Raw genomic sequence first — 288358 nt, 5'->3', positions numbered from 1 at the left:
GCTTTTGAATTATGGTGCTGGAGGAGACTCTTGAGAGTCCCATGGACTGCGAGAAGATCAAACCTATCCATTCTGAAGGAAACCAGCCCTGAGTGCTCACTGGAAGGACAGATCATGAAGCTGAGGCTCCAATACTTTGGCCACCTCATGAGAAGAGAAGACTCCCTGGAAAAGACCCTGATGTTGGGAAAGATTGAGGGCACTAGGAGAAGGGGACGACAGAGGATGAGATGGTTGGACAGTGTTCTCGAAGCCACAAACATGAGTCTGAGCAAACTGGGGGAGGCAGTGGAAGACAGGAGTGCCTGGCGTGCTCTGGTCCATGGGGTCACAAAGAGTCAGACACGACTAAACGACTAAACAACAACATAGGGTGTTAGGGGAGGGGTAGGACCTCTGGTGGGGGACACACCACACTCCTTTTGGGCTGGTTTGTCCACCTTTGGTCCCCACCCTGCACTCAGTTCTCACCTGTGGCTTCTAGAAGCTGTCGGCATGTGACAGCACTCACACCTCTCCCCTAACACCCCATATTGGAAAATGGAAAAGTGACATGCTTTCCCACTCCCTATTTCACGGCTCCGGTTGCTTATATGGGTTTCTGACTTTTACTCCGGTCACTTGGAAAAATGATGTCTGTGCTTGCACATTTTCTTAAGGGAAGAGAAGGGACCGGAGGCAGGGGACAACCACAACACTTGCTCAAAAATCCAAATAAGCCCATGGGTCTAGAAAGCTTGCCAAATAGTTTTAAAGTTTTGCAATATATTTTGATGTCCCTCTTTCTCTGTTCTTCTCCTTCCTCTCCCCCTATCTTGCTCCTTTCCTTAAAACACATTGTATACTACAACTCCCAGAAAGAAAATGAGCCACTGATGTGAGAGTTTCTCTGGGACTTAGTGCTGTGCGGTCCTCTTGTTGGTCCTGATTCACCAGCTTAAGATCAATAACCTAGCTTTCCTGTGTTTGCTCTCCAGATGTTGCTCAAGTATAACTGCTATCCTCTCTGACCATTGGCCATGTTGTTTTGAGACTGATGAGAGGCGCTGTAGTTCAAAGATTAACCAAGGTTTTTAATTGTCTTCCAGGCACAGCCAGAACAACTTGGTGAAAGTGACCATAAACTGACTAGGAACTAGAACCAATTTGCTAGTGTGTGGAAGAGGTGCCAAACCTATTCTCCACTTGCTTGAATTGCAATCCCTGTTCTGGCCTGCACTGAGGAGGACTGAAATGTAACCCCATGGAAAAAAAAGAGGATTTCTGCTGGAAGCAGGACAGGCAGTCCCTCAATTCTGGTACAGCTGTAATAAGGAAGTATATTTGGGAGAAAGGTAATTTATAAGGGGGGATTTATAACAAAGCCATAATTCAATAGAAAGGATAGAGATGATATCACAAACCAAAGAAGCAAAACCTTGATTGATTGATGAGCTCATTAGAACCCCCAACATTGAATTACCTCTGCCAGCAATTTATCAGCCTTCTCCCATCTCGTTCAATTTATGATGTTTGAAGGAGATTTACAAGTTTCACTGCATTATTCCCCCCCTCCCCCTGGCTCTGATCGGTAGGATATAAATAGCTGGGCTCAAATGAAGGCGCTTTGATTTCTCTCTGCCTCCTACTCTGGTTAGAAGTCGGAAGCTTACAGGAATCTCGCTTCTGAATCGCTAAATATGTTGTAGAGCAGGAACGGAGAACTTGTGGATCTGCAGGTGCTGTTGGACTACAACTCCCATCATCCCTAACCATTGGCCATGCTGGCCGGGGCTGATGGGATCTGGAGTCCAACCACATCTGGGGGGTGGGGACAAGTCCCCCAGCCCTGTGTTAGAGGATTGAAGCATTAGGAAGTTATGTTGTTTCATTTCCCATTTCTTTTCTTCTAACAACAACAACGTTCTTATTTATATGCCTTTCTTCAACAAAGGAGGTGGGGGACTGGCAAAACATGCACCAATTAAGAAAACAGATAATTATTTGGTACACATTATTTCATGGATTGTCACATTGCACACCTGCCAAAATGTGACAGTATGAAACTGGTTTTCCAAAAAAGGTGACACAGGATTTCAAGGAGTTCTGAGTTCACAAAAAAGCTTTGCTGGATCAGACCATTGATTCCAGCAACCTGTTCTCACAGTGGTCTGCCAGATCCCCATGGGAAGTCTGCAAGCAGACCCAGAGTTCAACAGCCCTCTCCTCATTTGGGATTCCCAGCAAGTGATATTCAGAGCTTTGCTGCTTCTAGTAGTGGAGGTATAAGAGAGCCATCTTGGTTAGCAGCTCTTGATAGCTTCATCCTCCCTGAATTTGCCTAATCCTCTTTTTGAAGCCAGCCAAATTGTATTCAAATGACATCCAAGCTGCATTTAAAAGTGTTAAAACATCTGAGCAAATACAAAGAATGGTTTAACCTGGTGTTTGAAAAGCAGCAAATTTGATGCCAGGCATGATTCCCTGGGAAAGGGATTCTCTAGTTGGGGCATCACTACTGAAAAAAGGCATTTTCTTTTGTTGAAACAAGCCTAACCTCTGAAGAAGGTGGTATTTGGAAAAGGATGTTGGCCAATGGCCTTAGCCTGTTTGTAGCAGTGGCCATGGATATCCTTTCTCCAAAACAATTTTTATTTCCTTTTTTACACAATATTTCCAACGTTCCAATAACAAACAAATATACTCTGTGCTCTGCTGAGCTTGTGACAGTCACAGGCTATGGACATCCTTTCAGCGACTCATGGGGGGCATTTTATTTCCCCAGAATGTCACAGCCATTGCATAGTTTAGAGGGCATTCTGGGAGTAATATGATAGTCCCCATTTGAAGCCACCCACCCACCCCGGTGGCAGTCACCATTTTCCACTAGCACCCATTGCTCCTGTATGACATGCTGTTGAAAATGAAATTGTATCCACTATGAAACATCCCCCAAGAGGGCTTCTCCTAATGAAGACAAGGTATCCCCTGAATGATGGGTAGGTATGAACTGGATAGCCAAGATGAACCATTCTGGGACCTATTTGTTCTTCTTGCCCAGCCTTTCCCAATCTGGTGCCTGCTGGATATCTAGACATTTCATCTTGGAATTTTCTTTGTAACAAATGAAATTCAAATCTCATGGACCCCATTTGGTTCAGTTTTTTTGAGTTGCTGTCAATGGCAAAAAGGGTAAAAGGTAAAGGACCCCTGGATGGTTACGTCCAGTCAAAGGTGACTGTGGGGTTGCAGCACTCATATCGTTTTCAGGCCGAGGGAGCTGGCGTTTCTCCACCGACAGCTTTCCGGGTCATGTGGCCCGCATGACAACCGCTTCTGGTGCAACGGTGACAAGTGCCAGAGTGCACAGAAACACCGTTTACCTTCCTGCCATAGTGGGACCCATTTATCTACTTGCACTGGTGTGCTTTCAAACTGCTAGGTTGGTGGGGATTTGAACCGCTGACCATCTGATCGGCAAGCCCAAGAGGCTGAGTGGTTTAGACCACAGCACCACCTGCGTCGATCACAAGCCCATTGCTATCAAGCCAGAGAACTACAAAACTAGCTCTTGAGGGGGGCTTGGGATTGTGATGAGGGCTCCCCCTTTCAAATTTCATATGTGTGGTACATCTTGCATGGGTTGAATGTTTGAGGGTCCTCCTTGGTGAGAGGAAGGGGTATCAGGGAGGTGGTGTGTGCAGTTCCTCTCCTTCTTGGTTGAGAATCCTGGGTGGCAGATATCCACCTAAGTGGGAGCCAGTTGCCATCAGGAACAGTACGCTGGTGTGATTGACAGGTGGGGATTTGTTTTGATCATTTCTATAGTTCTGTCGGTGAACAGTTCCATTGTCTCCTGGTGCTGTTGCAGTACATTTCTGGTAACGTGGAAGGAGTGAGTGGTGACAGCAGACTGGTGACTGAGAGGTAGATTGTGAGTAACAGGGTGGATGAGTGTGTTTGTGTGTACTGGGAGGGATGAGTGATATTGGATGAGTAGGAGGTATGGCATGATTTGTGGAGCTGTAAGAAGAAATCTGGGTGCGATGTGCATGTGTTAGTGGAGGGAGTGTTGGTTTTTGTGTCAGGGTGTGCCTTGGCTAGAGGGAGGCTGAAGGAGGAAAGGATCTCTGACTCAAAATGCACTGCTATGTTTTTGCTAGGGGGTGGGGGGATCTTATTATATCATATTGGATTGTGCTGTAGTTTTGCATTATATTCCGCATCATTTGTACTTCTTGAGATATAGTGTTGTGAGTTGTGGTGGGGGGAGTCTCAGACTGTATGTTACCCTGAGTCCCTTCCAATTCTTGGGATCCTGGGTCTGTGGAGGTGGAATGTCTGAAAGAAAATCGGAAAAATGGCTTGGGCTGACTAGTTAAGCATCAAAATTAGCATAACCAAAAAAATTGCTCTGTTCCATGGAACAAACGGGTGGGCCTTTCCCTCTAACTTCTAGGTAAGAGGACAATAGGAAGGGAAGTGGGTGAGAAAGGGCAGAAGGATGAAAGCTGGAGACAAAAGCCGTCAGGGATGCAAATGGAGGGGGCAGGGGCAAGAACCCCCAAAAAAATTCAAGGAAGGGGCCGGGTCCCCTCAAAAGTCCATGGCGACCTTGCACACCCCATGTGTGAAAGCCCTGCGATGTGCTCATGTCATTCACACACATGTCAGCATGTTGCACAGAGTGCACAAGTGATGTTAGCACATTGCACGCAAAGCGCTTGCACAGCACTCGGCACCGCCCCCCTCAATTGTGAGGGCAAGCTGGCACCCTTGCAAACCATTTTTGCTCTGTGCTGGACCCAAAGCTGTGACTAATGGAGAAGCAAGAACTTTTGAGGTGCTAATGCTGCGAGCCTTTCCTGCTCAGATTGTGTATATGTATAAATAAAACCATGTACCCTAAACACACTGCAATCTCTGATGAGCTTCATTCCAAGTAATCTGGACTCTGGACAAGTGGGGGAGGGAAGAGCAAGAGAAAAACTGGTTTCTGTGTGCTTATTTTATTCACCATGGGAATCAGAAATTCCTACTTTCTTTATATCTTGATACACAAGTGCGTCAAGGCAAAGGATTTGTATTTAAGCTGGTTCCTCCTCCAACCCCCCCCCCCACTGATATCACTGGGGTCAATTCACTCAGATTCAATTACTTGAACTAAAACAGCTTGAGTTGTAGCTCTTGCTTTAATTCGTATGGATTTATTTCACTCGGCTTCTATACAAAGGGTAACAATGTCAATACGAAGCGGGTGTATTTATTGTGGCTGAAATTACAGCTGTAAAATTCTATCACCTGCTTATAAAAACAGCATCGATACTTATTAATTTTAGACACACAAGCTGGCTGTTGCCAGTTTCAGTTGCATCATGACTCACTTTTCTGAAATACCTTAATATCATTTCTGGCTTGGTCTCTGTATCCTGAAACTCACTGATCGGCTCACTTCCCCCTCGAGTTAACGCAGTCCTCCAAGATCCCACCATGAGCACAGGTACCGCATGCTTCTACCTGAGCAAAGGACCACACAGGTACTCATAAATGGAGAATGCAGAAAAATGGTTCACACATTCAGAGTACCAAGCAGACTCTTCATTTTATCATAGCTGCATTGGAAGCTGGTTGCTGACAAGAGCTAGCAAAACTCAGGAAATGTACACATTTACCGTATTTTTCGTTCCATAAGACACACTCCCCCCCCCCTAAAAAGTAAGAGGAAATGTCTGTGCATCTTATGGAGCAAATGCATGGTCCCTGGAGCCGAATTGCCCAGGGGCTAAAAGCAGATCATGCTTCTTTAAAAGAAGAAGAAGAAGAAGAAGAAGAAGAAGAAGAAGAAGAAGAAGAAGAAGAAGAAGAAGAAGAAAGAGCTAAAGGCTAACAAGAAGGAATGAGCACCTTGAAAGGAACCCACTCAGCAGCTGATTGCAAGAGATCAGGGAGGGAGATAGGAGAGCTAGCTCCCTTCCCGGCCCTTCCTGGCCCCTTGCCTAGGCCTCAATTGTTGTCTGCAGAGGGAGACATGTGACTGGCTGATTAGATTATCTGTCTGGAAACTGTAGAAATGGGTCCCTTTCCTAGAGAAGCTGCAGAACTGTGAGTTGAACCCCATAAAAACAGGATTTTTCCCTTTGCAAGGAAACTCAGCAACTTTGAGCTGATCCTAAAAAATGGAGCTTTCCCCCTTTGCAAAAAGATGCACAACTCTGAGCTGACACCCCCCCCAAAAAACCCAGGGGTTTTCCATTTGCAAGAAAAACTGCACAACTTTGAGCTGAGCTGATCCTAAAAAATAATAATGGCGCTTTCCCCCTTTGCAGAGGAAGCTTCCTCAAATATTAATTGGGGGGGGGGCAAAGTTGGCTGCTATGCCTAGGACAATTCAAGAAAGGAAAATATTTTTTTTCTTGTTTTCCTCCTCTAAAATTAGGTGTGTCCTATGGTCAGGTGCGTCCTATGGAGCGAAAAATGCAGTGACAGTGTGCTTGAGTACGAGAGGAGTTTGGGGGTGTACTCTCAGAGCCTCTGTTTATGATATTTGAGAATTCTTGGAGGACAGGTGAGGTCCCTGCAAACTGGAGGTGAGCAAATGTTGTCCCCATCTTAAAAGGGGGGGGGAGAAGACTTGGGTAACTACTGACAGGACCAGGAAAGGTTCTAGAACAGAAAATTAAATGGTCAGCCTGTGAGCATTTAGGTTACTAAGATGCAGCAGGGGTTTCTTAAACAAATCATCCCACACAAATCTCATTTCTTTTTCTTTCTTTTTTTGATGGAGTTACAAGCCTGGTGAATCAGGGGAATGCTTAGGACATAATGTATCTTGATTTCAGTATGGCTTTTGATGAAGTCCCCCATGTTAATCTTGTAGAGAAACAGGTAAAATGTGGACAGGGTAAGGTAAGTAGCTGGTTGACTGACTGAACCTAAAGAGTACGGTACTCATAAATGGTTCTTCATCATCCTGGAAAAAAGTGACAAGTGGGGTGCCACAGGGTACTGTCCTGGGCTTGATTTTGTTTATAAACAACCTGGATGAAGGAATTGAGTTGGATGTTCATCAAATTTGCAGAGGACCCCTGCAGGTAGCAGGGTAGCTGATGCTACAAAAGACAGAACTAGGATTCAAGATGACCTTAACAGATTGGAGAAATGGGCCCAAACTAGATGATCCTCAGGAGTACCTTTTAAATCTACAATTCTATTATTCTATTAGAACCCAATTAAAGGAAAGAAGAAGAAGCTGGTATCCATTTGACCATTCTCTGCTAATCTAGCTAGACTGGTGACTGGGAGTGGCCGCCGAGACCACATAACAATGGTATTGAAAGACCTACATTGACTCCCAATATATTTCCAAGCACAATTTAAAGTGTTGGTGTTGACCTTTAAAGCCCTAAATGGCCTCAGCCCAGTATACCTGAAGGAGCATCTCCACCCTCATCGTCCAACCCAGACACTGAGGTCCAGCTCCGAGGGCCTTGTTGTGGATCCCTCACTGCAAGAAGTGAGGTAACAGGGAACCAGGCAGAGGGCCTTCTCGGTAGTGGCGCCTGCCCTGTGGAACGCCCTCCCATCAGATGTCAAGAAATAAACAACTATCTGACTTTTAGAAGACATCTGAAGGCAGCCCTGTTTAGGGAAGGTTTTTTTTATTGTTGTTGTTGTTGTTTTATTATTTTCCATGCTTATTTCCATGCTTATTACATACATAAAAAAAAAAAATACTTAAGAGGTGAGGGAAAAGGAAAGAAAGAAAAATTTACACAACGAGTTAATAAGATAAAAATTATGACAAAAATTTGTGGTTGCAACTTCATGTTACAATAAAAATAAAAATCTCATTATCTTTTATACCCGACCTCCCATTTATTCCTTAATTCTTTTTACATAAATTTACTGCCATATCAAAATGCTATTTTTATATTAATATTTTCACAATTTATAAATGTTTATATTTATATAAGCAATTATTAAAAACTGCTGGGATCACTACAGATTTTAACATGGTATAATTTTGTTTAAGATATGTTCTGAAGGCTCCCATTTTGATACAAATTCAATTCTTGGTTTATTTTTTCAGATAGACTATCTAATTCAGCATATTCAGTCAATTTTTGTATTCATTCTTGTCTAGAAGGAATTATGTCATTCTTCCTCCTTGTAGCTATAAGAACTCTCGTTGCCACTGTTGCATACAAAAAAAGATTTTAATTTTTTTAGGAATATCTGAATCAGTAATGCCCAACAGATCCGATTCTTAACATTTTTTCTAATTCAAAGTGGATTTCCTCCCAAAATTTCTTTATTTTGCTACGTTGCCACCATATATGGTACGGTGAGCCTGTTCGGTCTCCACATCCCCAGCAATTACTTTGTACATTTGCTCCTTTGTACATTTTGTCTAATTTCCAAGGAGTTAAATACCACCGATGTTGCATTTTTAACAAGTTATCCTTTATGGCATAGCACATAGTAAATTTCCAACTATTCTTCCACAGGTGTTCCCATTGGGACATTGTTATAGCATACCCAAAATCTTGAGACCACTTTATCATGGCTGAAGGCAGCCCTGTTTAGGGAAGTTTTTAATGTTGGATGTTTTTATCGCATTTTTAATATTCTGTTGGGAGAATATTAAATGAATGATTGAATGATAATGAATGAATGAATGAATGAATGATAATAATAATTATTATCTGTTGCAAACAATTGCAAATCTTGAAAGCCTTGTTATCACCTCATTCACTTGCCAGATCAAGGCAGATGACACCATTGCTCCTGCTCTGAAAAACAATCATCCTGGAGCCAGGCTCCTCTCTTGGTCCTGCTCAGTGACACCATTGTTGCAATCCCTCAGACCGTCCATCTAAGGCCGTATTCAAGCTTTTGATTATGAGAATTATTTGCATAAGGGGCAAACACCTTCTAATTATTTGACATCAAACTTGTCTGGTTGCCTTGCCTCTAACCATCCTAATTAGCTGAGTGTCCCCAAAGAGCCTTTGTCAGTTCTGGGCAGAAACAAATGCATGACTAACGGTCGCATTCATTGACAACAATTGAGAGTGACCATCTGAAGCAGGATCTTAACAAATGTGTCACCTTTGGAAATCACCGGCTTCCTGTCTGGACTCAAGGAAACCAACTGTGCTGTTGGCAGCAGCACTTGTAAACTCGCCGACAACCCCCTTGAAATAAATAAGTTACAGTACGTGCATAAAAAAATAGGTCACTCATTCTGCTGCAGTGAAATGAAAGGAGACATTCCTCAACTTGTTAGCATGCCTGCGGAATTACCAGTGGGTTTTAGGAGGGAGTCTTAGGAGGATTCGACATTTAGCACAACAAATGAAGCCTGATGGATAGGACATGTTGCAAAGCTGAAGAGACATGAGTGGCAAGGACGAGGGATGGAAATGACAAGGCAAGGAAGGAAAAACCCAGACGTCACAGAGGGACAGAGCTGTGCTCTCACCATCCAGTTGAAGTACAGTGTTCTTTCTTTAAAAAGAAGCAATCTGTGTATTTGGATGGGACATGACAGTTCTCCACTGGGAAGTGCACCAGAGGCCAGATCCATCCGAGAACATCAGGAACTGGACCTCTTTTCTGGGCACTCATCCATCTCATTCCAGCAGTTGGAATCTCGGAATGGCTGCTCAAAATCCCCACCTTTCTATTCCAGGTGGTGGCAGGTTCTCAGTTGCAAACAGGGCGGCATGATCCTTCCTGATATAAGCGCTAAATTGTAGTCAGAGCAGATCCATTGGAATTAATGGGCCTACAATAGTCATGGGCATTAATTTCAATGAGTTTGCTCTGAGCAGGACTAGCATTGGAGACCACTACAGTTGTCTCGGGAGTGCTCCTCAGCTCTGCACTGTCTAGGAATGGAAAAATACCTGAGGCTACTTGAGCTTCCTTGACCTCAGTGCCACTGGAGAAGGGCCGTAGCAGAAAGAGTGTGAGCGTCCCAGGTTTAATTTGGGGCACCTCTTGGTAGGGTTGGGGAAAAACCCTGCCTGAAACCCCAGAGAGTTACCCAACTTGGTGTCCTCCAGATGTTGTGGACTACAGCTTCTACCAGCCCCAGCCAGCACAGGCAATGTTCAAGAATTATGAGAATTGTAGTACAAAACATTTGGAGGCTACCATTTTGACTGGTGAAACCATACTGAGCTAAGATGGGTCAATGGTCGGGCCTGGTACAAGGCACATCCTTCTGTTCCAAGAATCTCCAGTCTCTCAGAAGCTGTAGCCCAGATTACATTGCTCATTGGTGGAGATCCTTTCACTGGAAAGCATGGCAAATTGCACAGAAATGGTAGCTTGTCCTTTCCCTGCAGTATACTTCTATTAGAAAGGCACTAACTGATGGCAATTGGTGCTTGGGTGACATAGAAGACATTGTTTGTGTTCCTAGAAAAAATCTGCTCCTTTCCCCTTATGGGGTACCTAAGAGCCCATATAGAATCCATTTGTAGGTTCTCTATCGGTAGGAGAAAATAACAGAGGCCAACCAGAGAATATTGAGAACCAAAGCAGCTAGTAAGCCTGATCTTTATTAACTGTTGCAATAGGGTGCTCACAACCACACGCTGGAGGCAGGAGGGACCCCGAACAATGGCGCACAAGCCCTTATATCTTACCTTCCAAGTCCCGGACTGCAGAATCCGGGACCGGCAGTGTGTCACCCCGCCCATCTATGGGCACCAAAATGGCCACCGCCAACACCGGAAGTCGCATCTACGCACTTCCGGTCATGCGTAGATGCAACTTTTGAAGCCGGCGACGACCATTTTTGTGCCCATAGAAGGGCAAATCAGAAAGGGAAAAAATGGCCGCCGGCAGGAAAAAATAACGGAGAAAAACGGGAGACGAAGTGATATGGGGGACCACCGGGAAAAGGTAAGTAAAAACGGGGGTTTCCCGGGGGAAACGGGAGACTTGGCAGCTATGCCTTATATAGACATTTTGAAATTGCCCAAGACCACCCCCTAATACATCATACATACATCATAGAAGGGGCAGTCGACAGCAGACATCTGAGTGTGTTGTTTCTCTCCTGTCTGCCAGGATACCTGATGATGGATCACTGATTGCATTACCTGGACCATTTGGCCACTCTTTTGTGATAATAACTACTCAGTTCCTGAATCCAGGTCGCAGGCTCGCCCTATTCATATCTTAAATGTGCCCTTAAGGCAGGATTTGTGAGTAAAGAGACAATGGGGAGGCTTTTCCCACTTCCTCCCTCCATGCAGACATACATTTGTTGTCAATTAGGGAAAGACAAAATGGTCTCAGGACCTCCTTCCTTCGCTGCTTTAGGCATGTGGTTCATTTATTTATGTATGTGTTTGCTTGGTACATTTATTTTATATCTTAGACCTTATAATTCTCATAACATTTGGAATGGGGGGAAATTGGGTAGATCTCACATGAAGGTGGGCGAAAGTGTGCAAAAAGCCATTTTCCAAAACGGCCACTGGCCATCTTCCTGCAGAACCAGTCTCATGAATTATGGCACCAATATCCACAAAATGTATGCCAAAGTATGAGTGTTTCACAAATAACTAATATAATATATAGGAATATGTTTAAAATTATATAGGGCTGTATGCAACACCCTTTGTCCATTCTCTATTTGTGCTGGCAAATGGATGTGCTTGATGTTGTGCAACAGAGGAATCCAATGCAACAGCTGTGCTACTGGGAATTTATTGCGCAGGATTTCCCCACAAATCTGTTGTGCAACAAAGTTACCAGCGACCAGATCCTATTCATTCTCTTGCACAAAAATGTTGGTGGAAGAAGCATACCACTAAGTGACTTTATCCTAGTGTCCCATTGGATAAAATGTCTACTGGTGCCAATAACAGTCAAATTATGAAGAAGGGACTAAGGAACAGGGGCCACCCACCCCAAAATAATCCCTGGGCCCCCACAAATGATTTTGTCATCCCTCCAGGAGAATCTCTTCCAGCAGATGGCATTGAATTGCATGCTTCATTTGGGGTGCACTGTGTCATCTTAGTGGAAATTGTCACCGGTAATGACTTCCCTTCAGAAGTATTTTACAGGGACTAGATTAAGGACTCTCTCCCTCTCTGCTTTTAGATTATTTTTGTTTGGTTTTCCCATTCAGCTCCTGTCCAGTAATGATTTTTAAGGCTCCGGGGTACTGTGCAGTCTCCATGCTAGCCCAAAGGACACAGCTGAGTTTGCACTCTGCAAGCAAGGGAGCTTGGCCGCCCCTGAGCTCCTCTGACCAGCAGCTGCATACAATTGGGCAAACCCTGACCAAGATCGTAGCTATATATACATATATGCAAGAGCTGGAGGGCAAACCAGGGAGTATATGATTAACTAGCATGGATGCCATCTGGTCTCTCCTGCCTGCTCCCTCACTCCTCCCTGAATTCAGAGTACCTAGCAAATTCTCCATTCTAACATAGCTGCATTGGAAGATCGTTGCTAACAAGAGCTAGCAAAGCTTCGAGGCTCAGGAAATGTACACAGCTAATGATGTGGAAAATGTCAGAGATAAATGAGGCTGGCAATGTGGGCAACACAGTTTTAAAAAAAGCAAAGCAGCACCGCAAAGGGGAGGAACATGGCACAAAATGAGCTTAGACATGTATGGTGCTCTTCTAATATTGTCCCTATCGTTAGGCAGAATCAGATGGCTGCCATGGGTAGCAGGTAACTGGCTGGCTGGGGGCAGAAAGCAAACATTGGAGGAGAGCTCCATAGCACTGCTCTGGTTCACCAGAAGTAGCTTCGTCATGCTGGCCACATGACCTGGAAGCTGTCTGCGGACAAACTCCGGCTCCCTTGGCCTATAGAGCAAGATGAGCGCCACAACCCCAGAGTCGTCCATGACTGGACCTAATGGTCAGGGGTACCTTTACCTTTAAATGCCACATAAGGCTCAATCAGACAATATACCAGAATTAGGAAAACCACAGAAAAAAAGCAACTAATATGATCCTGGAAGTGGATTGATCAACAGGGACCAACATCTGCTGTTGCTGTAGAATAAAATATTAGCCAATAGCTGGATTTCCTCCAAGATACCTGTTTTAAGAGCCATTATATAGAGAGGCTCTGTACTCCAGGTCCAAACTGCTATTTGCTCCTTGGGAGAACATTACCTCTAATTCACAACAGCTTTAAATGGACTTGACTTGATTTGACATCATTTTGCTGGCATTCGTGTCATTTGCTTTCGTTCAGTTTGCCTTCATTTAATCTGCAAAAGCGAAAGTGGAGAAATGACACTAAATGGAAGCTGGCAAAAGCCAGGCCATTTACATGCATTAAACATGGGCAAGATGTACTTAACAAAAATATTTGTTTGGCACAGCAAGGACTTTGCCCTAATAACCATGTCTTGCACCTGAGGAAGCCTGTGAAAGATTCTGCTGCAATGCTGGAATAACATTTTAAAGGTCCTTGAGACCTCATGGGAATTAGCAATGGGAACCATTACAGAACCTCAATACCATCCAGATGTAGTTGTATCCTCCCGGTACATATTGCAAGGTCAGTCATGAATATCTCAGTAGCTCACTACTAGAATATTTGTTTTGTACACAGAAGGTCCCAGATTCATCTCTCTGAATACCAGTTGCTGGAAGTCACAGGAGGAGAGAATGATCTTGTGCTTGCATATTTCCAACAGGCATCTGCTTGTCCATTGTGAAAACAGGATGCTGGACTAGATGCGCCGTTGGCCTGATCCAGCAGGATCTTCATGTAAGGCTAGGAATGTCCCCCAGTCTTAAATCCTAAGCTATCAGTGGTCTGACTAAGCATGGAACAGTTTCCCAAGCCTAGACTTCCTATATTCCTTTAAGGTAACGAATAACTTGTTCTCATCTTTTCAAGCAAATATAAACAAATTCCTTCAGTAGCACCTTAAAGACCAACTAAGTTTTTATTTTGGTATGAGCTTTCGTGTGCATGCACACTTCCTCAGATACTCTTGAAACAGAAGTGTCAGACCCTTATGTATATACAGAGGGTGGGGTGGGTGGGGGAGAATGGGTGATTGGCTGATGGGAGTGGTAAACCTGTAGATGGCTGTTAACGACTGCTGATGGCTGCAATTGGTCCTGCGGGGAAAAAGCAAGGGCTGGGGCGCTAAAGAAAGCTTGATCATGCATAATGAGATAAGAATCCTATGTCTTTATTCATCCCAGGTGGCTCCATGGTTTTAAGCTTGGTAATGAGTTCCAATTCAGCAACTTCTCAAGAGTATCTGAGGAAGTGTGCATGCACACGAAAGCTCATACCAAAATAAAAACTTAGTTGGTCTTTAAGGTGCTACTGAAGGAATTTGTTTATATTTGCTTGAAAAGATGAGAACAAGTTATTCGTTACCTTAAAGGAATATAGGAAGTCTAGGCTTGGGAAACTGTTCCATGCTTAGTCAGACCACTGATAGCTTAGGATTTAAGACTGGGGGACATTATTTTTGCTTTGACTCAGACCAACACGGCTACCCACCTCATCTTTTCAAGTCCTCAATCCATTTCCCACATAAAGGATCCATTTAGTCCAACATCCTGTTTCTTAAGGGATGTCCTATGGGAAGCCCACAAGCAGGACATCAGGGCAAACATGCTTTTGCAGAAATAGCCAGAGTTGTTCACAGAGGGTTGTATCCAATCAAGTCACTCCATTAGTGCAAGGACTTTCACTTGTGTAATGGGGTTTCCTCTCTCCATGCGCCTCCATGCTCCAAACCTCCAGAGCAATTTTTGGGGAGGGAAATGGAGGGCATGCGAGGGGAGGCCCCATTGCACTGGTTGAATCTTTGTGCTAATAGAAAGACATTGTTGGTTACAACCCAGTACTCCAGCTATGGCCACTCCATAGCTTTGAAAGTGTTTTCTTTCTTTCTTTCTTTCTTTCTTTCTTTCTTTCTTTCTTTCTTTCTTTCTTTCTTTCTTTCTTTCTTTCTTTACCATCAAGCAGTATATACACAGTGGCGAAGCTGCATGCTCCACTACCAGGGGTGGAGAGCAGGCAGGGGGCCTGGCTGGTGCCCCTGGGGGGGGCACTCTGCCCGCAGGGGTGTGGCACACATCCTGGGGGCGTGGCACACCACCCATGAGGGTGTGACGCGCGTTCTGGGGGCATGGTGTCCGGTGTGTGCGGGGGTGCACGGCGTGTGTCCAGGGGGTCACTGCGATGGCACCCTACTGGAACAGTGGTGCCGAAGGCAGTCTGCTCCCTCCGCAGCCCCGTTCCTCTGCCAGTGTGTATACATTTTATGAACTAAATAAGTAAAACAAATAGATTTGTATAGCAAGCCTAAAACAGAGAGATAGAGATGGAAGGAAAAATATTAAAAGGAACTATAAATTTTAAATGATGGTTACAATTTTTGTTGTTGTTTAGTCATTTTGTCATATCCGACTCTTCGTGACCCCATGGACCAGAGCACGCCAGGCACTCCTGTCTTCCACTGCCTCCCGCAGTTTGGTCAGACTCAAGAACACTGTCCAACCATCTCGTCCTCTGTTGTCCCCTTCTCCTTGTGCCCTCCATCTTTCCCAACATCCAGGTCTTTTCCAGGGAGTCTTCTCTTCTCATGAGGTGGCCAAAGTACTCAGCTTCAGGATCTGTCCTTCCAGTGAGCACTCAGGGCTGATTTCCTTCAGAATGGATAGGTTTGATCTTCTTACAGTCCATGAGACTCTCAAAAGTCTCCTCCAGCACCATAATTCAAAAGCATCAATTCTTCGGCGATCAGCCTTCTTTATGGTCCAGCTCTCACTTCCATACATCAACAATGGTAACATTACTGACCTTTATAAGTAGCCCAGAATTGGAGAATTTAAACAGACAGGAGCAGTTTGCAGTATGTGTTCATATGAGGAGACACAATATTGCAAAGTGTGATATCACCCGAGTCAGAAGTTGTCACCTAGGCTCAGCTGTCTTTGGATGAAGAAGCTACAATTAACACTGAGCTATTGTCCCTCATCTGGGTTTATAGCTGAAGGGAAAAGGGGGGATTTTCAAATGTCCAAGGAAACCCACTTTTCCTAAGTTTTGAGCCCCACTGTTCTCCAGGAATTGCCGGAAATGACAGCTCCCATCATGCTCTGCCCTTTTCTTCTTGCTTCTTGTTAAAACCACATCACAACCGGGTGGGGGGGAAGCTTTTAAGTCCAAGAGTTACAGTTCATCATAATCAATCTTCTGGGAGTTGTGGGAGGGACCTCAGGCAAAAGTGGGAGGAGTAGTGGACATAACTCTTACCTTTGCACAGTAGGCTCCATTGCATTGTATGTTATGATACTGTACTGCCGTATGGCACCTTGTGTCTCTCTGTAAATAACTAAATAACTAACCAGTGTCTCTCTGTAAATAACTAAATAAAATAAATTCTACAAAATTCCCATACATAGAATCATAGAATCATAGAGTTGGAAGAGACCACAAGGGCCATCCAGTCCAACCCCCTGCCAAGCAGGAAACACCATCAAAGCATTCTTGACATATGCCTGTCAAGCCTCTGCTTAAAGACCTCCAAAGAAGGAGACTCCACCACACTCCTTGGTAGCAAATTCCACTACCGAACAGCTCTTACTGTCAGGAAGTTCTTCCTAATGTTTAGGTGGAATCTTCTTTCTTGAAGTTTGAATCCATTGCTCCGTGTCCGCTTCTCTGGAGCAGCAGAAAACAATCTTTCTCCCTCCTCCATATGACATCCTTTTATATATTTGAACATGGCTATCATATCACCCCTTAACCTTCTCTTCTCCAGGCTAAACATACCCAGCTCCCTAAGCCGTTCCTCATAAGGCATCGTTTCAAGGCCTTTGACCATTTTGGTTGCCCTCTTCTGGACACGTCCCAGCCATAGCTGCCAAGTTTTCCCTTTTCTCGCGAGGAAGCCTATTCAGCATAAGGGAAAATCCCTGTAAAAAAGGGATAACTTGGCAGCTATGGTCCCAGCTTGTCTGTATCCTTCTTGAACTGTGGTGCCCAGAACTGGACACAGTACTCCAGGTGCTAGAGATTTTGGAACCCTGGCTAAACACACACACAGAGAGAGAGAGAGAGAGAGAGAGAGAGAGAGAGAGAGAGAGAGAGAGAGAGAGAGAGTGCAAGGCAAGCAAGAGGCATTATCTCAGGTCAAAGTCATGTTCTAGCCAGGCAAAATCATACAAGGAGCATGCAGAGCAGGGCTGGTGAGGGGGTGTGGTCTTATGAGAGTCTGGAGGGCCAGATGGAGGTATTGGGAGGCCACATTTTGCCCCCAGTCCTAAGACCCCCCACTTCTAGTGAGGGGAGGGGGAAAGCTAATGAACTCATTTTTTGGTGAACAGAGCCCTTTGCTGCCTATCTTATCCTGTGTACAAAATCTGACTGGGCAGGCAGCTGGAGGTTCTTCAGTACTGTAAACAGGGTAGCAGGCTAGCTTAGGGCACCCAGCTCTAGTTTCCATCACCTTCCCATTGCTACCTGCTCCTCAGCAGGTGCCACCTAAGATAGCTGTCTCACCCTGCCTAATGGTAGGGCCAGACCCCATTTCTGAATTCAGGCACAAGCTGACATGATCTGGACAACCCAGGGTGGCGACTTCCCAGCCTTACTTTCCCACTTCACGAAGAGGTACAAAAATGTGTCGAAACATGTTTAATAGTTTTGAGAAGGAAGGAAATGCATGGGTATTTTTTATTTTTATTTAAAAAGGATTTAAATGTAAATTTTAGTGCAGTTTATTTTTAAGCAAAATAATGTGGAAACTGGGTGAAACAGATTCGTCATGAGTGAGCACATGCAAAACATATGACAGAGACTGGAAAGAGATTGATTCACCCAAGTCCTCCTTATGAGTAACATGATCACAGACACCATCATGCCCAATCCTTTCACACAAGGTGGCTCTGTGAAATGGCTCTGTTTGTTTCTTAATCACATAATCAATTCATTTTTTAAAAAAAGTTGTATGGCTTTTTTGGGGGGGGGAGGGTGGCTGACGCTCTCCCTCAAAATTAAATTTGAGCCGGGGCGTAGGAAAGGGGGGGGAGGCGGGTCACCCCATGTACCATCATAGAGGTGACAAATTATCAAGGAACAATTACTGCCCTACTAAAATAAAAAAATTCCTTCAGTAGCACCTTAAAGACCAACTAAGTTTTTATTTTGGTATGAGCTTTCGTGTGCATGCACACTTCGTCAGATACACTGAAACAGAATCCACCAGACCCTTATGTATATTCAGAGGGTGGGGGGTTGGGGTGATGGGAATGGGTGATGGGCTGATAGGAGTGGTAAACCTGTTGATGACTGTTAACGACTGTTAATGACTGCAAGTTTATTTTATTTTTATTTTTTATTTTGTTTCGACTCAGACCAACACGGCTACCTACCTGTAACTGCCCTACTAAAACTTTTTCAAAAAATGCCTGCTCCAAAGGTCCTATCTTACTACACTAGGGATTATATAGCTATATATGAAATTTCATGCATATCAGTTAATATCTTGACCCTCCTCCATGAAAATAGCCGTTTACTTGGCCGTTTTCCTGTCGTGAAGGCTGAAATATCAATTCAGTGGAGCAGGGTCAAGATATTAACTGATATGCATGAAATTTCAGGTATAGCTATATAATCCCTAGTTTAGTAAGATAAGACCTTTGGAGCAGGCATTTTTTTAAAAAAAAAAAGAAAAGTTTTTTTATGAACCGCCCTACTATCCTACCCTCTGCTGGGCTTCCCGGGTCCTGGAAAGTTGGCCTATGTGAAGAAAATGAGACTAGGCCAAGTAGATTAGATAATACAAAGCATTGTGAAATCACAATAAATAAAACCTCCCCTTCAGTAGTTTCAAGCATTACTGCAGGTTCCACATAATATCTGTACTGCATTGTTTACTGCGACAGCACCTGCACTTTGGAACTCCCCACCTATTGCAACAAAGCATGTGCCTTTGCTAGACTCTTTTCAGGGCACCTGCTAAAAGCATTCTTCTTTAGGCAAGCATACCTAGATGCTCAGGAAGTTTTTTTTTAATTTTCATATTTTCATCTTAATATTTTAGCTTTTGTATGTTTTAAAGTAGGATTGTTAATTTTTCTTGATTTTTCTGCTGTGGTGTTTGTTTGTTTTTTGTTTTGGTAAACCACTTTGCAGGTTTTTAAAAATAAATTTTATTAAATAAACAAACAATAAATATAAATAAAATAACACAAGCCAAAACACAATCTATCCTGTAGATTTAAGTTATCTGTCCATAGTCACCTACTTGTTATCAGAGGCCCAGAATCCACATTCCTTTGTAAGAAAATATGAAATAACGTAAATCCATTTTTGCAGGTAAAAAATAATAATTATGGGGGGGGGTGACAATAAATTTATGCATCGGGTACCACCTGACCTTCCTACGCCTCTGATTTGAGCATTTCATTGGTACCTTAAATCATAATGGTATAACTAGCTAAACCTGATTGTGACTATATCTTGTGCAATGCATACCGTGTTTCCCCTTTTTTAAGACACCGTCTTACAACTTTTTTTCTCAAAAAAACACACGGTGGCTTATTTTCAGGGGGTGTGTTTTTTTTTTTTTGTGCCGGTACAACTGGGTCCCACTGGCTCAGGAAGCTCGGAGCTCTCTTCCGTGCACATTTTCTGCCTCTTCTATTCTCTCCCTTTCCCCTCCTCCCCATCCTGAGTCAAGGGCTCTCTTTCCTTGGAGGCTTCTAAGCAGAGGCTGGATGGCCACCTGCCTAGGAGACAGACGTGCACAGGGGGGGGGGGACTTCACTCTGTGAGGTGGATTTAAACCTCATAGGATGCCGGAGCAGGAGGTATACACAATCGTCATGTCGGTGTAGGTGGGACTGCTTCTCCTCCTGCTTCGGCTTGGCGCTCGCCGCCATGGCTTCGGAGGCGGCGGCCGGGTGTATGCGTACACGGAGGTATAGAGGCTGCTCCCTGGGCTCTCTCACGCCGGCCGGGGAATGAGGAGGGAGGCCAGGACCCGTCCCACTCCAAGACACTCGTGAGGGAAGCGCGAGGGGGACAAGGCTTGGGTCTGCGCCTCTGGCGCGCGCAACCCCAACTGACAGACCAACGGAAGGAAGGGAAGGGAGGGGGGAAAGGGAAGGAGGGTGAGGGGAGCGGCATCAGCTCTCGGCAAGGAGGCCGGGGTGGCTGAATGATGAGCTGAAGAGGAACCTGTGCGGCACCTTTTTTCTGTCCTGGGGGGGGGGAGAGAGAGAGACGCGATCACAAACATACAGAGAGAGACAGACGCGCACACAGGGGGGAGAGAGGAGAGAGAGAGTAAAATGGGGAAACACTGTGTAATGTGTTTGAATTTAAGATTCAGAGTCCTTTCTCTCTGTGGAGAACATGGAGGAGAGGAGAAGGAAAAATGGCTAGCTGTTTTTCCTCAAGTACCCTCTCAAAGCACTTGACAAGCACTTGGTAGCTCTACAAAGCTGAAATAGCCACAATGCAAACATTCTCAATTGGAGTTTGCAGTGTGCAATTTCCTTTGAATGATTATGGGCTGGGCCAGATGTTGCCAATCGTTTGGGAGTCCATGGAAACACAACAACTCACAATCAAGCACACATGCATGCACTCATCACAACCACACATTCACTCACATGTGCGCTCAGATATGCATGCACAGACATGCTACATGGCTGTAGAATGCGGGGGCGGGGGGGTGATGGGACTCCCACCACCCCTGCTCATTGGTCAGACTGCACTGGCTACCAATTAGTTTCCGGACCCAATTCGAAGTGCTGGTTTTGACCTATAAAGCCTTAAATGGCTCAGGACTGCAATACCTCAAGGACTGCCTCTTTCCATATGGACCTATCCCGACCCTGAGATCATCCTCTGAGGACCTTCTTTGTGTGCCTCCTCCTCGAGAATTCCAGAGTGTGGCAACACGAGAACACCACCTTCTCTGCAGTGGCTCCCTGTCTTTGGAATGCTCTCCCCAGGGAAGTTCGCCTGGTGCCTTCATTATACACCTTTAGGCTCCAGGCAAAAATGTTCCTTTTTAACCGGGCCTGTGGTTGATTTGATTGACACCCTATGTGCCCTTTTAAAATGTGGGTTTTTTGGGGGGAGGGGGTGTTATCGGGTTGTTGTTTTTATTTTCATTATTTATTTTGTGGTTTTATATTTTGATTTTGTTCTGTGAACTGCCCTGAGACCTCCAGGTAAAGGTAAAGGGACCCTTGACCATTAGGTCCAGTCGTGACCGACTCTGGGGTTGCGCGCTCATCTCACGTTATTGGCCGAGGGAGCCGGCGTATAGCTTCCGGGTCATGTGGCCAGCATGACAAAGCCGCTTCTGGCAAACCAGAGCAGCACATGGAAACGCCGTTTACCTTCCCGCTGTAGCGGTTCCTATTTATCTACTTGCATTTTGACATGCTTTCGAACTGCTAGGTTGGCAGGAGCTGGGACCAAGCAACGGGAGCTCACCCCGTCACAGGGATTCGAACTGCTGACCTTCTGACCAGCAAGCCCTAGGCTCAGTGGTTTAACCCACAGCGCCACCTGGGTCCCCTGATGCTGAGTGCTGTTTGAGTGCAACCAGTGCTCTTTTTCTAGAGCTCACCATGAGCTTCTCTCTTGTTCTCTTAGAATGGCAATGGGCCCTACCTAAGATTTTCCAGAGCTGAGAATAAAATTCAAATCCCTGAGCGCAACAGCAGGCAAAGGGTGCCAGGTTCCCCATCCCCATTGCAGGCAAAGCAAAGCAACCCAGGACCGATTGCAAAGCAACTACCAAAAAAAGGGCACATCATTAAAATGTCCCTATTTAGGTTGGTGCAGGTAAGAGATGTCAGCATATGATGGCAGAACATCTCTTCCCTGATTATGAACGTCCAACTTTAATGAATGAAAAAGATACAGCTGCTTCTCCCTCCCTCAAAAAAAGAAGGGGGGAAAAAGCTTCACTTTGGGAGAGGGTGAGAAATGAAGCTCTTCCTGCTGCAGGAGAAGAACTGTGAAGTTAAAAGCAGAGCACCAATTAAGATCAGGAAGTGTTTTGATAACTGTTCTTTTCCGGCTTAAAAATAGAAAGTTATTCCATCTTGTAACGGGGCCTCAGAACATTACGGAGCCGCAGGCAAAGAAGCTTCTATTAAAATTAAAACACTGCATTCTGTGTGGCTGGTCCAGGACACTTTTGCCAAGTCAAGGTGAAGAGTGCCTGTGAACATGCAGAGAACGGTCTTTAAAAGGAGGCTACTCCCAGCTAACCCCTTGTCGTGGCGAAGGGGCTTGAATAACTCCAAGAAGCTATGAGCTATGCCACGCAGGGCTACCCAAGATGGGCAGGTCATAGCTGAGTTTAGACTAAATGTGATCCACCTGGAGAAGGAACTGGCAAACCACTCCGGTATTTTGCCAAGCAAACTCCATGGACATAAAAAAGGAGAAGCTTTGAGAAGTGAGAGTTTCAAGGCATGCTCTGGTTCAAGGGGGCACGGAGAGTCAAACACGACTAAGACGACTAAACAACACCACTCCCAGCTAAATGGGGTTAGGATTGCACTATTAAGGAGCAATCCTATGGGGCAAGATCTGCTGGGACCAGCAGCTTAAGGTACAGTGGATCTCTGGCTTTCTACTAGCTCAGCCAGGCTCAGCCAACCCTGCCCAAGTCAAGGATATGCTGGTGCAACTTGCTCACCCCAAGTAAGCCAAAGCTGGCTGAGCAGAACCCAGTGTAAGTCCACCAAAGGAAATGTTCCATGGGTATGGTAGGGTCAGAGAGTGTGGACCTAGGGAGAGGTGGACCTTGTTAATGTGCTGCCCTGTGCAAGGCCATTTGACACCCTCCCACCAGCCTTCATGGTGCTGGTGGGCTTTAGGAAGGAAGCACAAGGCTCTGGTAGGGTCCTAGAGCCCTCCCACCTCCTTCCCAAAGCCCAGTAAGGGCTTGCCTGCCTTTGGGAAGGAGGCAGGCATCTAAGGCCCTGCCAGAGTCCTCATGCCTTGCAGACGACCACAGTCAGGTTGGGCATCCATAGCAGTGACCAGAGGAGGAATTACAGCTGGGAGGAATGCAGTGAAAAGAAATGCCTTGGTGCATCTGCCGAAGCACAATCGGACACCTTCCTCTGCCCCAGCTGCAACAAAACATGTCTCTCCTGTATCAGCCACTACAGCCACAGCAGGCCTTGCTGCAACCATCCAACGGTTTGACTTCACCTCCAAAGGCACACTCCTCCATTGTCTCCTGAGATAGACAGATGCCAAAGAAAAATCCAGACATCTGCTGTCAATTAGTGTAAGAACCCTGGAAAGTTAAGTCCAGTCAAAGGTGACTATGGGGTTGTGGCGTTCATCTCACTTTCAGGCCGAGGGAGCCGGCGTCTGTCCACAGACAGCTTTCCGGGTCATGTGGCCAGCATGACTAAACTGCTTCTGGCGCAACAGAACATCGTGATGGAAACCAGAGTGCATGGAACTGCTATTTACCTTGTTGCAGCGGTACCTATTTGTCACCCCCCTCAGTGATGACACCTGGGGCAGACCGCACCCCCACACCCCCTTCCTCCGCCACTGCCTCCAATTTCTTGAAGGCTTTCTTCTCTCCTGGAAGAATTTCTGTTTTGCTGCCTTATTTGCAGGGTTCTTTGCCTTTCTTTGGAATGAAAGTCGGTGTAGGTTTTGGAGTTGCCGGGGGTGGGGCGGGGAACATTTGGCAGAGGACTAAGCCAAATTGCTTACAGCTCCCCCCAGGAAGCCTCCTACTTTGTGTTTCAGTAATAAGGAACCAACACTCAAACACATAGCTTCCCACATGCAAATTGACTTAATTCCATGCACAGCAGTAACTTAATCTAGGTTAATTAATGCCAGCCAAGCAAATGATCATTGATATTAAAAGCATGCTCTACCTTACAAAGACGTTCAGGGCAGGTCATATAAATACACTTTTAACCTTTAAATGTCATCTCTGAGGAATATCACCCTACTTTTTTTAATGAAGTGAGATAACCTTTTTTTAAAAGGAAAAAGGAAAAATAGAAATGCAATCTGATCTATTTTGGGGTAAGTAAAAAGTCAGAGCAATTAAATAAAATTTTGCATTGGCAACACAGATTTTCTCAATGAAAGTGTCTGAATATACCTCACACGTAATCTAACATTACAGCTGCATAAACCACTGAGCCTCTTGGGCTTGCCGATTGGAAGGTTGGCAGTTCGAATCCCTGTGACGGGGTGAGCTCCCATTGCTCTGTCCCAGCTCCTGCCAACCTAGCAGTTCGAAAGCATGCCAGTGCAAGTAGATAAATAGGTACTGCTGTGACGGGAAGGTAAACGGCATTTACATGTGCTCTGGTTTCCGTCACGGTGTTCCATTGCGCCAGAAGTGGTTTAGTCATATTGGCCACATGACCATGAAAGCTGTCTGTGGAAAAACACCAGCTCCCTCGGCTGAAGCGAGAGGAATGCCTCACCCCATAGTGGCCTTTGACTGGACTTGTCAGAAAGTGGCAGAAAGTGAGGAGGAATTAAAGAACCTTTTAATGAGGGTGAAAGAGGAGAGCGCAAAATATGGTCTGAAGCTCAACATCAAAAAAACCAAGATCATGGCCACTGGTCCCATCACCTCCTGGCAAATAGAAGGGGAAGAAATGGAGGCAGTGAGAGATTTCACCTTCTTGGGCTCCTTGATCACTGCAGATGGTGACAGCAGTCACGAAATTAAAAGACGCCTGCTTCTTGGGAGAAAAGCAATGACAAACCTAGACAGCATCTTAAAAAGCAGAGACATCACCTTGCCGACAAAGGTCCGTATAGTTAAAGCTATGGTTTCCCCAGTAGTGATGTATGGAAGTGAGAGCTGGACCATAAAGAAGGCTGATCGCCGAAGAATTGATGCTTTTGAATTGTGGTGCTGGAGGAGACTCTTGAGAGTCCCATGGACTGCAAGAAGATCAAACCTATCCATTCTGAAGGAAATCAGCCCTGAGTGCTCACTGGAAGGACAGATCGTGAAGCTGAGGCTTCAATACTTTGGCCACCTCATGAGAAGAGAAGACTCCCTGGAAAAGACCCTGATGCTGGGAAAGATTGAGGGCACTAGGAGAAGGGGACGTCAGAGGACAAGATGGTTGGACAGTGTTCTCGAGGCTACGAACATGAGTTTGACCAAACTGCGGGAGGAGTGCAAGACAGGAGTGCCTGGCGTGCTCTGGTCCATGGGGTCATGAAGAGTCGGACACGACTAAACGACTAAACAACAACAACAAAGTTTTGGAAACTGCAGAATAATACCCACCCCCACCCCCACCCCGAAGCTATGCTCTCTACAATCAGGAATATCAGCAGCTCTTCTTCATACAGAACAACAATTAAGGCAAGAGAGGACTGTGCTCAATTAGAGTGTATTTAAAAATGTTTCTGTGCCTATTGGGCATTTTGCAGTGCTATGCTGTATGGAATTGGGTGATAACCAATTCTAGAAAACAGCTTGTCAGGATGTTTTAAACTATTATTTTCAAGAATTTTGCTTTGACCTTGAGTAAGTGTCAACAAAGGGATCGTCTCTTCTGGATAGAATCCAAAAGGGACCTACAGCTAATTAGAACAGCCCATTTTTCTCCTTGGTACACTTTTGAGATCAGAGTATTTTACAGCTAATTATCTGACCATACTCTTACTATTTTCCCTAAGAAATGCCTCTATTGAGCTGTGTTTCCAAATGATGCCTACTGCAGTTTTGGATGGCTGCTACAACACAGACAAACTTTCTATTGATGGTCAACATCAGGTGGAATGCATCACTCCTCATCTGTTAGTCAGCTTCTTATATAGAGAGCCAAGAGATTGCTTTCTGAAACCTTGTTCACACAAGCAAACAGGCACACCCCAGGAGAAATGGTTTGGGTTCTTTTGAGCATCACTAATAGCTTTGTAACACAGAGAGTGGTCCTCTATGCTGGGTGGAAAAAAAAGGAAACAGGATTGGATAAAATTGCTATAAATTGTTGTGATATGGAGGTATAATCCAAAATCTAGCTTGTTGGTGTTTCTGGTAACTTCTTTCTTACATCATGGCTGTCGGCAAATTTAAAAAGGCAAATACCGCCCTGAGTCCTCTGGGTATAGGGTGGTATAATAATAATAATAATAATAATAATAATAATAATAATAATAATAATAATAAGCTGTGAGAGATGCACATTTGAAACTGTGTTTTAATGCTCAGGAACTTGGCAAAGTCTTTTTTATATTATGGATGTACAGTATGTCCTGTATTACTTTATTAATAAAGGTAAAGGTAAAGGTAAAGGGACCCCTGACCATTACGTCCAGTCGTGACAGACTCTGGGGTTGCAGCACTCATCTCGCGTTGTTGGCTGAGGGAGCCGGCGTACAGCTTTCATATCATGTGGCCAGCATGACAAAGCCACTTCTGGTGAACCAGAGCAGCGCACGGAAACGCCGTTTACCTTCCCACCACAGCGGTACCTATTTATCTAAAACTATTTATTCTAAAACTATCTTGGACCAACTTTCAGAGCCGCATTTTTCTCCTGGGTTCCATTAGATCCATCTCACATTGTCGCCAGCGCCATCCACTCTGCTTCCTAATTATGCTCCTCAAATGTTTTCCCGGTAATTGGATGTGCTTGTCATCCTCCTTAGATTTCCTAGAAACCTCACGTGTGAAATAAACACGTCTTTCTGAAAATGAAAATGCCACGAGAGATGTCTCAAACTCACTTTGGATTAATCTGGAAACAGCCCGATTTCTCTCTCTCTCTCTCTCTCTCTCTCTCTCTCTCTCTCTCTCTCTCTCTCTCTCTCTCTCTCTCTCTGGACTACAACTCCCATCAGCCCTAGCAAGCATGCCCAAAGGTCAGGGATGTTGGGAGTTATAATTTGAAGAACCACAGGTTCCCTACCCTTGTTCTAAACCAGGCATCCCCAAACTGCGGCCCTCCAGATGTTTTGGCCTACAACTTCCATGATCCCTAGCTAACAGGACCAGTGGTCGGGGAAGATGGGAATTGTAGTCCGAAACATCTGGAGGGCTGAAGTTTGGGGATGCCTGTTCTAAACTGTCGCTCCAACCATATAAAACAGTCTGACAATAACCCTGAAAAGAAAAGGAGAAGAACAGCCCCTGCCATGGTGACAAACTCTGCTGTATGAGAAACATTTGGCTTCCTCTATAACGGAACTGCAATTTCACCGTAATCCAAAAGCTAATCTATTTTCAAAGTCTGTATGCTGTGTTCGTGATGTGCTATTATGTTTTATTATGTTATGCTTATTTATTGGTTGTAAGCTGCTGTTGGACTACTAGGGAGACCCAAGTTTGGGAGACCCTGATCTAGAGCAATTGTGAGGACCCCTTGGCTCTCTAGATGTCGCTTGAACTACAACTCCCATCAGAATAAGGTAGCTTCCTCTTAGCTATGTGCTATGAGTCGCGGGTGGTGCTGTGGTCTAAACCACTGAGCCTCTTGGGCTTGCTGATCGGAAGGTTGGCGGTTCGAATCCCCACGACGGAGTGAGCTCCTGTTGCTGTGTCCCAGCTCCTGCCAACCTAGCAGTTCAAAAGCACGCCAGTGCAAGTAGATAAATAGGTACTGCTGTGGCAGGAAGGTAAACAGTGTTTCTGCGCACTCTGGTTTCCATCACGGTGTTCCGTTGTGCCAGAAGTGGCTTAGTCATGCTGGCCACATGACCCAGAAAGCTGTCTGTGGATAGCCGGCTCCCTTGGCCTGAAAGCGAGATGAGTGCCGCACCCCCATAGTCACTTTTTATTGGACTTAACTGTCCAGGGGTCCTTTACCTTTTTACCTTTACTTTACGTATGAGCTGCGGCATCCGATTTGGTGTTCCTGAACTAAATTAGAAGGTTCATCTTCCAGATCTCATGGCCCGAAGCAAGGAAACAAATCCAGGCAGGACGTTTTACTTGGCCTGGCTTTTGCACCTGATGCTCTTGTGCTGTTCTTGAGATACATGGAGGACTAATGCAGCAGTAGCCAGCAGAGTACAGATGTTCAATGGAAGCCTATATATTTCAGGTCATCTTTTATTGGCTCCTGATGAGCATCCATCACCTTGCCTGTTTTTATACGGCTATAAATGATGGCCACACAGGAAATCAATGGCAGTTTAAAAAAAACAGAGAAAAAGACCGTAAAGCCACCACTTATAACAGGGCAAAACAATCCGTACCGACATTTATGTCTTTTCACGAGGGATGAATTTCAGCCAATATTATTAACACTTTATCATCCTGAAGATGCAGTTCTTTAGGCAGCCATTCCCCTGAGCTGAACTTGTGGTTTTATTGTTTTTTAAAACTGTTTTAATTGATATGCTTTTCAATTGTTTGTTTTACTGTATATTTCAGTTAGGGATGTTGCAAAGTCCCCATGGATTTGCCAATGTGCGTTTTAATAATGTATTGATTTTATAGAATGGCTGCACAAGTTTGAATGCACTTTTCGCACACCAAGACTGCACTGCAGAATCTGGAGAAGTACATCATCTGGATTTGCACCTTGATCCACAAGCAAATCCGGGACCATTGAATCGGGTCAGTCTGCTTTGCAAGGTGGATGTCAGGGACCATGGTGAGGGGGGCTGCACTGAGGAGGAATGGTGGGAACCACCCCCTCCCTCTGATCCTGAATCTTCCCAGGAGCAGGAGAACAGTATAGATTTCGAACAGTGGTTTGCAGAGGGGCATAGTTCAGAAGGCAGAAGCTGGGAAATACTGGATGGAGAACAACTTGCAGAGAGAGAGGGTTAACAGATTCACAGTCTCTGGACAGCATTCCTCCACCGTCCTCCCCAAAGTTGAGAAGAGCTCAGAAAGTCTCAGAACAGAAAGTGCAGAGGGTACAAGCTTAGATTACAAGATGCAGGAGTGACATAGATTAATAGGGACAGAGGGGGTATAAGCCTTAATTGGGAGCACCGCCATTTCTAGGAGATGTGTTCTTTGTTCTCTTGCTGTGATTATTAAACGGGTAAGACATTCCTTTCATTTGATCTTCTTATCCAGGCATAGGCAAACTTGGCCCTCCAGATGTTGTGGTACTGCAACTCCCATCATCCGTGACCACTGGTCCTGTTAGCTAGGGATAGTGGGAGTTTTAGTCCCAAAACATCTGGAGGGCCAAGTTTGCCTATGCCTGTTCTTATCTATGGCCACAGGGGGAGGAAGCCGATTCCCCGAAGCCTGGCAGTGGAGCAAATGACTCTCTCCATTCCTATATACAGAAAAATATGGCAGTGCTTGGGGACTGCTTCCACCCATGGCGGCCTGCCCACTCCGCAAGAGCTGGTGGAGAGGCTTTCTTTGTCCTACCACCTATGATCAGCTGGGATGAGAATGAGTAGTCACAGCAAGGTGATGGGACAATTTGCCCCTTGAAGTTCAGCTGATCTTGCCATTCTCCTTCCAGCAGTTGGCATGTTGTATAAAAGTGTGCTAGCTTTTTCTGTGGTGCCATCCTGATTCTGGCAGTGCCCAAGTTTATACAGGGAAGGAGAGGGAGACTGGTCGGAATCGTTGTGTCTGCTAATTTTTCACAGCCTGAGTTTTCTACCTGTCCCAGATTAATTTAGGACTGCTATGGCAATGCAGTTGTGCTCAGTGAACAGCTTTGATGGGTAATAATTGGTGGCCCCAGCCCCATTTCTCTCGCATTTGGCATGTCCTTTCTAGTTTGATGGGTTGAGCCTGTTATTGTGAAGTTATCCAACAGGGATAACTTTCTCCGTAAGTGGTGCATCCGGAAAATGAATGCTTCATGGCTTTGGAGCTTCTTCCATAGCTGCCAGCCTGAGAATAGGCTGGGCTTATTAATTTAAAATGTCCACCACCAGGCATGTCTCCTCGGTTCATGAATCTTCAAAAGTTAGATCTGGCAGAAGATGAAGTTTGCTGACAATTGTGTTCCATAAAGTCATACCGTAGACCTAAATCTATCTTCCTTCCTCCTCCACCCCCTGCATCCCATTAATATGTTATTTTGAGATTATAATTTGTATGGAAAAGGTTTTCAGAGCAATATCGAAGGCTGAGAAAAGTGCATTGCATGCCCTGACCGTGAGGTGAATGAGCTAGTCAAAGGTAAGAACTTTTTGGTCCAAATGGGAGAGTTACACTGCGATCCAGGAAAATAATCACAGAATTGTAGAGTTGGAAGGGACCCCGAGGGTAATCTAGTCCAACCCCCAGAATACAGGAACCTTTTGCCAAATGTGGGGCTCAAACCTATGACCCTGAGATTAAGAGTCTCATGCTTTACCAACTGAGCTATCCCAGTATCCATACATGTCTACTTAGAGGCAAGTCTCATTTGGTTCAGTTTAACTCGCTCCCAGGTAAACTGATGTAGGATATTGTAACCTTAAATGTATACTTAGCTCCCACTGAAATCACAGAATTGCAAGCGATCTCAAATGCCATCTAGTCCGCACCGCTGCCAATTCAGGAAATCCACCACAGCAGCATCCCATATACATAGCTGTCAAGTTCTCCCTTTTTTAAGGGAAATTCCCTTATGCTGAATAGGCTTCTTCGTGAGAAAAGGGAAAACTTGACAGCTATGCCCATACAGTCATACCTCGGTTTAAGTACGCCTCGGTTTGAGTATTTTCAGTTTAAGTACTCCGCGGACCTGTCTGGAACGGATTAATCCACTTTCCATTACTTTCAATGGGAAAGTTCGCTTCAGGTTAAGTACGGACTTCCGGAACCAATTACACTCATACTTCGGGTTAAGTACGCTTCAGTTTAAGTACTCCACAGACTGTCTGGAACGGATTGATCCACTTTCCATTACTTTCAATGGGAAAGTTCTCTTCAGGTTAAGTACGCTTCAGGTTAAGTACAGACTTCTGGAACCAATTGTGTTTGTAAACTGAGGTACCACTGTATAGGCAGCCATCTAACCCAGGCTTCCTCAACCTCGGCCCTCCAGATGTTTTGAGGCTACAATTCCCATTATCCCTGACCAAAAACATCTGGAGGGCCGAGGTTGAGGAAGCCTGATCTAGCCTATCCTCTAACGAAGGAGAGACATCAAACAGCAAAAATCACCAGAATTGGCATAAAGCAAGCCGGTATAATTGAAGATGGCATGAAGTTACACCGGGTCCAAACACCATTCAGGAGCGGGACTACTGATGCTGCAATTCTGCCTAAATCTGGCAGTGGAGAAAGAAGCCTTTAGATGTTGAACTGCTTCCCTAGATGCTTCTTTTGATTTCAATTGGTTGTTTCACTGAATGCATTCATGGAAGAGAAATCTACCAGTGACTATCAACCGCGATAACCAGGAAGGTTTAGAACCAAAACTCCACATGATGTCTGCCTGTTGAATCTTGATTAATAGATTAAGGTTCCTTAAAAATCCTGCAAACTTAATTGGTTTATGGACAGCTCCTTGGTAGGTCTCCTAATGCAGACCTGCAGCAGGCTGGCCATATTAATATCGACAAATCTATATTCAATCTGTTGCTTGAATATAGAGCCAGTGTGGTGTCGTGGTTAAGAGTGGTGGACCCGTAATCTGGTGAACCAGGTTCAATTCCCCGCTCCTCCACATGCAGCTGCTGGGTGACCTTGGGCTAGTCACACTTCTCTGAAGTCTCTCAGCCCCACCCACCTCACAGGGTGTCTGTTGTGGGGGAGGAGGGGAAAGGAGATTGTTAGCCACTTTGAGACTCCTTCGGGTAGTGATAAACAGGGCCGTCTTAAGCCCATCCAGTGCCCTGGCGCTAAGGTCCCTCCAGAGCCCCCCTCCAGAGCCCCTCCAAGGACCCGGGAGTGCCAAGCGGACCGCGGCAGCAGCAGGAGGCCACCTCCGAGGACTCCGCACTGTGCCTCCTCGTTTCCCCAGTGCTGGGTTCTGCTCAGTCAAGCTTCGCCACCAGCGCACGCACCGCGGGACCAGCAAGAGCTGCTTGGGCGCTGTGCACATGCTGGTGGCGAAGCTTGACTGAGCGGAACCCAGTGCTGGGGAAACGAGAAGGAGGCGCAGCGCGGAGTCCTCGGAGAAGGAGCACAGTCCTGGCCAGATCGCCAGAACCCTGCGCTCACTTGGCGCCCTTCCAGTGCCCTCCAGCGCCCGGCGCCGTGGTTCTCCGCACCACTAGCCTCTATGGTTAGGACGGGCCTGGTGATAAAGCAGGATATCAAATCCAAACTCCTCCTCTTCTTCTTCTTTCTACCCAAATAGCTTAAGGTGGTCTTTTAACTTGAAATAGTGAGTGGTGGACATAGATGATCAAGGATCTGGCAGGAAGAGGATGCACCACTTGGAAAAAGAGAGGAAATGCAGACCTTTCAAGTGCTGCGTTCATATTTTGGGCTGCACAAGGTCATCTTTTCAATTGCAGGCAAAAGGATCTTCCTGCAGTCTAATTGGAGACACAAGCCTTAGCAACACAGGGATGCAGAGTGCAATGCAGCAAGTGGTCTGGCACAGAGTTCGCTTGGCAGTGATGCATAATGAGTTCAATTGATCCAGCTTGTCTGGTTATTGTTAATTTTATATTGGCGACATGCTTCTTTGCCTTGAGACTGCAAGGCGGGTTTTGGGTTTTTTTTTTTAAAAAAAATGCAGCCTACAACATGTGAAATAACTTACAATATCTGCTCAAGCTGTGATAAACAGGCAAGCCTGATGCTGGCTGAAGTGTTAGCAGGTATTTTGGTGCAAGCTAATTGTATGAGATGCAAGCCCTCCCCATTCTCCAGGGTTGTACTGCAATGAATTAAATGGCTCACATGCAAATGAACATCTATATATCTATATCTATATCTATATCATCTCTATCTCTATCTCTCTCTCTCTCTCTCTCTCTCTCTCTATCTCTATCTCTATCTCTATCTCTATCTCTATCTCTATCTCTATCTCTATCTCTATCTCTATCTCTATCTCTATCTCTATCTCTATCTCTATCTCTCTATGTGATGACTTTTTAAAACCTCATTTCCCTGCATCATAATTTGATGAGCTTTCATTAAAGATTAGATAAAATCTTACTTTCAATGAGATTTGATTAAAAAAACTCATGCACAGAATGATTTTAAAAAATTTATTTATCAGTTTTTTGACCATTTTTGAAGTCACTGTAAGCAGATATAAAATTGAACCCAAGCTTTAGAGTCACATATGTACAACATTATATAGGGTCATCAAACACACAAGGAAGCTTTTTTTAGCTGCAGTAACAGTATAGACGCCGCTAGAGGACGATGTTTTGCTACCTCTCCTGTAGGTTCTTTTCCCAGCATGCCCGGCAGGGTCTGCTGGCTGAGTTTTGAGGTCCCCAAAAGGGGCTTTTACCTTGCGCAGGTGTGACATTTGTATACCCTATGTTGCTAAGAACACTCCCCATTGTGGAATGTGGTGTTCTGTCCAGATTTGATACGAAATATATATAGAATTGTTAATACAATTTTATGAAATGGTAAAACGGCATACGAAAAAATTAAAAACGGTTTGTGCGTAACCTTTTTAAATATTTCAATGGAATATACCTCATTTTAGTCATTAATAGGCAAAAGTTCATCCATTTGTGCTACAGGAAATAATTTTTGAGAAAATATATATATGAAAAAGTCATCACCCTAATATATATATATATATATATATATATATATATATATATATATTCCCATTCCCTGCATGGATATGCTTAGATTTGAGAGTTTTGAAATGCTTTCATTCATGTGCACCAGGCCTAGGCAGGCTATGGCTATCGAAGTGCGCACAGCCCATTGTGAGCTGCTGGGTGTTTGAGTGACAATCTCTTGCCCCGTCTAGCACTCCCAGGCAAATAGGAAAGAAAAGGAGGTTTATTGAAACTTTGGTGGGTGACCATCCGTGGCTGCCAGCTGTCATTCAGCAGCTTAGTAGCTCATGTTATCCAGGCCTGGTATAAACAGACATTGACTGACTTGCCACATCTCCCTCCATCCTTACTAGCACAATGGCAGTGACAAATGTCTGTGCCACCTTTCAGTCACAAGTGAATAATAATAATAATAATAATAATAATAATAATAATAATAATTTATTTATACCCTGTCCATCTGGCTGGGTTTCCCCAGCCACTGTGGGTGGCTTCCAGAAAAATATTAAAATACAATAATTCATCAAATATTAAAAGCTTTCCTAAACAGGGCTGCCTTCAGATGTCTTCTAAAAGTCAGATAGTTGTTTATTTCTTTGACATCTGATGGGAGGGAATTCCACAGGTTAGGCGCCACTACTGAGAAGGCCCTCTGCCTGGTTCCCTGTAACTTTGCTTCTCGCAGTGAGGGAACCGCCAGAAGGCCCTCAGAACTGGACCTCAGTGTCCGGGCTGAACAATGGGAGTGGAGATACTCCTTCAGGTATACTGAAAAGGCACGTGGCATTTGGAATTAACAGTGGACAAGATTTCAAGATTTAGGATTTATAGTACAAAGAAAGTGGGCAGAAAGACTTTTTTTTGACCCTCTCTCTTTCCCAGGACCAAGGAAATTGGAAGATTCGGGACAGATAAGGTGAAGGACGTCTCCATGCAGCACATCGTTAAACTACGGAATTTGCTGCCATAAGATGTGGCAATGGTCACCAACTTAGGTAGACAAATTCATGGAGGATAGGGCTGTCAATGTCTACTAGCCATGATGGCTGTGTGCAGAGGTGCCAACTATAGGGGACTCTTGTGGGTGCCCGGGTGTTCAGCACCCACACCTCAGGAACCCCAAGACAACTTCCGGTGCCTCAAGGGGTGTGTGGGGTATGTGTGAGGTCATGATGTCATGTGCACTGGGCACCCGTAACCCGGGGCCCAAGTCAGCTCCCCTGGCTGTGTGCCCCCTTCGCACTGCAACCTGGTCATTTCCCACTGTGTGGGAATCCCATGCACAGTGCCTGGAGACAGACAGTCAGGTTGTGTATCCATAGGCTTACCTTCCAAGTCCCGGACTGCAGAATCCGGGACCGGCAGCCGTGTGACACCGGAAGTTGCGTCGACGTAACTTCCGGTGTCGTTTTGCCCTTCTATGGGCACAAAAAATGGCTGCCACCGGCTTCAAAAGTCACTTCTACGCATGTCAGGAAGTGTGTCTACGCAACTTCCGGTGTCGCTCTGCCCATCTATGGGCACCAAAAATGGCCGCCGCCGATACCAGAAGTCGCGTCTATGCACTTCCGGACATGCGTAGATGCGACTTTTGAAGCCAGCAGCGGCCATTTTTTGTGCCCATAGAAGGGCAAATCAGACAGAAAAAAAATGGCCGCCGTCAGGAGAAAATAACGGAGAAAAACGGGAGACGAAGTGATAAGGGGGACCACCGGGAAAAGGTAAGTAAAAACGGGGTTTTCCCGGGGAAAATGGGGTACTTGGCAGCTATGTCCATAGGAGGAATGACTGCTGGGAGGAGAGTGAAGAAATGTCATGGTGCAACTGCACCAACACAACCGGGAGCCTTCATCAGCCCCAGCTGCAACAAAACATGACTCTCCCGTATTGGTCTCTGGAGCCACAACCTTCCAACAATTTGGCTTCATCCCCAAAGGTGCAGTCCTCCATGGTCTCCCGAGACAGATGGATGTCGACAACAACTACCTCCGGAGGTGATATGCCTTGAACTACCAGCTGTTGAGAGCACAAATGCAGGGAGTGATGTTGTACTCATAATTTGCTTATAAGTTCACCATAGACATTGGGATGGAGACTCTGAGAGCAGCGTGCTAGACTAGGTGGGCCTTTTGGTTCTATGAAGCAGAGCTCGCCTTAGTTCCAAAAGGGCTGAACTGTGTGACACATCTCCCTTGATCCAGCCCATCATGTGGGGACAATGAGTGAGTTCCTGCCCTCCCCACCTATCAAGCACACCTGCTACACTTCCTTCCACCATCCCCACAGGGAAGGAACTTTGTGAAATCTGTGCCAGCCATGCGTCCAATTTGGACAGTCCTCTATTTGAAGGCTGGGACCCAGGTGGCGCTGTGGTTAAACCACTGAGCCTAGGGCTTGCTGATCAGAAGGTCGGCGGTTCGAATCCCTGTGGCGGGGTGAGCTCCCGTTGCTTGGTCCCAGCTCCTGCCAACCTAGCAGTTCGAAAGCACGTCAAAATGCAAGTAGATAAATAGGAACCGCTACAGCGGGAAGGTAAACGGTGTTTCCATGTGCTGCTGTGGTTTGCCAGAAGCGGCTTTGTCATGCTGGCCACATGACCTGGAAGCTATACGCCGGCTCCCTCGGCCAATAATGCGAGATGAGCGTGCAACCCCACGACTGGACCTAATGGTCAGGGGTCCCTTTACCTTTACCTATTTGAAGGCACCATTTATGAGAAGGGCTGCCCCTTCTCATTTATAGATTTGTAAATAAAGAACCTAAGAAGGAAGACCATGAGCTCTGAAGTTGCCACCTGGGCAGTAGGCTTGGGAGGCATATAGACTGAGCACATGCAAAATTGACATGGAATGAAAACCCTTACTTAAACCTACTTCTTGTTGTCAGTTTCTGCCTAAAACTGCCCTGCCAGGCATTTCTTTTACTGATCCCCTACCGCACCCCCAAAATTGGGGTCTCAGGCTAAAAGAAGGCAAACCGCCAGGCTGGAGAAGCCAGTCTTTGCAGCTGAGAATCTTTGAGAGAGGCACAGGAAGGGTTAAGCAGCCTTTCCCCCCACTTGGCACTTCTTTTCATGTCCCCACCCATAGGGATCAGGGAGAAACTTGACCAAGTTTGCATTTAATGGCAAACCTACCAAATTTGTACTTCCTGAAACAATACCTGGTCTGACATGCAACCGTTGCTTGAAATTCCCCTGCTGAGAATTTTGAAATGCAGTTCTCCAACGAGGTAAAGTGTACAAGAATAAATACAGCTGAGTAAATTGGTATATTAATGAAAAGGACATGTAAATATTCATTACACAAGGAGAAACAGCTCTGGGAAAATGTGGGCATCAGGGCAGACACGGAGCAATGGATTCAAACTACAAGAAAGAAGAAAGATTCCACCTGAACATTAGGAAGAACTTCCTGACAGTAAGAGCTGTTCAGCAGTGGAATTTGCTCCCAAGGAGTGTGGTGGAGTCTCCTTCTTTGGAGGTCTTTAAGCAGAGGCTTGACAGGCATATGTCAAGAATGCTTTGATGGTGTTTCCTGCTTGGCAGGGGGTTGGACTGGATGGCCCTTGTGGTCTCTTCCAGCTCTATGATTCTAGGGCAAAATTGCATAGGAGTAATTCGCTTCGAAGTTCAAATGAATTTTCATGATGACTTTAAAAAAATAAAGTCACAAACCAATGTGGAAAAGTGGAGAACTGAACTTGAGAATGGAACAATTAAAAAATGAGAAAAACCAAAATTTGCCCATCTCTGCCCATCCTCCTCCTCTTCCATCACCCAACAACTTTCTCATCATTATTTCATTCCGAAACCTTATTTTCATGGTTTCTTAGTTTTGTTTATAAAGGCCAGAGCTGTAAAATGTGTTCCAGAGAGTCTGGGGCCAGGCCAAAACTTCTGAAAGCCGCCAAACTCGGAGAGCTCCTCATTAGCAACACTTTGGTGACAGAACGAAGTTTCATAAAGGAAGCCAAACGGCTTGGAGGTGGGGAGGGAGAGAGAGAGAGAGAGAGAGAGAGAGAGAGAGAGAGAGAGAGAGAGAGAGAGAGAGAGAGAGAGAGACATGTTGAAAGTGACTCAGCTGCTGACAAATTGCATTGATGAGCTCTTGTATACAGCAGGGGATAAAAGAATTAACAAGCTTTGCTCTTCACAGTTTCTGGCTCTGCAGTGCCCTTGAATTAGTCTTGAGATACACCCCCATTCAGGGGGTTGATGCTGGCATTACACCAGGGATGTGCTGGTAGGCACACTATGGCTTTGCCTCCCACTGCTGGTGCTGCTCTGATGGCCAGGAGTCCAAAATAGGATTGTTGTGGGTGTGACTAGGAAGCAGCAGACAGATGCCAAATCCTATGCAGACTGGCAATACTCCTGTGGTCTAAACCACTGAGCCTCTTGGGCTTGCTGATTGGAAGGTTGGTGGTTCGAATCCCCATGATGGAGTGAGCTCCCATTGCTCTGTCCCAGCTCCTGCCAATCTAGCAGTTCGAAAGCACGCCAGTGCAAGCAGATAAATAGGTACTGCTGCAGCAGGAAGGTAAACAGCATTTCCGTGCGTTCTGGTTTCCATCACAGTGTTTCGTTGTGTCAGAAGCGGTTTAGTCATGCTGGCCACATGACCCAGAAAGCTGGCTGCGGACAAACGCCGGCTCCCTCGGCCTGAAAGTGAGATGAGCACCGCAACCTCATAGTCAGCTTTGCAGCTTTGACTGGATTTAACCATCCAGGGGTCCTTTACCTTTACCTTACTTTTACTCTTGTTTGTTTGTTTGTTTGTTTGTTTGTTGTGTCAGTCCCTGCCTCTCAGCCTAACCTACCTTACAGGGTTGCTGTGAGGATTAAATGAGGGAGAGGAGAACCATTTATGCCACCTCAAGCTCCTTGGAGAAGTAGTAGAACACAAATGTAGTGAAATAAATAATTGACAAATTGAAGAGATAACGTAATAAAACGAAGGAAGGTAAGTTAGCGTCCAGAAATTTCGTAAATCTTGCAAGTTTAGGGATCTGCATACATCCATGTTTGACCATTTAGAAGGTAATGGTCAACTGGCCTTTGGAGTAGTAGATGTCCCAGCTAGGTACACAGAAAGTGACTGCGTGAAGGAACCCTTAATTTTCTTCTCTTTTTTGGTGTTTCGTTTTCACTGTCCCCTCTAGGTGGCAGTGTATTTTCAGTATATACATCAGATGTGCAGAAGAAGTGTGGTTACCATATTGATGCTAGGCCAGCACCAAATAAATTCCAAAGCAATTTCAATGGGGTAGAATCTTCCCTCACCAAAATGTTCCAGGGAGGTAGTAGTCTGTACATCACTGCTGCCGCCCGCCAGGCCCCCCATCTAGCTAGTGATCCAACGAGTTCCAGCTGCCACCGTGCGCTCTGGTACCACTTGATACAGGTTTCCTGCCCCATGGGAAGAAGAAACCAGTTGCTGGGAGCCACAGGAGGGGAGGGTGCTCTTGTGCTTACGTCCTGCTTTCAGCTTTCCCACAGGCAACTAGATAGCCAATGTGAGATCAGGAAGCTGGACCAAGTGGGCCGTTGGCCTGATCCAGCAGACTCTTACTATGTTCTCATCAAAATCAAAGCCTGGGTCTTTCCTCACTCATTTTCCCCAACAAACTGTAGTTCTCATCTGTTCTCTCCCTCTCTTTCCAATTGGCTGATAAGGGAGGAAAGTAAAGGTAAAACGCGGGTGGCGCTGTGGTCTAAACCACCGAGCCTCTTGGGCTTGCCGATCGGTAGGTCGGCGGTATGAATCCCTGCGATGGAGTGAGCTCCCATTGCTCTGTCCCAGCTCCTGTCAACCTAGCAGTTTGAAAGCAGTCCAGCACAAGTAGATAAATAGGTACTGCTGTGGCGGGAAGGTAAGTGGCATTTCCGTGCACTCTGGTACCCGTCCTGGTATACCTTTGCAACAGAAGTGATTTAGTCATGCTGGCCACATGACCCAGAAAGCTGTCTGTGGACAAACTCCGGTTCCCTCGACCTGAAAGCGAGATGAGCACCGCAACCCCATAGTTGCTTTTGACTGGACTTAACCGTCCAGGGGTCCTTTACCTTTTTTTTTTTTTAAGGGAGGAAGAAGTGAGCAAAGTCCTTGACTGCTACTTGCTCAGCACCGTTTCCCTTCTCCAACCCTTTGCTGCTGCTACTTGTCCTCCTTCTCCTCCTCCTCCTTCCATTCTAACCTGGCTGGTAATGCTTAAAGGACTCAATGGGATAACGTTTAGTCACTAGCCTGCCAATGAGGATTGGCTGTGTGATGGTGTCACTGAGAGCAAATGAGCCTGATCTTTGAGCAAGAGGGAATGCTGCCAGGGTGAGTCACACAGCAAGGATGCCTGCTGAATCTCTGCTGGAAAAGGATTCCACAGCATGGCATTGCCACACTGAATACCCAACTTCTGCTGGAGACCAGTTGAGCCTCTTTAACACGGGGGACAGCCACGCTCCTCTGGATGATCTCAGTGGTAGAACTGGGAGAGAAGGACTCAGGCAGTCCTCAAGATATCCTGGACCCATGTTCAGGACTTTGTATATCAACACAAAAGCCTTGAATCTGGCCCAGTAGCAAAAGGGGAAGCCAGTATAGACGTCTTAGCAGAGGAGTTACCTACTATTGACCACCTCCCCACATCAGCACTAGCAGATTGCTCTTCCACCCACCTTTCCTACCTCTGCAGCACCCTTTTTGAGACGAGGCAGCCAGAATTGTGCAGAATATCCCTGGTGCAGCTGTGCTGGAGATTTCTATGAAGACATCATGATACCGGCAGTTTCATTTCCAATCCCTTTCCTAATAATCTGTGGCATGGAATTAGCTTTTCTCACCAACTCTGCACATTGAGCTGACATTTCCTTCCAGGTAACTACCATGACCCCAACATACACATCTTTCCTGGTTAGTCACTGCCAGTTCAGATCTCACTGAACGATATTAGAAGATGTTTTACTCAAATGTGCATTGGATTTACACATAGAGAGTGAGTCACATTTGTCATTTTGTTGACCCCCTCGCAGTTTGGTAACATTCTTTTGGAGCTTTTTTCAACCCGCTTGGGTTTTTACTGCCCTGAATAATTTAGTGTCCACTGTAAATTCTACCACAAGCATCAAGCATTAAAAGCTTCCCGGTATATTATAACAGTTAACTCTATATCCCACATGGCATTTCTTTCTGCTGCTTTCCAGAAATGCTCCTTTTTTATCCAGAATGAAAGCAGAAAGGAGAAAGCTATTCTCTCCTGTCTACTCTGAATCGGCAGTGAGGGCCGAAGAAGAAAGCAATGGTTCTTGTATGAGTAGGAATTTTGAATAGGCAAAATGGCACCCAACAGCAACAAGGAGGATGGAGACCACTACTAGTAAGTGGGAGAGACATTTCACCCCTGTTCATAGCTGCCAAGTTCCGGCCTGAGAAATAAGGGACTGGACCGGAAGTAGCAGACCGGAAGTAGCGCTGTCGCCATTTTGGAACTGGGCGGAGCATGCTCAGAAGCTACTTTTGATGCTGCTCTGCCCTGTTCCAAAATGGCTGCCACACCAGAAGTCGTGCTGCAGCCATTTTGGAACTGGGCAAAGCAGCATCAAAAGTCGCTTCTGAGCATGCTCCGCCCAGTTCCAAAATGGCCACCGTGCCAGAATAAACCGGGGAAAAATCTGTTTTTTCGGCTGGGGACAGCTGGAAAAATGGGGGTTTCCCGGGGAATACGGGAGACTTGGCAGCAATGCCCCTGTTCACGTCCTCTCCCCCTAGCCACCCCCCCCTGCAAAAGGTTCAAGCAGGCATTTTTGGCTCAGTTCTGCTGGTGGCACCTCTATTCTCACACAAAGAACCATTCCTTGATCTCCTCCCCCTGATGACTGTTTAATAATAATAATAATAATAATAATAATAATAATAATAATTTATTTATTTATACCCCGCCCATCTGGCTGGGTTTCCCCAGCCACTCTGGGCGGCTTCCAGCCGAATATTAAAAACAGTACAGCATCAGACATTAAAAACTTCCCTAAACAGGGCCGCCTTCAGTTGTCTTCTAAAAGTAAAATAGTTGCTTATTGCCTTGACATCTGCTGGGAGGGCGTTCCACAGGGCGGGTGCCACTACCAAGAAGGCCCTCTGTCTGGTTCCCTGTCACCTCACTTCTCGCAATGAGGGAACCGCCAGAAGGCCCTCGGTGCTGGATCTCAGTGTCCGGGCTGAATGATGGGGGTGGAGACGCTCCTTCAGGTATACAGGACCAAGGCCATTTAGGGCTTTAAAGGTCAGTACCAACAATTTGAATTGTGCTTGGAAACATATTGGGAGCCAGTGTTATGTGGTCCTGGCGGCCACTCCCAGTCACTAGTCTAGCTGCCGCATTCTGGATTGTTTTCTCTCTCTTCTGCTACTATATGCTATATCCCTTTATTTTGCAACAGCCTGTCCTGCATTAGATTCTGAAGCAGGTGTGTTAGTAAACTGATAATAACAGTTTTCTTTATTTATAAATTGAAAGCAACAAAACAAAGCCAAACAAAACAAAAAGCCTAAAATAAAGGATGCTCAAACTTAGGATGGATCAGCTCATAAACACAGCAGAGACGTCGAAGCTCAGAACGCATTCCGCGGTGCTTAGCATTCTGAGAAGCAATTACGCGGGGCATGGGAGAGAGGCAATTGGCTGGCATTTTGAGTTCAGAAGAGAAGCAAGAAGGAATTAAACCAGATGCAGCCTGGGTTTGGCCAGCTACTTAGAAGCCAAAAGGGCTCTGAGCAAGAAAAAATGTAATTGTTTTATGTGATCACTTATCACAGTGCATAGGGTTGCCCGACATGGGAAATGTCAGAGGCTGTGCTCTACATGGTGCACCTTCATGCTCATGCAGGAATGTTTGCAAGCATGCGCTAGAGAGACAAACTATACCTGCTCTGCAGTCAAGAGATTTAGCTGCTGTTGAGTACGTGGAGAGCAGGGTGATTTCCTGTAGTCTAATCGAGAAGCAAAATAATAAGGAGGGACAGTGGACAGGGGCAGAGGACAGGGGTGTGTGGTGGGTGTGGGCCGCCCTGGGTGTCACCACTGAGGGGGTGGGTGACAAAATGCTGGGCAGCACTCACAGTGGGGCCTACAGCGCACCCAAGCCACTCATCTCTCCTGGGAGAGACGCATTGGCTTGGGCGCACGCAGGCTCTGCACTGCCCAAAGGGTCTGCCTGCTGCCTCCCTCCCAGCTGTAGGGCGGCTGAGTGGGAGGAGGCAGGCAGATTCTGGAGGCCTCGCGGTGTGCCCCAGCCTCCCCCCGCCCCTATGGGCAGCTCGTCATGTCCCTGGGCGAGCCGCCCCATGCGCCCGAGCGGCTTCCTCCGCTGCTGGCAGTGGATTATGGAGAGGTTCCTGAAATGTATTGAAGCTCTAGCTCAGGAGTAGGGAAGTAGATTTGGCTGGTGATCTGGATCCTTGTCTTTCCCACCTGCCATGGGCCAACTCTGACAACACTGACAGGTGCCCATCATTGGCAGGTGACGTGCTTTCCTGTGCCCGTGTGATCTGAAACCAAACCACTGCAGGCAAGGGGGAGAGTGGTTTGCAAATACTGAGGATCAAGCAGATCGGTGACACTTCCAAAGCCCTGCACCTCCTCAGGTGCAGTGGAGAGTTTGTTATGGGATTGGCTGCTCTAGAGAGCAGTACATGTGAAAAGGATCTAGGAGTCTTGGTAGACCACAAACTTGACATGAGTCAACAGTGTGATGCAGCAGCTAAAAAAGCCAATGCAATTCTGGGCTGCATCAATAGGAGTATAGCATCATTCTAGATCAAGGGAAGTAATAGTACCACTGTATTCTGCTCTGGTCAGACCTCACCTGGAGTACTGTGTCCAGTTCTGGGCACCACAGTTCAAGAAGGATACTGACAAGCTAGAACATGTCCAGAAGAGGGCAACCAAAATGGTCAAAGGCCTGGAAACGATGCCCTATGAGGAACGGCTTAGGGAGCTGGGTATGTTTAGCCTGGAGAAGAGAAGGTTAAGGGGTGATATGATAGCCATGTTCAAATATATAGAAGGATGTCATATAGAGGAGGGAGAAAGGTTGTTTACTGCTGCTCCAGAAGCAGAAGCGGACACAGAGCAATGGATTCAAACTACAAGAAAGAAGATTCTACCTAAACATTAGGAAGAACTTCCTGACAGTAAGAGCTGTTCGACAGTGGAATTTGCTGCCAAGAAGTGTGGTGGAGTCTCCTTCTTTGGAGGTCTTTAAGCAGAGGCTTGACAGGCATATGTCAAGAATGCTTTGATGGTGTTTCCTGCTTGGCAGGGGGTTGGACTGGATGGCCCTTGTGGTCTCTTCCAACTCTATGATTCTATGAGAGTTCCCCCTTGGGAACTCACTAGTGGAGCTGAGGGGACTGTCAGTGCCGATCAGCTGGTGAATGGAACAGTGCCCCCCCCCGTCCCTCAGCTGCACTAGAGATTTCCCAGAGGGGCTTGCTGTCAGAGCCAATCAGATGATGGATGCTGACAGGGAGCCCCCTCAGCTGCACTGGAGAGTTCGCAATGGGCCCACCATCATTCAAGAGAACTGTTTTTTTTCTTTCTAGAAATATGTGGTTAAAAAGAAGAAGCCATCACTGTTTGCTCCTCCGCTGGGATATTTTTTTGCTCTTGTTTCTTCCTATGGCAAGACCTTTTGTCCGCAATATTAAAGATGAAAGCTGTGGATGTCAAGATTTGATTAAAGACTCTTCTGTCCAGCACGAAAGGCCTCTACAGTCTTCTCAAAATAAATACTACTCGATCCAGTGCCAAGTGGAAAACTTTGTCACCCTTTCATGTTTGGGGTCAATGCGAAGACATGACTGATGGAACTGAGAAATGTAAGGAAGAATCATAAAATTTCTGCAGTCAACAAAAGGTTTATTGGGTTGCATAACAATAACTTTTACTCAGAGTAGATCAAATGAAATGAATGAGCATGACTAACATAGGTGCATTAGTTTCGATAGGTTTACTTTGTGTAAACAGGTGTTGAATATAGCCCATCGTATTTCTCTTGATTGATGGATAATGCCTAGGATGTTGTGAATATTTAGCAGGTTCAGGTGCAATTGTCATCCTTCGTTGTCTTTAGCCTGCAGCCTCTCTGAGCTATCATCCACATCTTAGGAAACATAGGAAGCTGCCTTATATGGAGTCAGACCATCCAGCTTAATAATGTCTACACCAGGCATGTCAAACCTGCGGCCCTCCAGATGTTTTGGACTACAATTCCCATCTTCCCCAACCACTGGTCCTGCTAGCTAGGGATCATGGGAGTTGTAGGCCAAAACATCTGGAGGGCTCTCCAGGCATTTTCTCCAGCCTTATGTGGAGCTAGAGTCTGAACATGTTGGATTTACTGTAATCAGCCTTGCACACCTCCAGCCAGCAGAGGGCAGGCTTGAGACTAACAGATAGTCAAGAAACAAATACACCTTGTGGTTTCCCGCCAATATCCACCTCTTCCTCTATCTCATCTGCATGAAGCAGCCATGATAAACTAACTCCAACCATGCAGGCTTAGAAACAGGTGTCATTACTTTTAAATATGAAAGTAAAGAACTTTTTCTTTCTTTGCCAAGGCATTTCTCTGTGCTAGGGAGTTTGGCAGGAAACCACAGAGGGTATTTCTGCCTGTTAGTCTCAAGCCTGCCCTCTACTGACTGGAGGCATCATTGCATGCAAAGCAGATGCTCTGCTTCTGAGAAGTTGTGTGGATTGGTCCATGAGGGAGGGAAGAGAGTGATGAAAAGGCTGCCCCACTCAAGAAGTAGAGCCTACAGAGACCATCTTATTCACAGGTCCACCATAAACCCAAAACAAATCAGAGAGATCATGTTTTCTAACAACTCAAGCTCAGCTTTTGACTGTTCTGTATCTCTATATAAAGATTCCATAGATTTCCAAGCAAAGCTAATAATATACCGTATTATATCCTTGCACATTTTTTTTTGCCATCAAAACATCTGCTCCCCCCCTGCTGCCGCCACCACTTTCAAAGAGTAGATTTTGCATTTCTTTTTTTATCTCTGATTGGAAAATGAGATTGTCTCATGCCTCTGCCGACAAAGTTCATTTGTCTGCAATCAACAAAAGTGTGTCGGTGACTCATTCTAAAAACAGCACGCCACATTGCCATTCACTTGACATGTCCTAATCACAGGACCCACGGCCAACAAAATCATCACCGCCAGCACCCTGATGCCTTTGAAGGAAAGACTGATGATACGGTCTCTGCATTTATAGCCCTCTGCCTCTCTTATAGTTCCCGAGCAGCTGCATGGCGGAGAGAAGAACCAATATTTTTTTTCCTTGTGACCTTGCCTGGCTTGATCCTGGGAAGCAAGTGATCAGGGCCTTTGACACAGATGTTTCCCGAATGACCAGTTGATCTCCGGGGAAGGGGTACAGAGATCTGTACTTATGACATGCCCCTGTGTTAAGAAAAGCAACTGTGATGAGAGAAAAAGAGTGAGCTTTTATTAGCTAAAGATGGGGCGAGGAGGGACAACTCCAAGGTTGGTGGGGCTCTGGGCCACCAGTTTCTCTCTTTCTCTCTCCTTGCTCCATTCAAACCTCTCCTGTTCTTCAAAACTGCCAATTTTTTTCTATGTCAGGGTGGTCCAACTCTTTTTACCAAATGAGCAGCAAGAGTACTTTGACACGGAATTAGCAGATCACATACCCATTCTTAAGGAAATCAGCCCTGAGTGCTCCCTGGAGGGACAGATCCTGAAACTGAGGCTCCAATACTTTGGCCACCTCATGAGAAGAGAAGAATCCCTGGAAAAGACCCTGATGTTGGGAAAGATTGAGGGCACAAGGAGAAGGGGACGACAGAGGACGAGATGGTTGGACAGTGTTCTCGAAGCCACCAACATGAGTCTGACCAAACTGCGGGAGGCCGTGGAAGACAGGAGTGCTTGGCCTGCTCTGGTCCATGGGGTCACGAAAAATTGGACATGACTAAACAACAACAACAACAAATACTGCCTTGTCAGAGGGAATAGTGAGAGCAAAATTTGACCCTCATCTGCCTACATGCTGCCTTCCCAAACTCCTTTCCAAAGCTGGGAAGTACTAACTAGGCTTTGAGAAGGAGGTGGGAGGACTCTAGGACCCTGTCAGAGCCTCATGTCTCCTCCCAAAGCCCAGCCCTTGCTTACCCAGCTTTGGAAAGGCAGTAAAAGGGCGGTGGGGGGCATCAAATGTTGCCGAGGGCCACTGAAAAAGGCCTTGAGGGCCACATACAGCCCTCAGGCCATGCGTTGGACCACACTGTAACCTAAGTGTTCCTCCATCCCTGCTTTACAGTGAAGTGTGGACGTTTTCAGCCTAGCATAAGTTGAACCTTGCAAATGCTTTCTTATTCAGGACTGCATAATCCACCCATAGAATTCATGTTGTCGATGCACCGCAATAAGCCTTTTTCTCCTCTGTGGAAAACAACTTATCCTCTGCATATTCCCTGAACAAAATCCACCTTTCTTCCCCGGCTTGCGGCTGCGAGAATTCTGGAAGATTCTTCGTGCAAGTCCAGAGCTAAACTGTGATGGCCCCCAAACTAAGATTGTTTAAAAAGAGAATTAGACAAATTCATGGAAGATGATGCTAACCGTGGCTATGCTCTGTCTCCACAGTTCGAGGCAGAAATGCTTCTGAAGATCAGTTGCTGGAAGTCCCAGCAGCGGAAAGGGCTCTTCTGTTTGGGTTCGAGTTGTGGGCTTCCCACATGCATCTGATTGACAACTGTGAGAACAGGATGCTGGACTAGATGGGCCATTGGCCTGATCCAGGAGGCTCTTCTTGTGTTCTTATGTTCTAAGGTAGGCCCGTCCAACTCTCTAGAGACTGTGATCTACTCCCAGCATAATAAAACAGGCAGTGATCCACTCATTGTCTTTGCCCATAGCTGAGCTTTTTTTAGGGGAAGATACCTGAGTTGTTGAGCTTTTTTTTTAGGGGGAGAGACCAGAGTTTTTGAGCTCTTTGTGGGAAGGATTGATCTCTTGTCAGAAATGATTGTATGAAACCGCTCAACACTCCTTCCTTCCCCCACTCAGCAGCCAAAAGGGGGGAATAAAAGAGGCAAAGGGACATAGCACAGGGGGGGGGGCGAGTCACGATTGCTCAGGAGAAACATTTTCGCAATCACTTTATAGTCTCCTGCGATCGACCTGGAACACACCGGCAATCAACCTGCAGATCACGGTTGATCGGTTGGACATTGCTGTTCTACAGCAGCCCTTATGATCTTTTGCTTTTTCTATTACTGCATGGCCAGATAACCTTTATGTTTGATCCCTGATCGATAATAACTGGCCTTTCAGAATGAATAGCTAATAAATTTTATTTTCAATCAAAGGCTTTTGTCACCAATTTATACGTTTGTCTGCACATTTGGCTCACTGTGATGGGGAATTAGGAGCCTTGTTTTAATTAAAAGGAGCCTAATGAGACAGTAATCAATTTATGCTGCAAGTGAGCCCTCTTGATCAATCAGAGCATTTGCTGTATATCCAATTATTCCCTGATAATCTGATGGTTTAGTCAATAACCAACTCAGAGATTATTCAGCAATGGCATAAATGCAGAACTTCCAGGCTCAGCCTCAGACACTGGTTCACATCCAAGCAAATGTGTGGCTAACATTTTCACTTCTATGGGAATAAGATGGGGCTGCTCCGCTCTGGGGCTTGTGGATTTTTGGCGCGAGAAGCAGGTGTAAGCTAAAAGTGACCTTGTCACAAACAGGATTGCGAGAGTCAAGCTGTGCGTACACCTCCTGTGTTGAGCATCATCACGCAGCCCAGCAAATGGTGCAACACCATCTTGACACCTTGAGTTGCCTGGAAGCTGAGTGCAAGGAACATATGCTTTCAAATCAGAAAATTCATCCCCACGGTATGGACCCGTCAAGAAGATTTCCTACTGCAAAGCCTATAGCACTATCTCAGAGTGAAAGGTTGCATAACTACACCAAATGACCAGGTTCCAAAAAGTTAAGTTAGCTAAGAGTTAAGATAAGTGTTAAATTAGACACACACGAGCCCCTCTGAAATCAATGGCCATAAGGCCAGCCTACATGTTAGGTTAGATTCTGTGATATTTCTCCCCCTCAACACACATACACACACACACACACACACACACTACCAAGGAAAAGCACCCGAGGATCCTTGAATCTTCAGGTTCAGGCACACCCCAGCCATCCCCATCATTTCAGCTATTGAGGAAAGTCCTGAACACAGGAATGTTGGAATCTGCCTTACACTGGGACTAAATGGACCTTTTATCCATTCAGCTTAGTGCTGTCTGCACTGACTGGCAGGGGCTCTATGGGGTTTCAGGCAGGGGACATTCCCAGCCCAACCTGGAGATTCCAGGAACTGAACCTGGGACAGGCTGGGAACCTGTGCAAGATTTGGGGGGTCACCCACACTTCTGCATGCCCCATGCTTAGATAGCATGGGTCCAAGAGATTTTCCACTTGTCCCATGCTTTCTAGGCATGGGTCCAAGCGGTTCTGCCTTTGCCCTACTGTTTTCCGTTTGAAAACCTGCTCTTTAGCGCCAAATTGGAACAAATGTTAACCTGGTTGGCATTTTCTCTGATTCAGCACTAAAGATTGGGTTTTCACAGGGGAAAGTCAAGGGGCAAACGGAAGTGTGCATTAGCCCTTAGTGTGACCTCCCTGGAGCAGAGGCGGAGCTAGCTGTGCACCCGGGGCTGGGACCATAGGGATGGGGTGAGCCTCCCAGGGGGGTGCCTCAGCAAGCGAATGGTGTTGTACAGATCAGAGAGGGGTCAGGAGTCACCCACTGTGTACGGACCACCCCATTTCCTACCCTTACCCGCCCCCTGCACAAACATATATACACACACTCGTCCATTTCAATGTCAACTTGGTCTCCATTCTGCATAGAATAATTTTAGATTAGGGATAGTTGGAGGGCAAATGTGATGTGTTTATTCTCATGGCCAAAGGAACCCCAATTTTTATTGTTGCCATCAAGGTCTTCTGTTCAAACAAAGCAAAGTATGTGTAAGAGGTGTGTCCCCAAATTATGAGGCAAATAGGGGTGACTTGGGATGAGCTTTCCACATGCCGTAGGCCTAGTTAGATTGTGTCGTTGACAAGGCTTCTCAGCTTCAGTCAGGGACTCCTTAGAGTCATTTTCATGCATATTTAAAGCGGTTGTCACTGCATTTTTGAAAAGTGAAACCTGACTAGGGAAACACCCATTCAAGGAGGCGGAGGAGGAGCCGGCCGCCAAGGCAGTGAGCTCAGGAGACCCGGAAGGCATGACCCTCCCCAGGGCGGCTGCTCCAGCGCCTCGCCTCTCATCCCCCGCTTGCTCTCCCGCTGTGGCCCCGCGAGCGCCTGTTGCAGCCCAGAGTTTCCGGGCGCCGCGGCAGGCGCTCTTCTGCCTGCCTGCAGCCCCGGCGGTGAGTTGTCGCGCTCTTGCTCGCCGTGCTGGCGGAGAGGGAAGGCGCTGCCGGAGCCCTCACTCTCCCTTCTGGGCACGGCAGGCATGCGTGCGGCGTGCGGTGGGGGGGGCAGGCTGGCCAGCGCCCCTTTCATGTTGGCGCTCTAGGCGACAGCCTAGCTCGCCTTAATGGTAGCGCTGGCCCTGCTTCCCGCTATGAAATTCACTCCTGCAATATTTAGCAATGGCCACCAACTTGGAGTGCTTCCAAAGAGGATGTTAGAAATTCATGGAGGATAAGTCTAGCAATGGCCACTGACCATGATGGATGTTTTAGTGCCAGAGGCTATATGTGAGAACACGATGCTGGGCTAGTCTTTAGCCTCATCCACCAGGGTCCTCTTACATCATTATGTGTGTGAAAAGAGCAAGAGAGTGAAACGGAGAACGACACAGAGGGCTCTATAAGATCTGAGGGTGTTGTATGTCTCCCAAGAGCAGGGCCGGCTCGAGTCATTTTGGCACCTGAAGTGAACCACAAAGCAAGCAAGGCAAGCAGGAGCAAGTGAAGAGCTACATCAGGAACAAGGAAGGAATAAAGATCCACCTCAGGATTTGCTAACCATGTGGATCCTGCTGCCTGAGGTGGCTGCCTACCTTACCTTGTGCGTGTGCTAGCCCTGAACTAGAGATCTGAGGTAGGAGCAGTAAACTTTGGCTTTCTCTGGAGTCTTTAAACCATGCCTCTACCAATGCTCAATCCAGTGAATTGTGTGTGTGTGTGTGTGTGTGTGTGTGTGTGTGTGTGTGAGAGAGAGAGAGAGAGAGAGAGAGAGAGAGAGAGAGAGAGAGAGAGTTCTCACCAGTGCAGAGTACTACCATCTCTCTTTTTTGCAGCTATTTTATGCTGGCACCCACAGTGTTTTCATCAAGATATGAGTACTGGCACCTCATTTTGTTCCCCCACCCAGAAAAGCACCGGTTCAATCGATATCCTTCTAAATAAATACACGTGCTACAAGTTGCCAATTAGCTTTCAATGGGCTTCTTCCAAAGGAAACGAAAGCTGAGTATACACTGCTCTCCCAGAACTGCTCCCTGCGAGTCTGACAAAAGGAAGAGTTTCTGCAAAGGCACAAAAGGGCAAGTTTGCCCATGGAAAGTTTTAGCACTCCCCCCACCCCACAGCCTGAACTGGCACATTTCTTCACACATGAGAACGTGGGGAGGGGGGGGGGCCTGAAACCCAGGACAGGGAAGCTGCTTGGCTCTTTTTTTAAAAAAAATTGCCACAGTTTTATTTTGGCAGCTGCTATAAATGCCTCACCCTTGTACACAGAGCCTGAAAATTGCCTTCCTTTGTGTGATTCATAGCTTGTTGATTCAAATAGCTTTTTCGGATGGAACCATCCCCATGGTGCCACAGATCATTAGGTAGGGAGCCAGCCAGAGGAGCAGAACATGCCAGCTCAGTTCATTAAAAAAAGACTCATAATTCAGAGGACCAATAAAGGAGAAAGGAGAAATAAAAACCCTGTCTGGCCATCAAATTAGCTGAAACTTAGTGAGGGGTGGGGGAGGGGAGCTAGGTTGGAGGAGGACTTGCGTTACCATCATGCTTTGTGTTAAGAAATTCAAGGATTTCGTGTGAAATAAGTGGCTGGCTGGTTTCTTCAAACGCTGAAGGTCTCCTCTCTGCCAGATGATGTCACAGGAGCAGAGCTGAGGCCGAGTTCAACGTGTCCGGCAACAGCACACGGGCGTATCCCTTGTTGTTCAAACCAGAAGGGAACCCCGAAACAGAAACATCTATAGAGGTCAGGACAGATCAAAGTACATGTTTTGGACAGTGTTCTCGAAGCTACGAACATGAGTTTGACCAAACTGCGGGAGGCAGTGGAAGACAGGAGTGCCTGGCGTGCTCTGGTCTATGGGGTCATGAAGAGTCGGACACGACTAAACGACTAAACAACAACAATCCCTAAGTCCACATTACACAGACCATTACTGCAACGTAACACTTTGCATTAATCTGCAGCTTTCAAAAAATGCAAGAAATTTTGCATCAAAATGCATTTTTCTTTCAAACTATGGATTTTAAACTTGCTTTGAAACGTCTTTTTAAAAAGTCAATAACTGTATCAGAAAATTCAGGAGGCGGAAAAGTTGTTGGATAACTAAGTTCTGAGGAACCCATGAGATTTGCAGGTCTGGTTGGTTTTGTAATGCAGTTCTGCAACCCCAAAGTGTGCATGACGATTACATTAGCGGAAGCAATATACAGAAGGATAATTGCTTTCAGACAGGCTTATGTTAGGAAAAAAATGCATATTTCAAGGCATATATTGGAAGAATTGTGCATAAAAGTGCATAGGAAAAGGCATATAATATTTCATGCAGTTTTTTAAAAAAAGAAAACATCACAAATGGATTTGGAAATGAAACACACTGAAGCTTGCAAAGATGAGAAATGGAGAGTAACCAACATTGACCACCTGCAAGCATGGTTGTAAGTTGCTTTGGGCTGCCTTGGGGAAAGTTAAAGTGACTAACAAACTTAATAAGTAAATATATAAACATGAGAGAGCTAGGAAACATTGCAGCTCTTTTAAGATCTCTGAGCAAAATTTTGGACCCCAAAACACTGTGTGTCAGACATTTGGACAGCTTTTCACTGCCAACTAATTCCTGGAGCCATAAAGATAAAGACTGCTATCTCAACAGTGAAATTATTACAAGAAAGGCCAATTCTATTTTTCTGGTTTGCCTAATTAAGTTAATCGCTGCATTCATTCTCATCCTGGTTCATAACAGCCATGTTTCCCTCCTAGTAACTGTCACATGGCTAATCTAATACCCCTGTGGTCTACAAGGTGGGACCTGGCTTTGGAAGCCCATCGTCTCATTGCTCAGCTCTACTGTCAGCTTTTTGATGATTGATGATATGGCCTGGTCTTCAGCAGATGCTCTGCAATGGATGTGGTATTCCACTGTGCCTGCTATGCTTTCTAAATCCTGAAGCCAAATGGCTAATGTTCTTGGCAGATCTTAGTAGTGATGAACGCTACTTCTGACGCTCCTGTACCTCCAAGGCTAGCACACCCAGGAGATAAATATCGCACTTATTCTAGCAGTCGGTTTAGATATTTTGTTTTTTTGTTTGTTTTATGATATTCAATTTTATACATTTCAATAATTTTACAACCATTTCAACATTTCAAAACTTGACTTCCTTTCCTTCCCGTTCTTTATGAGGTTCCTTAAATTTATTTTTAATATTTTCTGCCAATTAATTTGCTCATTTATTCACCTACTTTAAATATATACTCTTATAAAACTGCAGGTTAATTACAATAATCCTGCCAATGTCCTTATTTGTTTACAGTTTGTTTGTAAATATTCAATAAACCATTTCCATTCTTTTAGAAAAGGGTTGTTATCTTGATTTCTTATTTTTCCGGTAAGTTTCGCCATTTCTGCATATTCCATAAGTTTTTGTATCCATTCTTCTTTTGCTGGGTCTTCTTCTTCTTTCCCTTTTTGGGCAAGTAACATTCTTGCTGAGCAGTTGGTTTTGATATGGTTAGGCAGCAGCAGCAGCAACAACGGGGCCCTGGGCAACTAGTAACCCCCTTAGTGGGGTATGGTTTTCAGCCCCAGTATGATGCCAATTCCTGGCACTGGAAGACAAAGGCCCCAATCAGGTCACATAGGACAAGTTTTGTATCTCAGTCAAATTTATGCAGGAAAAAGCAATGGCTATGCTCTGCGTCTGTGATTGGAAACAGCGATGCTTCTGAATACCAGTTGCTGGAAATCACAGGAGCAATCTTGTGCTTGGGTCTTGCTTGAGGGTTTAGGGATGCGGGTGGCGCTGTGGTCTAAACCACTGAGCCTCTTGGGCTTGCCCATCAGAAGGTTGGCAGTTCAAATCCCCATGATGGAGTGAGCTCCCATTGCTCTGTCCCAGCTCCTGTCAACCTAGCAGTTCAAAAGCACACCACTGCAAGTAGATAAATAGGTACCGCAGTGGCGGGCAGGTAAACGGTGTTTCTGTGCACTCTGGTTTCCATCACAGTGTCCCGTTGCACAAAAAGTGGTTTAGTCATGCTGGCCGCATGACCCGGAAAGCTGTCTGTGGACAAACGCTGGCTCCCTCGGCCTGAAAGTGAGATGAGTGCCACAACCGCATAGTCGCCTTTGACTGGACTTAACCGTCCAGAAGTCCTTTAGCTTTTTACCTTTTACTTTGAGGGTACATCTACAGCACTGCCTGCAGATGTCTAAGGAAGGTGGTATAATTTATCTCTTTGATATCTGCCTGGAGGGCATTCCACAGAGCAGGTGCCACTACCGAGAAGGCCCTCTGCCTGGTTCCCTATAACTTTGCTTATCACCATGAGGGCACCTCCAGAAGGCCATTGGAGCTAGACCTCAGCGTCCAGGCTGAACAATGGGGTGGAAGTGCTCCTTCAAGTATACAAGGCTGAAGGTGCTAAGGGTGATGAGGGGGAAGGGAGGTGAGAAGATCAAAGCAGTTTAGGTGCACCAGTGACTCTACTGATGTTCCTGGACCACCTTGACTTTGCCAGTGCCCATCCCAGTATGCAACAGTAATGCTATGCCAGGAGCCCAGGTCCATGGTGCTGATCTTCCCATAAAGTCTCTCCTAGTGTTGTCCCAATATGCATGAAGAGGGCTCATGATTTGCATCCATGCCAGGAAAAGAAAGCTGCTGTGTGTCTCAGCTGCACACACAGCTTGAAGATTCGAGGTGGATGTCCATAAAAACTGGCAAAGCTGACTGTCCTCTGCTTGGTCAACCACTTTGATAGCTTCCAAGACTGACCACCACATGTGACTTGTGCATTCCTGTCCAGTGTAGCTTCCTGTTTTCAGCCTGCTGTTATTTATCGGCTTGTGGTAGAGCTTTTGCCGGAGAAGGCAGCCTTGATGAATTGCCTCCTGCGATGTTTGGTGCTGCAAGAAATCATAAACCCATTGTTCCATTGAGAAGGCTGAGACATTATCCGGGAGGGAAATGGCCTGGTTAATCTTGCAAAAAGTAAAGAGATTTCAGCTCAGGGAGGGGCAGGGAAAGTGTTGTGTAGGGTGAACATAATGGAAATAGTGTTCCCCAGAGTCTAGGTACAGCTTGGAGGAAGGGCGAGCGGGGAGGGCAATAGTTCTTCTTCTTCTTCTTCTTCTTCTTCTTCTTCTTCTTCTTCTTCTTCTTCTTCTTCTTCTTCTTCTTCTTCTTCTTCTTCTTCTTCTTCTTCTATTAATTGACATCCACACACATCTTAAGTACATGTACAAAGAAAAGGTAAAACTGATGATGATAGTAATAACAACCTTAAATAACTATCATTTAAATATTGATTTAAACTTGTACTTGTACATGCTGTTTTCTTATACCACTTTCTAGCTAAACAAAAATAAACCAAAGTCAAAATCCAATAAACTAAATTATATCAAAACAGACTTCCCGTCATTTCCCGATGTAAGTTACATTTACGACATTGAATGTACTATACTTCTTACCTTACTCTTACTGTTGGTACTTTTCTCCCTTTCCAGTTTGATGCAATTAATAACCGGGCAGTGGCTGTTGCATATAAAAAGATTTCTCTTATATTTTTTGGGATTTCACTGCCTAGAATTCCAAGTAGAAATGCTTCTGGCTTCTTTGAAAATGTTGATTTAAAGATATTTTTCATCTCATCATAAATGAGGTTCCAGAACTCTTTAATTTTTCGGCATGTCCACCACATATCTTCTTTTGTTTCTCCACACCACCAACATTTGTCTGAAATGTTTTACACATCTTGGAGAGTTTTGATGGTGTAAGGTACCACCTGAACTGCATTTTTATCACATTTTCTTTAATTGTGTAACATGCCGTAAAATTCATGTTAGTTTTCCAAAGGGTTTCCCATTCACTCATTATAATGGTGCGTCCGATGTCTGGCACCCATTTAATCATTACCGCCTTCACCTCCTCCTCCTTGACTTCCCAGTCAAGGAGGAGTCGGTACATTCTGGAAATGAATTTGGTATTGTTATTTAACAATTCTTTTTTGAATTTTGAGGGCTTGTTGTTGAATCCATTTTTTTTTGTCTTGTTTAAATGTCTCAGAGAGCTGGTGGTATTCTAGCCACCTTGATAATTGATCTTTTATTTCTTCATATCTCTTTAATTTTATTTGGCTACCATCTTGTATTAATAACAAATTATATGTCAGCCAATTTCCTTTCATATTTTTCTTTTTAACTGCCTTGGCCTCTAAGGGAGAACTCCAACGTGGGGTTTTTGGTTCCAACAAGGCTTTATATTTTGCCCATACTTTAAACAACAAATTTCTTATTATGTGGTTGGTGAAGCTCTTATGTACTTTTGACTTGTCGTAATTTAAATAGGCATGCCAACTGAAGCGGAGAACAAGCCCCTCAAGATCCAGTACATCTGTATTCTTAAGGTGACACCAATCTTTTATCCAAGAGAGGCATGTGGCTTCATAATATAATTTTAAATCAGTAAAGGCCGAATCCACCTATGCCAAATAAACTTAAAGATTTCCTTATGCCATTTTATTATACAGTCTCTGCCCCTGATAATTGGAATGGTTTGAGACAGATATAGTAGCTTTGGCAAGATATTCCTTTTTATAGCCGATACACCCCCCAAAATACAAATTTAGTCTACTCCAAATCTCCATATTCCTTTTTTACTTTGGACCATGTATTAATATAATTGTCTTGATAAAGATTAATGTTTTTTGATGTTAGCCATATTCCGAGATATTTTATTTTTTGGCACAATCTCAATTGTGTTGTCCTCTCAATTTCTTCTTTCTCTTGAACCGTGAGGTTATTAGCCATAAGTTTAGTCTTTTTACTATTCAGTTTAAACCCCGCCACCCTCCCATAGTTATTAATTATTTCTAAAATTTTGTTGATGCTTTCCTTAGAATTTTCCGTTGTTATAATGAGATCGTCCGCAAATGGCCATAATTTGTATGTTTTATTTACGAGTGTTATTCCCTTGATGTTTTTTTCCTCTCTAATTTTCTTCCATCACTAAGATTAATATTAAAGACGAGAGAGGACATCCCTGTCTGGTCCCTTTATTTATCTCACACTCTTCAGTTATGTTAATTATTCTTGCCCTTTGTTTATTATAGATTGCCTGAATTCCATTACAAAATAGGGCAATAGTTCAGTGGAAGAACATCTCCTTTGTATGCTGATGGTTCCAGGTTAAATTCCCAGCATTCCCAGACAGAGCTTGGAATGCCTCCTTTCTGAAGTACCGGATAACCACTGCCAATTTGTGTAGACCTGCAGGTATAGGGCAGTATACAAATTTAAATCAATCAATCAGTGGTCCTCAAGCATTTTCAGGCCACTGCTCCCTTGGGTCCATAACCTCATCTTCAGTGCCCCCTGGCACTGTGGTCTAAACCACTGAGCCTCTTGGGCTTGCCGATCAGAAGGTTGGCGGTTCGAATCCCCACGACGGGGTGAGCTCCCGTTGCTCTGTCCCAGCTCCTGCCAACCTAGCAGTTAGAAAGCACACCAGTGCAAATAAATAAATTAATTAATAGGTACCGTTGCGGTGGGAAGGCAAATGGTGTTTCCATTTGCTCTGGTTTACGTCACAGTGTCCTGTTGTGCCAGAAGCGGTTTAGTCATGCTTGCCACATGACCTGGAAAGCTATCTGTGGACAAACACTAGCTCCCTTGGCCTGAAAAGCGAGATGAGCACCACAACTGCACAGTCACCTTTGACTGGACTTAACTGTCCAGGGGTCCTTTAGTTCTTTTTTCCTACTCTATTAAAACATTGTTCAGAATATTGCTGTTGTTGCTGCTGCTGCTAATTAGATTTATATACCTGCCCTTCATCCAAGGATCACAGGGTGGCTTACAGTATAAAAACACAACCATACAAACAATAGCATAATAACAAACAGTCGTTTTTCTGGGGGTACTCGAGGGTACGCAGTACTGACACTTTCTTTTTCCTAGAAGAAAAGCACTGATAATGAACAAAACAATACCCTTCCTGATTAAAAGGCTGTAGATTGTTTAATGTGCCAGAGGCCTGAGAGAAGAGGGATGTTTTTGCCACTAAAGATATGTAGTGAAGGCGCCAGGCGAGCCTCCCTGGGGAGAGCAGTCCACAAATGGGGAGCCACCGCAGAAAAGGCCCACTCTCCTATTGCCACCCTCCAGACCTCTCGCAGAGAAAGAGAAGAAGAAGAGTTTGGATTTGATATACCGCTTTATCACTACCCGAAGGAGTCTCAAAGCTTTCCCCTTCTTCCCCCACAACAAACACTCTGTAAGGTGAGTGGGGCTGAGAGACTTCAGAGAAGTGTGACTAGCCTAAGGTCACCCAGCAGTTGCATGTGGAGGAGTGGAGAAGCAAACCCGGTTCCCCAGATTACGAGTCTACTGCTCTTAACCACTACACCACACTGGCTGGAACACAAAGAGCATCAGGTGATTGTAAGGTACGAGTTGGTTCATATGGGGAGAACAGCAGTTTGCAGGACGCATGAAGGAGGAGATCAGCACAATTAAATTCAAAACAGTAACAATTAATGCCACATTAATTTATTCAACACCCAATCAAAACTATTTTGTTTAATTAATCCAATGAAACTGGTGAACTACATCCACTGATACCAGCTTTTCAAAGTCTGGTTGTCATTTACACTTTCAGTGCTGCCCTGCCACCCCCCTTGCCTCTTAGCATCCCTCTCTTAGGTAATCCTACCCCCAGAGTGTGACAGTGCCCACTGTGGGAACCAATGGTATGCTAGACAGAACAATGGTTTCCAGCTTCTTATGTAGTGGACCCACAAAAAGGAGAGTAGCAGAGAGCCCCACCTGAGCTTTTTCTCAGTCCTTGGGCTGAGTGGAAGGGGCCCATTTAATTCACAGTGGGAAGAGGTAACAGACATATGAAGGTGGTTCTCATTTCTCTGGTCTCCTGGTCTCTGGTCTCCTGCTGCTCTCAAAAGAAGGTTAAAAGACCCTATTCAGATAGGCATCCAATGTCTGGAGGGCCACAGTTTCCCTGTCCTTGCCCTTCGTAGCTCACCTGTGGAGAATGCCACAGCTACAATCTGAGTATTTTCAGGCAACCATCCAACATTCTTTCACAGGGTGTCTTTCCCCCATGGTTTAGTTGGACCTTTGGTCACCTGGGATAACAAGCACTTTACAAGGAGGGGGAGAAAACCAAAGAGATGATAATTAACATGGCAGTTAATCAATAGTCTTCTGGGCATGATCTCAGTATGTAGCAGAAAGTTGACCTTCTCGTAGGCATTGCTTAGCAACAATGACCTGCCCTCAGCCAACAAAAGAATTTGTGCTGCAGTGCTCAGAGCAGAATATTCCGATGCGTAAATTTGTACTCTGAACCTATTATCTGTCTCACAGGTTACTAGTTCTTTGCACAACCCTCCATGCATCCTGAAATATGATAGTGATTTCAATGGTTTCATGAGTCCCCATATTTCAACTTGCAAGCTATTGTATAATACTCACTAGGTAGCATTGAGGGGGCAGTAAAATCTGAGATTGGGTTTAGGGCACACTACTCTTTCTTACAAACTTAGGAAAATAGCATGGCTTATGCTGGGGCCAATCCCAGCGAGCCAAACCGGAACATGCCCTTGGACATGTCATGAGAGTATTGCAAGCTCCAGTTCTCCTTCCAAGAAGAAGAAGAAGAGTTTGGATTTGATATCCCGCTTTATCACTACCCGAAGGAGTCTCAAAGCGGCTAACAATCTCCTTTCCCTTCCTACCACACAACAAACACTCTGTGAGGTGAGTGGGGCTGAGAGACTTCAAAGAAGTGTGACTAGCCCAAGGTCACCCAGCAGCTGCATGTGGAGGAGCGGGGAAGCGAACCCGGTTCACCAGATTACGAGTCTACCGCTCTTAACCACTACACTAAACTGTACATCTCATTGACCACCCACTCACTCACCAGGAAAGGACTGTAGCTCCCCTGGTAGATCATATGCCTTCCAAGCAGACGGTCCCAAACTCAACCCCAGCATCTTCAGGTAGGCTTGGGAATTTCTCCTGGCTGAAACCCTGGAAAGTCACTCCCAGTCAATGTATACACTACTAAGCATGGTCTGACTCACTGTAAGGCAACTTCCTGTGTTTCTGTGCTCATGCAATGGCACTGAAATGGAGGAAGAGTGCAGTCTCTCTAATGTCTTTCCTCTTTGGTGCATGACATGTCGCTACAGATCTGAGCCATGTGCCAGGAAGGAGAGAGGCCAACCTTCCTTGCTCCATTTGGAGCAGGAGACTGGTTATATGGGCAGAGCGCATTTGTTCTACATTTTTCATACACCTGTTTAACATATTGGTAGCCTCAACATTACTGAGACCTTTGGCTGCAATTGCTAATTTAACATAACTTAATTAGGAAGGAACAAAATAAAAAATTTCCTTCCAGTAGCACCTTAGAGACCATTGTTATTGGTATGAGCTTTCATGTGCATGCACACTTTTTCAGATACTGACTACTGACTACAACAGACCAACATGGCTACCTACCAGTAACTTAATTAGGAAGGAAATGTGATTATAATTAGATTACAATTCCTAATTAATTTTAGTTAATTACCCTGATTAACATTGTGGGTGGGTGGGTGGGTGGTTAGCTAGCTACTCTTTACTGACTGCAAGAATGACCAAGAAGTACATATAGGAAGGTGATGGAGTCTCCTTCATTGGAGGTGCTTAAGTAGAGGTTGGGTGACCATCTGTCAGGGATGCTATAGTTCTGATTCCTGAATTGCAGGAAGTTGGACTAGATGGCCCTTGGGATCCCTTCCAACTCTACCCTCCTATGATTCTAAGTCAGGAACTCCTGGATTCTCTGTGTGGCTGCCCCATGTGGTGAACCGCTGAACTGCAAGCGACAGTTTTCTCAGTGAAGAGCCTTCTGGACTGACTCCACCAACCAAGGCTGACCACTGGATCTTCCAGGAAGGAGCAGAAGTTTGAAGGACAGCATGACTGATGAGAGTTGTCATCCAGGTTGGTAAAGACTGAAGCCCTAAGGTCTCTTAAGCTGTATGTTTTAGGACTTTGCATGGTTCTTGGAGAGTGGAAAGGTAGCCCCTCGCTGCCTCCACTTGGCAATCCATCCAACAGTATTTCGCTCTCCCTGTCAGCAACAATGTTTGCGTTTTGGACTCGATACATCACTCAATGGCTTTGTTGGAGAAATTTAAAAGGGGTTCCTAGACTGGAGGTCTCCCTCCCAGAAATCTGAAAGAAGAGGACACAGGCTCCAAGTGAAAATACAGGCCTTTATTGAATTAGAAATTTGCATAGAAACACAAAGTCATTCATTTAGCTCTTCAGCCCTAATCATAAGATCATGTGACTACATATAATCATTTTTCAGTGTCTTTGTTTATTAAGACTTTGACAAATCTTCCTAATTTATTAAATGTCTCTCAATTTCACCTACCGGTACCTGCAAACCAGTTTAAGATTAATCACAATGGCCATGCCTAGCCGATTCTCTGTTCATGCGTGCAATGCCCACCATAGATTCTAACAGTTTATTCTTTCCAGTGTTCTGGAACGAACATTTGCTACGTACAGTACCTAAAAGCAACTAGTTCTGCACTGTTAAATTTTAGGCAGGCACAGGCCGTTTTAGTTTAGCTAGGCCATAGGCTCAAAAGAACACAGAATAATCAGAAGAATACAGTTGTAGGAAATCCTTATCTCCTCCGTCAGCTTCACATCTTGGGTTGCTTTGTAGCAGCTAGAGAATACCAATACCCATGAATAAATCACCATTGCAACTGGGGGAGGCTGGTGGGTAAAGGTCACAAAATGTTTCCCTGCTGGAGTGTGAAATCCGTGAAAAGTTTAAACTCTGTCTGACTTGGCATCCTCTCGGCCAGAGAGGTGCCAAAGCTGAGCAAGGATTGTGGAACAAAAAAAAAGTCACAGAACCCATTGCACTGTTTTTAGGGGGTGAGGAGCACCTATCACCTTCCTTTGGGGCTTTCCTTGGTGCCAGGCAATGACCTTCTGGTTTTGCTTTTTTAAACTGTTCTTGCCATTCTTTTAGCATCTTTTGAAACCTTAAATGATTGTATTCTTCCTCTTAAAACTGGTTTAAAATATTGTTGGTGTCGCTTCAGAGTTTGGTTACTATTTGATGCCAGTGGTTTATTATTTTATGAGCTTTGACCATGCTGGCTGGGGCTCTAGGAGGGCACCATGTTGAATGTTTCTATTCTATGTTATCTACTTGCCGTGCATCTAAAAGGGCTAAAAGCTTCTCCACCTTTAAGGGTGGAGAAGCTCAAGCCCAGGAGCCAAACGCAGCTCTCCAGGACTCTCTATCTCGTCCTTTGAACTCTCCTAAGGTCATATCCATCACTGGTCCTGCTTCAACTTCTGAGTGTTTTTTGCCTGACTGAAATGTGTGCTTGAACTCCCATAATTCTCTTGCTTGCCTGGGAGGAGGATAGAAATTTGTGTCTGTGACGACCAGCTTACTGTACAAAGGCAAAATTCACATTCATTATTCCACCCACTTTTGCTTCTAGCCTCACCCACCACTGTCATGTGGCCCCTGGAACATGACCCAGAAGGGAATGCGGTCCCCGGTCCCCCACCCTCGCCATCGATTGATGCAGATAGATCTTTCCTCTTGCCTGTTTCATTCCTTTCTGCCTTTTCTGTCTTTTATCTTTCCTTTACCATTTCTTGCAAATGAACACAGCAGGCTCCTGGTAAGAGGTTGGACTTGATGACCCACACAAAGTACTTCTATCCATTTTCATTACTCAGTGATTCTCCGATGATCCTTTGATAATGTAAAGTTCACTGAAACAATCCCCATTCTCCAAGCCACAAACTTAACCACAGGCAGAAGGAAACATGGATAGTCTGAAATCCACCCAACCTTTCAAACCCAGTATTACCACCCAAAGAGAGCAAGCCGGGCCAGGAACCTACAAATCTGAGACATGTGCGGATTATTCAGCTGTGAACTCTGAATCCACCACCTCACTGCTTAAGACAGGCATAGGCAAACTCGGCCCTCCAGATGTTTTGGGAATACAACTCCCATCATCCCTGACCACTGGTCCTGTTAACTAGGGATGATGGGAGTTGTAGTCCCAAAACATCTGGAGGGCTGAGTTTGCCTATGCCTGGTTTAAGAGGTCAGCAGGCATGCCGGCGTGTGTCCAGGTAGATGACTACAATCCTAGAGACAGTGGACTCCTCCTGTCCAGGGTTCTCTGCAGGACTTTGGGAAGTACATTTCTGACATTGCATTGGGGGCTTTCAAATGCCAGAGGAAGCATTTTACTTCTCTTTTTTCTTGCATATTCCGGAATCCTGTTATCACTTTTCCCCTGGGAAAACTGAGATATAAAGAGAGTCATTCCATCCCTAACATGAGCCGATGTGATCGTTCTTCCCTCAACTTCCTGCATATTGTGACTTAAATCATAAGACAGTTGGGTGCTTAAATTATGCATGCATATTACTTCACTTCTTTTTTTTCTTTCTTTTTAAAAAGAAAATTCAATGAATCTTCCCCCACCCCAATTCCAGCTTTCATTGCTTCTCACAATTATTTAATACAAAAAGAAAAAAAAAGAATTGAAATGGCCTGCAGTAAATACAGTAGCAAGAGTTTTGTGGTTGTTTTCTTTAAGAAAGTTGCACACGGTGTTCAGCTGAAAGAATAACCCCTTTGTTTTATTGCATTTGATGCCTGGCAGAATGACTGTGAATGACTCTCTCTCTCTCTCTCTCTCTCTCTGTGTGTGTGTGTGTGTGTGTGTGTGTGTGTGTGGCTGATGCTGGAAGCTGGAGTCACAGAGGGATGCCTTGCTCTGTGCTGAACCCCAAGATGAGGCTTGGTGCTTCCATAGAAATCCACTAGGGAAGCAAGATCTGTTGGTGTGTTCATGGTGTGAGCTCCTCCATTCTACGCTCAGCTTGTATATATGTGAAAACCATATATCCTAAAGACACCACAGTCTCCCTTGATCTTCATTCCAGGAAGCCAAACCCTGAGCAAGCGCTGCCACTTTCTGGGATGCACATAACATTATCAAAGTTTCTCTTGTACCTGTATATTGATCATTTGTTTACTGCTCTTGCAAGCTGCTTTAAGCATCATTTCTACTGATTTCCCAATATTAACTGTACACATATGAAGTGCCGTTTGGGCAAATAGAATCCTGTCACATTTAATACGAAATGTGTTTTCTTTCTTCTTCTTCCTCTTCCTCCTCCTCCTCCTCCTCCTCCTCCTCCTCTTCTTCTTCTTCTTCTTCTTCTTCTTCTTCTTCTTCTCCTTCTCCTTCTCCTTCTCCTTCTCCTTCTCCTTCTCCTTCCTCCTCCTCCTCCTCCTCCTCCTCCTCCTCCTCTTCTTCTTCTTCTTCTTCTTCTTCTTCTTCTTCTTCTTCTTCTTCTCCTTCTCCTTCTCCTTCTCCTTCTCCTTCTCCTTCTCCTTCTCCTTCTCCTTCTTCTTCCACTTTAGAGCCTTGAACTACGGTTGATATTTGTGTGCATTGAAGGACGTGCAGTTTCCTGTGAATGGAATTCAAAATCTTTAGACTTTTTGGCATCCGGTTGATTCTGGCAGTCTTCACAAAGGAAATCTCATAAGCTGTCAACGGCCAGAAACTAATTACCTCTGCATGTTATCTATCACAGATTTTTTCCCCCAAGTCATTATATGTCAGCTATCAAATACTACTTAATGTTTAATACACAGCGTGCTGAACACCAAAACCTGTCAAACGTGATATACCAGTGGTTCTCAATCTGTCTTCCAGGGAGCTTCAGATTCACTGGAGTCTTATCTTTGGACACTTCAATGAGAAATGTAGATGAATGAAAGCTCACCGCGGCAGATCTTCAGGGGAAGAAACACAGAAGAATGTTGTGTGTATTCACAATGGTCGATGCTAAGAATCTACACCAGCCTGTGTGAGCTGAAGTCATGGCATGGAGAAAGTGGATAGATAAAAAGTTTTCCTCTCTCATAATAACAGTACTCGTGGACATTGTGTATGCCATCAAATGCCAACAGTGCCCTTCAGCTCTCTATATTGGACAAACAGGCCAAACCTTACGCCAAAGGATAAATGGACATAAATCTGACATCAGGAATCACAAGACAAAGAAACCAATAGGAGAACACTTCAATCTCCCAGGACATTCTATACAAGATCGCAAAGTAGCTGTCTTATTACAAAAGAATTTCAGAAATAGACTGGAAAGAGAAGTTGCTGAATTGCAACTTATTACCAAACTTAAAACCATGGAGAGACCTGGTCTGAATAGAGACATTGGATTCTTATCTCATTATACATGATGAAGCTATTTTTAGCCATCTCACCCCTTGCTTTTTCCTGTAAGACCAATTGCAGTCATTAAGAGTTGTCAACAGGTTCACCACACCTATCAGCCTATCACCCACTCCCACCACCCCTCTGAGTAATACCCCTCCCCACCCCCTCACTATATATAAGGGTCTGGTGACTTCTGTTTCAGTGTATCTGAAGAAGTGTGCATGCACATGAAAGCTCATACCAATGATAAACTTAGTTGGTCTCTAAGGTGCTACTGGAAGGAATTTTCTTATTTTGTTTCATGGACATATGTTCTTGAGGAGAGCTTTTTTTACCAACTCCTGCTTGTAGGCCAGCTGCAGCTGTTCTGGACTGTAGCAGTTTAACCACAGTGGTCCATGCATTGATAAACTCAAGACTAGGTTACTACAACATGCTTCTGTTACATGGCGCATCTAGAATTTCATCCAGGAGAGTACCAAACAGAATTCAGTTTATTTATATACATTTTCAATCCCGACCGCCGTTTCCCCCAATCAAAGTCCCCCAGGCACCTATTGCCGTCAGGCTTCATAGCTCTCAATAAATTGGCAGGATGTATCTGCCTTCCTTCAGAACTTACAAAGGCTGCCTTCCCTTTGATACAGTTTGCTATCAATTCTCCTCAACTCGGCATAATCAGCAGTTCCAGATAGAAGCGGGCATTGAAATTGGCTTTTGAAAAATCATAACTTCTACAGTTACTCCTTCTGGATTTCTTATTTTTATTCATTCATTACACATACACACACACACACAGACACACACACACACAGAGAGAGAGAGAGAGAGAGAGAGAGCTCACCAAGTCCCTCTCCAAAACAGTATCTTCCAACTCGACCCCATTGTTTTCACTCCCTCAATCCCAAATAGTTTGGCCCATGGAAGCATGCACTGACCCATGGAAGTTTCCATAGGGTGTTCTCTTAACCTCTTTTTCTTTCTTCTTTTTTTGTACTGAGATTTTGTGCATGAATGGTTTCATTTTGAACACAGAAGGACACATACAGGGCTTATCCACACTTCCTCTTTGTCCTTTCTCCCCAGGGAAAACCGCTCTTTAGTGCTCAGTCGGACCAAACAGCAATCTGGGTTTTCCCTGGATTGACATTTGTTGCGATTTATCACTAAAAAGCAGGTTTTCCCTTGTAAAGGAGGGGAGCAAGGGGGAAACTGCTGGGACACATGCCTAGAAATTGAGGGCCAAGCAGAAAACCACTCAGACCTGTGCTTTCTAGGCAGGGAACAAGCAGAAATGTGGACAAGCCCACACATATGTATATTTCCCTGAAAAAATATTATTATATGGCTTGGAATGGAGGTTATTCATTGAATGCTGGCTCTGTGGAATTTAAATCATGCTGCAACAGGAGCAAAGCAAAAAAAGCAAACTGGAAGTTTCCTACAGAGAATTCCCTCGGGTAGCCATAATTAGAGTCTCTCCTGAACACTAAAGAAGGTCTGGAAAACATGCCTTGAGCACTACTCCTTTGTGCATTAAATATCTCTCCCCCCAGTTTGATGCTCAAAGACAGAGCTATGCACAGCCAGGGCACAGCCAGTGGTACTGAATGCAATGTATTTCTTTTGGGTGGGGGATTCCTATGTCAAGATCTTCCAGGATGAGCAGCTTAGGAAGCAGTGGATCTCTGGCTCAGACTAAGCCAGAATTAAGTCCCCAGCCCTGGCTCAGCTGAAAATACTCAGGCATAACTTTGCAGCCCAACTCAGCCAGGGCTCAGCTGGTTGAGTTGAAGCTGGCTCAGCTGAGGCCGGTAAAAATCCCCCCCAAAGGGGCATTCTGGGGTTATAGCAGGGAGCAGAAAGAGGGAGGATTTAAGCAGAGATTGAATTGACATTGTTTTTGTGTATATTTTTCTTTGGTTGTGGTTTTTTTGCATTAGTTATTGTGTGTGTTTTTTAGATTCAGGTAGGTAGCCGTGTTGGTCTGATGCAGTCAAAATAAAAAATTAGCCCAGTAGTACCTTTGAGACCAACTAAGTTTGTTCTAGGTCAGGCATCCCCAAATTTCAGCCCTCCAGATGTTTTGGACTACAATTCCCATCTTCCCTGACCACTGGTCCTGTTAGCTAGGGATCATGGGAGTTGTAGGCCAAAACATCTGGAGGGCCGCAGTTTGGGGGTGCCTGTTCTAGGTATACGCTTTCGTGTGCATGCACACTTCTTCAGATACCAGTGTTTTTTGTTTTGTTTTTGTTAGTTGAAAATTTAATACAGTGAAACCTCGGTTTATGAACACCTCGGTTTACGAATTTTCGGTTTATGAACACTGCGGACCCATCTGGAACAAATTAATTCACTTTCCATTACTTTCAATGGGAAAGTTCGCTTCAGTTTATGAACACTTCAGTTTATGAACAGACTTCCGGAACCAATTACACCCATGCTTTGGGTTAAGTACACTTCAGGTTGAGTACTCCGCGGACCCATCTGGAACGGATTAATCCACTTTCCATTACTTTCAATGGGAAAGTTCGCTTCAGTTTATGAACGCTTCAGTTTAAGTACTCCGCGGACCATCTGGAACAGATTAATCCACTTTCTATTACTTTCAATGGGAAAGTTCGCTTCAGTTTATGAACGCTTCAGTTTATGAACAGACTTCCGGAACCAATTGTGTTCATAAACCGAGGTACCACTGTAATAATATTATAAGCAGGGATTGAATGAGCATCTGTCATGGATGCTTTAGCTGAGATTTCTTCATTGCAGATTGTTGGACTAGATGACTTTTGGGGTCCCTTCCAACTCTACAATTCTATGATTCTGTAACTCAGCAGAGGGGATGAGAACAAAACTAGAATGAGCTGGTCCTGCCTGTCATTTTGCTCTGGCTCCACCTGCTGTTGGGCTCCCAGAAGGCAGTTGCCTCCAGTGGTTGTAGGAACCCATCAGCCAGTGACCAGGGATGATCAGAGATGTACTTTAGCAACATCTGGAGGGGAGCACATTGACTCTCCTGGCATGGTGTAAAGAAGACCAACTTTGAGCTGACACTCCAGTCCAACAGAATGAAGAAAGTCTTCCTGACAGCGATTTCTTCAGGGTGTGAGACCTGCTAAGTGTGAGACTACTAAATTGCCTTTATTTCTGCCATCCAAAGCCTTGTTGGCATTTCAAATCTAGAGAGAAATGTGATTAAGGGAGAGAAGTCAACAACTTGTACCTGATGTTTTATTTAGTGTAGTCCTTTGCCTGACTGACAGCACCACCCTGTGCACGTCTACTCAGAAGTAAATCCTTTTAAGTTCAATGTGCCTTGCTCCCAGGAAAGGCGTTGGATTGCAGCCAAAGTCACTCTAATTATTCTAAGAACTAAGAGCTTACTGAGCATATTCTTTTGAGAAGGTTTTGGGTAGTTTCCATAGTCTAATGAACTGAAAGCAATGTGAAGCTCTCCCCCGCCCCCAGCCCTCCCTCTCCTGCATCGATTCTAGTTATTTGTATGCAAAGCATTGTCGGTGAGGAAAGACCACATGTTGCTTTGTTTTTTAAATAAGTTTTGGCACTCGGCTACATCCTAGCACAGTTTGCATGTCATAAATCGGGGATCTATATTCCTATTAGGCACATTATTCGTTGGGGGGGGGGGAAGGAGCCCGAGGCATAAAACTCCTTTGTACCATGATTGGACCCACTGCTCAATGATATAATATTACCAGCACCTCCGAGTCCTAGGCGCTTCATATTTATGGAATGCAATTTTTCTGGCAGGATCAATGTTGTGGGAGGGAGTGCCGAGAAATGTATTTTTCTCTAAAGACTGAGATGCAAAAGGACTGTGGCTTAGTGGATTAGCAACTGTTTTGCACACAGAAGGTCCCAGGTTCAAATCCTGGCATTTCCAGGTAGGGCTGGGAAGGACTCCTGCCTGAAACTCTATAGTGAACCACTGCCGGTCAGAGTGGAGAATACTGAGTTAGATGGACCAGCTTGGATTTCGCTTGGTGTAAGACAGGCTCCTATGTTTTCTCTGTTTGAAGAAACTCTCAAGAAGTGATGACAGCTAATGCTATTGTAGGCTGCATCAACAGAAGTATAGTGTCCTGATCAAAGGAAGTCATAGCCTCGCTCTATTCTGTCTTGGTAAAACCACATCTGGAATGTTGTGTCCAGTTTTGGGTGCCACAATTTAAGAAGGATGTTGACAAGCTGGAACATGTCCAGATGAAGGCAACCAAGATGATCAAGGATCTGGAAACCAAGCCTTATGAGGAGCGGTTGAAGGAGCTGGGTATGTTTAGCCTGGAAAAGAGGAAACTGAGAGGAAATATGATAGCCATCTTCAAATATCCCAAGGACATAGAAGATAAGCAAGCTTGTTTTCTCCCGCTCTGGAGGGTAGGACTCAAACCAATGGCTTCGAGTTACAAGAAGGCAGATTGCGCCTAAACATCAGGAAGAACTTGTTGACAGTAAGTGTGGTCCACAGTGGAACAGACTCCTTCAGGAGGTTGTGGGCTTTCCTTCCTTGGAGGTTTTTAAGCAGAGGTTGGTTGGTCATCTGTCATGGATGCTTTAGCTGAGATTCCTGCATTGCAGGGGGCTGGACTAGATGACCCTTGGGGGTAACTACCAACTCTATGATTCTATGAACCCCTGCAATGCAGGAATCTCAACTAGATAATACATGACAGGTGTGATATTTTCCTTATGAAGAAGGTTCTCCATTGTAGAAAATAAAACCAAAACAGATGGCTACTTCTAGCAGTTTGATGGGACACAATCCACTTAAGCATAAGTACAAACTCATGCATTGCCAGGAGCCCCAAAGGACTATCAATGCAATCTTATATCTGTTTACTCAGAAGTTCAGTGAGGCTCAGGACTGCCTCCTCCTAAGTCTGTTTAAACCTGAGGACTTCATTGGGACTGGTTTGTGGAGACTGCTGTTTAACTGAATTTAAACTGCACTGCAAAATTGCTGGAAAATAAGGAACAGCAAGGGGGTTGACTATAATTCCGGCAAAATTCCCAGAATTTTATTCTATAGACTCTAATTGCTGCCACATCTGATGAAGTTTCCCGTTTACTTTCCAATCTGCAGCATGAACGTTTCTTTGCACGAGTGACATTGGTCAATGCTGCAGGCTTTGTTAAATGCTTTAACAGCACACACAACATTGACTGAGATGAGATGAGATGAGATGGGAGCTCGTGGGCCAGGCTACTATGATACTGTTTGATAAGCTATTGTGTTGCTTGTTGTCAGCAATCAAACACCAGTGCTTTATCTAACCCAGAAGAAAGAGCACACCAAGGCTACAGCCCTATACAGACCAGCTTGGAAACAAGTGCCATTTGGGAGTAACTTCCAAGGAGCCTGGATCTCACACTGCAAAGCTCTTTGTTGCTTAGCTGCTGCTGCTGGCAAAAAGCAGAATAAAATTGCTTACTTAATGCTTTCAATCTGCACAGAGAGAATGTGCACATGTCACAGGAGCATGTCAGTCAGGAATCACACAGTTCAAAGATAGAGTTAACTCTTTATTGGCAAAAACACAATCTCCACAGACTTGATGGAGTGTCAGGCCTAATGAGCAGAGCAACTCACTCCCGGTAGTCTTCCTCCACGGAAATCAGTTACCAGGACTGAAAGTCCACAGCAGGAGGGGGAGGCATAGCTGCCAAGTTTTCCCTTTTCTTGTGAGGAAGCCTATTCAGCATAAGTGAATTTCCCTTAAAAAAAGGGAGAACTTGGCAGCTATGGGGGGAGGCACCCATGACTCTTCATGAGCCTGACTCATCTCTGTCTCTTGGCCTCCCTTATCCAACTCTCCTGCTTCAACTTCTGCCTCTGATTCTGATTCTGAACTACTCTCTGCCACAGACTCTCCCCACTCACTAAGCCCTGTTATCCCTTCAGCTCCCAGCACCTCCTTTCCCCAGTCTTCCCCCTCTTCTCCCCGTGACCACTCATCACTGTCCCACCACCACTCCCCGGGCTCTGAGCATTCTTCCTTCGATGGTTCTTCAGCTGGTTCCTCCCACCATTCTTCTGTGCCCAGCCAGTCTACGACAGCACAGCATTCTGTGTACGTCAGAGAAAGCAGGAGGGAGAAGACAAGGTGTTGGATATCATGCTTTGAATCCTTATGGAACACCCAAGCGTGCCTTCTCTGTCTGTGGGCCTTCCCAGCAGATCCATTTGGGTCTGCTGGAGAAATTTGGCAGTCCTGCATTGAGTGCTTAGGCAAGAGGTTGGGAACCTTTGGCCCTCCAGTTGTTCCTAGACTACAGCTCTCATCATCACAGTCAGAGGCAGTAATGCCACATTTAAAAGCACACCTACCCAATTCACACTTTCTGAAACAATATGTGAACTGAAGCTCAGCCATCCTTCAAAATTCACACTTCTTTGAATTTTGCAGTGTAGTTCTCCAGCCCAGCATTGTGTGCTAAAGTGGATACACTAGGGTAAAATGAGCACAAAAATGCATACAATAGTAAAAATAACATATGACGTGGAATTACATATGGGGAAATTGCAAATATGTGCACTTTAGGCAAAATTGCATACAAAATTCTTCATGTTAGCAAATGTTCACACTAAAAGGCTGGGATTTTTTTCCCTACAAACCAGAGACCAATATGTAAATGTGGCTAAAGGAAGATTTGAATAATGAGAAACTGAGATAAATTGGAATAGATGTGATCCACTCATCCCTAGCTGGGGCTGATGGAAATTGGTGTCCAACAACCTTTGGAGAGTCACAGGTTTGCCATCCTCAATTTAGGCAGACTTTATCTATGTGCCAATATCATTGTGTTGCATGATGCTGTGGTCATAAAAATGATGTGCAGCAAAGTGGGAAGTAACGAGCAACATAACATACACAGTCAAATGAAATATGTACCCTTAAAACAGGCTTTGAAATAACTGCTGATTTGGTCAGCTGTCAAGAATTAGAATCACCTACAAGTGTTGAGGCAGGAAACCATTTTGTAAGCAGAAAGAGAATCAATCTCCTTCCCCCCCCCCTCTTTCAGGCTGACCCAGTCTTCATGTTTCGGGTTCACTGTGTTTAGAGAAGGACGCAGGTGGTGCTGTGGTCTAAACCACTGAGCCTAGGGCTTGCCAATCGGAAGGTCGGCGGTTCGAATCTCCGTGACAGGATGAGCTCTCGTTGCTTGGTCCCAGCTCCTGCCCACCTAGTAGTTCGAAAGCACGCCCCAAAGTGCAAGCAGATAAATAGGTACCGCTCTGGCAGGAAGGTAAACGGCATTTTCGTGCGCGGCTCTGGTTTCGCTAGAAGAGGCTTAGTCATGCTGGCCACAAGACCCAGAAAAACTGTCTGCGGACAAACACCGGCTCCCTCAGCCACTAAAGCGAGATGAGTGTCACAACCCCAGAGTCGTTCGTGACTGGACTTAACTATCAGGGGTCCTTTATCCTTTTTATGTTTAGAGAAAGAAGATTCATCTGTGCCCTCATAGAATCATAGGGTTGTAGAGTTGGAAGGGACCACAACCAACACCCTGCCATGAATATTTTGCCCAGCGTAAGGCTGGAACACACAACCCTAGGATTAAGAGTCTCGTGCTCTAATGACTGAGCTATCCCATCTCTTGCCTTATGCCCACTGGCTTTTTCCGTCTCTTTCTGAAGTGTACTCCAGAATTGCTTGTGTTGTTGCAACTGCTAATGTGATGCAGCTCTTTGTCGGCTGAAGAAAGCGATTTGAAAACTGCTCCCCACATCATCCCCACTGCAGCATCCTATCCCCTCTAAATTTCAATCTCCTTTAAGACCATGGATGCAGTATGAAAGCAGATTATCTCAAGGATAGATTTTTTAAAAAAAATAAATAAAAATATTCATATAGTACCTCTCCCTCCCAATGCTCATGGTGACTTGCAACATGATCAAATAACAGAATCGAAAACAGCACATCAGTTTGAACGCAAAGAAACAAGAGACCCAGGAGGAAGCCTATTATAAAGCCAAATAATGCCAAGGCATCAAACGAAGGGAATCAATCATTCCGTGGGCAAAAACCGTGATGGAATAATAATGATAAAAATAAAAAATATTCATGTTTGTACAAAATGTCAATGAGGAGGGAGCCAACTGGGTCTCCTGGGATAAGGCACTCCAAAGCGGAGACACATCAACAGACTCGGCGCTGTTCCCATCGATCGAGATTCAGATGTCAGCAGAGGCACAATTATGAGGATCCAGAAAAACTGGGCCTTGGCTCCATTTTAGTTTTGTACCACAGCCTCCTGGAAAAGAATGGGTTCTTACTTTTATGGTACAGAAAACAGGGGGATGCAGAAAAGAACAGTGCCAATTGCCTTATTAATAGCAGCTATTCACCAAAACATTAGCTGACAACACTGACAGTCTGCATTGGTAAGCCAGTTCACACAGGTAGTGTGATTAAAAAACATTGTCTGATTCAACCCACAAGAGATACATCAAAAGATTCAATGCTACTGTATGTGTTAGAATGTTCCATCTCCATTGTTGGAGGCAGTATGTGTCATGGACTGGTTGGATGCAAATGAATGGTAGGAGGAACCAGCTGGGGAACCACCAAGGGAAGAAGGCTCAGAGCCCAGAGACTGATGGTGGGACGACTAAGAGGGAGAAGACTGAGAGGAGGAGGAGGAGGAGGCGTTGGAAGCTGGGGGGGGGGTCTGTGGCAGAGAGAAGTTCAGAAGCAGAAGAGTGGGATGAGGGAGGCCAAGAGGCAGAGATAACTTAGGCTGGTGAAGAGTCGTGGATGTCTCCCTCTCCTGCTGTGACAAGTTCCCATCCCCGCTGGTCTAACAGAACCAGGAGAGGCATGAAAAGTGCAGAGGAGAAGTTAGCTTCATGTAGGCACAGTCTCTGATTGCTTGGGGGAAACCCTCAGGAGAAGGAGACATATGTAGCTTTTGGGAGGTGGGGAATTTCCGCCTCTGCAACTACTTCATGGGGAGAGATCTACTGAAGAAGAGTTGCTGTGCTCATTGGGCCTGACACACCAGGGAAATCCTGGGTTGTTGTTTTTTTCTAATAAAGTTAACTCCAGTTACTTCATGTGGTTGATTGCTAGCTTGTTCCTGTCAGTATACTTCTGGATGCAAGTAGCTGCGATTCACAGGTGGGGAGAGTTCTGTTTCACTTGGGTTCTGTTTGTGGGCATCCCAGAGGTCCCTGATTGATCCAGCAGGTGTCAGGCAGCAGAGGATCCCCCCCCCCATGGCAGGTTGCCAGGAACGAACAAGACAAGGTAAAACCCTTACCATCTGCTTTTATTCAATATTCACAGAGAGAGGCTCTGAATGCAACCTCCTGGAATAATGGTGTTGCCCTGAGTAAATCCTTTCTCTCCCACTTCCTCATTCGCCATCCCTTCTACAGGTGGCACTGAGAGCCCTTTGTTTCTGAGCCATTTGCTCTCCAACTTCTAAAGAGCTCACTGGGTTCTGGGAGATGGTGGGTCTGGAATGCTTTCTAGTGATAACGTGTCAGCCAGCTGCTCCGGCTCTGCCTCCTCCTCCTCTCCCATTATTTCCCAACTTTCCCCCTCATCTTCCTCTGAGCTGTGACCTCCCTCAAACATCTGCTGCAATTCTGAACTGTCTTCTTCTTCTCTGGAAGGGTCAGGCTGGGGAGGCACCATTGCTCCACCATTGCTCCTCTTCCCAGTGCCGGACGACAGCAGGGCTCGTCTGTCCCCATCAGGGGCAGTCCATTCTATTTTGCCGCCCAAGGCAAAGCTGGAAGGTGTAGCCCTGCACACACGCCACATGCCACCCGACACCCCTTACCACCCATGCAGAAGTCTTGCTTACTGGGGTCACATGGCTGCAGCCACCAGAGACCTCGTTGTGATTTCATGGGGGTCTCGTGAGATCTGTGTCCTGTGTGAGTGTCTGGAGGCGGTTGGAAGTTGGATGGCGGCTAACAGATTGAGATTGAATCCTGACAAGACAGAAGTACTGTTTGTGGGGGACAGGAGGCGGGCAGGTGTGGGGGACTTCCTGGTCCTGAATGGGGTAACTGTGCCCTTGAAGGACCAGGTGCGCAGCCTGGGAGTCATTTTGGACTCACAGCTGTCCATGGAGGCGCAGGTCAATTCTGTATCCAGGGCAGCTGTCTATCAGCTCCATCTGGTACGCAGGCTGAGACCCTACCGGCCCGCGGACTGTCTCGCCAGAGTGGTGCATGCTCTAGTTCTCTCTCGCTTGGACTACTGCAATGCACTCTATGTGGGGCTACCTTTGAAGGTGACCTGGAAACTACAATTAATCCAGAATGCGGCAGCTAGACTGGTGACTGGGAGCAGCCACCGAGACCATATAACACTGGTCTTGAAAGACCTGCATTGGCTCCCAGTACGTTTCCGAGCACAATTCAAAGTGTTGGTGCTGACCTTTAAAGCCCTAAACGGTCTTGGTCCAGTATACCTGAAGGAGTGTCTCCACCTCCATCACTCTTCCCAGACACTGAAGTCCAGTGCCAAGGGCCTTCTGGCAGTCCCCTCGCTGCGAGAAGCCAAGTTACAGGGAACCAGGCAGAGGGCCTTCTCGGTAATGGCACCCGCCCTGTGGAACGCCCTCCCACCAGATGTCAAAAAGAAAAATAACTACCAGACTTTTAGAGGACATCTGAAGGCAGTCCTGTTTAGGGAAGCTTTTAATCTTTAAGAAATTAGTGTATTCTAATATTTCTGTTGGAAGCCGCCCAGAGAGGTTGGGGAAACCCAGCCAGATGGGCGGGGTATAAATAATAAATTATTATTGTTATTATTATCTTACGGAGCTCTCACGAGATTTCACCAGAACCTGGAAGATCTTGCGAGATCTCACCAGAACCTAAGCTGCTTCTCCTCACTTCTCTGGCAGTGTTGGCAAGGAGGCGGGCATGCTGGCGGAAGCAGCCATTGGATTCTTCCACCTGAGACTGCTGCCTGAGTCTGCCTCATGGACGAGCCAGCCCTAGTCCCCATGTTCCTACAGAGTCATGAATTTGGTATGAGATAACAGAACCATGGATGCCAATACTTCAAACTGCTTGTGGGAGATCGGTTTGAGAATTCCTTGCGTGTGCTGCCACAGTTCTGCTAGAAAAACAACCTGTCAATCGCAAGGGGGCACAGCTTCATAGCCATGTGCAAGAGGAATAACAAAACTCGGCAGATAGTAAGCCATAAGAATTCTGGTTGTGTGTGTTTGAAATAAACACAGAATCAAAACCAATAGAGGGAAATTGCGCTGTGTGAGGAAATGGCTTCTAATAAGCACTATTCGTGGTAATGGGAGACCAAGGGCGGCCACATTTTATTCAGGACACTAACATTTTGCCCTTGTCCACTTTGTCATTTGAAATAGCAGTAGGAGAGATGGAGAACCAAGCAGTTTTACATTATATGGATGGAGGACAAATCAAGGGGGCGGGGTTCAAATTGCTGAGAACTGACACATTGACAACATAATAACCTCGCTCCGATCTTGTTAGTTTCTGCTTGGGAAAAGTGCCAAATGTTAAATGCGCTAGGTACTTAATTAGGAAGGCTGGAAGTCATTGTTGAGGCAAATGGCAGCAAATGGCCACACAATGTAAATTCCAATTAGTCCACAAGTCACATTCGTGTACCTGAAGACGACAGTCCCCACTGCGGAGCCAACCTGGGCAAATCACCTGTAATCAGACATGATCTCTGTATATATACTTAGGATATGAAGCCCAGATGCTGTGATGATGGAGTGACTCACTGTGTGCGTAAACTAGGAGGGGAAGGGGGGTTCACACACCAGCAGCTGTGCCAAAGAAATGTTTAAACCTGATCTTTGAGGTTGCACAGTAGTAAGGTAGGCTTGTAAAAACTCAAGATCTGCTAAGCCAAATGCAGTTCATCACACCTTGTGTGAAGGACCAGCAAGACCTTGGAAGCTCTCCTGCTTTTGCCGCCTGCCCCAACTAAAAGTGCCAGCCAGAGGTAGGGGGCATGAGTTCTCTAAGAATTGAATAGTTAGGGCAGGCATAGGCAAACTCAGCCCTCCAGATGTTTTGGGACTACAACTCCCATGATCCCTAGCTAAAAGGACTAGTGGTCAGGGATGATGGGAATTGTCAGAGCCGTCTTTCCTATTGGGGCTACTGGCGTGTTGCGCCAGGGTGCGGGCGCCTCAGGGGTGCCCCAGAGAGTTGGGGAGCTGCACGGCTTTGCCAGCAGCCTCCCCTTCCCTGCATGCCGGCTTGAGACGCAGCACCCCACTGCCAGCGCTGCCCTCGGCCGCCCTCGGCTGCGGGCACCGTTGCAGGGAAGCCGGCCGCGAGCCTCCCATTGGTGTGGCAGCCAGGGCTCCCTGGATGGCAGTGCTGCGTAGCCGCTTTGGCCGAGGCGGAGCACAGTTGCTAGTGTCCCCGCCCATCAGGCTGCCTTTTCCAACAGCCAGCCGTGCCTGGCACTGCGCGGCACTGCAGTCCAGGGAGCCTGGGCTGCCGCGCCAATGGGAGGCTCACGGCCGGCTTCCCCGCAACGGCACCCATAGCCAAAGAAGAGGCAAGTGAAGGCGGTGGTGCCAGCGGGGCGCTGCGACTCGCACCAGCGATGGCGATGCCGGACTCATGCTCGCCTTTTCTCGGGCTGTGGGCGCCGTTGCGGGGAAGCCAGCCGTGAGCCTCCCATTGGCGCGGCAGCCCAGGCTCCCTGGACGGCAGTGCCGCACAGCCGCTTTGGCCAAGCAGACAGAGGCAGAGGTGGAGCACAGCTGGCAGCGTCCCTGCCCGCCAGGCCACCCCCTCCGATGGCCTGTCGCGCCTGGCACTGCTGGCGGAGCGCGAGTCCGGTGTCACTGTCACCGGTGTGAGTTGCGGCGCCCCGCTGGCAGCACCACCCTTGTCCGCCTTTTCTTGGCCTGCAGGCACCGTTTTGGGGAAGCCATCCATGAGCCTCCCATCGACGTGGCAGCCAGGGCTCCCTGGACAGTGGGAGGCGCCCGAGGGATCCCTGCACCATGGTTAAGGTTAAGACAGCCCTGGGAATTGTAGTCCCAAAACATCTGGAGGGCCAAGTTTGCCTATGTCTGAGTTAGGGGGATGGGTTTAGAGAGTCCTCAACAGACACCTACATTTCCTCAAGGAACAGCACATGGGGATACAAAGAGCAAAACAAACCTTTCATCGGTCGATAAAGGCTTTGAAGTTTAAGAAAATAGCAAACTATATTAAGAAAAATGTTAAAGAGTAAGAAATTGGATAAGATGGAACCTTAAAGTGTAAGTGTATGTAATTTGGGTTATAAACATTGATGTTTGGTGAGCAGGAAGTCACTAGTTTTGTTGAACTGAACTGTTGAGTAACAAATGTAACTTCCAATATGGAAAAATAATAAAATATTCATGTGTGTGTGTGTGTGTGTGTGTGTGTGTGTGTGTGTGTGTGATCGATCCATCCAACCTTACAGATATTTACACAATTTACAGCAAGATGCTTATGTTTCTGCGCTTAAGTTGCTGGTATTTTATTTACATCCAACCTTTATTCTATGATGGAAGCTGAGGTCGAACACAGAAGGTTCCTTGCTGGTCTCTCATCTAGTTGCTGACCAGATTCAGACCTGCTTAGCCTCAGAATCAACTTTCCTAATACAGACCTTGGTCCTCAAGAAATGAGCTCCAGTTCTACATAGTCTGAGAACTTCCAGACTAGCCACCTACAAGGACCAAGGACCAAACTGATTCATGTCAAACAACACTAGCTGGCTGTTCTGGACCTCTGTGCCAGTTAGGTTGTGTTCTTGTCTGTGCTCACATGTACTTGATTGTAAGTTGTTGGTGAGAACCTGGAGGTTGTGCTGCATTAATCTCCATGAAGAAGTCTTGTAACTGTGAGCTTGAATGAAGCAAAGAGGTGCAAGGGGAAAAGCTGTGAAAATCAAAACTGTTATGCAAATTGTTAAACTGGAGAAGGTTATCTGGGGATAATCATTTTTGAAAGAAGGGGAAAACAATTTAGCTGGGAATTTTGATCGTATTTGACAGATAGCGCCTAATCATCTATTCTTGATGAGAAGCTCTCTGCTCCTAGGGGTTACTTTATCAGCATATCCGTTCCATTCAGTTTGACAACCCTGATCTTAATCTGCTAATACTATCTGTATTGTCAAATAACGTATGTTGGGCGTTAAAAATGACGCTAATGAGAGGGTGTTAGATGTGAACAACATCACAATCCTCTTGAATTTTGAGTGGAATGTGGCAGTACAACCATCACTGCAGCCACTGTTGTGTAGACTGCATTGCATGCAAATCCCTTTTTCAGTTAACATTTTGCAAAAGTTGTTGGGGAACACTGGCACCAACTCCAGGAGGCCCTGGGGGCTCAGGCACCCAGAACATTTTTGCTGTGGGTGCCCAGGCTCCGCCTCCCACCACTGCTGCCATGCGCCGTGTACCACTACTGCCGGACACTGCCTTACCGGTGCCACAGCAATAACTGGGCTGGGGCCTGCATCTCCACCACGGGGTCTCTGTTGGGGCCCACTGTGGCTGCAGACATGCTTCTGGGATGCGGCTGTGACGGCATGGGCCCCAACAGAGGCCCCACGGTGGAGGCACAGGCCCCAGCCAGTTGCCAGAGTGCGTGAAGACGCTCCACCGTGCCATCATAATGTCACAACATGATGTGACGTCATTATGTAAATGGCACACTGCACTTGCTCTGGGGAACCCACAGTCTGAGGCTGAAGTCGGTGGCATAGCGCTATTGTTCTTGTGTCCTTTTTGCTGACATTTCGTAGGCATCTGATGGCCCATGGCGAGAACAGAATGTTTCAGGGACAGGGCAAAAGAGGAGGACACTGGAGAGGGGGGTAAAGTCAGGGGCTGGGCAGAGGAGGAGAAATGTGGAGACCGCCTCCCCATCTTGACCCTTCCAGAGAAGAGGAGGACAGTATAGATTTACAACAATGGTTTGTGTGAGGTCACAGCTCAGAGGCAGATGAGGGGGAAATTTGGGAAACAACGGAAGAGGAGGAGCAGGCAAAGCCAGAGCAGCAGCTGGCTGACACATTGTCACTAGAAAACATTCCAGACCCTCCACTTCCCAGAATCCGGCGAGCCTTAAAAGTAGGAGAGCAAAGAGCTCAAAGATAGAGGGCACTTAGCAGCACCTGTAGAGGGGACGATGAGAATGACGAGTGAGGAAGTGGGAGAGAATGGGGGTGGAGATTCACTCAGGACCATGCCATTATCCAAGAGGCTGGGTTCTATAGCCTCTCTCTGAAAAGTTTGAAATAAAAAAGGAGTGTGAGAAACTTTCCCTTGTCTTTATACTTTCCTGGGCAACCAGCTGACAGCATCCTGCCAGAATGCTGGACTAAAACTGGCCTTTGACCTGTTCCATGAGCGTTATACTCATGATAGGAGGACCCCAGGCAAGGGAGTTTTTGCTTTCATTGCTCCAGAAGAAACCACCATAAGGCACCATCAAATACGGAGTTAGACCACTGGTCCATTTAGACCCCAGATGTAAATAATGGAATCCAGCTTTTCAAACTGGGAGACTTCATATTTTGGCTCTCTCCAATTATAATTTCACCTTCTCATTAGTATCCAGCTCCTGTTGCCACTGCAACTGTAGGGTTGGACTAGGGTGGCAGTTTCTATGGGCTCAAAGTGCAGCTCTTGCTAGACAGAACTTGGGATTACTAAGCAAAAAATTTAGAGGCTAGGATTCTGATTGAGGGGGAGATGCGGCGTCTTGAAATTGCACCCTTGTCAGGTGGCCATCTTCCCTGTACATTTCAAAAGGGAAACTTTTGAAGTACCAGCTGGGCTGACGTCTGATCCAATTAATGCATCAACCTACAGACCTTCTCTGGAGTTTAAATTTGGATTTGTTTGTCCTGAGAGCTCTCAACCATAATTATAACATGTTGATTTCAAAGAGGGTGGAAGGCAACAGCAAATAATTAAAGAAGAAAGAAAGGAGTTAGAGTGTGTGTATACAGCTTGTACTCTGAAAGCAGAGATCTGCTCTTTCCTTGTTGTGGCTGCAAATTCCCCACCTCCTCACATTTAAAGGAATGTTAAATCCCGGTGGAAGCAGAAATCCTATTTATGGAAGAAGCTACCTTGGGCTCCTTGATCACTGCAGATGGTGACAGCAGTCACGAAATTAAAAGACGCCTGCTTCTTGGGAGAAAAGCAATGACAAACCTAGACAGCATCATAAAAAGCAGAGACATCACCTTGCCGACAAAGGTCCGTATAGTTAAAGCAATGGTTTTCCCAGTAGTGATGTATGGCAGTGAGAGCTGGACCATAAAGAAGGCTGATCGCCGAAGAATTGATGCTTTTGAATTATGGTGCTGGAGGAGACTCTTGAGAGTCCCATGGACTGCAAGAAGATCAAACCTATCCATTCTGAAGGAAATCAGCCCTGAGTGCTCACTGGAAGGACAGATCATGAAGCTGAGGCTCCAATACGCCACGAGAAGACAAGACTCCCTGGAAAATACCCTGATGTTGGGAAAGATGGAGGGCACTAGGAGAAGGGGACGACAGAGGATGAGATGGTTGGACAGTGTTCTCGAAGCTACCAACATGAGTCTGGCAAAACTGCAGGAGGCAGTGGAAGACAGGAGTGCCTGGCGTGCTATGGTCCATGGGGTCACGAAGAGTTGGACACGACTGAACGACTAAACAACAGCAACAACCTTTAAATACCCTTTCCATCCCCTAATCAATTTGAAATCTGTTTGGAAGTTTTGTGTCCTGCGGGTATAGGACGGTCTATAAATTAAATAAATAACAATAAAACAATAATAACATTCACTCCTGTTTCATTTGTGCCTTGATGGACCTTGGGAATGGATGGGGGAGAAATTCTATTGCATTTAAAGGCGAATGGACCAAATTTATGGAGGAATTCCCGAGATAGCCTAGGCAAAACGACCTGGCCAAGCTAGCTAGGCCAATTACGAAACAATATAGGGCCATTGAGGGCCATTGACAATACAAGGTAACTGTTGTCCCTCCCCTTTCCCCCTTGCCTTGAGATGTAAGCAAAGACTGGGTATTTGGAAGGTTGCCAGGGTAACTGGGTGTGAGGTGACAGGAAAATAGAGTCTTTTAGCAAGGTGTGCTGGGAAGAAGATGGGGAAATAAAACCGTCTGGGATCCATCTTGGGCAGGCTGGCTGAAGCCTGGCTGGGAGAGATGCCTTGGACTCCAGGGCAGGACTCCCTTTGTACAAACTGAAGGTGTAAATAGGTGAATAAACCATAGTTCTTAAAGCTACGACAGTCTCCGCCGTGTCTCAATTCTCCAAAGGAATGCAGACCCTGGGGGAGTGCCTGGAACCCTATGTGCTACTACACTGTGTGTGTGTGTGTGTGTGTGTGTGTGTGTGTGTGTGTGTGTGTGCACTTTCTTATTTGAATCAGTATTGTGAGCAGGGTCGTGAGGCAATAACAAGCCACCGCACACCTATATAGCTGACATCTTCTGTGCAAGGATTTCCTTCCTGGAACTGCATGGATGCAGATTGGATATGTGTGTGGTTGTGTGCATCCGGCATGTTCAAAAGCACAGCAGAGGAAACCTTTAGCCATTCTTCAGAATGAACAGCACACTCACTTAGGCTAGCAGCCATCTGCCTCAGGAACCATGCATTTGGAGGCACTATTTACGCTGTGGTAGCCTATTTGACTGCTGAAACACCTGCCGTTCTGCCTCTTGGCTAATCTTCACTTTTGTATATTTACAAAAGAAGCGGATGGGCCATGTGGTTTTCAAATTGTACTCAGGGCCTTGGCTGAAAACTAGCACTGAATAATATTCCCCCAGCCGCTCTTAAATCACTCTTTATTTCTCTGATTCGATTTAAGAAAGGGCTCACTTTTCTTCCTAGTGGGGCAGAGGTTAAACAACCTGACAAGTATTTTTAAGAACACTGGACTGGCAAAAAAAAGATTACTCTATGCCGTTTGTACTTAATACCAATGACAAACTTAGTTGGTCTCTAAGGTGCTACTAGAAGGAATTTTTTATTTTCTTTCGACTACGGCAGACCAACATGGCTACCTATTCATATCTTAAATGTGAACAAAGAGACAATGGGCAGGCTTCCGATTTCCTTCGATCTTGCAGAGAAATATATGAGGTCAATTTTGGGAGAGACAAAATGGACTTTTTCTGTGGGTTTCAGACATGTGGTTCATATATTTATGTATGTGTTTGCTTGGTACATTTATGGACATGTGTATGTGTGTGTGTGACCTTAAAATTCTTATAACACCAAACTCACAGAACACATACACAGAGTTACCAAGTAAGTCTGCAGCTGGGGAGGGGGAGAGATTTTGAACCCGAGATGGTTGGACAGTGTTCTCGAAGCTACCAACATAAGTCTGACCAAACTGCGGGAGGCAGTGGAAGACAGGAGTGCCTGGCGTGCTGTGGTCCATGGGGTCACAAAGAGTCGGACACGACTAAACGACTGAACAACAACAACAACAACAAGGGTAAGAGGGACACTTAGCTCAGTAAACCTGATTAGAAGATGCCTGTGGTGGGCTTCTAATGAGTTCAGATTCAAACGTTGTGTTTATGTTATCCTGCTTCTTGGCAACAGGTTTCCTCCTGTCCTTCAAAACAAAACAGAACAGTTTGTTATTGTGAGCAGCATTCAAACCTGTATACTATCACCCTTTTTTCAGGACGAACAGCAGTACCTCTGGGACGTCTGATAATAGAGTTTCCAACCAGGCTGTCTGTTATCCGACTTGATCAGACGCTGCTTCTTGACACCCGCCTATTCCCTGAAGCAAGCCTCCCCCAATTACTGGGACTTGTACAGAGCCACTTTGGGCTTTCATGAAAGAAGAAGAAAAAAGGCTACCATCTTCAGCAAGTCAGCAAATGACTGTATATAGAGAAAGATACGGATATACCATATTCCTACATATGCCATTTTAGGGTACTGAGATCAGGTGTTTTTTTTCCATAAATGCCACATGTTCTCCAGTCCTTCCACTGTCCAGCTATGGTAGGGACAAAAATAAAAGCAGTCATCTTGGTGTCATCCAAGTTAAAACAGAAAGTCTGGCTAGAGTCCTGAATTGTATAAGAATGGTTATGTTCCTTTCTGTCTAGATCGCTGTCTCTTTCTCCTATTAGGGAGTTCAAGGCCTCATCTTCCTATATTCTCTATAGCAGGGGTGGAAACCCTTTTGACCCAGGGGGGGTCAGATCTTTCTCTTCCCCTACCAGAGGCAGATATAGGGGAGCACAACCCGTTCGCCCTCCCTGGGCACGGAGCCTCAGGGGCATGGCAGAAGGTGCCTAAATAATGACTTAGAATGGAAGGTGAGGGGGGGTATTGAATTTTGGTGCCACTGAAATTTGAAAGCCCAAAGCCCACCACTGCTCCTACCCCATGAAGCAGTTTTGACAGCTGAGTGCTGAGTGGCAGCATCCATCTGACAGTATTTGAAAATGTGTATTTTGAATAATGTACCTATGGGTATAGGGTGGTCTATACATTCTATCTATCTATCTATCTATCTATCTATCTATCTATCTATCTATCTATCATCATATCTATCTATCTATCTATCTATCTATCTATCTATCTATCTATCTATCTATCTATCATCAACAGAGAGCACAAGAAACAAGCCAGTGTAAGTTAAGAAGATGCAAAGTTACACTAGATCCAAACCCCATTCATCAACGGGGCTGTTGTTGCTGCTCTGCCTAAGCCTGAATGAGATAAACATCCCATAACCATAGGCCTAGCAGGGGCCCAGATCAACATGAGGCGAAATCTCTTTGTAGAAATCTGAAATTTGCACTACCCCCAGATTTGCAGGTCCCCAGCAGTGATATCAGTGTAACCAAACCTTGTGTTGTTGTGAAGCTAGCACAGGGCCGCCTTACCCAAAGGCGCTAGGGGTGCGGGGCACCTGGGTGCCAGGCTCTCAGGGGCACCAGACTGAGAGTCCAGGGCCCGAGAGTTGAGTCCGGGGAAGAGCCCACCCATGGGTTGGAGCGCCGTGGTTGGCTCTTCTGCTCTGGGCAGCCGGCTCCACCCTCCTGCATGCCTGGGACTGACCAAACAGGGGAGGGGGCGCTGGGTGGATCTTTGCACCCGAGTGCCGCATATGCTTAAGACAGCCCTGAGCTAGCATCATGGGCGTAGGCAGGGGGGCAGGAGGGGGCAATTGCCCCCCCTAGAAGCAAAGGCTGAGGGGCGCAGCAGTGTGGCAGCCCCAGGCTCCCGCTCCCGGCGCGAAGCTCCAGAGTCACGCCGGGAACGCGAGCCTGTGGCTGCGTCCTCCGCGCCTCCCAGGTCTTCGGAGGAGGCGGCCCCAGGCTCCCGCTCCCAACGTGAGCCTGGGGCCACCTCCTCCGAAGACCTGGGAGGCGCGGAGGACGCAGCCACAGGCTCGCGTTCCCGGCGTGACTCTGGAGCTTCGCGCCGGGAGCGGGAGCCTGGGGCCGCCTCCTCGGAAGACCTGGGAGGCGCAGGCCACGTGGCCCCGCCCACATTTCTGCTGTGGCCCCTCCCCTCCCGCCCCTTGCCCTGTCCCCTGCCCCCCCTAATTTTGCTCCTGCCTACGCCCCTGGCTAGCATGCTGCTCTGAACTCCTTGGAGGAAGGATGGGATAGAAATAAAGCAAAATGATAGGATAAACCTGCCAGTTCCTACCACAGAGGGGGGGGGGGAATGGATACACTTTCAACAAAAAGACAGGACTAGATAAATCATCTTCTGCCTCTGTTGGCAGGCAACATGATTTATTGCTGCAATAATAATTTTTAAAATCCAGTTTGCTGAATTAGTTTTCAATTTCATTTGAGGACTGCCCTTTGCTTGGGTTCGCTGTCCTGTATTCCTCCAATAATTATTAATTTAATTGTTCGGGTTTTTGTCCTTACATAATGCAGTCCATTTGGCTGGCCACAATTATCTTACAGTGTTCTCTTTTCTTTAGATTATAATAGAAAGTTTCCCTCTCTCACCCCTCAAGAAATGTTTCTTTGGCTTTCTGCTGCTTCCATTACTATTCCTACTGCTATTTTTTAAGAGCAATTAGATCCATCATCACCACAATGAATTAAATATACTTTAGTAAATCTGTTTTCATATGTGCAGATAATATTCTAATACACCTCACAATTGAGGCCATCTGGAAATAATTCTTTTCTTAATGTTTTTACTAGCAGGAGGGAGAGGCCTTCAGAAAGAATATAATAGTATGCTGATCTTTTCAAAAGCTTGAGGATCAATGCTTGAAAGAGGGTGTGTTTGATTAGAAGAGGACTAATTCAAAACAACGGAGTTTTAATTAGAGCTGTGCACAGCAGCACCCATAACCCAATCCAGGGCCCTGATCCAGGGCCCCAGATTAACCCCACCCACCACTGAATCAGTTCAGGGTTAATGTTTAACTGGGGGAGTCCAAAGCAGGTGGATTGGGGTCTAAAGCATAGCTGCCAAGTCTCCTGTATTCCCTGGGAAACCCCAATTTTTCCAGCCATTTCCCGCTGGCAGCCCGGATTTAAAAAAAACCCGTAAATCCCCTGGATTCTGACCGGCCCGGGGAAGCTCATTCTGCGCATGTCTGTAGTCTCTGGACATGCACAGAAGCTATTTCTGGCACTGCAGCCATTTTGGAAATGGGCAGAGCATGCGTAGAAGCGACTTCCGGTGCTGCGGCCATTTTGGAAATGGGCAGAGCATGCGTAGAAGCAACTTCCGGTACCGCTCTGCCCATTTCTAAAATGGCCGCAGAGCGGCTTCCGATGCCGCGCCACTGCCGATCCCGAAATTTTCAATCTGGGAGTTGGCACTTATGGTCTAAAGGGGTGGGCTAGCGAAGGAGATGCTGTATCAGCTGGTGAACAGGTGATGCAATCCTGCTGGGAACTGCTTCCCCAGTGCATGCTGGAAGAGTTGGTGGGTGGGTTGACTCAATCTGAACAGTCCCAGAAATAATACATGCTATTGCCCAGACTTTTTCAAGGGGGAGAGTCTTGGGAAGACAGGCGAACTAATGCCAGCATACTGGAAGAAGCAAAGATCACCAGTGTTGAAGCAATGATTGTTTAATATCAACTTTGTTGGACTGGTCGTGTTGTGGGGATGCCTGATCATCGTCTTCCAAAGCAACTACTCTATTCCAAACTTGAAAATGGAAAGCGTAATGTTGGTGGTCAACAAAAGAGGTCCAAAGACTCTCTCAAGGCAAATCTTTAAAAAATGTAATATAAACACCGACAACTAGGAAACACTGGCCGCAAGCGTTCCAACTGGAGAACAGCCTTTACCAAAGGTGTCATGGACTTTGAAGACGCTTGAACTCAGGACGAAAGGGGGAAATGCGCTAAGAGGAAGGCACGCTTGGCAATCCCTCACCATGATCAACTCCCACCTAGAAACCTATGTTCCCACTGTGGAAGGACGTGTGGATCCAGGATTGGCCTCCACAGTCATTTATGGGCTCAAAGTTAAGACCGTGTTCATGGAAGACAATCTTACTCAGCTCCCCAGACCTTCCCCCCTTTTTGGGACAGAGGAGTGGGAAGCTATGTCATGGCCGGCTGCTGCTCAAGCAATTTTTATTACTGAAGCTCTGGAAAAGAGTCATGTGGTGAAATCTGTACCATTTCCCATGTGGCTGGTATTTAACATCCCAGCAGAAGGCCAGGAGAACACGACAGTAAAAGAAGAAGTCAACAAGGCATATTTTATGAGAAGAGGTTGAAAGAACTAGACCTATTTAGCTCAATGACAGGGAGGATGTTAAGGGATATGATAGATGAGATCTGTTGCATGAGCTTCCACAATTCCCTCGCATCTTCTCTCTGGGGAAAAGCTTGCAGGCAGCAGAGACTTTCATCTGGCAAGGCTTAAAGTTCTGGTGCTTTTTTGTTTTACAGTCTGCTGCTAAAGGCTTTGTATTAGTGATGACAAGGTCAGAGAAGTGTGTCTATCACTGGAACTGCATGATAATGGGGCATGTGCTGGTTAGGAACACAGGAAACTGCATCTACAGGTGAAACTCAGAAAATTAGACTATCGTCGAAAAGTGCATTTATTTCAGTAATGCAACTTAAAAGGTGAAACCAATATATGAGATAGATGCATGACATGCAAAGCAAGATACGTCAAGCCTTTATTTGTTGTAATTGTAATTATTTGTCGTTAGGCGGGTCAATTATAAATGGAACGTAATTAATGAAATGTAATAGCGATGTTTATTTTTGTATTATTGTAACTATTTGTTTTATTACTGTGGAATTTCCAAAAGAAAGCATTTGTAAAAATTAAAAGAAAAAGAAAAAAACAATAAGTTGCATTACTGAAATAAATGCAAAATAAAAAAATTCCTTCAGTAGCACCTTAAAGACCAACTAAGTATTTATTTTGGTATGAGCTTTCGTGTGCATGCACACTGAAGAAGTGTAGGACCACAACTCCCATCAGCCCCACCCAACATGGCCAGTGATCAGGACTGATGGGAATTGAAGTCCAACAAAATCTACAATCAACACTGGTTCACCATCCATAGTCTAGCATATACATGCAATGTTATCTCAGTGTAGGAAACTCGTATTAAGAGAAGTGGACATCAGGGATCAAATTCAACAAAAGACAATATCTATTCCCTTACAGGAAACTGCTGGTGAGGCAACAGAGTGGGCGTCATAGCGCTTTCTTCCCCTCAAAATGTTCCCGTCAGAGTCACACACTCTGTGGTGTTTGTTAAGTAACATATTAATAGTGCTTAGAGACTGGTGCAAGAATTTCTAACACAGCAGATGCTTTAGCAGAGGCAAATGTGATTGCCAATGAGGTAATGTAGCAGGATGCGATCATATGGCAAGCCTGTCAAAGCTTCCCTACCCCCAGTTTATGTTTCAAACATTGGGAAGAATTTAATGTGGCTGACATGGTTTGGGATGAAGTTCTCCATCCCAGAGATGTGCCAATGTCTTGATTAGCATGGGGGGCACCAGATGGGGTGGGCAGGAGGCAAAAACCCCACCCACAGTAGAAAACAAGGAGCTAGCGCCCATTGCTGACTCCTGTTATGAACATATACTGTTATTTTTTAATTTCAGATATCTCAACATGTGGGGCGCAGCTCACCTAACTAGAAAGATGCATTGCCCCTTCTGTGCTCCCCACAAATCAACCTGAATCTTCCAACATTCGCCTTCTTTGATACCCATGACTTCTAGTGTTATGAAAGAGGAAGAAAAAGATTTTCTCTACCCACTTTCTCCTTGCCTAATTATATATGCTTCTATGATGCTGCCTCTTACTGATGACACAAAGCCAGGTGTCGAAGAGACACTGGCCCATTTCTTTATCATCAGAAACATAAGCACACATGTGTATTAGCATTCACTCCAAGAGAATAGAAAACAAGAGTTTCTGATCCTGAAATCAAAGGGGAAATGAGAACTGGATGATGGTGGTGGTGGTGGTGGTAGTGGTGATAGAATCATAGAATTGTAGAGTTGGAAGGGGCTCAGAGGGTCATCTAGTCCAACCCCCTGCAATGGAGGAATCTCTGCTAAAGCATCCATGACAGATGGCCATCCAGTCTCTGCTTAAAAAACCTCCAATGAAGGAGAATTCACAACCTCCCATGGGGGGGGGCATTCCACTGACAAACAGCTTTTACTGTCAGAAAGTTCTTCCTGATGTTTAGTCGGAATCTCCTTTCTTGTAACTTGAATCCATTGGCTTGGGATGGTGATGCTGACGACAATAGTGGCTGGAGGGCAGGAGAATGTGATACAACTAAATTAATGAGTGAGTGATACAGAGAGAATTTCCGCCCTCCCTTCCCAACAGGTGGGCGGGGTTTGTGACACTTACCTGGTCGGGTGCCTCCCACCTGCGTAAGGGTGGCCATCGTCCCGCCCCCGGCCTGGGAGGACAATGGACAGCTGGCTGGGGGTGGGGTGAGGGCCAAGGGAAAAGAGGCCGACCCCTTCGGCCAAACCTCACTTTGTTTCCTCCTCTTCCCTTCCCACTGCACCTCATTGCCCTGCACATCCTCAGTCCCAGTTGGGCTGAGAGGGTTACATGCCAAGGCCTATGCCAAGTTCCCCACAAGTTGAATAAAGTTGTGGTCAATTTGAACCCATACTTTGGTCTCTTGTCTCATTCTTTGGGGGGGGTGAGGTAGGCTCAATGGACAGGGTTCAGTGTGTGTGCATGCAAATAGCTTAGATACACACTGTTCCATGATTACACGTGGGCAGCCAGTTGTACATTATATCCTTCCGGTTACAGCTGGAGGCGAAAGGCGCTTTCTGTCGCTAGCAGGCCAGCTCTCTCTTCTAACCTTTATGACTCTGTAATAATATTTGAGATTATATGCCTGCTGTTCTGAGGCTTTGAGAATTAGCAGCGCATCTTAGGCCAGCTTCTCGCGGCAAACTCTGAGCACAGCGGTTCTTTTCAAGCCACTTGCTCCATCCATCAGTCATGCTGTTGGTTTGGATGGCGAATGCTCTAGGAGTCTCCTGGCTGCCTGACATGGATCCATCTGGAAACAAACACGTCACTCAACTTTGCTGAAAATCTGGCACGCCGACCGACACAGCCATCATTTCAATGGGCCTTTTTCCAGAGGCTTCCAAAACTGCAAAACACCCCTCTTCCTAGGAAGCAATTTAACAATCCTTCCCATGGTGATTTCAGGTATATTCATACCTGCCAAGTTCCTGCCGGAAAAATAAGGGATCGGCAGACCGGAAGTAGCGCTGCCACCATTTTGGAACTGGGTAGAGCAGCACCGGAAGTCACTTCTGAGCATGCTCTGCCCAGTTCCAAAATGGCCACCGCACCAGAAATCGTGCTGCCGCCATTTTGGAACTGGGTAGAGCAGCACCGGAAGTCGCTTCTGAGCATGCTCTGCACAGTTCCAAAATGGCCGACGCGCCAGAAATCGCTTCTGTGCATGTCCAGAGACTCCAGACATGCGCAGAAGGAGCCTCCCCCGGCTGGTAAGTAAACTGGGAACGGCTGGAAAAACGGGGGTTTCCTGGGGAATACGGGAGACTTGGCAGCTATGGGTATATTCGAAATAATTACAAAAAGTATATATCCATTTTGAAAATGATATTTGGGTGTGGTTTCTTTAAATGACACATAACCAGATGGGAAATGACCTTTGTGAGATCCTGCACAGTCTATGAACTGCTACATATTTCATAGAACCACAGATAAAGGGCAGCGAAGGAAAGGAAGCACTGGCAACAAAAGAAATCATCCTACGTCTCTTGAGAGACCCAGACCACATTCACAACATACATCTAAAGGACCATGATAGGCAGTCATGGCTTCCCCAAAGAATCCAGGGAGCTAAGTTTGTCAAGGGTGGGGAAACCCAGCCAGATGGGCAGGGTATAAATTATAAATTATTATTATACAAGAATGCTGAGAGCTGTTAGGAGACCCCATTCCCCTCATGGAGCTACAGTTCCCAGAGTTCCCTGTGAAGAGGGACTGGTTGTTACACTAGTGGCCAAAATTGTGGAAACCTTTTGGAAAAAGTGTATTTCTGAGGTTTGATGGCTCATAACACCTGATTGGCTCTCTAAACACTCATGCTCATTGGCTACATTCAAATGAAGGAAAGCTACTGCATATCAACCTAAGAAAGTCGTGCTTCCTTTTTCTGGTTATGCTTTGACAGAATACAGATAATTGAACAAACTTTGTTGCATTACATTCTTCATTAAATTATCCTTCCATTGAGATACAATTTTATGGCATTGCTCCCAAAAAGTGGTGTTATGAGCCATCAGACCTCAGAAATACACTTTCCCCAAAAGGTTTCCACAATTTGGGCCACTAGTGTACACCCCTCCGAGAACTGTAGCTCTGTGGGGGAAATGGGGTCTCCAAACAGCTCTCAGCATCCATAACAGACTACAATTCCCAGAATGCTTTGGGGGAAGCCATGAGTGTTTCATGTGGTATGATACTGCTGTAACTGTATGGTGTGGACATACCCTAGAGGAATGCACCCTTTTCTCCCTCACTTGGGCATTCTGGACGTCCTGTGTTGCGCCCGGTTCCTTTTCCAGAATGTTGTTCAGCTCTCCTCACCCCCAGGGTGAGTGCTGAAAAGCCAAACCTTGGAACAAACAGAAAGCAGAGGCTATCCTAGGCCACAATCACCCCATACAGTTTCCTTTGTGGAAACTGGAACAGGGAAACTGAATTTATATATGATGAGGTTTGTCTTGTAGGTGGGTTCCTCGGAACAGTCCCGCTGGTATTCAGGGCTCTGCGGTGTTATGACTTGTAGAAGTCAGTTGGCCCATAACCTGCAAGACTTTGCCTTGCCACCTGCTGTTGATACAATGCCACACTTTGACCAATGTGATGAGCAGAGTCTTCTGCCAGAATATCAGAGTTTTCATCAGTGCCCCCCCCCGAAAATTGTGTAGGGGTACTCTCATTTTGATTCAAGAAAAATCACCATTTTACAGTTCAAATCAGGAAAAATAAATACAGTAAATGGAAAAAAGTACAAAGATTCACAAAATGTTTAGGGGTATACGTACCCCTGTGTCTCCCCAGAAAAAAAAGCCACTGGTTTTCCTGCTTCCCAGTAGCCAGCTTTTTCCATAGTTCCCAGTAAAGAAAACTCCTTTCCCACTCAGTTCAGTTTAGAGTATAAAGTGTTTATTGTCTTGTGGCACAAGACAAGCATGAACACACTAGCTATGTAAACTTTTAGAGATGTTGGCGTGTCATGAACTAACCTACTATAGTACCGTTCTTATGGTCTTAGAAGTAAACCTTGTAAAGATAAAAGTATACAGAAAGATCCACTAGCACTTCAACATGCTAGCTCACCATGCTATACTGGACCATACAGCATGCAACCTTTAGCTTCTCCAGTAATCTGCACTTAGCAAAAACTATTTCCATGAATTCCTCACACTCCTGCCATTGCTGCTGAATCCTTGGCTTTATACCTGTCTGGGCATGTACACACATTCAGGAGCATAGCGAGGTGCCGCGACACCCGTGACAGTAAAATTGCCATGCACCCAGGGGGGGGCGCGGTGTCGCTACATAATGTCGCATGCGTCGCTACGTAATGACACATGCGTCGCTACGTAATGACTCATGCGTCGCTACGTAATGACGCATGCATCGCTACGTAATAACGCATGTGTGTTACGTAGCGGGGTATCGCTGCCCCCCACGCCTCCAAAGCCGCGCGCCTCCAGCTACAAACTCCAGGTAGAAAGCCCGCCACGTGGAGCGGGCTTTCTACCTGGAGTTTTGTAGCTGGAGGCACATGGCTACAAACTCCAGGAGTTTGTAGCTGGAGGCGCGCGGCTTTGGAGGCGCGGGGGGGCGGCAATACCCCGCTATGTAACGACGCATGTGCAGCATCCCACTGTGCATGCGTGTTATGTAGCAGGGTATCGCCGCCCCCGGTGACTCCAATCCGCGTGGTGCGGCAGGGGATGCCACTTGTCGGCCCCACCTCTCCGACTCCCATGCCGAGCCTCCAGCCTCCCAGTAAAAAGTCCGCTTGGAGTGGACTTTTTATCGGGAGGCTGGAGGCTCGGCTTGGGAGTCGCGGGGGTGGGGGCACCAAGTGTCACCCCCCCCAGAGTGGAACCCGAGGCGTACCACCCCCATTGCCCCCCATTGCAACACCCCCCGCGCTTGTTCCTTAGAGAAAGGGAGGGTGTATGAGTCATGCTCCAGGCATTTAGCCTTCCATTGTTTCTAAACCACCCAGGGCAGCTGGCATGGTAACCCTAAAGAGAATCCAGGCATGGACGAAGCATTTAGGACTTAGCTACATTGGTAGAGAAAAGGCGCTTTATGTGGTTATAACACCGTGACACCAGATGGTGCTGTGGAGTCCTGTCTTTGGCCAATGTGATTTCCCTTAATGAAGTTTACAATGCGTTTTCCTGAAACCCTTTTTGGATGTGTCTAGATCCAGCCTTGGTGCAATTTCACATTTTTTTCCAGTTTACAACAACATGGAGCATATAGAATTTGAGGCAGTATTTCTGGATACTGTGAAGTCTTTGGTTTAATTATCAAATAATGTGAGCTCTTGCTTTAGGCCTTCATTATATTTTGTAGGAAATGAAGTTTTTAATCTTGCATTAATTATGTGTCTGCTGCAAACATAGTACAGTTTCTCCCTCTCATATATATATACATATATATATATATATACACACAGCACTTAACCATAAACATTTATTAGTTGTCTTATCTTTAATCTCGCTAGACTTCCCACGCTTCTGTGTGAGCAAAAGGATTAAAGAAGTAGGACAGTGCCAAACCGTCACTATACTTTGCGATATTTTTTTTTGTAAGTTATTGGAAGATCAAATTACCTCAGCTTACATTAAAAACTGCAATTAAATATAACCCCAAATGAGGACACATTTCTTTGCTATCTGTCCCAGCGGCTGAAATAACACTCACTTTGACGAAGAATAACATCTTCACAGGGAATAGGGCATGTTGACGGACACAGCGGCAGAGGAAGCCGCTCGGGTGCCCATAGGGGTGGGGCACACCGTGGGGGTCTCTGTAGTCTGCCTGCCTCCTCCCACTCAGCCACCCCATGGCTGGGGGGGGGCACCGGGCAGGCCGTTTGGGCAACGTGGAGCCAGCGTGCACCCAAGCCTCCACGTCTCTCCCACGTAGCTCGGGCATGCTGCAGGCCCCGCGGTGAGTGCTGCCCATTTTGTCACCCCCCCTCAGTGGTGACACCCGGGGCAGCCGCACCCACCACACCCCTTCCTCCACCCCTGACAGGGGGCAATACGATGGCAAGATCTTCTGGGATCAGCACCTTAAGATGAAGTGGATCTCCAGCTCAGCTAGTTGATTCCTAGCTCAGTCAGGCTCAGCCAACATTAAGCCCACAAGCCCAGCTCAGCCAAAGACACACCAATGTAACTTGCTCAACCTGGCTCAGCTAAGACTTGGCCAATTAAGCTGAAGCTGGCTGTTGCAATGCTGGTGTAAAGTCCCTCCCACCCACCCCCAAAAAAGGTGTATTCTGGGGATGGGACCAGAAAGGGAGCACTTAGACTGAATCATAAACCCATCCGACTCAGTCATATGATCTGGCAATCTAGCATAGAAGACTACAGTGGTACCTCTACTTACGAATAACTCTACTTACGAATGTTTCTACTTACAAACAGAGCTCCGTCCGCCATCTTGGATGCGGTTTAGATAGGATTTTTTCTACTTACAAATTTTTAGATAGGGTTGCTTCGACTTACGAATTTTTTCTCCCAATGCATTCCTATGGGATTCGACTTACAATTTTTTTCGACTTACGAATGTGCGTTCGGAACGCATTAAATTCGTAAGTAGAGATACCACTGTATTTGAAAAGCTTGTTTTCCCTCTGCAAAGTTTAAGCAGAGAATAGAATAGAATAGAATAGAATAGAATAGAATAGAATAGAATAATGTATTGGCCAAGTATCAACCATACTTGGAATTTTGCTTCGACTACATTGCAATGTAAAGAAAACACGTACCTCCTCATACAAACACTATTCCCCTCACAATACACAGTGAAAAGACCCCATACCACCAACTGGCCTCCCTTCCGCCCACAACTACAGATTCAACAATTTGATGGCACAAGGAAAAAAGCTATTCCTCTGCCTAGACGTTTTTGTATATAGAGTCCTGTACCAACGCCCGGATGGGAGTAAATCAAACAGGTGATGACGGGGATGCGAAGGGTCTACAGCAATTCTCTCTGCTCTCTTCCTGACTCGAGCGGCATAAAGTGTCTCTATTTGAGGCAAACTAACACCAGTTACCCTCTCTGCAGTTCTTACATTCAGCCTGGACACTGAGATCCAGCACCGAGGGCCTTCTGGCGGTTCCCTCATTGCGAGAAGTGAGGTTACAGGGAACCAGACAGAGGGCTTTCTCGGTAGTGGCACCCGTCCTGTGGAACGCCCTCCCAGCAGATGTCAAGGCAATAAGTAACCAATTTTCTTTTAGAAGACAACTGAAGGCGGCCCTGTTTAGGGAAGTTTTTAATGTTTAATGCTGTACTGTTATAATATTCAGTTGGAAGCCGCCCAGAGTGGCTGGGGAAACCCAGCCAGATGGGCAGGGTATAAATAATATATTATTATTATTATTATTATTATTATTATTATTATTATTATTACTATTATTATTATTACTGAAGCAGAATGGGGTTTGGATCTGGTGTCAAGCCTCTCCTCTTCCGCTAGGGGAGAGGTTGCGAGCAGCACTCGCTTCCTGCGCTTCACGGGGGGGGGGCGTGTTTTGTCCCCCTGCGTCACTGGGAGATCCGGGCCTGCGTCACGCCCTCAGCTGGAGAATCTGGATAGCTGGGGAGCGTGGTTTTGCTGCCTTTAAAGTGGCCGTGGGCCCCAGGCTCAGCCTGTTTGTTTCTGCACACAAGGCTCTCCCACCCACCCTCCCTCTAAGGTCATGACCTTGCTATGGACCTCGGCCGGTCACCTGTTGAAGGGACCTGGTAGGAATTTTTTCCACTTGGCAGATTGGCACCAGCCACATGGTTTTGCCTGCCTCGTAGCAAATTGTCACAACTTTGTAAGGTTAGGTGGTTAGGCATTGGAAAATGTGTTGTGTGTCGGAGGGGAGGTTGTGGCCATCACCTACCCTTTCCCTTGAAAGGTATTCTATTAAAGGAATCCGGCGGTCGTGGTTCCTGTCCGATGCCCAGGTGGTGGCTAGGGCCATGGCACGACCCTCTGGTGACTCTAGGGGAGAGCTTCCAGTTGATTTGCATCAAGAAGCTCCCCCTACAGGTTGTTAACTCTTGTGTGACTTCCTGAAGGGCGGGCAGGAGTCAAGTATAGTCAGTTCGGATCCAATGCCTAAGCCAATATCACTCACATTCTGTAACCAATAAAGTTGTGGCCTTTTTTTTAGCCCATTAACCTAAAATACTTGTGTCCATGTGTCTTATTTCATCATAAAGCGGGGGATGGGGCCTCGACTCATAACTGTATGCCAGCTCCCTAAAGGAACTCTAATAGATTAGTGAGATGGGATGAGTTTAATTTCTCCTTTGTTTAATTTAACCTCTGTAACCCATCCCCACGAGGATTAACAGTTGACCTATATTTGCTGCTCTGGCACTGGATAGCTCAGTTGGCTAAGGCATGGTGCTGATGAGAACAAGGTCACAGGTTCAATCCCTGGAATATGCAACTGTCCTATCTGCATATCCATCCTATATAATAATGTCCATGTTGTCCCTGCGTCCAGATGTCCCGTGTGTCCCTGGGGTACTGCGCATGTCCCCCAGAGACACAGGGATTGGACGGAGGGACAACCAGGGACACAGGGATTGGACCCGTGCTCTCGGGACACAGGGAACAGCCAACTGCCGCTCCGCCAACCGCCGCTCCGAAGCCCAGTCTCATGCTGGAGGTGCGCGGTGAGGCGGCGGGGGAGAGAAGCGCTCCCCCCCCCGCAGCCTTGCCGCACACCTCCGGCATGGGACGGCGCTTCCTCGGGGAACCCGAGGAAGCCGAAGCGGCAGCGGGCGCGGAGGGAGGCCCGCTTTGGCTTGGCAGCGGCGGGAAGAAGGGGAGGAATTCCTCCCCTTTTTCCCGCCGCCGCCAAGCCAGTCCCGGAGCCGAATTGCGGCGCGGCGGGGTTTTTCGCCGTTTGCCTCCCCCTCGAGGGAAGGCAAACGGCGAAAAGCCCCCGCTGCGGACTGGCTTGGCGGTGGCGGGAAGACCACCGCCAGGGGAAGGCAAACGGCGTTTTGGGAAGGCAAACGGCGAAAACCCCCCGCTGCGGACTGGCTTGGCGGTGGCGGGAAGACCCGCCACCGCCAAGCCAGTCCCGGAGCCGATTTGCGGCGCGGCGGGGTTTTTCGCCGTTTGCCTCCCCCAGGGGAAGGCAAACGGCGAAAAACCCCCGCTGCGGACTGGCTTGGCGGTGGCGGGAAGACCCGCCACCGCCAAGCCAGTCCCGGAGCCGATTTGCGGCGCGGCGGGGTTTTTCGCCGTTTGCCTCCCCCAGGGGAAGGCAAACGGCGAAAAACCCCCGCTGCGGACTGGCTTGGTGGTGGCGGGAAGACCCGCCACCGCCAAGCCAGTCCCGGCAGGCCGCTTCCTCTAGCGCCCGTTTTTAAACGGGCTAAAATCCACTAGTAGAATAATAGAATTGTAGAATTGAGAGGGATCCTGGGGGTCATCTTGTCCAACCCCCTGCAATGCAGTTGTCCTTTCCAACTCTACAATTCTAGGATTATTCCTCAAAAACTGTAAGATCTGCAACATCACCTCACCTCTATCTGTCTTAAGGAGTGCAGAAGATTTGCTGCTTTCACCTGAAGAAATGTTGCTAATAACTATTTTTTAACACTCCTGCTGTTGCATTGATGCAGCAGATAAATTGCGTCTTGTACGGAGCTGTGTTCATAGCATTAACCTCGCTAAAATTAATGATGCTTCCCCTGTAGCTCCTCTCACTTTGTCTCCATTTGGTGGAATTATTGATAGGATTTCTTCTCCTCGTATTGATTCTTTGAACTTGGACAGATACCGTTCTGAATGTTGATTAACAACCAAGAGGCTAACACCCTTGAAACGCATAAGTCCAGACAATGAATTTAAACTCTCGTTCGTTTTTCATGATAAGCCCTGGGAACTGTAGTTCTGCGGTCGGAGCTGTGGATCTTCGATAGAACGTCCCTAAAATCTTGCTATTCTTCAGCAGAGAATGGCAGTGGCGTCCAATTTTTGTAACCATATTCATTTTGAAATGACAAGCACCATCTTAGTGAGTGATCCTGTGCCAGGAAGCTGGCATAAGACAAGCTGCCATAAGCCCCGGCAAAGCTAGTTCTGCTGGCTGAGCCAACCCAATCCCACCAGCAGGGGAATTAGCCTTTAAAATAGTACAGTGGTACCTCGGTTTATGAACACAATTGGTTCCGGAAGTCTGTTCATAAACTGAAGTGTTCATAAACTGAAGCAAACTTTCCCATTGAAAGTAATGGAAAGTGGATTAATCTGTTCGCGGAGTACTTAAACTGAAGCGTTCATAAACTGAAGCAAACTTTTCCATTGAAAGTAATGAAAAGTGGATTAATCCGTTCCAGACGGGTCCGCAGAGTACTTAAACTGAAGCGTTCATAAACTGAAGCATGGGTGTAATTGGTTCCGAAAGTCTGTTCATAAACTGAAGCGTTCATAAACTGAAGCGAACTTTCCCATTGAAAGTAATGGAATATGAATTAATCCGTTCCAGATGGTTCCGCGCCGTTCATAAACTGAAAATTCATAAACCGAGGTGTTCATAAACCGAGGTTCCACTGTACAGTGGTACCTCAGAAGTCGAAAGGAATCCAGTCCAGAAATCCTTTTGACTTCCAAAACATTCAGAGACCAAGGCACGGCTTCCAATTGGCTGCGGGAAGCTCCTGCAGCCAATCAGAAGCCCCGTCGGACGCTTGGGTTCCAAAGAATGTTTGCAAACTGGCAGGGCCGGCGTGTCCATTAAGGCGAACTAGGCAGCTGCCTAGGGTGCCAAAATGGAGGGGCGCTGGACACCCTGCCCACCGCCCGCCGCTCCCCAGTGCTGCCTGGGGCCGCCTCCACTGCACCTGTCAGCTGTTGAGTGGCTTCAGGCCGCTATCCGGGGGGGGGGACGCGCCTCTGGAGAGCGGCCTGAAGCCTTTCAACAACTGACAGGCGCAGTGGAGGCGGCCCCAGGTTCACGCTCTCCGCGGGAAGCTCCGGAGGTGCGCAGGGAGCGCGAGCCGGGGGCCACCTCGCGCGCCTCTCTGCTGTTCAGCGGAGGCGGCCCCAGGCTCCCGCTCCCCATGCGAAGCCTGGGGCTGCCTCCTTCGTGCCTGTCACTGTTGAGCAGCTTCAGGCCGCTATCCCAAGGCACATGCGCACCTCTGGAGAGCGGCCTGAAGACTCTCAACAGCTCACTGGTGCAGTGGAGGCGGCCCTAGGCCTGCGCTCCCTCCGTCAAGCTCCGGAGGCGTGCGGGGAGCGCGAGCCCAGGGCCACCTTCCTGCGCCTCTCAGCTGTTTTATATTTTATATTTATTTTTTCTACTTTTTTCTAGTTATTTTATTTATTTATTTTATTAAGGGGTGGGGCGCCAGAAGGTGATCTCACCTAGGGCGCAAAAAACCCTAGCACCGGCCCTGCAAACTGGAACACTCACTTCCGGGTTTGCGGTGTTCGGGAGCCAAAACGTTCGACTCGCAAGGCGTCCGGGATCCAAGATACGACTGTATTTGATTTACAGTGACCTTTTTGCAAGGCCACGTGGCTGATCCGAAAGAGTTAGGATACAAATTAAGTCCCAACCCAATCCCCGCCTGCCCTCACTGTGCCCCCAGAACCACTACCACCCCAATTTGGATTTACACTAGCCTTGGTTCAGCCAGGTTGAGCAACTTATGTCAGCCTATCTTTGGCTAAGCAGGGGTTGGAGATAATGCCAGCTAAGATGCGTTCCAACCTAAACAGTGGATCTTGCCATAGGATGGCCTCCTTAAAGAGGGATTTCCTTGCTTCATCTCTGTCACAGGCTTCTCCCTTATGTTTCCTGCTCTGTGCCTCATTTATGCCTCGTTGAAAAAATAAAGGAAGCACGCTTCTTGCTTCAGAAATATTTTTCCATATGCAAATTTACTCATCAGATCAATCAATTAAGAGACATGTGTTTAATCAAATGACGTTTCTTGTTGCCATCGTAATTAGTTGCATGAGGGAGTGGTTTTCTGTAAGTGTAAATTCAAAACTGTGAGTGCATCTTGGGTTAAGATCAAGCAAGCCCAAAGCATTTATGACCATCCCACAAAAAAAAAATGGAATCTGCAGGCTGAAATCTGCTTTTGGGGGGGGGAGGCGTATGCCTTCCCCTGAATATTTTGTGAATCTAAGTTTGGCCTCATTGAGGGGCAGTATTTCAATATGAGTAGGAAAAGAGAGTGCCCCTAAACATTTTTTTAAAGAAAAAAAGCATTGGTTAGGTGCATTGATGCCAGTAAAATGAGACCAATATAAAAGGGGTCACTCCATCTCTAATTTAGATTACCTTCTAATATTTCAAAGAATGTTTTGGGAGAAAATGCAGTGCTTTTGCAATTCATGATTTCTGCTATCTTTAGAGCTGTAGCTTTTATCGAGCTCAAAAACATGTTTTAAAATTTAATTGATTTTTAGAACGGTTTCATGCTTCACACATAGAATTTTTCTTTTGGGTTCAGATTGAACTGTAATATTCACATTTCCCCACCCTGGAAACTGTCTCGACTCCTGGGTCTGCAGTCTCTGGATCAGGTCAATGGTCCACCTAGTCCAGCGTCCTGCTCTTACACTGGTCAACCAGATACTGGTGCGAAACTCGCAAGCAGGGCTTGGGTTCAAGAGCCCTCTTCCCTCCTGCAGTTTCCAGCAACTGGTATTGAGAAGCATTTCTGCTTCTGCTTGTGGAGGCAGGGCAGAGCCATTGTGACTAGCAGCTGTCAACAGCCCTCACCTCCACGAGCCTGTCCAATCCTCTTTAAAGCCATCCGTGTTGATGGCCATCACTGCCTCCGGTGGGAGTGAGTTCCAAAGTTTAACTCTGTGCTATGTGAAGAAGTAGATTTCTCTTGGGCGCAGGCTAATGTCTTTCTAAACTACCAGTCCTGGATCTTCATGGCTATTCCTCCCCATTTTCCTGCTCCCATTTTATTCTGCCTCACTCACCCATCCTTCCCAAAATATTTTAACCAGGGCATTTTTCAGCTGGATCTCTCCAGAACTCAGTTCCAGCACCTTTCCGGTGGGCACCATTACAAGAGAACAAGGGGGGATTCATGGTGAGTTCCGGCACATCTTTATCTAGAAAAGCAGCACTGGTTTTAACTAAATTAGTCCTTACGCTTGTATATCTATTTTCACACATATTACTTGGCTGGAGAACAGCATTGCAAGATTCAGAGGCATGCGAATTTCCTTTTAGTTTGTGTACTTTCTTGGGTTCCATGATCATTGCAGATGGTGAAAGCAGTCACGAAATTAAAAGACGCCTGCTTCTTGGGAGAAAAGCAATGACAAACCTAGACAGCATCTTAAAAAGCAGAGACATCACCTTGCCGACAAAGGTCCGTATAGTTAAAGCTATGGTTTTCCCAGTAGTGATGTATGGAAGTGAGAGCTGGACCATAAAGAAGGCTGATCGCCGAAGAATTGATGCTTTTGAATTATGGTGCTGGAGGAGACTCTTGAGAGTCCCATGGACTGCGAGAAGATCAAACCTATCCATTCTGAAGGAAATCAGCCCTGAATGCTCACTGAAAGGACAGATCCTGAAGCTGAGGCTCCAATACTTAGGCCACCTCATGAGAAGAGAAGACCTCCTGGAAAAGACCCTGATGTTAGGAAAGATGGAGGGCACTAGGAGAAGGGGATGACAGAGGACGAGATGGTTGGACAATGTTCTCGAAGGTACTAACATGAATCTGACTAAACTGTAGGAGGCAGTGGAAGACAGGAGTGCCTGGCGTGCTATGGTCCATGGGGTCACAAAGTGTCGGACATGACAAAACAACAAAACAACAACATTGTTCAGGGAACTGCCCTGCACAGAGTGTTTCCTGGCCTATGAGTTGGACGAAATAAAAGAATGTGAAAGCTCAGGTACTTTTAAAAGATGTTTTAATCGTCAGACATTTTTCTGCCCTTGGGATTTCACCCTAGAGAGAGAAAAGCTGCCATTTCACCTCACAATTTGCCTGGAGGTGAAATTAGGTGGCAAATCTACCTGAGAGGGTTTTCTTACAACTTCGCCTTAGTAGAGTTTGTGTGTCCCTCACACCTTTGTCTACGAGTCCCTTGTTCTTCTGTAGGTTGCCACTTAATGCTACCTGAGCCCATTTTGTGCCAAGACTGGTTTTAATATTCCTTTTGTTGGCTGATGGCAACATGTTGTTATGGAAACCCGAACCATAGCTCTCATTAACAACTTCTCGCACAGGGATTCTGAATGAAATATTCTTCTGACGCTGAGAATTGAATTACCAATTGATTCAACTGACAATAACAAAGAGACCTGAGCCCGTCACATAACATAAATGATTTGCTAATCTCTCATAAATCTTCCATAAAGACACAAATAATACCACATGAAAGCAATAGATAGAGCAATGGTGACATTTTCAGGGGCACAAATTAAGGAGGTCATTATCTCTTCCTCCCCACCCCTTTTCATGTGCCTGGAAGATGTATCTGATTAGCACGGGTGCTAATGTTGTACTAAAGTTTCATTTAGAAATACTTGCTTTGGATTTATTAAGTGTGAATGCCAATCATGCAAATCACTGGGTTTAGGGGGGGGGGGTCAGGGGCTCTGGAACGTGAGCAAAGAACTGAGCTCCATCCGTTATCTGAAGATGTGTGTAGCCAAGCAGCACAACCCTTGTTGGCCGTCAATAGAATCAGAGTCATGCAACATTAGCCTCTGTGATTAGCAGGCAAGACAAAGTCTTTGGATTGGGCAGGACTGGTGTAAATAGGAGCATCCTGGCTTTCTACTAGAGATGCACAGGGAATTTAGAGCTTTTGCTAATTCCTGTATGAAACACCTCTGAGGTTTATGCGTGAGTCGTACCTTAACCATTCATTGTGGTAGACCACAGACTTGACATGAGTCAGCAGTGTGATGCAGCAGCTTAAAAAGCCAATGCAATTCTGGGCTGCATCCATAGGAGTATAGCATCTAGATCAAGGGAAGTAATAGTACCACTGTATTCTGCTCTGGTCAGACCTCACCTGAAGTACTGTGTCCAGTTCTAGGCACCACAGTTCAAGAAGGATACTAACAAACTGGAACGTGTCCAGAGGAGGGCAACCAAAATGGTCAAAGGCCTGGAAACGATGCCTTATGAGGAATGACTTAGGGAGCTGGGTATGTTTAGCCTGGAGAAGAGAAAGTTAAGGGGTGATATGATAGCCATGTTCAAATATATAAAAGGATGTCATATAGAGGAGGGAGAAAGGTTGTTTTCTCCTGCTCCAGAGAAGCGTACACGGAGCAATGGATTCAAACTACAAGAAAGAAGATTCCACCTAAACACTAGGAAGAACTTCCTGACAGTAAGAGCTGTTTGGCAGTGGAATTTGCTGCCAAGGAGTGTGGTGGAGTCTCCTTCTTTGGAGGTCTTTAAGCAGAGGCTTGGCAGCCATCTGTCAGGAATGCTTTGATGGTGTTTCCTGCTTGGCAGGGGGTTGGACTGGATGGCCCTTGTGGTCTCTTCCAACTCTATGATTCTATGATTCTATGATTCTAAAATCACCAAGGATCTTCTGGCAGCAGGCCAATTGGCAGAACACCTCTGTGTTACAAAAATGTCTGCAAACGTGACGTGAAGACTGGCAACATCAACCCCACTGTGGGGGAATCCCTTGCAGATGACAGACGTGCCAGGAGACAGACAGGTCATGCATCAATTGCAGTGACCGAAAGCGGAATGACGGCTGGGAAGAGTGCAGAGAGAAGAAAAGCCATTGTGCATCTGCAGCAGCACAATCAGACACCTTCATCTGCCCCAGCTGCAACAAAACATGTCTCTCCCACACATAGCTGTCAACTTTCGGATTTGAAAATAAGGGATCAGCAGCCTCACCTGTCCCGGGGACAGCCTACGGTCTATCTAACAATCCAGGATAGCAGCGGGAAACGGTGCTGGAATAAGGGAATTTCCAGCAAAAAAAAGGGAACGTTGGCAGCTGTGGCTTGGAATAAGGGAGTTTCCCACACAAAAAAGGGAGGGTTGACAGCTATGCCCACATCAGTCTTCATAGCAACAGCAGGCGCTGCAACCAGCCAACAGTTTGACCTAACACACAAAGGCAAACGCCTCCATTGCCTCCTAAGACAGATGTATTTTCAGCAGTTTGTATGCATCCGACTATGTATTTAAATACCCATCTAAAGTGCAAATAAACCGCACATTTGCTGTACTGCAAGAGAAAATGCACCGTGAAAGAAAATACAAATTTAAACACCCATTTTGAAAAGAAAATCTACGTTTTCAATGTGCACTTTGTGAGTTAAGATGGATTCAATTATGTGTTTTGATGAGACATAGGAAAGGCAGATTAATGCAGAAATGGAGCAGAACATGGGAATTATGGGTGAAAACATGTGAAAGGGAGTAGAAATGTTTGCCTGTTCCTACTCTCCAACTAATTAATTCCACCTCCCAGCAGCACATCAAACACCAGATCAGTTCACTGCCTGGAAAGCACATTCTCTAAGTCTAGATTTGGGTTCAGCCATCCACAGCCCCAGCTAAAGCCTGAAAAATGTAGCAGTGCTGGGCTATATAAAGTCACGTGGCATCCAGACCTGAGGCTCACCATTTACAAGAGAAAGTGGGATGGGAGTTCAAGAAAGAACCAAAATACTTGATTCATTCTTACGTGCTTAAGACGAGTTCACAAATTCACTTGCTAATTTCTTTCTCCCCCTTACCCTGCCCCGTCCTCTCTCCAGAGTAGTCTTCTCTAGTGACCCATTTATTCGCTAAGCATTCTATTGTGTGGGAAATTGTATATTTCCAGACATGATTAAAGTCTTCCAGCGATACGCATAACATTGGGGAGGAAAAGATTTTGAAAGGTCAGAATGGGAAACAAGTCTGATTTGATGAATATAGGAAGGAGAGGCGAGATTCCAAGCCATGGGTGGGCAAACTAAGGCCTGGGGGCCGGATCCGGCCCCATCGCCTTCTAAATCCAGCCCGTGGACAATCCAGGGAATCAGCATGTTTTTACATGAGTAGAATATGTCCTTTTATTTAAAATGCATCTCTGGGTTATTTGTGGGGCAGAGGAATTCGTTTATCCCCCCCAAAATAGTCTGGCCCACCACAAGGTCTGAGGGACAGTGGACTGGCCCCCTGCTGAAAAAGTTTCCTGACCCTTATCCAAGCCATATGGTTGGAGGAGGCTGGAGACTAGGTTATTGCTGTTGCAGACTTGGCTATTGTGTCCCCCTTGTTTCAGCAAACTGTATCAATATTTTCCCCTATTAGGAGGAAAGAAAAAGACATACTGATAGAAATAAAGACATCCCTTTGCAAGTACACCCTAAGACAGGAATTCATGCTGTTTTTTCATAGCTCTAGGAATTTAATACATAGCAGACTAAAATATATCTCCAAGTCTCCGAAGAGGAATCGCCATGGAGTATTTGAAGTAATGGGAATGCTATTGTGTTATGTCAAGTGACAGACCAGGGAAAACAGAATAATTTCTAGACATCTGAACGAAAGAAGCTGTCTTAACTTCCCGTTGTTCTCTTGCAAATGTTGTTTGTGTTTGGGGCTGCTTAAATTTGGCATCAGATGCAAGCCATGCTCCCATTTGGGTGCTCCCTTGGTGGACCAGAACATTGCTGAATGTGAGCTGTGCTTGCAAAGGAATTCCCGACTTGTATAAATCTGACCCAGCCATGTGCCAAATTTAAGGTTCATGACCTTACAGAATGCGGCCTCAGTTTTCTGGGGCCCAACTCGAAGTGTAGGTAGGTTTCCACGAGGCAAGACACAGCAATGCAGCAAGAACCTTTATTGAACTACATAAATGGGAAACAGGGGCAAAGCAACTGCTTATATACATTCCTGAAAGCCTGGGCCACTCCTAACGTGATTGGCTGTCTAAACTTCCAAGCTGCGAATCACGACTCAGAGTTCAGGGGCCAATGACACAGGCTCAAATCCTGAAATGTTCTGTGATTGGACGTCATGTATCGAATCAGAACACAGGAGCTCATTATCCTTAGTCCAGATGCAAGCTCAGGCAAACACAGACCACTGAATACATAACACACCTGGAATGTGCTGGCTCACTGTCACTCTTGCCAGGGCAGGTACCCACAGGTGATACCAGGGCCTGATGAACTTCACCCAGGTTCATGGAGAAAAGGTGAGGTTCCTGTGGACTGGATGTGAGCAAATGTTGTCCTCGTCTTCAAAAAAGGGGGGGGGGCAAAAAGAAGACCCAGGTTATTAAACACTCAGTTGAGTGAAGTTGCATCTCAAGGACTGTGGCTGGATGACAGATGCTAGCACAATGGGATGGTAGACAGTGGTTGGAGATAGGATGAAACTGTCACGATGATGTATGTTTTCTTAAATAGTGTTAGGGACTGGCAGGATGGCGAGAAGTGTGCACCAGGGGAAGGCGGGGTCTGGAGTCTGACTCAGGAGAGGAGCTGAGTGATTTGTGGGGAACTGTATTACCCAGGAGGAAAAAGTCAGAGATAAGGGAAGCGCCAGAGCACCCAAAAGGGGTGAACAGAGGAAGTGTGTGTGTGTGTCTGTGTGTGTGTGTGTGTCTGTGTCTGTAAATTTTTATAAGATTTTCTGTTTTACAATTTAGAATACTCATTTTCGCATCCTTAAAATATCAGTGACTTCCCTTCTTCTCTTTCCATGGTTCATTTTGCATACCATAAATCTATGCATATTTTACATATACTGAAGCATTCAGTATTCCATTATTACATCCATCAAAACTTATTTACACTCTTGAATTTATCTTAATGCTGCCAACGTTTTCAAGTGTGCACAATTTCCCCCCATATATTCAATAAGCATTTTTCCAATCTTCTCTAAACATATGTTATTGTTCTCTTATTCTATATGTTAGGTCCACAAGCTGCGCATATTCTATCAGTTCAAGTTGCCATTCTTCTTTAGTTGGGACCTCGCTCGTTTTCCATTTGGGGGCTAACAAAACACAGGCTGCAGTAGTGGTGTACATAAATAACCTTTTGTGGGAATTGCCGTCTGAATTATCCTCAACAAAAAGGACTCTGGTTTTGGGGGGGGGGAGGGGAGGTACTTTAAAACATTTTTTTCCAATTCATTGTGGATTATTTCCCAATACTCTTTTACCCTTTTACAGGTCCACCACATATGAAAGAGCATTCCTTCAACTTCATTGCATCTCCAGCACTTATCTGATTCAGTCCTACCCATCTTAGCAAGTCTACTCAGAGTTAAATGCCATCTGTAAATCATTTTGAACAGAGGAAGTCTCCACGGAGGTGGGGACTCCAGCTGCATGTGTACAGCCTGTTGTGAGGAAGGTATGGTACTTAAACTGGTGTAGGGGGTGGTGGTCTCCTGTTACTGCAACCGATTCATAGAGTGTAGACCTGGAAACAGCTGTCTAGGTGCTTGATTGGCATGCATAGGTATTCGGAGCTATAGCAGTGACGGTAAGTGTTATCTTTGGCAATAAAGAGTTAACTATCTGCGGTGCTCATTCCTTTGTCTGTGAAGCGCTAGTGACGAATAGCTCGGGTTCTAATGGAGACTGTTACAGATTCCCCGGATTCTGTCCTGTAATGCGTCACTGAGTAAAATCTGAACAGTTGGAAACTGGGCGTGAGCTTCCATATCAAACGCTTAAATGGGATTTTTCTCCCACATTGGCCAACAGGACTGTGCCTCCATGTTCCCAGCTCCCATGCTTTCCTAGCTCCCAAGCACTTAACCAGCCTCTGGTATGGATCCACACTCCCCCCCCCGCCCTTCTGTGTTTAAGTCATGGTACCTAAATTGCCATGCTGTCATGGCACAATAATAAACACCGTGGGGCTCAGTAAATAATAATAATTACCAATCCCCCTGAGCTTCCCGGCCCACTTAAATTAGCATATCTTTTAATTAGCTTTTGGCACCGAGCATACTTTAGCATCCTGTAACGGCTTGCATCCTGGGAGGAAGCGCTTAATTAGAAGCGCTACAGGATCCCTTTCAAGCTATTTCCATTTGCATGGCGGAAAAAATGAAATCTACAAACTTTTAAAATATCTTTTCAAGAGCTTGATGGCTGCACATTTTCCTTGCGATGGGCAACCATAGGGAAATTAAGAAGAAGAAGAAGAAGAAGAGTGCTTACGTTTCCCACGATGGCTTGGAAACAAAAAGAACAAAATCTCATCCTCAACAACCCCACCTAATGGTGCCAAAATTCAGGAAGATTGAAGAAAGAATGGAGAAAAGCAACTCTAGATAATATCTAGAGGTCCACCTTTTACAGGTCCACCACATATGAAAGTGCATTCCTTCAACTTCATTGCATCTCCAGCACTTATCTGATTCAGTCCTATACATCTAGGGATTCAATATCTAGTGAAGGTTTCCTTAAAAAAATTTTTTTAAAGTAATATCATGTCCCATCATCATTATTATTATTTTGCGATTCCCCAGAAATAATAATAATATTTATAGTTTGGTAAATTGGTTCTTAGTCTCTAGCACATTCCATCTCCATAGTGCCGAGAGAGAGAGAGAGAGAGAGAGAGAGAGAGAGAGAGAGAGAGAGAGAGAGAGAGAGAGAGAGAGAGAGAGAGAGAAGCAACAGTGAAGCTGATGAGAAGGGATAGTTTCATCTTTTTATCTCCAGGAATTCTCCAATGTACACAACATCCCATGCTGTCACAGGCGCAGTAGCGGCTACTCTAGAGTAACGACTCCTCACGACGTTGCCTTTTCATGCTTTTATTTAGTGAAAGCTATTTACAGTGCAGAGTCAGTACTATGTACATGTTGTCAGTCTGGGTCAGAACCTCCGAATGGGGGTTCCCGCATTTTCCTCCAACAAAGTAGCCTGGGAACATTGAATCTCCGCCCCCGCCGCTTTTTGCGCAATTCCGGCGTTGGCGGGAGCGGTCTTCTGGTCGCGCTTTCCCTGCTTCCCATTTCCTCTCCTGAGCGGAGCAGTGGCTCTGATACCCTACCTGAGCCATGCCCTCTACTTCCTGATTCCCTGCTGGAAACATCCCCCTCCCCGCTCCCACTGGCGCTGGGAGATGAGCTTGAGCTTAAGAGGGGAGGAGGCTGTCTGTAGCTGCTCTCCCTCACACATACAAATGGGAGAAACTCTTGAAATGGGAAGCAGGAGAAGAATACCCACTCAACCACATCCAGGATTTGGGGTAATCCTATGACAAGAGCTGCTGGGATCACCTTAGGATGCAGTGGATCTCCAGCTCAGCGGGCTGATTCCCAGCTCAGCCAAGCTCAGCTTTCATTGAGTCCTCAACGCTGGCTCAGCCAGGGTTGCATAAGTTGCTTATCCAGTTCATTAGGGGCTCAGCCAGCTGAACAAAGTTTGGATCTGGTGTAGCTTTATGCTTGCTTAATTTAAACCAGCATCTTGTGCACAGAATTGCTCCCTTAGTGCAGCAGCACCTAAACTTTGGAACTCCCTGCCTATTGACATCAGTCAGGCACCTTCACTGTGTTCTTCCTAGTGCCCACTTAAAATATTTTTTGCTCAGACAAGCCTTTCCGGATATGTAGAAATTGATGACTGGCCCAATGTCACCCAGTGAGCTTCATGGCTGAGTGGGGATTCAAACCCTGGTCACCCAGGTCTCAGTCCAACACTCTAGCCATTATGCCACCCTGGCCAGGGGCAGGACGTTGCCACAAAGCATGCATGTGCAGCACCATATGCACACGCCGCATGCTCTGTACGTGCATGACGCATGTGCTGTACGCAGCGGCTGTGCAGCGGAGCCGCCGGCAAACCGGCCATATGGGGATGCAGCCACTGCAGAGATGAAGCCGCTGCAGCTGCAAGTGGGGGATCCTGGGTGGCACACATCAGTGCCGCGCTGGGCCGGTTTGCCAGCTGCTCTGCTGCAGAGCTGCTGTGTACGGTGCATGCGTCATGCGCATACAGTGCATGTGTCATGCGCATACGGCGCTGTACGGCACTGGTGTGTGGTGCCCAGGATCCTCCGCTCGTGGAGGATCCCAGCGCTAGCGCGATGCCGCCGGCAAGCCACAGAGCGATGTTTTTTAAAAAGCCTCGCTCTGCAGCTTGCTTGTTCACCGGCTCGGCGTGCGCTTTGCTTGTTCCTGGACGAGGGGCGGGCCAGGAGCAAGCAAAGTGCGCACTAAGCGCGCACCAGCCGCCGAGTGAGGCCTTTACCGGGCGGCAGCTGCTGCTCGCTTGTGGGGGGGCACTGAGTGGCACCTTCCCCAGAGTGGAACCCGGGGCGCCCCACCCCCATCGCCCCCCCTTGCTATGCCCCTGACCCTGGCTCTGTTGTATGAGCAGAGAACATTTCTCGAGCACTGTAATGTTATTGTATTCAACCCCACACATTTGTTGGTTATCCTACTTTTAAAATACATCTGAAGGCAGCCCTGTTTAGGGAGGTTTTTAATGTTTAATGCTGTATTGTGTTTTTCATATTCGATTGGGAGCCGCCCAGAGTGGCTGGGGAAACCCAGCCAGATGGGCGGAGTATAAATAATATATTATTATTATTATTGTTATTATTATTATTATTATTATTATTATTAGGCCAGGACCCTTGCTAGCCAAAGTAAGAAGTCTGTAAGTAGCACCATAAATGCCCTTCTCACTCTTGGAGCCAAGTCACCCTGTTAGCAAAAGAGAGAATTGGGCCTGGTGTTCTGGAAAAGGTGCTCTCCTTCTACCTAAAGCATATCAAATATTCACTAAGAAGTAGTATCAATTGATGCATATATTTCCCCCACCATGAAGAAAGAATTGGGCCTGGTGTTCTGGAAAAGGTGCTCTCCTTCTACCTAAAGCATATCAAATATTCACTAAGAAGTAGTATCAATTGATGCATATATTTCCCCCACCATGAAGAAAACCTTGTTTACTCTCGTTTCAGCCTCTCTCTCTCTCTCTCTCTCTCTCTCTCTCTCTCTCTCTCTCTCTCTCTCTCTCTCTCTCTCTGCCTCCCTCTTTTCAATCTCAATTCCCACTCCCAAATATCCCCATCTTACTTGTGATTGATTTCAGACTCTTCAGCATCAATCAATTGGCTGTGGCTGCAGTGCAGCCTCTCCCCATAAATATGCAATCGCTTAGAAAACGCCACGGCCCATTGGCTCTGCTAGCGCATGGCTGTCTTTCCAAGTTCGCTCTTTGAGGAAGGGAATGCCAGGCTCCATAGACCTCTCTCTCTCTTGGAAGCATGACTCATTATTAAGAAATAGATGAAAACAATTCAATCAAAATATTGTAGCTGTAACTTTCAAACCAGATTTTTGCACTCGCTCTTTTTCCTTCCTCACGGCAGCCTACATTTCCCCCTTGCCCAATGTCAATGGGTGTTCTGTTTGATTTTCCTCTGAACACAAGTCTCTTAACCTAACTCAATTTCAAAGCTGATTTGATTACTAGGTGCTGGACAGAGACAGGATCTTTGGGTTTTACAAGCATGCTAGAGAATATGTTAGAATCTAGTTAGATAGCTACTAGCTGGTCCTGAGAGTCCCATGGACTGCAAGAAGATCAAACCTATCCATTCTGAAGGAAATCAGCCCTGAGTGCTCACTGGAAGGACAGATCGTGAAGCTGAGGCTCCAATACTTTGGCCACCTCATGAGAAGAGAAGACTCCCTGGAAAAGACCCTGATGTTGGGAAAGATGGAGGGCACAAGGAGAAGGGGACAACAGAGGATGAGATGGCTGGACAGTGTTCTCGAAGCTACGAACATGAGTTTGACCAAACTGCGGGAGGCAGTGCAAGACAGGAGTGCCTGGAGTGCTCTGGTCCATGGGGTCATGAAGAGTTGGACACGACTAAACAACAACAAAGCTGGTCCTGCTAAGATTCCTGCTCTCAAGCAGAGGCTTTGCCCACCCAGCGGAGTTCCCCATTGCAGACCATAGTGCATATAGCCAGTTTGGCTGGGGGTGGAGATAATTTCAGTCCTCCATGCGCCAGTAGTGATTTAGTCCTGCTGGCCACATGACCCGGAAAGCTGTGGACAAAAGTGAGTTGAGCACTGAACCCCATAGTTGTATTTGACTGGACTTAACCGTCCAGGGGTCCTTTGCCTTTGTCTAATGGCAGGTCTAGCATCAGTGCAGGATTTACATATAAGCAAAACAAGCTTGACCAAACTGCGGGAGGCAGTGCAAGACAGGAGTGCCTGGCGTGCTATGGTCCATGGGGTCACGAAGAGTCGGACACGACTAAACGACTAAACAACAACAACAAAACAAGCTATAGCTTAGGGCCCCACTCTCTTGGGGCCCCCGAAAAAATGTAAATGAAAAAAAATGTGGATGTACATTTCCAAATTATAAGATTAAAAACAAAATAAAACCTACATACAGCAACAGTGCTTTGTGTTGTGGAGGCTCCTATGATGTAAGTAATGTGCCCGACCTACTAGCCTGCTCCCTAAAATAACACTGGTTTGCTCATTCCTATATATAGCAGGCATAGGCAAACTTGGCCCTCCAGATGTTTCAGGACTGCAACTCCCATCATCCCTACCTAACAGGAGCAGTGGTCAGGGATGATGGGAGTTGCAGTCCCAAAACATCTAGAGGGCCAGGTTTGGGAATGCCTGATATTTAGGGTGCCTACATTCTGTGTGGACTGGTTGCATGGTAACATGTGCAAATGGCTTTAAATACTTATTAGGTACATATATTACCATATAGTATATATTCAACACAAAACAACAGTGACAATTTGTTGTTGTCTTTGTCCATGGAGTTTGTCCATGTTGCTGGAGGAGACTCTTGAGGGTCCCATGGACTGCAAGAAGATCAAACCTATCAATTCTGAAGGAAATCAGCCCTGAGTGCTCACTGGAAGGACAGATCCTGAAGCTGAGGCTCCAATACTTTGGCCACCTCACAAGAAGAGAAGATTCCCTGGAAAAGATCCTGATGTTGGAAAAGATGGAGGGCACAAGGAGAAGGGGACGACAGAGGACGAGATGGTTGGACAGTGTTCTCGAAGCGACCAACATGAGTTTGACCAAACTGCGGGAGGCAGTGGAAGACAGGGGTGCCTGGCGTGCTCTGGTCCATGGGGTCACGAAGAGTCGGGCACGACTAAATGACTAAACAACAACAATTTTGTTGTTGACAAATGACAGCTGGACCCCATTACCTTCAGTAGCTTAGGGCCTCATCAAACGTAAATCTGGACCTGTCCAGCAGGCACAAAGCCTCTCTGTTACCCTCAAGCAATGTTGATTGATTGAATGAATAAAGAATGCTCAAAGAGGGCCAACATCTATTCATCTACTGATTGGCTGACCAATCCCATCCAGGGAAGCATTGGAAGGGGACAGATGACCTTGAGGTCCCTTCAGGCTTTGCGATGTTACCTTGTTACCTCCTGCTCTCTGCACATATGCAAAACTGCTGTTTTGATAGTAAAAGTGAATGCTTTAAATGCTTTCATGCATTCAGCATCCCATCTGTTTTGACTCTGGGTGAGATTGAGAGGAAACTGTGCAGGGGTGAGGTCGAAGATCTATCTGATTTAAGCATAGTGATTTAAGCTAGTCATCCAAATCTTCAGCTGCTGTTCCCCAGTACCTCATATTTTCCTTACGCATGCAAACAAACCACACTGCAAACAACCAAATGCAAATAACTGAGCTCAGGACACACCCCTTCCTCAATCTCTCACAATGCCCATAAAAACAAATATATAAATAAAGGAGCTACCCACGTGAGGCTGACACAAAAAACCTGCACAAACATTATGCAATAGTGTGAAAGATCATTATATTACCCCATCTTCCTCCCTCCCTCCCTCCCTCTTCCCTCTCTTTCCCCCCAATGTCTGTGACAATAGCATCTCACACTGAATGTAAGCAAACTGTGAAAAAGGCTATGAATTGAAAGTGGAGAGCCGTATGTACTTTTCCTTGTTTATTTGTTTGTTTTGTAACACAGAATCATCTTAATAGGAAAGAAAGAAAGAAAGAAAGAAAGAAAGAAAGAAAGAAAGAAAGAAAGAAAGAAAGAAAGAAAGAAAGAAAGAAAGAAAGAAAGAAGCACTCTTTCTTGAGGTGCCTTTCCTTTTTCTATTTCTTAAAAAAGGAAACCAGGAAGAAAGAAACCACAGGTAGAAAAAGTGCAAGGTATAACTCTTTCCATCTTCAATGATCAAAAGCTTTCATGTTCTTTCCTGTCTTCCTTTTGCGAATCTTAACTTCTGTTAACCTCCTGTAAAACAGTAAGTGCCTACAATAATGTTTTCTAAAACATTTCTCCTTCTTGAGCCAGCGTGCTGTAGTGGTTAAGAGCGGTAGTCTCGTAATCTGGTGAACCGGGTTCGCTTCCCCGCTCCTCCACATGCAGCTGCTGGGTGACCTTGGGCTAGTCACACTTCTCGGAAGTCTCTCAGCCTCACTCACCTCACAGAGTGTTTGTTGTGGAGGAGGAAGGGAAAGGAGATTGTTAGCCGCTTTGAAACTCCTTAGGGTAGTGATAAAGCGGGATATCAAATCCAAACTCCTCCTCCTCCTCTTCTTCCTCCTCCTCCTCCTCCTCCTCCTTGCTTTCAAAAGTGGCTTGCTTATTTTTTATATATTTACCAAAAAAGGAAGAAAATTTATATACTGCTAGTCATAAAAAGAAATGAGAGCAGTTTACAACAATTGTACAATGTAAAGCATATAAAAAGTTGAAATCAGAAATCAGCTAAATATTGTGGAAAGGTGTGTTCTGTATTGCCCGTCCAAGCCTGATGGAATGGGAAAGGTTTTAGCAGGCATTTAAAAATTGAAACAGGGTATTCTACAGTACTGAGCCAATGACATTAAAGACTTGGTTTCTTGTTGTCACATGAGCCTTGCCAACTCAAGAAATGGCCAGTGATGATTTCTGCAGATGACCTCAGCAATTGAGCTGGGATTTTTTTGTCTTCTTTGGAGAACAGCTGCTGAGCATTTGGATGGAGACCATACCAAGAACTTGTGGTCCTCTAGATCAGTGTTTCCCAACCTTGTGCCTCCAGATATTTTTGGACTACAACTCCCATCATCCCTAGCTAGCAAGACCAGTGGTCAGGAATGATGGGAATTGTAGTCCGAAAACATCTGGAGGCACAAGGTTGGGAAACACTGCTCTAGATATTGCTGAACTCCTCCGTGATTCCACACTTGGCCACTTTGCAGTCATAAGGTAAGCTCAAATCCCAGCACCCACCAACATCCTGAAGAACTTCTGAAGTCCCAGGAGAACAAGGTACAAAAATGGAAGCCTTTCTTGCAAGGGAATAAAACTGGAAGACAGGTTTCAGAAAGACAATACTATTTTGTACAGTATTGTCTAAACACACACACACACACACACACACACACACGTGTGAACTGCATGCTACATGTTTAATGTAACATATAGCTAGACTCATTGAATATTATGTTGGTGTTTTAGCCCAGATTGTGCTACCTACACAAGTACGAACAAAGCCGACAGCATTAAAAGTTAGCAGATGCTTTTTTGCTTGTTTCTTTTGACACTGAAATGCTTCAAGGAACAAATTGGGTTTTGAATATTCATGAGAAAGTCGGCAATCTTTGCAGGCCAGTCTGGACTACGGCAAAAAACAAAACAAAACAAAAGCCTCTCGAGAGGATTGGTGTCAGGCCAAGCTTTCAAAATTAAGGAGCCCCATTGGTTTCATTATTCTGCTATAAGGGAAACAAAATCATAATAAAAACCAGCTATTTGCTTTATGAAAGTGGAAAACAGCACAGTCCCATGGCGTGACTTACAGCTTAGACCCCATCTGTTGTTGTTGTTGTTGTTGTTGTTTAGTCGTTAAGTCGTGTCCGACTCTTCGTGACCCCATGGACCATAGCACGCCAGGCACTCCTGTCTCGCACTGCCTCCCGCAGTTTGGTCAAACTCATGTTCGTAGCTTCGAGAACACTGTCCAACCATCTTGTCCTCTGTCGTCCCCTTCTCCTAGTGCCCTCAATCTTTCCCAACATCAGGGTCTTTTCCAAGGATTCTTCTCTTCTCATGAGGTGGCCAAAGTATTGGAGCCTCAGCTTCACGATCTGTCCTTCCAGGGAGCACTCAGGGCTGATTTCCTTAAGAATGGATAGGTTTGATCTTCTTGCAGTCCATGGGACTCTCAAGAGTCTCCTCCAGCACCATAATTCAAAAGCATCAATTCTTCGGCGATTAGCCTTCTTTATGGTCCAACTCTCACTTCCATACATCACTACTGGGAAAACCATAGCTTTAACTATACGGACCTTTGTCGGCAAGGTGATGTCTCTGCTTTTTAAGATGCTGTCTAGGTTTGTCATTGCTTTTCTCCCAAGAAGCAGGCGTCTTTTAATTTCGTGACTGCTGTCACCATCTGCAGTGATCAAGGAGCCCAAGAAAGTAAAATCTCTCACTGCCTCCATTTCTTCCCCTTCTATTTGCCAGGAGGTGATGGGACCAGTGGCCATGATCTTGGTTTTTTTGATGTTGAGACCCCATCTGTACCAGACATTTAAAGCACTATCATGCCACTGTGGCTTCCCCCTAAGGAATCCTGGGAGCTGTAGTTTTTAAAGGGTGCTGAGTGTTGTTAGAAGCCCCTGCCCACCTGCCCTTGAGCTATAGTTCCCAGAGTTCCCTGGGAAGAGGAATTTATGGTTCAGCCACTTTGTAAAATGAGGCACTGTGAGGGGATAAGGGTTTCCTACCAACTCTCAGCACCATCAACAAACTGCAGTTCCCAGGATACTTTTGAGGGAAGACATGATTGTTGTATAATACTGATCTAAATGAATGGTGCAGGTGAGGTCTGAAACATAAAGATATGGCATAAAGGGAAGTGGGAGAAGAAGTGAAATTAAATGGAAAGATGCTCAATTGCGGAGAAACCGGGATAGCTGGCAGAAACAGCCAGTAGGAAGACCTTTTGGCCCCTCCATCCCAAAGCAGCTCACTGCTGTTGGCATCTAAGAGACCAGGAATATGTTCCTGAAAGGGTTTTTTTTAAAAAGTGATACATTCCTTAAAAATGGGTGGCTAACCTTTATTGACTGGAGGGCCACATTCTCCCTTGGCCAATGCTCTGCGGGCCACATACCAACTGTAACTTTGGTCCAAAGGGGGGGGAGGGTTCCCTCTTTGTAAAAAGGTAAAGATAAAGGACCCCTGAAAGTTAAGTCCAGTTGCGAACGATTCTGGGGTTGCAGCGCTCATCTCGCTTTACTAGCCGAGGGAGCTGATGTTTGTCCGCAGACAGTTTTCCAGGTTATGTGGCCAGCATGACTAAGCCGCTTCTGGTTTAGTCAAGTGCACAGAAACACCATTTGCCTTTCCACCAGAGTGGTACCGATTTATCTACTTGCACTTTGACTTGCTTTCAAACTGCTAGGTTGGCAGGAGCTGGGACTGAGCAACGGGAGCTTACCCCGTCGTGGGGATTTGAACCGCCGACCTTCCAGTTGGCAAGCCCTAGGCTCAGTGGTTTAGACCACAGTGCCACCCGCATCCCTCTTTGTGCTGCTTAGCAAAAGAAGAGGATTGTTGCTCCCTCCCAGAACATCAAATGACCAGTCTCATGACCAAGGGAAGGACCATTTGCATCCCAACCAGGTGACCTGGGCAGAAAGGTTCAAACCCCATATTTCTGTGCCTGTTTTATTTGATTTTCCTTTGGTTGTGCCACAGCTAAAAGTAGCAAGGTCTTGGATGGTGGGAGGGCAGAAAAAAAATTGCTTGAGGAATCAGATCAGTGTTAGCCCTGGTAAACCGACATGCATCATTACATACCAGCCAGCCAGTTTTCTAATCTAATCCAATATTATCAGTGGTAGCAGTTCTCATTTTCATCACCTGATCTTTTTAAAAGGAGAATGAACCTGAGACCTTCTGCATCCCAAGCACATGATATACTACTAAGCTACGCTGCATCCTCTGGAATGAAGACCCCATGGGCTTCTATTTGTCCTGCAGAGCCAGGGTGGTCTCTGAACCAACAGCTTTGGCGTTATCATCATTCATTTAAGCCAAGAACGAAAACACCCCCTTTTAGAGTTGCTAACTTCTCTTGGCAGAGCTACTGTGCCTTTAACAGCCATGGAACAACCAGAATTTCAAGGTTAAACATTTACCTTCGCCGCATCTGCATGCTGGGGAATATTTCACCAGGTGACTTTTGGTCTGGCATGTGGAGAAGGTTTCAGTGACCTAAACTGAGTCCAGATCAGCCAGAGGCAACTGAACAATACCACTGTTCTCCCTTGCAGAGACATAATTTGAGCCAATTTTTTTAGAATAGATTTTGATTTTCATCAAGGAACGTGCCCTACCAAGAAGCATAGCTGCCAAGTCTCCCGTTTTCCCTGGGAAATCCCCATTTTTCCAGCTGTTCCTAGCTGGAAAAAACGGATTTTTTTGTTTTCCCCCAGTTTATTCTGGTGCGGCGGCCATTTTGGAACTGGGCAGAGCATGCTCAGAAGCGACTTTTGATGCTGCTCTGCCCAGTTCCAAAATGGCTGCAGTGCGACTTCCAGTCTGCTATTTCTGGCCCGGTCAATTATTTCTCTGACAGCAACTTGGCAGGTATGCCAAGAAGAGATCTGGGGAGGCTTCATTGGTTGGATGTTTTAAATAGCTGTTAAAAACCCACCCGTTTGTTCCAACCGAATTCTACAATTAAGAGGGTATCTTCAACTCCTATAGCTAATCTCATCCCGACTGTCTCTTCCCTGGCTTACAATATAGTCGCCGTCTGCGCTATATATTTACGGATCCTCGGATGGGCCAGACTTCTTCAGCTATCCCAGCCTGGAGTGAGCAGGGCAAAAAAGTAAAAATAAAATGCCACCATCTTCCACCATGGTTGGTGTAGACCTGCAGATGGGATGCAGTGGGAGAGCCATCATTCCACTCATCCCCAGCCCCGCAGAGGATTGCTCTACAAAACAATAGCATGTTGCTTTCCCTCTCGTTCTTCCATCAGTCCATTCCCAACATGATTGATTGGTTTATCTGTCTGTCTATTTATCTAACACCATTAAAGTACAAAAAAGAGGTGTGCACTTCCAAAGAGAATTGCAGTGGGGCGACATCCATTGCCTGCCTCTGGCTCTGGGTGGCTCCCATGAAAGGACTGCCATGGGGGCAGGTGGAGTATCTCCCTCCCAGGTTCAACCCCTACCTATGGGAATGTTAGGGATGTGGATTAGGATATATTATTAGATAGATCCTATCCAAGCTTGTGTTAGCAAGCTTCCAATATTAGCAGAGTGACATTCCCCTTTTGTGCGCAGCAAAGCATGTGCGTTAGATTCGCTAGAATCTCTATAACAATATTACACTTTATAGTTCAATATTACACTTCCTGGCAAAGGTCCCCTTTGTCCCTCTTAAAAGAAATACACAACACAGTGTTTATAAAATAAGATAGAGTTTACTTACAGTTTCATCCTGAGTTACAGCATAATCTCAGAAAGGCAGGCTTGCTTAGAAAAGTTACAAGTATATATACATCTAGAGACTACTTAGTAAAGTAAGACTCCATTTGGTCTCACTCTTGGCTGCAGGCCTAGAGTGAGAACCATGCTAACTGGAGATTCTCTGGAGATGTGTTCCCATCGAAGGAGGAAGTATCTAAGAGAGAGAGTGATTGCAGGCTAGGGCTTTTGTCTAATCCAACTCATTTGCATGTCTGAGGGAACAGGAACTGACCTGTAGTCAGGTGTCCCTCCAGGTGAGTTCCTGTTAGTGGACACTCTAGGAACTGTTGTGACTTGTCTGCCCCAGTGTTCCATCCCACAAACCCCTTCTCAGGCAATTCACAACATTCATTACATACAAAACAAAACATGAGCAACTTTATTCAACCACCCAAGAGTCCCAGCTTGACACGCAGGTTCTGGAAACTCTGTCTTGGCAGGGGTTTCGTCAGGATGTCTGCTGTCATCTCCGATGTGCAGCAGTACGACAGTTCGATAAGTCCATCTTGTATCATCTGGCGAACGTAGTGGTACCTGACCCCAATGTGTTTTGAGCGTGCTAGGAACTTCTCATTCTGCGCCAGCTTTAGACAGCTTTGGTTGTCCTCCAGCAGGCTTATAGGTTCCTTTCTCTCCACGCCAAAGTCTGTTAGGAGTTGGTCCAGCCAGGAAATCTCTCTGCACGCTTCTGTAGCCGCAACATATTCCGATTCTGTAGACGATAAAGCTATACATTTCTGTTTATAACTGCCCCATGTGATAGCTCCGCCCCCATACATAAAGACATGCCCGCTTGTGGATTTATAATCAGAATTATCACCCACCCAGTCAGCATCAGTGTACCCAATGAGCTTAGGGTCACTGACAGCTGGTAACTTTAATTTACAATCCATTGTACCCTTAAGATATCGAACCACCCTCTTCACACCAACCCAATCATGCTCAGTGGGACTACTCACTTTCCTGCTGAGAATCCCTACTGCATTGGCTAAATCAGGTCTGCATGTGGTAACTAAATACAAAAGTTTACCAATTGCTGAACGATACTCTGTGTTGTTTGGCAGCAGCTTCGAATCCTCTTGGTTCTTTAAGAAGTCTGTAGCCATCGGGGTGTCGACGGGTTTTGCATCCTGCAATTGCATACTCTCCAACAGTTCAATTATCTTTTGCTTCTGATTAAGTAGAAATGAACCATCCTGTTCTCTTTCCACTTGAATCCCAAGGTAATACTCAACTGGTCCTAATTCCTTCACTTGCACTTCCTTGTTGAGGTGCTGGACTACATTTTTATAATCCCTGTCATTTGACGTTGCGATTAAAAGGTCGTCAACGAAGGCAAGAATATAAGAAAATTGTCCATTACTCTGCTTAGTGTACAAACACTTGTCAGCTTCACCTTGCTTGTACCCAAGTTTCACCAGCATTCCATGCAATTTCAAGTTCCAGGCTCTGGCTGCTTGTTTTAAACCATACAGTCCCTTTTGAAGCTTGCAAACCAAATGTGCCTCATTTGGCTTTATAAAACCTTTAGGCTGCTTCATGTAAATTTCTTCAGAAATTTCCCCATGCAAAAACGCAGTAGCTATATCGATGTGTTTCACCTCCATCCCTTTAGATGCTGCGATGCTTAAAAGTAATCTTACGCTACTGTATCTTACTGTCGGTGCAAAGACTTGGTCATAGTCGTGGCCATATTGCTGTGAAAAACCTTGTGCCACTAGTCTTGCTTTGTAACGTTGCACCTCCCCTTCTGAACCCCTTTTAACCTTGAACACCCATTTGCTCCCAATTGCTTTCTTACCAGCAGGCAATTCTGTGAGTGTCCAGGTCTTGTTCTTGTGCAGTGCGTCAATCTCCTCCTGCGCGGCTTTCCTCCAGAGACTGGCTTCGGTGGCTGGCATCTGCTCTACCTCTTCCCAAGTGGAAGGTTCTGGTGGAGACGCCGACCCTGCAAAGTAGGACAGTCGTAGTGGCGGAACGCCCTTGTTGGTTCTGGATGAGCATCTGACCTCTGGTTGTGCAACCGCATCAGCATCCTCATCCTCCTCCAACGCTGGCATGTCCACGTACAGCTCCTCCTCTTTGTCTCTGGTGCCGCCAGGGGTCTGGACCTCTGCGTCTTCTGGGGTGTCGCCTGTAGGGGGTGTTGTGACACTAGAAGGTATATTAGTTCCTTGTGCTAAAGGAAAACTTATAAACTCTTCATCTGGTGACTCTCTAGAACAGTCAATAACAGTGTTCTTTGTATCAAACTTTCCCTGTTCATCAAAATGAACCACATGGTATGGGTCTACTCTGCCACTCTTTGGATCTAGAACTCTATATCCCTTTCCTCCAGGAGCATATCCAACCAGGATACCTGCTTTTGCTCTGGAGTCAAGCTTGTGTCTGCGCTCTTTGGGCACGTGGTAATAACAGACACTTCCAAACACACGTATGTGCTGCAGACTTGGGACTCTCCCGTGCCAAAGTTCAAATGGTGTGCGTTCTGCACCCTTTGTAGGCAATCTGTTTTGCAAATAAATCGCCGTATTCGCCGCTTCACCCCATAGCTTCTGTGACAAGTTGGCCTCTTTTAACATGCACCTTGTCATCTCCATAATAGACCTAAACTTTCTCTCAGCAATGGAGTTCTGTTGAGGCGTGTAAGCAACTGTAGTTACATGTGCTATGCCTTCTTGTGCCATGATGGCCTTCATCTGCCGTGAGCAAAACTCTCCACCATTATCCGAAATTAAGGTGGAAGGAGCTCTCTGGAATTTGTTCTTCACCATGTTTAAGTACAGTTTGAACAATTCCGGTGTCTGACTCTTTTCCTCTAGAAAATATCCAACACAATATCTTGAGAAGTCATCTATAAATATCAGAATGTACTTATTGTTTCCTAGGGAAGGTACATTCAGCGGACCACATAGGTCAGTATGAACAGTGTCCATGACTTTTGTGCTTCTCTTCTCTGTACAACGTGGGAAGGAAGGCTTGACTGCCTTTTCAGTTATGCAAGTTGTAAAGTTTGGCATTGGTGTACTGCAATTCTTTACCTGTAGACCTTTTACCAGATTTTCCTTCTGCATTTTCAGGATAAGGTTGGTATCCCTGTGTCCAAGCCTTTTGTGCCAGAGTTCCAGATCTGGTTGATCCTTTCTGCTGGGTTGTGCAACCCTTGCAGACTCATTCTCTGAAATATCAATCTCATACACATCATTGATTAGTTTGGCTTGAATAAACACTTCACCATCTTTTATCACATTGCATTGTCCATTTTTAAATATAATTTCAAAACCTTTCTTGTCCAAGCTAGACACACTTATTAGATTACAGTTCAGCTTTGGTGCATACTTAACATTACTCACTGTAGTATCAAAAGACTCATTATTCACTTTGAAATTCAAGTTCAAAGATCCTGCACCTATTGACTTTATAACATTTCCATCAGCTATTTCAATCTCAGACTGTTTATTATTGTCTATTTCATTGAAATATTCCCTTTTATAACAGAAGTGGCTGCTTGCTGCACTGTCCAGAAGCCACTTATTGCGCTTTCCTTCACAGCTCTGGAAAGCTACATTTCTTTCTTGCAATATCATTGCACGCCCACGCCCCCCCTTCTTTTCGCCTTTTGGTGGAAAGGGGCGGGATTTATTCCTAGGTGCCCGGCATTCCTTCGCCATGTGCCCTTTTAAATTGCAGTTAAAGCAAATTATTTCCTTTGGCGTTTGTCTGGACCTTTGAAAATGCTTGGAAGCATAATTAGTGTCCTTTCTCCCTGTATTCCTTTCTGAAGAATCAAGGTAATCTCTGCATTCCTCTCTCAAATGATCAATCAGTTCTTCAAAAGTCAGGTCCTTTTTGTGATCCATGCAACTCTTGAATGAAATGAAGCTTGGTCCTAGAGATGCTATCAAAAATGAAACCTTTGTTTCTTCATCAAGGGCTTTAGGAGTAAGATCAATCCTCTGAACAATTTCACTAAATTTGCTGATATGGTCAGTGAATTCTTCTCTTGAATTCATCCTCAGCGCAGTTAATTTGCTCATCAAATTCCTGTAGGAGTTCTTAGTAGATGCTCCATACCTGCGCTCAATATCTTTTAAGATTTTAGCTGCATCATCTTTGCTATTAACTGATGTTAGATGCCTGTTGCGAAGTCCACTCAAAATTATGTGTCTGGCCTCGCTGTTCATGCGTTTCCAAGTTGCTATCTTTGCTAAATCCTCTTCTGTTTCGCCAGTAGGCATAGGATTTTCAATGGCATCCAAAACATTCCTTGCATCTAAAAATGCTATCAGGCGTTGTTTCCAAAATACGTAATTGTGGTCATCTAAAGCCATTAATCCTAGGTTAACTCCACTATCAAAATCTGCAAAAGCCATCTTGGAATCTCAAACTTCTAAAAAATTTCTCAAAATTCAAAAATTTGCCAAAAATTCCAAAATCAAAATCTCTAAAAAATATCTCAAAATGCAAAATAATCTTCACTGCCTCTGAGTTCTCAGTGCTGTAAACTCTGAGGGAGGGGAGGGGTAGCTAATCCCCTAGGCACACTGGATAACAATAGACCATGTGCTTACCAGGAAGTTCTAACTGAAAAAATCCTACTCAGTTCAAAATCACAATCCAAAGCAATCCTTCAAAAATACACAAAAATACGCAGTCCTGGGCCGTAATAACCCTTTATGGGAATGTTAGGGATGTGGATTAGGATATATTATTAGATAGATCCTATCCAAGCTTGTGTTAGCAAGCTTCCAATATTAGCAGAGTGACATTCCCCTTTTGTGCGCAGCAAAGCATGTGCGTTAGATTCGCTAGAATCTCTATAACAATATTACACTTTATAGTTCAATATTACACTTCCTGGCAAAGGTCCCCTTTGTCCCTCTTAAAAGAAATACACAACACAGTGTTTATAAAATAAGATAGAGTTTACTTACAGTTTCATCCTGAGTTACAGCATAATCTCAGAAAGGCAGGCTTGCTTAGAAAAGTTACAAGTATATATACATCTAGAGACTACTTAGTAAAGTAAGACTCCATTTGGTCTCACTCTTGGCTGCAGGCCTAGAGTGAGAACCATGCTAACTGGAGATTCTCTGGAGATGTGTTCCCATCGAAGGAGGAAGTATCTAAGAGAGAGAGTGATTGCAGGCTAGGGCTTTTGTCTAATCCAACTCATTTGCATGTCTGAGGGAACAGGAACTGACCTGTAGTCAGGTGTCCCTCCAGGTGAGTTCCTGTTAGTGGACACTCTAGGAACTGTTGTGACTTGTCTGCCCCAGTGTTCCATCCCACACTACCAGCTCCAGGTAGGGTTAGGGATGAACTCTGGGGAGCCAATGCCAGTCAATGTAATAATAATAATAATAATAATAATAATAATAATAATAATAATAATAATAATAATAATAATATATTATTTATACCCCGCCCATCTGGCTGGGTTTCCTCAGCCACTCTGGGCGGCTTCCAACAGAAAAATAAAACACAATAATCTATTAAACACTAAAAGCCTCCCTGAACAGGGCTGCCTTCAGATGTCTTCTAAAAGTCTGGTAGTTGTTTTCCTCTTTGACATATGTTGGGAGGGCATTCCACAGGGCAGGCGCCACCACCGAGAAGGCCCTTTGCCTAGTTCCCTGCAACTTGGCTTCTCACAACGAGGGAACCGCCAGAAGGCCCTCGGTGCTGGACCTCAGTGTCCGGGCAGAATGATGGAGGTGGAGACGCTCCTTCAGGTATACTGGACCGAGGCCATTTAGGGTTTAAAGGTCGGCACTAACACTTTGAATTGTGCTCGGAAACGTACTGGGAGCCAATGTAGATCTTTCAAGACCGGTGTTATGTGGTCTCGGCGGCCGCTCCCAGGCACCACTCTAGCTGCCGCATTCTGGATTAGTTGTAGTTTCCGAGTCACCTTCAAAGGTAGCCTCACGTAGAGCGCATTGCAGTAGTCCAAGCGGGAAATAACTAGAGCATGCACCAATCTGGCTAGACAGTCTGCAGGCAGGTAAGGTCTCAGCCTGCGTACCAGATGAAGCTGATAGACAGCTGCCCTGGACACAAAATTGGCCTGCACCTGCTGTACCAGCAGTTCTGAGCTAGACGGATTAACGGTCTTCTTGTGTCCATAATATGCACACACTTTAACCTTCACTTGCCCCAGGGAGTCATTCCAATGCGGTAAAGGTAGCGGTAAAGGACCCCTGGACAGTTAAGTCCAGTCAAAGGTGACTATGGGGTTGTGGCGCTCATCTCACTTCAGGCCGAGGGAGCTGGCATTTGTCCACAGACAGCTTTCCAGATAATGTGGCCAGCATGACTAAACTGCTTCTGGTGCAACGGGACACCGTGACGGAAACCAGAGTGCATGGAAATGCCACTTACCTTCCTGCTGCAACGGTACCTATTTATCTACTTGCACTGGCACGCTTTCGAACTGCTAGCTTGGCAGGAGCTGGGACAGAGCAACGGGAGCTCACTCCGTCACGGGGATTGGAACCCCCGACCTTCTGATCGGGAAGGAGACACGGAGCAATGGATTCAAACTACAAGAAAGAAGATTCCACCTAAACATTAGGAAGAACTTCCTGACAGTAAGAGCTGTTCGGCGTGGAATTTGCTATCAAGGAGTGTGGTAGAGTCTCCTTCTTTGGAGGTCTTTAAGCAGAGGCTTAGGGACCCAGGTGGTGCTGTGGTTAAACCACTGAGCCTAGGGCTTGCTGATCAGAAGGTCAGTGGTTCGAATCCCTGTGGCGGGGTGAGCTCCAGTTGCTTGGTCCCAGCTCCTGCCAACCTAGCAGTTCGAAAGCACGTCAAAATGCAAGTAGATAAATAGGAACCGCTACAGCGGGAAGGTAAACGGCGTTTCCATGTGCTGCTCTGGTTTGCCAGAAACGGTTTTGTCATGCTGGCCACATGACCTGGAAGCTATACACCAGCTCCCTCGGCCAATAATGCGAGATGAGCACGCAACCCCAGAGTCGGTCACGACTGGACCTAATGGTCAGGGGCCCCTTTACCTTTTAAGCAGAGGCTTAACAGGCATATGTCAAGAATGCTTTGATGGTGTTTCCTGCTTGGCGGGGGGTTGGACTGGATGGCCCTTGTGGTCTCTTCCAACTCTATGATTCTATAATTTTATGATTCTAGGCCCAAGAGGCTCAGTGGTTTAGACCGCAGTGCCACCTGCATAAGGAAAATTGTGCCATTAGCTCATGCAAATTATGCTCCCCTAAAACAGCCATGTGTTAAGAAATCAGGTGTGCTGCTGTTTGTGCACTGGATTTTCTGCATCTGAAGAAAATGGCACAGTTTTCCTTTATGAACACCACCACCCCCGTCTTACACTCCCCCCAAAAACATTTTTAAGCATCTGAGTCGATTTTGTTTGAGAAAGTCACCCAATAGGCTTTCCTTAAAAACAGAGAGCAGGAGGAGGCAAGGCACCAGAGCATCTGATTCCCCCAGCAACATGAGAAGATTGGATTTGGTCACATGCACCGAGGGGTCGTTTCTTCTGAATGAAATTCTGCAGCAATGCAGGCCGACGTCAGTGGTGGTGCTGGACAAAGGGTCCCTCCCCCCCCCACCCTTTCTCCTCCAATCCTCTTTTTCTTCCCCCTTGGTCTTTTTTTTTTTTTGTACTGAACAGACGTTAGAGCTACAGGCAGAAGGAGAAATGCGGCTGCACTGCAGTAAACCGAGGAAATCATTAGAATGCATTTATGACAGTTTGGGAGCACAGCTCTGAATGGTAAGGGGGGGGGTCATTTTATGCAGAACAAGGGACCTGGAAACAAATATCGGCTCATGTACAACATTCAGTCCTGGGATGTAGTTAGCCGCCTTCTTCTTCTTCTTCTTCTTCTTCTTCTTCTTCTTCTTCTTCTTCTTCTTCTTCTTCTTCTTCTTCTTCTTCTTCTTCTTCTTCTTCTTCTTCTTCTTCTTCTTCTTCCTCTTCTTCTTCTTCTTCTTCCTCACAGAGCTTCAAAGAGCCCAGCATTACAGATCACCCAGTACGTGCTAATAACATTTTTAAAAGGCTTCTATGTTGTTGTGCTTTTATCATTACGAGTTCCTTCTGCTCGTACGGTGCTCTAGATTTGCCAAATTCTTTTTCCCTGCTGAACATTCAGGCTTCTCAACTTCCCTCGCTGTTTTCTGTGAATGGGAGGTGGCGGGCGGAGCATCTCATTGATCACTGTGACTGGTGATTTGGGGCTCAGAGAGACAAAGTGTTTGAACTGGAGTCGACTGGTTTCTCTTCGGAGAGGAGAGGAGCAAATCAACTCATCCCCCTCCCCTTCTCCCCTTCTGCTTTCTTCTCCAGTCTCTGCATTAGATTGTAAGTGCCTTAGGGCAAAAACTTGTTTCTGTTCCTTTCCAACACACCATGCACACTGTAGATTTTTTTTCCCCATGGCGTGCTTGCAAGGTTATGACAATAAACCTATAGATGGTGATCTGCATTCCTGAAAGGTATTTGTGTTAAAATAGAGAAGTGGGAGGCATACACAAAGTCATACATCCCTCCTATATGCATGATGATTTTTGGGAACCCTACCAACTCCACAATTCTATGATTCTGTTTTGGCATTTTTTTCTCTTGATTTGTTCAACTGCTTGGGGGCTCTGAGCTTCCCCTCTCTTCTGTTGAACTTAATTGGGGTTTTTCTTTTCCCTTTTCTCTCCCCTCCCCGAATCTGCTTCAGAGGGCCCAAACCTCTGGAGAAGATTTTGAGGGTGCACCAGAGACTTCAGGAGAGAGGAGAAGTCGAAGAAGGTCCACTCTGCAATCAGAATACTGCTGAGCGAGAGGAACAACAACGTTGTTTATTTTAGTGCTGGATTGGAGGCAACAGGAGCCCAAATGTTTGCCAAGGGCTGCCCTCCAGATCTTGGAAAACTACGGCTCCCAACTGTGCTGACTAAGAGTGGATCTACACATGGGGGGGGGGAATACTAGAAATGTCAGAAATTAAAATCACATAGAAATTAAAATTAAAATTTAAAAAATCTTATACAATTTTTTTTGCTCTCTCTCGCCATCTGGTGTTGCATGTTTATAACGCATTCAAAAAGTTGTTTTTTTGACTAATGTAGCTGAGTCCTGCATCTGGTAAAAACTGTAGTTCCATTTTGGGGGTGGGGGAAGCAGGTTGGCAAAGGTGCCTTAAATTATTTCTGGAAAAGACATTTTTAAAAAATGTGGTTAGCAGATTACAAATTACAGTGGTGTGTAACATAGCGGTGCCAGTAAATAAATATATGAATTTCGGGTTGAAGCTTTATTATTTTAGAGTTAATGCCAGCAAATGCCCAGAAATCTTCCCCTCCTCCAATCTTTCACAGCTATCTATTGTTTCCATTGGGTTTAACTCTCACTTTCTCCCGTGCGCCAAATCTATTTCACATGCAGAGTGCACCCTCTCTTCTGCTATGATCTAATTATCACATCTCCTGCTAATGCAGTGCCGCTGGCTGGAGCCTGATGCTTAAAAGGAAAGACGTTAATTCTCTTTTGGAAAAGTTTTAAGCCCAGGCAGTTCACCAAATATCTGATCAGCAGCACATCAAGTAGGTGGAGAGACGTGTCAGAAACGGCAGCCGACCTCATTTCGGAGCCAAACTATAATATTCACAATGGAGCTTATATTAACCCATACTCAATTACATCCACTTTGAAGAGCCAATTCAGATGGAAATAGCCCTGATAAACTCCTCTGAATGGTCAGCAATTCTAAACACAGGTATGAATGTATGCATGCATGCATTTAATAGGTTCGGCGTGGTTGTAGTGGTTAGAGTGTACGACAAGGACCTTGGAGACCCAGGTTCAAGTCCCCACTCGACCATGGAGCTCGCTGAGTGACCTTGGGCAATAAATAAATCGCTAGCTAGCAAGGGCAACAGATTTTGAGCTTTTGCAACTCACCATTTCTACAAAGCCTTCTGCACAAACCCCTGTTTCCCATGCCCATATCCAACCTCCCCTGGCCTAGTGCCCTCTATAGATGTTCTGGGACTTCAGTGCCCAAAATCCCTGACCAGTGACTGTGTTGCCTAGGGCTGATGGGAGTTGGAGATCAAAAACAATTGGAGGGCAACCATGCTGCAGCACACTGCGCTACTGCAACTAAGCTCAAGGGCCCAAGGAGATGATACCTTAAACGAATGCACTTAACAGCCTACAGAGTTTTGGAGGGTGGCAACAAGAGAATGGGCCTTTTCTATGGTGGCTTCCCATCTGTGGAATGCTCTCCCCAGAGAGACTTGCCTGGCGCCATCGTTACATGTCTTTAGGAGCCAGGCCTATGGCTATTAAATAATCTATGGCCTGTGAAAGTGTGCGGGAGAAGCAATGATTCTTCAACATCAACTTCCTTGGACTGGTCATGTTGTGCGGGTGCCTGCTTATCGTCTTCCAAAGCAACTACTCTATTCCAAACTTAAAAATGGAAAGCGTAATGCTGGTGGTCAACAAAAGAGGTTAAAGAGTCTCTCAAGGCAAATAAAAAAAAATGTAGTATAAACACTGATGACTGGAAAACACTGGCCTGCGAGCGCTCCAGTTGGAGAACAGCCTTTACCCAAGGTGTCATGAAATTTGAAGACACTCAAACTCAGAACGCAAGGGAGAATCATGCTAAGAGTGATCAACTCCCGCCTGGGAACCAATGTCCCCACTGTGGAAGAATGTGTGTATCCAGAATTGACCTACACAGTCACGGACCCATTGCTAAAACTGTGTTTATGGAAGACAATCTTACTTGGCTACGAGTGATTGCCAAAGAGAAGAAGAGAGAGGGAGAGGAACTCTTATTAACTATTTATTATTATTATTATTATTATTATTATTATTATTATTATTATTATTATTATGTGTCTGTCTGTCTGTCTGTCTGTCTGTCTGTCTGTCTGTCTGTCTGTCTGTCTGTCTGTCTGCCAGTATGCCTTTTATTATGTATTTATTATTGATGCTCTGCAATGTGTTTTTAATGTTGTTTAATGCTGGGATCTTTTGATAAAGGGCAGTGTATAAAGTGTAATAATAGAAAAGGAAGAAGAAGAAGAAGAAGAAGAAGAAGAAGAAGAAGAAGAAGAAGAAGAAGAAGAAGAAGAAGAAGAAGAAGAAGAAGAAGAAGTCCACGCTTTGATATTTTTTTTAAAAAAATAACTATCACAGTGAGGTTGGCCAGTACTGAGAACGGAGTCCATGGAGACGCGAGGTTTAAGCCTCCCACCCACCTGATGAAAATCCCTACTTGAGTTTGTGGTTTGTCCTGGAGTGAATCTTCCATATTTTCTGGTTTCCTCTCCAAACTAACTTTATCCTGCTTCCTCTTACTTTTTCTTTAAAAAATAATATAAAATTGCTGCTTCCCTCTGCACGTCCTTCCAAAGGCCCATTGTTCAGATCTTTAATTTGACCCACTTCTCTTTCCCAAGGCATATTTATAGGCTGCTGTGGAGATCATCGGCTGGTTCTTATTTCTCTGTTTGAAAGCCCTCTGTACTCCACCATTCTTCGCACCAAGGTTAGGGATCGTTCGTTCTGAGTGGCAGGAGCGGGCACCAGCTGATGGGCAGGACCTCATTAGAGAGATGCTCTTGCACATCGTCCAGGATTGAAACTCTTCCTGCCTGCACACAAAAGGTTCGGGGGGGGGAGCAAATGAAAGGTGCTCCTTGCAAGAGGAGTCTGCCCATGTAGACTCAGACTAATAATGAGCAGAAAATCCGTATCAAATGGAAAGAAACTTGGTCTCAAATGGCATGGGTTGGGCATCGCATAACTCCAGCATTTCACAGCTTGAAATAGGGAGGTACTTGTAATAGTGACACCTCTGGTCTTACACTAAGGGTCCTTGGCCTCTCGCAACCTCTGCCACAGGGGCATAGGGAGATGCCGTGACACCCGGGGCGGCAAATTGCCATACACCCGGGGGCGTGGTGTCACTACCTCACGACGCATGCTTGTTACGCAACAACGCATGAATCATTACGTAGCGCTGGATCCAGCGCATGCGCAGTCAGCACCGTCACCGTGCCCCCGTGCTGACTGCTCACACCCTGGATCCAGCGCTTGCGCAGTACGATGGGGTGCCGCTGGCCTGTGGCGGCTCCACAAAGTGCTGCTCACACACGGTGGCCTGTTAAGGGGTGTCGTGCGAGAGCGGCACCCCATAAAGGCCGCCGAGCGCATGCGGAACACCGTGGAGCCGCCGCAGGCCAGCGGCACCCTGAACAGACTGCACATTTGCGGGCGGAGGTGAGGGGCGGGCCAGGGAGGCTGAGTGTCTGTCACCCCCCCCCCCAGGGTGTCACTTGGGGCAGACCGCCCCCACCCCCCGCTTGCTCCGCCCCTGCTCTGCCATCACACACTAAGGAAGGTGCTGCCCCCAATTGCTGTATGCTGCATTTGTTTATGCAGTGTATACACGTATAAGAAGTAGTCACACTCTGAAAGAGGCAGGTGGGGCTAGGGAGTCACTCTGCAGAGAGGCCCACTGCTTTTAAGAGGAAGTCTCCCCTTTTCCAGGCTAAACATACCCAGCTCCTTCAGCTGTTCCTCATAAGCCTTGGTTTCCAGACCCTTGGTCTGATGGCTGATATTGTAGCAGGGGCCCAAAGGGCCCCAATTAAGGTAATAATGTAATTCCCTATAAATCCTGGAATATGCTTATATTAGTGAATTATGGTAACCTGTTGCTTTAAAGAAACTGATGATTCAGCAAGAAGCCATCCCTACTGGGATAGAAGGTCAGCTAATACGTAAATCACAAAGAAGCAATTCATAAACTAGAACATAAATTGTTACATCCACACGTAACACAGGTTCCCATACATGCAAACTAACAATTTGTAACAGATCATGGTAAGAATCAAAGTTTAGTTAGCAACGCTTATTGCGCATGCGTATTAGATTAGGTAATGACATACATATTAAATATGAAATGAGATGATGAATATTAAATATTAGAATGATGTAATGATTTATGTGATTGGTTAAATCGAAATCCTTTGTCTGAAATGTTATAAATTCCTGCCCGACCTTTGGGCGGGGTTGAAGTTTTGCGAAAAGATTCGACTGTAACCTTATTGCTTTGCAATAAACAAAATGGACTCCTAACTCCTCTTGTCTCTGAGTTTTATTGGCTAACTCAGAAGATAAGCCATTTTTTGGCTTACAACATTATTTCTATGATACTTATGCAAGACCTATAACAACACTGGTGCCAACAACTGGTGCCCAGGCACCCACACCACAAGACTCCAACATGATGTCTTAGGCGACGTCCGAGGCCCTGCGACGAAACTAGAAGTCACGTCGTGAGGCCTTGGACGTGACCTCTGAGGGCCCGTGAGGCCTCGGAAGTGATGTCTGAGGCCTTGCTGGGCCTTCAACATGACTTCTGGTAGAAACCAGAAGTTGCTTTGGAGGTCTCTCAAGGCCTTGGATGTGATCTCCAAGGCCCCATGAGGCCTCAAAAGTGTCACGCCAATGTCATGATGTCATGATGTCATGCTATGTCGTGGATGCCATTGGGCACCCATAAATTGGGGCCCAAGTCAGTGCCCCTGTATAACAATATACCTGATATAACCTTTGGCTAAGCCAGGCTCCTCAACATAAGGAAATAGGCTCAGAAACATTCACACCAGTTGAAATGCAGCATGTTTGTGCCAGCAACCTCAGTATTAATAGCTTGGTTTATTTTAATGGTCTTACTCTTTGTAATATTAATGTGCATGTCCATTATTCGGGAAGCTAGTAAGTGGGGATTAGGAGAGAACCTCAACAAGCCTATCACATTTTTTATTTGTTTCAGAACACAGTGAGAAAGCAAAATGGAACAGGTCAATATTTTGCATGCAGTGATAAAATTGAACTGTCCCATAGTAAATAAAATATTATCCTCATGAGGAGAGGGGGTTGCTAATGACTCCATTAACATACGTTTGGCAAAATGACTACAGTTTTAATAAGACGCCCATGATGTATGGCAAGGGGCAGAGTCTTGATTTGCCTTTTTTGTTTGCCTTCTAAACATTATTCAAAAGCGCACTTTTTAAATTAAATCAGGAATTGACCGTAGGCTACATAAACAACTCACACAAAAAACAGCATTTTTTTCCTCTCAAAGCAAGCAGTCTTTTCTCCAGAAGACTAAAATAATGATAATTGCACATTCTGTCATTGTGGTTGATGGTTTCCCACACCCCTTGAGAATTCATTCAGAAAGATTTGTCTGAGCTGTAGCAAACTTCTATTCTGCAAAGCTGTAAGTGCAAAAAGTAATGGTGGTAAAACATGACCTTTTGCAAAAAGCATTCTTTGGGCATTTGTTGCTTCCACAAAACCATATTGATGTGGGTTTTTCTCCCTCCCCAGAGTGGCTTAGATGGTTTGAATTTCATGTGACAGCCCTTCAGATAAATATCAAATGAAGATGGCTATCATCTCTCCTGTTATCTTTGTCCATGGAGTTTTCTTGGCAGGGATACTGGAGTGGCTTGCCAGTTCCTTCTCCAGGTGGATCACGTTTAGTCAAAACTGTCCACTATGACCTGTCCATCTTGGATGGCCCTGCATGGCATAGCTCATAGCTTCTCTGAGTTATTCAAGCCCCTTCGCCACGACAAGGCATTGATCCATGAAGGGGCAAGGCATTGATCCATGAAGGGGGCTGGAGGAGACTCTTGAGAGTCCCACGGACTGCAAGAAGATCAAACCTATCCATTCTGAAGGAAATCAGCCCTGAGTGCTCACTGGAAGGACAGATCCTGAAGCTGAGGCTCCAATACTTTGGTCACCTCATGAGAAGAGAAGACTCCCTGGAAAAGACCCTGATGTTGGGAAAGATTGAGGGCACTAGGAGAAGGGGACGACAGAGGACGAGATGGTTGGACAGTGTTCTTGAAGCTACGAACATGAGTTTCACCAAACTGCAGGAGGCAGTGGAAGACAGGAGTGCCTGGCGCGCGATGGTCCATGGGGTCACGAAGAGTCGGACACGACTAAACGACTAAACAACAACAACATCATCATCTCTCCTGTCGGTCTCCTCTTTTCCAGGCTAAACATACCCAATTCCCTCAACCGTTCCTCATAAGGCTTAGTTTCCAGATCCTAGGTTGAAAACAATGAAGAAGCCGCAATAACTTGTAGTCTCTGAGCCCGCATTGGCTGCAGGATCTTGGGATGCTGAGGACCAGCATATTTCCGACAATTAATTGCACCAAACTGCAGTACCTAAAGCTCTCCCAAAATGATTAAGCCACCCTGAGGCTGGAAGCAGTGGTGGACTTTGGGCTCTAAAATTTCACAACACAATGTGTGATGCTAAAATTCTGCATGCGCGCGCACACCGCGTCTCATGCTCTGTTCTACAGCATTGTTGGGGGCAGGTTGAAACACTGAGCAGGGCATAATGAAGAGAAACACAGAGAGGCAGTGGTTGAGAGCACAGTTACATCATGCTCAGTAGGGTTGCCAGACTCAATAGAGGACAGGACTTCTGTGCCTTTAATTGCCCTGCTCTCTTTTGAGTCTGGAAACCTTAAAGAGAAACCAGCAGACCCTTTGCTTGGAAATTAAACAAAGGGTCTGCTGGTTGCTCTTTAAGGTTTCCAGACTCAAAAGAGAGGAGGGCGATTAAAGGCACAGAAGTCCTGTCCTCTATTGAGTCTGGCAACCCTAATGCTCAGAGAGGGGCCAAGTGTCAAATCTGGAAGCCACCAAATGTTAAAGATTCAGTGCCTGGTCCCCAGCAGTGCTTATAGGTTTCTGCTGCTAAATTTGGCAGGTGCAACAGCTCATTGTGGTCCAAATTAATGTGCAAGCAAGCCACGTCTCTGAGTCTGAGACCAGCAGCTCTTGATGAAGCCACAGGAAACTCTCTCTCCCTCTCTCCGGAGAATTCAGCAAATGGAGTCTGCTTCATGAACTAAAGGTCCACAACATTTCCTCCCAGGCACTTTTAGTGTTAAAAACATGAAAAATGCTTTGCAGAAAGAGGCCAAGGTCAATCAAATATGGCTTCAGTCGGTAGGGATGGACAAATCCATCATTTTCAGTTTTCTTCAGTCTCTCTCTCTCTCTCTTCAATCTGAAGTTCAGTTCACCCCACTTCTTCATCATTTTGCAAATCGTTTCTGCAAACAGTTAAACACACAAACAAATGTGTTCTCGTTTTGAGATGCATTTCTTCCAACATCCACATCTGTGCACTCAGTACTGCCTAATATTGCACATGGTTTTTTTTCCAAGCCTTCCCCCCACCCCTCATATTATGCTTATGGTGCATTTTCTGATTGGTTGGTTGGGGAGGGGTCGTTTACTGAGAAGAATACCAGGGGCAAAAATGTGGGGAGGATGGAAAACAGCCACAAACAGATTACCATGGTGAAGAGTAGGGAGGATTGTTCAGGAAACATACTACAGTGGTACCTTGGTTCTCAAACTTAATCTGTTCTGGAAGTCTGTTCGACTCCCAAAACTTCAAAAACCAAGGTGCAGCTTCCAATTGGCTGCAGGAGCTTCCTTCACTCAAGCAGAAGCTGCGTCGGATATTCAGCTTCCCAAAAATGTTCAAAAACCGGAACACTTATTTCCGGGTTTTCGGCGTTCGGGAGCCGATTTGTTCGTCAACTAAGCCATTCAAGAACCAAGGTACCACTGTATTTTTCCAACAGAGCCTCCTTTTCCTCTTGAAAATATTCACATGCAGGCATGCATTGTACCCCTCCTCTCACTGAGCTACAACAGCTCTCCCCAAGATAGCTTAGTTTAAACACCACATCTGCAAAGACCTCTATAATCCTCTTCTCTTGAACTGCAGTGAAGGCTGGAGAGCCATCCATTCTTCCTCCTCATCCTTTGACGTTTTCTCTCCCCCCCCCTCCAGGGTCACAACATTGCAAATGATGACATGCTCTGGCTGTGAAGAATGGACATCCTAGCCATAAATTGTCTGCTCAGGAACTCAAGAACTCATTACCTGCTCTTGCAGGACAGGGCAACAATGACTTACTAGCCTGAAAGCACTCTGGGGGGCACTTGGAGAGAACTAGATGTTCCTGGGCTACTTTTAAGTGATTTCAGCTCATATTTGGGTTTGTGTTATAGAACTAACTTTCCATTCCTCCCCCCCCCCAAACCCTGTTCTTTATTAGAATGACATGAATGGTCATTTTTCCAAACCTCTGAACCAGAACCTGGGCAGATGGGATACTTCAAGGACAAAAAAAACCCAATAAATGTCAGTGGTACCCAAATATAATGAACAAGAAATCATAAGAGCATAGCAATTGCCTTGCTGGAGTGGGAGCAAGCCACGATGCCTAGAAGTTAGCATTCTGTTTCCAAAAACAGCCAGGCAGATGCTTCCAGAAAGTCACTCTTGTTCCCCCCCCCCTGCCAAGCATCTGGTACTCTATCTTAGTTTGAGCACGGTAGGATTCCATTGAGCTATTATTCCCTCTAGCAGTGACCCTGGGGGGTGAGTGCCAACAGAAATACAGAGTTTGAGAAATCAGTGGGGAGGTAAAAAAAAAAAACACTTTTTAGGAAATTGGCAGCAACTTCTCCCCAAATAAACAAAACCTGCCCAATGGGGATTGAGGATTCTCATTAGCCATCAGATGTTCAATGTCAGCTAGAAAAGAAAGTGGGGGAAATTAGGCAATTGGGGTGGGTGGGAGGGAGGAGCGTGGATTTGCCAAGCGTGCCTTCCTCTTAGCACGTTTCTCCCTTGCGTCCTGAGATCGAGTTTCTTCAAAGCCCATGACACCTTTGGTAAAGGCTGTTCTCCAACTGGAGCGCTCGCAGGCCAGTGTTTCCCAGTTGTCAGTGTTTATACTACATTTTTAAAGATTTGCCTTGAGACAGTCTTTAAACCTCTTTTGTTGACCACCAGCATTACGCTTTCCATTTTTAAGTTCGGAATAGAGTAGTTGCTTTGGAAGACGATCATCAGGCATCCGCACAGCATAACCAGTCCAACAAAGTTGATGTTGAAGAATCATTGCTTCAACACTGGTGATCTTTGCTTCTTCCAGTACACTGATATTAGTTTGCCTGTCTTCCCCAGTGACGTGTAAAATATCTTCGCAGAAGCTAACAAAAAGCTTTGTCTATCACACCTACACCCATCCTGGGTCATAGGAAGGTTTTGTTGGCATTTCTTCCAGATTAATCAGATTAGAATCCTGAAGGCTTGAGAGAAGCCAACTGGGTGTCACTCATTAAGTGGCTTAGAAATCGCAATGCCATTAGAGGCAGCTTGATTTGATAGTTGAAACAGAGCCCCAGCCAACCTTTGTACTGTGAGCTAGTGAAAACCTGGTCTAATCACCCTCTACTAAATCTGATGACAAATCTCTTAAAAAGAGAATACTTGGGTGTGGTTCCTCCCACAAAGCAGTCAAATTGGCGTGCTTGGCTTCCCCACTCCTCATGTAATCCTTACAACAACCCTGTGAGGTAGACTAGGCTGAGAGGAAGTGACTTGCCCAAGGTCACCCAGTGAGCTTTATGGCTAAATGAACCCTAATGTTGTCCCAAAATGAACCATAGGCCAGGACATGTGCCATGACTCCCAAGGACATTGCTTCTAGCTTAGCAGGGCTGAAGTTTCACTCCAGCCAACCTTTGAAATAAATCCTTTGATGGTAGCAAAAGAGTTGTGTCATAATTGTATGGCATTATGGTTCTCGACAGGAAGTGACTTAACTAGATCACTGGCCATTGACAAAGGGCCTAGGAAGCTACAACTGTCAAGTACGAAAAACTTTCCTGAGTTTGATGCCTGATGTTTGATGACATCTTGGATCTGAACCATAGCCTGAGAAACCAAGGAGATTCAGATCTTGCCTACCTGCAGCCAATGGCCCCACCCGCTGTTGTTGTTTTCTTTCAAGCTGGGCTCTCCAGAGAGGGGGGGAAGAAATGCATTATGGTAATTTCTGATGTTTTCTGTCTCCACTTTTCTCTGTATAAATGACTTAACTAGGTCATGAAAAGTATAGCTGAAGGCAATTTGGGACCTGTGTCGAGGAGACTGTTACAGTCAACTACAACAATTTATTTTTCCGTAGCAGTGTGGGAAGGAAAAGAAGAAGATGGACTGGAAATGACTTTGCAGGAAGCTGTGTTAACTGCAAATCCAGCGGCTCTCACAAGTTTTCAATATTGGAGCAATGGAGTTGATTCACAGCTCCAAAGTTGTTTACAGGTCTAAGGCTGCATGGTTATGTTGCACAGATGACAACTACGCAACTTTTGTTTAAGGGTCTTAGCCTCATACAAGAGGGGAAGCCCCTCTCTGCCTCAAGGCTAGAATACATTCTTAAACAGAAGAAAACGGAAGAAAGTTGCCTTGAACTGAGTCAGACCATTGGGTCCATCTAAGCTCAGTATTTTCAACACTGGCAGGCAGTGGCTTTCCATGGTATCAGGCCAAGTTCTGTCCCATAGCTACCTGGAAATGCCAACCCCCTTCTGCATGAAGGCAATATGCCTTACCACTGAGATGTAGACCTTCCCTTGCTGGGCTAACTCCTGAACAATGCTCAAATTATATTGGGAAGTGGGGCAACTCCCTAACATTTTGTGATGACCCTGCCAAGCTCCTTTCTACTCGAGATTTTGCAGGAAATGAGGGGAGTAAGGGCTGCAGCATAGGCACTGAGTGCTGCACATTGTAAGGCCAAACTAGATTTAGATTTATGAGCATGTAGAGCACGCAAGCAGGTAAACCAAGGGTTAGGGTGTTGCCCCCAGTCTCTCCTTGCCAGGGACTGGAGGGTGGTCATCAGCTATGGAGGCAGAGCTAACTATCTCACCGCTTCTCTTCCCATCCCTGAGTTCTACATCAGGGGTGAGGAACTTGCAATCCACCTGATGTTTTTTTGGACTCCAACTCCGATGATAGGAAGCCATCCCGGTTTCTGATTTGATCCCAGAATGTCCCACTTTTCCTTAGGATGTCCCTGTTTTCATTGGAGAAATGTTGGCAGGTGTGGAGTTATTCAACCCCCGAGCCCTCTGAAGGCAATAGGCAATCCTGTATAGGGATTGTTTTTTAATGTTTAATGTTTTATTATTATTTTTATATGTTAGAAGCTGCCCAGAGTGCTGGGGCAACCCAATAAGATGTGTGGGGTAAAGGTAAAGGTAAAGGGACCCCTGACCATTAGGTCCAGTCGTGACCGACTCTGGGGTTGCGCGCTCATCTCCCATTATTGGCCGAGGGAGCCGACGTATAGCTTCCAGGTCATATGGCCAGCATGACAAAGCCGCTTCTGGCAAACCAGAGCAGCACATGGAAACGCCGTTTACCTTCCCGCTGTAGCGGTTCCTATTTATCTACTTGCATTTTGACGTGCTTTCGAACTGCTAGGTTGGCAGGAGCTGGGACCAAGCAACGGGAGCTCACCCCGTCACAGGGATTCGAACCGCCGACCTTCTGATCAGCAAGCCCTAGGCTCAGTGGTTTAACCACAGCGCCACCAGGGTCCCTCTAAGATGTGTGGGGTATAAATAGTTAAATTATCATTAGGGAATGAGACATCCCTCTTTTCATTGGAGAAATGTTGGAGGGTATGCTAACCTGGCTACTTAACAATGACTTGCCATTCTTAAGACCTGGCCTATCAACTCATTTCATAATGTGTTCATGACCAATGGCAGATGGCCGTGAAAAGCCTCCATGGTTTTCCTTGGTAGCAGAAACTGAGTTCCCTTTGCTGACGCAGGAAAGTGCCCTGGCGTTTTTATGGCTCCTTGTTAAGTGTTGCTAGTGGAGTGCTTTGACATCAGAGGAGCTCAGAATGCGTCAGCAGGAGAATTATGGAGCGAGGAAATTGAGGCAAAGCTAAGACAAACTCAGCATAAAGAAATCCCCAGGACGAGAACTCGCTGTCAGCAAATAATTCCTCTTTTGGAACATCATATCGATATCCTTCCCCAAAATGAAACACATCAAATTTTACCAAACTTCTGATGGGGACTATACTTAATTCGGCGCTTCTCCGTGGATATTGAAGAGGTATTTTGTCAGTAAATTGCAGTGATTGTAAACGGCTCCCAAACTGTGGAGAATTGTATAGAAAATCACCTATTCTGTCAGCACAGAAGCAAGATGAGGGAGAAGAAAGCTTGGAAATGTATTAAATAACTTTAGATCACTTAGTTAACCTCTTTTCTTTAGCTGCCTTTCCTCTCCATCAGAATGACTCATGGCCACCTTGACTGCACACCAGGCGTGACTCGCATGTGCCACTGAAAATGGCATCCCTGTAGTGGTTTTAGGAAGGGGCTTGGGCAAGATTCTGGCCTCTTTCTCTTGGTGCCAGCTGATCAGCAGGACTTGCAAAGCCCCACGCATCAGAATTTGCAATCTCTGAAGATCACCTGATTGTGGGTTCTTGCTCTTTATAGGAAGCCACCCTATACTGAGTTGGACCATTGGTCCACGTAGCTCAGTACAGTCTACACTGACCAGAAGCAGCTTTGCAGGGTTTCAGGCAGGATTCTCCCCCAGCCCTACCTGGAGATGCTGGGGGTTCAACTTGGGACCTCCTGCAAGCAAAGGTAAAAAAAAGGTAAAAAGGTAAGGTAAAGGACTGGTTAAGTCCAGTCAAAGGCAACTGTGGGGTTGCGGCACTCATCTCACTTTCAGGCCAAGGGAGCCAGCATTTCCAGGGTCATGAGGCCAGCATGACTAAACCGTTTCTGGTGCAGCAGGACACTGTGACAGAAACCAGAGTGCACAGAAACTCTGTTTACCTTCCCACTGCAGTGGTACCTATTTATCTGCTTGCACTGACATGCTTTTGAACTGCTAGGTTGGCAGGAGCTGGGACAGAGCAATGGGAGCTCTGTCACGGGGATTCGAACTGCCCACCTTCCAATCGGCAAGCCCAAGAGGCTCAGTGGTTTAGACCACAGTGCCACCCATTCAGATGCTGTACCACTAAGCCATGGTCTTTCCCCAGTTAGTCGAGAAAGTCTTACGAAGTAGCTTATAAAGATCAGTAATGAGACTGACTGTCCTCAGGCTTATAGTTAACAAAACACTGCACAAAATGAGAAGGGATTGAGAAGGAAAATGCTTAGAAAATGAGACCCAGACAGTAGTTATTTGTCGCAAAGATGTGATTGCAAACAGCTGGAATGGGAAGAATTCAATGAGAGGAAATGTGGAAAGGAGAAAGTGTGGGACCATCAGCATCATGCTCTAACCCAGGGGTCCCCAGACTTACCGGGCTTCGGGCCGGTGCCCACCGCGCCGCCCGCGCGGCGGGCCGGAGGGCGGGGGAGTGCGCGCCCGTGCGCATGCGCACACGCACACGGTCGGGAAAAAAATCGCTGAAAATCGCTTGTGCGCATGTGTATGGGCCTCCCCCGACCCGGAAGTGCATCGGAAATGACCTCTTCTGGGTCGGGAAAGGCCCATACGCATGCGCACAAAGGATTTTCAGCGATTTTTTGCCGATTTTTAAGATCGTCGCCGCGCGCCGTAAGAGCGGGCGGCAGCAGCGGGCGGCGGGGGTCGTCGCGGGCCAGATTGGGAGGTCGATTGGGCCGCATCCGGCCAGGGGGGCGTAGTTTGGGGACCCCTGCTCTAACCAGCTGAGCTAGCCACCAGGTGACAGCTGGTGAAGGGAGGAGCCTGATGAAGCTGAACTCTCATTGGAGCACATGGAGTGACTCTGCTTACTTTCTCTACCTTTGCCGTAGTTTGAAGGAATGACTGAAGCCAAGTTGCAGCTGGTGATGGAAGGGGGAACCTGGTAAAGCTGGTCTCTCTGTTGTGCCAATGGAGTTGCCCTCCTTGCTCTCTCCCTCTCTGCCACAGCATGACGAAATGACTGTCGCCAGCTGACAGTTCCTGGAGGGAGGAGCTTGATGGTGTTGGACTCTCAGCAGAACTGGTGGTGGTCCTTCTCTCCTTCTGCTTGAGCCTAATGGAATGAAGCCAGTGCTGTCCCCTCTGATCGGCTGCAGCTCTGCAAGATCTCAGGCAGATGGGCTACCTCTGGGTGACCCAGAGGTAGCCCATCCTTTTTCACTGCCAGAAGCAAACCAGGAAGGTGCCTTCTGCCATCCCCACCACCTCCAACAGCCTTCTGATGAAGCCTCATTTACCCCTGCAGGTTCTCCTTGTCTCTCTGGTGGTGGCAGGGCTGGTGGGGCACCAATGAGAGGGGCCACCCCATGGGATTCTGCCACCCAAGGCAGCTTCCTCAGTTCACCTCATAGACAGCCCAGCCCCGGAGAGACCTATATTCAAATCCACATTCAGCCGTGAATCTCACTAGGTGTCCTCGGGCCAGGCATTATCTGTTACCCTTATGTATCATAGGTAGGAATGAAAGAGAAATTTGATTCAGTTCACACTGAAAGGTGAACTTGCCAAATTTGCAATTTCCGGAACCGTCTGAAAACCAAAGCAGAACCACCCTTACAAATTTGCACTTCTCCGAATTTTGCAATGAAGTTCTCCAGCCAAGAAATGTGTTCAGAAATGCATATACTGCGGAAAAGTGTGCATGAAAATGCATTTTTATATTAATACAAAAATGCTTTCTGTTAGGGGAAATTGGTTTGCAAAAAAAATCATAGCTGCCAAGTTTTCCCTTTTCTCGCGAGGAAGCCTATTCAGCAAAAGGGAAAATCCCTTTAAAAAAGGGATAACTTGGCAGCTATGAAAAAAATGTATCACACAAAAATTGCATAGACTGATGTATTTATCTGGAGAAATTTGCATGAAAATGCTAGTGAATTTTCTCAACGACTATTTTTTGATTAACACAAACAAACATGGGAATGTGGAGAACTGAACTTAAAATTGGATAAATGAGGAACTGGGAGAACCTAAAACTGAAATAGCAACCCACCCCTAAGCATAGGGTGGTTGTGATACTAGAATGCGGGCTATAACCACATAATTTGGCTTGTCTGGATGTGCTTGTTTAGATGTGTGGGGCAAGGTGTAACATACAAATATCAGTATTTTGCCACTGAATATCCATTGCTGGAAGGCAAGAGTGCAAGAGGGAAGGTGCCCACATTTCATATTTCTGCACTTCCCCAAGGCATCTATCAGGCCACTGTGGGAAACAGGATACTTGCCTAGGGTGGATTATTTTTTCCAATTCAGCTGGGATCTTTTTTTTTTATTTATGCAAAGTTCATAATGATGGCTCCAATGCAAGCAATTACAATACGACAAACAGACAATTATTCCATCAGGTGCGTAAGTAAACACTTGAGACACAAAGAGACTTGTGTTTATGCAAATCCTCTTAGTAATCAAGAACGCTGGGAATGAAAGACATGGAACATTCCTAAACAAAATTATCTTTCGGGTAATTTTGCATAGGTAGATTTGGTGGCAGAAAGCTTGAGCAACTGCACTATTAAGGGAAACACAGCTCAATAATTTGGAAGGGAGTTTTCAAACAGTCGTAAAACTGGAGATGGGGCACACCCTTCCTAAATTCTGTTGACAATGTGAGAGAAGAAAAAGCCATCAGATGGGAGGGAATTGTTGCAGGAGGCACAACAGATTTGCTTGTTTGCTTCATTCTTATTCTCATTCATACATATAGGTCCAGTGCTCTGTATGTGGATTGGGTCCTCCCACCCACTTGCAAAAAAAAAGGTAAAGATCTGCATAAAATTTGCATATGCAAATTTGCACATGCAAATTCATGTCCTCTTTTGCTGGTGGAGTGGAGAGCCCAAAAAGAAATCAGTGACCCCCCACACAGAGTAAATGTTTGACGGACAGAATGGGAGCAGGTTAAGCTTTCCCTAGAGCTAGAAGGGGTTGGACCCATTGAATTTCTGCCTGCCACACAGCTTTTAAAGGCATGATAACCCTGCTCCCCCCCAAAAAAAGTCAACCCTAAACCAAAGCCTAGGTCACAATTGTGTGCCCACTTACCTGGGAGTGACCCACATTAAACGCAAAGAGACTTACTTCTAAATAGAAGTGTTGAGCAGCTAAGATAAAGTGAAAAGCAGGTATATATTTTGTATCCAAAGATGAGCCATGTTCTATGGGGCTGGGGGAGAGGAAATGGGAGTTGCCATGAGCCGGTGTGACCAAAGCAAAGCCCTAAGGGCTCCCCACAAACATTTGGCCACCATTTTGAGAAGGGTTCCTCAATAGACAACACCTTTACCACCTCAACCTGAGAGTTGGCCATGAAGAGTCAATTGAATTACTGTATTTTTCCTTCTATAAGACGCCCCCCATGTATAAGACGCCCCCTAATTTTTGACATTATTTTAAAGGAAAAAACAGTCTTATACACGGAAAAATACAGTGGGACCTCGACTTACGAGCTATTCGACATCCGACGTTTTCAAGTTACTAGCGAAAAAAATGGCCACGCGCTTACGATTTTTCCAAAGGGAAAGCCCGTTCATGGCTAGATGCGGTTTCCTCGACTTACGAGTTTTTAGATGCGGTTTGCTCAACCTACGAATTTTTCCGTTTCCATTGCATTCCTATGGGAAACCGCTTTTCCTATGGGAAACTCAACTTATGAAGTTGGCGACCTACAAGTGTGCATTCAGAACGGATTAAATTCGTAAGTCGAGGTCCCACTGTACGGTAAATGTGAGTGTTGGTAAATGAAGGCAAGGGCAGTGAGGGCAATGATAGAAAATGCTGCTGATCAGAAATAGCCAGGGGGACAAAACAGCACTGAAAGAGCACAAAGGCTTGGTGAGATTAGTAGTTTTGTGTCGCCTCCTTCCAGTCGTTTGCATGGCTGTGCCTAAAATGCTGCATTGAATGGAAGCAAATATTGAAACGAGTGACTACTCGACACACACTTCATTTACAAGCTTCCCTCGCATACAAGTGTTTGCTGGGCAGAAAAAGAGCTCTATTTGAGGGAAAGTGCTAGGGAACTGAACAAAGGACATTGCTGCACAGTATGCGGCTGTAATAAAAACTATGTTTAAAAATCAAAACTGTCACACTTCTAAAACTTGCTAAAAGCAAGTTTCTTTGTAGTTCTCAGCTCCTCCTGGTGCATATTTTTCTCACACAGTGTGGAAAAAAAGATTAAAGGTTTTTTGCCCCCTAAGGGGGAGATTTACCCTATTTCTCGAGTGTAACCAACTGTTCTGAACATCCTGGCCATCGTCTACCACACAATGGGAGCAGCTTGTGGTCAGATTCTTTCATCTTTCTTGATTATTTGCACCTGCTGGAACTGGACAAATGCACCTGGCCCATTTGTGATAGCAAGAAGAACTCTGCTGGATCAGGCTAACCAAATGCCTCTGGGAAGCCCAGAAGCGGGGCATAAATGCCACAGCACTCTGCCCACCTGCGATTGATTCCCAGCAGCTGGCATTCAGAGGCCTACCACCTTTGAGAATGGAGGTAGAACTTAGGCTTCATGGCTGGTAGCCACTGATGGCCTTGTCCTCTGTGCATTTGCCTAATCCTTGTTTACAGTCATTCAGGGTGGTGGCCTACATCTTATGGGAATAAATGGTGCACATCTTATGAGAGTAAATGGTGAGTAGGGCCGTCTTACCCATAGGTGCTAGGGGTGCAGGACACCCAGGCGCCAGGCTCTCAGGGGTGCCAAGCCGAAAGTCCGGGGCCTGAGAGTTGAGTCCGGGGAAGAGCCCATCCGTCCGTCAGGCTGGAGCACCACGACAGGCTCTTCTGCTCTGGGCGGCTCTCCACCCCAACCCCTACCCTCTTGCCCAGCATCTGATGGCGGAGTCGTCATCAAAGCGAGCGGGCGTTCCAGGTCCCTGGACAGGCTTTCGTGAGCTGCCCACAGAGGCTTGCCACTTGGGTGCCCAGCAGCTGCCGGCCTTAACTTTCCTCCTTCCCTTTCTCTGCCTCCCAATTTTTAGGTGCCTTGCTGGAGACGGAGGGCAACATGTGAGCAGGGAGGGCAACACAGGTGACAGAGAAATTGGCTCGGCGGAATCCCTGGCCATTTGATTTGATTTGTAACTCCCTCCCTGTCACCAACACCCAGCATCCGACCGAGCTCCGGCCACAGCAGCTCTGTCCAGAAGCCCGGGGGGGGGGGGGCTGCCGGGCAGATTCTTGCACCCTAGCACTGCATATGCTTAAGGCAGCCCTGTGTGAGAGTGAATGCTTTCTTTAGAAAATTCATAGCACATCACACTCACTGGTTCCTGGAGGGCTTTATGTTGCACAGTAAGAAGCAACATGAAATATCTAGTAGTACAAAAAAGCTCATAGGGTCGCTGAATTCTGAATCCATGCAGAGGCCAAAATGGGATAACTGCCATTTTGAGAGCAGGCTTTTGATTTTAATACAGGTCTACAAGAGTTGAAATTGTGGTCCAGAAGTTGGGACTGGAGGGACTAAAGGTAGCTTATTCAAAACCAACTACTAACGTTGTGATTGAGTCAGAACTGGAACCCACTGCCTCCAAAAATTCAAATTATAATACACAGGAATATCAGAATTTGGGCGCTTGTTTTGACCCTTACCCCAGTTTCTATAGGTGGCAGAATCCCTGGCAGGTCAGTGTGCCTATTGAGTTCATAAGTGTTTCACAGCTTATTTCTTTAGTCCAGCATGTAAATTACCTGAATGCAGAACAAACTGGCTTTGAGGAGAGTGAGTAGATTTAAATCAGTTTTTCTCAAAGTGGGCGATATTGCCCCCTGGGTGTGTGTGTGCTGGAACACTAGGTGCAACTAGGGGGGTAACTGAATAAAAATAAGGGGGCTGGGGAAGCATAAAGAAGAAGAGAAGAGAAGAGTTTGAAAAAAAGTTCGTACATGTTTCATCAGTTGTGGTGATACTTACAGATGTAAAACAGAGTTCAATGTTAGTATAGTAGATTTTAATAACTAATTATATAATTTCAAGCTTCAAGGTGTTTTATTTATAACAACATCTTTACTATGTTGTAGAATAAAAGAACACAAATTTGTCACTGCATCTTTCTGTTTGTTTGCTTAAAGAAGGTAGATTTCCAGGGGGGTGCTGAGTTTTGTTTTGTTTTTTTCTGAAAAGGGGGTCGGTAGGCCAAATAAGTTTGGAAACCTCTGATTTAAATCAAGGTGAAGGACTAGTTCAAATCACAACAAATCAAAACTAAAGGAGAATGCCATTGATGTAAATCAAGCCCCCCACGTATGGAGATCACATATTTCCTGATCAAACATGCATATTAATTGGTTAGTGTGACAATTAAAACATGTTGGTTTGCAACTAAAGAGAGCCTTGATACTCCCTGGGAGCATATTTCAAAACCCTTTTATCATGCTTCCCTCATCTCTTCTGCGGCAAAGAACTATATTTGTTTAGCAGCAAGCGGGTGAAATGGATTTCTGTTTGAGTCTCACTGTATACCATGTAGTGTCACGACTGGGCTGAGAGTGGATTTGCAGGTGCCACCAATCGGTTGGTGACATTGTGATGTGAGGTGATTGAAAGGTTAGTGGCCCTGCCTGGATGTCAAACTTAGCCCCACGGTATGTTAAGAAAAGTCACTTAAATAGCACAGGTGGAGTCTACAGAGAAAAGTCCTGATAAGTCTTTACTGAACAAACTGAACCAAAGCAGTGTATAATCTGAGGAGAAAGAAGCAGGGAGGTTCTGTCTCTCAATTCAGGGCTTGTACATAGCAGAGAGATATACAACCAAAAATACAGAGAAAAACTCTCTCGGAACTGCAATCAGAGGACATGCCACGTCATTGAATATCACGCCACTCAGTCTGTTTGCTAAGCAACACCCCTGCTCATCCCACCTACAGGAATCCAAGAATCCTGATTTGAAGAGGGTGTGTGTGTGTGTGTGTGCGCGCGCGCACAACAGGATATCTCCGACATTCGTGTTTGCATATGAATGAATAGTTTCCCAAGTAGCCAGGTCTCTAAGTGCAGATTAATCCTGTGTTTATTTGTCTTGGTGTTGCATAAGTCCCCCTTTTCCTTTCTGATGCAGGAGTCAGAAGGCAGGTTTAAATCAGCAAACATAAGCATCACAAATAAATCTATTATTCGCTAGTAGGTGCTCAGAGGAATAAAAAACTGAATTAGTTCATTCAGTGTGCATTGGAATTATTCATGTCATTTCAAATGCAAAGTGCAGGAAATGACACTTCCCCCCCCCCTCCGCCCCGCCTTGTTGACACTTGCCAATCAACATGCACCGGTCATGTTAATAATCTGAGGGTGACAGATTGAGGTCAGACTCTGTTCATTATTCAAGGGCAACAATTAGATCTTTGGAGGATTAGTGCTCAACAGATGAAAGGCCACTGGGGCAAAACTATCACCAGTAGTATCCAGATTCCAGACTAAGGGAAGTCTCGTGATAATCCTTGCACTGGAGCTGGAGCCAAAGACTAAGATCCACAGCATGTCAGGAGTATGGGCAGGAGTCAGGCTCTGGGGCCTGTAGTGCTTTGCCGGACTGGGGCCTGCCTCAGCTTGTGCTGGAGAAGCAAGGAGTGGCCACTCAGGTGAGGCCTCAGCTTGTGCTGGAGAAGCAAGGAGTGGCCACTCAGGTGAGGCCACTTGATACCTCACTGCAACTGGTGGCAGGAGCTGGGAGGGATAAAAGCTCAGCATTTCCCTTCAGCTCTTTGCCACAGCAACGCTATCCCTGCCTGGTTGCCTCTGGCCTCTTGCTCCTTGGACCCTCGCCTTGCTGACTCCTTGGACCCTCGCCTTGCTGACGCCTTGCTCCTCGACACTTGGACCTTTGCCTTGGCGACGCCTTGCTCCTTGACTCCCAGACCTTCGCCTCTGCCTTGCTCCTTGACCCTGCGACTGCTTGCTGCTGGACCCTCAGCCCTGCACCTGTTCCTGCTTCTACACCACCATCTTGCCTCTGGTCCTGACGTCCTCAGCCAGGGCTTCAACCGCCCGCCAACCGGACCGTGACACAGCAGGTTTGCACAACTTGCTACAACTCAGCAAGGCAGTGTAGTGTCAAGTGGGTCATGGGCAGGAGAACTGGACTCAAATCCCCAATCAGTATGAATATTATTGGGTGGCATCTAAGGGTGAGTGAATCTCTCCATTTCAGTTCCTCCTAGTTTCTTTCCACTCCAAAGTTCAGTTCTCCACATTTCCACATCAATTTGTGATCATCACCATCATCACCATCAGTCCTCATGAAAATGCATCAGCATCGTAGCACGGATTCCTCCCAATGTGCACATTTTTGTATGACGTCCTGCAAAGCAATTTCCCCTGATATAATGCCTTTTTGCTTGCATCAGTAATATCTGCATTCTTATGCACACTTTACCCTAATATATGCATTTTGTGCACATTACTCGGTTGGGGAACTGATGACGGAGTGATGGTGTGAACCCTTAAAGTACGAACTCCACTCAAGATAGATGGTGTTGAATTATTTTAACAGATTTTCTTCATAGGGAATGGAAGCAAGCAAGAAACAATGCAAGCCATATTACGGTATTTCTGGTATAAAGTGTGTGTGTGTGTGTGTGTGCGCGCACACACACACACACACCACTTAGTTTTGGCACAGAAAATTCCAAGGCAGGATATCTCAAATTCTAGATCTGTTCCTAAGTACCCTCTATCTTTCTTGATCCCAGACTGACTAACTGCTTTAACTGACAAATCCCAACTTTTCCTTCCCCAGCATTCTACCCTCAAGGAGATTTGCCCTGGGACATCCTCCAAGTTTTTGCCTCCTCGAATCCAGTCACGTTCTAGAACACAGTGCATCACGAGGGTTTTAAAGGTTGCAAGCACCAGCACTTTCCAACTGAGCCTGGAAAAGAACAGGTAACCAGTGCAGCTGGTATATGATCACTGCGATGGGCTCTGATTGCCACCCACCCACCAACATTCTGGCTGCTGCATGTTATACAAGCTGTGGGTTTTTTAAAAACAGTCTGACATAGCGAGCTCTGAAAATTACGTGACTTTTGAGCAGCTGAGCACCAGATTCTCTTTCTCCCAGTGAGATGACACTTGGCAAAGCAGCCCAAGCTGATAAAAGCTCTTAATTCCTACAACATCTTTTAGACCTCTCTCTCTCTCTCTCTCTCTCTCTCTCTCTCTCTCTCTCTCTCTCTGTGTGTGTGTGTGTGTGTTTGTGTGTGGCAATGCTGAGACCAGTGGAAGATCCAAAATGCATACTTGAACATTCAAGGGGGAGAGCATCCCTACCTCGGACAAGTTATGCACCCTCTACTAGGATCAACAAAATGTAAGAACATCAGAACCCGCTGGATCAGGCCAATGGCCCACCTCATCCAGCACCCACTTCTCACAGTATCCAACCAGATGCCTATGGGATGCTCGCAAGCAGGATCCAAGCAAAACAGCACTACCATCCGGCAGTTTTCAGAAGCTGTTACTATAAACCACGCAGTATCCACTCATGGAGACAGAACAACATCATCATCATTTAGTAGCCACTGATAGCCAAGGTGACATCCAGCTACACACCTAAATCTGTTATGGATTTCCCTCAACCCTCCAGAGCAGATCTAAGGAATCCCAGAGGGAGAAGGGAGGAGGGAGGATGGGGAAATTCAACTGTGCAGGTAAAACTCTTTGCACTAGGGGAGCAGTTTAGTTGGACGTCAACCGTATTTTTTTTTATTTTTTTTTTGCAGCAGAGTGGAGAACCTGGAGAGTCCTAAGTGCAAAGTTTGCAGTCCTGTTCTAAAAATATATGTTTGATCTGTGCTCCCTATGTGTCCCCCCCCTCCACTGCACTACTGGTTTTATTACGTTGTCTTGAGCCCTTTGAAAGAAGGTCAGAGTTAACATGGGGCTAGCCATAAGGAAATCAGCCTTCTGCAGCTCATGTGAATGGGTCTTTTCTTGATAGACCCATATTCTGTTCTAGGCGAAGCAGCAAACCCAGTATATTGGTGGATGCTCCAGTGTTCCACCGTACAGAAACAGTGAGCTGTATCAAGCTCCAAAGTTCGCAAATGGTGCAGCCCTCCTGGAATTCTCTTGATCTGGGTTCTCCCATCCTCAGATTTTAGAGTTTTGAAAGAATTGCCTGCTCTTGCTTTCTGAAGAGAAACCATGTGTTAGGGAATCTCCATTGTTCCATTGTTAATTTTGCACAGAGTTCTGTATTTTGCCGCTGGTCCTCTAGACTTGTTGCCATCTTTCCTAAAGCATGGTCAGGGGACCTGTGTTCCCATTTAAGTTGTCGGACTCCAATTCCCATCAGCCCTAGCCAGCATGGGAAATGATCAAGGGTGATGGGAGTTGTAGTAAAAAAAACAACAACCATGCCTGTCCTAAAACATCCTAATAAAATGAGGAGTTGACTGAGCTCTTATCAATGGGAGAAAACATCTAGGAGTGATTGTGTCAACCATCGGAGAAATTGCCCTCTTTCAGAAGTCAGCCAAAGCCCTGCAAGGTCTAACAGTCAGGGGTAGTTTGGTGACTTCTAAGGTAGTTCATAGCTACTCAATATCACTTCCCTGTTTGTCAAAACTGTTATGTTCTTTGGGGATGTCTGTGTGAATTTTGCAATCAGAGTTGTGTAAAGTTCTTACAGCTGGCTTTTGCTTTCTACAAACGGGTCATGCTATTCTTGGCTTTCTGAAAAGGAAGGTGAAGAACACACAAATAGTCCCCAAGCCAAAACATTGTGTACAAAACGAAGAATGGAAAATCTCACAGAACAAACGGCATGAGAAAGAATCAAATACATTTTTTCCTGTTGGAGTGGATAAGGGTACTGCAAAGTTCATCAGAAGGTTAGAGCTGTTGAGAGAGGATTAGACAAATTCATGTAGGTTAAGTCTATCAATAGCTGCCTACTAGTCATGATCAGAGATGAGCACATCTGTCAATTTTGGTTTTTCTTAGTTTCTCATTTATCCAAATTTAGGATCAGTTCTCTACATTTCCACAACAGACCACCGGATGTAACATACTTCCAGCACAGTTCCACTTCTGAAGTTCGAATTCTTTTTATAAAGGGAGGAAGCAATGCTTCAATGCCTCCCAAGGAAGATTTTGGACAGTCTCAAACAAAGGATGTGCTCTCCCAAGTCCGCATTCCCAGCATGTTCACACTTACACTTCACACTGGCTTAGTCATGACCACAAAATGGAAGATGGCCGGATCCCCATGCTCTACAGGCTTCAGGCACCAGGTCCATCAGCAGACCAACTCTACATTACAAAGATGTCTGTAAAGGTGACACGAAGGTTGGCAACATCAACCCCGCCAAATGGGAATTCCTTGCAAATGACCACAGTGCTTTGAGACAGACTGTCAGGTCATATGCATCCATAGCAGTGGCCAGAGGGGAAATGACTGCTTGGGAAAGAGCAGAGAGAAGAAACGCCATGGGGCACCTGAAGCATCGCAACCAGACTCCTTCATCTGCTCCAGCTGCAACAAAACATGCTTCTCCCATGTCGGTCTCTAGAGCCACAGCAGGAATTGCAGCCTTCCAACAGTAAGACTTCACCCAAAAACATGCACTCCACCATTGTCTCCTGGGACAGTCAACCATCTTTAGAGCTTTCACGATTACAAAAACAGACTGAAAGTGTCCAGGCCTGGTGAAATCTCAGAAGTCAGAGATTTCTCCTATGTTATCTTTTTGAGTCCTGTACACGAATTTTTTTCCTTCTCTGTGCCTTTCAGAGCCAGAATGCATTCTGCAAAAGAGCATCAACTGCAGAAATAATTATGAACTAATTTTTAAATAATTATAGCTGCCAGCAATCAGCTACGGTACAGCAGAGAACCTGTGTCCCTCCAAAACTTGCTGGATTGCAAATCCCATCATCCCTGACTATTGACCATGCTGGCTGGGGCAGATGTTGCTAGACTACAAATCCCATCACCCCTGACTATTGCCCATGCTGGCTGGGAGCTAGATTCCATCAACATCAAGAGGGCTGCAGATTCCCCAGCCTTGGAGTACAGATGGTGTACATGTATCTGTCAAATGATACCAGAGCACAGAACAAATATTTCTGGACTGCATAGAGAAGTCAGGGGTATGACCATAGCGCCAAACCAATAAAGGTAAATAATCAGATTCTGCTAGCTTCATCATTTGCTGATTTCATGCTATTATTTGAATGCTCCACTCTCAGCTACATGGATCTTGTTTCTCAGCGCAGGCCGTCAAACTGCAGCATTCCCACACATTCCCACCCACCCACCAACACGCCGCACCAACACACACAGAGACTCTTCCATTTTTAGCCAAGCCAGCTGCAGCTAGACAAGTATATAATAACAATGATTAGCCACCCATGGAAATTATAAGACCGTTTGGGGAACAAACTTTGCGGTGTTGGCGTTACGGACATTGTGTTCCCCCATAAAGAGTGGTCAGGCATTCAAGATGCCCAGGGCACAGCCCCAGACATGGCGAGCTGCTTCCAAACTCCTTCACCAAGCATTCCTGGGCAAAGATAGCAGCAGCCTTTGAACAGCTGCCCAGATCGCGCACACAAACACTCCGGCTTATTCCTCCCTTATTGCTGATAAAGATTTCATTTGATGTTTGAGCTGTAATCTTTTTAGAGAGGCGGCAGATTACAGCTGCGGTTGCTGGCAGGAAAATCTCTTCCCCTCTTCAATAAGGAGAGTAAGTTCAAGCCTGGTGTGCAAATTTCATTTACTTGATTGGCAAAGCCCAGGGGGCCAGGAAGGCACACGGCCCTGATCACACTGCACAGTGTGATGGTCACATAGCTCCCGGAAAAGCTGGCAGTATATGATACAGGCCAGTCCCTAAACTCATGCTTTTAGCGAGTCTGAAAGATGGAGCCAGGCACATAGAAAAAGGCATGGTTCTCACAAATCTGGGGCTGCCGGGCTCAAGGAATGGCATTAGCCTTCATCCTAGTGGATGTGTCCTCAGGGCATCCTTTAAAACAGTGATGGCGAACCTATGACACGCGTGTCAGACATGACACGCAGAGCCCTCACTGCTGGCATGTGCCCCATCGGCCCATCCGTGCTTCTGTTGTTGTTGTTTCCCCCCCCATTTGTTCTCCCCTCCTCCTTCAGCTTGTCTCCGCTAGAGCTTGTCTCCGCTGTTAAAACCCGGATCCGTTGTTGTTGTTGTTGGTAGCCAGAGAGATTGGTTTTTAACCCTTTCTGTGTTGTTGTTTTTCTGGTGCTTTGGCAGACTATGTTGGTGCTGCGTGTTAGTTCCATCGAAGGTATTATTCGTCATTTATTTCTGTTCTCTTTCCTCCCCAAAAAGCGCAGCGGCTTTGGGGCACCCCCCCCAAAAGCAAAGCAACTTTTGCACACACACACACCCCAAAAAAAACCTCAAAAACTTTGGTCAGCAGCTCCCCCCCTAAAAGCTCAACAACTCTGGGCACTTTGTGATAAATAAGGGGTTTTGGGTTTCGTTTGGTTAAATAATTAGTTTTTGGTTTATTAAATACAGTTATATATTACAATTATACATTTTTGTTATTTAAACTATAAATATTGCAAAATTATGGTTTTTTTCTCGAAGTGACACACCACCCGAGTTATGCTCGGTTTTTTGACGAATTTTGACACACCAAGCTCAAAAGGTTGCCCATCACTGCTTTAAAAGGAGCCAGTTGCTTGCTAAAACCCCACTGATTTCAATGGGACACACACTGTGATGAGGGATTGGTTGCTACCATGAGGGAAACAGGGGGTCTCCTAATAACTCTCAGCACGCTTAACAAACTACAGCTCCCAGAATTCTGTCTGGGAAACCATGGCTGTTTAAAGTGGTACCATGGCACTTTAAATGTAGGGTGTGAATGTGGCCTGAATCCTGAGGGGGGGGGTGTTCTATGGACTGTACCACTCCATACTGCAGGGCGGGGAGAAGTCTTCAATGCTCCCAACTGTTAAATAATAACTAGCTCATGTGGTAGGGGAGCAGTTCTAGCATAGTGTGTTGTTTCCTTTGTTATTTTTGCCCTTTCCTTTCCCGGGACTTTCTTTTTTATGTATGCAAAAATGTGATTCTTCCCACCTGCATTCCGAGGTGGTACAATCCAGTTCAGTAGCAGCATGTATGGTGGGTTAGAGCGGAAAATCTGACAACACTGTTACCTACCTGTACGAGGCTGTATCCAGGTTGGGGTTGTGCAGTTGCACCCATGGGTCCGCCAATCTGGTGCTCCTGCTGCACCTGAAAGACCCCCACCTCACCCAAGACCAAGCCCTCCCCAAGCCTGATGCCCCCCATGTCTGCTTTACATGGAAGTCTTGACAATGAAATGCATTTGAATAAATGCAGACCACGGGGCTTTCTATGTTTCCATTTTGCTGGTGTTTTTTCACCGCATTAGCATGAACTGATTTGATTCTGTAGAGGCAAATTAACAGCAGAAGTAAACCAGCATCAATTCATTTCTTCCTATTAAAAAAAAGACAAAGCAGGCAAGATGTGCTGCCACATTTAAATATTTTCTCCCCTGCTCAAGAAATCTATTGATTTGAAAAACACTAGGTGTTTTAGAAATCGCCGGTTGCAAGGCTGGGATTAAATGGCATTCTTCTAGTAATACAGACATAACACAACCAAGTGCTAAAAAATATGCTCTTATTCATTTTCTTCCTCGTATGTCCTTATAAGTATCTTTTGTGAAACAATGTATGGCTTACTGGACCTTAAAGATTCTTCTTGCTTCTCCTCAATGTACGTGTTCCAGTGATTTCTTGGTAGCTCTATATACTCTGTGTGCTTAAAAAGAACCAAAGAATCAAAATCCATATCAAAAGCCTATCAGTTGTCAAGAAATTCACGGACTGTTATACTTTAAAAGAAATATATATATATGATGTACAGGTGGTGGTGGTGGTTGTTGTTTAGTCGTTTAGTCGTGTCTGACTCTTCGTGACCCCATGGACCATAGCACTCCAGGCACTCCTGTCTTCCACTGCCTCCCGCAGTTTGGTCAGACTCATGTTGGTGGCTTCAAGAACACTGTCCAACCATCTTGTCCTCTGTCGTCCCCTTCTCCTTGTGCCCTCAATCTTTCCCAACATCAGGGTCTTTTCCAGGGAGTCTTCTCTTCTCATGAGGTGAGAATCTAACGCCAGGTGGCATCTAATGCCAAATAAATTAGCTAAAATGTATAAGAAATGTAAAAAAAAAAAATCCTTCAGTAGCACCTTAAAGACCAACTAAGTTTTTATTTTGGTATGAGCTTTCGTATGCATGCACACTTCTTCAGATATACCAAAATAAAAACTTAGTTGGTCTTTAAGGTGCTACTGAAGGAAGTTTTTTTATTTTGTTTCGACTACGTCAGACCAACACGGCTACCTACCTGTATAAGAAATGTGTCAAGTTGGAAATGTAAACAAACAGAAGGGTCATTTTTTCATATGTGGTGGACAAGTGAAAAATGTCCGTTCTACAGTGTTATTTTGGCGCCCCCTGCAGCATGGCGTCCATTGGGACCATGCCAGTCAGGTCACCCTCAAGCCACCTCTGGTATGGGTGACGTGAAGCTCTAGGATGATTGTAGGAAAATGGAAGAAATTGAACCTTGGGAAGGAATAAGATGAAAAGAGACACAGAAGGAGGTTTCTGATGCTTCACATTATTGATTTATTTCCCGTACCTTCCATTACTTGCATCAAGGAGCTCAGAGTGTGTTAAAATAAACCCCTTGTTTATTTCTGTTCTGTGGTTTCCCATACACTTGACAGCTCCAGTCAGGAAGACACACAACAGAGATTTATTAAGTCCTTGATGGGCTGCCTTGGGATTGGGTGCATTGTATCTTGTGTAAGTCTAGGTTCAGCCAAGAAACAATGGTTTGCCCGGGGCTATCTAGTGAGCCCTATGGTTCAGCGTGGGCTTGAACTGTTCTCCACTTTCAAACCTCCTCTCGTTGCCCTATATTCCATGGGGCACCACCCACCCAGAACCAGATTCTGAGCATAGATGTAGTTACAGGCAGGTAGCCGTGTTGGTCTGGTGTAGTCGAAACAAAATTTTTTAAAAAATTCTTCCAGTAGCACCTCAGAGACCAACTAAGTTTGTCATTGGTATGAGCTTTCGTGTGCATGCACACTTTTTCAGATACACTGAAACTGTTGTTGGGAAGGAGAGAGGTATGGGGGAACCACCTGAGTGTGCCCTACCAGAAGCGGAAGAAGGTAGCAAAGAAAACACAGAGTGGCTGGGAAAAGTTTTGTGGAAAATACAGCAGCTGCAATAATAGGGAAGTAGCCTGAAGGGAAGGCATCACGCCAGGAGCTTCTAATGGGAGACAAACAGAAGTTGGGTCTGCAGATCCAGCCTGGGGAAGGGAAAAGACTTAGAAACTAAGGTGCTCGCTTAGTTTTTAATGTCCTTAACAATTTAAGGATCATCTACGCTTCCTTTTGTGCCATGCTTTCCAGGAACAGCTCTGCACTTTTCAGGTCTGCTGTGTCTGAGCAGTTTTTTTTTATTATTATTCCATGCCGCTTTCCCTGGGAAAACCCACTGTTTGCCACTGAATCAGAACAAGCAGCAATTGGGTTTTTCATGGATTGACGTTTGTTCCGATTCAGCCTGCGAACGGCGGGTTTTCCCAGGGAAGGTGATGGTGTTCGGAGGGGAACACTCAGACCTAGACCTAGAAAGCACAGACTCGTGCCTGGACAGTGTAGCAGGAAAGGAAGTCTAGATGAGCCCTTAGGGAGCAATTTTATGCACAACTACCGTAGCCGTTGAAGGATTCAGGACCTAGAAAAGAAAGTAGTAAAACTGTAGAACTCCCTCCCACAGGAAGCACTGAGGGCCACAGTCTAGAAAGCTTAAAAAGAGGATTAGACAAATTCATGGAGGAGAGGGCTATTGGTGGCTTCTAGCTCACACCCTCCAACATTTCTCTGATGTCCTATTGAATGATGATGATGATGATGATGTTACTATTTATACCCCAACCATCTCACTGGTTTGCCACAGCCACTCTGGGTGGCTTTCAATGCACCTAAAAACATAATAAAACATTTAAAAAAATTTAAAAAACAACAACAACAGCTTCCCTATCCAGGGCTGCCTTCAGATGACTCAGGGATCAGATAGCTCAATAGCCTCCAACATTTCTCATTTGAAAATAGAGACTTCCTAAGGAAAACGGAGCATTCTGGAATCAGATCAGAAACCGGGACTGCTTCTGTAAATCTGGGCGCAAAATTGTGCAATATCATAGCATCCAAAAGAGCAGGTGCGCTACCCCGTGACGTGGCGTGCGTTCTGGGGGTGGGGTGCACGTTTTGGGGGCGGGGCGCACCTTGCGCAGTGACATGGCGCACGTTTTGGGGCGGGGCAAGCTGTGCACAGTGGCGGAGCGAGCGTTTTGGGGCAGGATGCACTGCGCACAGGGGCGGGGTGCACATTTTGGGGGCAGGGCGGGCAGCGGCAATGGCACCCCTGGGGTCGCTCGAGGCGCACCGCTCCCACCGCCCCTATCTTCCTACACCACTGGCCGTTCTCTCACAAGAAAAAAATGTCATGTCCCAGTTTTTCTGGGACATTTGCATAGGGTTGACACAAAAGTTGTTGAACTTTTTTTTAAGGACGCAGCCTATCAACTGTGACCTCACGGTGAATGGAGAGTAAGAAACCTAAACGACTAATAAGAGTATTGCCCAGTTATTGGGTTTGGAAATTTCTCAATGGGCCAACGCAGCTATCTTTATTTTTTATAGAAAAGATGTAACAGCATTCTTTGTCATGGACTAAACCTGCAGACAATGATACTGAGGTCTGCAGCTGGAACCTGAAGGAGGAGAAAAGCAAGCCTCTGGGAACGAAAGATCTCTGTCTGTTTCCAAGGCACAGCCAATTAATCTGTAATAAAATGGCCATAATAGTTCGTGTTTATCTGACATAATTGGCCCCAAGGGATCATATTAAGGACCGAATTGAAATATATGAGGAGGAAGCCTCTGAAAAGGCAGGTCGGAAATTTGATTGCTGGAAATCTCTCTGTGGTGTTAGAGATGGGGACAATCAGATTAATTAATCCGCCACGTCCTCAAAGCACCCATTCATCTGCACTTTTACACCATTAGGCTGAAGAGTGATGATCACTGCTATCCTATCACTTAGCTGGGCAGAGGTTTTGCTGAATTCAGCTGGGCTTCCTCAGTGAAGACATGCATAGGAATGCAATATAAAGGCTGAGAAATACTCCTGCCATGGCTTGAATCAATGTCAATCAATTAAATTTAAACAGAATACTGTTTTCAGAGAGAGAGAGAGAGAGAGAGAGAGAGAGAGAGAGAGAGCATATGTTTTTGTTCTTGAGTTAATGATCTTTTATTATGTTTTTATGTGCATTGGAAGCCACTCAGGGTGGCTGGGGCTACGCAGCCGGATGGACGGGGTATAAATCCCATTCATGCTCTATCCCAGGCATCCCCAAACTGCGACCCTCCAGATGTTTTGGCCTACAACTCCCATGATCCCTAGCTAACAGGACCAGTTGTCAGGGATGATGGGAATTGTAGCCCAAAACATCTGGAGGGCCGAAGTTTGGGGGTGCCTGCTCTATCCCATACCTTTTCATGGAAGGATGGAGAAGATTCCATCTCATTCCTCATGTAAAAGCCTTTTTATATGAGCCTTTGACATGAGTAAATTATTTCACTTCAGTAAAGAAGTGTGGTTACAGGGTTTTTGTTTTTAACATTTGTATCCATCTTGAGGGCACTAGGAGAAGGGGACGACAGAGGACAAGATGGTTGGACAGTGTCCTCGAAGCTACGAACATGAGTCTGACCAAACTGCGGGAGGCAGTGCAAGACAGGAGTGCCTGGCATGCTACGGTCCATGGGGTCATGAAGAGTCGGACACGACTAAACGGCTAAACAACAACAACAACAATCCATCTTCCATAACTCCTAGTGTTCCTTCCACACACGCACACACACACAATTTTTAGATTTTCTGTTTTACAATTCATACTCATTTTTACATCCTTAAGATATCAATGACTTCCCTTCTTCTCTTTCCATGGTTCATTTTGCACATCACAAATCCCTGCATATTTTACAAAAACTATACCATTCAGTATTCCATTATTACATCCATCCAAACTTATTTACACTGTTGAATTTATTTTAATCCTGTCAACATTTTCAGCTGTGCACAATTATTTTTCATATATTCAATAAACGTTTTCCAATCTTCTCTAAATGTATGTTCTTCTTGTTCTCTTATTCTCTATGTCAAGTCTGCCAGTTGTGCATATTCTGTCAACTTAAATTGGCATTCTTCTTTGGTTGGGACCTCGCTCATTTTCCATTTGGGGGCTAACAAAACACGGGCCGCAGTATTGGCATACCTAAATAACCTTTTTTGACACCTGGGAATTTCAGTCTGAATTATCTCCAGACTGAGGCTGGCCAGGGTGTTGTTGGGGCCCCGCACCAGAGGAGCCACCGCCAGAAGGCCCCCCCCCATCTCTCGCCTCCAAGCAGCCCCCTTCTCCGGCTGCTCACAGCTCCTTCTTCTCCAGGGCGCTGGAGAAGATCTCGGCGAACCGGGTTTTTTGGGAAAGCACTTTTGAACCAATGTCCCCACTATGAAAGGACGTGACGTGTGGCTCCAGAATCGGCCTCCACAGTCACTTACGGACTCACTGTTGAAACCGTGTTTATGGAAGGCAATCTTACTCGGCTACGAGTGATCGCCAAAGGAAAGGAAGACAGAGCGAGGGGCCTGATAGGGAGTGAATGGGGAGGTACAGGCCAGTTCAGACTACTGCTTCATTGAGACAAGAGCAACCTTTCGAAGTCTCTGGTGTTCTCTGTTCTGCTTTCCTCAATAAAGAAACTAGCTGTAAGTTAGCCAAGTGTTCTGCTCTCTTTCTCTGATCTGTGAATGGCCTGCTCTCCTTGTCTGCTCCCTGACACAACATGGCCAATGGCCACAGGATGAGAAGTTGGGGTTCAGCAATGTCTGGAATGAGGCAGGTTCCAATTCCCTGGAATGTTGGGCAAGGACTGAGGAAGTCTGGACCCAAATCCCTAGTCATGAAATGTTCACTGGGCAACTTCGGGCCATTCACTGCCTCTTAGCCTAGGGATGGCTTAGACATGTGGTTGGACTCCCAATTCCTGCCAGCCCTAGCCAGCATGACCTAACGGTCAAGGATGATGGGAGTTGGAAGCCAACAACATCTGGAGTGCCACCAATTCCTCCACCCTTGCCCTCAAATACCACTGTCTAACGTCATGGTCCGGTCGGCAGGCAGTTGAAGCCCTGGCTGAGGACGTCAGGACCAGAGGCAAGATGGTGGTGTAGAAGCAGGAACAGGTGCAGGGCTGAGGGTCCAGAAGCAGGCAGTCGCAGGGTCAAGGAGCAAGGCGGAGGCAAAGGGCTGGGAGTCGAGGAGCAAGGCGTCGGCAAGGCGAAGGTCCAAGGGTCGAGGATCAAGGCGTCGGCAAGGCAGGGGTCCAAGGGTCGAGGATCAAGGTGTCGGCAAGGTGAGGGTCCAAGGAGCAAGAGGCCAGAGGCAACCAGGCAGGGATAGCATTGCTGTGGCAAAGAGCTGAAGGGAAATGCTGAGCTTTTATCCCTCCCAGCTCCTGCCACCAGGTGCAGTGAGCTATCAAGTGGCCTCACCTGAGTGGCCACTCCTTGCCTCTCCAGCACAAGCTGAGGCCTCACCTGAGTGGCCACTCCTTGCCTCTCCAGCACAAGCTGGTGGCAGGCCTCAGTCCTGCAAAGCACTACAGGCCCCAGAGCCTGACTCCTGCCCATGCTCCTGACATCTAAACCAGGCATGGCCAAACCAGGCCCTCCAGATGTTTTGGAACTACAATTCCCATCATCCCTGACCACTAGTCCTGTTAGCTAGGGGTGGTGGGAGTTGTAGTCCCAAATCATCTGGAGGGTCTAAACCTACCTCACAGGATTGTGGTGAGGATTAAGTGGAAGGAGCAGCAAGAAGAACCAGGTTTGCCACCCTGAGTTCAAATGGTGTCCTTCTTCTCAGTCTCGTTCTGGGAAATGGTTGCACATTTTACATTTTACATTGATTCTTCTTAAAACTGGGGTATGAATAAAACATAGTCTTGACCACAGTTGACCTGCTGCTTTGCCTTGGCTCCTCCTGTCACACTTTGGTGAAATAGCAAAGAAGACCAGCACTGAAGAAGGCCTGTACTCAGTAATCAGAATGGATTTGTGCATTCTTTTTTTTTTCTCCAGCCTGCTCCGCTGTCCAGGGACTCCACCTGAAGGTTTTCTAGATCCTGCAGCCGGGTGGAGACGTGGGAATTGAAAGAGAAGGGCAGCAAAATGATTAAAGAACTGTTGAGCTTGACTTGGGAGCAAAGCGGGTGGCAGGGGGAAGAGAATTAAATAGGTATCACTTGGCCCAATCAAAACTGACAGGTGGGGAGGCTTGCGAAACAGCTGCTTGTATTCTGAGGGTGTAAGCAGGAGAAGAGAAAGAAAGGCTAAGGAAGTAGGAAGTTTAGGTAATCAGAAGGAAACGAAATGCAAGCTGGCACCCAGGAAAATCTGAAGGCTGCCCGTCTCTAGCGTGAATCTAAGATAATGAGTGGGTTTTGCATGTGCAACGAAGTTCAGTTGACTCATCGTGCCAATGCTTGCTTGGGCTCACTTTAATGGTGTAACAATATACAGATGGGCTGATTCACACATGCATGTTCTCTGTCCTATATGTGAATTTACTCTGCCGTTTTGAGGTGGCTTCTCTGGCAGTGATGGGCTGAGCTGCTGTTATGTCACAGAGAGATGGGGTTGAGCAGACAGCGGGCAGAGCAATCCAACCCCCACCTTATGCCAGGCTGAGTGTGGTAGTATTGGAAGCCAATATTGGTTGCCAAATGAGCAGGCACTTGGGATAGCCATTAGCTGGAGCCAACCAAAAGGCCCTGCAGCTGGGATGGTCCCAGATGGTCCTGGATCCACTGGATCCTGAGCTGGTCTCTCTCCCACTGAAAATAAGTATTTCTCAGTGTTCATGAGGAAATAAAAAGATGCTCAGAGTTACTTTAGAGGAAAAAAAAAACCAGAGGTATATCTACTGAGTATAGGTAAAGAAATATCACACATTTTATATGTGACTGCCGCAGCAAGGTTACTTCTTGCGAAAAATTGGAAAGGCAAATATATACCCACAAAGGAGGAATGGATACACAAATTAGCCGAGTTTATAGAATTGGCAAAAATAACTGCAGTAATAAGGTACCAATCAAATCAGAAATTAAGACTACAATGGAAATGGTTTGAAGATTATATGTCCAAACACTGCTCAAAAAAATAGTATGTTGATATGTTTGGATTAATGCTTGTAAAGTCAAGTAAGAATAAATAACAGTAAGTTAAGAGAGTTAAGAAACAAAGATATAAATTGTGATGTGAAATACAATAATACTGTATAAAAGAAGGTCACGAAGAGTCGGACACAACTAAATGACTAAACAACAAACAACAAAAGAAGGTGAATGTTGGTGAAGGGAAGTCACAAGGGTGTTTTAATGTTTGTAGTTGGTGTTAGTAGTGTATGTGGAACATTTGTGGTTACCTGTTTGTTTGTTTGTTTGTTTGTATATAATATAAAAGAAAAGAAGTAATTCTCATTCTTTTTTCTGATTGGAGCCAATCAGAGTAAAAGGAATCAGCCTCGAAGGATTGACTCCTAGGGTCATTGTGAAGAGGTTCAGAGGAGCTGTTGTTCTGTCTTCTCCAAAGCTAAGCACTTTGGGGCAGCAAAAGCACAGAGTGCTTCAGTTTAAAGAGAACGGCGTGCGAAGTTCCAAGAAGGCACAACTTAAGTCATTCCAAAAGAAAATAATAGAGCACTCCAAATCATTTCCCAAGTATGTGCACAGAAAATAATAGATCTATCTGAAAAGCAAAACCATGGAGATCTGCAATGATTGTTGCAGTGCATCCCTATTTATTTTTTATTGTATAACCTAAGGATGCTGAATATTCTTATAAGGAGCATGGCTGTGACTATCATGAAGGAATGCTGCTCTTCTGAATTCCCCACTAGCTGGTTAAAGCTTTCCTGTTCTAGCAAGCCTTTGTCTCAGAGTTGGCTCCAGATTTTGGAGGGCCCTTGGGCAAGAGGTCTCCTCCCTGGGTATGTCTACCTCCTTACTACAAGCTCCACAAGCTGCTCACCTTCTTCCTCGTGATTCTCCCACCTGCTTGCTCATGAGGTAGAGAGCCAAGGAGCAATCGAGCAACAGCATCTCCTACCTGCCTGGCTCTGACCACCACACCTTGGCGAGAGGGAAAGATGGGTGGGAAAGAAGGCAGGCCACAATGGGGAAGAGGAGCAACAGGTGCCTGTGCCCCCCCCATCTGCTGGTGTGAGGGCTTTGTCTGTTCCCTAACCACACCAGTTCCCTAACCACACCAGTCCTTGAAGCCAGTTCTCATTTGTCGTGCTGAGCATATGATTGTTGTGTGGTGCATCCTGATTTTAGAATTTTTACAGATCTGCTGAGCTGGTTTCCTTTGCTTATTCCCAGGAAATTACACATAGCCTTACAGTCATCGTGATGGCAATAATCAGGCTTTCTACCATTCGCTGCTGATCTTTAGTGGGGACAGCATAATGGATCGGCTAGCATTTTGGGACTCTCCTTGGGGGTGTGGCTAGGAGCTCGTGCATTCTTAGATTTAACCACTGCATTGCTGGATCAGCCAATCAATATTAGCCAGAACAGCTGAATGAAAATGCCATGTTCAAAGGCACTATGCCTCTGAACACCACATGCCAGGGGCATATAACAGGGAAGGGCTCTTGCAATGTGGGTTTCCTTTCCAGAGGCATCAGTCTAGCTGCTATCAGTCTGGTGGTTCCCTCTCTGCGAGAAGGGAGGTTACAGGGGGCCTTTTCGGTGGTGGCGCCTGCCCTGTGGAATGCCCTCCCATCAGATGTCAAGGAAATAAACAACTATCTGACTTTTAGAAGACATCTAAAGGCAGCCCTGTTTAGGGAAGTTTTTAATGTTTGATGTTTTCTTCCATTTTTAATCTGTTGGGAGCCGCCCAGAGTGGCTGGGGAGGCCCAGCTGTATGGGCGGGGTATAAATTATTATTATTATTATTAATTATTATTATTATTATTATTGGATTCTGAACTAGATCGGCCCTCCATCTCAACATGCAAGCATCTTTTTACCTTCCTACTGCTTAAATGCTGGCATTGGTGTAACTCCAAAGTTTAAGTGCATAGCTGGTGTGTGGCAAAAAAGCTTGCTTTAAATGCTGCCATTCTGTGTAAGTGTCAAATGAAGCCACCTTCATCAGAACAATCTGTCATTATTATTACTATTTTTTGGCAGGATAGCTACCAAGCAGAAATCATTGTGATTCATCACGGATCACATGGATAGGAATTCTCTATCCAATTACAAAACATTCATATAGAAAGAGTCGTTATGGTCTTTCCTTTACTGACTTGCTAATTTTCTTCATTACTCAGATAAGAAGACATTGGATTACATTGTCCAATTCTCTCTTCCTGTCTCAAAAGATGGAAGACTAGAATAAGGCATTCTTAGGAAAGTTTGAATATATTAAACTTCTGAATTAACCGTTCCGAGTACATGTTCTCCATAACTGCTATTGCCAACTCATTTAGCCTGGAGGGTGGAATCTAGGAAGCATACATTGCAACACACACACACACAGAGAGAGAGAGAGAGAGCTTAATTGCTTGATAATTGAAGGAGTGCCATCATAGACTGAGCAGGTACATAAGGAACTACCATGCGGTACAAAAATGGAAATAAATCTCAACAAAATTAAGGCATAAAAAAAAAATTGGGATCAAAAGCCAATGGCAAACTAAGGGAGAAATCCTATGCACAAGAAGCTGGCATAAAGCAAGCAGGTATAACTTGAGCCAGCACAAAATTGCACCAGATCCAAACCCTGTTCAGCAATTGGGTTGCTGTTGCTTAAAAATGGGAAACACTGGCCTGCGAGCGCTCCAGTTGGAGAACAGCCTTTACCAAAGGTGTCATGGGCTTTGAGAAAACTCGATCTCAGGACACAAGGGAGAAACGTGCTAATAGGAAGGCACGCTTGGCAAATCCACACCATGATCAACTCCCGCCTGGAAACCAATGTCCCCACTGTGGAAGGACGTGTGGATCCAGAATTGGCCTCCACAGTCACTTACGGACCCATTGTTAAAATCATGTTTATGGAAGACAATCTTACTCGGCTATGAGTGATAGAAGAAGAAGAAGAAGAAGAAGAAGAAGAAGAAGAAGAAGAAGAAGAAGAAGAAGAAGAAGAAGAAGCTGTTGCTGCTCTGCCTAAGCCTGGCAGAGGGAAGACAAGTCTTAAAATAGTGTTCTATGCCAGTTTGCCAGGTCATGTAACCAAGCTGAACAGGCTTGCAATCCAACCAAATTCCCCAATCTCTGGCATTGGTGTACACCTTTTGGCTACAACTTTGCCATGACAGTTTTGGAAGACTTGTACTATCTGAACCCCAGCTGACCTGGGATGAGCAAGTTATGTCAATGTATCTTTGGCTGAGCCAGAGTTGGGGGTCTTAATGCTGGCTAGCTTGGAATCAGCTGGCTGAGCCAGAGACCAGCTGGATCCTTATCTGCTCATCCCAGTGGATCTTGTCATGGGATTGCCCCCTGGTATAAATACATGCAATATATTTAAAAATAATTTACATCAATCTAATGGCAGTTATGAATGATCTATAGCTATTTATATCCAAAGCAAACAAATAAACAATCTTCAGATTGAACAAATGTAGTTCATAAAATATCACAAAGCACAAAAAGTCACCAGACTAAATAGATATGACCAATGGACTTTCACAAAGCACAAACACATTTCAGCCTTAGTCTTCCTGGGTGGTCTCTGCACTGCGTACATGGAAAGGGATTAGCATAAAAGGAGCTGTAATTCATCAAAGAATGAGCCAAGTGTTGGATATGCCGATAAAAAAGCAGCAGCACCTGTAAATGCAAAAGGGTAATACAGTATTTTATAATATTTGAACAAACAAACAAACGAATGAATGAATAAAACTTGGTAAAAATAGAATTGGAAGGGATCCCAAGGGTCATCTAATCCAACCCTCTGCAATGCAGCTAAAGCATCCATGACAGATGGTCATCCAACCTCTGTTTAAAAGCCTCCAAGGAAGGAGAGTCCTCCACCTCTCGTGCAAGTCTGTTCCATTGCTGAACAGCTCTTACTGTCAGAAAGGTTTTCCAAATCTCCTTTCTTGCAACTTGAAGCCATTGGTTCAAGTCCTACCCACCAGAGCAGGAGAAAACATGCATGATCCCTCCTCCATGTTACAGCCCTTCAGATATTTGAAGATGGCTACCACATCTCCTCTCAGTCTCCTCTTTTCTGGGCTAAACATACCCAGCTCCTTCAACCATTCCTTATAAGGTTTAGTTTCCAGTCCCTTGATCATCTTGGTTGCCTTCCTGTGCACACATTCCAGCTTGTCAACATCCTTCTTAAATTGTGGTGCCCAGAATTGGACACAGTATTCCAAGTGTGGTCTGACCAAGGCAGAATAGTACTGTTACTTCCCTTGATCTGCACACTATACTTCTGTTGATGCAACCTAGAATAGCTGCAGCTTTTTTTTGCTGCTGCCTCACACTGTTGACTCATGTTAAGCTTGTGGTCCACCAAGACCCCTCGACCTTTTTCATATGTACTGCCAGGTGTCCTCCTTCCTATATTTGTGCATCCGGTTCTTCCTGCCTAAGTGCAGAACCTTACATTTGTCCCTATTGGAATTCATTTTGTTAGTTTGCACCCGGTTCACCAATCAGTTAAGGTCATTTTGAATTCTGATTCTGTCTTCTGCGGGATTAGCTACCCCTCCCTGTTTGGTGTCATCTGCAAATTTGATGAGCATCCCCTCAATTCCTTCATCCAAGTCATTTATAAAGATGTTGAACAACAACGGGCCCAGGACAGAACCTTGCGGCACCCCACTTGTCACATTTTTCCAGGATGGCTAGGAAACATTAATGAATATTCTTTGGGTTCGGTCAGTCAATCAGCTAAAAATCCACCTAGCAGTTACCTCGTTCAACCCACATTCTACCAGCTTCCTCGCTGAGGGAGTTTGTCAGAAGCCTTACTGAAATCAAGATACACTATGTCCACACCATTCCCCTGATCCACCAAGTTTGTAATTCCATCAAAAAAGGAAATCAGATTGGCATGACTTATTTTTGACAAACCCATGGTGGGTCTTAGTAATCACAACACCCTTTTCTAAATGCTCACAGACCGACGGTTGATTTAGCTGTTCTAGGACCTTCACTGGTATCGATGTCAAGCTCACCAGTCAGTAGTTACCTGGGTCTTCCTTCTTCCCCTTTTTTAATATGGGGACAACATTTGCACACCTCCCGTCTGTAGGAACCTCACCTGCTTTCCAAGAATTCTCAAAGATAATAGGCAAAGGCGGTGAAATTGCATCCACAAGCTCCTTTAGTACCATTAGATGCAGCTCATCAGGCCCTGGAGATGTGAATTCATTTAAAGTAGCTAGGTGTTCCCTTACTACTTATTTTCCTATCTTGGGCTTATTATCTGACCTTTGAGACCCACACAAAAACATATAAGATATTGCCCAATGAAGTGGGCACTCAAGAGATGAAATCTGCCTGTCTAATGCTCTCCTTATGGGGGAAGCCAGACCCTTATAGGATGTGAAAGCTCTGTGATTTAGCTACAGGTTCTATATATGTGTAAATGGAACCATATATCATAAAGACACCGCAGTCTCTGCTGTGCCATGTTCCCAAAGGGAACTGTGTCCTCATAAACTGTCCCAGAGGATAGATAACAGGTCTAGTAAGAGCAAATGATCACACTTTCCTCTCCTCTCCAAGGAAGATTCAGTCCTTAACCCAGATTGGAATGGATCTAGATGCTCAGTTTCCTCCAGAAATGCTTCCAGCTCATCACCAATTACGCTGTGGGTTAAATCACAGTCTAGGGCTTGCTGATCAGAAGGTCGGCGGTTCGAATCCCTGCAACGGGGTGAGCTCCCGTTGCTTGGTCCCAGCTCCTGCCCACCTAGCAGTTCGAAAGCACATCAAAGTGCAAGTAGATAAATAGGGACTGCTCCGGCGGGAAGGTAAACGGCGTTTCCGTGCGCTGCTCTGGTTCGCCAGAAGTGGCTTTGTCATGCTGGCCACATGACCCGGAAGCTGTCTGCGGATAAACGCCGGCTCCCTTGGCCTATAGAGCGAGACGAGCGCCGCAACCCCAGAGTCGGACACGACTGGACCTGATGGTCAGGGGCCCCTTTACCTTTACCTTTTTTAACTTGTTTGAAAGGGAGGTACTTGTGGTGGTGTGGTAGTTGTTCCCCAAGATCAAAGGCTGGAGACTTCTCCTGCAACTGGAGTGCCTTTAGTTCAAGGACAGGGAATCTGTGGCCTTCAAGATGCTGTTGGATCGCAGTTCCCACTATCCCTGACCACTGTCCGTGGTGGAAGTTAGAGTCCAACAATTTATGAAGTTCCACAGGTTCCCGCATCCCTGTTCTAGTTGAATGGCCGAGTACTGAACCTCGGACTTTCTGCACGAAAAGCACATGCCGTACCATTGCTCTCTGGACCCTCCCCATGTTCCTTGTATACATGAATAAAAACCATGTATCTCATAAAGCCTGGAGACTATGTACCTTATAATGTGATCTCTATCATCACAGGCTGTAGCTCTATTACTCTTTGTACCCAAGCACATTCTGTCTTTTTTTTTTTTAAGCACAGTTCTGTGTTTACTGTTCCCTATATTAGTGGATCGTGAGTGACCATTCAAAGTCAGAAGAAGCCAATTCCTCAGATACTGTTAGCCTGGGAAATGTTTTCTTACCCCCATGGATGCTTGACCTTTTCTAAGCTCCAAAAGGAATGACTGTGAGATGTCTTGCCCAACAGCAGAGATACCAAAACCTGAGCATATTTCCACCCTTTGAATTAAAACTTAACCCACATTATTTCCAACACTGGAGGCAATAGGAGGCAGTAATGCTTCCAAATACCAGTTGCTAGAAACCACAGGAGAGGAGAGGGCTCCTGGGCTCAGGTCCTGATTGCAGCTTTCCCACAGACATCTGGTTGGCCACTGTAAGAACAGGCTGCTGGACTAGGTGGGCCATTGCCTGATCTACCGGTAGTTGGTTCTTCATAAGTTCTTACAGCCAACAGAGCTTTGTTGTTGTTGTTTAGTCGTTTAGTCGTGTCCGACTCTTCGTGACCCCATAGACCATAGCACGCCAGGCACTCCTGTCTTGCACTGCCTCCCGCAGTTTGGTCAAACTCATGTTCGTAGCTCCGAGAACACTGTCCAACCATCTCGTCCTCTGGCGTCCCCTTCTCCTTGTGCCCTCCATCTTTCCCAAAATCAGGGTCTTTTCCAAGGATTCTTCTCTTCTCATGAGGTGGCCAAAGTCTTGGAGCCTCAGCTTCACGATCTGAGTTACCTAGCTAGAAACAGAGCTACCTAGCTAGAAAGAAGCAGTTGACCTCCTCTGTATGTGTGACATAATAGTGGACAGGATCAGGCCCTATAACTCACCCTGAAGTTTGGGGGCGAGGAGAACGAATGGAACCCAAAAACGAAGAAGACTTCTTTTGTTTTCTGCGGGCTATAAGCCAGGTGTGTTGATGTTTGTAATACTAATATTGGTAATAAATAGTAGTATTCCTAGTGATTTTGGAATCACTTTGGGGGCAGAGACTCCACGTCAGTGGGTCTTGCGATTTAGCGCTTCAGATTGCACCTTCTGGGTGGAAAGCAGACTTTGATTCCAAGTGAGTTCGCACTGGTTGCCTGTGAAGTTAGTCCTAAGCAGGGTGAGTGGAACTCAGCAGGAACCCCCTACCCACTGGCTCATTCGGATCCATCCCTTTGGGGACAATGTGCGTGTCTTGGGGGTGCTGTTGGTGGTGGTGGGGAGAGAGATGGTACTTCTTTAAGTGGGCGCACAGGGGAGCGGGAGCAGTAGAGCCTGACGTCACTGGGCCATCAGCTGACCGAGCCGGGCTCTGCCTTTCCCAGTAGAAGCAGCGGCGGCGGCAAGAGGAGCTCCCGCCACGGAACCAGCTCTCCTGAGCTCCGGATTATCTTTTCCCTCGCTCGCTTGCTCTGATTCCACTCTCAGAGGGCTAACAGGAAATCGCGGCTGCGGTGGACCAGAGCAGGACCCGAGGGCGCCGGAAATGCCCAATCGGCGGAGCTGCTGTTAGCCCAGCAGCTGCCCAAGGGGCGGATGGACGGATGGGGGGCGCACGGAGCAGCGAGGAGTAAACAGCCCCCTCGGGGCGGGGGTAGGAGGAGCCCTCTGACTTTCCGGATGCCCCAAACTCCTGCCATCCCGGGGCAGCTGCTCTGAAGGGCGGCCCCTTCGCCTCTTTCTTTCTTTCTTTCTTTCTTTTTTTTTGGGGGGGGCTCCTTGGATCTCATAAAGCATCCCCTCCCCTCGAGGTAGCGGCATGTTAGACTGAAGGCTCTGGTTAGGCTTTGGGGAAGGGGAAGAGGGAGAAGGAGGAAGGTTGGAGAGGGAGGGAGATCGGTTTAAAGCGGCGTGGGAAGCGCAATGAGGACCGTCGCCTAACCATTACGCGCCGCGCGTCAAAGAGATGCCCAGCGAGGCATCCCGCCGACGGCTCCTCTCTCCTCCTGCGGGGAAACCTGAAGTCGCCGAGCCGTGAGCCGCCAACCACTGCGTCCCCCACCCCGACTGCTTCCCTCCCCATCGCCAAGCCGGCCATGTCTCGCTGCTGCAAGTCTCCGATCTCCCGAAAGAAAAGGAAAACTCTTTGCATCTTCCTGCGCGGCTGGAGTTTCCCTGGATCGCTCTCGGCGCGCGCTTGGAAAGAGGCGACTCCGGGCCAGGCGCGAGCTCCAGCTCCCTTGACCTTGTCAGCTTCGCACCTCGCCTCCCGCTTGGACCACCGGCAGCCTTGTCAATTTCGGGAGTGAGACCAGCGCCCCGGTTGGGGTCTCCTTAGGCATTTTCTCTCCCTTTCGGTTTCTAACCTCCTTCCCGTTTCAATCCTCTCGGTTCTTCCTCTTTGTGGCACGGATGGCTGATCCTGATAGGCGACTACGCCGCGGATTATAGCAAACCAGCGATCACCTTTCTCTCGCCCTCTCAGCTGCAGCTGTACAGATATATATATATAAGTACCCGTGTGAAAGGAACAGATCTTCCATCAAGCTCCTAGAACCCTCCAGGTGGTCACTTCCCTCTCCCTCTCCTAAGAAGTTGCATGATGTTGTTGTTGCTGTAATTAATGCACCTGTAATATTCTACAATATATACATATATATATATATCTTTAAGAAAAACAACCACCCACCTATATCACTATTGCATAGGGCTCTCATTTCTCTTCTGCAAGAAGTCATATCCAATTGACAGACCACATGCTCTGGATTCAGTCCCTGCCGTTTCCAGTTGCAGGGATCTCCACAGCAGGACTGGGAAGGGTTTGAACCTGGAACCTCAGAGAGCCAATCAGAGGAGGGAGTCCTCTGCTTTATGGACCAATGGTCTGGCTCATCCTAAGGCAACTTCCAATATCCAACAGTACGCCATGCTTTCTGAATGTAGGATGGGAGCCACCAACCTGCCCTCCTTTCATTGGCTCGGTCTGAAGGGCACTTTTTGCCTCTCTGTTGGTGTCTTTCCCCTCCTTGCCTTTGGATTCTGCGGCGCCAAGCAGGGACCCACAAGGATGTGGCTTTGATTGCACTGGACTTTTGACCACGCTGTTAGCAAGAAGGGCCTTCTGTTTCTCAATCTGCTTCCCCCACCCCCGCCAGCTGTAATAATAACCTGGGGGGCAGGGGCAGATGCACTTTACAAAGCCAACCCCCCATGCAAAGGTCTATCCAGTGCCAAAAAGGCATGGGGTGTCCCCTTTCTTCTGCAATAATTGACTGACCCTTGATCCCCCCCACCCCGTCTGCCTAGGGGGTAGGGGGCAGCCACCGCCTTTCAATGTGATACACCCTCCCTCTCCTGCTGCTGCTGCTGCCGCCACCACCCCGAGCCACACGATGGAGCTATCCGAGGTGCGCTGCCTGAGCGACAGCGACGAGTTGTACACCATCAACCAGACGCCCCCTAGCAGCGGCGCTCGCTCCCAGCGCCTGCTGTGGCAGACGGCGGTCCGCCACATCACTGAGCAGCGCTTCATCCAGGAGCACAGTGGAGGGAAAGTGCTGGGCTCGGAGGAGTCCTTCTGCTCCAACCACTCCCACCATCCGCGGTCAGCAGGCAAGAGCCTCGGCGGCCACAACAATGGGGGAACCAAAGTCTTCCCGGAGCGCACGAGCAGCAGCGGGGACCTGGGCTTCCTGCAGCTCGACTGCGCTCCCAGCAACTCAGACTTCTTCCTCAACTGGGGCTACACGTACCGCGGCGTGATCTTCCCTACCTTGCGCAACTCCTTCAAGTCCCGGGACTTGGAGCGCCTCTACCAACGCTACTTCCTGGGCCAGAGGCGCAAGTCCGAGGTGGTGGTGAACATCTTGGATGTGCTCACCAAGCTGACCCTCCTGCTGCTCCACCTCACCTTGGCCTCGGCCCCTATGGACCCCATCAAGGGCATCCTGCTGGGCTTCTTCACGGGCATCGAGGTGGTCATCTGTGCCTTAGTGGTGGTCAGGAAGGATACGACCTCCTACACCTACCTGCAGTACAGTGGGGTGGTCACTTGGGTGGCCATGGCCACACAGATCCTGGCCGCCGGCCTTGGCTGTGGTCTTCTCGGAGACGGCATTGGCTATGTGCTCTTCACGCTCTTTGCCACCTACAGCATGCTGCCTCTGCCCCTCACCTGGGCTATCCTGGCCGGCTTAGTCACCTCCGTTCTGCAACTCGTCATGCAGCTGGTGATCCCGAGGCAAACCATGACCTCCATCAACCAGGTATTTCCTGTGGGTTCATCGTTCTTTCTCTCCCCGAAGTCACCTTTAGTGGGGCAACTTGTAAGGACACATGTTCATCTCCCCCATGAGCTGGGTTACTAAGGCAGCTAGGCATCATCATTGAGTCAAGCTATCCTTTCTCATAATGGGTTGATTATATCCTAGCAAGGATGTGCTGGTGCATTCATAATCCTGATTAATGCAAGAGGAATTACAGGTTCAGACATCTAGCTCTGTTTAGGGTGGGGAGAGGGAGGAGGCAGTGAAACCTTATGAGGAACGACACATAAAAGTTGGGCTTTTCTCATGATCAAACAACCCATGTCATGGAAATCTAATGTCCTCGTATCCATATTTTAGTCACTTAGATGGAGATGCAAAAGGAAGGCTATATTGAAGAGCACCCATCCTTAATCTCTATGTCCATCTGACAGGAGTAGCCAACTTGGCACCCAGATGTTAGATTGCAACTCCCATCTGCATCCCGACCTCTTACATATGTATCCCACTCTTCCTCCAAGGACCTCGGGACGCTCATGAGCTTGTCTCATGTCATCCTCACCACATCTCTGTGTAGTAGGTTAGGCAGAGAGGCAGCAGCTGGTCCAAAATTCTCCAGGTCCGAAGAGTCCGAATGCAGGTCTCCTGCCCCAAGTCCACCACTGCACTCCTGGTCCAAGACCAGCTGTGTCCACTGCAACATTACCTAGTGGGTCCTCCATATTCCCCTCCACTCAATATTCTCATCTTTAGTTGATACTTGCACCGAGTGGAGTTAAAAGAATCCACCTGGAAGCAGAATTTAGAAGGCGGTAGATATATTGATGCACCTGAATGTTTTGCAAAACACACAGGCAAGCTCATTGCAACCCTAAAATGCTGCTTTCAATCCCTGAAGCTATTTTGGCAACCATTAACAAGGTTAATCAAGAAGGAGAACGGTTTCAGTTGGATATACTGTACCTTTCCTTATTTTTGGATTCTCGGTTTCTGCCTGTATCGTGCTAATATGGAGCATATTGGAATGGCACTTCTCACCTTGCAGTGGGTGAGGTGTCAGTTCGCAGATCCCTACCGCTTGTGCACATTTTTCAATGGGCTTGACAATCTGTGTTTGACACCTTCAAATCTGTCCTGATTGCATACAATGATGGATGAAGCAGGGAAAGTAGCAATATATGCCTGGAGCCACCTGATCCATGGTTCCACTTGGAGCCATGCCTGTGGTCGAATTAGCATCGAACCTTAGTGTCCAAGAAGTAAATCAGATCATCTCTCCATTAAATGAGAGTGTTCATTGGGGTAGTGCTAGTTTCTTAGTTCCTGGGCTGCTGTCGCTGGGGTGTTTTGTTCCCCCAACCCTCTGCAAAACAGTATTCAATCTCAAAAAATAAAAAATAAAAGTGCAGATCATGCCAAATGGCTTTTGCTGGGGGTCCGGTTCTCTGTTTCTGCCACCTGGACAAAGGTTTTGAGTGATGAGGTCTCGAAAGAAGTAATTGTTATGGCAGTCTTGGCTCCCGGCAGTTTCTAATTTATCAGGGATTAATTATGGTGAACAGGGAGAGATCAGTCACTTTTGTCATTTATTTGGCATACACGAGAGTCAGCTTGGTCAGAGTGCTGGACTCTCAAATCCGCACTCAGCCATGAAAGTTACTAGGTGAGTTTGGGCCAGTCAGAGTCTCTCTGCCTAATCTACCTCACAGGGTTGTTGTGAGTAAAATTTCGAAGAGGAGGAGAGCCACACTCACCACCTTGAGCTACTCAGAGAAAAGGTGGGGTATTAATGTAACAATATAATACATAAATGAATCAGTTTAAACTATTCCTAAATTTCTTTTCTGAAGGCAGAAATATATTAAGAATTGAAACAAAAATCCATTTTCTTTTATTGCAAGTTTCAAGATATATGTGGTGCTTTTTTAAAAAAAAGAAGAAGAATCTTCCATCAAGTAAATAAATAATGCCAGCTGTATTTATAAAATAAACAAACTGGAAAGCTTGCAGGTCTAAGGATTATTTTGCTGTGTGACACAATGCAATCGAACATTTTACAGGGGCATAAGATCTAAAAAGTGGAAAGTCTCATCTGCTCTAGAAATTGTCTTGCTGATAGGAATCGACTTTATTTATTTATTTATTTATTTATTAAAAATCCAAGAGAAATGTTTTCTGCACTTAACAGTTTGCAGGTGGGGCGAGCCCTTAAATACTTAACAATTGCCTTTTGATACACAATTTCGGATTATTTAAGGTTCACAGCCCCCATTTTTTCAAAGGACTCTAGTGGCAGCTTGACCTGTAGCAGGAATTGACAAACAAAGGGTTTTTGTTTGTTTTTTACAATCATGAGAAAACCTCATCACCTACTGTAAGACATAGTTGGCAACCCCTTTCATACATGCCTTTAAGTCAGAAGAGAGAACCCAGAACAGATCATTTGGTTTAGGAAGCACTGGAGGAGGGGGAGATGGAAATGATTTCTGGACTAATAGTTTATTGGCACCTAAGATCACTAGAGCCCCGATTCTAGATCCTGTTTTCAGTGCCAAGGGCTCAGCAATGTGATATGTGTTGCAGCAGTTTTGAAGAAAGCACCTCTGAGCAAGTTCAGAGTGTATTTTACCACCCTGGAAGCCTACAAACATCTGAGAGTACGGAGTCCAGTACAGCTCAGAGTACAGCTTTTTCATTAGGATTGTGACCCCATTTGCGCCATTTTACAAACTGGATCGGAAATGGGACTAACTTTCTTATGCTCTAGCAACCTCTCAAATCAAAGCTGGGACCTGCAGATCAATCTCTCCTATGTGTGCTCATTTATTTAACTCTCATTTCCACCAAACACAGCAGCTTCCAATAACTTGACAACCTTTTAGGAATCGGTTTGGTATACCCCCTTCCTTAGAATATAAGAATAAGAATATCATTTTGACACTTTCCTTTCTTATTCTCATTTCTAGCTTCCTTGCTTCTATTCCTTCATCAGTCATTTTCCTGCAGCATTTGTGCAACCCATGTTCACATCACTCTGTGATAGTTATAGCCAGGGTTGGCAACAGAAGCTGACCAAGTCAGGAAAATGCCAAGGGCGGGGATGCAAAGTGGGTGAGCTGGATGGCATTAGACTGACCACCTGGGCTTTCAGTCCACAATAGCCCAGACTTGGCTGATGGGACGGGGAAGAAATTGCCCATTTTTGTTGTGATCTGATACCTCATTTTAGCAGTATGAATTTTGAGTGTCTGTACCTGGCGTTTGAAGACAGGGACTCACAAACATCCAATGAAGCTGAAAGACAATAGGAAGCACTTCTTGCTTTTGCAGTGTGTGGTTAAAATATGGACCTCACCCCCACCAGAGCCAGTGATGGACACCAACATGGGTGGAATTAAAAGGGAGGATAATACTGCTGCACACGAGTCCTGCTTGCAGGTTTTCCCATAGATGCCTGGTTGGCCACTACAAGAACAGAGTTCTGGACTAGATATGCCTTTGGCCTGAACCAGCAGGCTCGTCTTATGATCCTAGGTTTCTGCTTGCTGCACAGAGAGAGGGCAAGCACAGGGATGTAGGAACCTGCCATACATCACACCTGACTCCTGCTCTAGCTAGCTAGCAGGGGACAGGCTGGGGACTGAACCAGGGACCTTCTAAATGCAAGGCAGATACCTTGCCGCTCCCGGGATGCAGTGAGAGGGCTCAGAGAAGCAATGGTGGCTGCTGTTTGCCCAGTTTCCCCCACCACAGCAACCATTGCTTGCTCGCCCTTCTCTTTTCGAGTGGTGCGGCAGGGACGACTGGAACGTCTCTCTGTCCAGCCAGAGAGAACTGAGCGCTTATCTCCGCTGTCAGAGGAATTATACTTCTCCATACCAGTTGTGAGATGTTATTAGCATTTGTGCCAAAGGCCCTGGTAAAGAAGTTCTGTATAATGAAGATGCCCAATGCACCTATGCTAGGAGGGAATCTAAGGAGCTGTCAGAGCAAATGTCCTCTGCTGGGCTGCCACCACCTGAACTTCAGAGGGTTGCAGAACTACCAAGAGGGCCCTGTCTGCCGATTTAACACCCAGGAAGGTCTGTAGGGTAGGATGAGGTCTCTCAGATATTTGGGCCTGAGTCACCTAGGGCTAAGTCATGCAGTCCAGCCATATGAAGAGGTCAGAACATATGCTTAAAAAGGTAAATGTAAAGGTAAAGGGGCCCCTGACCATCAGCTCCAGTCGTGTCCGACTCTGGGGTTGCGGCGCTCATCTCGCTCTATAGGCCGAGGGAGCCAGCATTTGTCCGCAGACAGCTTCCGGGTCATGTGGCCAGCATGACAAAGCTGCTTCTGGCGAACCAGAGCAGCGCACAGAAATGCTGTTTACCTTCCCGCCGGAGCGGTCCCTATTTATCTACTTGCACTTTGATGTGCTTTCGAACTGCTAGGTGGGCAGGAGCTGGGACCGAGCAACGGGAGCTCACCCTGTTGCAGGGATTCAAACCACCGACCTTCTGATCAGCAAACCCTAGACTCTGTGGTTTAACCCACAGCGCCACCTGGGTCTATGCTACTCTTGGTCTAAAATGTCTCTTGCGGGAGGAGGTCCCCATGTCCTTGATGGGGCAAGACCATTTCTTAGGAAACACCTGCAGCGTGCCACAAATTTTAGTAACTTCTAGCCAATTTGCTACAACTGGTTTCTTATCAACCTGATGCCAAAACCTGGTTTTCATAACAATACAGCTTGGGCTATCCTCGTACCGGTAGTTGCTTGCACCAGGAACTGCACAAGCAAGGTGGGTGCATGCTGTGTTTCATCCCAGCTTATTTTCCCGGACCACTCAGCGGATTTGATCAAGCTAGATCTGATTTCAGGAGGCGGCGCTGGGAGTCTCTGCTCCACCCTGCAGCTGTTGTGACTCCCATAAACCTTAATAGGATTATGTTATTATGGCTAGACTGGTGTAGATGGCTGTCTCGGTGTGTCTGAATTCAATGTCTTCCCACACCCACAGTTCAGACATTTCACAAGGAAAAGTAAGTGATGATTCAGTCCCAGAGTAATTTGCACATATTGGTTTCCTGATAACTCTTAGCTTCTAGATTTCAACCCATCTTCTGAAGGCAGTAGATGTAGGTGGGTGTGCATGCTTGCACACAGACTATGTAAATAATTTACAGAATTTATTCTCATAGGGTTTCTCCTCCAAAAAAAAACCTTCCTTCTCTTGTAATACTAGAAACCCAGGTTCAGGAGAGACAAAAGGAAGTTCTTCTTCACACAATGCATAGTGAATGCCATACCGCATGACGTAGGAATGACCACCAACCTAGATGGCTTTAAATTCATGGTGGTTAAGGCAATCAATGGCTACCAGCAGAGATGGGAGGGCTATACCTCCGATGTCAGAGGCCACCTGCATCTGAATTGCAAGGTGCTGGGGATCGGGATTGTTTTTGCACACATGCCTGACTTGTAGCCTTCCCAGAGGCATCTCCTTGGCCATGGAAATGGGAGGCTGGACTAGGCAAACCCTTGTTCAGATCCAGAAGGATTCTTCTAATGTTCCTAAGATGCAGAGGCGGTCAGTAGCTTAGGTTGTCCACCCACACCAAGAGGTACATAGGTGGTATGTAGCTGCTGGATATTAGCTGCTGGCGAGGAACAACAGGGAAAGTCCATCACCCCAAAGAGAGGCTTTAAAGACGTTTGGTTGGCAGTAGATGGAAACAGAACAACCCACCACACGGTCGATCTCACCCTGCATGGAAGTTCTTATACTCCTGTACCCTTTCAATAAGCTGCTGTGCTCTAGTGTCCATCCATCCTTGTATTTGGGGGTCACAGACTCCTAACTTTAGAGCATGGGTAGGCAAACTAAGGCCCGGGGGCCAGATCCGGCTCAAACGCCTTCTAAATCCGGACCAAGGACAGTCCGGGAATCAGCGTGTTTATGTGTAGAATGTGTGCTTTTATTTAAAATGCATCTCTGGGTTATTTGTGGGACATAGGAATCCATTCGTGTGTCGTCCCCCCCCCCCAATATAGTCTGGCCTCGCACAAGGTCTGAGTGACATTGGCCTGGCCCCCTGCTGGAAAAGTTTGCTGACCCCTGCTTTAGAGCATGGTCCCTCCACCCACCTGCCCCCATTGGACAAAAGAGTTTGTGAGTCTGGTACATTTCCTTGGCAAGATTTCTGTTAGGGTACCTCAGTCTTCTTCAAGTATTTATGAAAGCTTTACAAGCCCATCTGCTTTCCTTGCCTTTTAATTGAGAGGTTTTATTGCATGGGCTGCTACTGCTGGTGGGTTGTTAGCATTTACTGACTTATATTGCAATGGGATGTTTTTGTAGCGGTTTGAGCTGCCTGTTTCGATGCTTCTCTTCTTAGTGAAATTGCGTATTTGCTATTCATGTGAGCCACCTTGGGCAGGCTGTAGTCTGGAAAGGCACTTCGGAAATATCTTTAAGGGGGTTGTGTTGAATATTAGCTTCGACACTTAGATAGGCTTTGACACTCCAGCTTCGTGTATGATCATTGTTTCTTGAAAGTTGGCAACACTTTAAATGCCAGTGGTCATAACTTCAGAACTACTCAATCGTTTATCAACCAGTCCAACAGCCAGTTGTAACTATAGTAATTGTTTTATTCTGGACTATTCAAAGAGGAAAGGTAGCTAACAAACTCAACTCCCTGTCATGCTTACTTATAAATTTTAGTTGTAGTGTTTAACTGGCATGTATTAATATTCTGAAGTTTAAGAAAAATGCACAAACTGAGTTCCTTCTTACACCTATCACCTTCTATTTTGTTGACATAAGTAACTTAACTGCAGAAGGAAGTTCCTCTTGGGAGTATGTTGTCATAAGCGTTCCCTCCATTTAAGCTAAATTTCTGTTCTATGTTGATCCTACCTTTTTTCTGTATATTTGTCAAAGTGCTTGCATCTTATTTGATGCAAATGAACTTGCAGATCATTACTCTAATAAAAAGAAATTCTTGCCATTTGCAAGAACCACATCAGGTGAGCCTTACCTTTGGCACGGCCGCCATCCCTGTCCCTTGCTTGTTTAAGAGAAGGGAAAAAGAGAAATGGGGCAAAATGGAAGAGAGATAAATAAGATGAATATAAACACATAGAAGGGAAGAAGGAAGGCATGGTGTGGAATTGATTTTTCATCTTGTGCACAATACCTGGGAGTAAAGCCCAGTGAACTGAGTGGGAGAGACATGCCTAAAATAAGAACACAAGACAAGCCTGCTGGATCAGGTCCATGGTCCACCAAGTCCACCATCCTGCTCTCACAGGGACTGACCAGATGGGAAGTTGGTAAGCTGGACATGAGTATCACAGCATTCCCCTCACCTGCAATTCTGAACAACTAGCATAATTGCAGTGCAACACTGGGGGTTCATGCTAAAGGAGATGTGTGTATGCAACGGTTAGCCCAGGGATGTGGATCCTGCATCCCTCCAGGTCTTCTTGGACTACAGCATGGATGGTAAAGTCTTGACCAGGCATCCCCAAACTTCGGCCCTCCAGATGTTTTGGACTACAATTCCCATCTTCCCCGACCACTGGTCCTGTTAGCTAGGGATCATGGGAGTTGTAGGCCAAAACATCTGGAGGGCCGCAGTTTGTGGATGCCTCATCTTGACCCTCCAGATGTTGCTAAACTTCAGCTCCTGGTCACCCCTGACCATTGGCCATGCTGGCTGGGGATTATGGAAGTTGGAATCCAACAACATCTGGAGAGCCACAGGATTCCCCATCCCTGGCTTAGTCAATCAGTGTACTGATTTAATAATCTAAACTTTTGATTGACTAGAAAGGGGTCCCCACTTAATCAAGCAGCTGATATTTAAACAAGAACATACATGCATTTACTTTAATACAGGAATTTATGGAAACTGTAAATGGCACAAGGCACCTTGGGCAAGAACCAGGTGCTGTTGGACTACAATTCCCTTCACTTTTGACCATTGATCATGTTGGCCGGGGCTAATGGGAGTTGGGAATCCAGCAACAACTGGGGGGGGCAGCTTTATTTATTTAGTTTTTATTTGCAAAAATGTCTATATTGCCAGCCTTAAAGGGGGGAAAATTATTTTGGCTGTGAATGGCATAAAATCAACAGGAAAATGGCATCCGCAAAACTAGTACAAAATGCATAAGAAATGTGTTTTGTGTTCCCCATCCCTGGTCTGCAGGAAAATTGATGAAAGGAGTGTCTGTAAGAAAGTACAGAGAATATTTCTCAGCCACAGCCAGCTCTAATCCCTCTGCAATTGTGATTGATTGGTTGATGTGTTATTTAAAATATTGCCATCCTAGCCTTCCATTCAACATGGACCTACAGGACAGCTTACAACAAAGTTAAAAAATACCAGACATAATACAGCTATATAAAAATTGCTGCCAGATAAAAGGAATGTGTTCCCACCAGACAATGCAGAAGGATAAGCAGCACCAGTATTTTACAGCCCTCCAGGAAATTACCATCTTAATTTTACACTGGAAAGCCAGCAAGGTAAGTTTAGAAAAGAGCAGTGTTCTTCAGCTCGGGGCTCCCAAGTGTTGTTCAACTATGAATCCTATCATCCTCAGACAGCTTAGCTCAAGGATGATGGGAGTTGTAGTCCAACAACATTTGGGGAGCCAAAGATGAAGAGCACTGGAGCAGAATGTTCCAAAAAGCTGGTACCTCTGTGGAAAAGCCCGATTCTGCGTTGCTACCCGCTACCTACTTCAGATCCATGCAGGGGTGCTGCTGGAAATTGTCTAAACATTGACTTGACTGGAAGAAAGCTATCCTTGAGACATTCCGGTTCCCAGGTCATTTAGGGGTAAGAAGATAAGATCGTAAGAGGAGCCAGCTGGATCAGGTTATTGGCCCATCTAGTCCAGCGTCCTGTTCTTACAGAGGCCAACCAGATACAACCTATGGAGGGTTCTGCCTTGGCTGCCCTTGATTTAGGACCTTAAAGTTTAAAAACAGCACTGAATTAGATGCTAGATATAATGGAAACCTGGTGGAATAAACAGGTTATTTCTGGGTACAAACTGTACAGGAAGAACAGGAAAATGTTTGTTTGTTTGTTTGTTTGTTTAGCAATCACATCAATGATAGAAAGATATAAAAAACAGTTCCAATACAGATGCAGAATGAGGATGATCTCAAAGACATCAAAAAGGAAAATAAAAAAATTCCTTCAGTAGCACCTTAAAGACCAACTAAGTTTTTATTTTGGTATGAGCTTTCGTGTGCATGCACACTTCTTCAGACTCAGTGTGCATGCACACTTTTGCTTCGACTCAGACCAACACGGCTACCTACCTGTAACATCAAAAAGGACACAGAGACCAATGAGCTAGAAAGGGACAGGATCCTGCACAGAATTACTGTGGGTGGAAATACCGCAGAGTAATTTTAGCATTGGCAACATGCTATTTATTGGCTACCTGACCAATGTCCAGGGTGATCTTGAGAAAGAGAATGAAATCACAGAGGCATCCACAGGAGGAAATGTTGGAGTAATGGGTGGCTTTAGTTCTGGTCAGAAGAAGTAGTTTCTAGATGCCCTAAATGATTGTGTTCTACAACAGCTTCTCATCAATCTAAACAGAAGGGAAGGCAACACTGAACTTAATCATAAACTGTGTCCAGAACATGGTTCAATATGTAAGTTAGGATGCATACTGCAAATTGGGAAAGGTACTGCTAGAGTCAGGTAAAGGTAAAGGACAGCTGGATGGTTAAGTCCAGTCAAAGGTGACTATGGGGTTGCGGCGCTCATCTCGCTTTTCAGGCCGAGGGAGCCGGCATTTACTAAAGAGTAGAAAAATCAAAACTATATACACCTAGAGAAATGAAAGGGAGGTGGGAAAGCTACGTAGCTACTTACCGGTAAAAGACTACTGGGGGAGCTGTCCACATGTCATGGTTCTGAAATGTTTTCTATTCTAAAGTTAGACTTGCAGCATTTTCATTTGGCTCCCTCTAGTGGAAACTTCTACACTTCTCACAAGCACAGTCTTTGAATTCTCTGTTTAGCTTTCATTCTAGATTTTTTTCCAATTAATCTGAAGAGCAGATGTCTCACAGAAGGGAAATATTAGATAGGATCTGTTCTATTTGAAGCAAAAAGAAGCTCTTCATGGAATCCTTTTCATTTGTTTGTTTGTTTTGAGTGAACCAATGTGTGAAATGTCTGTTTCCTTCATTCAGAAATAGGCATTTAGAGCATTACTTTACTTAAAAGTGTATAGATATTCGAACCTGGGGAATGAAAGTTTCATTTCCTGGTTCTAGACCATATTATTTGTACTCAGTTGTTTCTGCGCCAAGGAAAATTGAGAAGAAGCAAACTTTCTGAAGGGCTTTGCAGGCAAAAGAGTGGGGTGGGAGATCAGTACCTGTTCTGTCCAGTCAAGGGCATCTTGGGCAGGAGGGTTGGAATTGATCTATATGAGCAATTGGTCTGACCTAGTAAGATGCTGTCCTTACCTGAAAATATTTTGCTACGTAGAAAGTCTAAAGAGCATCAACTCTCCACTTTGTCAAAGCAGGGTTGAAGTCATGGGCACCAGTATCCAAATCTACACTGGGAACACATGCCCTCCAGTGCAGGGGCCCTGAAAATAGTGGAACTGCAAGTTGGAGCATAGGTGGCAGTGTTAGAAATTAGCCAGGCGCTAGGCGCATTTTGCATCTGGCTTTCAACCACTTCCGACCAAGTGAGGATGCCTTGGCACCGGGATAGAGCCTTCCTGACATCTCCACCATCTGGAGATGCATGTCTGGGGATCCTTGGAACTAGACTGTTTTCACACACTAATACCCCATTCTATGGAATTCTATCACTTATATTTTATCTGCACAATCAAAATGAATTTCAGGAACCAAAATGCTTTTTCTGTGCAGCCTGAGCAGAAGAGGTCCATTACAGTCAGTCCATCATTTGAAAAATATGGGGGCTGTCTTGCCCCCAAAATGACAAATGCCACCAGAGCATGCGCAGTCCCAAGTAGCTGACCACAGTGAGTTTGAGCATCAAACCTCAGGGATCCCCAGTAGATTTTATCCATAGCAGCAGCTCCTAGAAAACCAAGCTCGATGTGCTCTAACTTGATAGATGTTTACAAAGACTAGTTTTCTGTTCCTTCTGCATTGTTTGCAATGAAGGACATTATAAAGAAACAATGGCTCATATTTCAGATCACATTTCCTAACCACTATGCTGTATTGAATTCTGGCTTGCAATGAATCAGGAATCCCTCTGTGTGTATTTATTGCATGTGTTACAAAGTCCTAGCAATGGGAAAGCAGCTGGGCCATGCAATTCTTGGCTTCTGTTACTGCCACTCCCATAGTGACCATAATATGCCATCCATTTGTTTGCATGCATTCATGCGATTGTTTGCATAAATGACATGCCCTTCCATTTGTGTGTGTGTGTAACATTTTAATATGTGGTTTCCCTATTTAAGACAATGGTAGAAGTTTAGGGTTAGGAGTTTTCTGGAGGGATTAGAAGAAGGGTTGAGGAAATATTATAGAGTTTGTTTTTAATACTTTTTGTGTTTAGAGAGGTGTTTGGGTAGAGAGCTGCCGGTCTCCCTCTCTTTACTCTTTGCACCCAGTGGAAGGGGGTGCTCTGAGGGGAGAGGGAGGGGTAGAAGGAAACCCGGACACAAAAATGGAACCTTTAGAGTGCTGGGCCCCTCGGGTTATCCTCGTGGCAGGAGGGGACTCGGAGGGGGAGCAGCATGAAGAAGGAGGAGGATTAAGTTAATATGATAAGAATAAGATTTTGAATTAGAATAGAAAATCCGCCATAATCAATTAAAGAAGTTAGGGAAACCAGGAGGAAGAGAATTGAGGAAGCCACAAACAAATTGTTAAGAAAATAAGATTTGGGAATTTATATTTTTTCTTTTTTCTTTTTCTTTTTTCTTGGTCTTGTTTTTTCCTTTTTCCTTTTGTTGTTTTATTGTTAAGTAGATTGTTATGTGGAAGAATTAGCTGGGGGGGAAAACCAAACCTCAGAGCTCCTCCGCCTCTGTCCTCTCAGTGGCAGGGGGGGGAGGAGGAGGGAGGGGGGAGGTTAAACCCAGCTTAAAATGGACCCCTTTGTTTCCCAATGCCCATGGGTATCACTGGTGGCAGAAGTGGCCTTGTGGGTGGAGGGAAAATGAAGGGACAGAGTTTATTTTGTATGTTTTGTTTGTCTTGTTTCTACAAAAACTAATAAAATTATTTATTAAAAAAAAGACAATGGTAGCATGGACCTGGAGACAAATGTTGTAAAATCCCACAGAAAACTGCATATTGTGCCATATTTGGGGTTCTGCTTAGACAGAACTAATTGAAAATGTCAAATTCTACCCACTGGCTTACAGGTGAAGTTTGTCCTAGGAAAGAACAGCCAGTCTTCTCTCCATATATATTTGCCACTTCGCATGTGATAAATATAATGTGAAATACAACCTCTGGCCCATGGGCTGAATAGGACTTGCCAAGCCATTTTGCTCAAGCCATCCCCCCCCCCCCGCCAATCCCCTGGTGTCACATATGACACCAGTATGGGCAGGTAAAAAGGCAGCCGAGCTGAGCCAAAAGGAGCTTCTGAACTGCTGCCAATCAGCTGATCATCTGCACTTTGTAAGACTTCATGTGCTGTGCTTCTGAGGCTGATCTGCAAGCATTTGAAGCACAAAGATCAGCTAAGTGCTAGGCTTCTGAAGCACCAATTATCAGCTGTTGGACAGGACTTCAAAGCACAGCATAGAATTCTTTGCCCCTGGTATAGTCTGTTTGGGGCAAGATTTCCCAAACTTGGATCTCCAGCTGTTTTTGGACTACCATTCCCATCATCCACCGATCCTGCTAGCTACAGATGATGGGATTTGTAGTCCAAAAACAGCTGAAGACCCACATTTGGAAACCTCTGGTATAGAGGCAGCTGAGTCAAGCCTCTCAAGGATCAAGCTTTTTGGAAGCAAAAATACATGGATGTAAAATAAACAACTGCTTCAGAGAGGGATTAGGTGTTAAGGTGACATGCTCAGTGGAGAGATTGAGAAATGCAAAAAAGGGGCTCCCGACGAAATGTGTTTATATTTTGGGAGAAGTTCATTACTCACACAGGATTTTACATCTGTTCAGTTTGGAGGTAGTTGTCTCTTTGTCAGAAAGAAGAGTTTAGCATCACAGGTGCCTCTTCCTATTCAGCAAATGTGATGAATAAGACTTCCTTTCTTGGAGAACAGTGTTCATTACTAGGAGCTGTCTGTCTGCATCATGATTAACTGAAAATTTCGAGCATTCAGTGTGTCTCAGCTTTAACTGAACATTTTCTTCCTGCAGTGGGGAGGGGGCAGGGCTCAGGGCTCCTTGCCGATGACAGTTGATTTTGCTACTTTGTGTGAAGTCTACAGAATCTAGTATTACTATTTTTATCACAGTTGTATTCCACTGTTCCTCCAAGGAGCTCATGGCAGCATACGTAGTTCTCCTACCTCTACATTTCATCCTAACCGGTGAGGTAAGGTAAAGGTAAAGGGGCCCCTGACCATCAGGTCCAGTCGTGTCCGACTCTGCGGTTGCGGCACTCATCTCGCTCTATAGGCCGAAGGAGCCAGCGTTTGTCCGCAGACAGCTTCTGGGTCATGTGGCCAGCATGACAAAGCTGCTTGTGGCGAACCAGAGCAGCGCATGGAAACGCCGTTTACCTTCCCGCCAGAGTGGTACCTATTTATCTACTTGCACTTTGATGTGCTTTCGAACTGCTAGGTTGGCAGGAGCTGGGACCGAGCAACGGGAGTTCACCCCATTGCAGGGATTCGAACCGCTGACCTTCTGATCAGCAAGCCCTAGACTCTGTGGCTTAACCCACAGCGCCACCTGGGTCCCTACCTATGAGGTAGGCTGGGCCAAAAGACAGTGACTGCCCCAAGGTTCTCACCCCATGTGAGTTTCATGGCTGAGTGGCAATTTGAACCCATCTTTATCCATCTTTAGGCACCAGACAACAACCTTTCTCTTTTCCCAGGCTTTGTATACCGTAGCTGCACTTTGGGGGGGGGGTTGGTTGTTCTTCGTTGTTTTTGATGGTTTTTTGGGTCAGTCTGTGGAAAAAAGAAACGAATAACTGTAGTAGTAGTAGTAGTAGTAGTAGTAGTAGTAGTAGTTAGTAGTAGTTGACATGCTTTGAATGCAGAAGATCCCAGGTTCAATCTCTGGCACTGCCAGATCAAGGATCAGGTAGCCAGTGATGCAAAAGAGCCTTTGCTTAAGATCTTGGAGAGCTGCAGTCAGACAGAGAAGATAGGTTGGGTGCACATCTAGTCTGGCTGTCAGGGACAGGGCAGATGAGGAATGGTGGAGACCGCCTCCCCAGCCTGACCCTTCCAGAGAAGAATAATAGAGTTCAGAATCACAACTCCGAGGAAGATGAGGGGTAAAGCTAGGAAATACCTGTATTTTAAATGAACTGATCATTGCCGAAATGTTCGTGTTACGCTGCAGTAATCTTATTTTTATTATTTAACGTGAATTTTGTATGTAGACTGTTGGTTTCCTGTGACCCTCCTTGAGGTCCAAGGGATCTGTGGGAAATGCAGCGCATAAATAAATGGGCCATGGCTATGACTCAGAAGACTTTCCCTCGGTGTCATCATGGAAGGGGCTTGGCATTTCTCTAGAATGCCAGCCATCCTTCACCTCCATTCATATCACTCGAGATCTGAAGGTGATTTCTCCTCTTGTAGAAAATGCTATTTAAGTTTGCCGAGAAGGACGGGGGCTTCCGTAAGAAGTGTCAAAGGGGCTAGAAAATTGATTCCACCCCCGAGAAAACATTTGGGTTCAAAGTCCAGTTCAGCAAGAGCCGGAATAATTGAGGCTGATCATTTAATTGCTGCTTTAAGCAATTGACTGCTGGATAAACCAATGTGGATGATGCGCTAGGCAGAGGCAGACCATTAGTCAATCTAACTCAGTACTGTCTCTGCACCAGGGATGATGAAACAGTGGTCTTCTAGATGTTGTTGGACTCCAACTCTCATCAGTCCTAGCCAACATGGTCAATGGCCAGAGATGAGTAGAGCTACAATCCAACAAGTCATGTCAAGTTCTCTCTTTTTTACAGTCAATGACCAGTATCAAAATGAAAAACACACCAATTATTATTATTTATTGAATTTATATACAGTCCTATAAATTGAAAAGCTCAAGGCAAAGTAAAATAATATAAAATCACATGTACATGAAAGAGCAGTTTTGGGTGGTCATTCCAGGCTAAACATACCCAGCTCCTTCAACCAGTCCTCATAAGGCCCTTGATCATCTTTGTTGCCTTCCTCTGCACACCTTCCAGTTGTCAATATCCTTAATAAATTGTGCTGCCCAGAATTGGACACAGTCTTCCAGGTGTGGTCTGACCAAGGCAGAATAGAGTGATACTATTACTTCCCTTGATCTGGACACTATACTTCTGTTGACATAACCAAAGATGCAAGACATTGTATTCTATATTGTCTTTTATATATACCAATCAGAGAGAGATGCTTGTCATTTGATTTTGATTTCCCCCCACCCTTAATTTTGCATCGTCCTTTCCCCCCAAACAGTGGTGGAAGGCGGTGAACACCATTGTCACAAATATTCCTGCTTCTGCAGACTTTACAGATCCTGGTTAAGATTTATTTCTTACTGACCAACCTGGATGATTATATAGTCCATAAAATATTGATGTTTTCTGTTGCAGCTGAAAATGAATGTGTGCAGTCAATTGGAGAACCTTGCCAAGGTGACCATCTATTCAGAGCTGACAACTTATTGAACCAATTCTTTCGTTTCTTATTACAGCTTGACTTCTTTAGATCCTTTCTGTGTTGGCTGAAATGTGTGGGGGTTTTTTTGTTTTTGTTTTTTAATGCAGAGATATGTTGTGATATGCCAAGCTTCTTGTTTTGCAACAGATCTGCTTTCAGCTAATAGATGTAAGTGACAAATTAATTGCTGGTGTAATTCAACTGATGCAATTAATTGCTGAGGCAGTGAGGAAGATATAACTGTTTGCTGTGTGTGCATTTGCTTTTATACAGCACTCGGGGGGGTGTACATGAATACACACACACACACACACACACACACACACACACAGTTTTAAGTAAGATGTCTGAAACTGAAATGTGTGCAGGCTGCTGGCTGGAAAGGTTAAGCCAAAAATGTCATCATAGAAGCATAAAACTGTAGAGCTGGACATGACCTTGAGGGTCATATATTATTTATTTATTTATTTATTTATTTATTTATTTATACCCCTGCCCATCTGGCTGGGTTTCCCCAGCCACTCTGGGCGGCTTCCAACAGAAAAAATAAAACACAGTGATCTATTAAACATTAAAAGCCTCCCTAAACAGGGCTGCCTTCAGATGTCTTCTAAAAGTCTGGTAGTTGTTTTTCTCTTTGACATCTGATGGGAGGGCGTTCCACAGGGCGGGCGCCACTACCGAGAAGGCCCTCTGTCTAGTCCCCTGCAATCTCCTGCAATGCATAAGGTTGGAGCACCAATCCTAGTGCATTTTCTGCTCATTTGTGACACCCACATTCAATGATGCTTATTGGTGGAAGCTGGCAATCCACCCAAAACTTTCTAGCCCTTGATTTGCCAATATCCTGGAAGATGTTCATGCTACAGAAGTCTGTGCTACAGATCTTCCTGCTGTGCGGAATATAAGTAATTATGCAACCTTTAGAAGATACCTGAAGATAGCCTTGTATAGGGAAGTTTTAAAATGTTTATACCAAGCTTATACTAAGAACAAACTTAGTTGGTCTCTAAGGTGCTACTGGATAATTTTTTGTTTTATATATATATATATATATATATATATATATATATATATATATATATATATATATATTTCTAATGTTTTATTCTGTTTTTATATACAGTGGACCCTCTGGATATGGATTCAATTTGTTCCGGGGGGGGGGGTCCTGTAACCAGAGGTGCCGCTTCTGCGCACGTGCGTGGCACAATAGAGCGCCTCTGCACATGCGCGCAGAGTGCTTCTGCACATGTGCGAGCGGCAAAACCTGGAAAAATACATCTGGGTTTGCCGCTTTCGTAACCCTTAAGATTACGTATCCAGAGAGGTATGTAACCTGGGAGTCCACTGTATGTGGGAAGCTGCCCAGAGTGGCTGGGGCAACCCAGTCAGATGGGCGGGCTATAAATAATAAAAATTTTGTTGTTATTTTTCTCCCTGTTTTCATTGGAGAAATGTTGGAGGGTATGATGTAGGAGCAGGGCCTTTATTGAAACTGAGCTCTGGGATGGCCTTTCTATGAAGGTGAGAACTAGCTCCAACCCTAGGACCCACTTACAGGTAGCATAAGACTGGCTTGATAGTTATATGCTGGGCATATTGACTTTTTTGCTGTGCTCTCACTGTCTGCTATTGTCTCGAACAGTCTTTTTTTAAAAAATAAATAAAATAAATGCATGTTTGTGGCACCCTTCCCCGAAAGCTCTCATAGTGGAATACATGGCTCCCTTGCCCCACTTTTGGTGGTACCTAAAAACCATCATTTTAATTTCTCATAATGCCCTATGACAGTGGTTCCAAAAGGGGGTGGAACCACCAGCTGGGGGGTGATTACCTGGGGGGTGCTAAGAGGCATGGGGGTGGCATGGAGGTGCAAATGACTATCAGACTTTGAAAAGCTGGCATCACTAGATCAAGTTCATCAATTTTGTTGAATTAAACTAAATAGTTTTAATTGAATTTTGAATCAATGTGCAAATGATTCTGACTGTTTTGAATTTTATTGTTTGGTTTCCTTCTGTAGTGGGCCATGCGAACTGCTATTCTGAATAATGTTTTCATAAGGGAGGAGGCACTATGGATGAATTTATAACTAAAGGGGTGTTGGTCTAAAAAAAGTTTGGGAACCCCTGCAGGCCCTCCAAGTGTCCTGATTTCCCAGGGACTGTCCCGGAACTACAGTTTATGATTTGATCCCATACTTTCTTGCTTGTCCTTTTTGAAGGATGCCCCTCTTTTATCAGAGAAATGTTGGGGGTGGGGGGAATGCAATAGGATGTCTCTATTTACACCTGAGAAATGTTGGAGGGAATCCCCCTGCCCTAGAACAAACCATTACGTTGGATACATTACTGTTGCTGTTACCACCATAGATGCCCAGGGGCCATTTATAGCTGGAGCCAGTCCTGGATTGACTGGAAAACAACAAATATCCCTTGGAAATACACACTGTTAGACAGACTGCATGCAATTGGCAGACCTACTGTGGCAATTATTTTTTTTACTGGTTAAAACATTTTCATGGTTTAAAGCAAGATCCAAAATGAGATTGAAAATGGCCACAAATTACGTTGTCAGGACATGGTCTGTTTTTTTGGCCCAGAGCCCAGATGGGAAGATGATGCGTTCCTGGAAATTGTTGGCTTACAGCATGCTAATGTTTCCAAACTTATAAATGGCTTCTAATGGACATGAATAGTTCCCAATGGCACAAAGGGTAGCCATTTATTCATGGTTTCCAAATCAAAATGTTTTTTTTTTTTTAGAGCATGGGTGGGAGGCAGTGATGTGCAGCCACGAAGGGTAGCGGTAGTCCAGGTCATGGATAAACAAATTCTGATCCAAAATATCTGAAAGACCACCTCCTTCCCAATAGACCCTCTTGGGCATTCAGATTGGCAGACAGGAGCATCTTGGTACAGTGGTACCTCAACTTACGAATTTAATCCATTCTGAACGGACCTTTGTAAGTCGAAAAATTCGTAAGTCGAAGCCAATGGGGGGGAATTTTAAAAAATTGTAAGTCGAAAAAATCCTATCTAAACCGCATCCCAAATGGCGGATGGAACTCTGTTCGTAACTCGAGTCATTCGTAAGTCAAGGTACCACTGTAGTTCTACCACCATGACAAATTTGAATGGTGGCAGCCACTAAGCTGCAGAATTCCCTCTTCACAGAGTAGTCCTGCCCCCTTCATTATATAGCCTTCGTCATATGCTGAAAACATATCACCCTGGCATTTGACACCTATGGTAGGGTTGCTGTATTTCAAAATGTGAAAATCTGGACACAAAAGTTGTTGAGCTTTTTAAAAGTTTTACCCAAGGTTGTTGAGCCAGACATTTCAGTGATTTCTTTTCGGACACTATTTCCGATGGCCGAATCCCGTCTATGTCTGGGAAATCGTGGACATAGAGCAGCCCTATGGTATATATTCTCTCTTCTGTCATATTTTAACTTATTTTAATATTGAATTTTAAAATGTTTGGAACCTGGCCTGGTTATCCACCAAAGCAACCAAGGCCAATTCAGTCTCATAACCAGGCCTGACCCCAGATTGAAATGGGTCAAGATAATCTGTTGCATTCTAGAAAACTTGAAATTGTTAGAGCAGGACCCTATTGATGATCTTCCCTGCTTGAGACAGGGTGCTAGTTGTCACAAACCAATGGGTCCAGAGTGGGCTTTTTCAATCACTTTCTCCTCTGCCTCCCGATCTCATAGTCTGGACACACTTGTCATACATGTCCTTATTTTCAGAAGATTTTCAGAAGATCACCTCTATTATAAGCAATGTTTTCCTCTCCCCCCCCCCCCGTGGCTTTCAATGGCAGGTGCCTTCTGCTTCATGTAATTACACTTGTATTTGCCTGGAATACTAAACCGTTTCCAAATGAGGTTACCTCCCAAACAAAGGTAAACGGAATAAACTCCCTAGAGGTCAAACTCTGAAACTTGGAGATGAGGTTCTTAGATTGTGAAAGAAAAAGTTTCATTACCTAGGCCTGTCTCCAGGATGTTGTGGATAGTGGACAATGGGTTTTCACTCAGGAGCCTTAACTGCTAAGGGAAGAATCCTATACACGAGAAGCAGATGTAAAGCCAGCTGGCTTTAAGGTGGCAGAAAGTTACTTCAGATCTAAACCCTGTTGAGGAGCAAGGCTACTGCTGGCTGAACAAGCCCAAACCTGTCTGAAGCAAAAGAAGCCATTAAAATAGGGTGTGATGAACACTACCTTTTCTTCTGCCAAGTCACGTGACTGAGCTGAACAGAGTTCGGATCCATCTTAAGTCACCCCAGTGTGGTCCTGCTCCACCACTCTCCTTTGGGGCGACTTACACTGGGCTTTGGGGGACTTATACCATGTCTGAGCTCCAGCTGAGCTGAGTTGAACATGTTCTGCGGCCATATCTTTGGTGGGGTTGGGGTTGGGCACTTAATTCCAGCTGAACCAGGAACCAGCTGGCTGAGCAAGAGAGTTGCTGAATCCTAAATGGCTCATCCCAGAAAAGATTGCTCTAAGATTGCCCTCTATGTCTAAAAATGATGCTGAGTCTAGGTTGCAGAATTGGAAGAACTATGGTGCTACCACAGGGAAGACCCTGTCTCTCGTACCTGCTAATCAAATCAACTTTACAAGTAGGGTCTCTTAAGCTCATATTGTATGCTATACTAGACCCTACAAGTGTCCCTATTTTCCAGGGACATCCCTGATTTAGAGAAGCCGTCCTGGTTCCTGATTTGATCCCCGATTGTCACACTTTTTATTAGGATGTCCCTGTTTTCATTGGAGAAAATGTTGGAGGGCATGGAGTCATCCGACCTCTGAGTCATCTGAAGGCAGCCCTGTATATGGAAGTTTTTAAAAAATGTTTTGTGTTTTATTGTGTTTTTATATGTGTTGGAAGCCACCCAGAGTGACAGGGGCAACTCAGTCACACAGGTGGGATAGAAATAGTAAAATTATCATTATGTAATGGGACACCGCTATTTCCATTGGAGAAATATTGGAGAGGATCTTGTATATCGTATATAATGTTATAATGTATGTTGTATTCATTTACTCTGATCCACAGTGAAATGTTGCTGAGTCCTGAATTTGATTATAGGGATAAAATGATTTGTCAATGCTGATTTATCTCAGTATCTCCTTTATATTCAGCTCCCAACGTTTGTGCAGCAATTTGCATTTTTTTAAAAAAAGAAATCCTTATGTGTTAGCACTTTACTGTGACTTTCCAAATTAACACATTTTTGCATGCACCTTTGACTAAAGTGCATGTTTTTGACAGCAATTTCCTCCATTATAATGCATTTCTGTACGTTATTCTCACTAAAATATTCATTTTTACGCACAATTCCCCTAGGCATTTTTGTAAATCTTGTTCAGTTGGAAAGCTGCATTGCAAAATTTGGATAAGTGGGAAATGTGTGGCAATGCCCCTCCCTCCCCGTGAAATAAGACAGAAGACAGAATGAATAAGTTTTAAGTGGGTGAAAAGGCCACAACTTTATTGGTTTCGGGTGTTGAGCGGTATTGGCTTAGGCATTGGAACCTAACCGACTATATCTGACACCAACCCGTGTGTTACAGTCTGGGAGAAATTAACCACCAGTAAGGAGCCCAGTGATGTACATCTACCGGAACACCTCCTGTGGCCACCGTTGGGGGGTGCCTTAAGGCCCTGACCTCCGCAGGCCCAGGACAAAGCTACCACCCCCAGAACGCTTTAACATAATTAATTCTCCAATTTCTGGGCAGAGGATGACGTAATCTGCCCCCCTTCTTCTTTTATGCAAATTTCCAATGCCTAACCGCCAAACCAAGTTGTCACGAATTGCTATGAGGTAGGCGAAAAAACCAGTTTGGCTAGCCCAAGTGGAAAAAGTCCTACCAGGTCCCTCGGCCAACCAAGGCGACCAACCGAAGTCCATAGCAGCGTCGGCCTAACCTGCCTAGCCTAAAGGGTGGGTGGGCGGGTGATCTGATCTGGCTGGGAGCCAGGGGAGAAGAGGCTGCATTCCCGCCTCCGGCTTGTTTAAAAGAAGTGAAGCCCCGCCTCCCGGCCGACCCTATTGGTTGGCCCGGGTCTGACGGAGGCGGGAACTCCCACCTCGCGAGGGGGCTGAGCTCTCAGCCCCCATCGCGAGAGTTCGGTCGGGGCCAGCCCACAACACCACCTCCGTGGGATGAGGAAGTGGTTTTTTGAGGGATAGCTGCTTTTCAGTTCTTGTATAGTTTTGGAATGTGTAAATTAAGTAGATTTGCTCTTAAATGCAAACAAAATCAAATTTCTCCCCATCCTGAGGGAAAACTGCTTGGCACTTTGAGAGTTGACCAGTGGCACTAATAGGTAACATTTTCAGCTTGCCTGCTTGCATTTCTCAATGTCCTTTTCTGGTTGTCACTTTGTCTCTGATGTACCAGAATTTGCTGGAAGTTTTTGTGTGCCGCAGTGAGTCACAGATACCCAGGCCAAAATGGAGGGTGTGCTAAATTATATGTTTGCAATCAACTATGAACATTTTTGTTCTGACATTTAATTGTGTGGGGAGGGGAGGGGAATAGCTGTCGTCTTCTTAATGCAATATGGATTCCCCCCCCCCCCGTGTGATTGTGAAAAATAAACAACTTAACACATTTCTGCATTGAGATGAGACACTTACCGTATACAGTGGAACCTCGGTTTATGAACACCTCGGTTTATGAATTTTCGGTTTATGAACACCGCAGACCCATCTGGAACGGATTAATTCACTTTCCATTACTTTTAATGGGAAAGTTCGCTTCAGTTTATGAACGCTTCAGTTTATGAACAGACTTCCGGAACCAATTACACCCATGTTTCAGTTTATGAACGCTTCAGTTTAAGTACTTCACGGACCCGTCTGGAACGGATTAATCCACTTTCCATTACTTTCAATGGAAAAGTTCGCTTCAGTTTATGAACGGTTACTCCGCGGACCGTCTGGAACGGATTAATCCACGTTCCATTACTTTCAATGGGAAAGTTTGCTTCAGTTTATGAACGCTTCAGTTTATGAACAGACTTCCGGAACCAATTGTGTTCATAAACCGAGGTACCACTGTATATATGCAGATGACATTATTCTGGTGAAGGGGGGGGGAGAGGGATTTTGTTTTCTACGCTCTCAATGAAACATCACACCCTTTAAGCTGCTTTTTATGTTTCCAGAAATAGCATAAAGGCTATTTCAGTGGGGAAGGGATGTCAAAGTTTGGCTTTGTTCTATTGTAATTGCCTGATACTGCCTCTTATTTGATGAGCATCATCTCTGCTGAAAATTACATCTGTTGTTTCTAGCCAAGGTCAGGCTTTTATCCTTGAATGTCATATGGACCAGTATGAAGTGGTGATTGACATGCTGGACTTGAACTGGGGAGACCTAAGTTCAAATCCCCACTCAACCATGAATCTCACTGAAGGATCTTGGACCACTCATTAGGACCCCCCCCCAATATAAAGGGTGTTAATTGGTTGACCGATTAATTACTTTTTATTTCCCAGCCACCTAAACAGAGCCTTTGTCATGAGTGTCCACTTGTTAGGGCTTCAGTCTTATTTTAAGTGCCTTTGTGAGTCCAACAGCTTTTAATTATTTTATAGGCAAATCACCTTGAGATGTGAAGAACATTTTCCTGCATCTAGTCTGCAGGGACCTCACATGTTCCCCAAGAATTCTCAAAGATTATAGACAGCGGCTCTGAGATTACACCTGGAGTCTCCTATTACCTATTACCCTTGGGTGCAGCTCATCAAGGCCTGGGGATTTGAATTCATTTAAAGTAGCTAGGTGCTCGCTTACCACCTATTTTTCTATCTTGGGCGGCAATTACCTTATTGCAGCGATGTCCAACCGGTTGACCGTGATCGACAGGTAGATCCCTGGATGATCGCAGGACCCTTATCAATCACAGGAGTAAAAGCAATGTAAAAGGAATGTTTCTGCCCCCCTCACGCTGTCTCAACGCAGCTTAAAAGGGGTGATCTTTGATAATCTGCTGATGATGTTTGTGTTGTGCACTTGTTAGCATTGTAGTCAATGGTTAGCCTATCCCCCATAAAAAAGCTCAACAATTCTGGTCTCCCCACAAAAAACTCAACAATTACTCAATGACAATGGGTAGATCACTGCCAGTATTTTTATACTGGGAGTAGATCACAGTCTCTTGGGAGTTGAACATGCCTGCCATATTGCATCAATTCATTAGATGCTTTCCACTTTTCTTTCTTGTTGGAATTGTCTGCATTTTGTACCTTCAATCGATTACGGTTCTTGACCAGCACACATAAATATGCAATACAGAAGACAATAAAAGAAAAACAGTAATAATCTAAAAATAGGCAATAAATATAGGTTTTAACAATTGTTTAAAAGAAAACTGATTAAAAGGAGTGTTACTACTTAGGGAGGTAGACTACAGCAATTAATAACACTGGGTCCTCTTTAGCTAGTCCTGAAGATGTTCTGAAGATATTTGGACACTGCTAATTAATCCCCTTCATGGATCAATGCCTTGTCGTGGCGAAGGGGCTTGAATAACTCAGAGAAGCTATGAGCTATGCCATGCAGGGCCACCCAAGATGGACAGGTCATAGTGGAGAGTTTTGACTAAACGTGATCCACCTGGAGAAGGAACTGGCAAGCCACTCCAGTATCCCTGCCAAGAAAACTCCATGGACAAAGACAACAGGCATATAAAAGTTATGACGCTGGAAGATGAGCCCCTCAGGTCGGAAGGCGTCCAACATGCTACTGAGGAAGAGCGGAGGACAAGTACAAGTAGATTCAGAGCTGATGAAGCGGCTGGGCCAAAGCCGAAAGGACGCTCAGTTGCGGATATGCCTGGAAGCGAAAGGAAAGTCCGATGCTGTAAAGAAAAATATTGCATAGGAACCTGGAATGTAAGAACCATGAGTGGAGGTAAGCTGGATGTGGTCAAAAATGAGATGGCAAGAATAAATATCGACATCCTGGGCATCAGTGAACTAAAATGGAAGGGAATGGGCGAATTCAGTTCGGGTGACTATCATATCTACTACTGTGGGCAAGAATCCCGTAGTAGAAATGGAGTGGCCCTCATAGTCAACAAAAGAGTGGCAAAAGCTGTAATGGGATGCAATCTCAAAAATGACAGAATGATCTCGATACGAATCCAAGGCAGACCTTTTAACATCACAGTAATCCAAGTTTATGCACCAACTACCGGTGCTGAAGAAAGTGAAATTGACCAATTCTATGAAGACCTACAACACCTTCTAGAAATGACACCAAAGAAGGATGTTCTTCTCATTACAGGGGATTGGAATGCTAAAGTAGGGAATCAAGAGATAAAAGGAACAACTGGCAAGTTTGGCCTGGGAGTTCAAAATGAAGCAGGGCACAGGCTAATAGAGTTCTGTCAAGAGAACAAGCTGGTCATCACAAACACTCTCTTCCAACAACACAAGAGAAGACTCTACACATGGATATCACCAAATGGGCAGCATCGAAATCAGATTGATTATATTCTCTGCAGCCAAAGATGGAGAAGCTCTATACAGTCAGCAAAAACAAGACCTGGAGCTGACTGTAACTCAGATCATCAGCTTCTTATAGCAAAATTCCAGCTTAAACTGAAGAAAGTAGGAAAAACCACTGGGCCAGTAAGATACAATCTGGATCAAATCCCTTATGAATACACAGTGGAAGTGAGGAACAGGTTTAAGGATTTAGATTTGGTGGACAGAGTGCCTGAAGAACTATGGATGGAGGCTCGTAACATTATACAGGAGGCAGCAACGAAAACCATCCCAAGGAAAAGGAAATGCAAGAAAGCAAAATGGCTATCCAACGAGGCCTTACAAATAGCGGAGGAGAGGAGGCAAGCAAAATGCAAGGGAGATAGGGAAAGATACAGGAAACTGAATGCAGATTTCCAAAAAACAGCAAGGAGAGACAAGAGGGTCTTCTTAAATGAGCAATGCAAAGAAATAGAGGAAAACAATAGAATGGGGAAAACCAGAGATCTGTTCAAGAAAATTGGAGATATGAAAGGAGCATTTCGTACAAAGATTACCATAATCAAGGACAAAAGTGGTAAGGACCTAACAGAAGCAGAAGACATCAAGAAGAGGTGGCAAGAATACACAGAGGAATTATACCAGAAAGATATGGAGGTCTCGTACACCCCAGGTAGTGTGGTTGCTGACCTTGAGCCAGACATCTTGGAGAGTGAAGTCAAATGGGCCTTAGAAAGCACTGCTAATAACAAGGCCAGTGGAAGTGATGATATTCCAGCTGAACTATTTAAAATCTTAAAAGATGATGCTGTTAAGGTGCTACACCCAATATGCCAGCAAGTTTGGAAAACTCAGCAATGGCCAGAGGATTGGAGAAGATCAGTCTACATCCCAATTCCAAAGAAGGGCAGTGCCAAAGAATGCTCCAACTACCGCACAATTGTGCTCATTTCACACGCTAGCAAGGTTATGCTTAAAGTTCTACAAGGCAGGCTTAGGCAGTATGTGGATCGAGAACTCCCAGAAGTGCAAGCTGGATTTCGAAAGGGCAGAGGAACCAGAGACCAAATAGCAAACATGCGCTGGATTATGGAGAAAGCTAGAGAGTTCCAGAAAAACGTCTACTTCTGCTTCATTGACTATGCAAAAGCCTTTGACTGTGTCGACCACAGCAAACTATGGCAAGTTCTTAAAGAAATGGGAGTGCCTGATCACCTCATCTGTCTCCTGAGAAATCTCTATGTGGGACAAGAAGCTACAGTTAGAACTGGATATGGAACAACTGATTGGTTCAAAATTGGGAAAGGAGTACGACAAGGTTGTATATTGTCTCCCTGCTTATTTAACTTATATGCAGAATTCATCATGCGAAAGGCTGGACTAGATGAATCCCAAGCCGGAATTAAGATTGCCGGAAGAAATATCAACAACCTCAGATATGCAGATGACACAACCTTGATGGCAGAAAGTGAGGTGGAATTAAAGAACCTTTTAATGAGGGTGAAAGAGGAGAGCGCAAAATATGGTCTGAAGCTCAACATCAAAAAAACCAAGATCATGGCCACTGGTCCCATCACCTCCTGGCAAATAGAAGGGGAAGAAATGGAGGCAGTGAGAGATTTTACTTTCTTGGGCTCCTTGATCACTGCAGATGGTGACAGCAGTCACGAAATTAAAAGACGCCTGCTTCTTGGGAGAAAAGCAATGACAAACCTAGACAGCATCTTAAAAAGCAGAGACATCACCTTGCCGACAAAGGTCCGTATAGTTAAAGCTATGGTTTTCCCAGTAGTGATATATGGAAGTGAGAGCTGGACCATAAAGAAGGCTGATCGCCGAAGAATTGATGCTTTTGAATTATGGTGCTGGAGGAGACTCTTGAGAGTCCCATGGACTGCTAGAAGATCAAACCTCTCCATTCTTAAGGAAATCAGCCCTGAGTGCTCCCTGGAAGGACAGATCGTGAAGCTGAGGCTCCAATACTTTGGCCACCTCATGAGAAGAGAAGAATCCTTGGAAAAGACCTTGATGCTGGGAAAGATGGAGGGCACAAGGAGAAGGGGACGACAGAGGACAAGATGGTTGGACAGTGTTCTCGAAGCTACGAACATGAGTTTGACCAAACTGCGGGAGGCAGTGCAAGACAGGAGTGCCTGGCGTGCTATGGTCCATGGGGTCACGAAGAGTCGGACACGACTAAACGACTAAACAACAACAACAATTAGATTAGACCGAATTTTTATGGCTCTAGCACAGAATTTGGCTACCTTCGCTGACACATTAGAGTTAGCGTCGGAAAGAAGCCACTCTATATAGAAATTATCCGAGCGGCCGTTATAGTATGGATAAGCTCGCCGTTATAGTGTGGAATAAATATCTGGCTGGGCGGGCCAAATATCTCCTTTCCTCCTCAATTAGAAAGTGAGGTACTTTACTTAAATCCTTCTGTCTTTCTATATCTATAATCCTCTGTTTAATAAGGGTCTTTGCTGTATTAAGATCACGTGACATAAGGCTGGATGGATTGAGGCCTATACTCAGCATCTTATTCACTATGGTCTTGCTCCAGAGGGATTGATATTTATCTTTCACTAGCAACAGAAATAGGCCCTGAGGATTCATGTTAAGTTTGTACCTTCAATATTTCACCTTTAAGAAACTCCCATCCATCTTGGACTCCTTTCTCTTTGAGTATTTCAAAAAGTTCTTATTTAGTACAAATGAGGACTTTCAGGTACTGCGACTAAGCAGGCATGTTTCCATCACAGCCCTATGGAATCAATTTGCTAGTGAATGAATAATGAACTAACCATTATCTGAGCTGTTATAGAATTAGCACAAATGAATTATTTTTGTTCTCCCCACTCCCTGCAAATCTGCACAAAAGAAAATGTGCATGTTCAACTTATTAAAGAAAACAAGCTGATATTTTTAGCTTAATAGCTAATGATGATTCAAAATTGTTATTCAAGCCTAATTAACTAATAATTTCCATGGCAACCAAGGCTTCGGACAACACATATTGAATATGCTGTATAGAGGAATATCACAACTTCATATTCCCTATGGTTTGGACTAAATCCTGCTGCTAAAAAAAAATGCTGTATTGTCATTGGCCAAAGAGGATCAGTGCAAGTGATTAGAGTTAGCTCTTTCCAACCGTAATCCAGCCAGGTTTAGGCAGTCAGAAACAGTGTCTGGATGGAAATCGCTGAAATGTCCGGGAAAATCCAGATGTATATCACCCAAGTCGGAAATGCTGATTGTGGCAAAATGCATTAAAAATAGCCCAAAAACTTCTCTCTCTTTTTAGATTCTGCAAAGAAAGCTCAACAACTTTTGTGTCCAGATTTTCACTTTATGATTTTTTTAAAAATACTTTTTATTCATTTTATAATTAAACACAACCGACAACACATAATACAAACATAACACAAACCTAAAGCAACATAAAGAATAAAAAAACAAAAAAACTACAATACAAAAATAATTTTCCTTTAACATTCTAAAAGCGGACTTCCTTGAACTCCCCCTATCTGTGGTTCATTTCTGCTCATCTTTAGAAATTTCTACTTCTTAATTTTAAATTCTTCCCATTTCCATTCTCTCAATATAACAACTAATTTAAACATAATTCTTAAATCTGCAATTTCTATACACTTCTAAATCCACTCCTAATACTCAATTTTAGCATACCTGTACTTTTAAAAATACATTTTAAAATCTTTCCAGTCTTCTTCCACCAATCCTTCTCCCTGATCGCGCAGTCTTCCGGTCAGCTCAGCAAGTTTCATATAGTCCAATTTTTTCACTTTTTGAAATACGTCAACCCTATGTAAGATAAATCTGCAGATTGTTACCTAATGTAATCAGTTCCTGGTTCTTTTCTTCTCTTTAATGGAGCTGCTTTATTTAGCTCCCCAAGGACAGGTATCTCACCTTACACCTCCCCCTCTCCTGCTGTGTCTGATCCAAGTAATTGCATATTTTGATTTGAATTGTGTATGGCAGATATATTTCTCATTCGCGTGCCAATTTTAACATCACAGCCTTCAGCAAATTTCATTAATGCTCAATAAAACCGGTGGCATTTATTTCAATATATTTTGTTGGATCCAGGCTTAGAGCAGACACATGGGGCTTGGGACTTATTTACCTGTTGTATTCTTTATCCTGCTTTGCCGACATTCATTGTCGCCTAAAGCAACTCTCATCAAGAAAGAAAAACAGATTTGTTAAATGCAACGGGACTACCATGTATACCACTGCTGGCCAACTTTCAGTCATTCACTCTCCAGTCTTGCAGTGGTTCACAAGATAAAAACACGAGATAAAAGCACAAATGAATAGTTAAATCAGAAACAGCAAAAGAACTCTTGTGTGTTAAGATCAGCCCTCCTGGTTGTTTCACTGCCTCAGAAGCTCAGGGTGGTGACCTGGAAGAGGGCATTTTCTGTGGCAGCCCCTAAGTTGTGGAACTCTCCCCACAAAGAGGTGCAAAAACCACATTCATTTTATAGCTTTTGGCAAAGGCTGACATCGTACCTCTTCGCTGTAGCTTTTAACATTTGAGATGTGTATTTATTTTGGGGGCCTACCTTATTTTAGTGATTTTAAGTTGCACTCAACTTAAAATATTTTGTGTTAATTGTTGTTACCTGCCCAGAGACTTTAGGGTGAAGGGCAGGTCAAGAAGGAGGAGGACAACATAGCATTTTGAAATTTCTCCCTCCTGTGTTTCTGACCCCATCCCTCATATTTGCAGTCTCAGGCATGGTTTAACAGTACGTTTCCAAGCACGTGGAATTTCCAAGCAAGTGGAATTTGCTACCAAGGAGTGTGGTGGAGTCTCCTTCTTTGGAAGTCTTTAAGCAGAGGCTTGACAGCCATATGTCAAGAATGCTTTGATGGTGTTTCCTGCTTGGCAGGGGGTTGGACTGGATGGCCCTTGTGGTCTCTTCCAACTCTACGATTCTATGTCGGTGCTTTGATATTCTACTATGTTTTATATATGCCGTAAGCTGCCCAGAGTGGCTGGGAAAACCCAGCCAGGTGGGTGGGGTATAAATAAGGATCCCACCTCACTCTGGTAAATTAAAGGGGATTCAGCAAGAGCTCACTTTAGAAATTATGCCTAGGCGTCCAATCGTCACCTGAGCAGGGGTAGAGGTGGATCAGCTTTAATAGCTAGCCCCACCTCTGGCATCCACACATACAATGCAGGTGGCCTGAGCAGGGAAGGCTTTGTATAACAGAGGTGCACAAGAATGCTTCCTTTCCATAGATACTTGCATCAGATGCCACAGAGTGGCTCTAACTAGGCCAGATGTGCTCATGTTCTGATTGAACACTTGGGTATTATTTCTGAAGAGGGCTAAGGTCCATGGGGGCAATCAAGTAGGAGAGAAGGAGCCTCGTTGCAACCACTAGGTAATCACAGGTGCCTAATCACATTATTTGAATATGAAATACAAGAGGCATTTCCTTATCGGACAAAATTGCATCGAAGCAGTGTGGTTGGTGGTGATGTAAATTTCGCAGTATTGCCAGGGGACATGGGCTGAATGTCAAGTGGCCAAGGCTTGTCACAGATATTTTTCACAGCAAGGAGCACCTTAAAGGCGAACGGATTTCTCGGGGTATAAGCTTCTGCCAACTGGATTCAGAAGTAACATTGTATTTCCTCCAGGAAGTGTAAGGTGAAAAACATGGTTTCCCAACACAGCGGCGTAGCATCGGTTGCCAGTGTGTGGGGTGGGGGTATGCACCCTTGCTGCCAATGCCCCTGGAGTGATACTCCCCCCCCCCCAAAGCACTGCGGGGCTGCACTGTGCCGTCTGCCTGCCCACACAGGAAGGAGCCTGGCCAGTTGGCGTAGCCCTTGACGGATGGAGAGGAGCACTGGGATGCCTAGTTCGCACCCTCTCAAAAATTGTGCGCCCAGGGTTATGGACCCCTGGCACCCCTAAGGCTATGCCCCTGCTCCTACTCAACCACACTGTGAAGTAGGCTAGGTGACTGGCTCGAGACCACCCAGTGAGCTGACTGGAATTTGTGCCTGCCCTGGTCCCAACCCCTACACCATCTCTCTAATATTTATCTTTGGGTCTCTGCCAGGTGAGGATAATGCTTCCAACAAAGTGGAACAGAGCTCTATATGCAAAAGCTTGTGTTGTAGTAATAATAATAATAATAATAATAATAATAATAAAGCTCACTGGAAGGACAGATCCCGAAGCTGAGGCTCCAATACTTTGGCCACCTCATGAGAAGAGAAGACTCCCTGGAAAAGACCCTAATGCTGGGAAAGATGGAGGGCACAAGGAGAAGGGGACGACAGAGGACGAGATGGTTGGACAGTGTTCTTGAAGCTACAAACATGAGTTTGACCAAACTGTGGGAGGCAGTGGAAATCAGGAGTGCCTGGCGTGCTATGGTCCATGGGGTCACGAAGAGTCGGACACGACTAAATGACTAAACAACAACAACAACAACAGAAATATGTGGTGATGGTGATGGTGATGGTGATGGTGATGGTGATGGTGATGGTGATGGTGATGATGATGATGAAGAAAGACTCCATGTTGTTGTTGTTTTGCTTCAAGAGGCTAAGACAGATACCCATCAGGAAGAAATATACAGTTATATATTGGACGGATTTCTTTTCTAGGAGCATCTAAACCATCTCAGCATCTAAAACAGGCACCCCCAAACTGCAGCCCTCCAGATGTTTTAGCCTACAACTCCCATGATCCCTAGCTAACAGGACCAATTGTCAGGGATAATGGGAATTGTAGTCCAAAACATCTGGAGGGCCGAAGTTTGGGGATGCCTGATCTAAAACATATAGACTCCTTCCATAAAGAGCTTTCTATGATGATGGCGATGATGGTGATTGTGATGGTGATGGATGGATGGATGGATGGAGCTACCTAAATATGATGATTGGGTGTGAGGAGAAGTCCATAAAAGAAAACCCAAGAATGTACCAGCAGATCAGAGATAATAAGAAGCTGCTCAGTGCAAGAGATGGTTTGATGGGATTGGGTTGGAACCACCAAAACCCATGGAGAAATCTGTATGAAGCAGATCTCTCCTCCATCCCTAGTAGGAGGATTCTAGAGGTGGAAAACACATTCAGGTCCCATTTTTCTTGTGAAGGTGCCATCAGGAGCACAGCAGACGTTCTCTGTTTTGGGAACTCAACTTTTGTGTGGTGATGGAGGAGGAGGAGGAGGAGGAGGAGGAGGAGGAGGAGGAGGAGGAGGAGGAGGAGGAGGAGGAGGAGGAGGAGGAGGAGAAACTAATTTCTGAATCTGGGGCAAATGTCTCCATTTGAACCGAGTCAGCCGAATGCTTGTGTTAGCTCACATAATGCCAGAGAGATACTGCTTTCTGATCTATTCAAAGCACTGCCACCACCTCCATCTTTTTCTTTCCTGTGATCTCAGCTAGCAAAACCTCTTGGTATATATGCTGCATGACAGGAGGCAGATAAAAATGAATTGCATTGCATTAAGGTCCATTTTCAAATATGAAATTTATCTCACCTGCTTGACTGTGGCTCACCCATGCTTCATTGACTTCGGTGTGGATTTTTATTTTATTTTATTGTGGTTTGTTTTTAATATTGACTCTGGCAAGTGCCTCAAGGTCCCAGCGTGTAGGATATCTTGTAAATGTAAATTTGATATGATCTGACATTTGGTTTCTATGTGGATTCAAAGGAGATAAGAGCTCTTAGCTTCCAGGAAATTGATAACAGGACTTGATACGATCAATCTGGTTAGTTTCCATTAATCCTCTAGAGAGGGCAAGCGTTTCTGAAATAGTTAATGCCTCCCCCAGGAATATGGCAAAAGAATGAAAAGTCTTGAAAGTGTCTGATTTTGTCTGAAATAGACACATGAAGGTCAAATGAGTCTGGCAAGAAGATGGCTCTCTTGCATTCTATGGTCTTTGAAAAGGCAGTCCAAGGTTTATGCAAAATAATAATAATAATAATAATTGGGGAGGGAATAGTTTTCATAATAGAAAATTACAGCTAGGTTTGGACAAATCTGTCAATTCCAGTTTCTCACAATTTCAAATCTTAAATTCAGTTTTCCACCTTTTAGAAGTTTGCAAATATAATTTTTTTTTGAAAATTCATGAAAATACTCATCAGCATTTTAATGTGATTTTCTCTTCATATACTGTACACATTTTGCAAGCAATTTGCCTGAATAATTTGCATCTGTTCTTTCCCCTGATATCTGTATTTTAAATCACACTTTCCCTAATATCCACATTTTTGTTATCCTTATGTGGTTCAAGAACAGCGTTTCAAAATTTAGAGTGGTGTGAATTTTGAAATTTTGATTTGTGCTTCACTTTGCATATTGGTTGAGAACTGCAAATTAGGCATTTTTCATTAAATTGAATTGAATTCCCCCCCCCCCCAATGACTAATTGCAACAAGAAAATCGTGTTTTGAAAGTTTGGGCATTAAAAAAAAATTAATGTCAAATTCTGAAAGTTCTGATTTTAAAATTCATTTTTCAGACTTGTATAAATTTATTTTATTTATTTTTAATGGAGGCTAAGAATCTAAGGGTGGCCAGCCTGCGTTATTGGTGCGGCATGTGATGAGTTTTGGCTGCAGAGACAACTTTAGAGAGGGGGACTTCATAATTTGACACTGTACTGCACACTAGCCCTAAAAGAACATGAACTAGAAGGCTTTTTTTGGGTAAGCAAAATAATTTGCAAATAATTATTTCAGTTTGACTTTATCAGGATGCAGTAGATATATAGCTGGAGGTAACTTTGAAGAGGAGGCAGAACATTCTTCCTCTTGGCTCATGCAAACCAATTTTGCTAAGTTTAGTGTATGATAGGGTGTTTGCTTACGCACCACCAAAAAAGAGGATAAAAGAGGGTTCAGGTTTGCATCAAAATTACATATGCTAATTCACATGTATACGTTCAAATTTAGAAATAAATACTATAATTTAAATCAAAAACAGGACATCTCACCCAAGTAGTGAGGACTGTCAGCAGAGGACCTGTGTGCCTCTTAGGTACCAACTGTTGATGGGCACTGTCAAAATCCCTGCTCTTCATTCTGACACTTCTTTGTTTCTAAACTGGGCAGCCCATCAACTAGAGGATGCTCTCAAAGAGAGGACTGTCTTCTGTAAAGTAGGACACACAGCTATGCTGCAGCCATTCTCAAAAATAAGCTGTTACCAAGATTAAGGGTTGCTATACCCAGGTCCTGCTGGTGAGCTTGCCTTGGGCAACTGATTGGCCACTGTGAGTATCAGATTTTGGTCTAGATGGGTCACTGATATGCTCCAGCAGAGCACTTCTTAAGTTCTTATGTTCTTACCTGAGGAAGCAGAGGGCTGAGACAGGGTGTCCAGATCAGCTCAAAACAATGTGAGCCCAGTGGCGGAGGAAGCCACTCAGGAGCCTTATACTGAATCAGGTTTCAGACAAGAGCCTCTTCTATCCCTACCTGAAGGTGCCAAATATTGAACCTGGGACCTTCTCGGTAGTGGTCTGGTGGACCGCTCTCCCACCAGATGTCAAAGAGAACAACGACTACCAGACATTTAGAAGACATCTGAAGGCAGCCCTGTTTAGGGAAGCTTTTAATGTTTGATGGATCACTGTATTTTAATATTTTGTTGGGAGCTGCCCAGAGTGGCTGGGGAAGCCCAGCCAGATGCACGGGGTATAAATAAATAAGTTGTTGTTGTTGTTGTTGTTGTTGTTGTTGTTGTTGTTGTTGTTGTTGTTGTTGTTGCTGCTGCTGTTGTTGTTGTTGTTCAGCATGCAAAGCAGATGTTCTACCACCGAGCTATGGCCCCTTCCCTAGTGGGTCACCAGTTAGTTGTACAGGATCTTCTGTCCTGAGTAAAATCCAATATTCCGTTCATTGTCTTCCATCTGGCCTGATGAATGCACAGCAAATGTTCCAGTCATAAGCGCAGAGCAAAATCTCAGACATGCTGTAATAAAGAGCTATTTATATGATATGCAGCTCCATGTATGTGTCAGAGCACTAAATTAGGGGAAAAGGAACAAGTTAATGTTTATTTTACCAATTTGGAGGTGGGAGAGGCAAGGGAGGCGAACAGCAAAGATGCTTGAGAGATGGGGTGATGAACCAATTTTAGATTTAATGAGGAGAGCATAAACCTGGAACATGATAAAACAGAATATCCCTCAGCAGCGGAATGGCTGATGCCGCAGTTCCTCTGTGTTCTGCCCAGTTTATTGAAAAACTTAATACTGTTGTCAGGGACTGGGCAGAGGAGGAGGAGTGGTGGAGACTGCCTCCCCGTCCTGACCCTTCTAGGGAGGAGGAACCTTATTCAGGACCAGTGAGTCCTCCACACCTGCCCGCCCCTCCCCCCAAAAAACAGTTTTTCTGTCTTGTCAGGATTCAACCTCAATCTGTTAGCCACCATCCATCCTCCAACCGCTCCCCTAACACCCCTCACAGACAATAGTGCATTACAAAAAGGAAGTATATTTCTACATATATTTGTAATTTGTCTTGGTACTTTCCAATCAGAATTGGCAACCAGCTCCCCACTTTCTTTGCTCTAGATCAGGGGTCCCCAAACTTACGCCCGGGGGCCGGATCCGGTCCCATCGCCTTCTAAATCTGGCCTGGGAATCAGCATGTTTTTACATGAGTATAATGTGTTCTTTTATTTAAAATGCATCCCTGGGTTAATTTGTGGGGCCTGCCTGGTGTTTTTACATGAGTAGAACATGTCCTTTTATTAAAAATGGATCTCTGGGTTATTTGTGGGGCATAGGAATTCATTCATATTTTTTTTCAAAATATAGTCTGCCCCCCCCCACAAGGTCTGAGGGACAGTGGACCGGCCCCCTGCTGAAAAAGTTTGCTGACCCCTGCTCTAGATCGTGTTGGCAGCCAACCATATGTGATCTGGCCCATTCCTTTTTAACAGACAGGACTGCACCTAGGAAGCAGGCTAAATCAACCAATGGGTCTGAGTTGCCAGTAAAAAATTTCTAGAGATCAGGGCAGGGAAGGGGTGTGCAATAGCCGCCCCCCATTCATTACTATGGTCATCAAATGATCCCTTCCATACAATAGTGTGGAGTCACCAACTCTTTGAAACTCTCTTTTGTTGTCAGTCAACCAGGCACTGTCTCTAGAGTATTTTTTGCCGCCTGTTGATGACCTTTACCTATGAAATTGGTTTTAATTTTTGGGTGTTTACCTATGAAATTGGTTTTAATTGTTGCTCTTTTTTTGGCATATGGGATTGGTTTTATTTGTTGGGCTTTTGGCTGTGAAATCGCACAGAGATATTTCATGGGAAGCGATTCAGAAATGGAATTAAAATAAGTAAGGACTACAACGGTAGGAATCACACTTATCTGCATTTTAGCAGGGCACACACCACCCCTCCAAGGCAAAAATGGACAGCAAAGTGAGTGATACCAGGGAGATGTAGCGTAAATTTAAAATATTAGGAAATGAAGACAGATTGAGTCTATGAAATCCCTGAGCACCAGAAATCCTTCAGCTTCAGATATTTCACAGTGTAAAACAACCTTTGCAGGAGGGTCTAAAAATTGCTTTAAATATAGAGAGCAAAAATATTCTTGATCAGGCCTGTCCTAGCCATAGAGGCTAGTGGCGCAGAGAACCACAGCGCCGGGCGCTGGAGGGCGCTGGAAGGGCGCCAAGTGAGCGCAGGGTTCCAGCGATCTGGCCAGGACTGCGCTCCTTCTCCAAGGACTCCGCGCTCCGCCTCCTTCTCGTTTCCCCAGCGTTGGGTTCCGCTCAGTCGAGCTTTGCCACCAGCATGCGCACAGCGCCCAAGCAGCTCTTGCTGGTCCCGTGGTGCGCGCACTGGTGGCGAAGCTTGACTGAGCGGAACCCAGCGCTGGGGAAACGAGAAGGAGGCGCAGCGCGGAGTCCTCTGAGGTGGCCTCCCGCTGCTGCCGCGGTCCGCTTGGCACTCCCGGGCCCTTGGAGAGGCTCTGGAGGGGGGCGCTAGAGGGACCTAGCGCCAGGGCGCTGGATGGGCTTAAGACAGCCCTGTTCTTGATATTAAGGGTGATACCAGTTACTTTGACTTTTCTGCCCTACTTGTGTAAATGCAGAACACACAGCCCTGATAGCTCCAGGATTAGAAGGAAGGAGAATCACTGGGTAAAGAAAACAGAGTGAGACATAGGCACTTTGAGAAGGAACAAATCCATGCAAACTTGCTCAGTGATTTCATTCAAGACATACTTTATCACCCAAAACAATCCAATGGCGGCAAACAACAACAATAATAATGACAAATGCCCATTGCAATCCATACTTTCCCCCTGATCTTCTTCTCCTTACACACTAAACTGCTCAGTGAGTCACAACAACATCATTTGCTTCAGAAGACATTCTGTCCCCCAAAAGTAAAAATAAAAAATGGCTAATTATGTTTGTAATCATTCCTGATTCCACTGCTGTGACTCAGCTCTAGCAAGCATCATTTGTGGTTCATTGAGAGTTTAATGCCCCCAAACACAGTCTATTTCTTCCTCCTGGCACAGAAAGTATTGTATGTTTCAATGCCTTTGAGATCCTATAGATCATATTTCTTTCTTTGTTTTAAGAGTTCAAAACAACCTTTATTAAATCCCTTTACTTTTCACACACACACACAAATAGCAAAATGCATGTAAAAATATCGTTATCATTATACTATACACAATATTTTACTACATAGAAAAACTATTGTCCATATTTATGCTATATTTATACTTATACATTTGAATTCAAGGAGCAGTTTCCCTTTATCTTTAGAATTCTATCCTTCTCTATTGAGTAGATTAATCGACTAAAAATTCAGTTTTTATCAACAGAATGTCAGCTTTATGCAGTGCAACTATCATTTAAAAGCAGACTTGATTTTGGCTTTCTTTGTTGTTGTGTTTCTGGTATGCCTACCGAACAAGGGTGTTATGAAATGGTAACTATGTCAAAAAAATGATTGCTAGGTATCGTTTATTAAGCTATTATCATACACTTTCTTCAGCATCTCAGTATGTTCCATGTAGCATGGTTGCATAGATTTATTTAAATGGATTGGTTAGTGGGAAGATAATTCATCACCTGAGGTTGCAATTGGATGCACACTTTCCTGGAAGTAAATTCAGTTTAACACATTGGGGACTGCAGTGTATATCAGTATTTTTATCGCTTCACAGCTCTGTCTTCTATTGGTATGTGCATGCCTCTGTTTCTACGATACAGCCGTGCCGTTAATGTTCCTCCTCCTTCTTCTTTCTTTCAGACAGCAGCTCAGGCGGTTTTATTTATGTGCATGAATACCGCTGGGATCTTCATTAGCTACTTATCAGACCGAGCTCAACGCCAAGCCTTCTTAGAGACCCGGAGATGTGTAGAAGCTCGGTTGAGGCTGGAAACCGAAAACCAGAGGCAGGTAGGGTAATGGAAGAAATGAAGTTGTGAAATGCAGCCTTGCATGACAAAGCTCCCAGAAAACCCAAAATAACTCACAACTGACACAATATTTTAGGTTTGGGTTTTTGGCATTATTTTGGCCACAACTTTATTGAAAATACATTTTAATTCTGAATGTTGGCTTAGGCTTTGGTTAATCCATCTGTCCACTCTAAGGGTCAGGACCATTCCATCTGCCTGGGTTGGGCAGGACCAATTCCATCTGACCCATTTGGGTCAGGACCAGCTCCAACTTACCCAATGGTAGGTAAGTCAAGTAAGCACCCCAAGGGATTGGAGGTACTGTTCATAGGCACTCTCCTTCCCCAAGGAATGTTCCCCAAGGCTCGGCTCTGTAATGGCCACACCATCCTTGCCTATGGCAGGATGAATGGACTAGAGTCCCTGAGCCCCAGGATTCCTTTAATGGAATACTTCTATAAGGAGCAAGTAAAGGGGGTAGGCATTTTTATGCCATGCCCCTCCTATACCAATTTTTAACCAAAGCCTAACGGCCAACCTAACAAGTTGTGACAAATTGCTTGTCAGTAGGCAAAAACCAAATGGCAACAGCCAATCAGCCAAGTGGCAAAATTCCTACTGGGCCCCTGAATACAGGCGACCCCCGCAAAAGGGCAAGCAGTGTTGACTAAGCCTAAATGCAGCGGCGGGCAGGTGGGAGATTCGAAGGCTTGCCGAGAGTGGGGGAAATCGAAAGCAACATGGGCGTTAAGTAAAATGCTGCTGCCAATCAAAATCAGTGGCACGCCCCATGACTCAGCCTAACTACAGCCCACCCCCTCCCAGATTTCTTTTGAGCTCGTCCGCAACCCCCACTGCCCTTTATGAGTGCAATGGGCTGTGTCAATCTGTTGCAACAAAACCAAATGCATAAATTGTACATTAAAGAATGAGGTCGATATCCAGCTGAAGCCCCATCTCCACTACAAATTCAAAATGGTCTCATTCCACTTTTAAACGGTCATGGCTTCCTGGAAAGAATCCCGGAGACTGTAGTTGTTGGGAGATGATTCCAGCCATTCATCTTGAAGAGTTACAGTTCTCAGAATGGTTTCACAGCCCATCCCTCTTCTCCTTTAGGTGATTTGCAGGTCTAGCCTATCACTCCTGATTTCTCAGGAATGTTCTCATTCCCTCTCCAGCAATCTCACATTTTCTGTAGGCTATGTAATCAAGCCGTCCCTAAGTGGAAAAGATTGGAAGTGCAGGGAAATAAAAAATTGCTTATCCATATTTATCAAGACCTCGCATCTCTCCTTTTTAATCAGGAGCCAGCAATGGGAGCAAGCTTTAAATCAAAAGTTTCTTGCAACTCATCGAAACAAAGTCACCAAGAATATAAAAAGTATGTTGCCTGTGTGGGAGGATAAGGAGCCGATCAGAGACAAAATGCTCAACAATTTGCAAGCTACAGATCGTAACAGTGTTTATAGCCCACGTTTGCCAATGTGTTACGTATTTAGTATGGGGTTCTCAAGGATTTGACTTAGTCCACATTTTAAAGTGTGCCAACCTGATTTGCATTCCTTAGATGAATACCCTAGATCTGAGCATAGGTACCCTTATATTTCTGCACTTTTCCAGATTTTGTGATACAGTTCTTAGCTCAAGAAGTGGAGCAGAATGTGAAAAAATGCATATTTTGGTTAAAAGCATACAATTTTTGAAAACTACATCAACAACAAAAACAAAAACTAATTGCAATAAACTAATAACAGCAATAAATTAAAGACAGCACATGGTTGTACATTGTCACTGAAGCTATTATTCCAGGTCACAAAAAACTCCCATCTCTCCATAAACATTTTGGGTTGATTTACATGTGTTCTCTTATAGTAGATTAGTTTGATCATGGTCATAAAGGGCCAGATCTTTCCAATCCATTCAAACTCAGTAGGGACGTGCATTTTGGGAGAAAGTGCATACAAAAAAGCACATTTTAAATGTATGACAATGAATATTTGTGAAGAAACAGTGAAAATAATTTGAATTTCCGTGCATGTGGGGGTGGGGGAATCGCAGGTTGATACTTGAAACAGGATGAAATGAACTTACAAGTGCCACATGCAAAATAGACTGATCGATACATACATAGATAAAGACCCCCCCTTTCCCAAAAGACCCCAATCTGTGGAGGGATCTGAGATGATCTCCTACAGCCACTGCTCTAGGTGACATGGTTTCAAAATGGGGAAAATAAAGGAGTTGGCTGCACTAAATTATGTAAGAAGTGATATCGTTTTTGCTGTTGTTGTTTTCTCCAGAATCCTTTGTAATTAATGTAGGGAGTTTGATACCTCCTGAGTTGATTATTCTATTCTTTTAATGAAGAATCCTGAAGGAAAATGGATTCTTGAGAAGATAGGTAATCTCTTCGGAGCATTCTTTTATATGCTTGACAGCTGCCACAACTAGTCATTGAACTGAAGACTTCTACCGTAGGTACTGGAATATGAGACATGTCACTTGGAGCTAAAATGCAGGACCATATAAAGCTATTTATATTCTGCCAGTCAGGCACGGAGCAGGAAGTTTAAGTTCACCCTCTCCTCAGAGATAATTGAGTCTATACTTTTCTAGGCAAAGTTTGCTGAGATGAGCAAAATGGATCTTGACAGATAAAGTCCTTCATGTGTGAAGTGGTTTCTCTCTCTCTGGAGTCAAAAGTGGTGTGTGCATAGGCTCATAAACCAGAAGGCAAGTGCCTATAGGAGAGGGCATGAAATGGATTTTGCACTTCAGAGGTGTAAGAGAGGAAAGCTGGTAAAAAGGTCTGGTCACACATATTTACTTATTATGATATTTCCTTAAGGAGCTCAACTTCAGAGGAAGTTTGTACTTCGGTCATACTTTATTGTAGACTTTGTGCTCTGTGTGTGTGGACTTATTTGGTTTGATTATACACCTGTATATACCTTCTGATTGGAGATCATGAGAAAAAGAAAAAACATGAGGTATTTTGTCAGCAGAGAGAGAAATAATAATAATAATAATAATAATAATAATAATAATAATAATAATAATTTATACCCCGCCCATCTGGCCGGGTTCCCCCAGCCACTCTGGGCGGCTTCCAACAAAATATTAAAATACAGAAATTCATCAAACATTAAAAGCTTCCCTAAACAGGGCTGCCTTGAGATGCCTTCAAAAGGTCTGGTAATTGTTGTTCTCTTTGACCTCTGGTGGGAGGGCATTCCACAGGGTGGGTGCCACTACCGAGAAGGCCCTCTGCCTGGTTCCCTGTAACTTGGCTTCTCGTAGCGAGGGAACCGTCAGAAGGCCCTCGGCGCTGGACCTCAGTTTCCGGGCAGAACGATGGGGGTGGAATTAACATATAACAATTGGATATGATGTAATTATCAGATAAGATAATACACAGGCCTATACAGTCGTACCTCGGAAGCCTAACGCCTTGTGACTCAAACATTTTGGCTCCTAAATGCCACAAACCCAGAAGTGAGTGTTCCAGTTTGCGAACGTTCTTTGGAAGCCAAACGTCTGATGGGGCTTCCGCAGGTTCCGATTGGCTGCAGGAGCTTCCTACAGCCAATCAGAAGCCGCACCCTGGTTTCCAAATGTTTTGGGAGGAGGACGGACTTCCGGAACGGATTCTGTTTGACTTCCGAGGTACGACTGTATAGATATGCGATTATTGAACATGAAATCATATATGATACATTATAATTGGGGCTTTCTTTTCAGCCGGAACTCAGTTCCATCACTTCTCTGGTGGGCTTGCCCACCTCTCAGGTGGTCGCTATTGTTGGCTGGGGTTCCACTTGGAACTGCTGTTACACCTCCAGACCCCATTTAAAGTGTTCACATTAGTGTTTAAGGACCTAAGACTGAGTGTTTTGGAGGTGGGCCCAAGAGGGCTAGCTGTTGTGGTTTGCATTGTTTCACTATGAAGGAAGCATGCCGAGGACCTCTGCCTGCCTCTCCAATCTCCTGTTGTTGTTGTTGCTTCAGGAACGTCTGGTTCTGTCTGTGTTACCTCGATTTGTAGTCCTAGAAATGATTAACGACATGACCAACGTAGAAGACGAGCATCTTCAACACCAGTTCCACAAGATCTATATTCACCGCTATGAAAATGTCAGGTGAGAGCATGCATTCAAATTTTCTCTCTTTCTCTTAACGATCTGTTCCTCTGCTGAATGTCAGCTGGGGGCTTTTGTGTGGAGTCTTTTGATCAGTTCATTCATCACGGGTTTGAAATGTTGGGATATGCGGCGTTTCCTCTCTCTCCCCCCCCCCTTTAGCAGACAAACATTTCACAGTAGCATTTTTTTCTCTCCCTTAATTCGTCAAAGCTCCTTGGCAGCTGCTCTTTCACCACAGTATTTCTGACTCGGCTTGCTCGAGAGCATGCAAACAGGGGGTAGGATTTTCCGACCCCAAGACGCACACACACACACACACATAATGCTCCAGCTTCTCACCGCAATCCACCGAGGCCACCGTCTCAAGCGCACTGACTTTTGAAGTCCATTCCATTGGAATTAATGGGACTTTCTTCCATGTAAACATGATTAGGATTAGAGTGTAATCTTTCTGATACAGGCAGCATCTGTCGAGCTGCATAGGCAGTTCAAACAACCACCTAGGGTAGCATTATTCATTACGTTGGGGGGGGGGGAGAGAACCAATCTATTCCTTCCTGGCCAGTGTCGATGTAAGAAAGGCAGCCAACATCCAAAGAGAAAAGAACAATCTTCTTGAATGAGGACCCAAAAATATCATTAGGCAGAGGGAGCCACCTGAGTCTGGCAGCAGAGGAAGGGGGCCAGGAAGCATAGCTGCCAAGTTTTCCCTTTTCTCGCGAGGAAGCCTATTCAGCATAAGGGAAAATCCCTTAAAAAAAGGGATAACTTGGCAGCTATGCCAGGAAGAAGCAGTGGGGTGTTGTGTACCTTGAAATATGGGGAATAAATATGATTCAGTTTGCATTTAAAGGCATTCAGTTTGCATTTAAAGGCAAGCGACGTAACTTGCACTTTCTAAAACAATATGCAAATCAAAATGCAAAAGCCAGGGATCAACGTTACCTAGGTACTGAAAACAAAATACTGGTCCAAATGTTCTGGGTGATATCTCTCAACTAGAGCTTGCCTTGTCTCAACTGCTGATATTGATATTGATATACACGCATTGTCCATCATAGCACAGCATCTTCTCGTTTTCATTCATTAAAAGTGTATGGGCTGGATCATACATACGTTCAGTAGAATGACCCTCGACTCAAAGCATGAAGGGCCCCCATTGACGGTGATGCACTGACATCAATACATAATCTCTGTTGGGTCGTTCACACACTAAAAGCACAGCTTGTACTTCCAGCAAATGGAGTGATGAGTATACATGTGTGAGCCAGACCTTCAGCTTCATTGGAAGATGATTTGAAGGAGAAACACTTATGAGAATAGGAGTCCAACAACATCTGGAGAGCCATAGGTTCCCCATCCCAGTCATGGACACTTCTGTTGGTTTTGAAGACATTGTTGAATTTCTATTAATCTATTGGAGGTTCCTAAAATGGAAGGTGGACTGTGGCATGTTTTTTTTCCCTGCAAAGTATTACTGTTGCCATTGTTACCTATAAGTCAGGAGTCCTGATTTTCTTTCTCCTCTCCATTTGGTGTCCAGCATTCTTTTTGCAGATGTGAAAGGGTTCACCAACCTCTCCACAACACTATCAGCCCAGGAGCTAGTCCGAATGCTGAATGAACTTTTTGCCCGATTTGATCGCCTAGCACATGTAAGTCGAGATGCTTATTTGTTTCATTTAGCACACAAGAGTCAACCTGCCTGTTCATTTTCGGTGCTTCAAAAACCCTGTGTGACGCTGGGAAGGGTGGAAGGCTCCTGTCAGGGAGGTTGCTGGCTACCCCCGAGCAACGACACTCCAAACCATCTTGTCTTTAATATTTTTATTGTGAATGCTATTTACAGTGCAAGAGCTTCATGGAAACATGTCTACTCAGTACTATCAGATTCTCCCAATGGCGCTTTTCGGCTCCTCCCCCAGCAGAGTAGTTTGGGGACCCCAAATCTCCGCCCCCTGCGTTTGCGAGCCACTGATCGCCTTAGTTCCAGGGTGAATTTGAAAGGACGCCCCTCTGCTGCAGGTAGGGCTCTTGGATGCTGCCTGAGTCCTGCCCCCCTCCGCTCACTTCCTCCTTCCTGTCTCCTGTCCCTCCGCTGTTGTCAGAGCCATTCGAAGAGCTGGATTTGACGAGGGGTGGCTGTTCCCTGTAAGCCTTACATCCCCATTACCATTTTACAGATGGATGGATGGCGGCTAACAGATTGAGGTTGAATCCTGACAAGACAGAAGTATTGTTTTGGGGGGACAGGGGGTGGGCAGGGGTGGAGGACTCCCTGGTCCTGAATGGGGAAACTATGCCCCTGAAGGACCTGGTGCGCAGCCTGGGAGTCATTTTGGACTCACAGCTGTCCATGGAGGCACAGGTCAATTCTGTGCCCAGGGCAGCTGTCTACCAGCTCCATCTGGTACGCAGGCTGAGACCCTACCTGCCCGCAGACTGTCTCTCCAGAGTGGTGCTTGCTCTAGTTATCTCCCGCTTGGACAACTGCAATGCACTCTACGGGGGGGCTACCTTTGAAGGTGACCCGGAAACTGCAGCTAATCCAGACTGGTGACTGGGAGCGGCCACCGAGACCATATAACACCGGTCCTGAAAGACCTACATTGGCCCACAGTACGTTTCCGAGCTCAATTCAAAGTGTTGGTGCTGACCTTTAAAGCCCTAAATGGCCTTGGCCCAGTATACCTGAAGGAGCGTCTCCACCCCCATCGTTCAGCCTGGACACTGAGGTCCAGTACCAAGGGCCTTCTGGCGGTTCCCATGTTTCTTTTGCGGAAGCTGTGATTGTCAAAGTGATACACCTGCACTTTAAATGTATGTTATTAGTGTTGCTAGAGCATGGGATTGTTCCCACGACTAGCACGGTTAATTCTGTCTGTTTCTTCCTGTATAGATCAGTGCAGGATTTACATATAAGCTAAACAAGCGATAGCTTAGGGCCCTACTCTCTTGGGGGGGCCCCCAAAAAATAGAGGAAAAGAAAAACTGGATATACTTTGATAAAATACATATTTTGTTATGCGCAAATGGCTTTAGATACCTATGAGGTCCATAAATTACCATATAGCATATATTCAACAACAACAAAAACAGTGACAATTTGTTGTTGGCAAAGGACAGCTGGACATATAAAGGGCCCCATTACCTTCAGTAGCTTAGGGCCTCATCAAACCTAAATCCAGCCCTGGCATAGATCTAGCGATAACATTCACAGACACACACCCGTTCAGGGCAGTTATCTGCATTTGCTAAAACACACTCTTTACTGTGGAAGTGGGAAAGCGTGGATATTCACAGGAAACACACACAACCCCTTCAACTTCTCACTTTGGTGCCATCTGTATTCAGATGTATATCTTTCTGTAATGTGTGGTTGCGAAACTCTCCTCCCCCAACCACTGATATATTTCCGTGGTCTTTAGCTACGGGCATGGCTGGAGAGGGCGGAAAACAAATTGGTAGGATGCGGAGCCAAAGGAGGGAGCTCCTCAAATGTCAGAAGCTTTGCTAATGTTTTTTTGTTCTGCCTGATCATAAATCTGGGGAGGTGAGGGAGAGAAGGGAACATCGGTGCTTACTGTGATAAGTTCCTTCTCTGTAGGGAGAACTGGGATCCATTATGTAAGGTTGTCTCTGCCCATCTCACCACTGGCCAGTGTTCCAGCCCCCTCTTCCTGAATCTTATTCAGACTCCCAAGTTCTGTCCTGGGCTTAGGAGATATCAACAAGCAATGCCCACGCATGTTCAAGCTTATTGCTTCAGGACCATAAATAAACTGAGATTCTAGAAATGCTGGCATCCCGCATTACTGTCCACTTATGCTTGTGTGTCCTGGTTGCACAGAAACATGGAATATAACATCACCAGCTCAGGTCTTAGCAGTCTCGAGAAGAGCATAAGCTAAGGCCCCTCTCCCTTGTTCCTGCTGGGATTCTGCATTCTCCATCTGTTTCCAAAGCCTGTTTTCCAAACTGAGATGAATAGCGAGCTCCAAACTTCTGCTAGGCACACAGCATATCGGTCTTATTTGAAGAGTGGGTGGAATTGATAGCACAGCATGGGTCTTAGAAAACACAATCCATCATTTCCCTGCCTTGGGAAGTAAAAAAAAAAAAAAAGGAGGAGGAGGAGGGAGGGGGAGAAACCTTAATGAAGTTTCTGTTTGGTGCCTTTTGGTGGATGGATATTTGAGTAGCTCATTTCTTTAGCTCTTTCTCGTGCTGATTTTTTCATGCTTTGAGTCACCCTGGTGTGTTGTTGTTTTAAAGTAACTTATGCACAAATCTTTCTCAAAAGCTTCAGTCACATGTCATTCTGTGCAGAGTAGTCATAGCTCAGTGGCAGAATTCTGCTTTGCGCTCAGAAGGTCTCGAGTTTATATGAATCTGCTTCAGACCATCTGCCCTACCTATGTCTACCCTAGCATTCCCCAACCATTGGTCCCCAGATATTATTGGACTACAACTCCCATCAGCCTTGGCTATGGATGGCTTTGGATGATGGGATTTGTATTCCAACATCATCTGGGGTCCCCTGGTTTTTGGAACACTGGTCTACTCTAACAGAAGTTCTCCAGTACCTCAGGTGGAAGTCAATGCCCTGTCCTTCAGTTGGAGATGCCAGGGATTGAATTTAAGATTTTCTGCAAGCAAAGGACAGAGTTATGGCATCTAAATCTTTAATCTTCAGGTTCTCCAGTTTAAAAAAGCTTCAGGCAAGGCTGGTACTACTGTCTGCCTGAGAGGGCTGCTTGAGGACTGGCAGTGTAAAGCAAATCTATACAATACTATGATGTATTTTAACCAAACAGCTGCTGAACGAGGAATGGGGATATATTCAGAGGATATATCAAGAAATTCTGCCTAACCCTTAGCTGAGTTGAGCCAAGAAGCCTCTCTAAGCTTGGCAAGACAAACTAAAGGATTTCATACACCACATACTATCGGGAGTCTCATCTGATCATTGTTTGTGGTCTAAAGCTCCCCTCCTTGCTTGTCTCCCAGAACCAGAAGGGGCATGAAAAAGGCAGAGGAGAGGTTGGCCTCAAGCAGGTTCAGTCTCTGATTCCTTGGGGAAAGCCCTGGAGAGGAGGGAACTTAGACGGCTGTGGGGAGGCAGGGACTTTTGGACTCGGCAACTGATCCATGGGTATGATCAAGCACGAGCCACTGCTCTCATTAGGCCTAATACTCTGCCAAGTCTGTGCACATCGTGTTCTTGCTAATAAAGAGTTAATTCCACCTTGAATTGTGTGATTTATTGCCGGCTCGCTCTTGTCACCTGAGCAGCTTCTTCCTCCACTTCCAACACGTGCTGAACCCCTTTCCTCACCCCTGACTGCTCAGGCTCTTCCCCTTCCACCAGTCAAGGCTCGTGGGCAGCACACAACCCCATAAATAGCTGTCCCTCATCTCCTGGGTCAGCCTCCAGCCCCCCCCCACACTTGTCAGAGCCCTGATATTCCATGGCAGTGGCTTGATCTCCCTCTAACGTGTTGGCTACAATCACACCCATTGCAGAAATGTTATTTGGAAGGTCAGGTGAATCTTAATACAAGCTCTCCTGATCCATGGGAAAGCAGACGGCATAGAGCAGGGGTTAGCAAGGTTTATCTTGCCTGGGCCGGATCGGTCCTGCAGAGATCCCTCCGTGGGCCGGATCGCACGTGCGCAGATACGATTTATGGCGCCGCGGAAGCAAGTCCCTGCACCACACCGCGCCGGTTTATCACAGCGTGCGAGCAGGCAACTTGATTCGGGGACGGCTCGGGGGCCGGTTACATGACCTCCGCGGGCCGCTTCTGGCCCATGGGCCTCAGGTTGCTGACCCCTGGCATAGAGCTTGTGGCGTTGTGAGAGTACCAGGCTTTCAAAGCTCTTAGGCCAGGCATCCCCAAACTGCGGCCCTCCAGATGTTTTGGCCTACAACTCCCATGATCCCTAGCTAACAGGACCAGTGGTCGGGGCAGATGGGAATTGTAGTCCAAAACATCTGGAGGGCCGAAGTTTGGGGGTGCCTGTCTTAGGCAATCTGGCTACTTTGGCTTTTCACTGCAGAGCAAGGCTATATCGAAGGATACATATTTCTTTGGAATGTTCATCCTGCTGAAAATATCTCAACAGTTGCATACAACCAATCCTTTGCTTGCAGTACTTTTTTTTTGTGACGTGCTAGTTAGAAATGTTTGTCTCCTGGCAACCTTCTGCATTGCTCTTATTGTTTCTGGCAATTTTCTTAAACAGATGGTTTGACATGCAGCATTTAATGAGGCTTCAAGATCCAAGCCGTTGTGGCTTCCTCTAGTTTTTCAGAATATTCCCAAGAGCTCCGTATGGAACCAAGAGAGCCAGTGTGGTGTAGTGGTTAAGAGCGGTAGACTTCCAATCTGGGGAACCGGGTTCGTGCCTCCGCTCCTCCACATGCAGCTGCTGGGTGACCTTGGGCTAGTCACTCTTCTTTGAAGTCTCTCAGCCCCACTCACCTCTAGCCAACTGCACCATCAAGGGTGATAAATAGTGCTTTAAATGTATATAGAGCACAGATGAGGCCTAGGTGAACACGGAACTGGGAGCCAGAAGTCAGGATCAGAATTCAGGTCAGGACCAAAGAACAAGTCTCTAGCAGCAACAGAAAGTAAGTCAGAAGTCGGGACTGCAGATTAACAAAAAGGCTAGGATTGGGAGGGAGGAGGAAATAAGAAAACATAAATTCAAGTTCTCAGTTCACAGCTTCTCTGTTAACAGTCGTTAACAGTCATCAACAGGTTTACCACTCCTATCAGCCAATCACCCATTCCCACCACCCTTCTGAGTAATACCCCTCCCCACCCTCTGACTCTACATAAGGGTCTGGTGACTTCTGTTTCAGTGTATCTGAAGAAGTGTGCATGCACACAAAAGCTCATACCTATGACAAACTTAGTTGGTCTCTAAGGTGCTACTGGAAGGAATTTTTTGTTTGTTTGTTTGTTTCTCAGTTTGTGTTACCCCAACAGCCAATGCATGATGAAGGAGACAGGGAAGGGTAGCTATCTCAACTGTCTTCCTATTTCCCCAAATCTTAGGACTTGAGCATATAGGGCAGAGATGCAGAGCCTTCCTTCCAGATGTTGGGTTTCATCTCCCCCATGATCACTGGCCATGTTGGTCCAAGAACATATGGAGGTCTTTCTGCACCCTCTCCCCCCCCAATCTAGGGGGTCGTGGTCTACCTCTGAATATATAGAGCAGGAATAACTGGCATGAGGTGCTCCAGATGTTTCTGGACTCTGATGCAAGTCAGCCCCACCTGGCATGGCCAATGCTCAGAGATGTTGGGGACTTTAATCCACAACATCTGGGGGGAAGCATGTTGCCCAGCATAAGAGGAGACCCACCAGAGGAGAGTGATATCGCCATAGCTGCTACCCACTGCTCAGGCATCCAGTATCTCTCTGAATTCCAGCCTTCATCCTGAATGCCAAGGCATCACCCCATTAACATAGATCCCTCCTCTGACTGTAGTCTCCAGTAAATGGAAACTTCTTGCCTTGTCTTCTGATTTAGGTAATTTGGCAAGCGCACCCAAGCTGGCCTGCGATGCTCAGATCTTCGTAGTATTTCTTTTATTTTTATTTTTTATTTCTTTCCCGGAAATCACTGATCCTCTTCCTTTCAGGATGCAAAATAAATAAATAAAAATAATGAATGTTTGTCACACATCAGAACAAAATCAAGATATTGCTTGTCCTTTACACACACAAAAATCTCTTTCCCAGAGAGCTTTCAGATTTTGCTTTCCATATTTTCCACCCTGCTCATTTTTACATCCATCCTGCTCCACCACACCCAATCTCATTGCTTCTAATCGTTCTCCTTTTGGTTACAGGAACATCACTGCCTTAGAATTAAGATCCTAGGGGACTGCTACTACTGCGTATCTGGGCTCCCGGAACCTCGCCAAGACCATGCTCATTGTTGCGTTGAAATGGGACTCAGCATGATCAAAACAATCAGGTAATTTGTTTTCCTCCTTCTCTCATTTCTTCTGCCGCCATCACACTGTGCCTCAGTCTGTGATGTGCTGGCTCCTTGCTGCAAGACAGCAGAATATCCTCAAAGTCTCTCATGCTGCTTAGTTGTGTTCTTTTCGGTACCAGTGAGCTGAGAGTCCCTCCTCGTTTTCAATGGGCTATTCATTCCACACACACACACACAAATGTGGCTTGATTGGGGAGGGGGAGGACTGAAATTCTCCTTTCCCATTCTTGCTCCTGCTGCACCGGGGAAGAGACAGCACAGCAATCGTGCTTTGTTTTTCTCCAAGCAAACAACATGCAGATGGCAGACTCTGGTTTGTTTCCTCCTGGTATGAGAGAGAGAGTACAAAGCACCCACGATATCAACAGTGTGCATCAAGACATGGTTCATTCACCTTGAAGTGTGAACCAGGCCAGTGATGGTTCCTAGATGAGGCAAACCTTCCAAGTGTCCCTATTTTCCAGGGGTGTCCCTGATTTGGAGAAGCTGTCCCAGTTTCTGATTTGATCCCGGAATGTCCCACTTTTCCTTAGGATGTCCCTATTTCCATCAGACAAATGTTGCAGAGTATGGAGTTATCGGGCCCCTGAGTCGTCTGAAGGCAGTCCTGTATAGAGAAGTTTTTTTTTAATGTTTCATGTTTTTCTATATGTTGGAAGCTGCCCAGAGTGGCTGGGGCAACCTAGTAAGATGAGAGGGGTTGTTGTTGTTGTTGTTGTTGTTGTTTAGTCGTTTAGTCGTGTCCGACTCTTCGTGACCCCATGGACCATAGCACGCCAGGCACTCCTGTCTTGCACTGCCTCCCGCAGTTTGGTCAAACTCATGTTCGTAGCTTTGAGAACACTGTCCAACCATCTTGTCCTCTGTCGTCCCCTTCTCCTAGTGCCCTCAATCTTTCCCAACATCAGGGTCTTTCCCAAGGATTCTTCTCTTCTCATGAGGTGGCCAAAGTATTGGAGCCTCAGCTTCACGATCTGTCCTTCCAGCGAGCACTCAGGGCTGATTTCCTTAAGAATGGATAGGTTTGATCTTCTTGCAGTCCATGGGACTCTCAAGAGTCTCATGGGAGGGGTATAAATAGTAAAATCATCATTAGGGAATGGGACGTCCCTGTTTTCATTGGAGAAATGTTGGGAGGTATGGCTGAGGGACTCAGCAGGTATCACTTAAGCATGGCAGGTTCAGATGCAAAGAGTTGATCCTTCAGATATTTGTACCCTAAGAAATTTGAAGCTCATTAATAAGATTACGGGAGACAAGTGGAGCTGTTTATTCTGTGTCTGCTCTTCTCCCTGGTAAGCAGGGATTTCCCCCACGGAAAGCAATGTGATTTCCATAGCTGTGGTTCAACGCTAACAAGGCCTTGCTTTGACACTTGATGAACTTACCCAAATAACAGAAAGCTGGAGGATGTTTTGAGACTGGTTGTCACAACTTCATAGTTGGAGAAAGGTTCTTTCCACATGCTCTTCTTCATTGCTACTTAACAGTTTTCAGGGCTAGGCCTTGATCTACAAAACAGCTTTCTGGAGCTCATATTCTCACAACCACATTTTTATCCTCCTACCTCTATTATTTATGATTAGAAGTTTGAAAGAAAAAAATCCAGAAAGTAATATTATGAAAATGTTTTTTAAAAAGTAGAAGCCTTTGCTTGAAACAGGAGGTAAATTGAGGGAACTTCTTAATTAAACCAATTGTGGGTGCTATAATAAATATCCCTGCTCTGGTTTCTATGGGGAAAAGTTCAGCAAGCTTAATGGAGCTTGTAGCTTCTTCCATCCAAATTTCCTCCATCAGTCTTTTTTCTTTTCTTTTATGCTCCTGTTTTAATAGCAGTAATGTGTGTACCACCAGACCGTGCAGTGCAATTAAGTGTTCCTGTGATAATCCACGTTGCAGTTATTTTACTGCTGCTTATATTTTCCGCTAATAGTGTTAGGTGTTAATTCTATGAACCTAGCAAAAAAAGGTGTCCCCTTTACTGCTATCAGATATACACCCATCACTTTTAATTCTGCCCCATACTACAATGAACGCACACGCGCGCGCACGCACGCGCACACACACACACACTGTGGTCAGTTCCATGACTGGTACAGGCACACAGTCATTTAGGGTATCAAGGATTCTTTTCCTCATTGTTATGACTGAAACACAGGTGCAAGGGCAGTTGAAGTCACCCATACCACACTTGGAAATTCCTCAAGGGAATTAATTCCAGGACTGAGGAGCGATCATCACCCTTGGAACCCTGGCTTAGCACATAAATGGCCTTCAGAGAGCATCCCATGCCATGATGGAACATGACTCTTCGATCTTTCAGATAAATTTTAAGTTAAGTTTCTTTTTCAGGTATGTTAGGTCAAGAACGAAGCACGACGTCGACATGAGGATTGGAATACACTCTGGATCTGTGCTGTGTGGTGTGTTGGGTCTACGAAAGTGGCAGTTTGATGTCTGGTCCTGGGATGTTGATATTGCAAACAAACTCGAGTCAGGTGGAATCCCTGGGTAAGTGTCTGTTTGCATTCGTCTACAATACCGCGTTCTAGGGCTGGACCAATTTGTTTTGAGTCATCTATCCTTGAAGCATCATGGCATAAATGCCACCATTTTGAATTTTGCTCAGTCATATCCACGTGGAATCAAGAGGGCTGCCTCCGTTACATCTATTGGATAGAGGCAAAATGGTATTGGGCTTGTTCGTCTGCTTACTGCCTGAACTGGTGCTTTATGCCACCACTGTCACTGAGGGCCAGCAATGTGGGCAGGCTGATGTCTCCAAAGGCAGTGCCTAAGATAGCCGGACAGCCCAACGTTTATAGCTTTAAAAGCGGAAAGGACATAGAACACAGTCATTGTTGTTAGTAGCCATTAATAGCCTTGTCCAGCTAGCCATCCAAGTTGTTTGCCACCAATGCCTCCTGTGGGAGCATGTTCCATAGTTTAACATTGTCCCTGACCATTAGCCATGCCGGCTGGGGCTAAATGGAGCCCAACAACTTTTGGAGGGCACCCCCTGGCTACACCTGCTATATTTCCTTAGATTAACTTGCTTGCTTCTTTTATCATCTGCCAACATAATGACATGGTGCTTTGCAAAACATGCCCTGCAGGCGATCTTCACACTAATATGAGGTTGTGGGTTGCTAATGTGTATTTCAGGTAACCTTTGCATCGCTGCATCTAAGGTGAGGTGTGCACAGTTTCTTTCCACCCATCTGCCCAGTTGTTTCTTCATCCAAAGTGGCTGCATTAACTGCTGGGTACAAATGTTGTTTCCACCTGACATGGCCTATTTTTCAACACATTCCGAGAAGCACAGCTTGTTCCTTTGACAGGATAAGGCAATTGCCGTTTCTCAACAGTGACGTTGACAGCTTGCAAGAGGGAGGGAAACCTACCAGTCAAGTCCTTGTCCTCCCAGCCCATATATCAGCTACTTATCGGCCAATTTTGACTGGTATGTTTCCTCCACTTGCATGAAATAGAGATGCTCTAGGAACACTGGGAGCGCATTCTTTGCTCCTGGAAAGTCATGGCTTCTGGTCCCACCTGTATTTAGGAACAAAATCAGAAGCAGAGCCCACTCAACCTGCACATCGGTTGCCCACAACCGTTACTGCTCTCCCCTTCTCCTGTTCCCCACACTCACACAAAAGACTAGTGAAGATTGGTGCCCTAGGGCAAATGGGGCACTTCTCCACTAACCTCATCTGCACTCAACGACCCTGACTTGCCTTATCTTCTGACATACAATCAGTCCAGGAGGCGGCTGTGGCTATCAGCTTCCTTCTCCATAATCTCATTATTGCTAAAGTTGGCAGGAAAGAGAATGGAGACAGACCTAGTATTAGTTGACTCTGCCTGTCATTGGCCTACCTTTGGGGTCCCTACCTGTTCAAATGGGCACCACTGTCAAGGCCTATGCAGGGGCGGCAGCTGCTGTGTCCTAACACCCGCAACTTTCCCTCCACCGGGAGGAGTTGCTAGGACTCCAAAACCAAGCTTCACCTCCTCAGAGGGAGAGGGTTGTTCTCCATCTCTTCAGTATTGCTTTCCTTCCAAGGAGAAGCTTCCAACATCTCCTCTCCATGGTGGGAACAAGGTCACTGCCTTACCCTTTTCAACCTGCGATTACTCTGATCAAATCCAGAACACACGCATACCCATCTTTAAAGCAAATGGACACAAGGTCTGTTGAGCTGATCACAGGACTTCTATATCAGATGTAGTTTGGCCCTTATAGCCCATCTGCAAGCCAGCAAAGGCAGCATACATAAGTTTCAGGAGATTGTTTCCTCCCCTGCCACTGCCCGCTGAAACTTAGGTATATCCAAACACCACAGCTCAACTGGGTCATGGATTGACTGTACATTTGCATTTTAATGGAAGTCAATGTCTCTCTTTCACAGCCTCTATCTAATCAAATGGATGGAACCAATTAATGTTGCTGTTTGGGTTTTTTTTTTCATTAACATGCAAACCTAAGTGAGGTCTACAGAGTTAAAACAAAACTTTGATTTTCTTGAAATGGACTCTGGTTTCAACTTCATTTGAATTCCTCTGGAAAACTAAAGTAGGTGCAAAGGATTCTGGGTGAAAGCAAAAGACAAACATCTCAGCAACTCCCTGGGCCTTTCTCCTCCATCACTGAAAATCAGATGTGGTGAGAAGGATCATTATAAGAAGATAAATTGAGTTCTGCTGGATCAGGCCAACGGCCCATCTAATCTGAGATCCTGTTTTCACAGTGGCCAATGGGAATGCCTATGGGAAACCTTCAAGCAGGATTTGAGTGCAACAGAACTCTCCCTACTTTCTTATTTCCAGCAACTGGTATTCAGAGGCGTACCGAATACAGCTGCCTCATTCCCACTTCTGTATCCTGGAAGGTGGACTCTTACCTTGTCAGATTTCCAGAAGGATCAGAGTTCATCGCTGGCTTCTGCTGGGTCTCCAGAAAATGGGAGATTAGTCACCTCTTGTTCCTGTGGGAGTAAATAGGGCCAGTGGTGGACAAAGTGATTCCATTGTGATTTGGAATAGAAGAGCCAGCATGGTGTAGTGGTTAAGAGTGGTAGACTCGTAATCTGGGGAACCGGGTTCGCTTCCCCGCTCCTCCACATGCAGCTGCTGGGTGACCTTGGGCAAGTCACACTTCTCTGAAGTCCCTCAGCCCCACTCACCTCACAGAGTGTTTGTTGTGGGGGAGGAAGGGAGAGGAGAATGTTAGCTGCTTTGAGACTCCTTCAGGTAGTGATAAAGCGGGATATAAAATCCAAACTCCTCCTCCTCATCTTCTTCTTCTTTGGAATAGAGAGCATGTGGCTATGGAGCATCTGACTGAAAATTGGATGAAAGGTCTTCCATATCCCAAGTTCTTGAAGAATGGCCAAATTTGAGCACATGCACACCATTGAAATGTCTCTTGGGTTTGTGGCACATTTAGTGCAGCGCTCCTTTTGTGACTCTGGGTGGCGCAATGACATCTTGGGTTATCGATCTGTCATTGGTCAGTGTCGCATATGCTTTAATTACAAATGGAGGAGTCAAAAGGCAGAGATATAGTGGCTGTGAGAGAACAAGCCGCAGAAGCAGTAATAAGGGTGCCTGTGATTAATTTAGGTTCCAGTTACAAAAATATTAACATTCTGGTGCATCGGAGTCGGGAGTTGTTATACCTACAGGAATTATTAACAAGCTAGATTCGTAGTACATACCAACTAATTACAAGTTTCCACACCATCATTAAATAGAGGCAGGCAGAAGGAAAGAAGGTTTTTGGCATCTGGTTGCTGTTTGTGTGCCCCGAGTTCCCATCACATTTTGTCACACATGTCATCTGTTGCACCACAGAATCTCATGCAATATTCTGCTTTGAATTCCCTATTTGAAATCCACCTGTTCTTCATTGCTTCAGGAGAAGAATCTAGACCACACATCCTCCCAGAGGTGTGTTCTGCCAACTTCATTGTCTAAAGATGAGCCTCTTGACCTTGGCTTTTGACACCCGGGATATGTATTTTGGGAGTCCCACACCATTCTCTGGACTGTGATTTGTTTTAAAGGGATTTCAATACTGTATTTCTAAATTGCATGAGGTCCTGGGACCTCGCGGTGAAGGACAGGTCAAAGAATCTTACAAATCTTCATCATCAACAACTTCATGACTTGCTCCGTGAATCTGGCAGAGGAACCCACAACTGCAGCGCCTGCTGCACTCAAAAGTGATTAGCATGTAGGCAGATGGCATGTTTTATCAACAAGATGATCCTCCATTGTGGATTCCTTTCGTAGGCATTTGTTTAAGGCGTTTAGCATTAACGTTTAATCATTACAGATACGGGTTAGAAAACACAGAAGATAAATTGTCCCTATGGCTTAGGCAAAGAGAAACCCTAAGCAAAGCAAGCGTCTCCAGACCAGACAATAAAATCTATTCCAGACATTGCATGACAGCAGCAATTATATGCTTGACAGGTCTGCAGCTAAACGGGGCTCTCAGTGGCCCGACGCATGCATTTTCGGACACAGGTTTGCTCAGTCAACCATGATAGCTTTAGGTGTGCCTCTGAGAATCTTAACCCCTTCCTTCAAATGCCCTGTGTTAATGTTAGCCCCGATGTCCTTGTGAACCATTTCACGAGGGCTAACTATTAATCCAAAAGTTGGTTTCTCTTCGCAGGAGTTAAGTTACTGGGCTGAAATATAGCAGGGCTGAGAAATTAAAGGGATGCTACTGGGATGTTCAGGGTAAGCCTGAGGATTTCAGTGGTAATTTTACTGGGCTGTGGATGTTACAGACATTCTTATATTGCTATTGATTGCTATTGATGTAACCAAAGGTGGTCAAATAAGTAAAATACCAAAAAGCTATTTATAAAGACTAAAGAGTCTGAAGACACACCCCTCAAAAAAGAGCCAATGAGGACTGAGCATGCTCATTAGCCACCATAGGAGCATAGCTGCCAAGTCTCCCGCTGAAAAATGCGGGATCAGCAGCGGCGCGGCACCGGAAGTCTCTTCTACGCATTTCTGGACATGCGCAGAAGGAACTTCTGGTGCCGCTCTGCCTGATTTCCGGTGCCCAGACATGAGCAGAGCGGCACCCAAAATGGAGCCTCCCTGGCAGGTAGGAAATCCGGGAGATTTCCAGGATTTTTTTCTATTCGGGATAACAGCAGGAAACAGATTAAAATCCGGGTGTTTCCCAAGAAAAACGGGAGACTTGGCAGCTATGCATAGGAGCCAACTCCCTTCAGGCTCCCCAATAAAATATTTGAGAGGGCTGCCCCCCCCCAACAAGTCGATGAGCATTGCCATTCAAATGGGGGGGGGTGACATGTCTTGTGATCAGTTATGTAGGGTGGGGCTCACCTGGCCCACCTCTCCAATATCTAATTCAAGTTCCCCCCCCCCTGTTAGCCACAGGATGCTGGGTATAACCTGAAGTGAAAAAGAACAGCAGGGATGGAATGGAGTAACCTGGGGCAGGGTATTATGGCCAGCCTACTGGGACTCTGAACTGAAGCACTCCTATACCGCAGCATTTTGTTGTGGGTTCCCCCCTTGCATCTTTTGGGTGTTGTTGTTTTTTTAAAAAAGAAAACAACCATGTGTGTTGATTCTTTCCACTCCTTTATACTTCCGCAGGAGAATCCACATATCCAAGGCTACGCTCGATTGCCTCAACGGGGATTACAAAGTGGAAGAAGGGCACGGCAAGGAGCGCAACGAATTCTTGCGGAAGCACAACATCGAGACGTACTTGATCAAGCAGCCCGAGGAGAGCCTGTTGACTCTGCCTGAGGACATTGTCAAGGAGTCGGTAGCCGCTGCGGACAGAAGGAACAGCGGGGTGATGCTCACCGAAGGATCGTGGAGCCCAGAGCTTCCTTTTGATAACATTGTGGGGAAGCAGCATGTAAGTCCCAGCTTCCTTCCTTCCTGCCCTCCCCTTCGCGCTCATGCTCCTTTAATGCATCTCCATAACAAAAGCCTTGGAGGAAAACAAATTTCTCTCTGACCTTTTCCCTCTAACATGAACCACAGATGATTAAACAAACCCCCACAGGTCAGAATTAACCTATGCATCAGAATCTGGGAAAGTGCTAAGGTCTCCCCTCCCATCTCCCTGCCAAAATTAAATGTTGCACGCAGCTGAGTGTCAATTGAATCAGAGCCTCAGACAAGTTCATTATGGGTATCAGAAGATGACCTGAAAGTTGCTTAAATTGCTGCCAGCAACCATCAGGCAGCTAACATTTTGCTAGTTTTCAGCGCAGTGTGTTCAGCCCTGGACTTAGTTCTCAAAAACAGCAGGTGACAGGGTTGTGTCCGGAATGCACCACTTCTTGTTGCAGGTGTTGTGGGAGGGGACTCCTCTGTGAAATGTTTTTATTTTATTTTATTTTTTTAAAACCCGTCTACACATAGAAAACAATGACGGCTAGGTTGGGGTCTTGATTTCTGGACTTCTGATTTGCTATGTGCAAGGGTGTATTTTATTTCTTTGTGTATGCAAGAGAACTCAGCAAGGTAGCCCCCTATTCTGAAGTGGTGCAGTCCGGAGGCAGGTTTACCACTTAGTCTCCAATATGTGAGATGGAACATGCTGTGTCAGTGGCTCAGTATTGCAAATAAAGGATGCAAAACTTGCTAAAGGGTAACTTTAAAATATTTAAAATAACTTTAAAATAACTTTAAAATGGGTAACTTTAAAATATTGAAACGAAATAAAAAATTCCTTCCAGCAGCACCTTAAAGACCAACTAAGTTTTTTATTTTGGTATGAGCTCTCGTGTGCATGCACACTTCTTCAGATACACTAAAATAGAAGTCCCCAGACGCTTATATATAGAGAAAGGGTGGGGAGGGGTATCACTCAGAAGGGTGGTGGAAATGGGTGATTGACTGACTGATAGCTGTTGACGACTGTAAACGACTGCAAATGGTCTTGCATGAAAAAGCAAGGGGTGAGATGGCTGAAGATCGCTTTATCGTGTATAATGAGATAAGAATCTCTGTTCAAACCAGGTCTCTCCATGGTTTTAAGCTTGGTGATAAGTTGCAATTCAGCAACTTCTCTTTCCAGTCTATTTCTGAAATTCTTTTGTAGTAAGACAGCTACTTTGAGATCTTGTATAGAATGTCCTGAGAGATTGAAGTGTTCTCCTACTGGTTTCTCTGTCTTGTAATTCCTGATGTCAGATTTATGTCCATTTATCCTTTGGCGTAGGGTTTGGCCTGTTTGTCCAATATAGAGAGCTGAAGGGCACTGTTGGCATTTGATGGCATACACAATGTTAAAGGATGAGCAATTAAATAGTCCTGAGATGGTATGTTTGATGTTGTTGGGGCCAGTAATGGTGTTGTCTGGGTGTATGTGGCAGCAAAGTTGTTATCTGGGTTTATTGCAGTCTCTGGTACCATTGTCCATGTTAAGTCTGGGGGTTGTATTATTGTGGGTGAGGAGTTGTTTAAGATTGGGTGGCTGTCTGTAGGCATTGAAAGGTCTTCCTCAAAGAAACACGAAAGCACATACCAAAAAAAAAACTTAGTTGGTCTTTAAGGTGCTGCTGGAAGGAATTTTTTTATTTTGTTTCGACTACGTCAGACCAACACGGCTACCTACCTGTATTTAAAATATTGCACATATTAGTATTGTGCAGCATGAAGCAATTGGATACATAAAAGTTTACTCCTTTTGGAATAAAAATTGCCCAGACTAGTAAATATTCGTCAAAGCTTTACTAACCAGAGCTTTTTCAAAACAGGTACAAAGTAATCAATGAGACATCCAGAAAGTTGTATATAGCATATGCATAAATTATTCTTCTTAAATATATTACTCAATTATGACCAGAGCTGAAATCCAAGCTCTGTCTCTCCCATAGCCTACATTAGCCTGCATCCAGCCTAAGGCTTTGCAGCTCCTGAAGAGGCATCGTTATCACATTCCTCTCTGACTGTGTGTCAAAATGGTGAATTTGCAATTGAATGCCTTAATCACATGATCTAAGGTTAAACACTCAATGTGAGGGCCAGCAGAGAACAATAGTGAATTATCAACACAGCCAGAGGCTTAGAGAGCCCTTTCTAGCCTAGTATACTCCAATTGAATTTTCCAATGCTAAATCCATAAAAGACCCAGGTGGCGCTGTGGTTAAACCACTGAGCCTAGGGCTTGCTGATCAGAAGGTCGGTGGTTCGAATCCCTGTGACGGGGTGTGCTCCCGTTGCTTGGTCCCAGCTCCTGCCAACCTAGCAGTTCGAAAGCACGTCAAAATGCAAGTAGATAAATAGGAACCGCTACAGCGGGAAGGTAAACGGCGTTTCCATGTGCTGCTCTGGTTTGCCAGAAGCGGCTTTGTCATGCTGGCCACATGACCTGGAAGCTGTATGCCGGCTCCCTTGGCCAATAATGTGAGATGAACACGCAACCCCAGAGTCGGTCACGACTGGACCTAATGGTCAGGGGTCCCTTTACCTAAAAACATACATGCAGGTAGTGTGGCTGGGGAAACCCAGCCAGATGGGTGGGGTATAAATAATTTATTATTATTATTATTATTATTATTATTATTATTATTATTATTATTATTCTCCATTTCAGTGTGCAATTAAACAATTATACTTAACAAGGTGGGCTATTAGTCTGATCCAGCAAAGCTCTTCTCGTGGAGTGATAATGTAGACAACATTTAAGGAGAATTCATAGATCAATAGTGGAGCACCAGTTTACATGCAAAAGATCCCAGGCTCAAATCTTTGGTGTCTCTTGTGAAAGGTTCTGAGATAGAAGATGGTGGGAGACTTTGGGGACTCTGAGTAAGCAGTGTGGCTGTCTGTAGCCTGGCCCAGCGTAAAGGCAACTGCAGTTGCTATCTCTAATGCACATCTCATCGAGGAACATCCTCTCCCCATCTATGAACTTACAGTTTATTTGAGGCATAGTATTTTGGCGCTGTGGGTTAAACCACAGAGCCTAGGGCTTGCCGATCAGAAGGTCGGCGGTTCGAATCCCCGTGACAGAGTGAGCTCCCGTTGCTCAGTCCCAGCTCCTGCCCACCTAGCAGTTTGAAAGCACGTCAAAGTGCAAGTAGATAAATAGGTACCACTCTGGCGGGAAAGTAAACGGCGTTTCCATGCGCTGCTCTGGTTCGCCAGAAGCGCCTTAGTCATGCTGGCCACCTGACCTGGAAGCTGTACACCGGCTCCCTCGGCCAATAATGCGAGATGAGTGCCACAATCCCAGAGTCGGTCACGACTGGACCTAATGGTCAGGGCTCCCTTTACCTTTACCTTTATTTTCCTTATTTTTTATAACTTCACCAGCTAAAACAAGGCCCTCAGCCTGCAGGGATGGCAAGCTGTGAAAGATTGTGGAGAGCAGGTGGACATAGCTGCCAAGTTATCCCTTTTTTACAGGGATTTTCCCTTATGCTGAATAGGCTTCCTCGCGAGAAAAGGGAAAACTTGGCAGCTATGCAGGTGGAATAAACACAACTGATACACATGTGCAGAATGCGCTGTCTCAAAGAGGATCAAGGCTCTCCCACATTGCTTCCCTGACTGACCACCTTTCGCCCACCATTTGTGGTCTTAATGGCAATGGCTGTTGCACCCCCTCTTGCTGTTGGCCCTCACTTTGAATTGGCTTCATCCACAACGTGTAGCCAAATCTCATTGGCTGTGCATTGTCATGAAGCCAAGTCAGAGTGAGCAGAATGGCCTGATGGCTCCTTGCTTGTGAAATGATCTCCTCCTCAAGGACACATGCCTGGCACCATCTTAATCTATGTTTAGGCTCCAAGCAAAAACTTGCCTTTTTCCTGGGGCTTTTGGCCCTTGATTGGAAGGGTTTGGGGGTCTTGTGGCCCCTTTTAGTGGGGTGGGATCTGCAAGGCCTGTACAGGTGTTTGCGGGGTGTGTGGTTATTGGTTGGTCTGTTATAATTGGTTTTAGCGCTTGTATTGCTCTTGTAAGGTGCTTTGGGTCCCTTTTGTGATGCAAGCAACATCATAATGATTATTGCAATTATTAGTTGAAGCCAATCAGAGCAAGCAGTACAATACGTGGGACACTTTGCCCTTGTTCACAGGGTCTTGCCGCCCCGGCCAAAAAAGAAGCTTAGATGGAACCCAGATTAACCTGCAAATGGTTGTCATGATAACAGGTGGGGTGTTTTTAGAGGGACTTTGTGCATATTGCAAGCATTCCTTGGAAGTGCTTGGGGGGAACTATATAGCTGGAATCAGATAATCCTAGAGTTAGACGGGAACCCCAAGGATCCTCTAGTGCAGGCATGGCCAAACTTGGCCCTCCAGCAGTTTTGGGACTACAATTCCCATCATCCCTGACCACTGGTCCTGTTAGCTAGGGATGGTGGGAGTTGTAGTCCCAAAACAGCTGGAGGGCCAAGTTTGGCCATGCCTGCACTAGTCTAACCCCCTGCAATGCAGGAATCTCAGCTAAAGTATCCATGACAGATGGCCATCCAGCCTCTGCTTAAACACCTCCTTCCTGAGGGAGACTGTTCCACTGTCGAACAACTCTTACTGCCAGAAAGTGTTTTTCCCCCTGTATGTTTAGTTGGAATCTCCTTTCTTGCAACCTGAAGTCCTTGGTTTGAGTCCTACCCTCCAGAGCAGGAGAAAACAATTTTGTTCCCTCTTCCATGTGACAGTCCTTGAGATATTTGAAGATGGCTATCATATCTCCTCTCAGTCTCCTCTTTTCCAGCCAGACATACCCAGCTCCTTCAACTGCTCCTCATAAGGCTTGACATATGGTGATACCCATTGAGTTTAGGCTAAATGTGCTTCTTCTCCCTGTTGACCAACAGCTTCCTTGGACGTTCTCTTGGTCTCGTTGGGGCTGGGCGGGGAAAACTTCAGGCTTAGGGCCAAATACTTCATCTAGCCCCCATCTAGCAACCCCCTCCCCAACCATGCCCCTCATGCTAGGCCACACCCCTTGCCTGCCCTGCTTTGCACTGCCATTAAGTATGTTTGCATGGCAGAAATGAGTCATTGCATTCTGAAAATGACATTTCCTTGCCTGCATGGCGGACAGAGAGATTTGTGAGTGTGTGTGTGTGTTTGTGTGGAAGCTAGCCTATCGTACAAAAGTATAATTCGTGTTTGTTGCTCTTTCCGCTTTTCCCTCTGGTCCTGCCATCAATGACACAATGGGCCCTGTAAAGTTGCCCAGAAGGGAATCTGACCTTGGGCTGAATAGAATTTCCCCATCCTTTGGACTACATAATAAAAGTGTTTCCAAAATGCATGCCATGGAAGAAGGGGACAGAGAAAAGGCTCTTCTCCCCCTCCTTTAGTGTTAGAACCCAGGGACCTTACTCCAACGAAGCTGAATGTTGGAAGACTCAGGACAGACAAAAGAGGGCACACTTCTTCTTGCAGCACCTTGTTAAACTATGGAAATTACTCCCCAAGGAGGCAAAGATGGCCACCAGCTTAGATGGCTTTAAAAAAGGGATTGGACAAATTCATGGAGAGCAAGTCTATATCAGGAGCTATTAACCCTGATTGGCTATGCTCTGCCTCCACTGTTGCAGGCAGTATGTTTCTGAATTGGTGGAATCCAGAGGTAAGGAAAATGCTTCCAGTTGGAGTTTCAAGTAGTCCTCTTGTTGGCCTCTGTGAGAACAGGATGCTGGACTAGATGGGCCACTGGTCTGATCCTACAGGCGGTTCTTATATTCTAACTGTTGTGAGCTGGGGGAAATGGAAAACAGGGACGGGGAGAAGAATGGATGGAATGTTTTGGAAGATGGCGTGGGTGGGTGGCTGGAACCCTGAATAGGATCAGTCTACATTGCAACGATTTGTAGCAGGACTCAGTTGTATACATAGATTGCCGAACCCTGAAAAGCACAGATTTCTGACAGCCAGAAAGAAAGGACTTTGTTGGACCACTGCCTCCACCCCCTGTTTAGCAGCCATTGCCACAAGGCTTGTAGGATCTGACAGGACGCGGGGAATTTTTAGCTGTCAAAAGATCCCTTGTGAAGGCTGTCTTCTTAAAGAAATTAAAGAGGAAAAGGTTAAAGTGCCTTAAGATACCAGTCTTTCTATCACATTTAAAAGATTGATGAGTCACTGTGGAAGAAGGTCAGCTCAAGTCGCCTTTCCCTCTTTGCTGGGTAGATCCGTAATGACACTATACCTCATTCCCGTTTCTGCTCATGCTTAGTCCTCCTCGTCCCAAATGTCCACATGTCTAACACAATTGCTTTGTTACTGTCAGGGTTGTTATGACTACTCCTGAGTAACGACCTTCCACATGCTTGTCTTTCAAAAGTCTTTATTAGTGCACATTATTTAAAGTGTAGCGAGCTGCTGGTTTCATGTCTCCTCATTCTGAATCAGAACCCGGCACTGCCCCCCTCCGTGATTTGGACCAACATAAAAGCCTCGGGACAGTGAATCTCCTCCCTTTTCTCCTCCTTCTCAATTCCGGTGTCGGGGGGAAGGGTCTACGGCAGGGGTCCCCAGACTTTCTGCGCGGCGGGCCGGTGCCCGCCGCGCCGACCGCGCGGTGGGCCGGAGGGCAGGGGAGTGCGCGCGCAGCGGGCCGGAGGGCGGGGGAGTGCGCGCCCGTGCGCATGCGCACACGCACACGGGCGGGAAAAAAATCGCCAAAAATCGCTTGTGCGCATGCGTATGGGCCTCCCCCGACCCGGAAGTGCACCAGAAATGACCTCTTCCGGGTCGGGAGAGGCCCATACGCATGCGCACAAAGGATTTTCGGCGATTTTTTGCCGATTTTTTAGATCGTCGCTGCGCCGCGCGCCGTGAGAGCGGGCGGCGGCAGCGGGCGGCGGGAGTCGTCGCGGGCCGGATTGGAAGGCCGATTGGGCCGCATCCGGCCCGGGGGCCATAGTTTGGGGAACCCTGGTCTACGGTCTGCCCTATTCCTGTCCACTCTTCCCACCTCTCTCTCTTCCTGCCTGTGGAGCAGGGGCTCTCCAGTGCTGCCAGAGCCCTGGCACTCCTTCTCCGTTTCCTGACTCACCCCTTCAGGCCCCTCGCTCTCATGACTGCTTGGAGACGGGCTGCTCCTGATGAGAGAGGGGGGGTTCTCTATAATCCCTCCCCCTTACAGTTACCTAGAGATGTTGCTTTGCCAACTGTGCCCCTTGCATCTCAGGCTTTTGACTGGGAATAAGAAAACCCCACGAGTCATTGGTGGAGGGAAATACCTCTGGCCTTTTGAGCATCACACCAGGGTCCTCTTTATTCAAGACATCTGTCTTGAAGTTTTATAGTTTGTGTGTGTGTTCATTCTGAGCATATGCAATTTTTTTTTTTATTTCTTTGTACTCTCCCTCCATTTTAACATGCTCCATGCCAGTGTCATGATAGTAGCTGTAGTAGAGAACATACCTGTTAACAGCTGTGCTCTCTGGCTCCACATGCCTCCCAGTTGCAATAAATCATATGGAAAAGTAACACACAACCACTATTCCTCCCATTGTGTGACATCCCAGCTACAGCCAGCCTTATTTATTACATTCCCCCTGTTGTCCGAGGGTGAAAAATATGGACTCCCCCCATTTGTCCTCACAACAGCGCTGTGAGGTAGGTTCATAGGAACCAAAAATAATAATCCTGCCTTATATTGACCATTCATCTGTCTAGCTCAGTTCTGTCTGCACTGACAGCAGCTTCCCAGGATTACAGACAAGCATCTTTCCCAGCCCTACCTAGAGATGCCGGGGATTGAAACCTTCTGCATGCAAAGCAGATGTTCTACTGCTGATCTACAACCCTTGAAAAGATTCAAGCTGAACCTGTTTCAGATGTTCTACCAATGTGTATGATGGGAACTAAAAATCCGTATATTCCCCCCACCCACCCCCAAACACACACAAGAATTTTCTCGAAGGTGTGAAGATGCAGCCAACACACATACAATGATGAGACCCTCGATGAGAGCAGAAACCATGAAAAATAATAATTGTAAGTTGCCTTCCTATCATGCGCGAAGCAATGCAGTTCACTACCACTTAATGCGTGGGGACTGATAGACTGGGGAGTTGTGTCTAGGAGCAGCTTTGGTCATGATAACTAAAAGAAGGCTCCATGTTCAGAGGGAGTGTAGCTTTAAATATCAACAGCTGGAAGGAAGGGACAAAGACTGGAGGAAATGTTCCATAGACTTATTCTTGGTCCACCAGAGACTGCCTCTGAGAACAGAATTAGGGTAGCTCCTTACCCACGGCAATGCGCCCTTCAGAAAAGATGCTGGTTTGCATGAAATTTGCACATGCTAATTTTATACACAGAGACGCAGATTTAGAAAAAATGGCTATTATTGAAATAGAAATATGATGCATCTCACCTTGGTGGGAAGATTGTGACCAGGTGGCTTTTCTGCCTGCTCAGCCTTCTATCCTGGTGGGCAGGTGGGCACCTGGGCAACTTTGAGGACCCTTTTGATGTCCCTTCATAGGATTCTGTATCTCTTTAAACAAGACGTGGACTGGAAAGCTCTCTGTAAAGTGACCTCCTGGTACAGGATGCTGAACTCAATGGCATCTTTTTTTGAACCAGCAGGACACTGTGTGTTTATATCTGAGATTCAGCTTCAGACGCATATATTGTAGCAATTTATCTTTTTAATGCTAATATTAATTTTTCAGTGTATGGTGCGTGTGTGTTCTTTAATAGCGGCATTTGTGCGCTGAAACCCTACACACACTTTTTTAGGAGTAGGGCCTCAGTGCTAGACTTACATCTGAGCAGTAGAGATAGCTATGGTTGCAGAGGCTTGGCAGGGGGTTGGACTGGATGGCCCTTGTGGTCTCTTCCAACTCTATGATTCTATGAAATTAATAAGCATACATTAATTCTGTAGACCTGCTTCATCGTGCACAGTAAAATCCCCAATCCAGAGTGCCTTGCTGTGAATGCAGCTCTGTGAAGGAAGCAATGTTTGAGTGGCTGGGCCCACACAGCTTCCCAGAAAATATTATTGTAAATGGGGCAGGAGAAACTCGGGTCCCTGTGTACAAGCAAATCCCCACTGGGCAGCCATGCAATCCTGCTGGTTTATACATTTCCTATTCCATATAGCTGTAGCCACAATATCAATCCTTGCAGAGACTTCAGCACAAGAGTCACCAACCTGGTGCTCCTGGGTGCAGTGGTGCCCATGAGGTTGTCCCCTGTTGCCCATGAAGCATCTGAGCCATTTCCCACTTCCCTCATGATCATGAGATAAAAGGTTGTCACCTTGTTCTCCCTTGGCCCAGGTTCAATCCCCGGCATCCGTACCTGCCAAGTTGCTGTCGGAGAAATAAGGGGCCGGGCGGAAGTAGCAGACCGGAAGTAGTGCTACCGCCATTTTGGAACTGGGCGGAGCATGCTCAGAAGTGACTTTTGATGCTGCTTTGCCCAGTTCCAAAATGGCCGCTGCGCCAGAAGTCGCACTGCAGCCATTTTGGAACTGGGCAGAGCAGCATCAAAAGTCGCTTCTGAGCATGCTCCGCCCAGTTCCAAAATGGCTGCCGCACCAGAATAAACTGGGGAAAAACAAAAAAATCCGTTTTTTCCAGCTAGGAACAGCTGGAAAAACGGGGATTTCCCAGGGAATACGGGGGACTTGGCAGCTATGCCGGCATCTCCAAGTAAGGCTGGGAAAAGACTGCTTTCTGAGAATGCTGGAGAGCTGTTGTCAGTGCAGACAATACCAAGCTAGATGCTGTCTTATTCCAAAAGGAATAAGAACATAGGTAGCTTCCTTATGGTCAGACCATATATTCCATGCAGCACATGCTCTTTCCCCACTCCCCTGCTTTGGAAATTGTTTTGATGGGTTTAACTTGTTATTGGATGGTGTGCAGTTGTATTCCTTCAAAAATCATTAACAGCAAATGATAATAATAATAATAATAATAATAATAATAATAATAATAATAATAATAATATGGACAGATGACTGATGGACGAATGGAATTGCCAGCTTCAAAACCCATTGAAAACATGCAATCAAAGCAGTTCTGCCTATTTTATTTGTGTGGATTTTGTGGTTCAGACCTTTACTTTTAAAAACTTTGGGGGTGAATGAATTGCATGGGATGCTGTCATTTAAAAAAAGAAGAAGAAGAAGCAAAAAATAAAATAAAAACAGATTGCATTTTTAATCCAAAGGGGACTAGCAGGTTTATTCTTTTTGCATGTGCTTTCCCCTAGACTCTGGCTGCCCTAACAAGAAATTCAATAAATCTGCTTCCAAACCATCTTGCACAAGCTTTGCATGTCCAGTCTGGGCCTGAGGAAATTAACAAGCGAATAGAGCACACCATCGACTTGCGGAGTGGCGATAAATTGCGAAGAGAGCATATCAAGCCTTTCTCCCTGATGTTTAAAGACTCTAGCCTGGAGCATAAGGTAGCTGAGTCTTGATAGATGCTTTTTTTCTTTTGCCAACAGTTTTGTCTTTGGAATTAGTGAATAAGATGACATTGCTCTAGGTTTTCTTTTCTGAGTTTTCTCTCTCCCTGCCCTCTCCCCCAGACTGATCTGAGAGTCATTCAGAAGCATTTGCAGTTCTTGTAGTTGCATAAGTGTGATGACTCAGTTCAAGAGCCAGGAAACCCCTTCTGGAAGAAGTGACTAAGCTTTTCAAGGCAACCAAAGCACTGTGATATAAAAAGTGGGGAGGAGGGACAGAGATTGGCTTAAATGAATGAATGAATGAATAAATAAATCTCTGCTTTTCTGCTCTAGAAGTCGGGAGACACCTTTATTGTAACAATGTGCTATAAGGGTTACTGATGGCTGCCTTGGAATGTTCACCAACATTCAGTGGGCCATAACTATATATTTACCACAAATGTATGAAACTGTAGTCTGGTGGCCATTTTTAAAGGGCGGAGAGAGGATTCAGAAGCCTCTTTTGGAGGTGATGAGCAGGAGCATAGAAGCAAAGAGCCATTGCAAACAAGCCACTTGAGAATTATTTCAGATATCAATATTGTGCAGCTTAAAGCAACGGCTGCATAAAAACAGACTCCTTTTGGGAATAAAACATTGTCAAGGCCCATAATTTTGATTAAAGCTTTACTTGCAGAGCTTTCTTCAAAACAGGACGAAGTAAATGATACATCCAAAATATGCATAAGATCATGTACAAGTCCAGCACAGGCTCAGCTTCTTATAAAATATGAAATGCTCCCAGCAGATGTAAAATCAGAGGTCTGTCTCTCCCTACTGTTTCCATTTTGACTGAAGTTATATTCACTCACTGGGGATGGTCATTTACACCTCCTGACTTCCACAGAGCCCAGGAATGAAGACTCAACCACCACCCTTCCAAAATTGCAAAATTGCAATTCAATAGCCTCCCATATGATCTAAGGTTAAACACTCACATGTTAGCCAGTAGAAAACAGCAGCAGTTAATTATCAACCCATCAAGGAGTTCAGAGACCACTTAGTATAATCCAGTGGAGTTTTCCCATGTTAAAAGTTCAGTAATTCACATTTAGGCATTCCCCATTTCAGCGTCAAACAATTATACTCAACAAGTGTATGATTTATAGCTGGGAAATGACAGGCCCTCCTTACTTGGTGCTAAACAGCTCCTGATTTGGGGAAGTTCCCTGATGATTTGGGAAAGAGCTGTGATTCAGTGGTTAGAGCACATGCTTTACATGTAAAAAAAGGTCTCTGGTCTCCTGGCTTCTCTAGGTAAGGCTAGTAAACACTCTTGTTTGAATCCTTGGAGAGCCACTTCCAGTCAGTGTGGGCAATACTGAACTAGATGGACCAATTGTATGACTGGGTATAAGGCAGCTCCCTATGTTCTTAAAGCCCCCTCTGAGCCATTGGCCCAAAGTCTTCATGTTAGGGTCCTAAGTGCTGAGTAAATCACTGCAGTCTGTTAAATACATTTTTCCCCCAGTGGGCGTTCCCAGCTGAGTAAATGAGTCCTTACCACAACTGTCCATTTATTAGGGTTTTGGGTAGGGTTTTAATGTTGTTTTAAATCAGGCACCCCCAAACTGCGGCCCTCCAGATGTTTTGATCTACAACTCCCATGATCCCAGGCTAACAGAACCAGTGGTCAGGGAAGATGGGAATTGTAGTCCAAAACACCTGGAGGGCCAAAGTTTGGGGATGCCTGTTTTAAATGTATCTGTTGGGTTTGTCTTTTTAACCATTTGTAATACAGTGGTATTACAAATACAGTGGTATTACAAATGGTATTTAACCATTTGTAATACAGTGGTGGGGACCCAGGTGGCACTGTGGTTAAACCACTGAGCCTAGGGCTTGCTGATCAGAAGGTCAGTGGTTCGAATCCCTGTGACGGGGTGAGCTCCCGTTGCTTGGTCCCAGCTCCTGCCAACCTAGCAGTTCGAAAGCACGTCAAAATGCAAGTAGATAAATAGGAACCACTACAGTGGGAAGGTAAACGGCGTTTCCATGTGCTGCTCTGGTTTGCCAGAAGCGGCTTTGTCATGCTGGCCACATGACCTGGAAGCTCTACGCTGGCTCCCTTGGCCAATAATGTGAGATGAGCGCACAACCCCAGAGTCGGTCACGACTGGACCTAATGGTCAGGGGTCCCTTTACCTTTAATACAGTGGTACCTTGGTTTAAGAACAGCCCTGTTTACGAACTATTCGGTTTACGAACTCCACAAAACCAGAAGTAGTGTCCTGGTTTGCGAACTTTACCTCAGTCTAAGAACGGAATCCGAATGGTAGAAGGGCATCGGCGGTGAGAGGCCTCATTAGGGAAAGCACGCCTCGGTTTAAGAACGATTTTGGTTTAAGAACGGACTTCCAGAATGGATTAAGTTCATGAAGCGAGGTAGCACTGTACTTGTATTTCAAAATCTCCTTGAGGCGGTAGTTTAGAAGGTGATGAATAAATCAACTGTAATGGTGATAATAATAAAAGGGCAATGCAGATTGAGTGTGACAGCCTATGATGCAAATTACAGGATTTTTGCGGAGTAGTTGTTTTTGTACTGCAACTTTCGGAATTTTGACTATATGCCAATAAAGGTTTGAGATTGAAATGACAGGCCAGTCTGGATAGGTCAAAACCCTAGCTCTAGGGCTAGGAGGAACTATGTCATCAAGGTCAGGAGAATGAAGGAAAATCGATTCTCTCCAAGGAAATGACTCGATTCGAAGAGCTTAATACCACTGCAAGGAGTCCAAAATTATAGGCAGGCTAGACTTGAGAAAGATATTTGAAACAAGATTATAATATACTAGTGTCATTCAGCCCGTTTAATAAACGGGCGCCAGAGCATTCAGCCTTTTTCAGCGACGGTGGCACGTGGGGGGGGCAATTGGCCCCTCCCACGGCCTCCGCTTCATCGGGGCACTCCGTTGAGCCCAGCTGGCCGGCAGGCGCCCAGGAGAAGGCCGTGATTCAGCCTCTTTCTGCGGCGGTGGCGCGTTGGGGGGCCGGCTGGCCCCTCCCACGGCCGCTGCTTTGTCGGGGCACTCCGCTGAGCCCAGCTGGCCAGTGGGCGCCCAGGAGAAGGCTGCGATTCTTCTGAGGACTGCAAGGGAAACGGTAGGCAGGGGGTGGGGAGAACGTGTGTGTGTGTGTGTGTGCGTCAAGTCTCTGCGTCCAATCCCTGTGTCCATGGGGCACATGTGCAGTAGCGCAAACCCAGGGACACAGGGAATACTGGACGCAGAGACACTTGCACTTTATTATATAGGATATATCTTTGTCTATTTTATGGTAAACTTCTTCTCGTTAATGTATTGTTGTTCCAGTCCTCTGCCTCCCATCACTCCTTCCCATGGTTGGTATATAGAACGGTGCCCTTGTGTATGATTTTGGGTCTATTTTGCTGGCCTATTATTAGAATCCCAAGCTAAGAGCAATGGGGATAGGGTGATATCCAACAATGGTCATACGTGGACTCAGGCCTGTTTATCTCAGTGGGTTTTATTCTGGGTAGGACTTAGTTTGAATGGGGTTCTTCCGTGAGCACATGCTGAGCCTAGGAGTTTGCTTTTTAGTACCGGAACTGGATGAAGCTCACAATCCTTTCACACCAAAGCATCTTTCTCCAAGCCTTGCTCCAAATGTTAATGCCTCCCAGCATGAGAAGCAATACACCTCTAATTTAAGGCTTATGCGACTGGTGTAGGCAGACTCATAGAGTTGCATCTCTCCCATCGCTTGTCCAAGCATCTTCCAGCTGAACAAAGCTCCCACTGGCTTCGCTGGGGGTTTCCAAGAGGCGTTCCTTGTCAGAAGGAGTCTCACTCTCCACGGTCGGAAGTGCCCCCTGTCCACTTAATCCTATTATTTTCCGAAATACTGGAAACAAGCTGAATAGGGAAAGCAACCTTGAAGGAAACCAAATAACAGTGCTTTCTTTTCTTCTTCTTTTCGGGAAACGGATAATAACCGCAGACCTGCAAACATGTCAGCTCATCTAATTTCTCCGCTTCCTTGTATGACTGCAATTCAATTTGCAATGGCCAGATCACAATGATGATTCTTTTTTTCTTTTTTCTTCTTTTTTTAAGAAAAAGGACAAACCGTAAATAGCAATTGAAAGCTTAGCTGGGTTAAATGTCTATAATAGAACAGCTTTCTTGGGAGGCAAGTTATTTTGGCATCAATCCAGGACTTGCCCATCAGAAAAGACAAGGCTTCAAACCACTTAAGGCTGAACCACGTTGTAAACTGGCTGCATTAAGCTTTCATTGCCTGACAATGCTATTTTTTTTCCTGGGGGTGGGGAGTGCCTGTCCTAAGGTCACCAGCTTTCCCCCTCTAGCTTCTGTGTCTAACAGGAGCCTGCTGGCACATAAAAATGTGGTTTTCTCTGGTATACCATATGTTTAAAGCACATCCAATGTGCATGACTTTTCCCCAAAAGAAACCTAAGAACTGTAGTTTAAGGAAGCTGGGAATTGAACCCCCGTAAGGGAGGAAACTGCAGCTCCCAGTATTCTTCAGGGCAGGGGGAAGTCATGTGTTTTATATGTGCATTGGATGTGCTTTAAATATAGGGTTAGTATCTGCCCAAAGAGCTAAATGGTGGGAAAATGTCTCCTAGTCTATTTATATGTACCACAGACAGTAAAAAGTTTGTTCCCCTAGCTCTGGGGGTGGGGATATTTTGACCCTCTAGAGGTTGTTGGACAACAGTTCCCATGATTCCTGGTTATTGACCCTAGCCTGCACAACCATTGTTCAGAGAGGATGGGAGCTGGGTTCTCCCTTCGCTCTCAGACTATGTGGCTATTAAAACAACAACGACCGTAAAGGATCAAACAACAAAATCATCAGGGCAAACAGTTTTAAAACAGCTATTTTAGGGTTGCCATATTTCAAGAAGTATGTTGTTGAGCTTTTTTTTTTTGGAAAATTTCAAAAATCCAGATATATTGCGGATTTTCTGAAATTCTGAAATTTTCTGAAATTCCATCATTTAAACACATGACAACGTTCTACATATCTGGATAGGCTTGTCTCAGCAGGCACCAAAAAGTTGAGGGTGCCTGCCTGATGTCAATAGGCTGGGAGTTACACACAAGTGATGACTGCTGTTGAGTTCCGGTCCCGCTTGCTGGTTGGTCACCGTGGAAACAGGATTGTGGACTTTGATGTGATCCAACAGAGCTCCCTCCCCATCCCATGTCCCCAGAAATGCAATCTTCTTTTTCTTCTTTTTTTCTTTTTACCAAGCCAACATCCTATATAAATTCAACAACATGAAAAAAACACCATCATGCCAAGACAATTAACATATTAAGTGTGTTAAGGTTCTGTGTATTACAGTGCAGCAAAACAATCGCTATTAAAATTATGTCTGACCCTCCAAAGGTCAACATAAGGTTGCCACTCAGCCATAAGATTAGATTTATGTCTGATCTTATGGCTGTCCCTTCATGTACTGGCTCTAGTTAGTTGGCTGAACTTTGCTATTTGACAGACTTCTCATTTCCTTACACTTTGGGATCCTAGAGATTTTCCCGTTCCAGCATAGCAGCTGCCAATAAAACACAGGTCATCATTCAGTGTGTTTGGGCTATGTTAACACGATTAATTTCCCAACAGCAATGGGTTTTTGTTGTTGTTGTTTTGTTGTTTTCCTAATAATCATTCATGAACAGCCATCTTCTGAATATTTATAGATTCTATATTTATTGGCTTTATGTATTACCTTCCTGTGAACCCAAGGCAGTTTGCAATTTAAACACTGCATAGGATGTTGATGTGCCAGAGATTTTATTGTGGAATTATGAGTGATGTACAGAAAGTAGGTGCAGATATCACCCACCCATCTCTCAGAACATTTAGAGTGTTGGGTCCGGTAGCCATGTATCCTACTGGGAACAGTTGTTTCTTAAAAGCATCCTCTATTTGAAGGTCCATAACTATTTTAAAGATAAAGAATACAAAGCGGGAGAGTTGCCCGTCAATAGCATGTGGAAGATGGAGTGAGTAGAGACACTCGTCACTTGGTTGCAGCCTTCCCCACTTGGGGGAATGGGTTGTATCCATTGCTAGCAAGGATTTCTGCTTGCCCAACAGAATTCTCACCCTCTCCTCACCCCACCCCTAAATCTGTTCTGGGGGTTCCCCCAGCCCTCCAGAGCAGATTGGGGGGGAGGAACAGAGTGCAGAAGAGGAGAGGAAATCCCTTTGTGCATGCGCAGAAGCACTGTACATTTCCAAAATAGAAGATAAAAAGCAAATAAAATAAAACCTACATACAACAACAGTGTTTTGTGTTCTGGAGGCTCCTGTGATGTAAGTAATGGGCCCCGCCTGCTAGCCTGCTCCCTAAAATATCAACGGTTTGCTAATTTCTATATACTTAGGGTACCTACATTCTGCATGTGCAAATGGCTTTAGATACCTATGAGGTCCATAAATTAGCATATAGCATACTGTATATTCAACACCAAAAACAGCGACAATTGGTTGTTGACAAAGGACAGCTGGACATAAAAAGGGCCCCATTACCTTCAGTGGCTTAGGGCCTCATCAAACCTAAATCCGGCCCCAGTAAGCCCCCTTTACCTGTTGGAGTGAATCGCCTCCATTTCCTCTAGCTGTTACTTATCTTTCGAAGGAAGGGGTCAAACACATGCTTTACATGCAGAAGGTTCAATCCTGAGCTCCCAGCATTCCGGTGAGCAGTGGCTGCATCACACACACACACCCCTCTGCTCTCTAGATATCTCACCAAATGGATCCCTTCCTTTTGCGTTCAACCCATCAACCCCAGCCTTTTGGCTGCAGAATCTTCCTCTGGCTTAAGTGGCAGAAGTTGCCTTTTCAAAAAAACATTTTTAATGTGACTCATTATATGAAAAGAAAAAAGCAGGCGAGGAAATGTTGGTTGCAAGATGGAGCGGTCGGCCTTTGCTTCCCTGGTGAGGGTGATTTACAATCTCCTCCACTGCATATTTCTTCCGAGGGGATTTTTCTATATATAAAATTCCTATTTTTTAAAAAAATCTCACCCTAGGAAGCTAATTAATTTACCGGATCGCCTTGCTAATTTCCCAGAAGCCTCGCAAAGCTGTCTTGCTCTCCTCGCAGAGCTGTCAAAGCAGACTAAAGTTATTTCTTTCCCCTCTGTGTTCCCTTTTCTATTTCAGTATTCCCAAATGAGGGACGAAGTGTTCAAGTCGAACTTGGTGTGTGCTTTCATGGTCCTCGTCTTTATCACGGCGATCCAAAGCTTGCTTCCTTCTTCGAGGTAAAGGCAGAGACTTCTTTTGAACGGTATTGCAGGCAAACACCTGAATAGTTTCAGGCCTCAGGTACACTATACATTTGAAGGAGTATCATTCCATTTTAAACCGTCATGGCTCCCCCCCAAAGCATCCTGGGAAAGGGTGCTGGGAGCTGTTAGGAGATGCCCACCCCATTCCATTCACAGAGCTACAATTCCAGAGTTGTTCAAGAATCTATCCCTCTTCGCAGGGAACGTGTGAATTTCACTAGCAATTGCCTAGGGTTTATAATAAGAATAAGAAAGCAGGTTCTCCCCTTAAGGAGAGCATGGGTTGTGGAAGGGTTAACAAGACATTCCCTAGTCAGTAGGGGCGGGTCAGTTTGGATGGCCACTGAGGGTTTGTTGCTGGGGAGAATGTTATGTTGCTAATTTTGATTGACAGCCACAGCCTATATATGGGTGCAAGCAGCTTTCGCTTTCGCTTTTGGGTGCTTGCAACGGATCTCCCTCCCTCCCTCCCTCCCTCCCTCCCTCCCTCCCTCCCTCTATTTAGGGTTTTTTTTTTTTGCTGCACTTGATGTTGCTGTGCCTGTCATGGGGTCGTCCGTATTGCTGCGGGGGCCTAGTAGGAATTTTGCCATCTGGCTGATTGGCTGGTGCCAGGTGGTTTTTGCCTACTACATAGCAAACTGTCACAACTTGTAAGGTTGGCGGTTAGGCATTGGTTCAAATAGGATGGGGGAGGGGTAAGGCATACCTGCCAAGTTCCAGCCTGAGAAATAAGGGACTGGACCGGAAGTAGCAAACCGGAAGTAATGCTGCCACCATTTTGTGGAACTGGGCGGAGCATGCTCAGAAGCGGCTTTTGATGCTGCTCTGCCCTGTTCCAAAATAGCCGCCGCACCAGAAGTCGCGCTGCAGCCATTTTGGAACTGGGCAAAGGAGCATCACAAGTGGCTTCTGAGCATGCTACGCCCAGTTCCGAAATAGCCACCGCGCCAGAATAAACAGGGGAAAAACAAAAAAAAATCCGTTTTTTCGGCTGGGGACATCCGGAAAAACGGGGGTTTCCCGGGGAATACGGGAGACTTGGCAGCTATGGGGTAAGGATTTGGCTGGGCCTGCCCCTCAAAATTGCTGCTGCCATTAGGGGTATTCTGTTAAAGGAATCCTGGGGCTCCACATGTTTGTCCGTACCCCTGGTAGCGGCTAGGATGGCGCATGAGCCTAGGGGAGCATCTGGGGGAGAGATCAAGGGCTTGGTGGCCCTGCCCTCTCTCAGAGGGTGCTTACCTATCCTGGGTTCCCCAGTACGCTAGGGGAGTCAGATCTGTCCCAGGCGGGGGACAGGTGGCATGGGAACCAATGCCTAAGCAACCACTCACATTCAGTTGTATTTAAAAAAAGTTGAGGCCAAAATTAATGCCAAAAACCAAAACTTAATTTCTGTGTGAAGTGTGAATTATTTGGTGGGAAGTCTTGGTACTCGGCACGCAATAATTTATTATTTATCTGACCAGGTTGTTCCAGCCACTCTGGGCAGCTTCCAACAAATTAAAACATAACAAGACATTAAAAACTTCCCTGAACAGGACTAAAAACAGAGGCTTTTATCTGAGGAAAAATCAAAACAAATTCTCAGTAAACTGAATACAATTAGAACTAGCAATCTCCCAAACCAGTGGCCCCCAATTAGCTAAGTACCGTGAACCCGTTTCTCAAAAGCCAAGCCATGGACCCCCGATTTTTGAAAATATCTCTGTGGTAGTTTTTGTCACGTGAATAGTTCCACCATGCCTTCCAACACATCCCAGCACAAAACCAGGCCATCCTCTCGTGCGAGTCACATGACCCGCAAGAGAACACAGCGCCCAAAACCACATTTTTTTTAGCCCCACGGTCTCACACGGGGTATGGGCCCAGCCACGATCTCACGTGTTTTGGGGCACTGCGCTCTCATCCAAGAGCAACGGGGCCCTAAAAGGAGATGTCCCAGATAGTTGACAGATCTGTGCCACAGACCTCCTGGGTGGGTTTCGTGGACCCCTTGGGGTCTGCGGAACGCCCGTCCTAAACCTGTTCCTCCGAATACCAGTTATGCTCATGTCCAGCTTCCAGGTTTCCCCCAGTCATCTGGTCGGCCTCTGTGAGAATGCTGGGCCAGATGGGTCATTGGCCTGATCCATAGAATCGTATAGTTGGAAGAGACCACAAGGGCCATCCAGTCCAACCCCCTGCCAAGCAGGAAACACCACCAAAGCATTCCTGACAGATGCCTGACAAGCCTCTGCTTATAGACCTCCAAAGAAGGAGACTCCTTGGCAGCAATTTCCACTGTCGAACAGCTCTTACTGTCAGGAAGTTCTTCCTAATGTTTAGGTGGAATCTTCTTTCTTGTAGTTTGAATCCATTGCTCCGTGTCCGCTTCCCTGGAGCAGCAGAAAACAACCTTTCTCCCTCCTCTATATGACATCCTTTTATATATTTGAATATCCAGCAAACTCTCCTTAAATTCTTATACCCACCCAACTATTTTCCTCTGCCCTCCGCCCTCTTCCCTATCCCTCTTCCAACTTTTGCCTCCCAGCCAGCACCTCACGCTCCCTTGAACTCCCTGCTCCCACATACCCCAAAATTGTGTACCCCAAGCACTCTTCTTCTCCTTCCTCTTTCAAGACACCTCCGCATGGATTCTCACAATATCCTCTTTTTTTCCCCCTCCCTCAGGATGGTACCGATGATCGTCCAGTTTTCCATCCTGATTATGCTGCACTCGGCTCTGGTCTTAATCACAACCGCGGAGGATTATAAATGCTTGCCTCTCGTGCTCCGGAAAACGTGCTGCTGGATCAACGAGACTTACTTGGCTCGGAACGTCATCATCTTTGCCTCGATTATGATTAATTTCCTGGGAGCCATCATCAACATCGTAAGCTCCCAAGGGGGTCGGGAAGTGTCTGATGATGGGCAGAGGGCAGGGCAGGGCTGGGGGAGAGGAAGAAGATCTATGAATCATTTCAACGGATAGCTTTTGTTTTGTTTTTTCAGCCGCAGGAGCTTCTAATGCATGTGTACAAGGGAGGATTTTAATGTTGTCACACAGACAAGTCAGAGCTGTCAAACATCAGGGGAAATCAGTCTGCTGTAATGTGGGATTACATGGAGCCTGATTTGTCCCTTGCGAAGATAATCTTTTTTTAAAGAAAAAGAAAATCCTCCGGCTTTATTCTGCTCAGTATATGTTGCTATTTCAGGCTACATATAGACCCATACTGGAGGGTTGATTTAAAAAACCAATTCTGCTGAAAACAGTTCATGTCCATGTGGAGATGGCACTATTGAATCAGTGCATGTACTGTTAGACTGTACTCTTTATGAAGATTTGAGGAGTGAGGTTATTACTTACCCCTCTGCTACTATTCATACCAGGTCGCTTGTCCTTTCTTCTGGTAGATCAAGATAACCAGGCGACAGCAAAAACTGCATTTTTTTAGCAGGGGCAATTAGAATAAGGTCTATTATTTGATTAACTTTCTAACATTGCTCAGCTTTTTTTAAAAAAAAAAGAAATCAAAAGGAAACCTATTGGCTCACATGTTTGATCTGCAGCTGAAGGAACGTGTATCAATTCTGCCATTTGTATTGACGCCAGAAGCGGCTTTGTCATGCTGGCCACATGACCTGAAAGCTGTACGTCGGCTCCCTCGGCCAATAACGTGAGATGAGCGCTGCAACCCCAGAGTCGGTCACGACTGGACCTAATGGTCAGGGGACCTTTTTGTAGGGATGTGGGTGCTCTTGGGCTTGCCGATCAGAAGGTTGGTGTTTCAAATCCCTGCAATTGGGTGAGCTCCTGTAGCTCTGTCCTAGTTCCTGCCAACCTAGCAGTTCGAAAGCACGCCAGTGCCGGAAAGCAGTTTAGTCCTGCTGGCCACATGACCTGGAAAGTTGTCTGCGGATGAATGCCGGCTTCCTTGGCCTGAAAGCAAGATGAGCTCTGCACCCCATGGTTGCCTTTGACTGGACTGAACCATCCGGGTGTCCTTTACCTTTTTAATAATAATAATAATAATAATAATTAATAAAGTATTTTGTACAGCTAACTGCTTAGCTCTATCCCTGGTATATTTTATCTTATTGCTATGTCTAGTGGCTAATGCAAATAAAGTTTCAATCTATCAATCTATCTTCCGACTACATATAGTCAGCTGTGATCATTTAGCTTCCCATAGACTAAGATATATAAATAAAACCCAAATCAGATTTGACTGAATTAGCAAAGAGCCTTAATTCTTTGACACGTTCCTGTTTCTCAGACATCTAAACTGTCCATGACCAGGAAATTGGTTCTCGCTGTTTGGTTCCAGAGGTTCTCCAACTTTTAGGTACGCCATATAGGCTTAGCTCTACCAACCCAAACAGGGTCTGCCAGGATAAAAGGGTTTATTACACATAAAATAATTAAAAACAGTTGAAGACAACAAAACCAGCGGATATAGTTAAGACAACACTGAAACCCTAAGAAATGAACACTCGTGGTAATCACCTTGAAATGATGGTGTAGAAGGCTTGTAATAAATTAATTGTAATAGTAATATTATAATAATCCTTTAATTCTCTTCCCACGCCAATTCTGATTCATTACCCTGCCTAGTAGGGAGGCTGGCAACACTCACCCATTTTTCTTGGCTTGTGTTTCACCTTCCTTCTGCTCAAAACCTTATGAGATTTTTTTATTTTACCTGCCATTTAAATATTTTTAATCTTGTCAGTGAGATTTGCTAGTGATGCTTCATTATTTCCTTAATTTGTTATTATTCTGTTGTAAGATACTTTGGGGGCTTTTTGATAGGCAGAAAAGGGACCTATAGACTGAAATACACATACACACACAAGGTAATACCCCTTGTCAATGTCGAACCATTGATTTCTGTGAGTCTACTCTAACATCAGATGTTACCCAAAGCCAGTATTTAATCACTCTTGTATGGTTAACACATAAATGATTTGATTTCTTAAATAAAAAATATTCCTCCTCCTCCTCCTCCTCCTCCTCCTCCTCTTCTTCTTCTTCTTCTTCTTCTTCTTCTTCTTCTTCTTCTTCTTCTTCTTCTTCTTCTTCTTCTTCTTCTTCTTCTTCCCCTTCTCCTCCCCCTCCTCCTCCTCCTCCTCCTCCTCCTCCTCCTCCTCCTCCTCCTCCTCCTCCTCCTCCTCCTCCTCCTCCTCCTTCTTCTTCTTCTTCTTCTTCTTCTTCTTCTTCTTCTTCTTCTTCTTCTTCTTCTTCTTCTTCTTCTTCTTCTTCTTCTTCTTTGTCCACAGCTATGGTGTGATTTTGACAAACCGATGCCCTATAAGAACCAGACTTTCAACTCTTCTGTGTATTTCACGGACCTTTGCTCCTACCCAGAGGTAATTCTGAGTGGACTGTTTTAGAAAGACAGCACATTTATTCACAACTAACCTTCCCCTTCCAAAGCTCTGCAAGAGAGTGCTTATGCGATAGAGACTGTGACTGCTGGGGCTTCCCCCCCTTCATTGATCTCAGCGACCACTTTGCATGCAGGATATCTCAGATAGGACTGGGAAATCCCCCCGCCCGCCCGCCCGGCTGAAATCCTGGAGAGCTGCTGCTAGTCATTGGCTACATCTAACTCTATCGCATTGGTGTTCTTGTTATAAAATACAAGCTGGCATAAAGTTACACCAGATCCAAACCCTGTTCAGGAGCCCCAAACTTGTCATGCAGAAAGCAAGCCTTTAAAATAGAGGTTGGCTTGCAACACCTTTTCCCCCCACGTCTTGTGGCTGAGCTGAACAGAGTTAGGATCCAGCTTAAGTCCAGAACACCACTTTGGGGGGGGGACTTACTCTGGCCCCAGCTCAAGCTCAACCAAAGTTCTGCCATGTCCTAAGCTGCAGGTCTTGCCATAGGGCTGCCTCCTTACTGGTTGAAACCAGTGTAGTTTAGTAGAGTGTTGGCCTTTGAGGAGGGAAATATCAGCCATCAAGCTTACTAGCCCAGCATAACCTGCCTCACAGAGTGCAAAGTGGAGCTGAGTGGCCATATATACCAGGCATCCCCAAACTTCGGCCCTCCAGATGTTTTGGACTACAATTCCCATCATCCCTGACCACTGGTCCTGTTAGCTAGGGATGATGGGAGTTGTAGGCTAAAACATATGGAGGGCCGCAGTTTGGGGATGCCTGATATATACAGACAGGTGGAATAGACATGTGATAATGATCGGAGGCTGCAATTCTACACTAGTGGCCAAAATTGTGGAAACCTTTTGGGGAAAGTGTACTGTATTTTTGAGGTTTGATGGCTCATAACACCAGGTTTTTTTCCCAGAGTAACACCATAAAATTATATATCAATGGAAAGATAATTTAATGAAGAATGTAATGCAACCAAGTTTGTTCAATTATCTGTATTCTATCAAAAGTTATAGCCATCAGGTGCAATGAGCCAATCAGGTGACAGAAAGATTCAGCTATTGATGTTATGTAGTGAGAGGAGGACAATTGTCAGTGTGTTATGTGATTGCTATCAAGCTGGTTGGGGTTTTTTTGTGTTCTTTCATTCAGTGAGCTTGTAAAACATAATAAAATTATAGAAATGGTGCAAAGAGTTAACTCATTAAAGAATCTGGTGCAAAGAAAGCGATGTATAATACAGTAGTACTATTAAGTGAACAAGGCTACAGTTATGAAGAAATTAGAAGAAAAATGGGTGGAAAGAGGACAAGATGGAAACTTTTTGGGAAAAGTGTATTTCTGAGGTTTGATGGCTCATAACACCTGATTGGCTCTCTAAACACTCATGCTCATTGGCTACATTCAAATGAAGGAAAGCTACTGCATATCAACCTAAGCAAGTTGTGCTTCCCTTTTCTGGTTATTTGGCTATAACTTCTGATAGAATACAGATAATTGAACAAACCTGGTTGCATTACATTCTTCATTAAATTATATTTGCATTGATATATAATTTTATGGTATTACTCAAAAAGAAAAGTGGTCTTATGAGCCATCAAACCTCAGAAATACACTTTTTTCAAAAGGTTTCCACAATTTTGGCCACTAGTGTAAACTCCCTTAGTGGGAATTGAGCCCTGCTGAACTTAGTGGGGCTCCCTTCTGAGTTGTCATGTGTAGGATTCATAGATTCATGGAATTGGAGAACTGGAAGGGGGTCATCTATTCCAGCCCCCTATATTGCAGGAATCTCAATGGAGTTTCTCCCCTCTGAAGTGTGCCGATGCAGCCTTCACATCCCCCTATGGCTGAAGTACTTTATAGCAAAGAGGGTGCTATAACCCTTCTTCAACAGGAGGGAATCTGGTTGGGCGAAGCCAAGCGAGCACCCCTAGCCAGCTGGCCAGCCGGTTCCCACCTTCCAAGCCCAAACGTGAGAACCACTGCCCCACCTTGCCTCCTCCAAGCACCTCCAAGGCCAACAGACCTGTGCATGCTGTCTCGGTCCCTCTGAGTTCAACTGGGATGTCCCTCCTAAGGATCTTGCAGCCTTGCCCCCACATTCTTCCCAGAGGGCTTTCCAACCCGGGCTGCGAGTATAGCCAACAGTAGCAGCCTGAAAATAAAATAAAATAATTCCTTCCAGCAGCACCTTAGAGACCAACTAAGTTTGTCATTGGGATGAGCTTTCATGTGCAATGCATGCACACTTCTTCAGATACACTGAAACAGAAGTCACCAGACAATTATATATAGTGAGAGGGTGGGGAGAGGTATTGCTCAGAAGGGTGGTGGGAATGGGTGATTGGCTGATAGGTGTGGTGAACCTGTTGATGTCTGTTAACGCCTGCAATTGGTCTTACAGGGAAAAGCAAGGGGTGAGATGGCTAAAAATAGTTTTGTCATATATAATAAGATAAGAATCCAATGTCTCTATTCAGATCAGGTCTCTCCATGGTTTTAAGTTTGGTAATAAGATGCAATTCAGCAACTTCTCTTTCCAGTCTATTTCTGAAATTCTTTTGCAATAAGCCACCTACTTATAGAATGTATAGAATGTCCTGGGAGATTGAAGTGTTCTCTTACTGGTTTCTCTGTCTTGTGATTCCTGATGTCAGATTTATGTCTATTTATCCTTTGGCGTAGGATTTGGCCTATTTGTCCGATACAGAGAGCTGAAGGGCACTGTTGGCATTTGATTGTATACACAATGTTAGAAGATGAGCAATTAAATAGTCCTGAGATGGTATGTTGGATGTTGTTGGGGCCAGTAATGATGTTGTCCGGGTGTACTGTATGTGAAAATAGACAGCCAGAGTTGGGGGGACGAACTGCAGATTCACGTGGGCTGGAAGCTGAAACCAATTCCGATCCCAATCTCCTTTCCAAAGTATTTCGTCTTCACCGGCATCCTGGCAATGGTGACCTGCGCCGTGTTCCTGCGTCTCAATTCCGTCCTCAAGCTCGCGGTGCTGCTTATTATGATTGCCATCTACTGCTTCCTGACAGAGACCATTTATGCTTCGCTGTTCCTGCGATACGATGACATCAATCATAATGGAGAGTAAGTGTTTAACACAGCTTTAAATGCCTGCATTTAAAGGGATGCGGGTGGCACTGTGGTCTAAGCCACTGAGCCTATGGCTTGCCGATCAGAAGGTCGGCGGTTCGAATCCCCGCGACGGGGTGAGCTCCCGTTGCTCGGCCCCTGCTCCTGCCAACCTAGCAGTTCGAAAGCATGTCAAAGTGCAAGTAGATAAATAGGTACTACTGTGGTGGGAAGGTAAACGGCGTTTCCGTGCGCTGCTCTGGTTCGACAGAAGCGGCTTAGTCATGCTGGCCACATGACCCGGAAGCTGTCTGAGAACAAATGCTGGCTCTCTCGGCCTATAGAGCGAGATGAGCGCACAACCCCAGAGTCGTCCGCGACTGGACCTAATGGTCAGGGGTACCTTTACCTTTTAAATGTGTACAGCCGGAATCTTTGAAGACATTGAAGAAACCTTCTTCCCTCCATAACGCACCAGAGCCCAGGCTTTGAATGCAGAATGTCCCGAGTTCAATCCCTGGCATGTCCAGTTAGGGCTGGAAAAGCTGCAGAGCTGCTGCCTGTCTGTGTAGACAGTACTAAGCTAGATGGACCAATGGGATGACTTGGTTTAAGGTGGTTTCCTGTGTTTCAGTATACGGTACAGTTTGGGCAGCGTACTTGGCAATAGATCCAAGAACAGGCCTTTGTACCTTGCCGTGAGTTTGGCTCCCAACTATTGAAAGCGGAAATGGGGGGGTCTGCAACAACTTTGGGGAACAACATGCAAGTCATGCGTGGGAATATTTACACTTTTCAGTGAATTTCAATCAGGAGTTGAGCCTCCTGGCTTGAGAACCATAAAATTTGTTTTGCTGTGGATCAAAGCTCCATGTAAATGGATGGTGTTAGTAAGTAAGTTGGACTAGATTTACTCCCCACATCAAAAATTTAATAAAATAAATAGAATTTTGGGGCCTTAGGGGGGGGCAATTTTCTTCTTTCTGAGATGTCTCTTTTTCATGATGCATGATTCATTTATATTTTGGTCCACGACTATACATTCCTTAGATTTTTTTACTTTTCCCATTGTCATGACTTAGCACTAGTTTCTACATTCAGCTTTTTCTGGAGGAGACTACTGCAGACGATCAAGGTGGGGAGCCCTCACTTTGACTGCTTCCCTTGCCCCAAACTTCCTGCTATTGGAAATCTAGCATGCCAGGGAGAAGGGCTCAGCTTGGCTTTCTCCCTGGCAAGCTAGCTTTCTACCCTCAGCGATTTTGTCTACTAGGGACTTATCAAGTCTGGAAGTCCCTCTTCTTCCCCTCCGACCGTCTCCAGCACTCATGAACATATTGTGCTGACTGCTGCTGTCCAGGGGAAGGGGAGGGGGGAGAGCTTTGCCATTTCTGCTGGGAGTATAAACAGATCCTTACACAACATCCTTTCATTTCTTCAAATAACAAAAGTAAAAATAGCCTTGATAAATAGAGAACCTTGCCCGAGTCATCTCATATCTAGACAAGATAATTCCTTAGTGGTGCTGGGAATATCTCATCAGCTGGAAAAACGGATTCATCAGAAATGAAAGAGGGTGTCCTTATTATGGATCCACAAATAGGAAAGCAATACCACGGTTGGTTTGAGGTGTCAATCTTTTACTCCTATTACTGTCAAAAAAAAAAATGCAGCTCTCTTGTCAATTGCTGGCTAGGCTGTCACACGGAAGTGAGGATGGGGTTCAGGCATCAGGCGTGAATGTCTGAGAGAAGCCAAAGCTGTATTTTTCTCCCTCTCTCACTTTTCTGAACGCAGAAAAGTGAGCGCAGAAGGAGAAATGGCCTTAATTATGTAGCAGGCAGTTTCGTGCCTTGCTTTTCCCGAAATAATCACAAGCAGAAGGGAACCCAGTTCTTAATGGGAAGCCAATTTGTAGAAAGGCGAGGCTTACCTGTCCGCTCCCCGCCCCCTGCAATCCTCACTCCCCTGCCCCTCCCACAGCTAGGAGCCTCACAAACACAGCCTCATGAGGAATTGAAGACTACAAAACCCATGATGGAGTGCAGCTCTCAGTGAAATGCTCATGTACTGTACAAGAATTGTAGAGTACTGCATGGAACTGCCTGGGGCCTTTAATACTGATAGGATACTTGATGCCAACCACTTAGAGGTTTTGAGGATTAAATGGCATAATGGCACCAGTGAGGATTTCTCCCCTAAAGCTCCTATGCTTACATAGTGCAGGAACAGGGCCAGATTTAGGTTTGATGAGGCCCTAAGCTACTGAAGGTAATGGGGCCCTTTATGTGTCCAGCTGTCCTTTGTCACCAACAAATTGTCACTGTTTTTTATGTTGAATATATGTGATATGGTAATTTATGGACCTCATAGGTATCTTAAGCCATTTGCCCATGTTGCCATGCAGAATGTAGGCACCCTATATATCATACCTGCCAAGTTCCGGCCTGAAAAATAAGGGACTGGACCGGAAGTAGCATACTGGAAGTAGCGCTGCCGCCATTTTGGAACTGGGCGGAGCATGCTCAGAAGTGACTTTTGATGCTGCCCTGCCCTGTTCCAAAATGGCCACCGCTTAGAAGCAGAGAACATGTTTTGCATGAAATAGGTCCCCATTTCAATGGCCTGGGATCTTCAGATAATGCTGGAAAATACCTCTGTCAAAAGCTGGAAAAACAGGGGTTTCCCGGGGAATACGGGAGGCTTGGCTGCTATGCTATATATAGAAATGAACAAACCAGTGATATTTTAGGGAGCAGGCTAGCAGGCGGGGGCCATTACTTACATCACTGGAGCCTACACAACACAAAACACTGTTGCTATATGTAGGTTTTATTTTATTTGGTTTTATATCTTTTATTTTGGAAATGTACATCCAGGTTTTTTTCCTTTAGATTTTTTTGGGGGACCCCCAAGAGAATGGGGCCCTAAGCTATAGCTTGTTTAGCTTATACTTAAATCCAGCACTGTGCAGGAATCTCTGTTCTAGCCACAGTGGGGGGATGAAGAGATCAGCCTCCCCTCCCAGCACGCTGCCTTCCCAGTAAGAACTGGGCTCCCCTGCGTTTGTCGTTATTGGTTTGGTGTTGTTCTTGTTATTTTGTTTTATTATGCATTTTATGTTCTCATTTTGTATTTTTATATTGCGGGGACTGCCCTGTGTTCTTTGGATGAAGGGTGGGATACAAATCTAATAACTAATAATAGCAATAATGCAAGCTATGTAGCTTCACGCTATGCAGTTAAGCAGACAGTTGGTTTGGTCCTGGCAGCCTTAGCTCAAGAGAGATGCTTTCACTGTGATAAAGGCTAACCTTTTTCCTGCACATGGACCCTGCAAGGTGAGTCTTTTACTTTATTTCTTTGTATTTGAACCTTTGCGATTCCTACTCTTTCTTTTTTTCCCCCACCTTTTTTCTAGCACAGACTTTTTGGGGACAAAGGAAGCCTCCTTGCTCCTCATGGCCATGTTTCTGCTTGCTGTATTTTACCACGGCCAACAGGTAAGGCAAAGGGTTATTATTTATTTCACATTCTCCCCCAAAGTGGAAAATATCCACAGTGGCTCCTTAGCAATTACCTTCCGACTAATGACTGCCATTTGGAGTGAATAATGAAATATCAAATGGGAAAATTTTTATGACCTTCAATAATTGGATGTCTAATTAACCTTAAGGAAAGACTGATTAGGGAGAAAAAGTTCCCTTCTATATGCAGTTTTGTTCTCTATCTATCTAGCTCTCTATATATACCGTATATAATATCTAGGTTCTCAGTTCTCCAACTAAGCACGTTTCCGAGCACAATTCAAAGTGTTGGTGTTGACCTTTAAAGCCCTAAACGGCCTCGGTCTGGTATACCTGAAGGAGCGTCTCCACCCCCATCGTTCTGCCCGGACACTGAGGTCCAGCTCCGAGGGCCTTCTGGCGGTTCCCTCACTACGAGAAGCCAAGTTACAGGGAACCAGGCAGAGGGCCTTCTCGGTAGTGGCACCCACCCTGTGGAATGCCCTCCCACTAGAGGTCAAAGAGAACAACAATTACCAGACCTTTAGAAGGCATCTCAAGGCAGCCCTGTTTAGGGAAGCTTTTAATGTTTGATGGATTTCTGTATTTTAATGTTTGATGGATCTCTGTATTTTAGAATTTCTGTTTTGTTGGAAGCCGCCCAGAGTGGCTGGGGGAACCCGGCCAGATGGGCGGGGTATAAATAATAAATTATTATTATTATTATTATTATTAACTGTCTTTCCCAAAATTGCAACACATTCCAAATTAATCAAAACCCAAAGCAGAGGTGGATGTAAATGGTCTGTATTGTGAGACACAATTTGGGGGGATTGTCTGTGCCCCAGATGTTGAGTTCAACAGAGACAGGGAAATTTATCCCAATGGTGTCTGTGATTGCATCAGTTTGTTAAGGCAGGGGTGGCCGGTGTGGTACCCACAACAAACACACGCACTGCCTCCTTGGTCATGAAGTTGTGATGGCAGTTGCATTAATCTCCCTTGAAAAGTGTGTAGAGGTGAAGGAGGAAGTTAGAAGACTGACACTCTTTCCCACTTCCTGTTTCAGATCTATGTGCTTGCCAAGACTCAGATGAATTCTGTGTGCTTTCTCTCTCCCTATTTTCCCTTGGAAGGGCTGATCTTGGAGCACTTAGTAAAAAAATCCAGCACTTAGTCAAAAATCCAAATGTGCCCAGGAGCCTAAAAGAATTAGCAGCCCCTGTGCTAATGGATAGTGACCATTCCCTCTTGTGGGAAAGGATTAAGCACTATGCTTAAGGACAATTTGGAAGATAGTCTTCTTGATACTTTCCCCTCTGGCTGTTTTTTTCCGTTCAAAATCACACACATGATTTTGTTGTTGTTGAGCTGAAGTATGACAGCCCTATGTAAAGCAGCTGGGGGGGGGCTCCTAGATCATCATGCCAAGTCCAGATATTGTTGGACTGCAAGACCCATCAGCCCCAGCCATGGTCAAGGACGATGAGAGTTGTAGTCCAACAACATCTGGAAGGCATCAAGTTGAAGAGGACTGCGCTACGCAATCACCTATCTGGGCATTTTTCAGTCTCAAGACTGCTCTGAGCTTCAGTTGCTGAGCTGTCCCATGTGCCTGCAAACCATTCTGTGATCCAGAAAGTGTTCTCTGGGAAGGTGAAGGTTAGCAAGTGCTTGGGACAGCAAGAGCAGAATCACATCCATAATCCAATAATCCACAGTGCCGTAGGGTTTCCACCTGTCCTGTATAACAGGATTGTCCTGTATTTCAACATAAAATGCCACGCCCTGTATTGATACAGTTTTGTCCTGTATTTCAGGTCTTCTCTCTCTCTCCCTCCCTCTCTCCCTCTCTCTGCCAAGTTAGGGATCCTCTCCAAATCCATGTGTTTGAAAGGTGTGTGAAAGGTCATATATTTAAGCTGTGGGCAGGGCAGTCTCAAGCAGGTCGCGCGCCCTGGTGCTGAGGGGCGGAGATTGCTCCGGCGCCCCCGCCCTTGTAGGACGCAGCATGGTTTCCGCGCGGCGTCCAGCCTACCAGCCCGGCGCCCTGGCGCACCGCACCATTGGGGGTCTACCTAGAGCCGGCCCAGGCTCTGGGTAGCCAAGCACAGAGAGATTTACAAACTCATGTGGTGCGACAAATTCCAGAGTGACCATTCAGTTAGGCTACAGTAGATTGTAATGGATTGCTTTGAAGTCACGTCAGCACCAGATTTTTTGGGGGGGGGGGGATGTCTCCCAGGCAACCCACCCTGTCCTGTATTTTGCTAGAATAAAGTTCTAGCAAACCCTGCACCAATGGGGATTAACAGCAAACAAGCACCAGATACTTCCCGTTCTTGAGCTGTAGTCCACCAGCAATTCTTTATGAAGAGTCCGCTTCTCTGCTCCTTTTCGTTCAAGGCCCGATCCTAACGCTAAGCAGGCATGCCTTTTAACTTAATTTGTCTTGGGGAAACCTGAAATAACCAAGACTGTTTGCTCCTAATAAGGTTTCTCCTAGATACATATCTCATATCGTCGATATGTCTGGAGGATGAGTTCTGCTAAGCCCCAAATTTGAAATAACAATAATAATAAAAAGAGTTCCATTAGCCATCTTTGGCATTAGTATAAATCATATGCTTTTGGAGCAGAGACTTGACGCAACATAAAAGCAATGATTTCTGGAGCTGAATACAATATGCCCTTACAATAATTTCATTGCGCTCTGGCTTTCAGAGTTACGTTAAAATAGCATTAAAAGAAAAAAAAGAGCCCATCAATCTGCTCTGAGTATTTGTTCCATGAAAAAAAAAAGCAAACCAAGTACTGTAAACTTCAGTTTAAACATGGGCAGAGCACGTGTATTTTCTCTTTTCTTTTTTTAAAAGTTATCTTTATTGCATTTTTTTTAAAAAAATACATAGAAAGCATGATTTTAACATTACATCCAAATATCCAAAAATAAAAATTACAGAAAAAGAAAAAATATAGAAAAAGAAAAGGGGGGGAATGAAAAATAATTAAAAAATGTAAAAGACTTAGTGCAGTACACAAAATTGTTCAAAGGGTACAGACAATAGTTTGAATATTGTATAAGCCAGGTTCTCAGAAAGAAATACATCTGTAATCCTTCTTTCCTTTCTTTCTTTACAGTCACTTTCTTTCAGTCACTGGCTGAGAGCCAGTGTGGTATAGTGGTTAAGAGCGGTGGACTCGTAATCTGGTGAACCGGGTTTGCTTCCCCGCTCCTCCACATGCAGCTGCTGGGTGACCTTGGGCTAGTCACACTTCTCGGAAGTCTCTCAGCCTCACTCACCTAACAGAGTGTTTGTTGTGGGGGTGGAAGGGAAAGGAGAATGTTAGCCACTTTGAGACTCCTTCGGGAAGTGATAAAGCGGGATATCAAATCCAAACTCTTCTTAATGATTGATGTTCTAATGTATTTTTAACCTCTGTTGGAAGCTGCCCAGAGTAGCTGGGGAATCCCAGCCAGATGGGCGGGGTACAAATAAATTGTTGTTGTTGTTGTTGTTGTTGTTGTTGTTGTTGTTGTTGTTGTTGTTGTTGTTATATAGCATATATTCAACACAAAAACTGACAATTTGTTGTTGACAAAGGACAGCTGGACATATAAAGCGCCCTATTACCTTCAGTAGCTTAGGGCCTCATCAAACCTAAATCCGACCGTCTGTAGTTAAAAGTAGAAATCGGAAAATGTGTCCTCTTTTTTGCTCTTCAAAATATGGCAACCCTATCTAACCCACTTCACAGGGCTGTTGTGAGGATGAAATGGGGAAAGGAAGGCCCATCCCTGTGACACTGGTGTCTGACTCACTGTGCCTGACATAACGTGCATTGGCTCACGTAATCCAAACCCTAAGTGACTTAACATTTAATTCATTTTCCCTTCCTCTCCTCACCTCTACAGCTTGAATACACAGCCAGGTTGGACTTCCTGTGGCGTGGCCAAGCCAAAGAAGAAATCAACGAGATGAAGGAGTTAAGAGAGCACAACGAAAACATGCTGCGAAATATCCTTCCGAGCCACGTTGCCCGTCACTTCTTGGAAAAGGACCGAGATAATGAAGTATGTAATATTTTGGCTCTGGTTTCACCTAAAAATGGCCAGTATTTTAAAAAAAGGGGGTGTGTGGGACTTCTCTTGTACAGTTGGGTTTTCTCTTGCAATTGCCTTCACAGCTGGGAAAGTTCCTGCTGCTGAAGAGACAAGCTGCTGAAAAGGCTTGCCTCTTCAGCAAAATGGGGAAGTGATGGGAAGAAAACAGCATGCAAAGCTCTGGCTTAACACACAGTTCTCTTCAGGGCATGGATGTGTGTCTGGGGCCCAGCAAAGAGTTCTGAAACCTTATTCATAATAAGATGAAAGGAGGTCCCAAATGTGGGAATTTTGGAAGATTCTCCCCCTAAAATGAGTGAAATGAACCAGGGTGATATAGTGGTTAGGGTATTGGACTACGACCTGGGAGACTGCAAATTGAGGGGCACACGCAAGGCAAAAATGTTAGCCAGGTGACACAAGAGCATTCAACCCATAGTTTGTTTTGAACTATGGTTTAATGCGACTTGGGGACCAGGCCATTGTTATGCTAAGCTACATCTGTTCTCGCTCTGCAGAGAGCACTCTCTGCATAGTTTGCCATTTATGCCTGTTATTTTCAGACTCTGTCTCTGATCTCTCAACATAATAATCCCTTTCCTCTCTCTCGGCCTCTTTCATTATCATGCCTGCTGAAGATTTGTGAATCAGCTAACTGGCTCATTCGTGCTTTAATGCTCATCTACGTAATATGTGAGCTTCACTGCTCTCCGGGAAAGGGGAATGGAAGAGTGAACACTTTTTCATGCATTATTTCAAGCCATTATTATTATTATTATTATTATTATTATTATTATTATTATTATTATTATTCCCCACCCATCTGGCTGGGTTTCCCCAGCCACTCTGGGCAGCTTCCAACAAAATATTAAAAAATACTTTAAATCTAGTAGTTCCCAGACTCAACACACACACACACATACTGTGGACCACTTGAAAATTGCCAAGGTTCTGAACTGACCACTTAATGGTTTTTCTGCCTATTGAGTAATGTGCTGTGCTAGATGCTATATGATTGCTAGCTGTACTTTTGAAAACATGCCACAGACCACTTGAATGAAGCTTGCAAACCACCAATGCTCCATTGACCACAGTTTGGGAACCCTTGTCCGGAGCCATAGAGCTTTCTTTATGAATGATACTTGGCCAAAACCAGCAAAATGAGCCATTGGCATTAGACCACTTAGCTTAGAGGCATGTGTTTAGTATGGCTCTGTTTGACAATGTCATGCAATATGTCATGCAATATGTATGTAAAATTCTTGTTTTGTTTTGTTTATTTATGATTTTCAATTATATACATTTCAATAATTTTACATTCATTTTAACATCTCAAATCTTGACTTCCCTCCCTCTCTTTCTGCGGTTCCTTAAATTTCTTTTTAGTATCTTCTGCATATCCAAATTAACTTAATTTGCTCATTTATTCATCTACTTTAAATATACACTCTTCTAAAACTGCAGGTTATTGCAATAAACCCTGCCAATGTTCTTATCTGTTTACAGTTTGTTTGTAAATATTATTTCCATTCTTTTATTAAAAGTTTGTTATCTTACTTTTCCGGTAAGTTTCGCCATTTCTGCATATTCCATGAGTTTTTGTATCCATTCTTCTTTTGCTGGGGCTTCTCCTTTCTTTCCATTTTCCATTTCCTTCTTGCTGCTGTAGTCGCATACATGAAAAAGTTTCTAAACAGCTTGGGTAGTTCTGTCCCTATAATTCCCAAAAGGAATATTACAAGAATTTTAAAGTATTATAGCTAAACATTTTGGCATGTTGCAGCAATAAAATGGCTAGAATATTTTCAAAGCTGAGGAGGGTCCAGTATCATTTCAAATCGGATGGGGGACCGCATGTTGAGCTTCCTGTATTGCAGGGGGTTGGACTAGATGACCACTGGGGTTCTTTCCAACTCTACAATTCTGTGTTCATGTGATTCTGCCATTACCAGTTGCTCTGATTAAAAAGTGATGCTGTTTCCAAGGTGTTATCATAGAGCTTTGAGGGTGAGATGCTCTGAAGGGCTTCATTCACAGAAGCAAAGCAATGCTGGTTCTATCCTCTATCAGGGGTCAGCAAACTTTTTCAGCAGTAGGCCAGTTCACTGTCCCTCAGACCTTGTGGGGTGGGGACTATATTTTGAGGGGGGGAGAGAACGAATTCCTATGCCCCACAAATAACCCAGAGATGCTTTTTAAATAAAAGCACACATTCTACTCATGTAAAAACACGCTGATTACCGGACCATCCACGGACCGGATATAGAAGGTGATGGGGCCGCATCCGGCCCCCGGGCCTTAGTTTGCTTACCCATGACATTGAGGTCATGCAATGTTAATGTGTTGATCATATACATCTAGAAGTTCTCCCTTTTTGCTAGCATTCTTGGTTCTGTTGGCAATTCTGCATAGCAATTATTGACAAGTACGTATGAAGGTACATTGTACAGCCGTTGTATGAATTGTTTCATAAGCATTGCTGTGCTGACGGCGTGGCTGAGATCCCTGCAGCCACATAAGGAGGTGATGGGCACTAACAATTTTGCACATCAAGTCGTTTCCCTGCCACTGCGAGGCACGTGGTCCACACATGCAGGCTCTTGCTTGTATCAAGTGGCCTTGCTGTGACTTCTAAATAAATTAAACACATATTACGTACATTAAACCTTGCAACCCTTTCATGGGAGCCAAAGCCAGTTGCCAGAGGCCAGCCCTGCATCCTAGGGGCTAGATCTAAACAGCCATAAGAAACATTCTGAACACACACTGCCAAAAAAAAGAAGCAGCTCGCAATTGAAAATATCGTCGAGTTGTGATTTCAGCTCACAGCGCCATCTGGTGTCACAGTGTTACAACGCATTTATAACGCTGTATTTTGACTAATGTGGCCGAGTCCTTCATCTACCATTGTATATCATAAAATCATAGAGTTGGAAGGAGCCCCAAGGGACATTGAGTCCAACCCCCTGCAATGCAGGAATTCCAACTAAAGCATCCGGATGTCAAGGAAATAAACAACTATCTGACTTTTAGAAGACATCTGAAGGCAGCCCAGTTTAGGGGAGTTTTTAATGTTTGTTTTATTGTGTCTTTAATATTCTGTTGGGAGCTGCTCAGAGTGGCTGGGAAAACCCAGCCAGATGGGCAGGGTATAAATGAATTGTATTATTATTATTATTATTATTATTATTATTATTATTATTATTATTGATATCCCTCGAGGGTTAATTGATGAGCAAGTACCAAACACCTATCCTTCCTCTTGCTCACAAGATGCACAAAACTCTATGGCAATGTTAACTGCAGGCAATGAAACTCCCCACCTCCCCCTTCAGTCTGCTACCTACAATATGTCACTTAGATGCATTTTTCTCCTCTCTGTCCTTTTGCTCTTTGGCTATCCCTAGGAACTGTATTCTCAGTCCTACGATGCTGTCGGCGTCATGTTTGCTTCCATCCCGGGCTTTGCCGACTTCTATTCCCAGACTGAAATGAACAACCAGGGAGTGGAATGTCTGCGTCTGCTGAACGAAATCATTGCAGACTTCGATGAGGTAATTTCTCAGCCCTGGGTTTTGGGGTGTGTGTGTGTGTGCGCGCGCACACGCACGCGTGCACAGTGGAATGAAATTTAAGAAAACAGGCAGGGTCGGGAGGCCTGGCATTTGCACCAGCTCAGTCATTACATTAGTTTAACCTCCATGCAGTGATTTCTGCTGCTTTTATTTCAATCTATATGGTAATGTGCTGAGGGTTTTTTTGGGAGGAAGGGGTTGATCATGAGTTCTCGGGCAATGATTGGCTGAGCTGCCCCAGTGGCACAGAAGGCAGGTAACAGATTTCCTTACACCAATTGGCTCAGCTGCTCTCCTCCGAAAGGACTCTCGATGCCATTGGCTCAATTGCATGCATCCTACGTAACAGACAGAAGGGCAGAGGAAAGAAAAAGTTGGGGGCTTTGGAAAGAAGGTAGCAGCCCAAGAAAGCAGAACAGCAAGGGAAGTTGGGATATTTGGGGAGGAAAGGTTGGGAAAGAAGCCTTGAGGGAAGGATGCATGAGAAAGAAAAAATGTGCAGAGCAGGAGACCAAAGTGGAGGAAGGCAAAAGTTCATATATTAATTTGAAATAGAATTTTAGAATTGGAAGGAACCCCCAAACCCCCTGCAGTGCAGGAATCACAACTAAAGAATCCTTGACAGATAGCCTAACCTTTGGCTGCCAAACTCCAGTGATGTAAATATATACAGTGGTACCTCCGGTTGCGGATGGGATCCGTTCCAGAGCTCCAGTCGAATCCCAAGGCTTCCGCAACCAGAGGGATTGCTTCTGCGCATGCGCACGCCATGGTAGAGTGCTTCTACGCATGCGTGTGCGGCAAGATACTTCCAGGTTTGCCGCTTTTGCAACCTGAACTTTACATTACCCGAGGGCAACGTAGCACCAAACACAACTGCTTATTCTGGTAACAATGAGGCAAAGGAGATGACTCTTGGCAAACCAAGGGCCGCATTCCCTTCCTGGCAACTCTGCAGGGGCCACGGATCAGTAGTGGACAAGGATAGAAGTGGGCAGAGCAACAAATGTAAATTTCACCCTGCGAATTGGCTCGTTTCCATACATGCTGCTCTCTGCCCTCCATCCAGGCTTGTAAGAGGCATCAGAAGAGCTCAAGGGCAGAAGCAGGGCAGGGAGCGATGTGGCCTAGGGAGAGGCTATGTGGGCTGGGGCCCTCCCAGGGGCCAGATAGAGAGACCTAAGGGGCTGCATTTGCTTCCCAGGCCTCAGGCTCCTCATTTCTGCAATACGTCTTCCATGTACTTGAAACGACATGGGTGTCCGGCGCTGGCATATGGCAGTGTTTCTCAAAATACAGTTTGTGCCTCAGAGTCATAGAATCATAGAGTTGGAAGAGACCACAAGGGCCATCCAGTCCAACCCCCTGCCAAGCAGGAAACACCACCATCAAAGCATTCTTGACATATGGCTGTCAAGCCTCTGCTTAAAGACCTCCAAAGAAGGAGACTCCACCACACTTCTTGGCAGCAAATTCCACTGTCGAACAGCTCTTACTGTTACATCTCTGCTAGGTGTAAAATAAAAAAATTCCTTCAGTAGCACCTTAAAGACCAACTAAGTTTTTATTTTGGTATGAGCCTTCGTGTGCATGCACACTTCTTCAGATACACTGAAATCTCTGTTTGGTCTTACATCTCTGCTAGGTCTCTGTTGTTGCATTTCACCAACTTTTGTTGCATTTTTGAGTTTCTCTCTCATTGGGGTCCCCCTCATGGATTCTGGGCTGCTGTGTGTCTTAGTTAAAGGTAAAGGTAAAGGGGCCCCTGACCATCAGGTCCAGTCGTGTCCGACTCTGGGGTTGCGGCACTCATCTCGCTCTATAGGCCAAGGGAGCCGGCGTTTGTCCACAGACAGCTTCCAGGTCATGTGGCCAGCATGACAAAGCTGCTTCTGGCGAACCAGAGCAGCACACGGAAACGCCGTTTACCTTCCCGCCGGAGCGGTCCCTATTTATCTACTTGCACTTTGATGTGCTTTCGAACTGCTAGGTGGGCAGGAGCTGGGACCGGACAACGGGAGCTCACCCCATTGCAGGGATTCGAACCACCGACCTTCTGATCAGAAAGCCCTAGACTCTGTAGTTTAACCCACAGCGCCACCTGGGTCCCATGTGTCTTAGTTACATGTGCACAAATGTCAGGAAGTGCAGATCACAGGACGCATCAAGAGACAAGCATGCCAGCTACTTGAAAGTGCAATTACTCGAGAAAACCAGCAAGCCACTTGAGACAGCAGAGATGGGGTGGTTGTTCCAGCTTGTCTCTTCACACTCTGGAGCCTCTACCTGGGCATCCTTGCCAACTTGCCATTTCAAGTTGACGGAAATAATGATCCCTGAAGCTCTGACTCTCCCCCCCGCCCCCTTCATTTCAAGGTGACATTTTGAGCAATTGTACAAATCTGTATAGATCGACAAGCCGAGGGCATGACAGAGGTAGCCTTTAAGACGGGAACGTTCAATAGCTTGTGTTGTAATGCAGCTCAGAGACATTTCAAAGAGGTGTTCAGCTTTTTCAAACACTGCCGGCAATCCTCTCCCGCTGTGTCTATCGATATAAAAACTCAATTTCATGCCCAAGTTCCTATCCAGCTATTGGTGTATTTATTAATGGCTTTGTTTTTCGCGCTGCAGCTGGAGCAAAACAGCACGCTTTAGAAATGAAGCGCCATATCCAACAATATCAGTAATTATATTAAATAATCATGAAATGCCTTTTACATGTGCTTTAAGGACAAAAACAACTTCAATTGTTTCAAGAGGGGGTACAAGCGAAGGCCTCCCCTCATATCTCATTGGAGAGGCTGTGCCACAGAACAGGGACAGTCACGCTGAAGGACCTACTCTGAGTTACTGTGGTATTTTGGGGGACTTCAAGGAGAAAATCTCTTGCAAAATGCATCTGCCTGCTGGATATTTAAGGAGTAGGGTGGCTTCTCAAGTTACCTGGTCCTGATCTGGCCTTTATTCCATTTGAGCACATAAGCGCAACACTGGCTGGGGATTTTCCCATGGCGCTAAGAAAGTCAGAAAGCGTCAACCTCATCGAGAAACTTAACCACCTATTCTTGCACTGACCGCTTAATTTATAAAGGATCCAATTAGGGGCGACTCCCGACATCATTTGGTATATATAACGATTAGTTTGGGAACCAAGAGGAAGCGATGCAGTCCTTTGCCAGTTGTTAATCTGCTTTTGATTTGGAGACACGGTTGATTGACATTCACCAGAAGCCTCTTTCAGCAGGCTTAAATGAAGGAAAGTTGCTGAGACACTTCAATTAAGCGCAGCAGCTGTGACCTCGCTCAGTGAATGAAGTGTCTGAGCCTTATGCTCCTGAGCCAATAAGAACATAAGGATAGCATGGGGGGGGGGGCAGGGGTCCATCTAAGCCAGCATCCTGTTCTCACAGCGGCCGACCACATGCCTACAGGGAACCAGCAAGCAGGACCCAAGGACAAGCACACACACACCCCTCCTGCGGTTTCCAGCAACATATATCCAGAACCATTTGCTGCTTCCAAAACAAATGGGAGACGGTTGTTGCACCCAGGTCCTACTAGTGAATTTCCCGTAGATACCTGGCTGGCAACTGTGAGATAAGGATGCTCAACTAAATGGGACTTTGGCCTGATCCTGCTGGGCTTACGTTTCTTAAGAATCAAACAGTGTGATTCCTCCCTCTCCCTCTCTTCGCACCCTCTCCCTCAAACTCACACCCAGTCATCACCAGTTTTGCTCTCGAGTTTATTCCATTTGATCTCGATTGCTCCATTTCCTCCTCTCTCCCGCAGTGCAGGTAATAGCAATATTGATATTGTCATGAAATGCTTTAAGTTCCCGTCCCCGTCCCCCCGCCCCGCCCCAGTTACAGGGATCATTTCTCTCTCCTTTCGATCCTGCAAAGATTTGTGTGCAGGGAGTGTGAAATCAAACTGCTTTACATGGCATCTATTATCCTGGTGCAAAATGTGCAGACTATGGTCATTGCAACATTTATTATTATTATTATTATTATTATTATTATTATTATTATTATTATTATTATTATTAAAGGCTGGGGGGGTTTAAGCCTCATTTGCAGGGCATGTCAAGTTTCCAGGCAGCCTGTAGATTTGTGCAGTTCTGCAAAACACACTTTAAGAAGCATTCTGGGCACGGCTGCAGCGACCTTGAGTGCAGACAGGACTGCAGTGTCATGCCAACAGAAGATTTTGAAGCACAGCTTTACAGAGTGTGTGGCAAACAGCGTGCCATCTAGTCATCAATTGCTGTTGGGTGCAGAGATGATGAACTGATCGAGAGAGTCATAAAAATGCAATCTTTCACTTCATGCAAAATCAGAGTGTTGCGTTGTGTTTTTCCCAGACATGGAAGGTGCCATATGGGAAGCTTGAATCCCTACAGAAACCCCTCTGCTAGCACAACTGGTCGGTGGGAGAGGTTTTTCATTACAGTGGGGAAAGGAATATTTTGGAGCTAGCGGGGGCAGTGACCTGGTGTTGCTCATGTCAGGAAACAGTCGGTAGGGTATACTGGTTTGTGCAAAAACAGGTTTGTTTTTTATGCTATATTTGTGTTGTTATGCCTGGGTTGCATGGTGCCAATTTCATAGTTGGATGCCTAGAGAACTCTGGTTATGGGGTCATGATACGAATGCTCTATGCAAATAGCAGAGAGTTCCAACCTCCTCGATCTGCCAGGGAAGGAAGGCCAATTCAGCTTCTCCTGTAGTGCAGGTGTGTGCAAATGCACAAACATTAACACAAAATGCCAACATCTTCATTCTGTCCAATCCGCAACCACATAAATGCATATCCAAATAATCACATACTGGTGCAAACGTGTTGAGTTGCAGCATATTATTCCATCCAAGGAATTAAACATTCTTAAATGTTTCCTAACAGTTATGCTTTTTTAAAAAAAACACAGGTCTTTAGCCCTTCTGCAAAGTGCCACTGAATTGACACCTTCCAAATCACAAGTGATGAAAAATAAAAATGGAAATGAAAAATAAAAATTTGGGAGCTGTGCATCCAATAAACGTGATTCAAAGAACTCTCTTCTTTGTTAGTTGCTAGGTGAAGAAAGGTTTCAAGATATTGAAAAAATCAAAACCATTGGCAGCACCTACATGGCCGTGTCCGGCTTATCACCTGAAAAACAGGTAAGGAGTTTTCTGTTGCCTAGCAAAGACAGCTTGTATTTTCTAATGCATTTGTCATAGTCTAAAGTACAGGACATTGGAGTGGATTTAAATATACAGTATGCAGTTTGGCGCCACTACCAAGAAGGCCCTCTGCCTAGTTCCCTGTAACCTCACATCTCACAGTGAGGGAACCACCAGAAGGCCCTCAGAACTGGACCTCAGTGTCCAGGCTGAATGATGGGGGTGGAAACTATCCTTCAGGTATACAGGACCGAGGCCATTTAGGGCTTTAAGGGTCAGCACCAACACTTTGAATTGTGCTCAGAAACATACTGGGAGCCAATGCAGGTCATCTCAGGACCGGTGTTATACAGTGGTACCTCGGTTTAAGTACACAATTGGTTCCGGAAGTCTGTACTTAACCTGAAGCGAACTTAACCTGAAGCGAACTTTCCCATTGAAAGTAATGAAAAGTGGATTAATCCGTTCCAGACGGGTCCATGGAGTACTCAACCTGAAGCGTACTTAACCCAAAGTATGAGTGTAAGTGGTTCTGGAAGTTCGTACTTAACCTGAAGCGTACTTATCCTGAAGCGAACTTTCCCACTGAAAGTAATGGAAAGTGGATTAATCCGTTCCAGACGGTCCGTGGAGTACTTAACCTGAAGTGTACTTAACCTGAAGCGAACTTTCCCATTGAAAGTAATGGAAAGTGGGTTAATCTGTTCCAGATGGGTCCGCGGAGTACTTAAACTGAAAGTACTCCAACCGAAGTGTTGGAGTTACTTAAACCAAGGTGTTACTGTATGCCTGACTCGTGCAATGGATTTTCTGCTTTTTTCATTCCCTCCCCAGCAATGCGAAGATAAATGGGGGCACTTGTGTGCCCTAGCAGATTTCTCCATAGCGCTGAACGAAAGCATCCAAGAGATCAACAAGCATTCGTTCAACAACTTTGAACTCCGCATTGGTACGTATGGGCTGAGCCCTTTAACATTAGTCACCCGAATGTAGAGTTTCAGGTGCACCTAAAGCTCCCAGGTGAGTAGGCTTCACATCAGTAGAAAGGACAGCACTGCATGTCGGCTTCTCTTTGAAGGCATGAGGCTGATTCTTCCCTGGAGTAAATGAGAAAGCCTTTGCAAGCATCTCTACATTGAAGCCATGTGCAATATGTAATCCTGGGAGCTGGGAGCTGCCATCCCTCTGTCTCAGGAGACATTGGAGGAGTGCACCTTTGGGTGTGAAGTCAAACTGTTGGAAGGCTGCAGCGCCTGGGGGCAGATGAAGGCGTCCAGTTCTGCTGGTGTAGATGCACCATAGCGTTACTTCTCTCTACGCCCCACCCCCAGGGGTCAATGCACAACTTGTCTGTTTCTAGACACTGTGGTCATCTGCAAGGGATTCCCACATGGTGGTGTTGATGCTGCCAGCCTTCATGTCATGTTTGCTGACGGCTTTGTAGCACAGAGTTAGTCTGTCAACGGGCCTGGTGCCTAAAGCCCAGGTAGAGGTAAAGGTCAATGACCCCTGGACTCCAGTCGACTATGGGGTGTGGTGCTCATCTCGATTTTCAGGCCAAGGGAGATGCCGTTTGTCCATAGACAGCTTTCTAGGTCGTGTGGCCAGCATGACTAAACCGCTACTGCTGCAACCGGACACTGTGACAAGTGCCAGAGCGCATGGAAATGACCAGAAAGCACGTCATTGGGGATCCTGCCATCTTCCATTCAATATAATGATATTCAGTATAATGATATCACTCTTTGGTATATAAACAGCTTGATTACAGGTCCGCCGCATGTGATTAAGGTTACATTACTGCGGGCATTCTTTCTGAGCCATTAAAAATTGTAGATCTGTGATGGAGAAATTGGATCTGGCCAGCAAGCCCAAACTTTGTTTCTACACCATTCCAATGGACCTAGTTTTTTGTTTTTGTTTTTTACAATGCCACCAGGTGACCCATTTTGGCCCACACCATTTGAAATAACTGTGTAGATGCAGGCACAGCTCGTTGGTGCCTGCAAACATCATTTCAACTCAACTACCTCTTTACCTGCTTTTGTGTCAGGCTTCAGGGAATCTGATCCATCCTCCCCCCACGTCAAGCTGCCAGGGATAAGTAGACAGGAAAAGCTCTTACCAAGTCTTTTATTCAATATTCACAGAGAGGGGCTTAGGAATGCTGCCTCTTGGAGTAATGGCTTTGCTCCAAGTAATCTCCACACACCCCTTCCCTTCTCAGTCGTCCCCCGCACCCTCCCCCCACGGTGGCTGCTTATGGCCATTTGTCTCTTAGCTCTTTGCTCTCCTACTTTCGCTGCTCACTGGGTTCTGGGAGGAGGGTCTGGAATGCATTCTATCTCTGAACCATGACTGTCTCCAGACCACTGTTGTAAATCTATACTGCCTTCCTCTTCTCTGGAAGGTTCAGGGGGAGGGGGAGGTGGTCTCCATCATTCCTCCTCAGTCCAGTCCCTGGCAGCTTGACACCTGACGTCACATATTACATCAGGCGTAGGGCAGATAGGTGTGGCTTAGTCAAAATGAAACTCATTGGCCCAATGGGTTGGCCTGGCAGGCTGAAGACTCTCCACTGCCCTTTTGGGTGGTACAACATGGGCCTCTTTAATTTTTGTTCTGGTTCCAAAGTAATTTACCGTACTGAGGTTAAGAGGCACAGCCGCAGCCCGACCCCCCCCCCCCACATAAAACATTTTCAAAATCTTGAATAAAAAACAGCTGAAAGCATTCAAAAGTTTATTAAAATCAAGAGCAGCTAAAACACACAAAACTTCTACATGTCTAAGGTGAACAAAAATGTTTCAAGCAGGCACTGAAAAAAGTACAGCAAAGGCACTTGCCTCATGTCGACAGAGCATTGCTGCTGCCACACTAAAAGGTTGATTTCTTACAAGTGTGAAATGAGAAAGGCATACCTCGGAAGTCGAACAGAATCTGTTCCAGAAGTCTGTTTGACTTCCAAAATGTTCGGAAACCAAAGCACAGTGTCACGGTCCGGTCGGCGGGCGGTTGAAGCCCTGGCTGAGGACGTCAGGATCAGAGGCAAGATGGTGGTGTAGAAGCAGGAACAGGTGCAGGGTTGAGGGTCCAGCAGCAGGTAGTCGCAGGGTCAAGGAGCAAGGCAGAGGCGAAGGTCTGGGAGTCAAGGAGCAAGGCGTCGGCAAGGCAAAGGTCCAAGGAGCAAGAGGCCAGATGCAACCAGGCAGGGATACTGTTGCTGTGGCAAAGAGCTGAAGGGAAATGCTGAGCTCCCAGCTCCTGCCACCAGGTGCAGTGAGATATCAAGTGGTCTCACCTGAGTGGTCACTCCTTGCCTCTCCAGCACAAGCTGAGGCCTCACCTGAGTGGCCACTCCCTGCTTCTCCAGCACAAGCTGAGGCAGACCCCAGTCCTGCAAAGCACTACAGGCCCCAGAGCCTGACTCCTGCCCATACTCCTGACACACAGCTTCTGATTGGCTGCAGGAAGCTTCTGCAGCCAGTCAGAAGCCGCAGAAGCCCCGTCGGACGTTCGGGTTCCAAAGAACATTTGCAAACCGAAACAGTCACTTTGTTTCGTTTGGGAGCCAAAACCTCCGACTCGCAAGGTGTTCAGGATCCAAGGTACGACTGTATTATGAGGCAGTTCTGCAGACAGAAGTAGTTGAGCAGGCATGGATGGGTTAAGTCCATCCTGCAGGTAAGCAAGTCTGAGCTATGAAGGGGAATGTGATCATTGGGGTGAAAATACTGGACTCCAGCCATGTTAGATCCAAAAACAGTCATTCTTTGCTGTTTGTGCTGCAGCAGACTAACATAGCTATTCTTCTAGCCTGATCTTTTCTCTTTCCCCCTTCCTAGGGATCAGCCATGGCTCTGTTGTCGCGGGCGTCATTGGTGCTAAGAAACCCCAGTACGATATCTGGGGCAAAACAGTCAACCTAGCAAGCCGAATGGACAGCACCGGCATTAGCGGCAGAATGCAGGTACCCGAGGAAACGTATCTCATCCTCAAAGACCGGGGGTTTGCCTTCGACTACCGGGGGGAGATCTACGTCAAGGGCATCAGCGAGCAAGAAGGGAAGATCAAGACCTATTTTCTTCTGGGAAGAGTACAGCCAAACCCTTTGATCTTGCAACCAAGAAAACTGACGGGGCAGTATTCCTTGGCTGCCGTCGTGTTGGGGCTCGTGCAGTCCCTCAACAGGCAGAAGCAGAAGCAGATCTTGAACGAGAACAACAATTCCGGGATCATCAAAGGACACTACAACCGAAGGACTTTGCTCACTTCCGGAGGATCGGAATCCGCGGCCCAAGCGGAGGGGGCCGACAAGACTGAACTGCCATGAGCCTGCATCTTTTCTTCGTCGTCCTCTTCATTTTTTAATTTCTTTTTCTATATGGGAAAAAATAAATATATAAATAAAAATATGGTTTAATTTTTTTTAAGATCGGGGCTGCTTTGTTTGCTTTTTAAAGTCTACTTATTTTTAGACACAGGCATGCATTGAGACGCACACAAACCTTCCACTCCCTTTCAGCATGTTTTTTTCACGTGCAAAGATGAGGCAGGTTGAACCGGCTACAAGGTGGCTATGTTCCACCTTGCACTGTTGGTGCTTCTGAAGGCCAACTGCTGGGAAACACAGGTGAGGAGGGCGCTCTTGTGGTCAAGTCCTTCTTTGAGGTTTCCCCATAGACATCTGGTCGGCATAGCTGCCAAGTTTTCCTTTTTCTCGCGAGGAAGCCTATTCAGCATAAGGGAATTTCCCTTAAAAAAAGGGAGAACTTGGCAGCTATGCTGGTCGGCCAGTGTGAGAACAGGATGTTGGACTAAATAAGTGACTGACCTGATCCAGTGGGACTCTTTTTATGTTCTTGGGCTGCTTACCAAGAAAGGTGAGTTGGTAGGAGGTAAGCCGACAGGAACTGGTCAGCAATAAATCACACTGAGGGAAGTTAGCTCTTTATTAGAGAAACATAGTTGGCTCAGGAGTGCCAGGCCTAATGAGCACAGCAACTCTCCATGGTAGGTCTTGCCCCTAAATCTGCTTCTCCCCCAGATCCTTTCCAAGCAATCTGAGACTACATCGGCATGGCTGCCTTTGCTCCTCCTTCTCCATGCCTCTCTTGGTTATGGGAGACCAGAGGGAAGGAGAGCTTGTCACGTCAGGAGGAGAAGACACCTTGGATTGAGCTTGACTCATCTCTTCCTCTTGGCCTCCCTACTCTCCTGCTTCTGTTTGTGGGCTTCTCTCTGCCACAGATTCTCCCTGTTCACTAAACCCTGTCACCGCTTCAGCTTCCAACACCACCCCCCTCCCAGGCTTCTTTCTCCCTCTAACCACTCTTCATCATCCCACCACCAATCCCTGGGCTCTGAGCCTTCTTCCCTTGGGAGCTCCTAAGTGGGGTTTAGGGACGCGGGTGGCGCTGTGGTCTAAACCACTGAGCCTCTTGGGCTTGCCGATCAGAAGATCAGCAGTTCGAATCCCCGCGACAGAGTGAGCTCCCGTTGCTCTGTCCCAGCTCCTGCCAACCTAGCAGTTAGAAAGCACGCCAGTGCAAGTAGATAAATAGGTACCATCATCATCATCATCTTTTTTATTTGTATGCCGCCTTTCCACAGTTAAAACAATGCTCAAGGCGGCTTACAATATGAAAAGATTTACATGATGACAAACATAGCAAAGTAGTCAAAAATAAATAAAGCACATTAAAAACTATATAACCAAACTAAACAATTTCCACATAAAAATAAAGATACAAAAAGTTAATAGCAGTAATATCAGTTAATATCAGTAACAACAGCAAAAACTCCCAACCCCCCCCCCCAAATACCCCAGTCCTTGCTGGGCAGGAGCCACAGCTGCAGGTACCTTCAAGAAAGAAGATTCCACCTAAACATTAGGAAGAACTTCCTGACAGTAAGAGCTGTTTGGCAGTGGAATTTATTACCAAGGAGTGTGGTGGAGTCTCCTTCTTTGGAGGTCTTTAAGCAGAGGCTTGACAGCCATATGTCAAGAATGCTTTGATGGTGTTTCCTGCTTGGCAGGGGGTTGGACTGGATGGCCCTTGTGGTCTCTTCCAACTCTATGATTCTATGGTACCGCTGTGGTGGGAAGGTAAACTGTGTTTCCGTACACAGTGTCCCATTGCACCAGAAGCGGTTTTCATGCAGGCCACATGACCTGGAAATCTGTCTGTGGACAAACGCCGGCTCACTTGACCTGAAAGCAAGATGAGCACCTGAACCCCAGAGTCACCTTTGACTGGACTTAACCGCCCAGGGGTCCTTTACCCTTTTTTAACCTTTTTTTTTTAAAGGTAAGTTAAGTTCAGTTAAGTCCAGTCGTGAACGACTCTGGGGTTGCAGCGCTCATCTCACTTTACTGGCAGAGGGAGTCGGCGTTTGTCCGCAGACAGTTTTTCCGGGTCATGTGGCCAGCATGACTGAGCCACTTCTGGCGAAACCAGAGCAGCGCACGGAAAGGCTGTTTACCTTCCCGCCGTTTACCTTACCTATTTATCTACTTGTACTTTGACGTGCTTTCAAACTGCTAGGCTGGCAGGAGCTGGGACAGAACTACGGGAGCTCACCCCATCGCGGGGATTTGAACCGCCGACCTTCCGATCAGCAAGCCCAAGGCTCAGTGCCACCCACGTCCCTATTTTTTACCTTACATTTATCCATGGTGTGGAACAGCCCATTCTGAATACGCATGGCGGGAGCTTGCCTTGAGAATGCTTCTCACGCTTGCTCCTCCTGACCTAGCAGCTCTCATCCTGCCGGTGGTAGCTGGGGCTGCCTAATAAATATGCGAATGTTGACGGGTTGGCAGATGTACAGATTTACAGCGTATCGCGCCTTTGAAGAACTTCTAAGCAGATCTGCCTTCAGCTTAAAAGAGAGGAGATTCAGCACCACCTCACCTTGAGAGAGAAAGCGCTGGAGGGGGAATATTGCTGAAATCTTTTTTATAAAAAAGGAAAAGTTCTCCTTGGGGAAAGGAGAGAGGCAATTGTTTCATGGGATGATTTTGCGGAGAGAAAATTTCTTTGCGATTATACAGAACTGTCTTAAATCGGTCCAGGTAGCTAGCTCAGATCTGAGTGATCTTCAGGTCATTTATTCTTATTCTTAAAGGTAAAGGGACCCCTGACCATTAGGTCCAGTCGTGACCGACTCTGGGGTTGCGCGCTCATCTCGCATTATTGGCCGAGGGAGCCGGCGTATAGCTTCCAGGTCATGTGGCCAGCATGACAAAGCCGCTTCTGGCAAACCAGAGCAGCACATGGAAACGCCGTTTACCTTCCCGCTGTAGCGGTTCCTATTTATCTACTTGCATTTTGACGTGCTTTCGAACTGCTAGGTTGGCAGGAGCTGGGACCAAGCAACGGGAGCTCACCCCGTCACAGGGATTCGAACCGCCGACCTTCTGATCAGCAAGCCCTAGGCTGAGTGGTTTAACCACAGCGCCACCTGGGTCCCTATTCTTATTCTTATTTATTAAAATTTTATACCACCCTTCATCACAGGGCGGTTCGCAATATAGCAATTTCAAAAAATGAGAACCCAAAATACACAATGAAACAGAAACAAACCAATAACCCCACTCCCAAAAATGCATTGAAAAGACGAAAGGTCTGGTTTTCGCCTGGGCCTAAGGATGCAAAATGAAGGTGCTAGGCAAGCTTCTGCAGAAAAAAAGGCCAGTGGCCAATCTAGTCCTGCATTCAGTTTTCACAGTTGCATGTGTAGACCCTTTAACCACCCCCCAAAAAATTCAGACAAGACTCAAATTTTTGGTTTGGTTTTTGGCAGAATTTAGGCCACAACTTTATTGATTACAATCAAGTGAGTGGTTGCATAGGTTCTGGTTCGACTAGCTCCCTGCACCCTTGCAGGCAGCGCTGATCCAGGACACAACATAGGTCAGCCTTGGGTGAACACCCGGCACAATGGAAAGCGGGGTCAAGCCAATTCACCTGCCAGATGTCCCCTGGCTCAGGGCACAACCCTTCTCAGGGTTGACCAACCAAAGAATCCCTGGATTCCTTTAACGGAATACCCATCACATAGGGATGGCCAGAGCGTTCTGACACCCCTATCACCTGAACCAGAGCCTATCCACAACCTTACAAGTTGTGACGATTTGCTACATGGCAGGCAAAACCCAAATGGCACCAGCCAATCAGCCAAGTGGGGGGAATTCCTGCCGTGCCCCTGTCCCAACGACAGACGACACACGACGGCATAGCAAGGTCATGCGTGCAAGCCCTAAATATAGGGAGAGGTGGGCAGGTGTTCCGATGCACTGGCCCCAAAAAGGAATCCCAGGGACACGTGCAAGGGCTTAAATAGAGGTCCCTCAATAGATCATCCCCTGTTCCTGAACAACTATCGTGCAAGAACAATAATCAATTTATAACAGCTGTGATCCAACCTACAGCAAATGCTAAAGGCTCCAGATATCATTGAGCTTAATCCTGCAAAACTCTGTACCGCTGGATTATAACCTTTATTTTGCCTCTGGTTCTTTCAGCCTCTAGCTCATCCTAACTTTAGGACATATTGAGGCGAAAATGTGCATTTAACATTCTACTTAGAACACTTAACATTGCATTTAGAATGTTTATTTAGCTGCTCTCCCAGCAAAGCTCTCCAAACCACAAAGAAGAATAAAACAAATGGTAGCTTTCAAAAACCCCAAAAGGTAAGCAAGCAAACTTAGCATCAGGCAAACCGCTCTAGGGATGGAATCCCATGGATGGAATGCCAGAAATCCACAGGTCCTTTTTCTGATCACCATCAACCTTGCTTCAGAAAGGATGGGAACTGGAAGGATGGTCTCAGATGCAGGTGAGTGGCGCCTCTTGTGCATAGCTGCCAAGTACCCTGTTTTCCCTGGGAAACCCCCGTTTTTACTTACCTTTTCCCAGTGGTCCCCCGTATCACTTCGTTTCCCATTTTTCTCCGTTATTTTCTTCTGCCGGTGGCCATTTTTTTTCTTTCCAATTTGCCCTTCTATGGGCACCAAAAATGGCCACCGCCAGCTTCAAAAGTCACATCTACGCATGTCCGGAAGTGCATAGACGCGACTTCCGGTGTCGGCGGCGGCCATTTATGGTGCCCATAGATGGGCGGAGCGACACCGGAAGTTGCGTCGACGCACTTCCTGACATGCGTACAAGCGACTTTCGAAGCCGCTGGCAGCCATTTTTGGTGCCCATAGAAGGGCAAAGCGACACCGGAAGTTACGTCGACGCAAGTTACGTCAAACAGCTGCTGGTCCCGGATTCTGCAGTCCGGGACTTGGAAGGTCAGCTCTTGTGCCTCATAGGGCAGGAGGCAAGAAGGACAACAGTAGGTGGGGATAAAGCCCATGGCAGTTAGAGCCAGCCTAACTAATTTTGCAGCCATCCTCCTCCCTGCTGTATTCTACACAGAGTAAAGGAGGAGGAAGCAGTCACAAAGCAGCACTGCCTAGTGGAGACTGGCAATTGGGAAGACACCAATTAGCTTCCGGGCCCAATTCAAAGTGCTGGTTATGTCCTATAAGACCTTAAATGGCTCAAGGCTGCAATACCTCAAGGACCGTCTCTCCCCATATCTTCATCTGAGGACCTTCTTTGTGTGCCTTCTTTCCAAGAGGTCTGGAGGGTGACAAGACGAGGCCTTTTATGCAGTGGCACCCCACTTGTGGAACGCTCTGTGTAACTGGGAACTCTACTGAGGCGGGGATCAAATTAAAGTTGCCAAATGTATGGGATTTCCCGGACATCCCCCCCCCCAAAAAAAAGCTGAACCAATTTGAGGTTGATTTCCCCCAAAAAACTCAACAACAGCTTTTTGGGCCCAGAAAAACTCAACAACTTTTGTGTCCAGATTTTTATCTCTTGAAATATGGCAACCCTAAGATATGTTCGGGGTCATGTAGCAAGCATTCAGTGTGTCATTTGCACAGGATTGTAGGCACAATTTGAACCCTCCTTTTTGTAGGGTATTGTCTACATGTGGGGGTTTCATGTGTGACAATAATACATTGAGCACGCAGTTGAGGGTGGGGTCAGCAATCATGAGCCTCTGCATAATAATAATTTATTATTTATACTCCGCCAGCCACTCTGGGCGGCTTCCAACAAAATATTAAAATACAGAAATCCATCAAACATTAAAAGCTTCCCTAAACAGGGCTGCCTTGAGATGCCTTCTAAAGGTCTGGTAATTGTTGTTCTCTTTGACCTCTGGTGGGAGGGCATTCCACAGGGTGGGTGCCATTACTGAGAAGGCCCTCTGCCTGGTTCCCTGTAACTTGGCTTCTCGTAGCGAGGGAACTGCCAGAAGGCCCTTGGCGCTGGACCTCGGTGCATGTTGAGAGCCAGTTTGGTGTAGTGGCTAGAATTTTGGACCAAGACCTGGGAGACCCGAGTTCAAATCCACACTCAGTCATAAAGCCCACCAGGTGACCCTGGGTATGTCACAGCCTCTCAAGCCGAACCTACCTCAAAGGGTTGTTGTCTGGATAAAGTGTGGTAGAAATTAGTCCCTTGGAGCAATATAATAATAATTATTATTATTATTATTCTTTGGCGATCACTCATAGCCGAGTAAGATTGTCTCCCATAAACACGGTTTTAACAGTGAGTCCATAAGTGACTGTGGAGGCCAATTCTGGATCCACACATCCTTCCACAGTGGGGACATTGGTTTCCAGGTGGGAGTTGATCACGGTGAGGGTTTGCCAAGCGTTCCTTCCTCTTAGCACGTTTCTCCCCTTTGTCCTAAGTTCGAGCATCTTCAAAGCCCATGACAGCTTTGGTAAAGGCTGTTCTCTAACTGGAGTGCTCACAAGCCAGTGTTTCCCAGTTGTCGGTGTTTATGCTACACTTTAAAAGATTTGCCTTGAGAGAGTCTTTAAACCTCTTTTGTTGACTACTTTTTCCATTTTTAAGTTCAGAATAGAGTAAATTGCTTTGGAAGACGATCATCAGGCATCCGAACA

General features: G+C 45.6%; 1 protein-coding gene across 2 annotated transcripts; it reads left to right on the top strand.

Moving 5' to 3' along the window:
- The first annotated feature begins 174484 nt into the window (after nt 1-174484).
- Nucleotides 174485-281799, top strand: ADCY8 (adenylate cyclase 8). Of its 2 annotated transcripts, XM_060277611.2 has the most exons (18): nt 174724-175761; nt 214441-214590; nt 218604-218734; nt 220281-220392; nt 226611-226738; nt 229118-229276; nt 234422-234692; nt 244990-245187; nt 252405-252505; nt 255212-255413; nt 257804-257893; nt 260854-261026; nt 264433-264514; nt 268434-268592; nt 272030-272176; nt 277273-277365; nt 278203-278317; nt 281214-281799. In XM_060277611.2, the coding sequence occupies exons 1-18, from the start codon at nt 174889-174891 to the stop codon at nt 281699-281701; spliced, it is 3672 nt and encodes a 1223-aa protein (XP_060133594.2). In that variant the 5' UTR covers nt 174724-174888; the 3' UTR covers nt 281702-281799. The 2 variants fall into 2 exon arrangements, with proteins under 2 accessions (XP_060133595.2, XP_060133594.2); XM_060277612.2 differs by lacking the exon at nt 244990-245187 and having other exon boundaries at nt 174485-175761.
- The last annotated feature ends 6559 nt before the right edge of the window (nt 281800-288358 follow it).

This window comes from Zootoca vivipara, chromosome 8, assembly GCF_965207765.1.
Source record: "Zootoca vivipara chromosome 8, rZooViv2.hap1.1, whole genome shotgun sequence".
Classification (NCBI taxonomy): domain Eukaryota; kingdom Metazoa; phylum Chordata; class Lepidosauria; order Squamata; family Lacertidae; genus Zootoca; species Zootoca vivipara.
The sequence above is the reverse complement of the archived record's forward strand: the minus strand, read 5'-3'. Positions and strand labels throughout refer to the sequence as shown.

Coding starts and splice junctions, on each gene's coding strand:
- ADCY8 (XM_060277611.2), top strand. CDS start 174,889: ATGGAGCTATCCGAGGTGCGCTGCCTGAGCGACAGCGACGAGTTGTAC. Junction 175,762..214,440: donor CCATGACCTCCATCAACCAG/GTATTTCCTGTG, acceptor TCTTTCTTTCAG/ACAGCAGCTCAGGCGGTTTT. Junction 268,593..272,029: donor AAAAGGACCGAGATAATGAA/GTATGTAATATT, acceptor GGCTATCCCTAG/GAACTGTATTCTCAGTCCTA.